A 225,335-nucleotide genomic window follows, 5' to 3' on the forward strand; every position below is an offset into this window, starting at 1 on the left:
CGGCAGTGTACCTCACAATGGTACATGGCAGGAGACTCCTACACCCTTTTGTAGGCTTGTGCTTTGCATGGTTTATTCCTACTGCAAGCCAGCCCTAAGTCGGGGTTTCTCGACGTCGGCGTCCTTGCCATTTTGCACCAGATAATTCTTTGTTGAGGAGGACTGTCCTGTGTGTGGGAGCGAGCTTAGCAGCATCCCTGGCCTCTTAACTCCTAGGTGGCAGTAGCATCCCCCAGTTTGGATAACCCAGAGTGCTGCAGATACTGCCAAATATCCCCTGGAGGCAAAATTGCCCCTCATTGAGAACTACTGGGGAAATAGCCAAGTAGCAAATGATTTGCTTAGGGTTGATGAAACGTCGACTTAAGTGGCACATTGAGACTAGAGCCCGGGTCTCCCTATGTTTGAAAAGTGGTTACCTGTATTCCATACTACCTGCCATGGAACTCCCAGAGAGCTCAGTGTGTAACGGGGGAAGTTGGATGTGGGAACAGTTCTGTGCATTGTGCTGAGTCCTGTCATCAAGGGCCAGGGTAGCTCTCCAAAGGGGACAGCAGGAAGAGTTGGCTGACCTTGACCCAGGGTTCCGAGGAGAGTAACAGCTTATGAGGTGTGAGGAAGGCACATACCACGCAAAGAAGACTTATTTCCAGTGGGAGAAGAGGGCCGTTTGGCTGGATCAAAAGGGTGTGTGAAAGGTAGGGGCAACATAATGCTAAGTGACTGAAGGTTTGATGACAATGACCTTTGGTACCCAAGTCAGAGGTTAGTACTTTATTTTGTACCCTTGGGTGTTTTAAGGGCTTGATAGCTTAGTGCAATGTTTCTGGTGCTAATACAGCTGCTAGGAAAGCAAAGTTCCTACTGACCAATGAATTCTCACCCTCTGCTCCCTGCAGAGCCTGCTTAAAAGCAATCTGCAGTTACTGAAGAGGCCAGCAGGTGGGGCTTTGCCCACTATGAGGAGCTGGACTAGACTTTAGTCAAAGCTTGACATGTTTTTCTAGTTCCTTTCAGCAAACTCAGAGAACCTGCCATGAACTTTTGGATATAAACCATGAGAGTACAGGCACTCATTTGAGGACCCTTGTTCTGGAGGGTGGACAGAGGAGGCCCTTCTGCTCTCTAGTCCTGGGTATCTATGAGAGGTCACCTGTCACCTGACAGCCATGGCAGGCGGCATGGCTTGTAAAGGATGTTCACCATGGAACTTTCCCCTCAGGTTCTACAGGGCGCTGGAGTCCCCACCAGGGGGACAGACCACAGGTCCTCACTGTGTATGTAACCTGCAGCCTCGTGTCCTTCTTAGGCCTGGATGCTCAGAGGTGCCAGTACTTTTCCCTGCCTTCCCTCTCTCCCCTCCTCTTTCAGCATAATCCCTTTATGGAGCTCGGGATTGAGGAGAAGAAACACCAGGCTTCCACCTTGGCAGTGGGTTTGAAATTGAGGGGAGCACAGAATATTTCAATAAACTAGCCTGCCAGACACGGAAATGCATACATTCAAATATGAGTGCTTACTCTGCGCCAGGCACATAATGTGTGATTTTGTGTGAGAGATGTTGACACAATCATGAATGAACAAAAAAACAGTCCCAGCAACCAAAGTTCACCTCGTCTAATGAGGAGCAAGGATAGCAATCCTTAGAAATGTGTAAATGTAAACTTCAGTGCAATGGGGGCAAGGTGCAAAGAACTGTGAGAACAGTGAAGGGCACCTGACCCATGTGACGGAGGGCTTCCTCACGGGTGGGGTGACCGTGGCATTTGTCATCTAAACTGGGATGGTGTGACAGGGAAAGGGGGAGCTGTTACTAATCAGGCCGAAATGAGCAGGGGGCAGCCTGAGACTGTGCCAGGCAAGTCAGGACGTGGCCACCGCAGTAATGAAAGCCTTCACTGAGGAAGTGATGTTTCACCTGAAGCTTGCCGGCCAGAGTTACTTAGGTAAAGGGACCAGAGCCTGCAGAGCCTTGGTAAGGCGTGTGTAACATTCTGGTCTTTATTCTGAAGGCAACGGGAAGAATTGAAGGGTGTCTGGGTATGCTAGCTTGGGCTGCTATAACAAAAGAGCACAGACCGGGTGTCTTAAGCAACAGAAACTTACTTCTCACAGTTCTGGAGGCTGGGAAGGCCAAGATCAAGATGCTGGCCTCCTTGGTTCCTGGTGAGAGCTCTCCACCTGGCTTGCAGTCAGCTTCTTGCTGTATCCTCACATGGCAGGGAGAGAGAGCAGGCTCTCTGGTCTGCTTTTATAAGGGCACTAATCCCGTCACGGGGGCTCTGCTTCATGATGTCATCTAAACCTACTTGCCTCTTCAAACTATTACATTTCGGGAGACACAAACATTCAGTCCATAATAGTGGGTATATACGAATGTGCCTTAAATGTTTTTTTATTAGGGAAAATTTCAAATATATACCAAAGGAGAGAGAATAAATAGTATAATAAACCCCCATTTAAAGAATTTTTTTTAGATTTTATTTATTTTTTTTTTAATTTAACATCATTTTATTTATTTTTAGAGAGAGGGGAAAGGAGGGAGAAAGAAAAGGAGAGAAACATTGATGTGTGAGAGAAACATCAATCAGTTGCCTCTCATACGCCCCCAGTCAGGGAACCAGCCTGAAAGCCAGGCATGTGCCCTGACTGGGAATTGAATTGGCGACCTTTTGGTTCACAGGCTGGCACTCAGTCCACTGAGTCACAGCAGCCAGGGCTAATCCCCTGTTTAAAGAAAAAAATTTTAATTGATTTATTTTAGAAGGAGAGAGAGAAATGTCAGCTTATTGTTTGATTCATCTATGCATTCATTGGTTGACTCTTGTATGTGCCCTGACCAGGGATTGAACCCACAACCTTGGCATTATCAGCACAATACTCTAACCAAATGAGCTACCCAGCCAGGGTTAAACCCCCATCTTCTTATCAAGCTTTTTATCAATCTAGGCTCTAGCTTGTTTCATCTCTAACACCCCAAAGCATACCTTTCTTCACCCACTTCCCATTGAATTGTTTTGGAGCAAAAACAAGATTTTAATTATATCCAAAAATAATTTACATTTGGATCTCTAAGGATTAAGGATTTAAAAACATAAGTAATCACAATTCTATTATTGCTTCTAAAAGGATTATCAGTACAACAATCAGTTGAAATCAAGCATCCTGTCAGGCGCTGGCCAGTATGGCTCAGGTGGTTAGAGTGTTGTCCTAAAGGCTTGGGTTTGATTCCTAGTCAGGATACATACCTGGGTTTCAGGTTCGATCCCGGTCTGGGCGAGTACAATCCCCAGTCTGGGAACTTAGAGGAGGCAATCAATAGATGTATCTTGGTCACATCAATGTTTCTCTCTCCTTTCCTCTCTTTCTAAAAGGCAGTGAGAAAATGTCCTCAGGCAAGGGTTAAAAAATAAGTAAATATCTTGTCAGCATCCCTGAATGGTGTTAAAGGTAAAGGCTGGTGACATGATCAGATTTGCATGTTGAGAAGCCTGATCTGGCTGCTGGGAGAATAGACTGAAAGTATCTGGAGCCATTTGGCTCGTACAATAAACCAGGTGAGAGGTTGTTTTGAATTAAAGTGCTGGTAGGATGGGGAAGATGGAGAGGTGATAGACTTGAGAAGTATTGGAGAAATAAATATGACAGAACCTGGTTGGTGAGGTAGGGGTTGGGGAACACTGAGGAAGAGTATTAAGAATGACTTAGACATTCCCAAGAACTGAGTGAATGGTGGTGGCCTTCATGGGGGTGAGGAACTCGGGCCAAGTTTGGCTTGGGCTGTTAGTTTGAGGTGACTTTTGAGACACCTGAGTGAAATGCTGAGGAGTCCGTGGAGATTCTTGCTACTGGAGCTAAGTGGGAAGGTCGGGCTGAAAGTACCGATGGGGCTCGTCAGTGAATGGTCTTCAGACAGCAGCATAGTAAGAAGGACATTGGAGCGGGAGCGTGGGGTCCTGGGTTCCAGTTCCCGCCCTGCCCTGGGCCCACAGGCAACTTTGGGCAGCTCACTTCCTCTCCAGAACTGTCAGTGTCCCTGTCTGGGGACGTACTCTCAAACTATCCTGTAGTCCAACAAATACAAGACGGCCTTCGGCACAGAGGAACCCTAAAAACTTCACCCTAAAGTTAATTTTTTCACTCCTGCCCTTTCCCAGCCGCCTCTGTTTTCCTCTCTTCCTCATCTCCTGAGGCATCCTGAATTTGATATTTATCATTGGCATATTTCTTTATAGTTTTGGTATATGTATCTCTCTAAGGGACATGTCATTTTGTTTTACATAATTTTTATTTTTTAAAAGATTTTGTTCATTTATTTTGAAGAGAGAGGGGAAGGGAAGGAAAAAGGGAGAGAAACATCAGTGTGGGGTTGCCCCTTGCTCACCCCCAACTGGGGACCTGACCTGCAACGCAGGCATGTGCCCTGACTGGGAATCAAACCAGCGACCCTTTGGTTCACAGGCCCGTGCTCAACCCACTGAGCTACACCAGCCAGGGCCTGTTTTATATAATTTTAAAACTGTACCTATTCTCCTGTGACTTGCTTATTTTACTGATGTGTAATAGTCCACAGTGTACTTCCATTTCCTCTTTAAAACAAAGTTTTCTTATTAAACTTTGCCTTAATGGGTCTCAAAATTTTGTGACAGATTTTTGGTCAAGTTGTTTCCATTAAAATATACTGATTTTAAAAAACTAATAGCTTAAAAACTGCCATACACACACACACACACACACACACACACACCCCACCCCAAATGGTCCACAAAAACATTCTCCATTCCTTCAGAAGGTTTTATGATGCACTGCAATCATTAACTGAGCTCTTACTATTAAACTTCAGTGGCCGACAGAGACAGACTGTTCTTCTACTGAGTAAGGCTGGGATGACAGATACTAGGGATAATACTCGCTTAGCTTTCTGTGAGTTTTAGGCAGATGCGGTGACTTTGCCAGCTCCAGCTGTTTTCTTGTCCATTATGTGTCTCATGTCACAAACAGCAAAACAGCCCAGAGGAGGATAGCCAGAAAAGCTCTCAATACACATGGGCTCGCCAGGAACCATATCAAAGATGGCAGCATCACCAGATTTCACAAATTTGGGCCATATTTCAGGCTTTTCCCAGCTCAGCAAACTTGCAAGCAGTGTGAGCTGTGTGACAGCTCAGCTCAGGTGCATACCCAGCACTGATTCGGCCTGGAGGGTTCAGGATGGTCTCCTGAGCTGTGAAGCCAGCCACTCCCATTGGTGGGTCACTTTGTTGTTGCTGACCACATGGCCATGATGAACATCTTTGACAGACACGTTCTTTTTTTTTTTTTTAAGATTTTATTTATTTACTTTTAGGGAGAGGGGAAGGGAGAAAAAAGAGGGAGAGAAACATCAGTATGAGAGATATCGATCAGTTGCCTCTTGTACATGCCTCGGTCAGGGGCCAAACCCGAAACCCAGGCATGTGCCCTCACCAGGCCTCGAACCAGCAGCCTTTTGGTTTGCAGAATGATGCCGAACCAACTGAGCCATACTGGCCAGGGCCGAACAAGTTCTTGACATTGAAGCCCACACTGTCCTCAGGAAGTGCTTCACTCAGAACTTCATGGTGCATTTCAAGAGACTCTCCCTCAGTGGTAACATTGACTGGAGCAAAGGTGACCTCCATGCTGGGTGTGAGAACACCAGTCTGCATGCAGCTCCCAGGGACAGCACCAGTACCACCAACTTTGCAGACATCCTGCAGGGATAGACGCAGGGGCTTGTCAGTTGGACGAGTTGGTGACAGGATGCAATCCTGAGCTTCGAGCAGCAGGGTTCCACCGGCATTGCCATCTTTAGGCTGAATTTCCATCCCTTGAACCAAGCCATGTTAGCACTTGGCTCCAGCATGTTGTTGCCATTCCAACCAGAACCTGGCACAAAGGCTACTGTGTTAGGGTTGCAGCCAATTTTCTCAATGTGGGTGCTGACTTCCTTAACCATTTCCTCGTATCTCCTCTGGCTGTAGGGCGGCCCAGTGGAATCCAACAGCTAGCTGTTTATGCCCAGTGTGAACACCAGAAGGGTGTGCTTACCGGTCTGCCCATTCTTGGGGATGCCTGCTGCAAACTCACCAACACCAGCAGCAACAGTCAAGACAGCACAGTCAGCCTGAGGTGTGCCTGTAATCACATTGTTGCTGAAGTCTCGGCGTCCTGGGGCATCAGTGATGGTCCCATAATACTTGCTTATCTTCAATTTCTACAGGGAGCTGTCAATGGTGATACCACACTCACATTCAGCTTTCAGTTTATCCAAGACCCAGGCTTACTGGAAGGAGCTGTGTCCCTTCTCAGCAGCCTCCTTCTTGAAAGTTTTGAGTGGTTCATTTGTCATTCTACCACATTTATAGATCAGATGGCCAGGAATGGTGAACCTGCTGGAATCTACTTGCCCACTGGCAGTGATGTAGATATGAGTCCTTCCCTCTCCCATTTTGGCTTAGGTTTAGCTGTGGGTTTTCACGACATCTGTGCTCTGGCAGCAGACGTGTTGGGAAAAGGTATTTCCATTTTTTATTTACTTGTTGATAGGCAGTTGGGTTGTGATGCAGCTCTGAACATTCTTTTAAGTGTCTACTGGTGTACGTATTCAAGAGTTCTCCAAGTTTAAATCGAGAAGGGAAAGTGCTCATCATAGAGTAAGTGTATATTCAATCTTCTAGATGATGCCAGTTTTACAAAGGTATTTACAATATTTACATTACCACCAGCAGCTCAAGAGAGTTCCCTTTATTCCACATTCTCCCCAATGCTTGGTAAGCCATTAAGTCAAATTTTCCTCCAATCTCTGGGTGTGGAATGGTATCTTATTGTGGCTTTAGCTTGGATTTTCCTAACTACCAATTATTTTGAACACCTTTTCATATATTTATTGACTATTTGGATTTTCTCTTCTGAAAGTGTCTACTTAAGTCTTTTGCCCATTTTACTATCAGGTTGTCTGTCTTTCCCATTGACTTGTAGGATTTCTTTATATCTATTGGATAGAATTCCTTTATTGGTTTTATGCTGTGTAAAAATTTTCTTCAGTTCTGTATCTTCCTTTACTTTATTGTGTTTTAAGTTTATTTATTTTTTAGAGATTTTATTTATTTATCTTTAGAGAGGAGAAGAGAAGAAGAGAGGGAGAGAAACATTAATGTTTGGTTGCCTCTTACATGCCCCCTACTGGGGACCTTGCCCAAAACCCAGGCATGTGCCCTGACTGGGAATTGAACTGGCAACCATTTGGATCACAGGCTGGCACTCAATCCACTGAGCTACACCAGCCAGGGCTGTTTATTTTTTACTGTATTTCTCCATTATCATTTATCCCCCTTACATCTTTATTGTATTTTTGGTGAACAAAAAGTTTACTTTGTACTTAGTCATATATGTCAGATACCTTCCATCTGTCTCCCCATATGCACTTTCCACTTTTCTCCATCGTTTTTCTGGGGAAGTTGACCTCTAGGAGCTGTTACTGGGCTCTGTGCCTGTATGCTTCTGGTTGGGTTTGGCCAAGGGGGTGTCCCAGCAAGAAATCAGAAGGAGATGAAGAATGAGAGTAGGTATTTATTTTTCCTAGCTCCAGCCTGCTGTGTCTTCAATCCAGGAATTCTCCTCTATAGACTTTTTCCTTCAGGAATCCTGAACCTTCTCCTTAATTTCATTGTTTGTGCCCAAGTCATAACATTGTCCTTATATTCCCCTTTATCCACACCTCCACAAACAATCTTTTTACAGAGGACCTTTTCTCAGACTCCTTCAACTTGAGTGTGTCATATATTCTCTGTTGGATTTCTCATTGACATATTTATTAAACTTTTCTTTTAAAATTAGTGTTTTTGTGTGTTTAAGAAAATTTTCCTTATCCTGAGGTAATGAAGATATTCTGTGGTATGTTCTTAAAGTTTTATTATTTGTCTTTCTTGTTTGTTATACCCAAACAGGAAAAAAGTTCACCTGATGTTGATTTTTTTCTATCCTACATTTATAGAGCTTGTTTTATGGATCAGCATATGGTCTCTGTTGGTGATTGTTCCATGTGCATTTAAAAAGAACAAGTGTTTTGTTTTTGTGGGTAGAATGTTCTATAAATGTCAACTGGGATAAATTGGTTGACAGCATTCTTCAAGTCTGCTACATCTTTGTGATTGTTTTGTTTATTGTTCAGTTACCGAGAGACATGCATTGAAGCAACTATGACTGTGGGTTTATCTGTTTTTCCTTTCTGTTCTCTAAGCTTTTTCTTCATGTATTTTGAAGTTCTTTTATTGAGTACCTACACACTGAAGATGCTTTATGTCTTCTTTTTTTTTTTAAGATTTTATTTATTTATTTTTAGGGAGGGAAGCGGGGGGAGAGAGAGAGAGAGAGAGAGAGAGAAACATCAATGTGCGGTTGCTGGGGGTTATGGCCTGCAACCCAGGAATGTACCCTAGCTGGGAATCGAACCTGGGACACTTTGGTTCCCAGCCCGCGCTCAATCCACTGAGCTACGCCAGCCAGGGCTTGCTTTATGTCTTCTTGATATAACATACCATTATGAAAAATCCCACAGTATCTCTGATAATATTCCTTGTCCTGAAGTTTGTTTTGTCTGATGTTAATATAGACATCCCAGTTTTCTTGTGGTTAGTGTTTGAATAGTATTAACTCCTTTCATCCTTTTACTTTTTATCCATGTCTTTATATTTAAAGTAGATTTTTAAAAAACAGCAGAGTCTTAGGCCCTGGCTGGCGTAGCTCAGTGGATTGAGCGTGGGCTGTGAACCAAAGTGTCACAGGTTCAATTCCCAGTCAGGGTACATGCCTGGGTTGCAGGCCATGACCCCCAGCAACTGCACATTGATGTTTCTCTCTCTCTCTCTCTTTCTTCCTCCCTTCCCTCTCTAAAAATAAATAAAATCTTTAAAAAACAAAACAAAACAAAAAAACAGCAGAGTCTTGTATTTTTATCCAGTCTGATAATCTCTGCCTTTTAACTGATGTGCTTAGACCATTTACATTTAAAATAATTATCAATATAGTTAGGTCAAAATCTGTCACTTTACTATGTGTTTTCTGTTTTTCCAACCTGTTCCATTTTTCAGCCTTCTTTTTATTATTAATTTTATCTCTTCATTCTACTTTTTAATTAATGTATAGTATAAAAACCTTCCATTTCCCCACCCTATTCTTTGTGTTATTGTTGTCATACATTTCACTTCAACATGTTATAAGATAAAAAAATACATTGTTATTGTATCTGTTTTAGTCAGTTAACTTTTCTCTACCTTTTTCCACAGCTTTACTGAGGTTTAATTGACATGCAATAAACTGCATGCATTTTTAGGTGTACATTTTATGAGGTCTGACAAATGTGTACACTTGTGAAATCATTACCACAATCACAACGATGAACATTATCATTCCCTTGTAATTGTTTGTAATCTATCCAGTGATGTTTTGGGTCATATCAGATTGTTTCACTTGTCTTGTTTACATACCTAAGAGTGGAATTGCTGGGTCATAAGGTAACTCTCTGTTTAAGATATTGAGGTACTGTCCTGGTTGGTGTGGCTCAGTTGGTTGAGCGCCAACCTGCAAACCATAGGGTCACCAGTTCAATTTCCAGTCAGGCACAGGCCTGGGTAGCAGGCCAGGTCCATGGTTGGGAACATGTGGGAGGCAACCACACATTGATGTTTCTCTCCTTCTCTTACTCCCTCCTTTCCCCTCTCTAAAAAGAAAGAAATAAAATCTTTTAAAAAAACAGCCGACATACAATATTACACTCATTTCAGGTGTACAACATAGTGATTGACATTACATAGTTTACAAAGTGATCACCCTGGTACGTCTCCCCCCCCCCCCTGCAGCGTATGTAGTTTGTTCCCTTTTTCTCATTTCCTTTGGATCGAATGCTCTTCATGATTCCATTGTGTCTCCACTGTTGACATATTAGCTCTACCTTTGTTTCTTTAGTTGTTGTTCTAGAGGGGTTTTTTTAGTTTTTCTTAAAAAAAATATTTTGATTATTTATTTTTAGAGAGGAGGAGCGAGAGAGGAGAGAAACATCCATGTGTGGTTGCCTCTCACAAGCCCCCTACTGGGGACATGGCCCCCAACCCAGGCATGTGCCCTGACTGGGGATCAAACTGGCAGCCCTTTGGTTCTCAGGCCAGCACTCAATCCACTGAGCCAAACCAGCCAGGGCTGTTCTAGAGTTTATAAAATACATCAATGTATAAAATACATACATTGAATTATCTTTGGACTCAAATCAATTGCCTATACATGTATGGGTTTATGTCTGGCTTTTAGTTCTATTCTATGGATCTGTATCTCTCCTTATGCCAGTATCATATTGCTTTGATTGCTGTAACTTTATAATATAAAACTTATAATAAGTTTTAAAATTAGGAAACATGAAAGGGTTTTGAAGAGGAAAATAACATCAAGTTATATTTTAAAAAGGTTACATCAGGAAGCCCTGGCTGGCGTAGCTCAGTGGATTGAGTGCGGGCTGCGAACCAAAGTATCACAGGTTCGATTCCCAGCCAGGGCACATGCCAGGGTTGCAGGCCACGGCCCCTAGCAACCGCACATTGATGTTTCTCTCTCTCTCTCTTTCTCTCTCTCTCTCTCTCGCTCTCTCTCTCTCTCGCTCTCTCTTCCTCCATCCCTTCCCTCTCTAAAAATAAATAAATAAATCTTAAAAAAAAAGTTTACATTGGGGTTCCTCAAAAAGTTAAACATATTATTCCTAGATAACCCAGAAGTTTCACTCTTAATTATATACCCCAAAGAATTGAAAATAGGGACTCAAACAAATACTTGTATGCCAATGCTCATAGCAGCAGTGTTCCAGCCAAAAGGTAGAAACAACCAAAGTGTCCATCAGCAGATGAATGGATAAACAGATGTAGTGTATGAATACAGTGGAATATTAGGCAGGCATACAAGGAATGAAGTTCTGATACATTATATCACATGGCTGAATTTTGTAAACATTATGCTATGTTCGAGAAGCCAGATACAAACAGATAAATATTGCGTAATTTCACTCATGTGCAATATCTAGGACAGGCTAATGCACGGAGATGAAAAGTAGATGAGAGATTACCCGGGTTTATTGGTGAGAACAATACACAACTATTGTTTCATGGGTACAGAGTTTCTGTTTGAGGTTATGAAAAAGGTTTGGAAATGTATAGTGGTGATGGTTGCAGAACACTGTAAATATAATTAATGTCACTGAATTCCACACATAAAATGGTTAAAATGGCACATTTATGTTATATATATTTCATCACAATTTTAAAATAAAAGAGCCCTGGCTCAGTTGATTGAGTGCCAGCCTGCAGACTGAAGGATTGTCAGTTGGATTCCCAGTCAGGGCACATGCCTGCGTTGTGGGTCAGGTCCTCAGTTGGGGATGTGAGAGAGGCAACCACACATTGATGTTTCTCTTCCTCTCCTTCTTCCTCCCTTCCCCTCTCTCTAAAAATAAATAAATAGAATCGAAAAAGAAAAAGACTGCTTGGCAGCTGTGAAGAAATCAGACTATAGGTTAAGGTGACTGCAGTAATTCAGGGTAAAGATGATGTTCTGTTTAACCCTCCCAGGTCTAGTCTATCCTTCTCTATCCTGCTCTGTGTTGACTGAACCCTCTGGCTTCTTCTGGTTGAACTTGGCCAATGGGGAGCACTGGTAAGAGATCAGAGGGTGGGAGGAAGCTGAGATCAGGGAATACTCTGGCTTCCAAAGTGCAGGGTCACTGTGGCCACCATATCTCCTGATGAAAGGTCACAGCTCCTATACGATAGTCCCGTTCACAAAGTTCTCTTTGCACTCTAATAATGGTCCCCTCTCGCCGTCCCTGCTAGTGCCACAGCGGCCACCGCTAGTGCACTCGTATTTCCCCACACCGGTTTATTACTTTAATAGTTCCTTTATTAAAGTTCCCTAGAGTTAACTAATTTGAGTGTGCAATTCATTTCCAGCTTTAGATGGGGGTGGGTGTAGTAGAGAGAGCAACAGATATATTTGGAGGTAGAGCCTTGAGGTTTTGATAGATTGGATGGTGTGACAGACATGACTGGTGTAAGAAAAGTCCTCATAAATTGGGTAAGATGGGACACACAGTCTAAGAGAAAAAGACACAAGATTCAGACTCAGGCCAACTGGTTATAGTCTATGTACAGTATCAAGTCCCAGAGTGGTTGGAACAAGTGACTCAATGTACTAAACCATCTATCGCCCTGCCTCGGGGACGGAACTTACTCTTCTCCTAGCTCTCAGGTATGCAGGAGAGAAACTGGAGGGGTCAGGAAGGCGGGGTGTCCCAAGGAGGCAGTGAAAATGGGGTTCTTGGAAACGACACTAGGAAAAACGCCTAAATAACCTGAGGGAAGTGTTGGGATCCAGGTGCTGGCTCGCAGTGGCTCAGTCTCCCAATCAGGTGACCTGGAGGTGGATGGGAACAGCAGTCTGTCGAGATATCCAGGGTTCAGGGAAAGTGAAGCAACACCCTGTTGCATCCTGCACCTGTCTTCTTGTGCTTACTCCCTCCCTGAAGCCACAGGCATGACACGATGGAAGCAATTTCTCCATCACAGACCCTACACCGTGTACATATCCTTCAGCTCTTTCCCCACTTTCCTTCTTTTCCCTGAATACCTTTCTTCCACCCTCTTTCAGCCTCTGAAAGGCACACATAAAACTTATATCCCTGAGAGACGGCAGAGCATCTGAGATTGAAGTGTTACACACTTCAGGGTGTCCTGGGTCAGCCAGGAAATCCTTAATGGTCTACCTGGCTTATTTCCCTTCCGTTCAATATGGAGAACTCTGATTAAGGTGGAACTCCTACAACACAGTCCTTAGGTCCTGGGCCCCTGGACCAGTTCTCTGCTAGTTGTTTGAGCTCAGCCTTTTGGACCAAGGGCCCGTGAGTGGGTGTGCCAGTAGCATAACCTCACTTTCTTTCTTGTTACTCTTGCTTTCTTTCCACAAGAATCACTCATCAACTTAATCTTATTCCCTTACACGCTCGAAGGACGCAGGGAACCTTCAGACATTCCCAGCTCCTCACCAGCTGTGTGATCTCAGACCCATTACTTAACTTCTGTATGCCTTGGGTGGTTGTTCTTAAGCTCTTAGCCAATGCCTGGCACATGGCAAACTCAGTCAAGTTTTGAGTCTAAATTCAGTTTGTTTTGTATACCTGCTTTATTTTATTTTAGTTATTTACTTTTAACTGGGTATTATGTGCACCCAGAAAAAGTTTCCAAAAAGTACAAAGGCCCACCACTTCCCCTAACCGCCCAATTCAACTCCCCACAGATGGCCCTCTTGCCAATTCCTTTCTTAGACTTCAGGAGATATTCTCTGCAATTACAGACACAGACTCAAATTAATTTTTCCTTGGACAAATACCAGCCCTATCTTGGAAAGCTTTTCAGATCAGTTCTTACTGATTTGCCTAATTATTTTTAATTTTTATTATTTACTTACTTATTTTTAAAGATTTTATTTATTTACTCTTGGAAAGAGGGGAAGGGAGGGAGAAAAAGAGGGGGAGGAAGCATCAATGTATGAGAGAAACATCAAACAGATGCCTCTCACACACCCCCAACCAGGGACCTGGTGCGCAATCCAGGCATGTGCCCTGACTGGGAATTGATCATCACCACAATTAAGATATAAAACGTTTTTATTACCTAAAACTTCCCCCTTCCCCTACTGCAGTCATTCTTCTTACCTAGCACCTAGCTGTATGCAATCTTGACCTGCGTTCTGCCACTACGGTTTTGCTTTTTCTGAAGTCATCCATGTTGTCACATATATTAATATCTCATTTCTTCTTAGTGGAGGGTAGTATTGCATAATAAAGAAATTCCGAAATCAATTGCCAGTTGATAGCCATTTGGTGTCCTAGTTTGTTCTTATTATGAAAAATACTATTTGCATATGCATCTTGGTGTGGGCATATATTCACGTTTGTTCTTGGGTCAATATATAAGATTGGGATTACAGGGTCAGAAGGCAAGTACAAGTGTGTTTTTACTTTGTAAGACACTGTCATACTGTTTCCTAAGTGTCTATACAATTTTGCAATCTCACTTACAATGTATTGGAGTTCTGGTTTGCCTTTTTCTTTTTAACAGCTGGAGTGTAACTGCTGGACAAAGAGCAACAAAGCAAATGTAACAAATGTTAACAACTGATGAATCTGAAAGAGAGTTACAGGTTTTCATTTCACTATTCTTTTTGTTTATCTTTAAATACAAAAAAAATCAAAATAAAAAGCTGTGACAAAAACTAAATTGCCTAGTATATGAAACTGAACTGATTCTGAGGTTTATCTTCAGGGAAAATTTGCAAGGAGAGCCAAGAAAATGTGACAAAGAATGATGAAGAAGAATGGGTCCTACTGTTTGCTTGGGTAGCTAGATATTCATTTGAAAAAGAGAGCAGAGGGAATCAGACATCAAAACTCATACATTTGAAAGCTGAATCAGATAATAAGCCTGTTTTGCTAGGAAGTTGCGGCATTCATATGTACCATAGTGGATCACAGCATTTCCCCACCAAGGGGATTAACTTCCCTCCTTCTGTGTAGAGAGAGGACTGGCTTTCCAATCACCCCAGGATACAACTGGTCTGTTTTCCTGCAGATTTCCGGGGGAGGGATAAAACAACCACAGGCAAACCCCTCTGCTGGACGCATGCCCAGCAGAAGTCAAGATGGCGCAGGGCGAGGTACTTCTACGCTGACACGAGCAGTGGGAACTGAGATGGTGGCCCTGAAGTCCTGTCTGGCCTGGGAAAGGGATCAGATTGGATAAGGCGCGTAGGACCCCAGAGGGGAAGGGAGGGAGGAAAAGAAATGGATTGGAATCCACCTAGGAAATGGATTGGTTAGGGGGAGGAACCAACAGAAGCCCAAAAAAGATTGGGAAGTCAGTTTGAAAGTGTGCCTGGTCCTTTCCAAGCTCCAGATAGTATAACACGAGCTTAACAGAGCCCTCCCTCCACCCTCCAGTCACTGTCCTCCCCACCCCCACCGTAACACATGTGCACCCTGTGCCTTCAGGCATTCTCTCTCCATAGCAGCCTTGCGTCCCTGACAGCCACCTGGGCTTCGGCAGCCGTGCAGACTCGGAGCGTGGGCCTGTGCACAGCACCAGCCGGAGCACAGCTGGGAACAGATTCAGCTAGCCGGATGGGGACAGATATGGACCAGCTTCAGCATGGCACAAAATTTTTGGATACTGTCATTTGTACTAGGCCTGATGAAGACAAGGCTGAGTGTTTTCCATGGCAGGTGTGAGACACTGAGGCTGAATCCAGGACAGTCCTTTGTATTTGCTCCAGCTTCTTCAACATACCTACCACTAAGCTTTACCCTCCTGCCTGTGGGTCCCTGGAATGCTTTCCTTGTGATTCCTTGAAAGGGCCTCCTTTTCACCTGCAACACTATTAGACAGCAAAATTACCTCTAAGGCTATAGTGATTTAAACCTATTTTATTGTCACACTGAAAACCCTCCCAGAAAAAATTATACAGGGGATCTAGAAAAAGGTTCACGAGGATATGGATATCTAGTTTACAATAAAATGACATTTTAAAATTAGAATGAGTTGGCCTTTAGGTCAAGACGGCAGCATAGGTAAATGTGGTACCCATAGCCACAACAAAATTACAATTAAATTAGACCTGGCTGGTGTGGCTCAGTGGACTGAATGCTGGTCTGTGAATCACAGGGGCAGCGGTTCGATTCCAGGCATAGGCCTGGGTTGCGGGCCAGGTCCCCAGTGGGGGTGTACATGAGAGGCAACCACACATTGATGTTTCTCTCCCTCTCTTTCTACCTCCCTTCTCCTCTCTCTAAAAATAAGTAAATAAAATCTTTTTTAAAAGTTCTGTTTTAAAAAAGAACAAACACTTAAGAAAAAATTACTGAACTATAGAACTACCATCATTTAGAACCACCTGAAATCTAGCTAAACAGAACTCCTACAACTAAGGATATGAAGAAGAAGCCACACTGATACTGGTAGGAGGGGCAGAAACACAGAACAGCCTGGCTCAACACCCGTGTATAGTGGGTAAAAATCAGGAAGGATATCTCACCTGTTGAGGTCCCCCATGAGGAGCGAGGGGTCCCAGACCCACACCAGGCCCCCTTCCAGGGTTCCAGTGCCAGGAAGAGAAGTCCCCATAACTTCTGACTATGGAACCCAGCAGGGATTGTGGCTGAATGAGACTGAGGACTCTTGGAGTCCCCGACATTTCTCTTTAAGGGCCCATACACAGACTTACTTGAACTTACTTGCTATGAGCTACAGAGCTGGGTGGCAGCTTGAAGGGCACCAGGGACATACAGGGAGGAACTGAACTGCATCAGGGCGAGATCTGGATGGGGAGCTTTCCCCCAGACAGAAGTGCTGGTTGAAGCCATTATTCCTTCCTGAGCCCTTGCCTCACCCACAGGCCAGCAGACAGGCACCATAACTGAGTCTTCATCAACCTGGCTAGCACTGTTCACTCTGTCCTGGTGATTCCTTGAGACCCTGCTCCACCCAATTTGCAGGTTCAGTCAAGCTATTTTCAGTGGCTTTTCTATACAAATGGCCTTTCTTGGGTCATGCTTCAGATTTCCTTAAAATTTCTCAAATGAACAGCATCTGGCCTCAGTGTACCTTCTATCTCTTGCTAAGTGACCCCAGTCCTAGTAGTAGCAGCAGCTGGCCTTGGCTCACAGCTTGGCCTCTCCTGGGCAACTCCAAACCCAGCAAAAGTAGCAGCCACCTGCAGTTTGTTTTGCAGCTCATGCCAGATGGCCCAGAGCAGAACACAGGCAGTGGCTGATGACAGTCTGTATCTCCTAGGAGGCCCCAGAGACAGTGAACCCATGGACAGCTTCAGACCACATTGAAGCACCACCCAAACACCTCCACAAGTCACACACTCAACGGGTGGACTCAGCAGGCACCAGAGCACCACTAAGTAGGTCCTGCTCTGTGGGGTGGGCCCCTGCCCAGCTGATCCTCCATGATAGTTGCAGCCAGTCTTTGCAGCTGATCACCCTGGAAGTAAATCCCTCCCATTGATGTACCAACAACAATGAAGGCTTGACTACAACAGGAGGGTGTACACAACCCACAGGGGTGGAGGAAAGGGCACACCTTAAGTGCCCAGCTCTCACCAGACAGAATGGCCATCATAAACAAAGCAACAAACAACAAGTGTTGGAGAGGTTGTGGAGAAAAGGGATCCCTAGTGCACTGCTGGTGGGACTGCAGACTGGTACAACCACTATGGAAAGCAGTATGGAACTTCCTCAGAAAACTAAAAATGGATCTGCCTTTTCACCCTGTGATTCCATTGCTGGGACTCTATCCTAAGAATACTAAAACACCAATTCAAAACAACCTATGCATCCCAATGTTCATAGCAGCACAATTTACAATAGCTAGATGCTGGAAGCAACCAAGATGCCCATCAGTAAATGAATGGATCAAAAAACTATGGTACATATACACAATGGAATTCTATGCAGCAGAAAGAAAGAAGGAGCTCCTACCCTTTGCAACAGCATGGATGGAGCTGGAAAGCATTATGCTAAGCGAAACAAGCCAGGCAGTGAAAGACAAATACCATATGATCTCACCTTTAACAGGAACCTAAATAACAAAACAAAGAAACAAGCAAAATATAACCAAAGGCACTGAAATAAGGTCAGGCTGACAGTGTCCACAGAAGAGAGTAGAGGGAATTTAAGGGGACAGTGGGAAGGGTTCAAGGGAACAAACTTAAAGGACACAAGGTCATAAACTAAGGGGAGGGTGGTAATGGGAGGGAAGTGAGGAGGGGTGGGAGGGGGGGCTGGGTTGGGAGTAAAAAGGAGAAAACTGTATTTGAACAATGATTAAAATAAAATAAAAAAAAAAGAATCATAAAAAAAAAAGTGCCCAGCTCTGTTGAATGGGTGTCTGTGCCACTGAACCCTATAGAACGCCTGCTACCTGAGGCCACTCTATCACACCCAGGATATGTTGCAGCTCTGCCTAATACACGGAAACAAACACAGGGAGGCTACCAAAATGAGGAGTCAATGAAACACGTCCCAAGTGAAGGAACAGATCAAAACTGCAGAAAAAGAACTAAAAAATAAAGACAAGCAATCTACTAGATGCAGGATTCAAAACACTGGTTGTAAGGATGCTCAATGAACTTAGGGGAAGAGTAAAAGAACTTAGTTAGAACTTCAGCAAAGAGATAGGAAACAGGCCCTAGCTGGTGTAGCTCAGTGGATTGAGTGTGGGCTGTGAATAAAAGGGTTGCTGGTTTGATTCCCAGTCAGGGCACATGCCTGGGTTGTGGACCAGGTCCCCATTGTGGGCCATGTGAGAGGCAACCACACATTGATGTTTCTCTCCCTCCCTTTCCCTCTCTTTAAAAATAAATAAATAAAATCCTTAAAAATTATTTAAAAAAGAGATAGGAAACAAAAACTAAACTAGAAAACACACACACACACACACAAACAGTCAGAAATGAAGACTACTTTACCTGAAATTAAGAATACAGCCCTGGCTGCTTTGGCTCAGTGGGTTGGAGCTCCTGTGGTGATTCCATAAACCACATGGTGTTGGGTTTGGTTCCCAGTCAGGGCACATATACAGGTTGTGGGTTCAGTTCCAGTTGGGGTGTATATAGGAAGTCAACCAATTGATGTTTCTCTCTCACATTGATGTTTCTCTCTGTGTCTGTCTCTCTCTTTCTCCTTCCCCATGCCTTCCTCTCTCACCAAAAAAATTTTTTAAAAGATGCATTACAGGGAATCAACAGAGGAGTAAGTGAAGCAGAGGATCAAGTCAGAGATTTGGAAGAAAAGGTAGCAAAAAACACCCAGTCAGAACAGCAAAGAAAAAAAAAGCATCAAAAAAAAAAATGAGGATGGTATAAGGAGTCTCTGGGACAACTTCAAGTGTACCAACATTTGCATCATGGGGGGGTCAGAAGAAGAAGAGAGACAGTGAGGAATTGAAAACCTATGTGTGATTGATTTGGAGTTCCAGCAAAGATGGAGGTGTAAGTAGAAATGCTTCGCTTCTTTGCACAACCAAAAGAAGGATAATAACCAATTTAAAAATAATAAACAAGAAGAACTGCCAGAAAATCAAACTGCTTGGAACTCCAATAACCAAGGAGTTAAAGAAACATTCATCCAGACTAGTAGGAGGGGCAGAGATGGGCAACCAGGCAGAGAGAACCTGTGGTAAGCTGGAAGACCACGCTGGATGAGGTGGAGCTGGCCGACCAGGAAACTAAAGACTCAAAACCTCTAGCTGTAAAATCCTGTGGAAATCCTGGAAGTAAAACTCATGAGAGTATGTGGGCCCCTTGAGATTGGTGCTAGTCCACAGAGTGCATGGGCTGCTCCAGCTCCCGGGTTAGCTGCTGATCCACCTGAGGTTTCAGACTGGTCTGAAGGTGGGTAGGTGACCTCTGTGCTGGCTCAGCAGTTTCCTGCTGAAGACTGGAGTGCTCAGCCCCCCAGATTGGAGTGCTCAGACCAGACTCAAGACTGGTCTGCCGCCTCTACTGCTCAGTCCAGTGAATGGGTAGAAACAACTATTGAGTGGTCTTATGAGAGAGGGTGGGGAGAGAGAGCAAGAGAAACATCAATTCGTTGTTCTACTTATTTATGCATTCATTGGTTGATTCTTGTATGTGCCCAGGTCTGGGGATCGAACCTGCAACCTTGGCATATTGGGACAATGCTCTAACCAACTGAGCTACCTGGCCAAGGCCTCTTTCACAAACTCTTAAACAAAAATGGAAATAAAGGTGATGAAAAGTGAAGAGTTTTTTTTTAAAGTCTGTGGCTAGACCACACAGAGTATAGGAATTTGTTAATTACATATTCCTACTAGGTCCTGCCTCCAATGGCTTCTGCTCCCTATAAGTTGCGATCTTCTGTATTTGCCTGTCTTTTCAGTTTTGGGGACAGGGTTTTACCCTAAAAAGATTTATTTACAAACCATTATATAGAAATCTAGAAAGAAATATTTGCAAATATAATAGTTGCCACATTTGAAGTGATTTTTTGTCTTTTAGCATTTTCAAAACTTTCTACCTTGAAAGTCAGAAAGAAAAAACACAAACTTTTCATTGAGTAATAGGAACATGATATATCATACAGTGAAATAGTGTACAGCTATCCAAAATGATAAGGAAGCTCTAGCTGTAAGATGGTACCTCCTCAAGACATATTTAAAAAGGAACTATAAAACAATATGAAAATGTGCTACCCATTGTCCTGGTACACCAAAATCACACTTATAAGAATCAACCGGGACTTCCGGCCAAGATGGAGGCATAGGTAGACACACTGTGCCTCCTTGCACAAACAAAATAAGGACAACAACAATTTAGAAACAAAATAACAATCAGAACTGATAGAAAATTGAATTGTATGGAAGTCAGACAACCAAGGAGTTAAAATAGACGCATTCATTGATACTGGTAGGAGGGGTGGAAGCGAGTGGAGAGGGGTCATGGCACAAAAAGCGGTGGCACTGGGCATGTAAGTCATCCCGGGCTCACAAGACAGCAGTAGGTGGACCCTTGGTGTGCAGGCGGCAGCTGGCAGACCCCAGCGTGGGGTGGCAACGGGCAGACCCAGAGTGGTGTCAATTGTGAAGCGAGGCACTGCATGCAAGGCTGACTGGGTGATCCCAGATTCACGCACAGATAAACCAGGTGAAACTGGGGAGCAAGATAGACTGCACAACCCAGGGTCCCAGCACTGGGAAATAGAGCCTCGGGGAACTGATTGAAAACACCTGTGGGGGTTGAGGTGCCGGAAGAGACTCCCAGCCTCACAGGAGAGTGTGTTGGAGAGACCCACAGGGTCCTAGAATGTGCACAAGCCCACCCACACAGGAATCAGCACCAGAAGGGTCCAGTTTGCTTGGGGGAAGAAGCAGCAGAAGTGACTGAAATCCAACAGAGAGCAGAGCAAGGAACATTGTTCCCTCTCAGACCCCTCCCCCACAGACAGCGTCACAACCCAGCTACTGGGTTGCCCCTTGCTGTCAAACAACTAAGGCTCCGCCCCTCACTATGTAACAGGCTCCAGACCGGAAAAAAAAAAAGGGGCCCAAACGGAAGAACAGATCAAAGCTCCACAGCAAATACAACTAAGCAACCAAGAGATAGCCAACCTATCAGATGCACAGATCAAAGCACTGGTGATCAGGATGCTCACAGGATTGGTTAAATGGTGGTCACAAATTTGATTAAAAAATGAAGGCTACGCTAAGTGAAATGAAGGTAAATGCACAGGGAACCAATAGTGATGGGAAGAAAACCGGAACTCCAATCAATGGAGTGGACCAGAAGGAAGAAAGAAACAACCAAACAGAAAAGAATGAAGAAACAAGAATTCAAAAAAATGAGGAGGGGCTTAGGAACCTCCAGAACGTCTTTAAATGTTCCAACATCAGAATTATAGGGGTACCAGAAGGGGAAGAGGAAGAGCAACAAGTGGAAAAGTTATTTGAACAAATAATAAAGGAGAACTTCCCCATTCTGGCAAAGGAAATAGACTTCCAGGAAGTCCAGGAAGCTCAGAGAGTCCCAAACAAGTTGGACCCAAGGAGGAACATATCAAGGCACATCATAATTACATTACCCAAGATTAAAATGAAGGAGAGAATCCTAGAAGCAGCAAGAGATAAGGAGACAGTAACCTACAAAGGAGTTCCCATCAGACTGTCAGCTGATTTCTCAAAAGAGATCTTGCAGGTAAGAAGGGGCTGGAAAGAAGTATTCAAAGTCATGAAAATAAAGGACCTACATCCAAGATTGCTCCATCCAGCAAAGCTTTTATTTAGAAAGGAAGGGCAGATCAAGTGCTTCTCAGATAAGGTCAAGTTAAAGGAGTTCATCATCACCAAGCCCTTATTATATGAAATGTTAAAGGGACTTGCCTAAGAACAAGAAGATAAAAAAACATGTGTAGTAAAATGACAGCAAACTCACAATTATTAACAACCACACCTAAAACAAAACCAAAAGAAACTAAGCAAACAACTAGAACGGGATCAGAACCATAGAAATAGAGATCACAGGGAGGGTTAGCAACAGGGGAGTGAGAGGAGAGAATAGGAAAAAGTACAGAGAGTAAGTAGCATAGATGGTAGGTAGAAAATAGGAGGAGGGCAAGAATAGTATGGGAAATGCAGAAGCTAAAGAACTTATGACACATGGACATGAATTAAAGGGGGGGAATGTGGGTGGGAGGGGGTGTGCAGGGTGGAGGGGAATGAAGGGGGGAATGGGACAACTGTAATAGCATAATCAATACAATATGTTTAAAAATAAAAAAGTCAAACAAACAAACAACAACAACAAAGAATCAACCAGTGGATGCATAAATAAGTGGAACAACAAATTGGTGTTTCCCTCCCCACTTTCTTCCTCTCTCTCTCTAAAACCAATCAATTAAAATATATATATATCTTGAAAGAAAATTTTAAAAATACTGTAAATTATTTTCTATAATCTCACCTATCCCATCAAATGATTTCACACTTTAGTGTTTCTTTTCAACTTTAAACTTTAGAGACAGCATCGCGTTTAAATAACTGAAATAATGGGATAGGTATGGTTTTCAATACTGTTTTCCTTTCACATTATTTTACAAACATGGTTTCATGTTTACTTTTTTAAAAGTATATTTTATTGATTATGCTATTACAGTTATCCCATTTTTCCCCCTTTTAGTTCCCTCTGCCCTGCACCACCCCCTTCCACCAGCATTCCCCACCCCCTTAGTTTATGTTCATGGGTTGTACATATAAGTTCTTTGGCTTCTCCATTTCCTATACTATTCTTAACCTTCCCCTTTCTATTTTGTAACTACCATTTATGCTTCTTATTCCTTGTACCTTCCCCCCATTTTCCTCTCTTCCCCTCCCTGCTAATAACCCTCCTTGTGAACTCCATTTCTGTGATACTGTTCCTGTTCTAGTTGTTTGCTTAGTATGTATTTGTTTTGTTTTTTTTTGGTTCATTTCTTGATATTTGTGAGTTTGTCATTTTACTATTCATAGTTTTGATCTTCTTTTTCTTAGATAAGTTCCTTTAACATTTCATATAAGGGCTTGGTGATGACAAACTCCTTTAACGTGACCTTATCTGGGAGGCACTTTATCTGCCCTTTCATTCTAAATGGTAGCTTTGCTGGATAGAGTAATATTGGATATAGGTCCTTGTCTTTCATGACTTTGAATACTTCTGTCCAGCCGCTTCTTGCCTGTATGGTTTCTTCTGAGAAATAAGCTTATAGTATTATGGGAACTCCTTTGTAGGTAACTGTCTCCTTTTCTCTTGCTGCTTTTCAGATTCTCTCCTTATCCTTAATCTTGGGTAACTTTAGTATGATGTGCCTTGGTGCATGCTTTCTTGGGTCCAACTTTTTTGGGACTCTCTGAGCTTCCTGGACTTCCTGGAAGTCTATTTCCTTTGCCAGATTGGGGAAGTTCTTCTTTATTTTTCCAGATAAGTTTTCAATTTCTTGCTCTTCTCTGGAACCCCTATGATTCAGATGTTGGAATGTTTAAAGTTGTCCTGGGGGTTCATAAACCTCTCCTCATTTTTAAAAAAATTTTGTTTCTTGATTCTGTTCTGGTTGAATGTTTATTTCTTCCTTCTGTTCCAAATCGTTGATTTGAGTCCAGGTTTCCTTCCCTTCACTGTTGGTTCCCTGTACATTTTTCTTTATTTCACTTTGTATAGCCTTCACTTTTTCCTCTATTTTGTGACCATACTCAGCCATTTCCATGAGCATCCTCATTACCAGTGTTTTTAATTTTGCATCTGATAGGTTGGATATCTCTTTGTTGCTTAGTTCTTTTTCTAGAGTTTTGATCTGTTTTTCCATTTGGGCCATATTTCTTTGTCTCAGTGCACCTGTTATGTTGTAAGGGGTGGAGCCTTAGGTATTCACCACAGTGGGGCAACACATGTTGCTGCATTTTGGTGCTGTCTGTTGGAGGGGGTGTCAGAGAGGGAACAGTGCCACTTGCTCAGCTCTTGGCTCTCAGTCATTTCTCCTGCTACTCCCAAGCAAATTGGTCCCTTCTGTTGCTGATTCCTGGGTGGGTGGTTTTGTGTACATTCTAGGACCCTGTGGGTCTCTCCAATGAACTCTCCAGTGAGGCTGGGAGTTTCTCCCACTGCCTCAAGTGCCACAGGTTTTTACAGCCAGAGGTTTTGAGGGTTTATTTCCCTAAGATGGAACCCTGGGTTGCCCAGTCTGTCTTGCTCCCCAGTTGTTCCTCCTGGTTTATCAACACACAAGTATGGGACTGCCAACAGCCACCTCACCCACCTGGTCCTCTCTGCCCCAGCTGCCTGTATCCACCCCTCCTACCGGGCTGAATAAATGTTTCTTCTTTAACTCCTTTGTTGTCAGAGTTCCATACAGTTAGATTTTTGACAGTTCTGGTTCTTTTTGGTTTTAAATTTGTTGTTGTACTTCTTTTGGTTGTGCAAGGAGGCAATGTGTATCTACCTATGCCTCCACCTTGGCCAGAAGTGCAATTTCGTGTTTCTTTATGTTATGGTATCTGCAAACTGTTTTGTAATATTAATATCTAATAATCTAATCATTTATTGGTGGGTTTCTGTTAAGCCCCACTGACTTAAATATTTTAGTACATACAGATTTCCTTTTTCTTTTGGCCTAGTTCACTGAGTTTTAAATTCCTAGGTGAGGGACTGGGTCAAAGGATATCAGTTGGTTCTTGCTAGGTACTGCTTAAGTGTGCTTCTTGAAGAATTATGTCAGTTTGCCTGGCCATTAGCCAGGCATGAATATATCTGTTTCCCAAAGCTTTGACCAGCCAGCATTGGGTATTTAATTTTTACACAGGTTAATGGCTGTTAATTGGGACCATGCTATACATAGTCTTTAATTTGCATTTCCCTAATTACTAAGGAAGTTGAGTCTCTTAAAAAGTGTTTAGTGTTTGAATTTCCTCCTAGGTGCCTATTCAATTCAAATCAAGACATATTTTGAGTGTCCACTATGTGCCAAGTGCTGTGTGCTTCCCTCTATGATGAGTGACCTAACAAAAATGGCCATTTGGGGAGAGGGTCGGGGAGCCGGAATAACATAGCAAATCAATGACGGAGTGTACTCAATTGGTAGAAGCACAATATTTGCAGGCAGAATGTGCAAAATCCAGTGGGTAGAAGACAAGGTAGGAAGGGGTCGGTCCTGTCTGAAACAGCAGGTTTTTGCAGGGCAAGTGACTTCAAGCAGGGGCTGAACAATGGGTGAGATTTGTCCAGGTGAGAGAAAAAAATGTCTGGGGAGAGGGAATAATTTAGGGAGAGAAAAAAGGGGTTGAAAAACCTAAAAATATAGTGCTCGGTTTTTGGAATTGTGACTGTCCCATTGCAGTGAAGATGTGGGACCCTGGGGCTGAGGGATGATGAATAATGCAGGGCTTACTTCAGGAAACTGACTTTTGTCCTAAAGCTTTTCTGTTGTTGTTGTTCTTAAAGAGGAGTGACACGAGCCCTGACTGGTGTGGCTCAGTGCACTGGGCATCGTCCTGAAAACCGAAAGGTCACAGTTAGATTCCTTGTCAGGGCACATGCCTGGGTTGCAGGCCAGGTCCCCAGTTGTGGGGTGGGGGCATGCGAGATCGATGTTTCTCTCACATTGATGTTTCTCTCCCTCTCTTTCTCCCTTCCTTCCCTTCTCTCTAAAAATAAATAAGTAAAATCTCAAAAAAAAAAAAAGAGAGAAAAAGAATGACATGAGCTAATGTATATTTTAGAAAGACCTTTCTGGCAGTTAATGAGAGGTAGATCTGGGGACACTGGTGTTTGTAAGATGAGCCTAACTGTCCTTAGCCATTTACCAAAGGTTAGAGAGATAGGACTAAACATAAGCTTGTTACGTATTATGCACATTAACTCTTTATGTGTCCTACTTAAAACTATACTTCCTGCCCTGGTTGGGTATCTCAGTTGGTTAGAGTGGCCCAATATGTCAAAATTGCGGGTTCAATCCCCAGTCAGGGCACATACAAGAACTACCCAATAAATGCATAAATACGTGGAACAGCAAATCAATATTTCTCTCACATACACAAATCAATAAATAAAAACTAAAAATGTGTATCTCCATTTCATGGCTTTTTAAAAAATGTTTAAATTGAGGGAAAATATATATAACATTTACTGTCATAACTGTTTCTAAGTGTACAGTTTGTTGGCGTTAAGTAAACTCACATTGTTGTGAGACCAATCACCACATCGTGGCTCTCCTTTTCAGTTAATTTAGTTGAGTTTTATTAAAGAGAAGTTGAAATTTGTACAAATTCACTTTTTGGGTAATAGTTACTATTGTTTGCTTAACACTTTACATTGCATAATGCTCTTTATTTTATTTTATTTTTAATTTTTTTAATCCTCACCCTAGGGCATGCCTATTGATTTTAGAGAGAGGGAAGGGAAGGTAAAAGAGAGGAAGATAAACACCAATGTGAGAGAGAAACATTGATCAGATGCTGAACTTGCAACCTAAGCATGTGCCCTGACAGGTAATCAAACCTTCAACCTTTCAGTTTATTGAATGGGGGTCCAACCAAATGAGCCACACCAGCCAGGGCTGTGCTTTAATATATATGATCTTGTTTGATCTTCATAAATGTGCCACTGAGGTGGATATTATCCCCATTTTACAGATGAGAAAGCTGAGGCCAAGAGATAATCCTCTGTGTTATCTTGGAGAGACAAAGAGTATTACCCAGATTTACAGGCTGAGGATTTCATCCATTCAGTCACTCATAAAGCAAATAGTACTGGAATACTTACTATATGCCCAGTGTAAGGTTGTTGAGCAAAGTAGACATAATTGTTTACATTTATGAAGCTCAAGGACTAGTGGGGGAAATAGGCAACAGTCAAGAAATTATAAAGTAATGAAGTAATAATAAACTCTTATTGAATACCATGTATGAGAACAATATCTATATGACAGAGGTACCAGACCAAGCCTCGCCATTAAACTTCACAAGAAATGACAATGTAAAATGTCTTCATTTGAGGGAAACTCAGGACTGAGTATACATATTCTATATGCATTTGTAAACCTTCCAAAAATGATTCACCTTGACATTTCTGTGTCTAGTCCATAATATATCTTCTTTGTTTAATTTTTAATTTTAGTTTTTAAAATATTTTATTTATTTATTTTTAGAGAGAAGGAAAGGGAGGGAGAAAGAGACCAAAAGAAACATCGGTGTGTGGTTGCCTCTCACACACCCCCAACTGGGGACCTGGCCCAGAGCCCAAACATGTGCCTTGACCCTTCCCTGACTGGGACTCGAACCAGCAAAACTTTGGTTCACAGACTGGAGCTCAATCCACTGAGCCACACTAGCCAGGGCAAGATTTTATTTATTTATTTTTAGAGAGAGGGGAAGGAATGGAGAAAGAGAGGAAGAGAAACATTGATGTGAGAGAGAAACATTGATCAGTTGCCTCTCACACGTCCCTTGACCAGGGACTGGGCCCACAACTCAGGCATGTGCTCTGACTAGGAATTGAACCAGAGACTTTTTGCTTTACAGGACCATGCCCAACCAACTGAGCCACACCAGTCAGGGCCACAATATACATTCATTGACATTATTTGACTTGTATACTGACCTCAGCCTTGTGAGTTAGGCAGACAAGTATGGTTATCTACGTTTTACTGAAATGACAGTGTCAGAGAGAAGTTAGGAAACTTGCCTAAAATCACAGGACTAGTTAATGGTGGAGCTGGGGTTTGAATCCATGTCTTGTAATACCTCAATGGCATTATTCTCTTAATATTTATTCTTCTGTTCATTCATCCATCAAACATGTGCTGATCACCTTCTGAGTGTCAAGGTATGTTTGGAGCAGCCATACATACAAGAGCTACTGAAGGGTTTTAAGCAGGAAAGTAGCATGATCCTTTAAAATTTCTTTTAAAGAAATTGTATTTTCTTTTTTTAGAAAGGACTGTATTTATTTATTTTTAGAGAGAGAAGAAAGGAGGGAGAGAAACATCAGTGTGTGGTTGCCTCTTGCACACTCCCAACTGGAAACCTGGTGGGCACCCAGGCATGTGCTCTGACTGGGAACTGAGAGCCAACCCTTTGGTTCCCAGGCCGGCACTCAGTCCACTGAGCCACACCAGCCAGGTCAGAAAGTGGTGGTTTGAAAAGTATGTTCTGGCCCCTGACCAGTGTGGCTCAGTTGGTTGGAATGTTATCCCATAGTTGAAAGCTTGTAGGTTCGATTTCCTGTCGAGGCACATACCGAGACTGTGGTTCGATCCCTGGCCCCAGCACATACAATCCGGGAGCGTAAGGGAGGCAACCAATCAATGCTTCTCTTTCACACTGACGTTTTCCTCTCTTCCTTCTCTCTCTAAAAGAAGCAATGAAAAAATGTCCTCAGGAAAAATAAATAAAAGTATAGTCTGGGACCAACTACTGGGTCAGAATCTCTGCGGTTGGGGCTCAGGAATCTCGCGATTAGTCAGGTATGGGGATTCTCATCTGGTTCTAATGCAATAAAGAGAGGGAAGCACTGTATTAGAGAAGGAGGTGATGCAACCAGTTAACACGACTAAGGTAGTGGCTATAGTAACCAGGTGAGAGGTGATGAGATATACAAAGGAATAAACTTGAGAGTCATTTAGATAGCATGGGCAAGACTTCCCACTTGACCCTTCCCTGGACAGTGGCTGAGGTCAAGGAAGTGGAGCTGGGATTCCTACCTGGGTCCTCTGGCTCCAGAGCCTCTAGGCTTTACTGCGTATAGCTGTTTATAGCCACATCTTGATTACAAATATTGTATATTTAGTTATCTTAGCACTTGTTTTGCAAATCTCCATCTTATTGAAAATTAAACATTGAGCCCTGGCTGGTGTGGCTCAGTAGACTCAGCACTGGCCTGAGAACCAAAGGGTTTCCTGTTGGATTCCCAGTCTAGGCACATGCCTGGGTTGCTGGCCAGGTTCTCAGTAGGGGGCGCACAAGAGGCAACCACATAGTGATGTTTCTCTTCCTCCCTTCCCTTCTCTAAAAATAAATAAATAAACTACTTAAAAGAAAAAGAAAACTACCATGAAGCCTTGTAGTTCTTCCTTACTTTCATAAAACCTAGGAGAGAAATAAGCAACAGACAAGTAAGGCCTTGAAAGTTTAAAAATACTTATTTCTTTGGGGCTGAGTACACAGGCAAGGAAAAAGTAGGTTTGAATAGACAAGTGCAGACTGAGGGAAAGAGAAGAACACTGGGCCCTTAAGAGCACCGTAGGACGCCATCAGGAAACCTTAAGACAATAATCCCAGAAGCCCAGAAGGTGACCCCATTTTCTCCCCAGGGTTATTACTGGGTGTCCAGCTGGAGCAGTTCAGGAATTCAGGAAATTGTAAAGAAACCACAGCAGCCTCAACAACCACCTTCCCAAACATCAACACCAATAACCTCAACAATAAAATTCATTAAAATCCATTTCCCTCCCACCCACAATCACAGACTTGAAGGAGGCAGATGGGACCATGGGAGCTCTTTGCTGCTACTTCCCCAGCATGATTCATCCTCAACTCCGGCCTCGGTTTTCCAGGGTTTCAAGGAAGTGGCGGGGTTGGGAGCGGAGGTAGGGGGGAGGGGGTTAGGAGGACTTAACATTCCTATCTCTGGGTTAGGGCACCAAGGGCTGAGGACACCTCCACTCTTTCCTCACGGCCAAGTAGGTCAGGATTAAAACAAACTGAAGCAAAGGTTGAGGTTGGCCATTCCAAGGAACGGTTGGCATGTCTGGGTACCTGGGAAAGGCCATACTGGTTAAGCCAAGCAAGCGAGAATGGAGCTATTGGGGGAGAAAAAGATGGGAATGGGCGAGGTGAGGGTCTGGGACACGCGCGCGCGTGTTGTGTGTGTGTGTGTGTGTGTGTGTGTGTGTAAGGACGACCAATCAGAGAGCGAACTGCGGCGGGACAGAGGCGTGTCTCCGTCGAGATTGGATAACGGCCGGGCGCAGGGAGGTGGCCGCGCACAGCCTGGACCCGCAGCTTTGTAGTTCCGCGTTATATATCCCAGTCGCGGCTGCGGTGGAATGGGGTCAGCGTGCAGTGTCTGTCCCTGAATCGTACGCTCCTGGGCTTGTTGCGGAGTTCCTTGGGCCCTGGGTCCATTCTGTCCCGTCCCGAGGTTCGCTGCATCCTGGGTCCCCCCCCAACCTTTTCGCTCGGCTGGCCAAGCTCCTGACCTTAACGTCTGCAGAACGAAATAGGCACAGTCATGAATGTTTCAGACGAAAGAGAGGAGCTACTCCAGCCCTACAACTTCGAGATGTTACAGGACATAAGGCCCTTTTTGGAGGAGTACTGGTGAGACCGCGGGAAGGGCCATGCCAGGGGTCTGATCCTGATCACTGCGGTTTGGGGCGGGGGGGGGGAGACTCTGCCCGCCACGATTTCCTTCAAAAGCAAAGGTATGGGGCTCTCCCGCACTGGTTCCACATCCCCGTTCTCAGAGGTGCAGGCAGTGTGGCCCCATAAAGAGATTAGACCTCAAAGACAGAAAGAAAGGGGTGGGGGCGGAAAGAGAGAGAGAGAGAGAGAGAGAGAAATAAGAGGATGGGGTGAGGAGTATGAGAAGAGACAGCAACCAAGGGTAAAGAGTTTAGTGAGAAAGGGTCCCTGAGGGATGGATTTGATTGAAACTCCTAGCCCCACCAGCCTGTAGATGATTGTTCTTTGTATGCTGGGGCCTCCGGTGGCCGTGCGCTCCCGCGCACGTAGTGCTGGTGTCCCGGGACGGCCCGCCCTTCACAGTTATCGTGTTGCTCGTGTAGTGTTCCATCGTCCCTGCTGAGGAGAATGAGGCTAAGTCAGGGAGCTCTTCAAGATTTCCCCAGGCTCTCTGGCTACTCAGAGACTACTCAGAGGTGTTTGTGGGCTGTGTGCTGCGGCCAATTTGCTGCGACCCAACCGGGTGGAAGTTATTGCCATATTCTTAGACGGCAGCCCTGGGTTGGTTCTAGGCACCAGCCAGCAGTTACCACCCACTCCCAGCCCCACTGAGAGAGCAAGAATGACAAAATCCTTGGACACAGCCCCTGCAATATCGTAGGTACTTTCTGTATTAACACCATCAGGGGAGGGGTATCATTCCTCTTTACAAATAAGGAAACTGAGGCTCAGAGAACTAAATGGTTTTTCCAATGTCACACAGCTAGTAAGTGGCAGAGCTGGGGCTCCAATCTAGAACACTCACCTAGATAAGTGGGCATTTCGCTAATCAGCACCCACCCACGAGCCCATCCCGTCTGCCTTCTGCCTGCCAGGACAGCCTCGTTCCTCATAGCTCTGATCTACCTCCTGCTCATCTTTGTGGGGCAGAACTACATGAAGGCACGGGAGGGCTTCAACCTACAGGGGCCTCTCGTCCTTTGGTCCTTTTGCCTTGCGATCTTCAGGTAAGACACTCCTCACTTATCCTGTACAACCTAGACCCTTGCTCTATCTCTAAAAGCTTTCTAGAAATCTCAGTTGCATCAACTCCTCAAATTGCCCCCCAGCTCTCCCTATCCCATTCTCTCAGCTCTAGCTCCCCTCCCCAGCTTCCTCTCTCCTTCCTTAGCCTCCCGCCTGACAGTTTCTGTTTTCTCAGGAGTCCTCTTGTGCTCATGGAGTCTGTGTACCTCCGACAGACCTCTCCAGAGTCTAATACCCTTTCCCAAGACCTTTTCAATAACTTCCCTAGCCCCTTCCTCCCACATTTTTCCCCCATCAATTTCCCCCATCCTGCCACCCCTCTCCTCATAGGCTTCTACCCATCCTGAGAACTCTGTCCCCTAACTCAACTGTTAGTCCTATCCTCCAGCATTCCCTGGTCCTTTCCCCGCCCTCATCTCCTCTAGATTACTCTTGGACTTACTAGATTGGCGCCAGGATCTCAGAAGTCATGATTCCTGGAAGGGTGGGAAAGTGGCAGGGCTTGGGACAGTGACCTGACCAGGCTGAAGGGGCAGGGTGGACTGGTGTCTGGGAATGAACTTACACTCTTTTCCTCTGTCCCATTTCAGTATCCTGGGGACAGTGAGGACTTGGGGCTATATGTGGGCCTTGGCACTTAGGAATAGCCTAAAGCAAACTGTGTGCTTCACCAACTCCCTCAACGATTCCGTAGTCAAATTCTGGTCCTGCCTCTTTGTTCTCAGCAAGATCATTGAACTTGGTGAGTGGCAAGACTTTGTCTCTCTGGCACCCACCTAGTCAACTGCCTCCTTCCTCAGGGTCCCCCTCACCCATCACATGGAGAGTCCCTTCCCCACCCGTAGGTCCTAACGACACCTCTCCCCCAAGTCCCTCTTCAGATTCTCTACCAAAAAGACACCTTTCCCAACCCTGAGAATTCCCCCTGTGCTCCCATGTTCAGTGTGGAGGGTGGTCCTGACACTGGGTGCCATGCCAGCTATGACTCCCCATCTCCCAGGAGACACAGCCTTCATCATCCTTCGTAAGCGGCCGCTCATCTTTGTGCACTGGTTCCACCACAGCACGGTGCTAGTGTTCTCAAGCTTTGGATACAAGAACAGGGTGGCTGCAGGAGGCTGGTTCATGACCATGAACTTTGGTGTGCATTCCCTCATGTACACCTACTACACTCTGAAGGCTGCCAAAATGAAGTCCCCCGGGTGGTTTCCCAGGCTCATCACCAGCCTACAGCTCCTGCAGATGCTTATGGGAGCCATTGTCGTCATCCTGGCTTACACCTGGAGTCCGCAACATGGATGCCATACTACAACGGAACAATTCTTCTGGTCCATCACCTTGTATGTGGCCTATTTCATCCTCTTTGCTCGCTTCTTCTACCAAACCTATGTAATGCCCAAGGTTAAAGCCAAGACCAAGAGCGAGTAAACGTTTGGAGAAAAAGAAGAAGCTCCAGGGTCTCTCTTCCCCAGGGCACTGAGGTGCATGGTTTAGGTCTGGGAGAATGATTAGGCTGTATCTCTCAAGGTGGCAGGAAGTTGTGACAGACAGGAAACACGAACGCTAGGAAGGGGGTGTGATCTAGTACTTTGATGTATCTATTTTCAATGTGAGGGCCAAGCAGGCCTGGGGATGGGGCTGGGACTGAGAAGGATCTCCAGAGCTGTTATTTATATTTCTATACCAAAACCTTCCTCTTCTTGCTCTATTTTTAAATTAAATATTTCAGCAATATTTCGGGGTTCTGAGAATTTGGGAGAAGAAGGGGTGTGCTATGACGGGAGACAGCTGCTGGCAGTGGGATGGTAAGTAGGTGGGAAGTCTGAGAGGATGTGGGCAAGGATGGGAGGCACACACGCAGACAACAAGAATCCTAGGCCTGGTAGGCACTTAATAAATGTCTGTTACAGACCAGAATTTTATTGCTGTTAGAGGCTCAAGCCCCTCATTGGAACAGTGAGAAATAGGTACAGAAAGGCAGAGTAACTTATCTAAGGTCATAGGCTTCCTAAGTTGCAGAAGTGACACCTACTAGTGAGTGCTCCAGGCAAGATCTTCCCGTTATCCTCCGCGAGACCACAAGGTGGCGCTGCAGCACCAGCTTTGGCCAACGCCGGCCCAGTAGCTGGTCCCCAGGCCTTCCACACAAACAGGCAAACACGCGTGCGCCCCTCTGCTCTAGGTATCCTCGGACTTCCTCATCCTGGTGTTAGCGACTGAAGGGCACTGAAGCCCTAGAAGTTGGACCTTTCCTGTAGAAGAAGGTGTCTTTCCTGTACACCAAGGTCTCCTTTAAATGTGCGGGAGGATGAGGGGAGAGGGCTCCACCGCAACTCTGAAACATCAGGCCTTTGACAGTCCGCGCACATTTATTTCATTTATCTTTGAAAATGATAAATGGGAGAGGAGGAGTCTGGAGAAGTCGGGGTGGGCCAAGGGTGACTCGGCCCCGGGGGAACTGGTCCCTGTTCCTGGCCTTAGTCCCAGGGGCGCTAAGTCCCTGGACCGTGCGGAGGGCCCAGTCCACCCCTTTGAGCTGGGAGACGAAAGGCTGTCTCCCGAGCCGGCGCCTCCCTCCCCCCAGCTGCCCCAGCGTCGCTCTGGGACCGGGGCGGGGGCGAGCCAGTCAAGACGACCAGTCCAGGGAGGCTGTGAATGATCGACCTCGCCCTTGGGGATGACCGACGGGCTGGGCCACTCACTCATACGGGCCTTTCCACGGCGTACTGACACGGACTGAGGTTGGCTGCCGGGGGCGGCCCGGGTACCGTGGGGTAGCTAAAAGAGGCGTGCTGTTTGGCCTTGAGCCTCAAGCTGGCCAGACTCGAGTTACACGGGTCCCGATACACGTAGGGAGAGGAAGCGGCTGCTGCAGCAGCTGCGGCGGCAGAGGCGTAAGGGCAGGACACTGCCCCAGAGGACACTGCGGCCGGAGCCAGCCCGGGGGCCCCCCCGCCCAGGCCCTGCAGTGCCCCAGGCCCTGGCACGGTGCCTGGGGCGCCGGCGGCCGAGGGCACCATGGAGGCAGCGATGGAGCTGGATGGCGAAAAGACGGGCTGCGAAGCCAAAGGCCCCACGTTAACTGAGTTGAAGGCAAAGGGGAAGGTCTTGGCGGCGAGCGGCGGGCCGAGCGCCTTGGGTGGCCAGTTGCCGTAGGAGTAGCCGGGGTACACCTCTTCGTAGGGTGGCACGAGCCCCCCGAGAGGCGCGGCGAAGCCGCCCTTGCACAGCTCCGCCTGCTGGCTGCGCTCGCGCTTCCGCCACTTGGCGCGCCGGTTCTTGAACCACACCTGCGGGCGCGGGAGAAAAGGCTGTCAGGGCTGGGAGCCGGGCCGGTCCCGGACCGGGTCGGCGCGGCTGGTGGTTGGGCAGCCCTGATCCGGGTTCCAGCCGGGCCGTAATGAGGATACAAGATAAGGTGGCTGGAGATGGGAATGCGGGTCGCGAGGAGCACACGGAGCCAGGTGGCTGAGAACAGAGGCAGTGGGCGACGTGAGGGTCTTGCAGTAGGATGGGGTCAAGGCGGGGAGACGAAAAGAATAAAGCGATAGTCTCAGAGGATGAGAAGCGAGAGGCCTGGAGTAACAGGGTGGGGTGAGACTGAAAGTTGGTGGAAAGAAAGCCGCGTGGGGCAGCAGTCCGGGGCCTTGGGACGTGTCGGGTCCCAGAGGGTGGGGCAGGCAGGGCAGAAACACAGGCTGCAGATTCTAAGTCAGTAGCTAAACTGCCCAAGAGAGAATGGCCGGGGCGCAGTGAGGGCTGCGGATCTGGGAGCGCGTACCCGCACGCGTGCCTCGGTGAGGTTGGTCCACACGGCGATCTCTTCGCGCGTGCTCATGTCAGGGTAGCGGTTCCTCTGGAAGGTAGCCTCCAGCTCTTGCAGCTGCTGGCTGGTGAAGTGCGTGCGCTGCCGCCGCTGCTTCTTCTTCAGCGAGCCGTCTTCGGGGGAGCCGCCCGGCAGCGAAGCCGAGGCCTTCTCCGAGTCTGGGGCCGGGTGGGGGCAAGTCACAGGGATTCCCAGGCTGGGGTACTTTCTTCAGCGGCCCCTCACTCCCACCCGGGCTCTACCCCCATTAAGGATTGAATTTTTATCTCCCCTACTCCCAGAAGGGGGCGCGCTCACCGCTGTGTTCTTGGCCCTTGCAACCGTGTTCTGGGAGTGGGGGGTGGGGAGTACCCGCTTCTGACAGCGACAGGGCCGGGCTCCGGGCCTCCGCCTCGCTGAGTAGGCCGAACTCCATGGAGAGAAGACTCTGGAGGGAAGAGAAGACACAGACCAGGTCCCTGGGGACAAAATCTCCCGGTTATCTGGTTCCCAGAAGTATATCCCCACAGGTTCGCTATCCTCTTCCTCAGCCACCACCATAAAGCTACCCCTGAGTGGGGTGCCCTAGGGTAGAGTGGGGAAACAGCAGCCTGAGGGGGAAAGGTGTATACGCACAGGTTTTATGTGCAGATATACACACTAGACATTTTTTTGTTCACTGCTGGGCACCTAGAACTGTGCCTGTGCACAGTTGGTGTTCAAGATATTTATTGAATTAGTGAAAAATCACACCACTGCATGCCACATGCTATACACATCCTCAAAAACCTCAGTTCCCTCTTGTATGAACAGCCAGTAGCCGCACAGCTTATACGGGCCCCTCAGCCAGTGACACCTGAGATGCAGCCAGAACCTCTCCACTGAGGCAGATTTGATTTTGAACCAGGCCAAATATTTCTCCCATTAGGGTAATCACTGCTGTCAATTACGAGTTCTGTCTGTATGCCTTTATCTCATCATCTGTCCCCTCACAAGAATGCCTCACTAGTAAAAGTATGATCGCCTTTTTCAGGTGAGGAAACTGGGACCTGAAGTAACGATTAAGGGTCACAAGCTTGTGAGTAGTGGAACTGGGATGTGAACCAGCTCTCAGAGACTCTGAATCTCATACGTGTTTCACCGTTTGCTCCTTCGAATTGTGTTCTTTGGGGCCCTACCCAGAAACCCCCTCAGGCACTGGAGCTCAGGACGGGCCTCAGGGATGGCACCCTTGCGTGGCCCTGCTTTTGTCCATTTCTGTTGTTTCATTTTAATGCTTTATGGATAGATTTCATTTGAAGAAAGGATTCCAGAATAAAAAAATAAGTTGAGCCCAGGCAGGTGTGGCACAGTGGATAGAGCACCAGCCTTCAAACAAACAAACAAACAAACAAACAAACAAAATGTCCTCGGACCCATTCCCCGTCAGGTACATGCAGGGGTTTCTGCCCGGCCCCAAACTGGCTCAGCGCCAGAGGCAACCAATTGGTGTTTCTCTCCCACATGGATGTTTCTCTCCCTCTCTTTCTCCCTCCCTTCCGTCTCTCTAAAAATAAATAAATAAAATATTTTTTTTAGTCGAATCACTACACATTCTGGCTCTTGTCTGCTTTGTGCCTGCCCAGACACATTTCCTACCAGTCATTGCTCCACTGTCCTGCACACCCCTACCAGGCCCGCCCCAGGCAGTCTATGGGAGCTTCCAAATGCACCTTGCTACACTTACTCCCTGTTCCAGACCTTGCCTGTCCCTGCCCAGGGGCCTGCCTGGGTTCCTCTTCAAGTCTCCCCTGCAGGTTCCTCTTTCCTGCTGGCTCTCCCAGGCCCCCCTTGGTAGGAGGAAGGAAAAGGGGCACTAGTGGGACTCAGGGACTCTGGATGCTTCTAGGTCAGAGGAGAACCAGAGGAGGCTAGGGACAGAGGAACATTGGCGAAGAGCTGGGCGAGAGGGGTCCATCTGCCTCCCCATTAACAGGGATTTAATGCAGGCTATGAAAGTTGGCATTAATGCTGTAGATTAGCCTAAACAGAGATGTGTGCCACTTGGCTGCTCTGAATTTATTAGGAGCCTTTCTCAGGGAGGCACGGATGGGCAGTGGTGTGTATGTGCACACGATAATGTCCCCTTCAACCAGCTCAGAGGTGACAGCTGCCCCCGACCCCCACCTCTCAAGTAAGGTTGGGGTAGGACAGAAGTCAAGGCAGGAGCTGAGAAATAATCCTTGTTCCTTCCACAGGCAGAGGGGACCGGACCTTGGATCTTTTCCTAGGGTTAAGGAGGCAGGGCTGAAAGGAACCTGGAAAGGAAGGAGAGAAGTCAGGACAGGGGTGGGGTGCTCAGCTTACCTCTCCCCTTTCAGGTGTGAGGTCAGCAGTCAGAGGCTTGGGGCTGGCTCAACAATGCTCCGATGGAAGGGAGATGCCTTTGGGAGGGACCTGTGGCAGCCTTCACTAGTAGCTCTTCCCAAATAGCTGGGAAGGCTCAGAACTGAGAGCTGGAGAAAGGGGTGCTCAGAAGTATCCCCTTACTTCATACCCAAGAGGGTGAAGAAGGTAAAGGGTATGGAATGCATGGTGCCGGAGAAGACTAGACTTTTGGCAGTGAGCACACAACAGAGCATAGAGATACATTATAAAGTCGCACACCTGAAATTTACTTGTTATTAACCAGTGTTACCTCCAGTACATGAAATAAAAACTAAAATAAAATCTTTTTTTAAAAGATGCTCTCAAAATGCAAATTGTGCCCCCGACTTCTTCAGAGGCCGTGGGAGCAACACAGATGGGGAAAGAGAGACAGTTGGGTTTGCCTGGAGGGAAAGCTAAATCCCGCCACTGCCATTTATCCTTCCTGTCTGCTTTCGCTGCAGACTTCTAATTTCCCCAACTCCCCTTCCCCCAGCATTCCATACCTGTGTCTTGGTTTCACCCTTTATTTCAGCAGAGGGAGGCAGGGTGAGGAGAGATAAGGGCCAGAGTAAAGGATGAATCTGAGAAAGCAGAGTTCAGGCTGCGTATTCCCAGAGACAGACAGACACACATGCAGACACAAATGGACCCCCACTCAGACAAAATAAGCACTTGGACTTGGAGCTAGAGGCATACAAACACATACTCTCCCACACATGCGCTCCCACATTCAAGCAGACAGACACACACTGTCACACAGTCTCCTCTCTCTGTGACAGGGACAGCTGCCTCGGCTGTTTTGGAGCTAGCCATTACCTCCCCCTCCCCTTCCTGGCCCCTCGGAACCTCAGCTCTCAGTCCCAGCAACTAAGGACTCTGTGGGTAGGAGGAGGCCAAAGGAGCGGTGGGGTAGTCTATAGTCAGTGGCTTCTGGGGAGAGTGTGCTCAGCTGAGTGGGGAGATGGCAGGAGAATGCTGGAGGAGGAGGATGAGGTGGAGTGGGGAGCAAAAATCACTCAGGCCCCTTTTAGGAAAGTAATCTGGAATAGCCCAAAGAAATTAGGTTTGGAGTCAAGAGATCTTGATTCATGTCCCGGTCCCCCAACTTATTAGCTGTGCATTCTTAGCAAATTACTTTTCCTCTCTGAGCATATGTTTTTCATCTCTAGAAGGGAGGTCATAATCCTTTACCTATCTAGCTACAGTATTATTATAAGGTTAAAATAAAACATAATGTGTACAAGTGGGTAGGCGTACACAACTCCATCCAAGTATATATTTTTCTCATTTATTGAAGATATGTTTATTTGGCACCTTCTAAAAGCTGGGCATTGAGTAAGTCACCAAGGATAGAGTGGTAAGTACGACTGCATCCTCATCTCTGCTCTTGCTTGAGTGGTTCATCCCTAGACCCTGTATCTCCCAGTGAAGAATTTCTCTGGTGAATAAAGAGGTGAGTATGCCACATTTTAAAGAGGGATGCAACACTGGCTGGTGTAGCTCAGTGGATTGAGTGCTGGCCTGTGGACCAAAGGGTTGCCAGTTTGATTCCCAGTCAGGGCACATGCGTGGGTTGCCTGCCAGGTCCCCAGTAGGGGTGGTGTGAGAGGCAACCACACATTGATGTTTCGCTCCCTCTCTTTCTCCCTCCTTTCCCCTCTCTCTAAAAATAAATAAAAATATTTTTTTTAAATAGAGAAATAAACCTTAAAAAAAAAGAGGGATGCAAATGTGCGTTGTGAGTACTCTGTCCGGAACATAAAGGAGAGCCTAGTCACTCAGATAGCAGCAGAACGGGTAGAGTAATGCAGGCTGGGAGCCATTTGGGGGACCAAAGACTGGTAAAGGAAAGAATGAAGCCTCAGGCTCCTGACCGGGTTGGTAATAGTAGATGGAGGGGATGAGGCTGAGAAGGGCCGCGACTGTGAAACTGAAAAGAACGCTAGAGCCAGGCAGGCGATAGGGAGACAGAGGGTGGCGGCATAGGCCTCTAGCAGACTTGTGCCCTGGTGGGCTGGTCAGGCAGAGGCTGGGGGCGCCAAGTGGTTGTCTGAGCTGGAGACAGGCTGGCTGAGGATTAAGCTCCCCCCAAACTGCTGGAGGTCAGGAAGCTGGGAAGTTGGGACCGAGGCCAGGGACTTCACCTCACCCAGCGGACAGGGAGCCAAAGGTTTAGTTGATGCTGGTAGGAACTACCAGGCAGGGTCAAAGAAAGCCAAGAGATAACCGTGGTGCTTTGAGAGGGGCTGCCTGTCCCGCCTCCAGCCTTTCGGATACACCCTGCAGGGGATGTATGGCTGAGAACACGGCCCCTTACCCTGCCCCATTAGTGTTAGGGGGGCAATTCTAGCCCTAAGGAGAAGGGGGGACCTACAGGTGTGATCCGATTCACAAGTACAAGTTAGAAGTACAGGAAGCTGTCGCAAACTGCAGCAAAAACAAAATATCTGAGATACATTAAGGTAGAGAGCAGAGACTATCACAGGCCAGAGAGGCCATAGTGAGAAGACCATGGTTTCTCCGAGGGACACAAATTCACGGCAAGAGGGCAACTGCCATGTGTACCCACTTTTGTTCTGAAGCCAAAGCAGTAAACCAGGGCCACAGCCAGAAAGCCCCAAAGAAGCTGCAATAATAATGCCCACGGCAGGAAGCACACATAGGAACCAAAGTACTTTCTCTTGCAGGGGTGAGATTGAGAGGAAGACAAGAGGGGATGGAGTTGTGATGCTGTGGCTCAGCAAGCAGCAAGTGGCGAACAGGTGTAAACAGGGCCCTAACCCATCGTATAAACCTGAAACGGAAGCGGGGCCCTGAAGTGCACACGGCCTCCCGTGCCTTACTGATGCCGAGCACCCGAAATGTCTGGTCTGTTGAACTGCAGCGACAAATGGGAACAAATGAAGACAGCTGTAGACGAGGCTTGCAACCCCAAGAGGAAACCCAAAGACTCAGGTGGAGGCAGCAATAATTTTTAAAATATATTTATTGCCCTGACTGGTGTGGTTCAGTGGATTGAGTGCTGGCCTGAGAACCAAAAGGTTGTCTGTTCAATTCCCAGTCAGGGCACATGACTGGGTTGCCGGCCAGGTTCCCAGCTGGGGGCGTGTGAGAGGCAACTGTATCTCCCACACATTGGTATTTCTCTCCCTCTGTTTTTCCCTCCCTTCCCCTCTCTCTAAAAAGTAAATAAATAAAATCTTTGAAGAAAAAGAATGTTTAAAAATATGTTTATTGATTTTAGAGAGAGTAAGGTAGTGAAACATGGATGTGAGAGAGAATCATTGATTGGTTGTCTCCCATACATACCCTGACTGGGAATCGAATCCCCAGCCTTTCAGGATGATGCTCCAACCAACTGAGCCACACTGGCCAGGGTGGAGGCAGCAATAATTTGATGCGCTTAACTCATTAAGGGGTAAATCAGGGATCAGAGAAATTAACTTCCACACTCTTCCCTCCCTTCCTTTCTTCTCTCCTTTAGCAAGTGTTAAATTCTGAGACAGATTCCCAAGATTGGTAAGGCATAGACCCTAACTGCTAGGAGCCTGCAGTCTGTGGTGGCAAGCAGAGCACAAGATGAAATGATGGGCTTCATGGGCCTGGTTCTCAGATTCTGGGAAACAGAGAAATGGAAGCCCGTGTAAGGGTATGTTTGGGGGCTCAGAGATAGCAGCACACAGTTGAGCTAGGAATTCTGGAGAAAGAGAAGGAGCAGAGGCTTCTGAATAATAGAGCAGGATTGGAAATGAGAAGGCAGGTTCAGAGGGCAACAGGGAGCCTAGCTTGGCCAGGGTCTCTGTGTGGGCAATGCTGCAAAGTCATCGGAGAAAACTGGGTCAGGTGGGGGGAGTCTCCAATGAGGGGCAAAGGGTGGTGGTTCAGGTCTGATACATTCTAGCCCAGAGCATCTCCAGCTTTTCCATAAAAACAAACCCACTAAGACAAGTGAGAGAGACTATCACCCCGGGAAACCAGGGGCACAAACAAAAACAGCTGCCACCAGTATGAAATTTCTTTGAGATCTCCAGCCTTATGTTAAGAGTTGAAGTGAATTTTGCATTGTATTCCATATTTAAAGTTAGTATGTTTATTTAAATATATAATTAAAGTTTTCTCTCCAGTCCTCCTGGTGACATCATCACACCAGGAAGATAAATGGGCTGTGTTTAGCCTGCAGTGTCATGCTCCTCCCTCTCCTATACTGTGCTCCTCCACCCCAAGCCCCTAAAGAGAAGCATTGCTCCAAGCGGTGGGAGTCACTGGAGGCTTACAGGCAGGAGAGTGATATAAAAGCAGCATCTTTGGGACCTTTATTTGTCCTTGGTGAGCAGAATGGGTTGAGCAGGGGAGAGACAGGAAAGGGACTCCGTGAACAGAACTCTCATCCCACCACCTATCTTTTCCTTTCTCTCTCCATCACTCTGATCATGGTCCCTGTTGGTTGCCATGAGCTAGACACTCTAAACCCCAAAGCTCAGGATCTAATGGATCTTTCAGGTTAGCTGCCATCTTCCTTCCCCACAGTCTAGGAAGCATCATTTAGAGTAAATGGAGAAAAGAGTAGGTGGCTCCTGCCTTCTCTCATGCCCACCCCAGCTCAGCTTGTCTGTCTCCCCTGCCCGTCTTCCTGGACAGGGTCTTGGGGTCCATATCTGCATCCGTGAGCAGCAGGCAGGCAGGCAGAAAACAGATGAGCACATGTGGCCTGGCAGAGGGGTTAAGCCTTTGAGGAACTCCCTTGAACTCTACTCAGAGAGGGGCAGGGGTAATGGCTGACATCTGAAGCCTGAGGTAGGGTGTTCCATCCGTCACTGAGAATCTTTCTGTGGCTGGATCAGGGATGCTCTCTGTCCGGCCTAAGACTTGAGACACCACCCTTCCAAGCAAAGACTCCACAGCTTGGGCATAATAATGGCAATAATGCTTCTTGTTTCTGTGGTGCTTTTCCATTTGCAAAGGGCTTTCCTATATATAATTTCATTTAATTCTTACAACCACTAATGGTGGGAATGACCACCCCCATTTCATCTCTAAGAAGATGAATTTGTCTACGCTTACACATATTGAAGAGATTGAAGACTAGGGACTGAGCTCTTTTTCCACTTCTTGCCCCCTCCACTCCAGCAGCCATTTATGGCTCTGACACGCACTGATCCTCCCAAGCCCTGAAGGATTCCATTTCCACTTCCTGCCTCTACCACCTCGCTGAAAATGAGCTCTGGACGTAGGATGTCCACTGTGTGCCAAGGAACATTTTCCTGTTCATCCCATACTTGTGTCACTCCAGTTCTGAGAGGCCCCCTCATCTCCAGTTTTAGGATTTGGGGAGCAAACACGCCTTCTGCTTATCCATGCCTTTTATTATTTTGTGAATGTCCCCCCATCTCACTTTCCAGAGGCTACACTTTGAAGTTTGCTGTCTCCAGCAGCCACTGGCTTCCCCTGCTGCCAACGATTCTCTGACCCCTTTCTAGGCCCAAGACATTCTTAGAGCCAGTGACTCAGACGTGCACTCAGCTACGTAGTTTTATGCAAGGAAGGGAGAAGGTTTTGCCTTTTGTTTCCAATCATCTTCATTATAATGCTGTTGCTTTTTGGCCTTTTTGATAAAAGCAGAACTTTGGGCTAAGGTCCTCAGGGAACCATCTGCAATGCCTTCCCTATTCCTTTTCTGGCTCGGAGCCTTTCACTTCACCCATCATTGTGATTTGCAAAGGTAATGGGAGCACAAGCCCCTGAAGAGGGTATCAGAATGTGGTGGGATATTGGGATTTGACTCCACATTTATCAAAAAGGGGCAAGGAACAAAAAAGGTTGAGTAACAATGTTCCAGCTGTTAATAAGCACACTTTGAAATTGAGGAATGGAGGTGGGAGTGAGGAATATATATTCCATGTCACTCATGGGTGAGGGTTGAGACCCACTTGTTTAGACTATTTACTTATTGCTAAACACATCACCTTGCACCTGTCCCCATGAAAATTCAGTCCCCAGGCCGACTGTTTGGTTCACTAACATAGACTAGGGGAATTCTCTCTGCTCTGTTTCCTTCAGCCTTACTGGGGGCTGGCTAGTTAAAGGGTTGGGGTCAGGTTAGGTGGTAATTGCAGGGGTCCAGAGGAATAAGCACCCTCCCCCAGCTACAAGGAAAGCACACAGGGCAATTGAGTAGGGCTGAGACCTCCTTCCCAGCCAGAGTTGGGGCCCATAAGGTTTCATGTTAGATCCAAGTGACTGGATTCCATGCCTCCCCCTTTCTACCTCTTCTCAGCCACCAGAGTGTTTTTTCAGATTGGTGGGGCTGAGGGGGCAAAAAGGGAAACAAGACCACAGGGTTTGCTTTGCTAAAGGACTGCAGTTTTCTCTTCAGGCCTGAGCTCCTGCTCTCTGCCATTTGCCCACTGACACCCAGGGAAGAAGTCTGTGGGTGTCTGATCAGCTGTATTAGAATTAGGGGTTGCCTCTGAGTTTATGAGGGAACTGAGGTTGACAGGGGCCTGTGCTGGGTGCTTCCTTGCCCTCCCATTGCTCTTTGTGGTTTATTCCTTCTTTTTCTGGTCTTGATTTCCACTAACAGTCCTATCATTGGCTTTGTCTCTTTACATTCGGATTCTGGAAGTCCAGGAGATACTTGGAACTGGTTTGGGTTAGAGAGGGACTCTCCCCCACTACCACTCTACCCCAAGGCCAGGCTGCAGTCTTTCTGTCACTCCCTGCTCCTGAGCCTCATAGCTCCTAGGTGCAGAAACAAGTTTGCAAAGTGGGATTTGAGGCAACCCACTACAGCAAACCCCACTGTACACGCAGCAGCTGGGCAGGCGCTGACGCGTAAATGGACAAGCCATTCGGCCAGGGACATTCTGTCCACCGCTGCCCGACACAGCGCCTGCTCCAGAGAGACCCACCTCTCCGCCTGGACATTCTGTCCGCTCCCAGCCCCGTGCGCTGCGGACATTCCGTCCGATTTGTGGCGGTCCCAGGCCGAGACCCATGAGAGCCCGGACACCCCAAGTCCGAAACGCCAGATCCGCTGCCTGGTGACTCGGATTGCCCAGCCACTTCCCTGCCGCCCGGACAGCGGCCATCTGCCCCGGTCGCGGCCAGCCTCTCACTACAAGGCTGCTATCGCAACTGCGAAGCAGCTGAGAAGAGAAGCGTGTGCGACCAGACGCAAGCCTGCTCCTGGTCCCTTGAGTCTGAGCCCCAGCCGAGGGGAGTCGGGCGCCGACAACTGCCCCCATACTGGGCAGCCGCCGCCAGCTCCCCCCACTGGCCAGGGCCTCAGTAACCCCGTTAGCTCCCTGGCTGCCTGCCCCTCGAGCCCTCGGATTCCAGGGTGCTTTTTGGTAATGGTTTCCCGGCTCTTTACTCCCTGCTTCGCGGAGCCCCTGTCCTGGCTTCATGTCCCCAGTGTCCCTCCGGCTCCTCTGAGTCTCCCTTTTTTCTGTAGCCCTACTTCTAACGCTGAATTTCTCTTTCCCTAAGTCCTGGCCCTGGGTCTGCAAACCGCTCTCCCAGTCTCGACCCGTCCCCTAGTTTAGCGGACCCAAGTCCCATTTTAGGGATCTTGAAGACCAGCCATGGCCCCTTGGCTCCTTGAGCTCCTGTCCCCCGCAGGGTCAAGCACTCACAGTGAGTCCAGCAGCAAGCAGACTCCAGGCAGCGGCGGCTGCGGCGGCGGCCGCAGTCTGGAGGGCAGGCAGGGGCCAGCGGCCGGGCACCCGGCCGGAGTGGGGGCCGCCCCCCTGCGCCCAGGCCACCGCTCCGCTAGGACGCTCCCGGACTAGCTGAGGGAGAGAGTGAACCTCGCTGCGAACTGCCACCCGTTGCCTGAGCCCATTCACTTTATGGCAAGCCCAGGGCGCCCCCAGCCCGCAGCGGCCAGCCTCGCCCGTAGGGCCCCGCCCCCTTCCAGCTGCGCTTCCCGGGCTCCACCCTTTCCAGCTGTGAATCTTCAGGTACCGCCTTCGGGGGTGGGGTCTGGCCAGCGCACTGCCAATAACCCCGCCCCCTGACCAATCGGAGGGTCTTCTCAGTAACTAGGACACGCCCCTCCCCACGTGGCTGAAACCGCGCTCCAGCAAAAGTGCTTTGGCAGAGCCAAACTGGAGAACGTAGGGTGGATTGTGTAGCCCCACCAAGGCCGGGCCCTCCAGTGGCGAGGTGGGGCCCAGGCGCCACCCCGAGAGAAGTGGAGCGGTGCCGGGGATAGGGCTGCCGGGGTGCCTGGTGGGAGGGCGCACGGGCCGAGAGAGGCCGGCGATTTTCAGAGCTCAGACTTCGTTGCCGCTCAAGTTTCGGAGATTTTCTCCACTTGTCGCTGTCTGTCTCTCTGCCCTTTTGTGTCTGCTCCAATCCTCCCACGTCTCGCCTTTCTTTCCTCTTTTTTCTCCTCCACCGCTTTGCTCCTGTTTTTCGTCCCTCTCCTCCCTTCTCTGCCACTTTGAAAGACTAGTGTCTGTTTCTTTCAGCTCCTCTTTCCCCTCACATCTTCTCTCCTTTCTCTTCTTGGCTATCTCCCGCCCTCTCCCTGCTTTTTCTCTCCTCTAAGGAAGGCGGCTTTGTGGAGGAAGAAGAGTTTGGAATTAAACAAATGAAAACATCATTCTAACCCTGTGACCGAGCACACAATCACTGGGTGACCTTGGAGAAGTAACTGTTACTCTTTTGCCTCCACGCATCCCCAAAAGTTAAAGGAGGCTCTCACTGATTCTCAGGGCTTGGACTGGGCACTCTTCAGAGGCCTGGGCAGTTCACCTGTGAGTCTGCACTTTTGGCTTGCCCAGGCTATGCTCTTCCAGCCTTAACAGGGCTAGCTTCTCCTTGGGGATGCCAGGTTCAGTTCTGTGAGCAAGATGTGGCCTTGGTGCTTGCTAGTTAGCAAGTTGCAAGGAATAGGACAGATGTCCCAAGGAACATGTGGAGTCAGGTTAGGGTGTTTGAGTGCCCCTGAGGGCCCTAAACCCTGTCACACAGCATGCTCCTAAGATGAATCTGACCAGTCATATGTCTGCTTAAAATCCTTCAATGGCTCCTGAGCCCTCAGAATAAAGATCAAGCTCCCCTGTCTGGCATTACAGGACTTTCAGGATCTGACTCTGTCTTAATCTCCAATCTCCTAGTAGATTCCTGCACACCTCTGGCCTTTCTTCTGACAGTAACATATTTCCAGCTAGTCTTCATCTTGTCAATTCTCAATCATCCTCTTGAGCTCCACTCAGGCCTCATTTTCTCTGGGAAGCTGTTCCTGAACTCCCAAGTTAGCCAGATGGCTGGTGTCTTGCTCCCACAACTCTCCTGTACATACCCTCCATACTGAAGTGACCAGCTTATATGTTGTCCCCTATGATACTAAGAGTTAGGAGGGCAAGTACCATGTCTCCCCCCCATGTTTCTAATAATGTAGGAACTCTATACTGAAGTCTAAGAGGGATATGTTCTACCTGGTAAGTAAGTTAAGATGGAGGTTAGGAGGGGCTAGGACATGGTCATTTCTCTCCTCATCATCTCTAACACACAATCCCATTCATGCTTTTAGGCTGATTAATTTTTGGAAGTATGTGGGAGTGGAGATGGGGGAGTAGGGAGTTTTGGCCCACTTGGAGGATTTTCCAATTTTTGGTTGTTTAGGACCTCTTAATCTGATATAGACCCAGGAGACCAAATTCCAATATTCCGATGAAAGTGGATAATGGCTCAGAGGTACTGTGGAAAGAAGTGCTATGGTGGTTGTATCTTCTCTTCTCTTTGGGTGAAGAGGCAAGATCTTCAGTTAGACCCAGAGACCATGAGCCCAATGTACAGGTTCAGAAAGCTGGTAAGAGGTTCTGCAGGTCTGATGTCAAGTCTAATGAGTTCTTCTAATTAGAGAATCTTAGCACATGGATGGTCTTTGGGTGTCTGTTTTTGAGACTACATTTCTCAAAATGTAGGGGTTAGGTATAGCACTTCCCTGGATTTGGATCACCCACAAATGGGAGGAAATGGGAAGAGAGTTTGTATCTTTTTTTCACTGCTTCCCAGCAGTCTCTTCAGGTCTGCAGCGAATCCTGGGCTCTATTCCAGAAAACAGGCAGGAAATTTCATCAGTCAATCTGCAAGGAGAAAATCCATCCCCCTGTCCTTTTCCTACACACTCTCACTTCTAGGTAATTGTAACTATCCTAGCAACTTTTATCATCTCTTGCAGGAGGAGAGGCACCTGGAGAATGAAGACTGAGGTGGGCATCTAGCCTTTAGGCTTCTTAGTATTTCTAAGGCAAATGGGAAAGACTTCAGCTTCTTGTCACCATTGATGTGGACTAACCTGTGTGATTAGCTTTGTTCCGGTAGTTAAAGAGTGTCCAAGGCTTAGTATGAGAGGCAGAGCTGGAAGTCACAGCCTGATAGACTAGGGCATAATAGATAGTGAAAGCGGGGTGGGGGGAAAAGGCAGAAAACTGTCCTTGAGCAACAATTAAAATTTAAAAAAAGAATTATGGGTTATATTTTAAAAAAAAAGAGATAGTGAAAGGCAGTGAAAATGAAAACTGAACTGGGGATGAGGACACCTGGGTTAGTCTCTCTGCTCTACCAGTAAATAGTTATGCAAACGTGGAGTCCATCTTTCTACTCTTGGACTCATATTTCTGCCTGAAAAGAATGGGGCACAAGACACAGAAACAGAGTTGGAATGGAACAGACACATCTATGAAAAGCCAGACAGGACAGTGAGGAGAGTAAGGGGAGGATGGAATAAATTATGGGACTGGGCCTAGTATGGAGGGAACCCAGAAGCTGCCTCGTGTTGAAATGTTCCCTTAAAGGGCACGATTTTGGTCTAGGTGACTTTGATAGAGAGTGGCCTGGGCAGGACAAGGATAAGAGAATAGAATCGCCCGCTCAGGGTCTCAAAATGTACCCCGCCCCCTTTCCAGCAAATCGTAGCTTTCCTCCCCATAATGCCCAGCAGATATTGCCAAGTTGCTTTGCAACCGAACTCTAGCTAACTCCACCTCTCCAACCGCCCAGCATAATCTGTCCTTTTATTGGCTTTTATTATTGTCACTCAGACAATCCTTGTATCCATTGGTTGTCTCCTACCTACACTTTTCTTTCGCTTGTAATCTCACCTCTTTAGGCACAACCCACCTCTCGAAGCCAATTTTCTTTCTTCGATTGGTTAGCTGCAATGCCACTTTTCACACTGCAAAGTAATGATTGGCTGTGCGCGGCAGGGCTCGCGCAGTTACCAGGCAGCGGGATAGACTGAGGCTAGTTACCACGTCAGTGAGCTGACAGGGAAGGTAGCCGGCTCCACCACCCGTTCCGGCCGAGTCTTACCGGCCACTGTGTGGCCCCTGACTACAGCCTCAACTTTCAGGAAAAGGGTCACTTCCTTTTTCCCATCTGCCGTCACAGTCGGGAGAGCCGCTTGGAGACGCCTTCGGGGCCCGGGCTGGACATGAGCAGCGGCTGCGGGTCCTGGGACTAGGCCCCGCCATTTTGGATCCGCTGACAGGTCAGCGAAGTCTCTTCTTAGAGTTCCAGGGTCGTGAAGGCCGCCCTGACATCGTGGTAGGGAGTAAGGGGAGGAGGACCTTTAAATCGGACGAGCTGGGATGGGTTAAGCGCGCAGCGGCAGGGTTCAGAGGAGGGAGAGATTGTTGTGGAAGGGCAACTGGGAGGAATGTAGGGGGCAAAGGTCAGGCCCCTGCCGCAGGTGGGGCGACTTAAGCTTTGATTTCTGATCCCTTGCAGATGCCCGAATCCTTTTTCCTGTGTTCTCAGACTTAACCTTTAGCTCCTCCCTTTCTGAGTTTTTTTGCACTCTAAAGAGCATTGTGCAATATCTGCTTTTCAGGGTTGATTTTTAGACCTTAGATATGAAAGTCTCTTCAGATTGTGTACAACGTCCACTTCTGTGTGACTGCCACATTAACGCAGCCAAACTGCTTAACTAATACTGGGTGATGAAGTCGTGCAACCTAGACTCCGGTAGTGCGGAGAGGTGAGCAAGGATTGAGGCCAGCAGTGTGTGGACCCGGGCTCTGAGAGGCTTTCTTCCCGTAGGGCAGCTCAAATGCCAGTCTGGATCTGTGTATGAGCTCTGGATTTACCTTCTGAGCTTGTTTCTTCTTCTACACAATCTGTTTTACAGATATTGTCTCCTGGTGTATATTTTTGGTTGGCATTTCCTCCCCAGGTCTTCTCCTCACTTGGCCTAAAGAGATGAGGGTCAACCATAAGGAAGTCACTCTTTGATGACATATTGGTGGAAAGCAGAGAGGGATTTGAAGAGTGGTGAAGTTTAGTATTGTTGGCCTATTATTTTTAGTGGATAAGAAGAGTCATAAGAGATGTTCAGGCTTTTTAAAAGTGTAGGGTCAGGACAGCAGAGCGAATGATGGAACATAACCCCAAAAAGGATAGTTTATGGCACTGTGATGACATTTGATAAATTACTGTATTGTAAACCTTAAAGTACCCCAAGGGTAAAGGGTGCCTTAGAAATGAGGAATAGCATAGATAGTGTTTTTAAATGCACCAAATAAAATCTTGTATGCCTTTTTAAAAAATTCTTTTATTGATTTTAGAGAGAAAGCGAGAAACATCAATTTGTTGTTCCACTTAATTATGCATTCATTGGTTGATACTTGTATGTGCCCTGACCGGGGATTGAACCTGTTACCTTGCCATATTGGGGACAGTGCTTTAACCAACTGAGCTATCCAGCCAAGGGAGAAATTTGTATGCCTTTAATTTAGGTGCACAGGGCATTGCTCTGGGCCCTGTGGAGGATACAATGGAAAAGCTCTGTTTTGGGATTGCTCTGTTCAGCTTACTCACTTCTTAAAAGCAGTAGCATATACTGGTATGTGCAATGGCCTAGTTAGAACATGTAGTAGGGATAAAGCTGTATCAATCTAATGCCTTTCAGCGTATAGTGGACACTCAGTAAATGTTATCTGTACCTAGTATTAGTTTTAGTATATGATCCTAAGTTGTGACATGGTTCTGCTCATGACAGTCAGTACTTGTGCATGGTGAGGTAGTAGTAACAAGGAGAATCAAAACCGCATTGCATTAGAAAGGAAAACTATCTAGAATCTAGAGTGACTAAACTGTTTATTTCTACCTATGCCTGTTCCCCTCCTGAAATTGTGTGTGTGTGTTGGGATAACATTTATTAATTTAAAATAAGTGGGATGGAAATGGTACATGCAACTATTTGCATGTTAAGTTGATGATCTAAGTTGCAGAATTTTCAAAAAAAGTAGTTGAAAGTGGCTAATGAAATGACATAGCACAGGAAGTATCTAGGTGTGATGGGGCAGCCCTGCTCATCTGGATTGATATGTCCTGTTAAGCCCTGTTGAGTTAAAAGATTTTCCCTTTTTTTACTTAAAAAAAGTCATTTTCTAATTAGGAATAGTTCTTCACCCCCAACCCCTACCCCAAATCAGAAAATCTGTACCTTTTCAAGACTCGTGTTTGACCTTTTTTTAAAGGTGGCCAGTAGACTATATGTTCTAATCTTAAAGTGATGCTCATTGGGACAGTGGGAACTCAGGTTGCAGACACTTCTCCTCATGAGTAGCTGGGCACCAATCCTAGTTCAGCTTGTAGTTCTCAGAGTTCCACTGCTATTTCACTTTCTTGTGTTCCAGAAGGCAGAATGACTGCCACTTTTAGGTAATAACTTCATTGATAAGGTACTTAGACTAGCTACTGTGGGAAGCTAGAGTGGAAAAAGACACAGCTCCTGCATTTGAGGACACCCGCAACATTTATACAGTAGTCAGTGGAAGGATTATTCTAGCCGCTGTATGCCACTTCTGTTGCTTGATCACAGTCTGTTCCTGTAGTCTGGTGTGACAAATTAGAATGCTGCTGTTATTGGGATATTGCTGGGTTGAGTTGAAGGACAGGGAAGGTTCATTTTACCCTCAGGCTGGAAGAGCTATGTAAATGTAATTGGCAGCTGTTTAGCTATTATTGTTCCTGTTTGCTGTCAGTATGTCCAACAGTAATTGTTTAATTAAATGAAAACATAATAGAGCAGTGTGGGGATTTGGAGTCCCAATTGTAGTGGAAGTGATCATGGGAGTAATGATTTGCTGCCACTATATAAACCAGGATTACAAACTCAAATGCCTGAGTATCAAGCAGGTAAATGACTGAAGTGAGCCAGGTGAGAATGTATTAGGATGTAATGGGGACTGCAGTTGTACTGGAATGTGGACACAGTATGCCCAGTTTTCCTGTTTTTGAGAGGAAATTGGAAATTCAGATCATTGGGTTTGAAACTGTTGGCAGCTAGTTACTTTTTTAAAAAAACCTTGCAGGTGGAACAAAATATGTCTGTGATCATTGGGTTTGAAACTGTTGGCAACTAGTTACTTTTTTAAAAAACCTTTGCAGGTGGAACAAAATATGTCTGTGATCATTGGGTTTGAAACTGTTGGCAACTAGTTACTTTTTAAAAAAACCTTTGCAGGTGGAACAAAATATGTCTGTGGACTGGATTCTGCCCCATGACAGTGGATGATGACCCCTGATATACAAGATGGGCAGGACTTACGAGACTGCAGTTCTCATTATATACTCACTCAGACTAACTTATTATCTTTGTCCTCCTCGGCCACTGTCACCCTCATAGCGTGGGTGCCCTGAGTGCTTAACAAATAAGGGAAGCCTTATTTTATTTTTCATTTTCTACCTGGTAGAAAGGACATCATTGAACAGTTTTGGCCATATCTTACTGGCTTACCTTGCAATATAGTTCTTGGGATAAACTCAGAATCTCCAGAAGGGGAAGGTGCCCTGCCAGAGCCGAGGTACATTGGTCACCTGATTATCAGGTTTGGGAGGATTTTCCAGTCCGGTTCTGTCAGGGCACCAGCTTTTTTCCTGGTTTGACTTTCTCTTTCTTCCACCCTTTGTGTAAATTTCTTGAGCCCAGTTAAGTTCCTAGTGCAGTAATTCTTGGTTACTTTCAGTAAAGCACAACTATGGTGTGTTCCTCCGCCAGCTCTGGAAACCTTGTAAACTCTGCATCTTTAGTGTTCCTCTGGAACGTTTGAGAAATTGAGTGAAGATAAACCTGGGAAGGGCTAGTTGAGGGTTGTTCAGCTCCCTGATACCTTCTACCCTCTCAGAAAACTCATCAGTGTTCTCTTGGTTTGCAGAGCTCTATACTAGACACAAAATCACATGAAAAAAACAAACAAACCCTGAGTCTTTGCCTTTGGAGAATCTAATGTCTAATTTGTTAGGGACAGCTTTTAAAAGCAGTTAAGGAAAAAAATAGCTTAAATAATGGTGTACTAATAACAGCTAGAACCAAAGAAAATAATATAGCAACATTTTGAAGAATTGACAGTAACATAAAGAATTATATACAGGGTCAGCACAAATAACACCCTTGTTTTTACTGCAAAATCTTTTATTACACCCTGGCTGGTGTAGCTCAGTGGACTGAGCACTGGCCTGCAAACCAAAGGGTCGCCAGTTCGATTCCCAGTCAGAGCACACGCCTAGGTTGCAGGCCAGGTTCCCAGTGGCGGGTGCGTGAGAGGCAACCACACATTGATGTTTCTCTCCCTCTCCCTCTCCCTCTCTTTCTCCCTCCCTTCCCCTCTCTCTAAAAATAAATAAATAAAATCTTAAAAAATCTTTTATTACAAAATTATAGGCATGTACCATATTTTGCCATATATAATGTACTCCCATGTATAATGAGTACACACGTTTTTGGCCCAAGCTTTCAAGAAAAAAATAGTTTGTATTTTTTAATTCTATCATGTATTTATTTATTTATATTTAGAAATAAAACCAGTTATTGAATTCCAGAGTATTATTTTGCATACGGATATCTTTATTGCTTTCTAGAGTTACAATTTTAATGCATAAGCATAAATAAAAGAATTAAAAACATTTATATAGAGATGGAATTAGTACTACCAATGTATAATGTGTTTCATTATTTTTCCCTCAAAAACTTGGGCAAAAAAGTATGCATTATACATGGCAAAAATACGATAAATCTGTAACATAACTATCACACTCAAGCACACCATATGACATTTTAGGTGAAATGTTCAAATTAAAACTATAAATTATTACAACCATGTTATTACCCTACCAGTCACACTCAAGCAGGTATGATCTCTGTCGGACACTGTATTTCACCTAAGAAATGTGAACATGCAAATAGCACATGAGGAGACTTCAGGAAGATAGATGTAAGAATGGGAGCATTATGATTTGGCTGGTGGGTAAAGGAGGATTCTTTTTGTTTCTAGGGTAGCTTCTATGGAAAGTTTGTCACTTTTGGTATAGAAACAAATGATAGGATGCAGAAAGAAGGTTTGTTTGCCAGACTTAGAGTCCTTGTCTTCTGTGAAGTCACTGTTTTCACAAGGGGTGGCTGTAGCTGCACCACTGTTGAAGAGTCAGTCTTGGTGTTTGTTCATTTATCTATTTGTTCATTTAGTATTTATCATTTTCCTTACTATATACCAGACATTGGGAATAGAAAGGTGAATAGTCATGGTTTCTTCCTGAGATGTTCATAGGCTTATGGGGAAGACAGACAAAATAATTATAGATGAGGATAAGATATATTTAAATAGAGCTACGTACATTGTTATGGGGTGACAATAAAGGAGTACTAATATTCTCGGGGGGAGGGGTTAGTTAGGAAAGACTAAACAGAGCTGGCATTATCATAGTAACAGCTACCATGTTTGGGTTTTACTATCCCTGGTACCATGGTACTTTATAGGGTCTTATTTAGGCCCCACAACAGCTGGATGAGGAGGTACTATCTCCATTTTGTAATGGAGAACTGTGAACTGGGGCTCAAGAAGTTAAGAAACTTGGCTAAGTAAGATCATATAGGTAGTAACAGTCAAGATTGGAGTTCAGGTCTGTATTCACTCTGAAGGTTGTTTTTGTAACCACTGTGATATTCTCTCTTACATTGAGTTTTGGATAGAATGAGTAAGGCTTTACCAAGTGGTCAAGAGTGGGGGAAAAGATTAAAAATAGAAAGGGAACAGCATGTGCAAATGCAGAGAGACAGTAAAGACCATAACTTTAAAAAGAAGGAACTTTTGGCCCTGGCTTGTGTGGCTCAGTGGATCGAGCACTGGACTGTAAACCAAAGGGCTGCCTGTTTGATTCCCAGTCAGGGCACGTGCCTGGGTTGCTGGCCAGGTCCCCAGTGTGGGGTACATGAGAGGCAACCACACATTGATGTTTCTCTCCTTCTCTTTCTCTCTCCCTTCCCCTCTCTCTAAAAATAAGTTTAAAAATCTTAAAAAAATAAATAAAAATACTATTAAAAATAAGTAAGTAAAAAGAAGGAACTTTTGGTTGTCTATTTTATATATACAAAGAATATTCAGACATTATCCAGTCATGCAATATGAAAAATAGAGACATTTGTTGTGGAAGATACCAGATACAAGAAACATTGTACATGGGACAATGATACCTCAGTCCCCTTCAAAGTAGACACCTTAGGACCTCACACAGTTCTCCCTATCTCCGTGAGCTGCCCTGTCGTATTTTCTTGAATCTCACTGATGGTCTGAAATCTCTTCCCTTTCAAAGGTGATTTTAGTTTTGGGAAAAGCCAGAAGTCTCAGGGTGACAAATCTGGGCTTTAGGGGAGCTGAGTCACCTGGGTGATTTGATGTTTGCCAAAAAGTTCTTCATGACACGTGATGCATTAGAGGGTGCATTGTTGTGATGAAGCTACCAATCACCAGTTGTCCATAGCTGCAGCTTTCTGAATGAATCATCTGAATAGTTTCCACTAAAGAATGTCCAAGCTTAGTGCAAAATTTGATGCAGATTTGTTATTCCACTCAGCCATTTTGAATGCGACAGCCACATAGTACACAGGCTCACTCGATGACATCTACGGCCCCCACTGACTAGTACAGTGAAGTTGTCATTGTTCACACATGCGTATTGCAGTCCACGTTCCTTGACTGCAGATTATATTGATGTTGCACATACCATTCTTGTTATATTAACAATGGCTGTACTTTTTCTGGATAGATCTTGTATATATAGCATACATGGGGCATCAATATCCTCTACCCAGCTTAAAAAACATCACCCAAACTGAGGCCACCTATGTGCCCTTTCCTGACAGTCACACCCCTCTCCCCCAGCCACTGTTCTAAATTTTTTCTGAGTTTCGCTGGGGTATAGTCTTGGCAGTGTGATTGCTGAAATATAGGATATGAAGTTCTTCCACTCTGCAAGATAATTTCAAATTATTATCCATGAGTTATATCAAAATTTACATACTTACTCTGCAAGATAATTCCAAATTATTATCCATGAGTTATATCAGAATTTACATACAATGCATTGGTCTGCATTTTTACCAATTCTTAGTACTGTCAGATTAAAATTTTTATGTTATTTTTGGAGTGTAAAATGATATCTCATTATAATCTTATTTTGTAATTTTCTTGATTATTAATGAAGCTCATAATCTTTTTATTTAGTTATTTGCTGTTTGTATTCCCTTATTCTGAAAAATGCCTATTCATGTCTCTTGCCAGTTTTGGGGGGGTGGTTATATATATATTTTTAAGATTTTATGTATTTATTTTTAGAGAGAGGGGAAGGGAGGGAGAAAGAGAGGGAGAGAAACATCAATGTGTGGTTGCCTCTCATGTACCCACAACTGGAGATCTGGCCCTCAACTCAGGCATGTGCCCTGACTGGGAATCGAACTGGCATTCCTTTGGTTCTCAGGTCAGTGCTCAATCCACTGAGCCACACCAGCTAGGGCTATATATCTGTTCTTGTAGTTTAGTAGAAGTTATTTTATATTATGAATATTGCTTCTTCATTAGTGGTATGTGTTACAAATATTTTCTCCCAGGTTGTAATTTATGTTTTCCCTCTTTTTTAATGGTGTCTTTGGAATAAGTGTCTTTAATTTTTTAAAAAAATCCTCATCTGAGGATATGTTTATTGATTTGAGAGAGAGGAGGAAAGAAAGAAACATTGACGTGAGAGAGAAATATTGATTGGTTGTACTTTAGAGATTGAACCATAACCTGGGTATGTGCCCTGATCAGGGATTGAACCCACAACCTTTTAGTGTACAGGACCAACCAACTGAGCCTCCAGCCAGGGCTAAACATTTTTAATTTTCTTTTTAAGATTTTATTTATTTTTCAGAGAGGGAAGGGAGGGAGAAAGAGAGAGAGAGAGAGAAACATCAATGTGCAGTTGCGGGGGCCGTGGCCGGCAACCCAAGCATGTGCCCTGACTGGGAATTGAACCTATAATGCTTTGGTTGCAGCCCTCGCTCAATCCACTGAGCTATGCCAGCCAGGGCTTAATTTTTTAAAAAATATATTTTATTGATTATGCTATTACAGTTGTCCCATTTCCCCCCTTCACTCCCCTCTACCCTGTACACCCTCTCCCACCCACATTCCCCCCTTTTAGTTCATGTTCATGTGTCATAAGTTCTTTAGCTTCTGCATTTCCCATACTATTCTTTCCCTCCTCCTGTTTTCTACCTCCATCTATGCTACTTATTCTCTGTACTTTTTCCTATTCTCTCCTCCTCCCACTCCCCTGTTGCTAACCCTTCATGTGATCTCCATTTCTGTGGCTCTGTTCCTGTTCTAGTTGTTTGCTTAGTTTCTTTTGGTTTTGTTTTAGGTGTGGTTGTTAATAATTGTAAGTTTGCTGTCATTTTACAATGCATGTTTTCTTATCTTCTTTTCTTAGATAAGTCCCTTTAATATTTAATAAAATAAGGGCTTGGTGATGATGAACTCCTTTAACTGGACCTTATCTGAGAAGCACTTTATCTGCCCTTCCATTCTATATGAAAGCTTTGCTGGATAGAGCAATCTTGGATGTAGGTCCTTGCCTTTCATGACTTGGAATAACATCTTTAATTTTAACATGGCTTAATTTACCATTTTTTTTTAAGATTTTATTTATTTATTTTTAGAGAGGGAAGGGAGGGGAGAGAGAGAGAGAGAGACAGAGACAGAGACAGAGACAGAGACAGAGACAGAGACATCAATGTGCGGTTGCTGGGGGTTATGGCCTGCAACCTAGGAATGTACCCTGGCTGGGAATCGAACCTGGGACACTTTGGTTCCCAGCCCGTGCTCAATCCACTGAGCTACGCCAGCCAGGGCTCCAATTTTTTTTATAGGTTGTGTTTTTTGTTTCTTGGTTAGGTACTTCTCCCCTATACTGAGATTATGAAAATGTTCTTACATATTATTTTCTAAAAGTTTTCAAGTTTTTTTTTTTTTTTTTACATTTAAGTCTTTAATTCATTTGAAATAGAATTTTTCGTATTCCATGAAGTAAGGATCCACTTTATTGTTTCTGTTTCTTCTGCTTTTGTTTAGATCTAGAGGGAGTTGCCAGTTGATATAGTGACTCCTCTTTGGATCCTCTTGGGGTAACTGGGATGCTGCAAAGCATCATTCTGAGTGCTACGGATCCAGCTTTAAACAGACAGGTCTTTCAAAGGATACAGGAGTATGTTGCTCAGAGTCTCTGGGTCAGTGGCTTTATCTGACCAGGGATGTTAGTCTGTATTTTTTGGTTGTTCCTTCTCGTGTTATTTCTGGTACAAGATAAACCTTAAGTTCTTTTCTGCCACACCTATATGTGGTCTCCACAGGTCTTTGTGACCTTGTGACAAGAGGTTCTGAGCCATCAGGTACCCGACAGCAAGTGGTTCATCAGAGCTTCCCATTTGAAGCTCAAGAACTGATTCCCCTGGAAGATTCCCTGGGTGAAGAGACAAATGCCCAGAGGTTGGAGGGAGATTAGGCAACTCTGCATAGTCTTTGAAAAATAATTCCTTTTTTATTCCCTAGATGTTTTTTTTTCCCCCTTAAGAAAAGAAGTTTAAGACAATATTTTTTTGCTTAGATCTTTGCCAGCTTAGAAAGTTGTTAGCTTTTGGTGCCTAATGAATTTTGATCAAATGTTAGGTTATTTCATTTGGATTCCCAGTTCAAAATTTATCTCTTCCAGGAAGCTTCCCAAATAGCATGTAGATTCTACTAGTTATCAGTTAGTCCCATTAGCACTCTGTTTACAATTTGTAGTACAGTGTTGTTTACTTGTTGGTGTTGTTTTTTAGTATTGGTGTTTTCTCTCATTCTTTTAGTTCTTTGAAAGAGAAATTAAGTATTCTTATTTTAAATTCCTTTTCTAGGCCCCCTGAAATATTTTTACTATGAAGTACAATGATAGGTGTTCTGGGGGCCCTGTCTTATGCAGAATATGCAAATGGAATAATAACCTTATATTGAAGGACTTCCATAATTTGCCCCCCACTTGCTATTCTAGTTTTACCTCCAGTTACTTCCTTAGGAATAATGTTCCAGCCAGTCTGGAATAATCATGATCCCCTAAATACACACCGAATTTTCCTACCTGTAAGCCTTTACTCATGCCATTCTCTCCTTATAATTTTGACTTCCTGAATCCTATCTTTCAGTTGCCTTTCTAGGGCTTCTGCCAGAAATAATATTCTTTGCTTCACTCCTGTAACACTGTGTCACCCATGCATTGGTATTACATATGGTAGTTTGTATGTATATGTATGTGATTTATCTAATGTACTAGATTAAAAATTCCTTGTGGGTTGGTCACAATACAGGCACAATTCTATATGACTCTGCCTAGCATTTTGCTTAGCATGAGCTAAGAAATGTCTGATTGGCTGAAGTAGATGTTACTTAATTAACTGCTGCTTTTAATCACTTATGGATGGAGTAATGCAACTACTTTTCTAAAGAGACTACTCATTTAAAAAAATCAGTTAATTGAAATTTTAAAATAGGTAGTAGGTAATATTTGTATGTGACACAAAATTCAAAAGGTACAAAATATACAGAGAAAAATAAGTCTTCCTATCACCTGTTCCGCAGTTCCCCAGTTCTTTTTAAAAAAAATTTTTATTTATTTTATTTTTAAGCAGAGGGGAAGGGAGAGAAAAAGAGGGAGAGAAACATCAACGTGTGGTTGCTTCTCACATGCCCCTCCATGGGGGACCTGGCCCGCAACCCAGGCATGTGCCCTGATTGGGAATCAAACTGTTGACCCTTTGGTTCACAGGCCAGTGCTCAATCCACTGAGCTACATCAGCCAGTTCTTTTATCTGGAGGCAACTGCTGAGTTTCTTAAAAATCCTTCCAGAGATGTAGAGCATACTCATCTTGCCTAAATAATTTAAGGAAGGAGGGATACTAGAGATTTTATTTTTGCTGATGCTTTTAATTATTTTCAAATTTCTTTTTGTTCTTGGTTCCCCTCCTCCTCAGAAGTTGTATATTCTCATCTTTGAATCTTCTCAGGAAGAGAACATTGATGTGTGTCTAGACCATTTGGAAAGCAGATTGTTTTCTGAGACTAAGCTAGTTATTTATTTAAATTTTCATTAAAATAAATTTTGTCTTGCTTTGGTTGGGAAGCTCAGTTGGTTGGAGCATCATTCTGTACACCAAAGGGTTGTGGGGTTTGATTCCCGATCAGGGCATGTGTGGGAGGCAGCTGATTGATGTTTCTCTCACATCGATGTTTCTCTCTCTCTCTCTCAAATCAATATAACATGTCCTCAGGTGAGGATTAAAATAAATAAATGAATAAAATAAATTTTGTCTTATGTTGGATTCCTTTATGGATTGGGGGAGGTGTTATGGGCCTGGACAAAATTTGTACAAGTTCTTTTTCCTATTATTATAGTGTTTTTCATACTTCTCACTTTCTGGGGGCCCTGTCTTATGCAAAATATGCAAATGGAGCTACTTGCAGGATTCATTTTTTTTAAAGATTTTATTTATTTATTTTTAGGGAGAGGAAAGGGATGGAGAAAGAGAGGGAGAGAAACATCAGTGTGTGGATACCTCTCGTGCATCCCCAATGGGATGTCGGCATCCTGCCAGCTACCCAGGCGTGTGCCCTGACTGGGAATCAAACGGGTGACTGTGTTTTGAAGGCTAGCATTCAATGCAGTGAGCCACACCAGCCAGGGCAGGATTCATTTTTTTCTCTATATCTCTGGTTTAGTTTTCTTTTAGATCCCACTAAACTCTGTAAATGCCTATGGGCAGAAATGTACAGTAATACATTCTGGTAAAAAAAATTAAAATGTTATAGATAAGGCTAGAATATTCTCTGACTATACCCAGATTTCAAAATACCTTCTTTAAAGATAACTACGGTTATTGAGATTGGGGTACATCCCCCTAGACCTTTTATTCTGTGTTTATATATCTATATATACCTGTATAAAATATTAAGTACATTTAACAACATGGATGACTCACAAGCATAATGTTTCCAGGGAAAAGGGCAAATTGCAGAATATTTACAATATATTAGTCACATGAAGTATAAAAATACAGGATAATACTATATATTGTTTAAAGATACATACCAAGGAAATAAAAGTATAAAACAACATAAAAGTTTAGTCAACATCGGATTTAGAATAGTGGGACCTATGAATGAAAGATAGGAGGATATGATTAGGGAGGACACACAGAGACTTCAGTTGTAGTATTCTTAATCTGGCTACTGGCCATTATATTACTCTTTATATCTCAATGCATGTTAAATATTGCATTTTAAAATTTAAAAAAAATTTACTTATTTATTTTCAGACAGAGGGGGAGGAAAGGAGAAAGAGAGGGAGAGAAACATCAATGTGTGGTTGTCTCTCATGTTTACCCCCACTGGGGACCAGGCCTGCAACCCAGGCATTTGCCCTGACTGGGAATCAAACCAGCAGCCCTTTGGTTCACAGGGTGGCACTCAATCCACTGAGCCACACCAGCTGGAGCTACATTTAAAAATTTTTATTTATCTGATTCCTTTGTCCTGGCTGGCGTGCCTCAGTGGATTGAGCATGGGCTGCGAACCAGGCATGGTGGGTTCAATTCCCAGTCAGGGCACATGCCTAGGTTTCAGGCCACGACCCCCAGCAACCGCACATTGATGTTTCTGTCTGTTTCTCTCTCTTTCTCCCTCCCTTCCCTCTCTAAAAATAAATAAATAAAATCTTAAAAAAATTTTTTTATTTTATATTTTATTTTTTATTTATTGATTTGAGAGGGAGTGTTAGAGAGAAAGAGGAACATTGATTTGATGTTCCACTTATTTATGCATTCATTGGTTGATTCTTGTATATGCCCTGACTGGGGATCAAACCTGCAACCTTGATGTATCAAGACAATGTTCAAACCAACTGAGCTACCTGGCCAGGGCAATATTGAAAAAAAAAAGTGTGTGTGTGTGTGTGTGTGCATGCGTATTTAAGACAAATTAAGTACAGATCACTAGCAAAGTGTTTTTTTCTTTAAAGTCTTTATTTATTTTTTTAGAGAGAGGGGAAGGGAGGGAGACAGGGAGAGACACATTGATGTGTGAGAGAAACATTGATCGGTTGCCTCTTTCACACCCCCACCCGGGGACCTGCCCTGCAACCCAGGCATGTGCCTTAATTGGGAATTGAACTGATGACCTTCCAATTGTCAGGCTGGCACTCAACCCACTGAACCACACCAGTCTGGATAATATTGAATATTTTTAAAACTAAAAATCTAGGGAGGAGGGGACAATGGAGGAAAAATGGGGACATCTGCAATATTGTCAACAATAAAAATAAAGAAATAAAGAAAAAAAAACAAAATCTAGCCTTTTCTGTAAGATGGGTTTGTTTTTACACTAGTAGTCACACACAATATATCTGACCACTCCTTCCATGTCTTATTTGTTTTGTATCCTTAGCATTCTGAAAGATGTTTTATGCATAGTAATTTCTGGGATTCTTTCGCTTACCCTAATAGCCATACTATTTAACTTTCCTTTAGCCAGATCTAAATGTTTGTCTAACTGTATACAACACCACCCCCACCTTTTTCCCCCTTTACTTTTCAGATTTTGTCCTTCTGAGGAGGGGTTCTAAATAATGGAAAGTTGTTAGTTGGTTTTACATCCTTCTAGGGTTTCTCTATGCCAAGAAGAAATAAAAAATATATATATATATATTTTCACCTGGGGAGAGAATTAAATCTTTTCTAGGTGCTGTTCTAGGCATCAAAGAAAATAGTAGTTAAGTGGTAATTAAGTTGGGAGCACTTAAAATACTAAAATAGTTTTTCAGCTTCTATTCAGAAATTCATATAGAAGCAGTTTTAAAAAGAATCTACCTTTCAGTCTGCTTGTTAGAAGTTTCTTGCTAAAAGCAAATGAACTTGACTTTTCAGAACTTTTCAAAGGTTGTATCACTGCTGCTGTCCAGTTTTATGGAGCTGATTTGGCAGAGTTGATATAGTCTGTAAGTTGACATTGTAACCATGGTTCCAATCTAAGGCTATTTTTTCAACAGCCTCTATTCTTTTAGCTTGAAACTTCATTATTTATTGAATGGATAAAAAAGAACAAAGGGAAAATCTGAAATATTGATAATATATCTTTAAAACACAGATGTATCTGCATACCTAATGACATTATAGGAGAGATTTTTGGGGACAATTAACTTTGAAGAATTTGACATGTTTGCTAGAGATTGTTGAAGTGCCTTTGAGAAATTGCCTGGATTGATGCTTTTTGAATTATATCTTAAAAACTTCCAGAAATCTTGGTACTGAAAAGTTAAATTGTAATTCTAAACTTACTAGCTACAGATTTAAGTGTGGATATGCTCTGGGTAAGCAAATATTAACTAGACTTTTTTCTTAACTGTTTTGGTAGATTTGCCAGGATGGTGGATAAGAATATTTACATCATTCAAGGAGAGATTAACATTGTGGTTGGGGCCATCAAACGAAATGCCCGATGGAGCACCCACACTCCATTGGTAAGTGGGGAATGAGTGGAAGGCTTGGTCACTGATTTGTGCATGGTTAAAACAGTAGTCTGTTGCCTAGTGATAATAAGAATAGTAGGAAATCAGAATTGTTCTTGATATCAAGGATCCTTGTGTTTTATTCCAACTAGTGTCAAATTTATAGACTGCCTTTTTTGCTCTAAGACCCAAAAGATGAAACCATTCTTTTCTTTATTTTTAAAGCAGTCATTTTAAAATTTGATTTATGGGGGTGTGAGGAGAGAAAGAGAGAGAGAGAAACATCGCTTTGTTGTTCCACTTATTTATATATTCATTGGTTAATTCTTGTTTGTGTGCTGACTGGGGATCAAACCTGCAACCTTGTCATTTTGGGACCAACACTCTAACCACCTGAGCTACCTTAGGTGGTTAGCCTAAGAAGCTAACCACCTAAGAATTGTACCTTAGGTGGTTACACCTAAGGTAACCACCTTAGGTAACCACCTAAGGTGGTTACATCTAAGAAGAAGAATTGTACCTGATACAATTCTTCTTCTAACTGTTCTTGTAAACAACTTAAGCTAGTGTTTGGGACCTCTTTAAAATGCCTAAAAATGTCAGAAAGATTTCTTATGTTTTAATTCCCTAGGGCTGTCAAATTCATTTAAGTTAGTTTAGTTATTTATACATGGAGTATGGCTTGGTGATGGTATTCCTTGGGAGTTCAGCAAGCTTCTGTATATAGTGTAGGCCATATCTTGCCAGTCAGATGAATAAGAAATTTACCTACTGTAAAGATGGCTTCTTTGTTGTGTACATATGTTCAAGGATTTTTTTTGTGTGCAATTGTACAAAACACTTTTTGGCACAATTGTAAAAAACAAATTTAGACATTTCCAACTTGGCATTTAGAAATTTCTCATGTTCATTTATAAAAATAGATTGTTTTAGAAGTGAGATGCAGTTAGGAATGTCTTTGAAGTGAATATGTATGATTATATAATGAGTACAAAGAAGGAGAAGAGTATAGAATAACACACATGTCTTAGTCTGCTTGGGATGCTGTAACAAAATACCACAAACTGGGTAGCTTATGAACAACAGAAATTTATTTTTCACAGTTCTGGAGCCTGGAAGTCTGAGATCAGGATGCCAGCATGGTCAAGTAGGGGCCCTCTTCTGGGTCTCAGACGTCTCATTCTGCCCTCAACATGGTGGGACCGGCAAGGGAGCTAGCTCTCTTGGGCCTCTTCTATAGGGCAGTAATTCCATTCATGAGGGTTCTGCCTTCATGACCTAATCTTCCGCCTTTTAAAGACCCCACCTTCTGATGGCACATTAGACACTAGTATTTCAACATGTAAGTTTTGAGTTTTGAGGTGACACAAATGTTCAGACCATAGCAAATATGAAGGACCTGGCAATCAGTGGTAGCTCAAGTGCTGTGGTCATGGTATTGATTAGTATTTCAGTATTTATTATTTTAGGTAAGCCCAGAGGACCTCTATGAATTAAGAGATTAAGGAACTGGAAAAATGTATAGATAGCTTTTTTTCCCTAAGAAGAAAAACTTACTTGACTTTCTGGTTAGATTCAGAGAAAGAGCCCTTGATCTGTCCTTTATTTCCCTTTTCCTCTTTGTCCGACAGTGACTTTTTTAAAAAAAATACCTATGTATTACAGGATGAAGAACGGGATCCTTTGCTGCATAGCTTCAGTCATCTAAAGGAGGTTTTAAACAATATAACAGGTAAGTCCTCACATCTATGTAGACTACTTATCCTGGTTTAAAAAAGAAACAATAAAAACATGTTTTTGATTTACCGCAGGGCTAGACAACTTTTTCTGTAAAAAGCTATTGCAGGGACGGACAGAGTTTTTCTGTAAAGTAAATATTGTAGGCTTTGCAGGCCATCTCAGCTGTGCAACTGCTCAAATCCGCACTGTAGTTCAAAAGCAGACATAGATAATACTTAAATGAATGAGTGATAAATAAGAAGGTTGCAATCCAGGTTTGACCCTTGGGTATGGATTGCTCCTGGTTTACTGTATTGCTGGTCCTTTTCCTAGAGTTCCTAGGACAAGGGTGTCCCACTTCAGTGGGGAATCAGCATTCATGCAGTGATAAGTTTCCTTCATTATTTATAAGCTGTTTTAGTTACTTTTTTTGGCTTTGTTTTGTTTTATCTACTTTCTTTGTCTACCTCATGCATGCCATGAGGTAGGATATTGGTGGCATAAATAAAGTTTTTAGTATTTGCAGTAAAAGCTTTCTCTTATAGAAAGTCATTGTCACGTTTAGGACCTTAGCTTTCTCTACTGCAGGTTCTTCAGTCTTTATGTGTTCCTGGGATTTTTTTCCCCCACCTGGTTTCCCTAATCATAATGAGCTTATGTAATATTTACTGAGGGGGACCCAAAAAAGCCCCAGAATTTATTTATAAAAATAAATAATAAATGCCTAATTGTGTATAAAAAATTGTGTATTTAGTTTTATGTGTTTAAATTTCAGCCACCTTCAAAGTACTCTCTATATGATGAAATACCCCTATCGATATGTTTTTTCCTCAAAAGTTGCTCAAAACAATTTTTGAATTTGTTGATTTTGATACCTTTTAGTGGATCTGCCGTTTTACCTCTTCCACATTGGCAAAACTTTCCCCTTTGAGGACTTTTTTCACCTGGGGAAATTTAAAAAAAAGTCACTCAGGGCAAGATTGGATGAATAGGGAGAGTAGGGCACCAGGGTCATGCCATTTTCAGTCAAAAACTGTTGAATACTCAGAGTGCTGTGGGCAGGTGCTCTTGTAAATCACCCACCATTAAATGGGCAAATGTGCCTTGGCCGGTGTGGCTCAGTGGATTGAGTGCCAGCCTATGAACTGAAGGGTTCGCAGGTTTGGTTCCCAGTCAGAGCACATGCCTGGGTTGCAGGCCAGTGTTTCTCTCCCTCCCTTCCCGATGTGTAAGAATCTTAGAAAAATTTCACTGAAGCTGAACACAGCTTCTCAGAACAACGCCAGCTGGTACATTGATGCAGTTGGGTTCCCAGAATACTCAGCCAAGGAAGCCTGTACTACAAGGGACCCGTCCTCTAGAGGATAATTCTGTTTTTTTTTTTTATTTTGGGGGAGGGGGTCCCTCTTTGTATATGTTTAGAATTTTAAAATCCACTTTCATCTTTATTACCTTTTTGAACTCTTACACAACCCTGTAAGGGTGGATTGGCATATATTGTCCCTTTTTTGAATGAAGTTGAAACCCAGAGACCTTTTAAGTGATTTAGCTGATTTCACACTGATCCTAAGGGGTGGAGTTAAAACTAGAATTCTGGTCCCTAATGCCTGGTTTAGTACCCTGTTTTGTATTGCTTCTGTTCATACAATTGGAGGAGAATGTACATAGGAAGTACCTTATATATGTATATATCTGTGTGTTCAAGGGGAGGCAAGCCTAAATACCTTTCTTTGGGTTTTTCAAGGCAGGGGGTGGGGGGCAATAGAGACTAAAAGGGAAAGCCTCAGAGCTATGTTATTGTGTTGACTGTAAAAGACAAATGTTATATCCCCAGAATGGTTTTAGTTAGTAATGTATCTAAGGCCACAATTGAAATTGTTTTTTAGGCTTATGTAAATTAAATAACTATAAACAAACAAATACATTTCCTCCTTTTCATGAGGAATGTAGAAGAATATTTGGAGAAAAATAATTCCTTTTTACTTCCTAAACATTGGCTGAAGTTATCTGAGGATTCTCTATGTGTTTTTGTTAAAGGAGCAAATGCCAAGCTATTAAAAAGCATTGGAAATGTTAGCCAAGAAGGATCAAGTATAGAGGAGGTAGTTGTTGGCTAATTAGCAGGGTGAATGTTGCAACTAGGTGCCAGGTTCTTACTTTATGGCTTATATTGTAAGTGACTTCTATGCTTTAGAAAGAGTTGGCTGCTTGCACAGATTTTTTTTTTTTAACCTTACAGATAAAGCTTACATATTCAAATAAGAAAGAAAATATAGTGAGTAGATATTTATAACTTTCTTGGTGGGTCAGAGTTCAGAGTACTATCTAAGAGATGTTAAGAGGATTAAACAATGAATATATTTTGAAACATTTAGCAAACATTTAAAATTTTTATTTATTTATTTTTTGAGAAGGGGGAGGAAGGGAAAAAGAGAGAGAGAGAAACATCAATGTGAGAAACATTGATCAGCTGCCTCTTACATGTACCCAGGCATGTGTCCTAACCTGGAATGGAACCTGCGACATTTTGCTTTGTGGGACTACGCCCACCCAGTTGAGCCACACCCATCAGCCTGAGCAAACATTTTATACATAGCCTGGGATTGTTGTATTGTTTGGGAACACCCTAAAATGGCTGAGATCAGACTGGAGGAGCCTTATAGGCCTTTTGGGCACTCTGTGGACATTGAGGAGCTGAGGTGGTGCCGCTGTCCTGACAGCCACATTTCCTGTTTGCCGTCCAGTCCATATCCCAAACTTGTTTTCTCTTTCCTGACGTATCCTGAGATTTAAACTCATGTCTGTGGTGAGTAGTACAGTCCAGGACTTGGGGGTGGATAGACCATGTAAGAGCTACCAAGTTGAGCCTGCTGCCTAATTTTCTTACACCCTAGGGTTAGGCATCCAGATTATCTGCTGTATGAAACTAATAAAAACCAGAATGTGCTGAGAAGCTAGTTCTGTTAGTGGTACTAGGAACATACCTGGGTTGTACCAAGCTTTCCTCTGGAGGAAGAAAGAAGGTGTAAGTATTTTCTAGGGGCCAACCGTGTGGCAAATGTTGAAATTGTGCCTGCCAAGGTTGCCCCATTGTTCTTGGGTTTTAGCATATGACTTGCCTGAGAAAATGACAGAGTGGACACGAAATAGAACATTTCATGGCCTTTTGATTGGTTCTGACCCCCCACAAGTGCTGGCTTCTAGAAGCAGGTTTATGGGTCAGCTGCCCCTGTGGTCCTGGACTCTGCAATCCATGACCAATTTTTTGTTTCTTTTACTGAAACAAACAGATTTTTCTGATTGGCAGTGTCAGGAGGACTGCTTTCTTGGAAGCCTGTTAATGGTAGGAGGCTGGGAAAGGGTTTTGAACTTGGAGAGAGTAACTAATGAGACTGCTCTTGCTATGTGACTAGAAATGGTGTACTACTTAGATTGGAGGAGGTATGGCAGGAATTCTAGGACTTCCACTCAGTTTAATTCATGAAACTGACTTGGGCATGGTCTGTTTTTACACAGGCTTTCTATTTGCATTTTTTCTAGACTTTCTCCTGGCTTAGTTGCTTAAGAATAGTAATGTTGGAAATAGGTGCTTCATTGGACATCGTCAAAACCAAAATTATTTTTCCCCTTTTCTTATAAATAGAGGATCATTTAAATACATAAGCACTATCTATTCCTTCTGGAGTATTATCTGAGTATTATGAAGGAAATAAGTCCATACCTGTTATTCTCATAGATATGTATCTCTGGACCACATTTGAAGACAGGATTTGCCCAAACTGCATGGTTACTTCATGCTCTGTAGCATTTAGAGTAATAGAATATTCTAATACTGAATCTAAAGACAAGGCTGCACTTGGAAGATACAGGGTGCCAAAGAGCAAAGTTTGCATACTGCTACTTTGGATAAAGTCTTTGCTCACCACCGGTGAGACTTGACTGCTGCCCCTTTTATGAATCCCCTTTTAGGAGGTTATTCTGAAGAAGTTAAAGCAGCTTTGTGATTGCCAGGGGTGAGGATGGAGTGTGGAGAATGGGTACAGGTTTCTTTTTGGGGTGATGAAAATGTTCTGGAATTAGATAGTGGTGATGGTTGTACCACTCTGTGAATATACTAAAAACCATTGAATTTTATACTTCAAAAGGGTGAATTTTATGGAATGTGAATTATATCTTAATTTTTGAAAACAGCAGATGTAGGTTGGAAAAGTGATGGGATTTACCAGTTCTTTCTCAGGGCTCAGAACTATGGAGGGAGGCCTCTACTGTATTCAATGCTATGCTTTAAACCCATTGTCCAGCAAAGGCAGCATAAGGCTCTGTTCAGCCTCCTGGCCCAGTTTGTCCTTTTATGTCTCTCTCATTAACTCCAGAAGCACATGGCTTTTATATTTAAATTTATTCAAGCTGTAATCTTTGACATTTGAGTTAGCTTTTAGTACAGTTTTGCATTTATAGTAATATATATTATGTATTTTCTCTATCCCCAAAGAATCCATTTTAATCTTTTCCGGTTGCAAATTTCAGCCTGTCTTGTCCCATCTTCCCTCTCTTGCTCTCTTTCCCCTCCCCCCACAGAGTGTGTTTGATCAGGTGTGGCAGGAATATCCACTGTCAAGCTGCGCCCTTTATATTAGTCAATATTATCTTTCTCCCCCCTCCCTGTCTGTCTGCTCCTTTGGGCTTTCCCAGTTGATTTATAATTTTGGAATTCTCATCGGAGTCTGTAATACAGTTTGTTCATTATTTAACCAAAACCTGTTTAATGAGCAGAGAGAGGCAATGTAAATGTTAGGCATGTTGCAGTGATGTACCTTTGTGCTTCTCAAAGCGGGTGGGTAGTTAACTCTGTGCTGCCTGCAGGGCTGGGGTGTCCTGGCTTTAGGGGCAGAAGGACCACTGCCTCTTCCTTACATCTGCCTAAGCCCTGCCATGGGCTTAGATTCCAAAGACATATTTCCTTTTATCCTTCTAGAGATCTTGTGGGGGCTCTTGCAAAGAGATATCTTCAGTCTCATAGCTAGTCTTTGTGGTAAGATCTGTGGCATGGGATAGAGGATGGAAGGGAAAGTGAAATATCAGGATACTTGATATTACTCTTGGTTTTAGGTCTGAAGAGAGAAGATAGTTTAGAAAAATCCTTCTAGCTGATATGGTCTGTGGTCTTTGATTTCTTTGTTCCCAGACTAGACAAGTGTTTGCAAGCCTTAGTACCATTTGAGCTTCACCAGAAATTGAACCGGTAACCTTTTGCTTTGTGGAAAACCTTTTGCTTTGCTTTGTGGCTCAGTCAACTGGGCCACACCAGTCAGGACAGTAATCACCTCTTAATGACTTTAAAGCCTTCAGGGCCAGGGCTTGAGGAAGACTTCTTAGTGGTGTTGGGGGTGGCATTGTGGTGGGTACTGAGTTTGCCTTTGGAGATTTAACCCCAGGCCTTTTAAATTATAAGGATCTCTGAGGAATGAGGGTATTCAGCATAAAACTAAGGTGATCTTGAGGTCCAGTATAAGCACATGTGGTAATTATGGAACTGTTTTAGCTTCTTGGACATCTTTCTGGGATCCACCAAGATTTGGATTCCTTTTAGGTCTGGCTTATTGAATTGCTTCTAACCGATATTTATTGACTGTTATGTGGTAGGCATTTTGCTTAGGCATTGGATCTATCATAGTTGACAAACAGGCAAATTTTCTTCCTGTCCTTATAGCCACTGGTTTACAAGACTAGTAGCTCTAGATGACCATTTCAGGATGACCTTTGTGTCCTTTACTCTGTGCCATATGGTCCCTATCAGGTATGGAGTGGATGATACTGAAAGAGAGTAACCTCTTGCCATTTTTTCTTGTTCCTACTCTTACCTTTGCTGATGAAACAAGCCAAAGAAATGAATAGAAGTTATAGCTTATATACATTTGCTAATTTGACTTTCTCATGTAAAACCATTGTTGCCAGAGTTTAGATATTCCCAAAGACATTGGTGGATTGCTTAGAGTAACTCTGAGGGATAGCCTATTTCTTTATTGAGCTTACCTGGACAGCAAGATATGATGTATTTGAGTTTAAGAGAGAGAAGCAGGTGCCTGGAGAAAGTGGATATATCAGGAATTTATTTAAATATAGTTTATCCTGGACAAACACACCTGTAAGATACTGTCTATCTCAAGCTTTGTGAATTAAGAGTCTGAGCTAGGAGGTTTGAATCCATGTAACCTCCAGAGGTTTGCAGAGAACATTTAAACAGAGTCCGGATGCCAACCTGTGAGGAACTAATACTTAACATTTATCTGGCCTAGGCCTCTTAGAAATAGCCTTCTAAGTAGAAGTGAAACTCTCCAAGGATGCTTCATACCTGAATTTTAATGTTTCAATTGGAAGATGGGGAGGTATAAGGAAAAGAAATTTTAGTAGTCACTGTCTGGAAAAAGATTGAGTAAGGATATATTACTTGAAAAAAATTTTTGCTCGAGTTGTCATCTCCCATACTGAGTGAATGCATACTTTCACTTTTTAAAAAAGATTTTATTTATTTATTTTTAGAGAGGGGGAAGGGAAGGAGAAAGAGAGGGAGAGAAACATCACTGGGTGGTTGCCTCTTGTGCGCCCCCCACTGGGGACCTGGTCTGCGACCCAGGCATGTGCCCTGACTGGGAATTGTGTACCTTGACTGGGAATTGAACCAGTGACCCTTTGGTTCACAGGCTGGTGTTCAGTCCACTGAGCCACACCAGCCAGGGCTTGTCGTCGTTGTCGTCTTTTTGTGCAGGGGCTTATGGTTTGGAGAATAGTAGAGTAAACAATATATCACTGTTAATCAGCATGAGAAGAAAGAGCTTTGTCCTACTTGGAATGGAGCTTGTGAATTGTTCAAAGCCTGACTAAGTGGAGGCTGAAAGAACCAAGTTAATAAAAATTGGCAGACAAATTCATGTAATGGGCTGAGTGTTGGAAGAGGCAGGGTTGGACAAACATATAAGTATTTATTTCCAATGCCCTTTTTGTTTTTCTTGTTCTATAGTAAAATATAAGAATATATTAATTTGGAGATTATTGAGTAACTTATTAGGATATGACTTGAGTTTGAGTCAGACTGACTTTGGCATCTTGGAATCTTGGTGGCTTGATTGGCCTCAGACTTGTGGGCATTTTAGCACAGTTAGAGAAAGTAAAAATACTGTGATTCTTTATTCCCCAGGTATTATTTATATAAATAAGGTAGCTCCAGGAGGCCTGTATTTTGATGACTTGACTTTGTCATTTCTTTTTTTTTAGTAGGGCCTTTCCCAACTGATCTGAACCCTCTTCACTTGACATTTCTAAACAAAGAAGTTCTTCCAAACATTTATTTATCTTTGGGGTTAGAAAATTACTTTCTTGAGAAAATGCAGCTCTGCATCGTTTGGCTTCTTATGGGTCCAGCTCTCCCTTTTTTGCTTCCTAATACTTAAACTCAAACATTAGAACTAGTCTGCTGGCACAGAAGTAGCAGCACATTTTCCACTACATGTATGTGAAAGAGGGTTGTAAAAAAAGGAGGGGGGTCATCCTTAATAGCTTGGCTCTCAAAGGCAGAGGCAAAGGAACCTAATTTCTAATAGAGGTTAGGGAAGGGTAGGGACAGTATGATAGTGTGGCCTGTGGTGGGTGTTAGTATTGTTCTCACTGCCATTATCCTCTTTAGCACAGTCACCTCTTTAGAGGCCTGAAATTATTCTCTGGGTGTGTGCCGAACTTGCTATGACAGCAGTCAGATGGGTAGAAAGAGGAAAAGCCAGCTGCTGCTTTGTTTTTAACAGGGAGGCAGGCAGAGTCCCTTTCTTTTTTTCCACCCACTCAAACTCAGTGCAAGTGCCAGGAGGGTTTCAGAAGAAGCCACATGTTTGAAATTCAGTGTGCAGTTTTGTTAGGAGAGATAGTAAAGAGTTATTTGTCTCAGCCATGCCCCTCTGACCACCTCTTTATGTTAATAGATGCTTAATTGGTCACCTCAATTTCTAAAGTGATACTGAATATGTTTATGGAAAGAGTGAGTGTATTGGTCTTTTCTCTCCTAGCACCCATTAAAAGATAGAGCTGGGTATACATACAACAACATGGAGATTATATCATTTCAGCTCAGATCACCTCATTAAAAAAGAGTGGTAAATGGAGAACAGTGACTACCTTAAGCTCTCCATTTTGCTTCTGGAAACTAGGTGACAAAATGCTCCTTCCCAGTTCTGAGGCCTTTGTTCCATCACTTTGGTCTTGAGAGATCCCAAAGGACTTAGATGGACAAGCACTCCTGGCTGCCTGTTGGCTGGCTTCTCATTGCATCTCTTCTGTAATACCAGCCTTTTGTTAGCACTAATACTACTGGAAGTTGGGTTGTGAAGGGCTGCCACATGTGTACTCATCACAACTGACCTTTCCTTGTTCCATGCCTATTGAGCGATTACTTGCCCATTTGTGGAACTCACATTATTGCCTTGGATTTTTGGCCCAGTGTGAAGTGGGGGCATCCAGGAAGTGGACTGATAGACTGTACATCAGAGGGCAATAAATTGGCATTTGATTTGGTGGAAAGGCAGGGCCAGATGTGGTAAGGGAGCAAAGGTTTTTCTGCAGTCAGCCTTGCAGCTTGCCTCCAGGTGTCTTGGAAAGCAGCTTGGGAACTGGAGGCTTAGGGTAGTTGGGGACATTAGTTGTAGAGGAAAAGGATCAAAGGGACTTCTGTGTTATGTGCCCTGATTTGGGAAAAGTCCTCTCAAAGTAGGACAAATAATGTTTCCCTGACATTGGTAGGAATTTTTCTACTGATTATTCTTACTTTTCAAATAAAATGAGTTATTAATTGGCAGGAAAAAATATATAAAATTTGGGAGATTCTTGACAAGGGCTTACAGAATAAGAAAGCCGTGTCCCACATGAGCCTTTTCACGAAGATTCATTCTTCTTTTTGGACAAACACAGGTTTAAGAAAACTGGCTCCAAACTGATGATAATGTGAAAGCTAAGGTATCATTGTGACTGTCCTACCATGGGCCACAAGTGGCATCTTTCAGACTGTAGGTTGAATTCCATTAGTGGATTGTGGTGATATTGTAAAGGGTTACACAGCATTTTTCCTCAATTTTTTATTATGAAAAATTTCAAACATACTAACAATTGAAATAATATACCACAGTGACCACTCACATCCCATACTGAGTCACAGTTTTTAACAGTTAGCCATATTTGCTTTATCCATATGTATGTGTATTTTTTCATAAGCCATTTGAAAATAAGTTGCAGACATGATATTTCACCCTTGAATCCATCAGCATGCATCCTAAATAAGGACATTATCCTACATAATTATAGTACCATTATACCTCTAAGAAGCTTAACAATAATTTACAATATTAGCTAATATGCAGTATTAGCTATATTTAAAAATTTCCCATTTGTCCCCAGATTTCCTTTTGCAGTTATAGTTGGTTTCATAAGCCAGAATCCATGCAAAATTGTCATTTCATTAGGTAGTTATATCTGGTTATACTTAAAAAATCTAAACAGCTTCCTCTACCTTTTTTTTTCCCCTCTTGGCATTAACTTTTTGAAGAGACTAGGGCATTTATTTATTTTATTTATTTTTTCTTAAGATTAATTTATTATTTATTTTTAAAGAGAGGGGAAGGGAGGGAGAAAGAGAGGGAGAGAAATGAAACATCAATGTATGGTTGCCTCTCACATGCTCCCTACTGAGGACCTGACCTGCAACCCAGGCATGTGCCCTGACTGAGAATCGAGCCGGAGACCCTTTGGTTCGCAGGGCGGCACTCAATCCACTAAGCCACACTAGCCAGGGCACATTTATTTTTAGAATGTTCTACATTCTGGGTTTGTTTTGTTATTGTGGTGTCATTTTACTTGTTTCTCTATCCCATATATTTCCTATATTCTAGAAGTTAGGATTAAAGGCTTAATTTGGTTCAGGTTAACTTTTTTGGCAAGAATATGTCATTAGGTGCTACTGTGTACTTCATTAGGTGCTACTTTGTACTTCATATTGTATCACCACTTACTGTCAGGTTATCCCCAGTATTGGTGGTGTTAAGTTTTACTACTTGCTTCTGGTGGTGACTGCCATATCTCTCATTGTAAAATACTTTTTTGTTTGCAGTTAGTAAGGATCCTGTGAAGTAATAATTTGGTACCTTCTGAATATCCTGCTCTATAATATTCTTTTGCCTAATGATCATCCACTGATCAATTTTTACCAGAATCATTTATTTCAGTAGAGGTTGAAGAATGATGATTTTCTAATTGACATTCTTTCTACATTTGTTAGCTGGTGTTCTTTGCGAAGAATTTTTTCCTTCATGTACTGAAGGACGAACCACAGTTTCTCCTAAAAAGTCAGGGGAAATGCTTAATTTTTTCCCTTTAATTGCCAATCTTCAAAGTAAGGAGTTAGTGTCAATGACTACCCATGTTGGTAAATGAGGGGTTTCCCCCTTTTTTGGGCTTGTGAATATTTATTTATTCAGTGTTTTATAATTAATTACATTTATGATAATTTTTGGTGCTCAATCATTCCAAGTTTAACCAGTGAGAGTCCCTTCAAACTAGCTCTCATGTCTCTTTGATTATGACCCCCTTGAGCACTTCTTTGCTTTCTGGTACAAGCTATTGGCATTAAGGGAGGGGAAAAAAGAAATAGAATGGAAAGAATTAGTGCATCACGTAATAAGGATAAGTACTATTTTCGGAAACTTTTGTTTCAATTAGAAACATGTATGTGTTCTGGGTTACAGTGTAAACTGTATTTCTTTCTGTAGGTCATGGTTAAAAAAAGTTAGAAAGTTCTGGTAGAGAGAGCTTGTGATTTACTTCTGTTCTAGCACTAGTTTGAATTTGTCTCTGCAATATTATTTCTTGGGCTAGGACTCAAAAAAGGTGTTGAGTCAGGGTGCCTCGTCTACCATATTCTTGGCATTCTGCCAAGGACTCTCTGAAAGTACCTTAGTCCCCTTTATTTTTAGGACTATTACATCTGGGTTTCATCCCTATTAATGTTAATTTCAGTAAAGCATTTCTTTCCCTGTTATTTTTTATTATCTCATCCCACCAACTTTATTGTGGTATAATTGACATATGATACTGTGTTAGTTTAAGGTGATAATTTGATACATGTATATGTTGAGAAATGATTACCACAATAAAGTTAGTTAACACAATCATCATCTAACATAATTATAATTTGTGTGTGTGGATGTGTGTGAAGGGGGGCGGATGGTGAGAACATTCGAGATCTGCACTTGTCCTCACTGGTGTGGTTCAGTGGATTGGGCGTTGTTTTGCAAATAGAAAGGTTGCTGGTTTGATTCCTGGTCAGGAAACATCCTGGGCTGTGGGCCAGGTCCCTGGTTGGAGGTAGTTGAGAAGCAACCAATCAATATTTCTTTTGCACATGGATGTTTCTCTTCCGTTCTCCCTTGCCCTTCTCCCTCTCTAAAAATAAATAAAATCTTTTAAAAAAGACCTACTCTCTTAGCAACTTTCAAATATATAATGCAATAGTTAACTGTAGTTACCACCATGCTATATATCAGTTCCCAGAGTTGTACCCTTTGATCAGCTTCTTCCCATCTCCCCTGTCACCCAGCCCCTTGGCAACTACCAGTCTACTCTCTGTTTCTATGAGTTTTTTATCTTTCTCTGACATTTCACTTAGCATAATGTCCTCAAGGTCCATCCATGTTGTTGCAAATGGAAGGATTTCCTTCTTCTTTACACCTGAAACAGTTCTGTTTATATGGTTGTTTTTCTCTGGATTAATCAGCTTTCTTAAGGCAGAGATTAGTTTGAGACCATTTGATTCATAACAGTCCTGGAGAATGTTGTTCTTCCTCAAGGAAATAAGGATTGGGGATGTAATTGTGACTGACTAGTCACTTTGCATCTTGTACCTTGTCACTTTTATATGATGTTAAGCCGACTTGTCCAGGGAAGGGGAGATGGTACATCATCATAAACATGGCCTGGCCATCCTTTTGAATCCTTTTGGTAGGTTGAGGGCAGGAGTCATTTGTATTGGAAAAACTTCAAAACAGAACCTTCTTCAGGAACTTTGCTCTTTGCACTTAATGTGTACCACACACTGAATTAGGTGTTAGGGACCTAATTTTCAAGGAGGCAGGCATAGTTCCTGTCCTCCTAAAGTTTCTGGTCGGGTGGGCTGGCAATCTGAGAAGCTCTGGAATTTGGACAGCTGGCACTGGTTTGAAGTCTGTCCAGCGTCCACATGTAACCTCAGGAAATTGTTGTATGCCCTGTGTGCTGAAAGATGTTCTAGGATGGTCTGAAGAACAGCAGTGGTGTTTGTGTGCATTGTCTATCCCACCCGCACTTCTGCCCCACCTTCTGCCTGGTAGTAACTGAGTGCAAGGTGGTTTCATTAGGTGCTTAAAGGTCTTGGCTGGCTTAGGGCTCGATTAGTCCATTTATACTCACCTTTGATTAATTAGTCTGTGCATCTCAGAACTGAATTCACTAAAATTTACCATAGGATAAGATGTAAAAATTAATAAACAAGAACCTCATTTAAAATGTAATGGGGGGCTAGAAGAGAGAACTCTCACACGTGACATTCGATACCCCTACTAACCCCAACAGGAGGAGATGTATCTTGCCTTTCCAATAGGAAGTGTTACTACTCTATTAGGTCAGCAGGAGGAAAAAAAGATTCCTCCTTACCCACTAACAGCTCAACCAATGACAGACTGCCAAAACTCAGCCAATGCAAAGTACAGTTACTGTACCTAGAACCTTCAGTTTCCTCCAAGAGATTCCCAAGTCCATAAAAGAGGGATCCTCTTCTTTATTTCTCTTGGGTTTGCATGTGGTCCACCATTAGACTGCGGGTCCTGAATTGTTATTCTTTGTTGCTGCCAGATAAACCCATTTTTCTAGAGAAATATCTGGCTATTTGTTTAGGGCCAACAATGTCAATGTCTGATTGCCTTTTCTAATAAAGTTTAGTTTTGCATTTGAGCCATCTCAGGCTTGGACTTTGGGCACAATTGTTAGGATTTTGAAGTCTGGAGGCACAAAACAAAGATTTTAATAGCTAGCTAAGGTGCTGAAAGGATAAGGGAAGTTCTTTTCCATAGCTTAGATCTAATAGTCCCAGTTAAAAAATAACATGAGCATTTTTTAGTAGCAACCCATTGTCTTTAGCCCAAGGAACTCCTGCTAGGGAAGAAATATCAAAACTCATGTAACTTTGGATAGGTCTTGACTTCAAATTAGTTGAACATCCCATTATATATTTATCTTTTGAATCTCAGATAAAGCGCCTGTTTTAGACTAGACCTTGGGAACTTTGGGTTGTCCCAGAGAATGCCCTTAAGAAATGTCCTTTTTTTCCTTAGGAAAAGTATTCCTAGGATTTTCAGGAGCTCAAAGAGATAGTGAGGCAGTGAAGCAATTATATAGTGATTAAGGTTGTTCTAAAAGAGAAAGTTGGAGTGGATGTTGGAATATGAATATTCTACAAAAAGTCCTGTAACCTATCTTTTTCTTTTTCTTTTTTTTTTAAGATTTATTTATTTATTTATTTTTAGAGAGGGAAGGGAGGGAGAAAGAGAGAGAGAGAGAAACATCAGTGTGCAGTTGCTGGGGGCCGTGGCCTGCAACCCAGGAATGTGCCCTGACTGGGAATCGAACCTGCAATACCTCGTTCGCAGCCCGTGCTCAATCCACTGAACTACACCAGCCAGGGCAACCTATCTTTTTCTTAACAGCTTATTGCATTCTGAATTTAAAGTGCATTTCTTTCTCCTTTGCTTCTTTTTTTCTGGTATAAGTCTCCATCAATGGAAATACAAGACATTTCATTAATACCTACTATAGCCAAATACTTTTGTGACCAGAGCCTGGTGACAAAAAGATTTTTGTTCCCTCTGGCCCAGGAAGAGAAGTTCTTGGTTCAGCCCTGGACGGAAGCATTGTGGGAAAAGTAGTCAAGGGAAATGGATTCTGTTACTAGAATCCAAATATGGTTCATTAATCCTCCCAGGTGAGCCAAAGATTAGCATCTTAATCAGTCTCATTTCAGAAGTTTTAAAGACTCATTCTGTTCTCTAGGTTTATTACAAGGAAGGAAATGAGCAGTGGCTGCACTTGGTAGAACTCGTATCTAGAGAATGGAAGACATTGCCAGGGTCCTGAAGGGTTCTAGGTTGGCTGCAGGCTAAAGAGTCTATAAAACTGGGTTGTGTGCATGCAGTAACGGAAGACAGGGAGAGGGAAATACTATATTTATGTTGGTAACTATCTTCCTCTAAGCTCCTGGGAAAGGAAAAAGTTGACTTACTCCCCTACCAGAGGTTGTTGTAGTGTTATCTAGAATTTGAGTTCATCCACAATTCCTCTTTACCTAATTCATGTTGGGACATTCAATTAGGTCAGCTGATGGTGAGTTGTTTTGTTTTTTTAATCCTCGCCCGAGGATATGTTTTTATTGGTTTGAGAGTGAGAGAGAGATAAACATTTATGTGAGAGAGGAACACTGATTGGTTGCTTTCCACATGTGCCCTGACCGGGGCTCAAATCTGCAATCCAGGTATGTGCCCAGACTGGAAATTGAACCTATAGCCTTTTTGCTGTACAGGATGATGCTCCAACCAACTGAGCCATGTGGCCAGGGCAGATGGTTAATTTTTTAAAAATTTTTATTTAGAAGTAATTTCAAATTTACAGAACTGTTGCAAGAATAATACGGAGGTCTCTCACATACCTTTTTATGAACTGTTTTATTATTCTCTTTCTATACACACACATACATATGTATGTAAAATTTTTTCTAAACCATTTGAGAATAGGTCATATACATCATAACCTTTTATTCAGTGGATATTTCCTAAGAATAAGGATATTCTTTTACATAATTTATATTTAGTACAGTTATTAAATTTAACAAATTGAATATTGTTATAATACTTTACCATTCATATTACAATTTTGTCAGTTGTCCCAATTGATAAATTTAAATTTTTTTCCTGCCTTCAAAAAAATTTTCCCCAGTCAGTGATCACATGCTGCATTTAATTGTCATTTTCTTTAATCTCTTTTAATTTGGAACAGTTCTTCAGCCTTTCTTTATCCTTCATGATATTGACATCTTTCATGAACACAGGCCAGGTTTTTCTTCCTTTCCTTCCTCTCCCTCCCTCCCTTTCTTTCTTCCTTTCTTCCTCCTCTCTCTCTCTTTCTCTCTTTCTCTCATCCTTTCTTCTTTTCTTCCTTTCTCTCCTCTTTCTCCTTCTCCTTCTTCTTCCTCAGAATGTTCCTCATTTGGGGTTTGACTGATGTTTCCTCATGACTAGGTTCAGGTCATGTGTGTCTGGCATGAGTCTACATACCACTACTGATAGTAGTGTCCTCAGGATGTATGTGGAGATACCCTCATTGGTGATACTAATTTTGATCAAGATGTCACTTTATTTGCCACTCGATAGATAACTATTTGTCCTCTGAAACTCATAAGCAATCTGGGGAGACACTTTAAGACCATATTTTGCTCCTCATTAAACTTTCCCCCCACAGTTTATCATACATTGATGATTCTTGCCTGAACTATTTTCAGGTTGCAGTGATGGTGAATTTTGAATGATCGATTAAATTACCTGTTCTTAAAGTACTTGCCCTTAGGTGTGGACATGAACTCTCTTCCTAGCTTGCTTGTGTTAAGAGTCTCTCTTCTTTTTAAGAAACTCCACTGCATGCCTAAAGGTCTATATTTCTTTATGGCTTTGGTGGTTCTGTTTTAAAAAACAGTAACTAAAAAGAGTTTTGAAAATTGGTAATTTTGTATAATATGGCAACATCACCTAACTGCAGTTTGTTCTCCACTCAACAAACAACATAAATGCTTCTTTAAGCCAGAATGGGGTTAGCCATGTGAAGCTGATTCCCTTTTCTCTCTCTCTCTCCCTTTTTTCTCCCTTCTTTTAAATATTTTATTTATTTATTTTTAGAGAGAGGGAAAGGGAGGGAGGGAGAAAGAGAGGGAGAGAAACATCAAGTGTGAGAGAAACATTGATTGGTTACCTCTTGCATGCCCCCAACTGAGGACCAGGCCTGCAACCCAGGCATGTGTCCTGACCAGGAATCAAACCAGCGACCTTTCAGTTTGCAGAAAAATGCCCAGTACACAGAGCCACACCAGTTAAGGGTCTCCTTCCTTTTAATAAGTGGGATAGCAATATGAATTCATTATCATATTTCAACCTTTATTTTCAAATCTATTTTAAAAGTGTGATAGGGCTCATTAAGAACTTCTATGTTAGCTTTCTAAAAATGTGTAATTTTAAACTGTCCAGGAGCTTTTAGAGAGTAGTGCTAAAAAAAAAAAAAAGGAAGAAAAAGCATTTCTCCATTCTTATTTACTATCACTCTTCTTTCCTTCTCTCTTTTTTCTCTGTATTTTTCCTTTTGCCTCTCCTTTCATTCTTTTGAAGGATCTGATCAATATGCATGACCATGCCTTCTTAAGAAAAGAAGAGGTGAGCCCTGGCTGGTGTGTCTTAGTGGATTGAGTGTGCTGACCTACAAACCGAAGGGTCGCTGGTTAGATTCCCAGTCAGGTCAGGGCACATGCCTGGGTTGCAGGCCAGGTCCCCAGCAGGGGGTACATGAGAGGCAATCACACATTGATATTTCTCTCCCTCTCTTCCTTCCTTCCTCTCTCTCTAAAAATAAAAAAATAAATAAAATGGAAAAAAAGGAAAGGCGAAAGAGGTATTGCTCTTGAGCCTTAGGTTCTTTGCTGTTACTACTATGGAGAGTAAGCTAATAATATATTACTATTGAAGGCTTGTCAACTAGCATTATGTTTTGTTGAGGGAATCTTGCCCATGATAAATAGAAAAAAGAGAGATAACTAGGGAAAGAAAAGAAAAGCAACTAGAGAGGCAGGAAGTATGGAGGAATGAACAGAAGAAAAGGACTTGGGACTAGGGGTACAAACATAGGTGGGAAGGACCAAGAATACAGAGCTGCTAAAATAGGAAAATGGAAGTCAGCTCTAAAATTTACCTTTGGCCAGTCCAGTGTTTGGGCATTCCCCCTTCTAGTAGAGTGTGTTACCAGGATAGTGTGAGATAGGGTGAATGAAATGGTCCCATTTTTGACTCCTTGGATCCATCTACCCAGCTCTGAAGAATTTACCCTGTAATAAGGTGACTTGATAGCCTGATCCTAATAGGATGGGATGGAAGAGGCTACTAAGTCATGCTTTTTGGGTAGCTGGCATTAACAGCGTTATTTTTAACTTCCCATTTCAATCCCTTCATTGTTTAGCCTCCTCCATTGGCTACCATGAGAGCAGTCAAAATTAGCAACTATATAAAATGAAGTACCTCTTGTCTCCCCAGTCACTTCCAAAATAAACAGGGAGTAATACTGTCCATATTTTGTCTCACTTTACTCTGAAGGCTACCGATAGAGGAAGCATGGATTAGTGTGTAGTGATTTCTAGGCTCTGTCTTCTGGACAGATTCCCCTCTGAGTCCTGTGGCTGAGTGACAGGACCATGTGGCAGGAGTGCAGCTGGAAGTATATCATCGGCAGATTTGGGTCGAGTAAATATAGCAGGAGCAGGATGTCAGTGTGGGAGATGGATTGTTCTGGGAAAGGAAGTGTTGTCTTTCGTCTGAGAAACAATTTCCTGCACTTCTGGGGTCTTGCTTTCTTCTTCTTCTTCTTCTTCTTCTTCTTCTTCTTCTTCTTCTTCTACTACTACTTCTTTTTGTTTAAGGGCAGAATAGGAGTTGGCAAGGGTTGGGTACACTTGCCCTATCCTATCTCTGGGTGTCTGAGACATTTGAAGTCGGGAGTAGTTCTATTCCCAGATCTATTTCAGCCAGTTAGGAAATGGGCCCAATAAAATAGCCACACCTATGCCTTCCAGTTCACTTTTTACAGTTAAAGCACATACCTACATAGAGTCTCTTTTTAAAAAGTGGCCATTCTGTCAGTAATACAGACAGGTTGAGAGACAAAAATAATTATACAAAGAAAATCAACTCTATTGAAAGTTAGACATGAGACACCAGCTGGCAGGAAACAGCTGGGATGTTTCTGAGGGTTAGACTCTTCTGCACCAGAACTTAACTCTTCCAGCTACCTCTGTTGTCTGAACTACTTAAAATGGCTGCCTACTTGCTAACAATCTACGTGAAAGACTAAGCCCACTAAATTTATGTGGTATTTTACAATTGACTAGAACTTTACAATTTATAAAGTGCTTTGCATGTTTTTTTTACTTTTTAAAATAGCCTTTTAATTTTAGAATAGATTTAGATTTATTGTAAAGAAGTTCCTATGCTCTCCAAACCAAGTTTTCCCTATTATTAACATTTATATTAGTATGGTATGTTTGTCACAATAAATGAACCAATATTGATGTGTTGTATTAACTAAAGTTTTTTTTAAGTTAATTTTTATTTTATTTTTTCTGTTAACCATTTAGTTCTTGTATACTTCCCTCCCCCCAGCAATCGCCACACTGCTATCCATGTCCATGAGTCCTTTTTCTTTTTTGCTCAATCCCTCCACCCCCTAAACTCCCCCCACCAGCTGTCATCTGCTCTCTATCTATTAGTCTGTCTCTGTTTTGCTTGTTCAGTTTGTTCATTAGATTCCACATGTGAGTGAAATCATATGGTATTTGTCTTTCTCTGACTGGCTCATTTCACTTAGCATAATGTTCTCCAGGTCCATCCATGCTGTTGCAAAGAGTAAACTTTCCTTTTTACAGCCAAGTAGCATTCCATTGTGCAAATGTCCCATATTTGTTTTATCCACACATCCATTGATGGACACTCAGGCTGCTTCCATATCTTGGTGATTGTAAATAATGCTGTAGTGAACATAGGGGTGATTATGTTCTTTCAAATTAGTGTTTTGAGTTTCTCTGGATATATTCTGAGAAGTGGGATTGCTGGGTCAAAAGGCAGATCTATTTTTAATTTTTTGAGGTATCTTCATACTGCTTTGAAGTGGCTGCACCAATCTGCATTCGCACGAACAGTGCAAAATGTTCCCCTTTGTCTATATCCTCGCCAGCACTTGTTTGTTGACTTATTGATGGTAGCCATTCTGACAAGTGTGAGGTGGTATCTCATTGTGGTTTTAATTTGCATTTCTCTGGTGATTAGTGATGTCGAGCATCTTTTCACAGGTCTATTGGCCATCTGTATGTCATCTTTGGAGAAATGTCAATGTCCCTTGGCCATTTTTAATTGGGTTGTTGTTTTGGTGTTGAGTTTTGTAAGTACTTTATAAATTTTGGATATTAACCCCTTATCATGTGTGTCAGTGAATATGTTCTCCCGTTTTGTGTGTTGTCTTTTATTTTGTTGACAGTTTCCTTTGCTGTGCAAAAACTCTTTAGTTTGACATAGTCCCATTGATTTATTTTTTCTTTTGTGTTCCTTGCCTGGGGAGATATAGCCAATAAGAAACTGCTACAAGCAATGTCTAAGGTTTTGCTGCCTATATTTTCTTCTAGGATTTTTATGGTTTCAGGTCTAACATTTAATTAAGTCTTTGAACCATTTTGAATTTATTCTTGCGTGTTGTATAAGAAGGTGGTCTAGTTTCATTTTTCTACACATATCTGTCCAATTTTCCCAACACCATTTATTGAATAAACTGTCTTTAGCCCATTGTATGTATTTGCTTCCTCTGTCATATATTAATTGACTGTATAAGTGAGGGTTTATTTCTGGGCTTTCTATTCTGTTCCATGGATCTGTGTCTCTGTTTTTATGCCAGTACCATGCTGTTTTGATTACTATGGCCTTAAAGTTTATACTTTATTCAAATTTCCTTGGTTTTTACATAATGGCCTTTTTATGTTCTAGGATTACATCCAGAACACCACATTACATTTAGCTGTCATGTCTCCTTAGACTTCTCTTGGCTGTGACAGTTTACATATATTTTTTCATTTACCTTTTATAACAGCCTACAAAATAAACTGGGCCTTTGTTACGTATCCCCCTTTTAAAGATAAAGCTGAGGCTTTAGAAAGGGTAAATGATATGTTCAAAGTTATACAGTTAGTAAAAGCTTCTATTAAAATATGATTATGATATATGTGAAAGCAATGAGATAACTACTCATTTGCTTTTTATGTCGATGAGGGCAGAACTATAGATAAATGTCAGGTGGGCCATTTGCAGAAGAGGAATAAGAGACAGGTGACTATAGCTTGTTTCTGGACATTTCTTTCTTACCTGGATACAAATTATTATTTTAATCATAATACACTTTCTCTTTACAATTCTGCTTTGTCTACCAAAGGAGGTGATCCCAAACAATCCTGGGCTGCCTCTCCAGTTATGTTCTCTGGTAGCAGACTTCATGGGTCCCCTGTTGTTAATATACCCCAGTTCAATAGGAACATCCACTGAAAACATGACATATACACTAACACAACCAGGCTGGTTTTGGTATGTGTGAAGGTAACTATCTGTGGCAAAAACACATGAGTTTTTTAGTTCTGGTGTTTAGTCGGGCAGGCTGAAGTAGGGTTAGGCGATTCATTCAAGAACTGTAATGCTGAGAGGTAATGGAAAAATTAAAAATCTAACAATACATGGCAATTACTAGCTCCAAATGCTCTACCCAGAGGGATGAGTGAGAGGGAGGGTGAGAGGAGGTAAAGTATAATATGTTAATACCCATGATTCTAGATATTATTAAAAGGTCATTTCAGGGTGATGGGAACTGTAGGGGGTACAGATCTTAAGGGAGGGAATAACACCTGTTACCTATAGAAGTAATAAAATTGTACTGCTATCCTAAAGAGAAACTTTTAAAGTGCTCCAACTTAAGCTGACAGGGTAAGCAGATTGTTGATGCCATTACAACCACTTTTATTAGAGTGGTTTTATGGGGGGTTGTCAAGACCACTGGCCGGCAGTGACCTCGGAACACTGTGGATGGCTCATTGAAACACGAGAGAAACATATACACGGACAACCGAGTCCTGTGGGGAAATAGGTATGAAACAGCCACTCTCTCTAGTGGAGAGTGCCATGGCCACCCTCCCTAGGGGAGAGTGCCTCGTTCTCCCACCCGAGCAGGCTTTTATTGGGTTCATTTACATAGGAATTTAGGTAAAGCTCCTTAAACATTGCCAGGGAGTAAGGATCAAACAATAGATAACAAAGAACTCTGAGGGCCTATTTTGAGTCAGGGTCAGATAGTTAAAGAACTATAAAACTTTGAGGAACAAACTTACTTCTTCCTTGGACCCCTATCAGTTAATTGAGAGCATTCTAAAAAAAGCAGGTTTCACAGGATTTTACATATTCTTTCTTAGGCCTGATCACCCGGGGAACCCGCCCTTTCCAGCACAGGGCTGCACCACCCTCCATCATTGTTTCAGACTTAGGTGGAGCAAGGGAAGTAAGGCAGCCAAGAGATTCAGAGATTCGGAGATTTTCTCGCAGACAATGAGGACTTAGGCTATGTCAAAGCCGAGGGGTGAGGGTCCATCACCCCCTTTTGCTGTAGCCCCCAAAGTCCTTCCTTGGGGGCCTCCCACATGATCGTGCCTGTCTTAACTCGTTCCCCCCTTGGGGAATCTTACCCGTCATTGGCTAACCGACCAAGCATTGGGGGCCAGGCAGGGTGAAGTAAAAGGGGCAGAAGCAGTTCTCCTGCCAGGGAGATAAGCTTTTGTCTCCTTGCTGGCTTACAGTCCAAGGTCACTCCCTCAGCCTTAGCCTTGGCGGGGGTCACAGCTTCTGATACCAGGCAGGGCAGTTCCCAACAGGGGTTTTTTAATTAATGGGAATGGGGATACTTCTCAGTTGATGCTTTTATGATATGTGTCTATAAGCCTAGAGGCTGATTTGGGAACCCTTGGTAGTGAGTCACTGTTGCCCTCTTTTGTTGACTCTAATGCTGGGAAAAACCTGATGTTTTTCTCCAAAAAGAACCTGTGAAAATAGCAGTAAGTAAAATAATGAGCAAGAGCTTTAGGAAGTTGCGTTATGTCGTGCATCTTCATGGTATCATGGAGTGGGTTGAGGACAGGGTAGATATTTTAAACCACCAATTGTAGGAGGCTTTGAATTAAAGATATGGGTGACTGAGGCCTTCTTCCAGGAGGGTGGGAGGTTATTAAAGGGAGCAAAGATCACAACAGGTATTAAACATCATAGATTGGACCTCATACTCTGAAAATGCTTTGCTTCAATAATGTGAAAGACAAAGTGACAGTATGAAGAATGATTATTTGAAGTTCTTCTACCAGAAAGTCCTGTCCATTGGTGAGATTTAAACTGTCCTTTGGTGGGGAAAAAGACTGGGGAGGATCTTGTGTTTAGAATCAAATATAAGAAAGATTAAGTACCTGTGTCTCTAGAGAACTTTGCATTGAGCTGTAGTGGAGGAGGGGGAAATTCCTCACTGTGGTCTTTCATAACATGAAATCTTCATATGAGTCTCAGCAGATGTTGTCTCTACGGAGGACTTTGTGGCTAGCTGAAGCAGCTTGAGTTCACTAAGCCTCCAGTGGGAATATAAGACAGAGATGGCTCCCTGACATTTCTGCTTCAGAGCAACTGGTTTGGGTGAGTGGAAAGCTACCAGGTCTGCTTCACTGTTGCAAGAATCCAGAGTGATCCCTTTGCACTATGGGCTGAGGTGACTTCTCATCTCTACAAAAGCTACAGAGAAAACATGACAGGCTTTAACAGAAACCTCTTTATGGTTTCCCAGAAGCAAAGCTCTTAACTCTGTTAAAGCACTTTAGAAAAATAAAGTTGAATTAGAGATAAGAAAAATCTTTACTTTCATTTTCAAGAGCTTTTAAAAAAATTAGGATAAAATTCATAAAACATAAAATTAACCATTTAAAAATAAACAATTTAGTGGCAATGTAGTACATTCACAATGTTGCATGACCACCACCTCTACCTAGTTTATTTTCTTTCTTTTTTTTAACTCCTCACCTGAGGATATGTTTATTGATTTTCAAGAGAGAGGAAGGGAGAGAGGGAAATATCGATGTGAGAGAAACATCAGTTGTTGCCTCTTGTATGTGTCCCGATCGGGGATCCAACCTGCAACCTAGGCATGTGCCCTGACTGGAGATTGAACCCACAACCTTTTGGTGTGTGGGACAATGATCCAACCAAGTCACTGGGCCAGGGCTACTTCATTTTCATCACCACAAAAAGAAAGCCTGTACTCATTAAGTATTTGCTTCCCCTTCTTCCTTCCCTCCAAATCATCAATCAGTTTGCATTCTCTCTCTATGGATTTACCTATTCTGGATATTTAATATAAACAGAACAATATAGTATATGATCTTTTGTATCTGGCTTGTTTGACTTAGCATAGTGTTTCCGAGGTTCATCCACATTATAGCCTAAATCAGTACTTTATTCCTTTTTATGGTGAATAATATTCTGTTGTGTATATATACCACAGCTTGTCTTATTCCATTCATCCACTAATGGACGTTTAGACTGTTTCTACCTTTGGTTATTGTTAATGGTGCTGCTAGGAATGTGTGTATGTATATTTGAGTACTTGTTTTCTATTTTTTTAAATTGTATACCTGTAAGTGGAATTACTGGATCATATGGTTAGTCTATGTTTAACTTTTCAAGGAACTGCCCAACTGTTTTCCACAGTCCCATCTTAACAGTTCCAACAGCAATGTGTGAAAGTTCCAGTTTCTTCACATCCTCACCAACACTTGTGATTTTCCAGGTTTTTTTTCCCCCTTGATAGCTTCAAAATGTTTTGAGACTGGATAGATAGGACTGTGATGATATAACTTCTTCCAGTCCTTAAGGAGGTCCTAGCATGCTTTCCTTGAAGTAGTTGGATGGCTCTTCTAGGCTAAGTAAGGCATTGCGGTTCTAGCTTTGTGCTGAAGAATTACTTCTAAAATCTGCAGCAGTGATTACAGCTGGGACGGGTTGCCTAGAGAGGGCTGACATCTGATTTGTCAAAAAGAGTGTTGGTTACACTTTAGGTCTTGAGAGTGGATGGTGATATTTCAGGTTTCATCTGCTATCAGACTCCTTGACCAGGCAGTGGTCTGTGTCTTGTTGACTATACAGGAGGCTCAGTTTGCTCACATATTGCCATCTTATTTTCCTGCTTGCTGAGTAATCTTCTGGAGATGGAGTTAACTCTAATTCCCAAGTGACTGGCTCTGTAAAATGTGCTATATAAACTGATTTCAGTTGTTATTCCATTACTACTTATGTGAGATTACATACAGATATTACAACTAATGTTCCAATTTCTTTGCTATCTGGAAGGATAGTTTCTCATTTTGATGTCTTCTCCATCAAATTATTGAATTCCTAAATGCTTTTTACTTACCTTTTCTTTTTTCTTAGGCCATCAGTTCCCATTTGTGTCTGTATATTGTGATTTGTCTAATAGTAGTCACTATGGTTAATGTTTTAGCATGTCTTATCTAAATTTATTTTTCTTTTGTGAAAATTCTTCTTGTGGAAGGAGAAAATTGATACTGGGATCTAGGATGCTTGAACTTCTAGTTCTTTCAGTTTTTGCTATAAATCTAGTTTTCCTTTTTTTCTTAACACTGTTTTCTCTAGTTTATGTGTTGGATAGTCCATTTTTCTGACTTCTAGAAAAAATGTTTGCTACTGTATTGTTCACTGTGTTTTTTCCTTACAATATTTTAAGTCAGAATATATTTCAATGTTTATTGCTTCTGTTTTTTTTTTAATGAGTTTGAGCCAGTTTTCAAAGTAAACAGAAAATTGTAGCCTGTACTTTATCTTTCCCTCACCCCCATGTTAGATTTGCAAATATATCCTAACCATTTGATCAAAGTCAGGCTTTGAATAAGGCTTTATATTACAGCCAGGTGTGGTTGAATGACAGGTATGTCTGGATTTGGTCTCAAGAGATTTGGGGATGTACAAGTATGAGAGTTTTTTCTTTCTCTCTTCCAATAATGTGGTGTGGTCTATAATAGGTAGAGTTGTAACATTCATTAAACCACTCCTCACATTGCCTGTTTTCAAAGCTTATCAGGATGACTTTGATTTAGTTATTTGGGACCAAAAAGGCAGTTTGTGGAGCCTGGTTTGGAGTTGTGGAGCAGTAATATATCAGAAATCAGATTTAGGTCCCAGTGGGATTATTCCTTGAGATTTATTTGCCTGGAAGTACACACAGCAGCCAAATGGTATGTATGGAAAGCTTTGCTGGAATGCAAATTGGACACATTTTGTTGGGACCTGTAGGGGATTTTCATTGCTTCATAATTTTTCAAAGGTTTGTTATACATCAGACAGTCACTGCCTCTTCTTTAAATCTTTAAATCCCCCCTCTTTTTCCTGTTGTAAAGGTCAGATTTTTTTTTTGACAACTGTGTGCAGGAACAAGATTTGCTAAATCCCTTCATTTTTATTCATACAAATATCAGCATTCAGTGAGCATCAGTTATCCCAGCAGTTAGAAGTAAGGAAAACTCAGGGAGAATCTTGTCAGTCTCAGCTTAGTGCCAGGCATATATCTCTGGGGATAAGTTTGCTGCCTCAAATTTAACTCTTGACTCCTCTGATGTGGTACAGCACCCTTCCAGTGGCTAGCATGTGAAGCCTATCCTTTACTCATCTCATGTGTATGGCTGTAAAACAGATGATATAATTAGTGGGAGGGAACTTTGTTGGATTCTTCTGATGGGGCTTCTTTGCCTGCGACAATCCTTAGATTAGTGTTGGAGAAGAAGGAGAATTCATTCCTTCCATTAGAGCCCCTTTAGCCTTACTTAGTTTTTAGTGATATCTTGGGTAGCACACCACTTTTTCAAAAGTATATTTTATTAATTATGCTATTACAGTTGTCCCATTTTTTCTCCCTTTTATCCCCTTCTTCCCTGCACCCCTCTCCCTCCAGCACTCCCCACTCCTTATTCAGGTCCATGGGTTATACATATAAGTTCTTTGGCTTTTCTATTTCCCATACTATTTTTAACCTCCCCCTTTGTATTTTGTGCCTACCAATTATGCTTCTTATTCTCTATACCTTTTCCCCCATTCTCCCCCTCCCCCTCCCCACTGATAACCCTCCATGTGATCTCCATGTCTATGATTCTGTTCCTGTTCTAGTTGTTTGCTTAGTTTTTGTTTTTTAGGTTCAGTTGTTGATAGTTGTGAATTTGTCACCATTTTATTGTTCATAGTTTTTTATCTTATTTTTCTTAGATAAGTCCCTTTAACGTTTCATGTAATAAGGGCTTGGTGATGATGAACTCCTTTAACTTGACCTTATCTGGGAAGTACTTTATCTGCCCTTCCATTCTGAATGATAGCTTTGTTGGAGAGAGCAATCTTGGATGTAGGTCCTTGCCTTTCATGACTTGGAATACTTCTTTCCAGCCCCTTCTTGCCTGTAAGGTGTCTTTTGAGCAATCAGATTATAGTTTTATGGGAACTCCTTTGTAGGTAACTATCTCCTTTTCTCTTGCTGCCTTTAAGATTCTCTCCTTATCTTTAATCTTGGGTAATTTAATTATGATGTGTCTTGGTGTGTTCCTCCTTGGATCCAACTTTTTTGGGACTCTCTGAACTTCCTGGACTTGTATTTATATTTCCTTACTAGATTGGGGAAGTTTTCCTTCATTATATGTTAAAATAAGTGTTCAATTTCTTGCTCTTCCTCTTCTTCTGACACACCTATGATTCAGATATTGGTACATTTAAAGATGTCCTGGAGCTTCCTAAGCCTCTCCTCATTTGTTTTGAACTGTTGTTTCTTCATTCTGTTCTGGCTGAATGTTTATTTCTTCCTTTTGCTCTGAATCTTTGATTTGAGTCCTGTTTTCCTTCCCTTCACTGTTGACTCCCCGTATATTTTTCTTTATTTCACTTTTAAGGCCATCTCAGCCTTAAGTATTAATTAAAACCTTCTCCTTTTCTTTGCCCAAAGCAAGACAGTCAGTTTTCTCCCTATTTCCACCCCTTCTCTTTTTCTCTTCCTTTCAAGGCGACATCTGTAGCAGCTGGTCCAAGGAACCCTATGGTGAGAACCTCTTAGCTGGATTCAAGTAATCTTGTGTTTCCTCAACCCATTTACCACTGATTCTGTAAAATTTGGTGCAAATAGACTAGGTTGGCCAGAGTAATGGGGCCACTATTGATCATTCAGACTGAGATATATAATGGTATGAGCTCTTCTTGGATTCTATCCAGGAGCTCTGAAATGGAGATTAATTCCTTGTACATGGGACATATTTTAAAACAAAATTATTTGTCTGTTACTTGAGGGTTTCATTTTGTTCTTTGTATACCAGTCAGATAAAAGCCTGAAGAGTTATCTGCTGTTCTTCACTTTTCTAGGACAAGCAGGTCTGCAATCATGATGATGTAGAATGCACAGGTTGATCCTGGAGCTAATCAGGGGCACTGTCCTGCTGATACTAGCTGTGCTGTTACATTGACATCTTTCCCCCACTTCGGTGAACATGAAGCTTTATACCTGATAACAGAACTCTTTGTTGTGAAATTGAACTCGTTCAGCCCTTGTGAGGTTAAAATGGAGAATTAGTTTCCTTTCTCTAAAATCCAGAGAATCTGACTTCCTAGGAAACAGCTTGAAACTGTGAATGAACTCGGGTCTCATGTTCCCGTTCCATTGACTGGCCAGGTAGCAAATTCATACCTGGGAAAATCCATGAGTGCTTTTTTGGCTTAGACCTTAAAGAACCAGAGAGGATCCAAACTTGTGTTTAAGTCTATAGAAGACAACCAGGGGTGCCCAACCTGTGGCCCATGGGCTGCATGTAGCCCAGGATGGCTGTGAATGTGGCCCAACACAAAATCATAAATTTACTTAAAAAACATTACGGGATTTTTGTGTGTGTGTCATTACGTATCTCATTGTATTTAATGTGTGGCCCAAGACAACTCTTCTTCCAGTGTGGCTCAGAGACGCATTTGTTTTGTTGGACACCAACAAAAGTAACAAAGTAGTCAAATAAGAGCAAAACTTTTCTCCATAAAATCACTATTTACTTAACTCACTGACCTTTGATCTTTATTATATATATAAAATTTAATTCAATCATCATTTTTATTTCTTTTATTCATTTAGCATAATTTAACCTATTTCCCATTAGCCCCTAGAATACTCTCTGGTAACACTTGCAGCTGCAGCCTTTACCCCAAGGTAACTCACAGATTACAGTCCTAACCTTACTCATGAGGTATCTTGCTTTTGTTATTATTTTTGCATTACGCTAGTATATTGATAGCCTTTGGAAACAAATGACATCATTCTATTTATAGCATTCTGTTTTTAGTAATGGCAGTAAGCTGTACTTTTTTTTTCTAAATGGCAAATGGGTTAATATAGAATTTTCTATCAGTTTACCTACATATTTATCATCTTTAATGGCACTATAAGAGTATATCAGCCCTGGCTGGTGTAGCTCAGTGGACTGAGTGTGGGCTGGGAAGCAAAGGGTCACTGGTTTGATTCCTAGTCAGGGTACATGCCTGGGTTGTGGGCCAGGTCCCCAGTAGGGGTCGCATGAGAGGCAACCACACATTGATGTTTCTCTCCCTCTTTCTCTTTCCTTTCCCTACTCTCTAAATATAAACAAATAAAATCTTTTAAAAAATACGTCAAATTAGAATGCCATAGGCTATTCTTTCTAAATTTTCAGTTCATTATATATAGTGAACTTTAATTATCTTTGTGCTGATAACATTATTTCTCTTTCTAATTATTCTCATGAAATAATAGTCCCAGTAGTAGAATGACTGAGTTTTATAGCTGTGCTGTATCTGATATGAGTTTTCTAACTCTTTTTCATTTTTGCTAACTTAGTTGACAAGGTAATACCTTTATAATTTGTTTTAGATTTTTTAATTATTAGTATTTTCTCGAGTAATTTATTCTTTGGATATTTTCCTGTGTGACTGATTGGTCTGTTCTTAATTCTTGACCACTTATTTGACAGAAATTGGATAGTGTCCTTTCAGATTTGTATTAGCAACTTTCATATTTGGATAATCCTTTTTTTATATTTTCATCTTTGTTGCCAGTGTCTTTTTTCCCCCTGTTACTATGGGCTTTCTGAAACCCAAGTAGGTAGAGGTATTTTTAATCTTTATAAAGATATGCTTAGGCATCAACTAGTTTATTTGCATTTGAAGTGTAGAAATGAGAGATCTTGTGAGAACCTTTGGCTCCGAGTGTGCATGGGATCCTCCCTGTGTGGAGAGGAGGCAGTCCAAGGTGTAAGGAGGGGAGATGAGGACAAGACTGACACCAGATCTATAAATAATCTGAGGTTTAGCTTTGTACTTTGAAATAGGAATTAGCTCACTTTTATTGTCTTCCCCAAGTTACTTACTGTTTGGCCACGAAGAGGAGACATTAGGATTCTTGGAGGGAATGTTACTGTTTTCAGCTCTCAAAAAGTGAAAAGTGCTGATATGGGTCAGTTCAGTCTCTTGTTTTCTCATTTCTCTTAGAGTGAGATGACTGAATGAAAAGTCTGGGTTTGGCAATTTATTTAACTAGATACAATATCCAGCTTCCTTAGTAAGAAAGTGGAATTCTAAATAGTGAAAGGTCCTGTATCCCTTTGTCATGGCACCATGCCTAGGACAGATTGACCACGTGAAAGATAGAGCTGGTAACCCAGCATGTCATTTTCCTCACTGTTGAGCAAAATCTCTTTTTTTTTTTTAACCTCTATTATACACTGCTATGTCTAATCATTCTCATTGATCTCTGCAGAGAGTTAGAGGCCCAGACTCTTAGAACTTTTTCTAAGGTCCTACTTTCTAGTGTTCTCTCTGGGCTGTCAATTTTTATCTCTAAAATAAGAAAAGTACACCAAATGATCTCTAATGTCCCTGAAGTCTCAAGATTCTTTGGGTTCATAATCCTGTCACAGTTTAGAAATACTTTCAGAGGGATTCTATTCTTATATGAATGTCATTGCAGTTTATTTGTAATGAAAATTTTAATGTTGGAATATTAAAGAATGTAATTTAAAAAAGAAAATATACTCACTATTTACTTCCATGCATGTTGAGGTAGTTTAACTTTTCAGTTTCTCTTTGTCTTGCTATTGGCCATTAAGGGCAATTTTCAGATGAACCGTGCTTCAAACTGGTTATATAATCTTATAATGGCCATTTAGTTCAAAGAAAATGATTCCAAGATTTTTGTATCTTATAAAATTTTTAATAATTCTTGAAAATGGATTAATATTGCCAGAGTTTCAAGTGAATGTGTTCTACTTTGATTTAAAAATTTTTACTCATTAAACTAACTTACATTTCATATATTAATATATACATGAAGATGTATAAATACATTTCAGTTAATCTTCACAACATTCCTGTGAGTTTGGCATGAGGATGTGGAATAGCAGTCCTCAATAACTATTCTTTCCAACTTCTGGTCAAGATGGCAGCATAGGTACACATGATATTCACCTTCTCCCACAACTACCTCGAAATTACATCTAAACTACAGGATAACCATCATGCATAACCACCTGAAGTATGGCTGAATGGAAGTCCTACAACCAGGAAATTAAAGAAGAAGCCACATTGAAATTGTCAGGAGGGGCTGACTGGCTGGTCCCATATCCATGGGTGGTGGATAAAAATTGGGAGGGATGTCTTGGCTGCAGAGGTCCCCTCTGAGGAGCAAGTGGTCCCAGACCCATACCAGGCTTCCTGGCCCAGGGTTCCAGTGCCAAAAGAGATATCCCCATAACTTCTGGCTGTAAAAACCAGCAAGGATTGAGGCTGAGGGAGACAGAGGGCTTCTGGAGTCCCAGGCAGTTAGTTCCTCCTGGAGAACTTGCACACAGACTTACTTACCTGCACAGACCTGCACACAGAGCTCCAGCTCTGGGGTAGCAGCTTTAAAGGCACCTGGCATCGGGGCAAGACAAAAGTGCTGGTAGAAGCCATTGTTCCTTTGATGAGCCCTTCCTGCAACAGAGCCTGCAGGTGGGCATCATATCTGAGACTTCATCATCCTGGATTTCACTGTTCTCTGTAACCTGGTCATTCTCTGGGTCCCCATCTCACCTAAATTTTGGGCCCACCTAAGCTACTTCCAGTAGCTTTTCCATATGAATGGTCTGTCTTGGCTTATGCTTCAGATTTTCTTAAAATCTCTCAAACAAGCAGCAACTGGCTTTAGTGTGTTTCATACCTCTTGCTAAGTGCACTAGCAGCAGCTGACCTTGGTTTACAACTTGTCCTTACCTGGACACCTCCAAGCCCAGCACAAGTAGCAGCCATATGCAGTTTGATTTATAGCTCATGCCAGTGGCCCCAGGCAGAACACAGGCAATGGTTGGCCTTGGCTTGTACTTCCTGGAAGGCCCCAGAGCCAGAGCACCCAGTGGATAGCTTCAGGCCATACCAAAGCACCACGGTCCAACCACCTCCATAAGCAACACACTCAAGGGGTAGACTCAGTGGGTACCAAAGCCTGGCTGAAGTAAGCCTTGCTGTATGGGATGGGCCTCTGCACAGGTGATTTTCCATGGTAGTTAGTGGTCACAGCCAGTCCTTGCAACTGATTGACCTGGGGGTAGGTCCCTCATATTGGCATGCCAACAGCAATCAAGACTCAACTGTAATAGGAAGGTGTACACAGGCCACAGGGGGGTGCACTTGGAATACCCAGATTGAGTGATCAGGGAGGTTGTGCCATTGGACTCTACAGAACACTTACTACATAAGGCCACTGTAGCCTGGGACACATAGCAGTCCTACCTAATACATAGAAACAGACACAGGGAGGCTGCCAAAATGCAGAGACAAAGAAACATGTCCCAGATGAAAGAACAGAACAGAACTCTAGAAAAAGAACTAAACAAAAGGGAGACAAGTAATATACTAGATGCAGGGTTCAAAACACTGGTTATAAGGATGCTCGATGAACTTATAGGAAGAGTAGTTGAACTTAGTAAGAACTTGAACAAAGAGAAGAAACATAAAAACAGAGATAGAAAAAATGAACCAGTCAGAAATGAAAAGTACATTAACTGAAATGTAGATTATGGGGAATCAACAGTATAGTAGATGAAGCCAATGATCAAATCAGCAATTTGGAATGTAAGGAAGCAAAAAGCACCCAATCAGAACAGAAAAAAGAATTTAAAAATAATGAGAATAGTGTAAGGAAGCTCTGGGACAACTTCAGGTATACTCACATTTGTATCATGGGGTTGCTGGAAGGAAAAGAGAGAATAAGAAATTGCAAACCCATTTGAAAAAATGACAGAAAAGTTCCCTAATTTGCTGAAGGAAATAGACATACAAATTCAGGAAGTGCAGAGAGTCCTAAACAAGATGAGCTCAAAGAGACTTACACCAAAACACATCATAATTAAAACGCTAAAGGTTAAAGAGAATTTTAAAAGCAGCAAGAGAAATAAGTTAGTTACCTATACGGGAGCTCCCATAAGACTGTCAGCTGATTTCTCAGCAGAAACTTTGCAGGCCAGAAGACATTGGCAAGAAATACTCAAAGTCATGGAAAGCAAGGACCTACAACCAAGATTACTGTACCCAGCAAAGCTATCATTTAGAATACAAGGACAGACATAGAGATTCCCAGACAAGAAAAAGCAAAAGGAGTTTATCACCACCAAACAAGTATTAAATGAAATGTAAAGGGTCTTCTTTGAGGAAAAGAAAGGGAAAAAATAAAAATATGAATAATAAAATGGCAATAAGTATATATATCAACAATTGAATCTATACAAACAAACAAACAAGCAGAACAGAAACAGACTCATAGATACAGAGGACATTTTGACATTTGCTGGATGTGGGGAGGTTTAGGGGCAATAGGTGAAAAATGTGAAGGGATTAAGAAGTACAAATTGCCCTGACTGGTGTGGCTTAGTGGATTGAGTGTGGGCCTGCGAACCAAAGGGTCACTGGTTCAATTCCCAGTCAGGGCACATGCTTGGGTGGTTGGCCAGGTCCCCTGTTGGGGACACGCAAGAGGCAACCACATATTGATGTTCCTCTCCCTTCCCTCCTCTCTCTCTAGAAATAAATAAATAAAATCTTTTTAAAAAGAAGAAGTATAAATTGGTTACAGAATAGTTATGGAAATGTAAAGTAGAGCCTAGGGAATATAGTCAGTAATATTTTTAAAATTTTCATTTTAGAGAGAGGGGAGGGGAAGGAGAAAGAGAGGGACAGAAACATTGATATGTGAGAGAAATATCAACTGGTTGTCTTCCATATGCACCCTGACTGGGACTGAACCCACAACCCAGATGTGCGCCCTGACTAGGAATGGAACAGGCGACCTTTCAGTTTGCAGGACAACACCCTACCAACTGAGCCACAATAGCAGGGCCTAATTAATAATATCTGGTAACTATGTAAGGTGTCAGATAGATGTGAGATTTATCAGGATGATCACTTAGTAAGTTATTTAATGTCTAATCAATGGGGTGTACACCTGAAACTAATATAATAATGTATGTCAACTGTAATTGAAAAATAAAAACATGATTTCAAAAAGTACCTGCTGTTGCCCTGGCTGGTGCAGCTCAGTGAATTGAGTACCACCCTGCGAACTGAAATGTCTCTGGTTTGATTCCCAGGGCATATACCTGGGCTGCAGGCCAGGTCCCCATTTGGGGCATGCAAGAGGCAAGCAAGTCTCTTACACGTTAATGTTTCTCTCTCTTTCTCCCTTCCTTCCTCTCTCTCTAAAAATGAATGCATAAAATCTGTTTTTAAGAAAGAATGACACTATTAAAAAACACTACTCTTTTTCATCTTCTGCTACTCTTTAAGAGGCAGCCCCTTTCATCTTTTTTAGCACACTCTTGGCATTTATTTCTACATTTCTAATTAACAAGCTTATATTGCTACTTCTTGGTTTTTCAGTTTTAAGCATGATATTTCAGTCATTTGTTTTATCTCTGTGTTAATGTTTACAAGAATCAAGGTATCTTAGAACTGGATGAGACTTCAGATCCTCCAGTAACCCAAACTCAAAAAACATCACGGACCTAATAGGGAGCAGTGTGGACTGTCGCAAACTGGAAGGCTACACCCATTTAAAGTCATTCAATTCTGTTTTTAACTCCATGTATCAGACATTTGCAATATATGGACCGTATTTGGATCCTGATTCATAAACATAAAACAAAAGTTTATGACAATTATAGAAATCGAATAGTTGCAAACTGAGCACTAACTAAAATTTTGATGCTAAAGCAATGTTACTCTTTTAGATGCAACGATAATGAGGGTATGGTCATGGTTAAAAAGATATGTACAGGATTAGCTACAAAATAAGATGGAAAGGGGAGGGGATAAAAAAACAAGATGAGCTTTGAGTTGCTAATTATTGAGAATGGGTTGGGGTACATGGAAGTTCATTATACTAGCCTCTTTGCTTTTATATAATTTAGAAAATTTTTATAATAAATATTAAGAAATTATGTAGTTCAGAATCTGGTCATCTTAGCATAGGAAAATTAGAATGAGAAGGAAAGGAATCCAGAATAGGCTAGAACAAAGGCACTTCTATTACCTACATTGCTTGAAGATTGTCACCAGACTCTTAATGGTATATTCACTTAAATAGGTATTTATTTGGTTTCTTTTTAAAAAATTTCTTATTATATACACTCATTTGTCTAGTGTATTCTGTTAAATATTCACTTGTGTACTCATTAAGTATTTATTTCTGTTTTTAAAATTTATTGAGAGAGAGAGAGAGAGAAACATTGCTTTGTTGTTCCACTTATTTATGCATTTATTGTTGGCTTCTTGTAAGTGCCCTGACTGGAGATCAAACCAGTAACCTTGGCGTTTTGGAACAACGCTCCAACCAACTGAGCAACCCTGTCAGGGCCCAGCCTTGTCATTTTAGAGGAGAAGAAACTAAAGCATGGAGTGATTATGATTTGACCATGGTCACATAGCTTATTCGTAGGGAAAGCTAGAACTCAGGTCTCCTGATTCTGTATCCCTTGTTTCTTATGAGAAAATTGCCCAAGTGACTTAAATAAGAAAAAAGGATTATGGTTTTGCCTGGCAGTTTTCTGTTTTTTAACCTTAGCTCTTTGTTTTTAGAATACTGGCTAGAGGTTCAGCTTCTCTCTTTTTGTAAGGTGGTGATAGGGATAAAAGATTCAGCCTTAAAGTGTGATGAAAATCCAGGCCTAGGGATGTTTGTATTTCTTAGAATGATAAGGAACTGCAGAGCTTAGGCAAGTTATAAGCATAAAACTTTAGATGAGGCAGGACTGGAGAAATGAACCCTTTGGTTCTCTTTGATCCACAAGTGAGATTTCACTCCCACTGAAAACTATTTCTGTGTGTGGACTTTAATTTTTTAAATGTTTTTTTGGTTTTTGTTTTTTAACTCCAAAGCACTAAGCCAGTAGTGTAGATACACAGACTTGCCAACTGTGATGAATGTATTGCTAAGTAGCTGTGACAGAGCCTTGGTAAAATGCTTTGCTATAGAGCTGTGACTACATTTTGCTTCCAGGTCATGATGGGAAGTAAAGATTTGGGCAGATTTTTTAAATATACGTTTTATTTACATGTTTAATTTAAAAGCCTAATAAACTTGAGCTGACTTTGAGAGAATTACTGCTGTACTGGCAAAGATGCACATAGTAAACATCAGTTGAAGGAAGAGGATTTATAGAAAGCACCAGAAGAAAGTAGAAAAAGTCTTGTAGATAGATGTTAATACTTTTTTCCCCATTCCAGCTTATTCTCCTATTTTTTACCTTCCTACCCTGCACCTGTTTGTTTATATATTTTCTAAGACCAAACAGAGGCAGGAGGGAAGGAAATGATCTTACACAATTCCTTCCAGCAGAGAATTTGAGTTCTTTTAGACTTTAGTTCAATAACCCTTTTGAAGCACACCCTATTTTCCCAAAGAACCAGTCACTTGTCAAGTGTCACAGAACTCAGGCTTTTATGTATTTTTCTTCCTCTCAGGTGTCAAAAGTTATGCAAAATGCCATTTTGAAATTGATACAGATACCTGGAATGGAAGAGTTGGAACTAGCAATTTTTAGAATATATTCTAGATACTGACTAGTAAAGATTTTGCCCTTACCTATGCCTAAGGACTGTTCTAGACTAGAAGATGGATAGATTCTATACCTGAGTCTTCATTCTTATTTTTTAAAAAATAAATAGAAAATTAAAGCTGTTGGCTATCTCTATATTTTAGGTGTAGATCCAGCCACACTATTTAGTATATTATATAATGGCATCAATTCTATTTTAGGAAAGTGTTTGTTTCTTAAACTAGAATATATGTTCCTTGTATTTAGGGGCCATGCCTTTTACGTCTTTCAGAGCTTAATAAATACTGACTTGTATATTTAGTAGGTATTTTGTTTGGCATGATTTTATTGGTTCTATTCAATATAGGACAAGATAATATTATTCTGTTTCAGGAACTTTACATATATTATCTCATTAATCCTTCCAAGAATATTTCAACATAAAATGATCCTTATTTTATAGAAGAGGAAAGTGAGGTTTCAAAAAGTTAAGAACTTATGTAAGATCTCAGTAAGCGGCGAACTGGGATTCTAAACCTAGGACTGTTTCACTGACGATAGCTCATGCTCTTACCTCCATGTCATGCTCCCCTTAGAACTTTGGAATCATTGCTAGAAGTCTTTTTATTTATTTACTTACTTATTTTTACAGAGAGGGGAAGGGAGGGAGAAAGACAGGGAGAAAAACATCAGTGTGTGGTTGCTTCTTGTGTACCCCCTACTGGGGGCCTGGCCTGCAACCCGGGCATATGCCTTGACTGGGAATTGAACCAGCACTCAGTCAACTGAGTTCTCAGGCCAGCACTCAGCCTACTGAGCCACACCAGCCAAGGCTAGAAGGCTAGAAGTCTTAACAAACTATTCTTAGCCTTCTTTTCGGTAAACATGAAACTCATTTATTCTGTTGTTCCAAAAGATCCCTTCATGTTTAAATCAGCATTATAGACTTCTCTTCTGAGAGCCTAAGCTAATAGGGGGCATTATAGCATAGTAGTTAAGAGTATGGATTCTAGAGCCACACTCTAGACCTGGGCTTAAATACTATCCTCACCTTGGTGACCTTCAGTAGGTTACTTAACCTTTATGAACCTCAGCTGCCTTATCTATAAAATGAGAACATTATGGAATACTACTCATAGTATTCCATAAGAGAACAATAAGAAGGAATAAACTATTGATACACGTAAGAGCTTGGATGAATCTCAAAGCCATTATATCAAGTGAGTGACTTCATTATTTGGCATCTGGAAAGGCAAAACTATGGGGACAAGGAACATATTATGTTTGCCAGGGATTAGAGGTCAGGACAAGGTGTGCTACAAAAAAGGGCAATTGAGGGAATGCTTGAAGTGATGGGACTGTTCTGTATGGTGGTGGTTACATGACTTTATTTATATGTTAAAACTAATAACAAAGTACACCAAAAAAAGAAGGAAGTCAATTTATTGTATGTTCACTTTAGAAAATAAATTAAGAGTAAAAAAATGGGGAAAACAGAGATGGTAATAAAACCTTTATTATAAGATCATTGTGAAAATTATAAATAAGATAATGTATCTAAAGTGTTTATCACAGTACCTGATATGTAGTATATGACTAAATGATTGTTTTATTGTTATTTTTATCATTAAAAGTATGATACTAAATTTAGTGACATTCATTGAAAGGACGATGGAATAAACTGTCATACCATCTGCATGGGTACAGTTAGTATACAGTGAGGACAATGAGTAACCATGAGTCAGATGGAGTATGTGTTTTCACATGACTCAGCAAGGGACTTGAGGGCTTCTGGAAGGCAGGGGAAGATTAGGTCTGGTATTTCTGGAGTGTCTTGCAGCTGGCTTCTTTTCGGGCTGTGTGTACAGTTCCCTTGATATTATTCTTCAACAAAATAGCTTTGGTCTTGGAAGCTACAGCTCCTTTCTCTGGCTTCACATTCGATCTGAAATTTTGATTGAGCAAACTGATCAAAGAAAGAGCTGGAAGTGGTTCTCATACTTGGAAGATGGTAATTGGTTTGTATAATAGCTGTGGCTTCCAGAGCCATTTCTTCCCACCAGCCAGTCTCTGGAATAGACACTGACAGTAGCAGGGCAAGCATTATTCAAGAGCTAAAGAAAAAAAAGTTAAAGTCAAAGGGGCATTGTAGTCGTACTACAGTGAAAAAGAGGCTCTAAAGTGAAACCTTGACCTTTCCATCATGTGTAAATTGGTTGTCTTGTACAAGAGCTCAGAACTTGAATCAAAACAAGTTGAATTGATAGTAAAAAGCATTCTGACCTCACAATCCCTGCTACAGTAGTTACTTATTAGTCTTACTAGCCCTTACTGGTCTGTGAATTATATTCATTTTAACTAATGGCACTGGAATTCAGGAAACAGGAAAAATGTTTGGGGTTCTTGGTATAGGACTTTGGTTTAGGAATGACTTACTTTTTTTCCTAATTTCTTTACAGCACTGACACTAAGTTTCAAGCAAAGCTTTATCATTTGATTTGTTGCTTTCATAGCTTGTCTTTCTTATATATATGTGGCTAAGTCATTGATTGTTATAAGGAACATTATTTTTTTCTAGATTGTGAGGAGTCAATGCCAGTGTGACTAGTCTGTTGATTTGCTTTGTTTTGGGTTTTGGTTTTTAGTTTCCTAGGAGTTATGGTGAGTGGTTAGTTAGAACAGTGGTTTAAAATATAAGATCGGTAGTTTTAAAAATCATCATGGTAAGTTGCACATCTCTGAATATACTAAAAAAATTGAATTATATACTTTAAAGGGGTAAATTATATGGTATATGAATTATATCTTAATAAAGTTGTTACAAAAAAAAATGCCATACCAAAAAAATCATTATACTGATCTGTGACCTCTTAATGGAAGGATTTGGACTGAGGACTTCTTAAAATGGTCCCTGGCTGGGTAGCTCAGTTGGTTAGAGCATCATCCCAATATGCCAAGGTTGCGGGTTCAATCTCCAGTCAGGGCATATACAAGAATCAACAAATGAATGCATAAATAAGTAGAACAACAAATTCATGCCACTCTCTCTCTCCCTCCCTCCCTCCTTCCCCCCTCTCTCTTTCTCCCTCCCTCCCCCTTCCACTCCCTCTAAAAAAAAAATGATTAAAAAGGAACTTTTCAAAATGGGACTAAAGTCTTAATCAGTGTCCTGAGATCATCTCAAGGACTATGGATTATGGAATATTAAGTGACTTTTCTGAACAGCTCTTTTACTTTGTCTACTAAGGAAATAACAATTCCGGTAATGGTGGCACAGAAGTTGGTAATTTTGTAAGGGTCCAGGAGTATAAGGAACATCATTTAGAGTCAAATAGTGATTCTCAACTGGGTGATTTTGCCTCCCAAGGGAAATCTGACAATATCTTGAGGCATTTTTGGTTGTCAACACTGGGAAGAGAGGTGTACTACTGTTATATAACAGAGAGAGGTCAGGTGGAATGCTGCTGAACATCCTACAGTGCACAGAATATGATATGGCTCAAACTATTATTAGTGACAAGGCTGAAAAACCCTGGTGTAAAATTTACACTTATGTTTTCTTCTAAAAGTTTTATAGTTTGAGCTCTTACATTTAATTTAGGTCTTTGACACATTTTGAGTTAACTTTTGTATATGCGGTGAGGTAGGGGTCCAACTTCATTCTTTTGCATGTGGACATCTTGTAAAAAAGACTATCCTGTATTTATAGAATGGTCTTGGCACATTTGTCAAAATCAATTGAGCATAAATGACTGGTGTAAATGACTTTGATATCTACCATATTTTTGCTAGAAAATCCTTCCTAAAGTCATAGATAATCTTGATGACTCTGTTATGCTTCAGCTATCTGAAGAGTAACCCAGAGTATTGCCATATAGGTGCTGCTGTGCCTGAATGAGAACAGGTTAAGGGTTATGGTGTCTTTAAGCTTCCTCCTCTGATATATTCAGGCAACTCATACCGTGCAGCCGCAGGGTTCCCCAGGCTAAGGGGTAGCATTAAAATTGGGAAGAACCCTAATGATCATTTGACCTAATTCTCTATCAAGTACTCTGGATTCCGTCTAACATTTTTTTTTAAGATTTTATTCATTCATTTTTAGAGAGAGGAAGTGGGAGGGAAAGAGAGGGTGAGAAACATCAATGTGAGAGAGATACATCAGTTGGTTGCCTATCGCGTGCCCCCAACTGGGGACCTGGCCTGTAACCCTGGCATGTGCCCTGGTTGGGAATTGAACCAGTGACCTTTCAGTTCTCAGGCCAGCACTCAGTCCACTGTGCCACACAAGCCAGGGCTGTCTAACATTGTTTATGACACATTTTAATATACAAGGCAAGTACCCTTTCAGTACCTAACTGTTTCAAAAATTTTCTTAGCTATGCTTATCTGAATGTTTTATATACATTATTTTATTTAATTCTGAGGCAAGCCTATGAGTTTTGGTTATTAAAATCTCTATTTTACAGATGTGGAGACTGAGGCTTAGAGAAGTTTATTTGCCATGGTTACACCAGAACTGGAATTTCAATATAGATCTTTTTGACTCCACAGCTACTGCCTTTAGAGAGCATATAATGAAGTCTCCATCTTCACATAAAATTGAGTTCTTCTAATGGAAATAAAATAACTACAAAAACATATGCAAACAGAAAAATGGAATATGAGATTTAAGTTTAAGCCAATATATTCTAGGAGGGAAAATCTAAACTATATATGAGTCATTAACCTTTTATAGGGAAAAGGAGTGTAGACTGTTCTCTGAATACACTGGTTTCTGATTTGCTCTGTTGTTAAAGAGGTCCTTACAATAGTGGGCTTTGTCCTACAGGATTTGAAAACAAAATTGTAGCATGCCAACACCTTAAGTACCCTGTGAGGTTCTGGTTGCAGCATCTGAGAGAAGTCTGAAAAATATTCAGAGAAGGGTAAAGTAAAATAAAAAAGGAACTTCTAAGTCTTAGAATATTAGAATTCTGGAACATAATCTTTAAAAAAAAATTATTGACACTCTAACCAGCAGTTCTTTATTAGGACTCCTGCCCAGCTCACACAGGAGAACAGGACTGGTCAGGGAGCACTGAGAAATGGGCATGGAGAGCAAGGTGTGAGGCAGGCAGGTCCACCTTGCGAAGGACACCCTGGCCACTGTGGTAGGTGCAGGGTCCTGTCCAGGGAGGACACAGCTGTTGGTATCCTCAGGAGCAGCCAGCCCCTTGAACCTTTCATTTCCTCAAGAGCGCCTCCTTCAGGGCCCAGTAGGCCTTGTCCAGGCAGTTGTTGATGGTGATCAGGTCAAACAGGCTGAGCTCTTGCTGCTTTCCAAGTCTGCTGGGGCAGCGGCCAGCCACTTGGCCAGGCTCTTCTCTATCTTCATGTTCTGCTGCCACATCCTCTGCCCCTGGACTTGCAGTGAAGGTGGCTACACAAAGATGGGTCTCAGATCAGTCTTCTTTATGTTACGTACAACCATGTTCCACTGCATTACCTCCCTGGTCACAAAGTAAAGTAGTAATCTTTGCTATTCTCCTTTTTGAGGCCTCGGATCTTTTGTGGTGTGGGACACACTGAACCTGAAGATGCTGCTATGCTCTTGCAGGAGTCTCTTGAGAAGGGTACTCTCTTCCTAGCCTAAAATGGTCCACTCAGTATGATAGGCCTTGGTCCTGACATCCCTTGGGGATAAGTGTCAGGCTGCTTCCCCTCTCTGCCCCTCTGTATCCTTCAAGGTCCACAGTGGCATCCAACATGAAGTCCACATTACCAGCCTTTAATATGACATCCAATGGGGTGTGGCCAGCAGGTTCTGCAGCCTGCGGGAGTGAGGGGAGAGGCAGGCTGAGCCAGTGCCACACCAGCCCACCTCTACTTGCAGGGCTAACATCTGTGCCTGGAACAAAAGCTTGATATTGGAATTAAGTATAAGAAAAAGTTTCTCCTTGTGTAGTTGTAAGTAAATTTATAAAGTTTTATACAAGAGATTGATTTAAGAAAGATTGAAATCAGATGTTCTGATCTGTGGTCTTGCAATGGAATTCAAGGACTTAATAGACACCCTGAAATTATATGTAAAAATTGTGTGTGTGAGGCCTGTCCAGAAAATATCCAGCCATGTGCTATGAAAAAATAGAGACATTTATTGAAGGAAGATACAAGATGCAAGAAACATGGTACATAGGACAATGATACCTCAGTCCCCTTCAAAGTAGGCACCTTGGGATCTCACATAGTTCTCCCAATTGCCATGAGCTGCCCCATCGTATTTTCCTGAATCTCATTGATGGTCTGAAATCTCTTCCCTTTGAAAGGTGATTTTAGTTTTGGGGAAAACCAGAAGTCACAATGCACCAAAACTAGGCTATAGGGGGTCTGAGTCACCTGGATGATTTGATGTTTTGCAAAAAAAACTCTGCATGAGATATGATGCATGAGAGGGCGCATTGTCGTGACGAAGCTGCCAATCACCAGTTGCCCATAGCTGCAGCCTTCTGAATCATCTGAGTAGTTTCCACAGAGGAATGTTCAAGCTCAGCACAAAATTTAATGCCGATTCGTTGCTTTATTCACTTGGTCATTTTGAATGTGACAGCCACACAGCACACATGCTTGGTCAATGGCGTCTACCTCCCCCACTGACTAGTACAGTGAAGTTGTCATTGTTCACACATGCACTTTCCAATTCACTCTCCTTGGCTGCCAGGTTACACTGATGTGCAAACTGTTTTTGTTACATTAACAATGGCTGGACTTTTTCTAGACAGACCTCGTATGTACACACACTTTTCTGGGGAGAAGATTCATGTTTTATCAGCATCTCAGAGGGATCATTACATTCTACATTTAAAAGCTCTGTGAACTTGGGCAAGTAACTTTACTTTTTTGTGCTTCATTTACTTTCACCAGTAAAACAATGGAGCTATCCTGTCATCCTTAGTTTCTTTCCATCCCTGGTGTTAAGACTTCCTTTTCTCTATGAATTGGCATTCTTGGTTCCACATGCCTGAGAAAGTGTTAGCTTTAAACTCAGTAGCCTTAGTGAAATAGTATTAAGAGGTACCACTGCACTTCTAATTATGAATAGTATCTCTTTCCTAGCTTTAAAAGTTGAAGTCCTTTCAATCATGTTTCTCTTCTAAAGATTACTTCAATAGGTTTTTATTTAATGTCTTCTGTATGCCAGACACTTTTGGGTGCTTTGTGGAATACAAAGATAATCACATTTAATGAGTGTCATGTACTGTTCTGGACAGGTAAAGAATAAAAGGTCAGCATTCCTGTGGAAAGAATGGATGTAGGACAATGCAAGGTGTGGGCAAAAGCAAGGAATTCAGTGGGAGTGAAAGGTAATAGGTATGTTGGATTCATGTTATAGAGAGCCTTAACTGCCAACAGAGGGAAAAGCCCTTAGGTATAATGAAAAGAGACCTAACTGGATATCTGAAGACTTGAAATAGAGATTGGCCAAATCTGAAGACTTGAAATAGAGATTGGCCTTTGTCATAATTATGTGTGTAATCTTGAGTAAATGACTTAACTTCTCTCTTGACTTGAATTTCAATACATACACTCACAAAATTCGCTAAAAAATACCATGCATATCCAGAAATCAAAGGCATTTTTGTATACCAACAATGAAATGGCAGAAGCAGAAAGCAAGAAAAAAAAATCCCATTTGATATAGCAAAAAGAAAAATAAAATACCTAGGAATAAACCTAACCAAGGAGGTTAAAGACCTGTATGCAGAAAGCTACACAACACCGAAGAAAGAAATCAAGGAAGACACAAACAAATGGAAATATATACCGTGTTCATGGATCAGAAGAATTAACATCATCAAAATGTCCATGCTATCCAAAACAATTTACAGATTCAATGCAATACCTATTAAAGTACCAATGGCATATTTCACAGACATAAAACAAACACTTCAAAAATGTATGTGGAACCATAAATGACCCCGAATAGCTGCTGCAATTTTGAGAAAGAAGAGCGAAGTAGGAGGGATCACAATACCTGATACCAAACTGTATTACAAGGCCACTGTAATCAAAACAGCCTGGTATTGACATAAAAACAGGCACATGGACCAGTGGAACAGAACAGAGAGCCCAGAAATAAACCTAAGTCTCCATGGTCAATTAATATTCGACAAAGGGGGCAGCAACATAAAATGGAATAAAAATAGCCTCTTCAACAAATGGTGTTGGGAGAACTGGACAGCTACGTGCAAAAAAAATGAAACTCGAGCACCAACTTACACCATACACAAAAATAAATTCAAGGTGGATAAAAGATTTAAATATAAGTTGTGACACCATTAGAGTCTTAGAGGAGAACATAGGCAGGAAAATCTCAGATATTTCATGCAGCAACAATTTTACTGATATGTCCCCTAGAGCAAGGGACATAAAGGAAAGAATAAACAAATGGGATCTCATCAAAATAAAAAGCTTCTGCATGACTAAAGAAAACAGTATTAAAATAAAAAGAGAATCAACCATAGGGGAAAACATATTTGCCAATGATACCTCAGACAAGGGTTTAATCTCCAAAATATATAAAGAACTTATACGACTCCACTCTAAGAAGACAAGCAACCCAATTAAAAAAAAGTGGGCAAAGGACTTGAACAGACACTTCTCCAAGGAGGACATACAGAGGATCCAGAGACACATGAAAAGATGCTCAATATCGCTAGCTATCAGAGAGATGCAAATTAAAACCACAATGAGATACCACTTCACACCAGTTAGAATGGCCATCATAAACAAAGCAACAAACAACAAGTATTGGAGAGGTTGTGAAGAAAAGGGAACCTTAGTGCACTGTTGGTGGGATTGCAGACTGGTACAACCACTATGGAAAACAGTATGGAATTTTCTCAGAAACTAAAAATGGATCTACCTTTTGACCCAACAATTCCACTGCTGGGATTATATCCTAAGAACCCTGAAGCACTAATCTGAAAGGACCTATGCACCCCAATGTTCATAACAGCACAATTTACAATAGCCAAGTGCTGAAAGCAACCTAGGTGCCCATCAGTAAATGAATGGATCAAAAAACTATGGTACATTTACACAATGGAATTCTATGCAGCAGAAAGAAAGAAGGGGCTTCTACCCTTTGCGACAGCGTGGATGGAACTGGAAAGCATTATGCTAAGCAAAATAAGCCAGGTGGTGAAAGACAAATACCATATGATCTCACCTTTAACAGGAACCTAAACAACAAAACAAACAAACAAGCAAAATATAACCAAAGACACTGAAATAGAGGACAGGCTGACAGTGTCCAGAGGAGAGAGGGGAGGGAATTTCAGGAGAATTTCAGGGGAAAAGGGGAAGGGTTTACAGGAACAAGTATAAAGGACACATGGACAAAAACTAGGAGGGGTGGAAATGGGAGGAAGGTGGGGAGGGCTTGGTGGGTGGGCTGGGATGGGAAGTAAAAGATAGAAAACTATACTTAAACAACAATTAAAATAAAAATTTAAAAAAATGGTCGATGATAAAAGCACTCCTTTTGTTAAAAAAATAGCATGCTGCCTCATGGTATTTTTCTAAAATTCTATTATTCTTTTTAATTCAGTTAGAAGTGGGAAATAATTGAAGGTTTTTGAGCATGGTAATTTTTATCGGCAGAATTATTGCTGCTTTACTACTTGGAGGCTCCTGTTAATGCCGTTTCTTCCACTGTTGTGTGATTGCTCTGGAGGTACTGTCACTTTAGATAATTCTTGATGTGGTCAAGGAGGTGGCTATCATTATCATTATTAGTTTATATTATCAAGAACATAGGAATTACCTGGTGTTTGTTCTTGAATTAGATCTGAAGCTAGTCTTGTTTCCTCATGTTATCAGTCACTGACCTGTGAGCTCGACCAAATGTCTAGAGTTTGGGCAGCAGGTAAGTGCTGACATTTTGATGGCCACATCATATTTCAGGGATCTATGAGAAGGCCTATAATGACCATGGAAAGCCAGCCAAGAATCTCCTTGCCATGGACAAATGGGAGTAGTTACTAAATTTAGCTGACATTAAGCTGCAAATTATTTGAAAGGTGGAAAAGGATTCTATTCAGAGGCTATCTAGAATTTCCATTTACTAATCAGGCCTGTGTGCTGTAGGGACTTTCATCCCAGGAAAAGTATTGCTTTCTCTCTTCCTCTTTCCCCACACTTTGTCCCTGTTATATTGGGAAGGTGATTTGTAGCTCTTATTGGGACCTGGCACTTTAGTGCTTCCTGCTATTCTTAGATGCCAAGGGCCTCAGGATGATAGAATCAGAAGTTGGAACTGCTGGTTAAAAATTGGAATATGAGCTTATTTGGACTCGAGTTTTATCCAGAGAATGATAGAGATATGTATGAAGTACAGTACACTCCTGATTTTTGAAAGGAATGTTTCTAGCAATATTCACAAATCACCAAACTTGGCAAACAAACAAACAAAAAATCTCTGTAAGAACTTATATCATCAATAAGGGCAGGTTTTTCCAACAGAAAGTTGGACAGACTTGAACAGATACCTCACAAATGAGTATATCTGAATAGTCAATAAACATAAGAAAAGGCGCTCAATTTCATTAGTTGTTAGAGAAATTCAAAGCCACAGTGGAATACTACACATAGAGTAGAATGACTAAAATGAACTGATACCCTTGTACCCTGTAAGCCAGCAATTCCATATCTAGAAATACACACTATAGGAATTTATACATACGTTCACCAAAAGATGTGTATAGGAATGTTTATAGCAATGCTAGTCATAAAAGTCAAAAAAGAGGAACTATCCAAATGTCCATTAGAAATAAAATGGATAAGTAAAATGTGGTGTATCCTCACAGTGGAATACTACACAGCAAGTAGAATTTAGTGAGCTACAACATATTACAACACAAATGAAATTTTTTAGAGTAATATTGAGCAAAGGGACCCAAACACAAAGGAGTCCATACTACATAATACCATTTATATATTAAGTGCTTTTTATTGATTATGCAAGGCAAATCAGTGGCATTAAAAGTCAAGATAATGGTTACCTTTGGAGGGATTGTGACAGGAAGAAGTCATGATAGGAATTTCTAGGTGCTGGTAATATTCTGGGTGCTGGTGGTTAAGTTTGTAAAAATTCATCGAGCTGTATATTTAATGATGTTATATATGTTAACAGTTTCTTAAAATGTGGAGGATGGGCTTAAATTTGTAGATGCTGAGCAGTTTTTCAGGTTTACTCACAAGCTAAATAATTTACTGGTACAAATTAGCCTCAGTGCAGTATTCAGACGTTTGTCTCAGAAGAGTTATTGATTGCAATTGATCTTGGATCTTCAGAGCGCCTCTTAGTAGTTGAAATAGTAAATATTAAGTCTTTGGATGCAAGGGTATATATTATTTTGGTCATCAATACTGATAAGATGGCCTTTTGGGGACTGAGTGTAAGATCATTGAAATGAAATGGCAAGAGGTGTTCTACTATTTTCCCCCGATAATACTGACTTTTCCCCTTCATCAGAGTTAGGCTCCAGAGGTTGTAAATAAGAAGTTTACTGTTTCTCTTTAGGCAGCTCAGTTTGTGGCCTTCTTAGCTTTGCCTCATTATCCTCCTTTGTAAGACATTGCTTGCCCACCTTCCATGGCTGCTTCCATGGCGGCTCTGGTGCACTATATTTATTTCAGTTAGGTTGCCGTTTTTATTCTTTTGAGAATTTTTGGTCTTTCTAGTTATGATTTTTATGTATCCTTGTTTGTGGATCTGGAACTTAATTATTAGTTTTATTAATTTTTTTTTAATTATTAGTTTTAGAGTAAAAGGTAAGGTATATTTTGTTCTTTTGAGTTTTCTCCCTATTCTAGATCTGCGGTTATAAGACTTTAATCAGAGGCTAATTTAGTGATGCTGGGTTAGTCTTAGAAATTGCCTTCAGTTCAAGTTTAATTTATTCTGTGTTTCTGTGTTATGGACAAATCTCATTTTATGATTCTTGGTTTACATTTGTATAATTTAGGAAAATATGACAACCTATATTTTAGATACATATATATTTATAGAAATATATATACACACATAGTTTTTTCTATTGGGCTTAAAGAGTTGTGTTGGATATTGTGGCATTGGAAAGAGGCCATGTGGATAGTTATGTGATTTAGGCAAATTTGTAGTTGACAGAAGTGGTAAATTGAAAAAGTGGTAGGGTACACATGTTTCTTATTTAAATCTAGCCTATTACTACTATTTAATGTGAGAGTAAAAAAGTGTCAGTAGCTCAAAAAGGCAAAAGCATCCTGACAGATTGGAAAAAGTTGTGCCTGGTGTTCTGTTGACCAAAAGGAGGTTATATTTTCAGACTAGCTTCCTGAGATGAAATTGAAGTCGTACACCTGCCCCTGCTTATTCTTCTTAGCCCTGATTTTAGTTTTTCAGATCTTCCCTATTAAATATTATATTAGCATTGAATATTTCAAAGTCAGCTATACTTGTATTGATTGAGATTCCTGTTAATCTGTGTTAGATTTCTGGTTTCTGTTAGGTCATTTCTACTACTGGCTTCCCCTAAAATAGAAGCATGCATACATGCTTGCATTCTGGTGAGTATAAGCATTAGGGTGTTTTCCTGGGACTGTTAGAAAACCTTGTAGTGGAGTTAACCTAGGAGAGATTTGAGGTTTGCAGATAACTGAGGAGGGGAGAGTTGGTTAGTTTGTGGCCTCTATACCAAGACTGTTCTTTATCAGCCCCAAGCTGCAGGGGCTGGTAAATCAACCCCTTGAGGAAGGGGTTGATTTTCTATTTATTAGAAGTGACATGAGCAGTGGGGCAGTGGCAAAGAGGCCATGTTGCTCTTACTAAATATACATCTCTGACAGTTGGATAATAGGTTCCAGGAAGTTCAGTGGAAAATTAAAACAAAGCAACATTTATAGCTGACTGAACTTGAAAAGCCATTTTGGTGTTGAATGGCAAATATGTAGACTTCAGCATTCCTGGAGCCTGATGCATCCTGCTGGATGGCCCCGTTCCTGTGTACATGATAGCCTGGGGACTCAGCAGTATGCAGGGTGCTCTTTTTTAGAGTGTTTTGAGGAAAGAAAGTTTGCTGCTGGTTTCAGAAGTCCCCTTCCCAAAGATTTTTGCAACACGGGTTCCTGATGTATGGGGAGCATCTTTCCTCTAATGGTTTGAGGACTTCTTTGTTAGAAGGACAGGAATGTCTGGCAAGGGACAGAGGAGCTCTTAAGTACTATAAATACTCCTGGTCATTCTTCATTGGGACTGAAGCTTTAAGCCAGGGGTGTCCAACTTGCAGGCCACATGTGGCCCAGGATGGCTGTGAATGCGGCCCAATACAAAATTGTAAATTTACTTAAAACATTACTTAGTTTTATCACTAAGTTTTATTACTTATATATGTACATTTTCTATATTAATGGTCACAAACTTGGGACCTGCTTGACAATTTTAAAAGATTATCGAAAGGGCTGCTGCATAATTAGTGTTATTATGTGAAGACTTTTTTGCTTATCTGTGGTGGCAGATATCACGAAAATTATGCACAGACCTTTGTTTTTTTGTTCATCAGTTTTTGTTAGTGTTTGTGTCTTTAATGTGTTGTCCAAGACAGTTCTTCTTCCAGTGTGGTCCAGAGATGCCAAAAGGTTGGACAGCCCTGTGTCTAAGCAGATTGCTGTGGAGTATACATGTGATCTTAATATGGTAACACTTCTGATTAATGTCCCTAGCTGTCATGAGGCCACTGGCTTAAGCCTTAAGTTGGGCTGATTGGCTAAAAAGAGGGCTTTGGACTCTATATGCGGGGTGGTTATTTTCTTGGAACCAGGAAGGGGACTTGCAGGGATAGGAAGGTGAAGAAATGGTACAGGGTACATAGGTAGAGAGAAACAATTGAGCCTTCTTCAATTATCAAGAAGAGTTCCTGCATATACTCATCTTTTTCTCCAGGATGGTGTCCTGTTGCTGTTCTGAAGGGAACTTAGGAGCTTTAATTTGGTTAGGGTGATAAAGCTTCTGTCATTTAACCCCATCAACCCCTTGGGAACTTCATGCTAACCAGCCTGGCTATCAGGAAAACATGAATTGTGGGTATGGATCTAATTTTCTTCTGTAACCATTCAACTGAACTGCCTTCGTTGTCTGTAGAATAAACAATTTCTGTGCTCTGTGAGCTTCTCCAAGTTGAACTACACCAGTAGAACTGAGGATTGAGTTTATAGGTTCCCTAGTTTGTCAGGGCATTCTCCCAGCAAATGAGTTTTCTCCCCTTGCATCTTAACTAGAAAACAGAAATCTAGCCTTAACAATTTCCTCAGCTCCTCCTTTACTTAATGAAGAGCTTGAGTGGGCCCTACTTTTAGATATGGTTCCTTGTTATGGTGGAATGTTTATAAACTTAGAAAATGTTAAATCTCTTTCTGCCCCTACTCTGCTGTGGGGTTGAGGCATAATACATTTAATGGGTTTCTTCCCTTCTCAGCTGTAGCCACGGCAGCTCTGTGCTTAGATTGCTTAGCAAGCATTTATAAACCTGATAACCTGGCACCAGGCCTTTGGTTCACTTATATTTTAATGTTATTGAAGTTTAGCTTTTAGTTCATAGGGACCTAACTATTTTAGTTGGCAATTGTATACATTGCGAGAGAATCTTAGTGGCTGATCCACTGTTGCCTATGCAGTATAAAGGGTTTTTAACTGTAGTAAAACCATTCTTTTGGCAATCCTAGACTGTGAATCTGTGATGCAGCAAGATAGAAACACCTGTTTCTCTTTGGTTTCTCTAGAAGAAACAACTGTGCTCATGGTGTTTTTCTCAAGTTCCTGCAGTCTCTGAGAAAGAAAGAGGTTTCCAGTGAGTTGAGTTTAATTATGGCCTATTGCTTTTTCCTAAGCTGGTTAAAGCAAAGATGTGCCTTGCCCTGTGGAGATCTGAGGCTTGGCTAGGCTCATCTTGGTGGTCTCCTAATGGTGAAATTAGGGCCAAGGCACAAGGAAATGTGGGTTCCTATTATGTCCTGTGGATATAGTTCTTCCTAGTCAGTGCTTACTTTGTCAGGACCAAGAAAGTAGTTCTGAGTGTGTACTCCAGAGGCTTGCACAGGAGTAGCAAGCTGTGGATGCTCAAGAAGAGGAATTGTGCAATTAGGCAAAGGAAAGATTTCATGACTTGAAAGCAGGCGTCTTGTATTGTGGAGACCAGGTTATTTTCCCACTTTGTTAGAAGAGACACTACACCAAGAAGCTTCATATTCTCCTGAGTACACACAAGTCCAAACTGCAGTTAGTAGATTTATGAGGTGTGGGCCCTTACGTGACAGAAAATAAAACCGGCTGCTGTGTAGTCCGGTAAAATACTTGTGCCATCTCGGTGGTGTGGGTTACAGGAGAAGATGGAGAGGGCTAGGTGCCCTCCCTTGCTAGGGCTCAGCTGCCCCAAATACTTGTGATATTATGGGTTATTTATGAGGTCGTCTGGGCTGGGATTCTCTGCCCTACACCCTGGTAGGTGAAGATTTGCAGGCCAAATGTAGAAGCCCTCATTAATCTTCCTGGTTTTGTTAAGGATTTCTTGCCAGCCACAGCTCCTGTTGGAGAATGAACTGGCCTTTCCCACTGAACTGCAATGGCTCAGATTAGTATTAATCCTTTTAATGCTGCAGTTCATGATATAGTCATTAGGTGACTTGGAACTAATCCTGTCCACCTAACTAGTGTGATTTATTAAATACACATGGAGATCGAGTCTGAATACAGCCAGGCAGAATCAGCAGCAAATAAATACCTCTGTGTATCTATATTAATGCTGTTTTATTGGGACACAATTGCAGGCTGGGCTGGGGAGAAACAAGGGGGAAAGGAGGCAGAGCTCTCTGATCAACAGCATTTCCCCACCCCTAGCCTTTACGTGGTAGAACCTATAAAAACTCTAAAGACATATGCCCAAACTAAGGAGGAAGAATTTCCTCAAACATGTCAATTATTTGAATGACTTTCTTCCTTTAGGTTTTAAAGTAGCTATTGAAATAGAACTTCTCCATGACTAAACTTGCTTAGATTCTTTTGAGTTCTTGATCAGTAGATACCTGAAGCAGGACACTTGGCACACTGGTCTATCTCCTCTCCTGGCTTAATGGCTTAAATTTTTCTTTTTGAAAGGGGCAAGGAGGTAGAGCAGCCAAGCCTGCCATACAACAGTTCTCTTCTTTGATATACTTGCCCAAGCTAGTAGAAGCATAATTTCTTTTGTAAAGAATTGAGGTTTATAATTTTCCTTTCTCATATCTCCTTTTCCTCTCCCTCTTTGCTCTTTTAGCAGACATGGCATTAATATGAAAAAACATCTACCTAGCTGGCTTCGCTTAATCAGACAACTCTGACATTTGTAAAACCTCTCATTAACATTTTCCCCAAAGAGCACAAAATGGCCTCTCCTCCTCCTCCCCTTCCAGTACAGCCACCTCAAAGTTTAGGCTGCTTTCCGTCACCATTGGCAGCCTGTTCTCAGAGATGTTGCTTCTGTAAATTTTCACTCTTGGCCAACAGCTAGTGGTCACATATGGGGGGACCTTCTGTTTGGATGCGATCCAATTCCCTGTAAACATTACTTTTTATGACTTTTCCTGGAAATGACAAAAATCTTCGATAGGAAAATTGGGGTATGGATTTCTTTAGTACTTCCCTCTGTGACCTTTTTCAGCTAATTCCAAAGTATTGGTTGAACAGTACTATGTCCATGGTCCTCAACTAGACGCTATTAATACAAAACCAAAGAAGCTTTGTCCCTCTCTGCCTTCCAGGAGCTGACAGACTACAGCTGGTTATTCCATAAACCAGAATCCTCAACTAAACTAAAGCAACAGCACTCTAGAAGCAACAGCACTCTAGAAATACCAAGAAGGAAGAGATTAATTCTGATAGGAAGAAATCAAGGATGGTTTTTGCTGAAACTAAGGAAGTGAGTAGTGAGAAAACCAGACCTAGATTCTAGGGATGATATTGGTTTTCTTACTACCTTCAAAGCACACACCTTGTGTATCCTGAACCAATGGATGAGAACTAACCCAGAATTGGGATCTTAACATATCATGGTGACAGTGGTGCTTCCTACTTTACTGTAAGGTTGGCATTGGTAATCCTCTTTATTGCTTGTACTCCTCAGTTTTCTTTGTCATTCCTTTTTTTTAAAAAATATTTTATTTATTTCCAGAGAGAGGGGAAGGGAAGTAGAAAGAAGGAGACACATCAGTATATGAGACAAACTTTGATTGGTTGCTTCTTGCACACCCCCGACTGGGCACCTGGCCCGCAACCCAGGCATGTGCCCTGACTGGGAATCGAACCAATGACCCTTCCTTTTGCAGGCCAGTACTCAATCCACTGAGCCATACCAACCAGGGCTCCACTTTATTTCAAAGTGGCATTCCAATTCAGATCCAAATGAGGAAGAACAATTGTCTTTTGTCAGTTATATTATGTTTAGAACATACTGTTGAGAGGCTCTACTTCTCTAGTTTTTGCCTAAGTATAGTTTAGATAAAGACATGGCCTACTTATATTTCTTGGTAATTTCAGTTGTCCTCTTCCCCTTTCTTCATACTCTGTCTCATCCCAGTATCAGTGACTTATTCAGCAGCATTAGGAACAAAACTACCATTTAGATCCTATGTGAGCTACAGATTTAAAACTGTGCTCCAGTTTATAAGTAGGAACACTTGGCATGCCTAACAACTATAAATCATAGTCATTCATTTCAGGCTGTATAGACATTTCCAGTTTCTATCCTTTTAGATCAGCGATTTTTGACCTTTTTCATTTTTTTTAAGATTTTAATTTATTGTTGAGAGAGGAAAAGGGAGGGAGAGAAACAGCAATGTGCAAGAGGTACATCAATTGGTTGCCTCTTACATGCCCCAACTGGGGACCTGTCCTGTTACCCAGGCATGTGCCCTGACTGGGATAGTTGTGAGTTTGTTTTCTATCTCTTTGTTGAAGTTCTCACCGAGTTCATTTACTCTTCCCCTAAGTTCATTGAGCATCCTTATAACCAGTGTTTTGAACTCTGCACCTGGTAGCTTGCTTGTCTTGATTTTATTTAGTGCTTTTTTGGAATTTTGTTTTGTTCTTTCATTTAGGACATGTTTCTTTGTCTCCTCATTTTGGCTTTCTTCCTGTGTTTGTTTTTATGTATTAGGTAGAGCTGCTACGTCTTCTGGGCTTGGTAGAGTGGCTTTATGTAGTAGGTGTTCTGTAGGACCCAGTGGTAGTCTCCTGGGTCATCCCAGCTGGGTACTAGAAGTGCGTTGCCTGTGTGGGTTGTGTGTATCTCTCTCTTGTAGTTGAGCCTTGATTGCTGTTGGCACTCAGTGGGAGGGACTGGGGGTCCATAGCCCTCCTTGTGGGCTATGAGGACTAGCCTCAACTACAGCTGAGGAGCCGCTCCCTTCACTGGGGCTCTGGTGCCCAATGAGTTTGTCCCTTGAGAGTGTCACTAGTAGAGGTGGTTGGGTGGTGCTCTGATGTGGTCTGAAGACGACCACTGGATGCACTGGCTCTTGTGCCTCCTGGGAGGTGTGTCATTTAAGCAGAGTCTCCTGAAGATGGGGCAGTTTCTTCCGCTGCCCCAACCCCCACTAGTTTTCATAGCCAGATGTTATGGGGATATCTTCCTGGTGCTAAAACCCTGGCGATCTGGAATAGGACAGGGATTGCTTGCTCCCAAGGTATCCCTCCCAATTTTTATCCACCACATGTGAATGTGGGACTGCCCATTCCATTGCCACTTCTCTATGCCACACCATGTCTCCATTACCTCTCTGCTCTTCTCTGCGTTTCCACCCCTACTACCTGTCTGGATGAAGATGGCTTCTTTAAAACCTTGGTTGTCAGACTTCCATACAGCTCAGTTTCCTGACATTTCTGGGTGTTGTTTTGAGGTCTAGTTGTGATTTTTTCTGTGGTTGTGCAAGGAGGCAAAATGTGTTTACCTGCACCTCCATCTTGATCAGAAATCTCTTTATCTTTAACCTTTGGATTTTAATATGATGTGTCTTGCTGTGGTCCTCTTTGTATCCATCTTGTTTGGGATTCCCTGTGCTTCTTGGACTTGTATGTCAATTTCCTTCACCAAATTAGGGAAGATTTCTTTCATTATTTTTTCAAATAAGTTTTCAATTTCTTGCTCTTTCTCTTCTTCTGGCACCCCTGTGATTCAAATGTTGGCACATTTGACATTGTCCCAGAGACTCCTTACCCTATCCTCACTTTTTCAGATTCCTTTTTCTTCTTCTTGTTCTGTTTGAATGATTTTTTTCTTCCTTATGTTCCAAATCATTGATTTGATTCTTGGCTTCATCCACTCCACTGTTGATTCCCTGTAAATTTTTCTTCATTTCACTTACTGCAACCTTCATTTCTACCTAGATATTTTTAATATGTTTTATCGATTGTGCTATTACAGTTGTCCCATTTCCCCCCTTCACTCCCGTCCATGCTGCACACCCCCTCCCACCCACATTCTCCCTCTTTAGTTCATGTCCATGTGTCATACATGTAAGTTCTTTGGCTTCTACATTTCCCATACTATTCTTACCCTCCTCTTGTCTATTTTCTACCTACCATTTATGTTACTTGTTCTCTGTACCTTTCCCCTCTCTCTCCCCCTCCCAGTCCCCTGTTGATAACCCTCCATGTGATCTCCATTTCTGTGGTTCTGTTCCTGTTCTAGTTGTTTGCTTAGTTTGTTTTTGGTTTGGGTTTTGGTTTGGGTTTAGGTGTGGTTGTTAATAATTGTGAGTTTGCTGTCATTTTACTGTACATATTTTTTCCTTCTTTTTCTTAAATAAATCCCTTTAACATTTCATGTAATAAGGGCTTGGTGATGATGAATTCCTTTAACTTGACATTATCTGAGAAGCACTTTATCTGCCCTTCCATTCTAAATGAAAGCTTTGCTGGATAGAGCAATCTGGGATGTAGGTCCTTGCCTTTCATGACTCAGAATACTTCTTTCCACCCCCTTCTTGCCTGTAAGGTCTCTTTTGAGAAATCAGCTGACAGTCTGATAGGCAGTCCTTTGTAGGTAACTCTCTCCTTTTGTCTTGCTGCTTTTAAAATTCTGTCCTTCATTTTAATCTCAGATAATGTAATTATGATGTGCCTGGGTGTGTTCCTCCTTCTGTCCAACTTCTTTGGGACTCTCTGAGCTTCCTGGACTTCCTGAAAGTCTATTTCCTTGGCCAGATTGGGGAAGTTCTTTATTATTTGTTCAAATAACTTTTCCACTTGTTGCTCTTCCTCTTCCCCTTCTGGCACCCCTATAATTCCGATGCTGGAACATTTAAAGATGTACTGGAGGTTCCTAAGCCTCTCCTCATTTTTTTTGAATTCTTGTTTCTTCATTCTTTTCTGTTTGGTTTCTTCATTCTTTCTTCCTTTTGGTTCAAACCATTGATTTGAGTCCCAGTTTCCTTCCCATCATTATTGGTTCCCTGTACATTTTCCTTTATTTCATTTAGTGTAACCTTCATTTTTTCATCTAATTTACAACCAGATTCAACCAATCCTGTGAGCATCCTGATTACCAGTGTTTTGAACTGTGCTTCTGATAGGCTGGCTACCTCTTTGTTACTTAGTTGTATTTTCTGGAGCTTTGATCTGTTCTTTCCTTTGGGCCATTTTTTTTTTTTTTTGGTCTTGAGGAGCCTGTTATGCAGTGAGGGGTGGAGCCTTAGGTATTCAGTGGGCAGGGTAACCCACGTTACTGTATTGTGACGCTGTCTGTGGGGGAGGGGTCTGAGAGGGAACAATGGCACTTGCTCCCCTCTCTGCCGGATTTCAGTCATTTCCCCGCTTCCCACAAGCAAATTGGGCCCTTTTGGTGCTGATTCCCAGATAGATGGGTTTGTGTATGTTCTAGGACCCTGTGGGTCTCTCCAATGAACTCTCCTGTGAGGCTGGGAGTTTCTCCTGGCACCTCAACCCCCCACAGGTATTTTCAGTCAGAGGTTTGAGGCTTATTTCCCCATGCTGGGACCCTGGGTTTCGCAGTCTGTCTCGCTCTCCAGTTTCACCTGGTTTATCTGCATGCGAATGTGGGACCACCCAGTCCTCCAGCTGCCTTGCACGGCACACCCCTCCACAATCCACCACCTTGCACACCCAGGTCCACCAGCTGCTGCTTTGCCCTGAGTCCTCTCCGCCCTGGCTGCCCCACTCTGCCCCTCCTACTGGTCTGGATAAATGTGTCTTCCTTAACTCATTGGTTGTCGGACTTCCATACAATTAGATTTTCTGTCAGTTCTGGTTGGTTTTTGTTTTTTAAATTGTTGTCCTTCTTTTGGTTGTGCGAGGAGGTATAGTGTGTCTACCTATACCTCCATCTTGGCTGGAAGTCCCTGCCTGGATCTTTATTATGCTGTTGAAGTACACAATGAGTTCCTTGAACATCCTTATAACCAGTGTTTTGAACTCTGCATCTTATAGATTGCTTATCTCCATTTTGTTTGGTTCTTTTTCTGGAGTTTTGTTCTGTTCTTTCATTTGGGCCACATTTTTTGTCTCCTCATTTTGATAGCCTTCCTATGTTTGTTTCTATGTATTAGGTAGAGCTGCTTTGACTCCTGTCTTTTTTTTTTTTATTGTTGTTCAGTTACAGTTGTCCCCATTTTTCCCACATTACTCTCCCCTGCCCTGCCTACCCGCCCCCCACATTCAGTCTTCCCCCTTGCCCCGTTGTCTTTGTCCATGGGTCCTTCATACGTGTTCCTGACTTGACCCTTAGACTCCCTATCTTAGCAGCATGGCCTATTGTAGGTAAGTGTACCTGTAATTTGAATGGGCCAGAGCCTTAGGTAATCACCAGGGTGGGACAACCCATGTAAACCAGGTTGATGGAGTCTCAAATATGGTTGCCATTCTGTGGCTCTGTGTGGGAGAGGGCTCAGAAGAGGGACAATGTCTGCTGCCTGGCCTCTGGTGTTTTTTCTCTGGGGAAGCTGTCCCCCAGCACTCACCGATGCCAGACACTTCATTTCCTCCCCATATGCTACTGGTGCCATTCTAGCTGCTGCCCTGATGCTAGAGCCCAGAGGGAGTGAGTCTGCGTAAGTCCTGAGATCCTTGTGGGCACGTTAGGAGGAGTGCCCGAGAATCCCACAGTTTCTTATGTTGCCCCAACCCCCACTGGTTTTTACAGCCAAAAGTTATGAGGACTTAGCTTCCTGGCGCTGGAACCCTTGGCTGGGTGGTCTGATGTGGGGCTGGTATTCCTCGCTCCTGAGGTATCCCTCCCAATTTTTAATTCCCATTGGGATTTTGATTCAAAAACATAAGTTAATACAGGGAAAATTGACATCTTTATAACATATTTGGCCTCCCTTTCCAGAACATGTTACAGCTTCTTCATTTATTCAAGACTTTTTTTGTGATGCTAGTAAAATTTTTTTGTTTTTGTTTTTCTTTCCCCCATTTACGTGCTATAAATTTCTTAGGTTTATTGTTAGGCATTTAACATTTTCAATTGCCAATGGAATGGGATTTTTCCCCCATTATAAATTTCTTTTATTTTCCTAAAACTGGGTTGATTCTCCTGTATCCCTACAATGTAGTGCCTGTTATATGCCTAGTACAAAAGAACTACTGGCTACATTTTCAACAAATGCCAGCCTTTTCAGTTACCTATTGCTACACAACAAACCATCCCAAAACCTTGTTGTGCCTTAAAACAACCATCTTAATATGTCTCACATTTCTTGGCTGACTAGGCCTCATCTGGCCAGTTCTTCTAAAGGTCTTACTTGGGGTCTCTCCTGTGATTGCAGTCAACTATGTCTTTGACTTGGATGTCTGGCACCTTGTAGCTTCCTTTGAGGTGATGCCTGTATCTCCAGGGCTTGTCTATATGGCCTCTTTCAGTGATAGAGTAGGTTAGACTTTGTACGTGGCAGTACAGATCTACAATATGGGTGTGGAAGTTATTTTATCTACATTGTATCTGTTAAGGCAGTCACAGGCCACATTCAAGGGGAGCAAACGTAAGCTCCACCTCAAGGGTGGCATTGTGGGGGAGTGTCTCTGGAGACTAATTATCATGATGGCATTTGTTCAGTTGTCCTTCTTCCTTTTCTTCTTTTATACCAACTAGCTACTCTAGACTCTTAGATTCCCACAAGCATCTTTTATCTAGTCAACTTCTAGTACCAAATCACTATATTCATTGTTATAAGCAGGAGTCTGGTTGAAGGGTGCTAGCAAAGGTTAAAAAAAAAAGCCCTAATGTTTCCATCTTCCAATTTGCTGTCCTGGACAGAAATACAGAGTTCACTTGAGCATGAAATACTAGACAAGGGGCAATTGTAAATTGGCCTTGTTCTGAATTCTGCCTACTCTCCAGAAAGGACAGCCTTCCCTTTCCTCCCCAGCAGAAGTCCAATCCCTTCCTCCATTATGGCTTGTCAAAGTGTTCTCTCCTATGCTTGTCCAAGTAGAAATAAGAAAGCTATTCCTTTTCTTTTTTCACATAATACTTCTTCCACCCTGGGTTTATTAACCCCTGGCTTAAATATGCACCAAGCAAAGATGTATAATCACCCTGCCCTTCTCCCCATCAGCTTAGTCTGAAGGAAGGCAGCAGGTGATGGAATGCATAAAGGATGGGGGGCAGGGTACTGGAGGGGGAAAGAATCTTTTCTCACACACTATGGATGTTGCTTAACAGAACGGGTGTGAAATTTAGTCAGAGCCACAGCATGTGTTTCGATTTTCCAGGGAATTTCCTCTTCCTAACTGTAGGTTTAACCCTTTCTTCTGTGTAGTGCCAAAGGCTGTTGATATATATGAATTACTTGCAAGTAATGAGTTACTTGCAAGAAGACAATACTAGGATTTCACAGGACCCCTTCGGAGATTTAAGATCTCCAACTTATTTCCTGCCAAATTGTTGTGGAAAAGCATAACTTGACACTTGAATGGACCTGGGTTCAAATCCCATGTCTACCATTGGATGGGCTTGGGCATTTACTTGACCTATTTGAACCTCCATTTTTCATCTATAAATGAATATAAAAACTTGTCTTATAAGGTCTTGTGAAGATTAAATGAGATGATGTGTTCAATGTGCTTAATAAAGTGCATACCTACACATAGTAGGCATTTGATATACATTTGTTTTCTTCTCCAATCTTCCCACTGGATTTTAAGGATATCTACTCTTCTTTTATCCTGAGCCATCTTGGGTTTGTGATGTAAGCAGCTTCTCACATCTTAGATTTATTGCTTTTCTCCCTTAATCTAATTCTGCAAGTGTGTTAGAGGGAAGAAATCATTTCACGTGGTATGTGGCACCACTCTGGGGGTCCTCATTAAGCAAAAGCATGAGTCTCCATAATAATGCTGAGAAGGATTACAAGGCTTGTCTTCCTCCTGTGATTCTGGAGGCCATATGAACTTGTAAGAGTTATAAAATCATACAGTGGTAGAGCTAAAATGAAACATAGATGTCATCTTGTCCATTTTATAGAGAAAAAACTGTGACTTTTAGAGGTCTCATGTCTTGTTCAAGGCCTCATGACAGAGCAGTGGCAGTTCTGGAACTAAAGCTCTGAATTGGTTATTACTACAGTTATAATTTAATTTTTGGAATACTGTCTGACTTAAGTCCTGAGAGCCTAGTTTTTGCTATATGTAAACTCTCTTCTTCTTAATTGGAACCCTGATTATAATTTCAGCAATGGGGAAGTGAATGCTGTTGAAGACATTTCATTGACATTCCTTTGGGGAGCAATAGGGCTCCATTGAGAGTATATCAATTACCACCTAAAAATCTCTTCTTTCCCCAAAGGTTGCCCAAGGGGCACTGAAGTGGCAGCTCAGCTGTCTGTTGAGCCTCTGCTCCCAGAATGGTGAGTTGGGAAGCAAATTGGTTTCTTCTGTTCTAGAACTTAATTCTCCAAATAATGCCACGTAGGGGAGGCTCACCCCAAGTCCCAGCTCTTTCTTTTTTTAAAAATTGAGATTTAATTAACACAAAATAAAATTCACAGACTTCAGGTGTTCAGTTGCTAAATGTTGATAATTGTATAAATCCATATAAACACCTTTAAAAAAGATAAAAAATATTTTCATCACCCCAGAAAAGTTTCCCCCTTTTCTACTTTCTGTGTTCTATTATAATAGATTAAGTTTTGTTTTTGGATTTCATGTAAGTGGAATCATAGAGGATTTGTATCTAGCTTCTTTTCACTTAGCATGTTTTTTTGGAATTTATCCATGTTGTTGCATGTATCACTATTTCTTTTTCTTTTGTTTTGTGTTACTGAGTAGTATTCAATTGTATGGATAAAACATAAGAGAATTTACTCATTCTGTTATGGAAGGATATTTGGATTGTTTCCAGTTTTTGTCTGTTATGAATAGGCTGCTCTAAACCTTTCTATACAAGTATTTTGGTGAACATATGTTTTAGTTGCTCTTGAATAAATACTTAAGAGTGAAATTGCTGGTCATAGGGTAGATGTATGTTTAACTTTAAAAGAAACAGCTTTTCAAAGTGGCTGTACTTCACAGTCTATCTTCTCCTTCCCTTAGGGGCTAGGCTCTTTAAGTTGAGGATTTGGCAGGGGAAGAGAACCTACATCATCAGGATCCCTGCTGCCAGAGCACAGTGGCTTGAAGCGGACACTTAAAAAGCTGAAACAGGTGTTTGAAACCCTACTCCAGCCTCCCTATTTGATGCCAGCCCTCTGAGAGGCTGGGACTTAGCCAGCAGAATTCAGACCTAATCTAATGGAGGCTGGATTAGGGGCTTTTGCAGGACATGGCTACATAATTGTGTATATACTATGACTTGGTACATTTGAAGCAAGTAAATGAACATCTTCATCTAGGAGAGGAGCTTTTGGTGGCCCAAATGCTTTTGAGCATGCAACAGTTAGTCTGTATGCCAGATGAAAGCCCTTCACCACCCTTGCTTCTTACCCCCTGTATCCTTGAAGTTGTATGTAATAGAGGTCAACACTTCCCTTAGCAATGTTAATATCACCAAGGGCTTTAGCCAAGTAGGATTTGGTATCCTGTGTGTCAAATATTATGGGAGATAAATTATTCCCTGGTAAATTCTTTCTCTATATTTTTAAAGCCTCTGTCTTACATAGGCCTTGGGGGACTAATTCTGATGGGCCAGAAATTAAAGCAAGAAACTGAAGGTTAGGGTGTGAGCTCTGAAAGCCAAACTATACCAAAATAGTAGTCTCTCTAACTTTGCTCAGTGGGGTTGAAATTGATAGAAATGTGATCTGTCTTTACATGGCTGCTTCAACCAAAAGTTTCAAAAGGCTAGGTTCCAATTCAAAATCTTTTCTAATAATGGTTAGAAGAGCCCAAGCAGAGAAGAAATGGGATCCCCATGCCAGTCTAGCTTTTCTACAAACCCTTGAGGGAAAAGTGTGTTTCTGAATTCAGGTCTACCTTATTCTGAATTCGGGCCTACCTTGCAGGTGGCCATTCCCTTAAACCTAATCTGATTGTCTTCAGACCTCCATCTTGGAAGACAGGGCCTAGTTTTAGACTGCATTATGTGGGTGCTGTTCTTGGTATGAATAAGCTGAGATTTGTAGATTAATATTCTTTCAATACTTTTTAAAAATTATCATATAGTAAAAACTACAGCTCTATGAATTTTTTTTAGTAATTATTTATTTTTAGAGGGAGGGGAAGGGAGGGAGAAAGAGAGGTAGAGAAACATCAGTGTGGTTGCCTCTCACACACACCCCACTGAGGACCTGGCTTGCAACCGAGGCATGTGCCCTGATTGGGGATCAGACCCAAGACTCTTTGGTTCACAGGCCTGTGCTCAATCTACTGAGCCACACCAGCCAGGGCAGTTCTATGAATTTTAACACATACATAGGTCTCTGTAACCACTGTGGCAATCAGGATACAGAACAGTTTCATCATCCCAGAAAACTCCTTCTGTAGTCAGTCACACCTGCCCCATCCCTAACTTCTGTCAACCACTGCCCTTTTCTCCATCACCATAGTTTCATCAAGAAGGTTATATAAATGGAATCATACAGTATGCAACCTTTTGAGACTCTCTTCTTTCATTCAGCATGATGACTTTGAGATTCGTCTAAACTTCTGCATAGATCAATAGTTTATCTTTTTTATTGGTAGGTAGTATTTTTTGCATGTATGTACCACAGTTAGTCCATTCACTAGTTGGAGGACATTTGGCTTTGCCAGTTTGGGGCAACTATGAATAGAGCTCTACAAACATTGGTGTACAGGTTTTTGTGTGAAAAACACTGGTATCTCTACATGGTTTAAATTTGCATTTTTCTAATGGCTGGTGACATCAAGCATCTTTTTTTTGTGTGCTTATTTGTTATTCATGCATCTTTTTTGGTGATGTGTCTGTTCAAGTCTTTTGTCCATTTTTTTAACTGAATTGTTTCCTTACTGTTGAGTTTAGAGACTTCTTTATCTATTCTGGATTCAAGTATTTTAGTGGCAATACAATTATTTACAAATATTCCTCCCAATACATAGCTTGTCTTTTCAATTTCTTAGGAGTCAGTATCATTCACAGAGCAGACACTTTTATTTTTCATGAAGTCCGGTGTATCAATTTTTTTCTTTTGTGCATCATGTTTTCAGTGTCTAAGTATTCTTTGCCTAATTCTAGGTCACAGAGATTTGTCCTGTTTTTTTCTTCTCTTCCTCCCTCTCCTCCTCCTCTTTCTTCTTTTTTTTTCTTCCTCTTTTGTCCTTCTTCTTTAATCCTCACCCAAAGATATGTTTTTTTAATTGATTTTTGAGAGAGAAACATTAATTGGTTGCCTCCCGTACACACCCAACCAGGGATCAAACTCAAAATCTAGGCATGTGCCCTGACTGGGAATTGAACCCGTGGCCTTTTGGTGTAGGGGATGATGCTCCAACCAACTGAGCCACCCTGGCAGGGCTTGAGGTAATATCTGTATAATGTATGAGACTTAGAGCAAGGTTCTCTTTTTTTTTTACACACGAGTGTGCAATTGTTCCAATACCATATGTTAATATTAGTGGCCATCCATCACAAGGAGGCATGTGGGCTATGAAAAACATTAACTGGTACATCCTGGGCTGTAATGCAACTTTACCAGAATAATGCAGCTTTTGTATTGTGTGCAGTTGGGATAAAATGAGAGACAAAGAGAGAAAGATATTTTTGGGAACAGGTGTTGGGAGAAACATCTATTGGTTGTCTCTCACACACCCCCAACTGGGGACCTGGCCTGCAACGCAGGCATGTGCCCTGCCTGGGAATGGAACCAGCAACTTTTCAGTTCACAGGCCAGCTCTCAGTCTACTGAGCCACACCAGCTAGGGTCCATGGTTCTGTTGTTGTTGTTATCCTCACCCGAGGACGTGCTTATTGATTTTCAGAGAGGGGGGAAGGGAGGGGCAAAGAGAGGGAGAGAAACATTGATTGTTTGCCTCTTATAGGTCCTCCAACCAGGGACTAAACCCCCAACTTAGGCATGTGCTCTGACCTGGAATCGAACCTGCAACGTTTCGGTTTACAGGACAACACTCCAACCAACTGAGTCACACTGGCCAGGGCTGTCCCATATTTTCTGAAGTTGTTTCTCAACTCTTTCAGGATTGCTCCTCCAGATTCAGCTGTTTTGAAGGTTCTCTGGGCACCTTTCAAAGCAAATTTGTTCCTTCTTCAGCTCACAGACACATCTTTAGAGGCAAGTGATTAGGGTATTGGTTCTGGTCCTTATGGGTTACATTTCTGATGCTTTTGTTTTCCCATCAGTAAAGTAAAATGGGAAATGCCTTTATCATAAAGTTCTTCAGCCGGTTAGATAAGGGCTGGTTGAGGCAAAATAAGATTCCTCAGTCTTAGTGTCACTAAGAATTTATACTGCTGTAGAAACCATTTGCAGCTGTTGAAGAGAGATGAATAAGTAGGATTCTGTACACTTAAGGGACAGGGAGAGGTTGCCTACCAGTCCCATAATTGATATCCTTTACGGATTCTTGGATTCTTCTCTAGAAGCTTTGGCTATTGACTCTTCAGTCTTTTCCATCATCTGTGGATTTTGCTAATGTCAGTTCAGAATTTAGCTCTTTTTTATTTCCTCTTACTTTCCTTCAGGGCCATTAGAGGAGACCTGGCAGGGTAGTAATTGATAATAAAACTATAATTGTCTCCTTTTCTTGCTATTGTTGAGCAACAAAGTTTTTTACTAGACTGTGAGAGAGGAATTGGCATTGAAAAAGTTGTTCCAGCCCTGGCTGGTGTGGCTCAATGGGTTGGGCATCATCCTGTGAACCAAAAGGTTGCCAGTTCAATTCCCAGTAGGGTACATGCCTGGGTTGTGGGCCAGGTCCTTGGTTGGGGGCATACAAGAGGCTACTGATCGATGTTTCTCTCCATTTCTTTTTCCCTCCCTCCTTTCCCTTCTCTCTAAAAATAAGTTGTTTTAGAAAAGTGCTTCAAGTGTAATGAATGCATAAAGCTGGAGTGAATTGTCCCATTTTAAAGTATAGGAACAGAAGGGTTTTTTGTTTGTTTTTAAGAGTTTATTTATTTTTAGACAGAGGAGAGAAGGAAGGGAAGGAGAGGGAGAGAAACATCAATGTGTGGTTGCCTCTTGTGCACCCCCTGCTGGGGACCTGGCTTGCAACCCAAACATGTGCCCTGACTGGGAATCGAACTACGACCCTTTGGTTCACAGCCTGCACTCAATCCACTGAGTTACACCAGCCAGGGCTGGAACAGAAGTTTTTAATTTCTCCCAGGCTTTCAAATTGCCTGCTTAAATTTGGGCTTGGTCTTACACAATGCATGTAGACAAAGGCAAGGCAGAATAAAGAACCACAGGAGCTCTGGTTCTTTGTGTTACTATCTAATTGCTTTCTCTTCAATATGTGCCTGTTTCCTCTAGAAGGAAGTGAACTAGTGTTTAGAGTTGATACGCATCAAACTTGTGCTCTCAGTAAGACACATGGATCAGTCTGTCCTTGAGCCTCTGCAATATGTTTGAGGCCAGTCTCTGTGGGCCTTATTTAATCCTGCTGGCCTTGTTAAAGGGGCCTCTATCTTCCTCTTGGGTTAGGAGGGAACTTGGGCAAACTTGATGCTTGATTTATACATCAGTACTAAGCTCAAAAACAATATTGAGCCATTGGTAAGGAGGAGGAATGGTGCGGAAGAAACTTCAAGTTTCTTGCTTCAATTCAATTCCTTTTTCTTTTTCTATCCAAGCCATAGAGTTAAAATATCTAGTAGTAAACCTGTAGCAATAGCACGGTATAATATTTAAGAACATAATGCAGTGTTTGTTTAGAATCCAAAACAGACCTGGGTTTAAATTTTACCTCTCCCACTTATTGTGTAATCTGGGCAGGTCACTTAATCTTTTAGAGCTTTGGTTTCCTTATCTATAAAATGAAAACAGTAATACTATTTCTCAGGGTTATTTGTGAAGATGAAATTATCTGTGTATAATAATTATGCTTAATAATCTACGTAGCTGTTGCTGATATCTGAGACAAATTAAGGTTTTTTGTTCTGGGCAGTGGAGTAGGATTCTTGTAAGGGTGGTGGACAGCTGCTCCTAACAGCAAACCACACTGGCTATTTAGCAGGAATGCCAAAGTTGGGAAGCTCTTTTTGATTCCAGTCAGGATTCATGCATCATATTGGAAAAAGTCATAAAACAGACTAATTTTTTCATGTGTATGCTGCTTTTAAGTGTCTGTCTTATATTCTGAAAGTAAAGGGTAAATCTGACTTCAGGCAGAGCAGAGTGGACCTACTCAGTGAGAAGGAGATGGTAAAAGTGAGGAATTCAGGAGCAAAGATTTACTGAAAGCAGCCTGCTGTTGATTGCATATGCTTTCAGGGATTTCAATCCCAGAGGGGAAAATCCTCCTATTTCTCACTAAGGAGAGGTGGACCTGACTAAGTGTTTGAGCCAGAAAGCATATGTAAATGCCAAATACCCTTTTCTTTGTTGGTTATCTTGAACATTTTGGGGCTACATATCTAGGGAGGAGGAGTTCTTCTGTCTGTCATCCCTGGCTTAGGTTAGGACCTCATGAACATGATCTTTCTATAAATTGCTTATCAAAGATAATTTAGGGGCAAGTATGAAATTGTGATTTCTTATCATTGGGGGTTTTCAGACTTTCAATAAAACCCCAAGTTGTATAAGTACAGGAATTGCTCATATTTAATCAGAGTGTTAAATTTTTTTTAAACTATCTGAAAATCACCACTTTTTTTTTTAGATTTTTGTTTATTTATTTATTTTTAGAGAGGGAAGGGAGAAAAAGAGAGAGAGAGAAACATCAATGTGCGGTTGCTGGGGGCCGTGGCCTGCAGCCCTGGCATGTGCCCTGACTGAGAATCGAACCTGTGATGCTTTGGTTCGCAGCCCGTGCTCAATCCACTGTTAAATTCTTTTTTTAATTTATAAAAAGAAAGTTGGGTTGGTATTTGAGGGAGATAGATCAGTCTGAAAAATGGATACTTCATTTTAGAGTTTTTAAAGGATCAAGTGTTAGAAGTAATTTGTTTTTCTTAATATAATGTGGTTGATACCATTATCTTCTACTGCTGGCCCTAGGAGGACCCATCCACCCACCTTGTGCCTGGATGTTGTAGTGATTAGGCCACTGCAGTGCTTTGTCTCTTAATGGGTCATAATATCAAAGATAATCTCCCCCCTCCCTTCTCTAAAGGCACCTGGGAGAAATCCAGCATGTATTTGACAAAAGAAAATAGATCTGGGAAATCGGTGGGTGATAGCTGAAAAAAAAGAGGATCCACTGTCAAGAGCTTAGACAAACAAACTGGGTTGCCTTTCCCCAGGCTATTTTTATAACAGACTACATTCATGGGCATTTACTCCCAAACTGTAACTTGTATTTTGAATAAGTTTTAGGGATCTAAAGGAACCTTAAAGAATTTAATTAGATCTGGCTGGTGTGCCTCAGTGGATTGAACACTGGCCTGAGAACTGAAAGGTCGTTGGTTCAATTCCCAGTCAGGGCACATGCCTGGGTTGAGGACTAGGTCCCTGGTTGAGGGCCTGAGATAAACAACTGATTGATGTTTTTTTCCCTCTCTTTCTCCCTTTCTTCCCCTTTCTCTAAAAAAAAAATAAATAAAATCTTAATAAAAAAATTAAACTACAATCGCCATCATCTTCCCCAGGAAATCCCTATAGATGAGGAAACTGGCCCAGAGAAGTGATGTGTTTTGCTCAAGGTCACATAATTGCACTAGGCCCAGTCTTGGGCCTAGTCTTTCTTTATTTCATTATAAAAACAATGAAATAAAGTTATATAAGGCAGGATTGTAAAGGCTTGTCTGGGTTTGACCCTTAAGCCTCCATTAACTAATAAAATTTCTGTGAAAGCTGCCCATTGGCAGTTTTCTCTTAAGTCAGTTCCTGAAATCAATCCTAAATCCCCACCTGACCATTCAAGGTCTAGAAATAAAGGTATGGAAGTTGTGGTAGATATTACAGAGTCTTCTGGCTTCACCAATAAATAGTTTTGTTCATCCTTCAGACCACTACTCATGATGTCCTCCAGTGACCACAAAGCGCACAGCTTCTTCCTACCAAACTTAACAGTATCTCAGAAATTCCACATGGGGATAGTTCTCAATCTTACTTTTACTTTCATAAGAAATATTCCTGGGTATAGCATAGTCAGAAAAGTAGAACATGAGGATCTAACACTTTCTTCTAACATGGAATGTGCAAGCATATACAGAAAAGCCAAAAACCAAAAAGCTTTTTGTGCTCAAATAATTTTGTCCTGTGTCTCTGGATACAGAAATGTCAAGAGGGGTACAAAGGAGCTAGGCTTCTGTTCTTATCATGCTCTGATTTATTAGTCTGTTACACATGACACCTTGTGAATGATCATATTTTATCTTCAGAAACATGAGCCAGTATTTTCAGAAGCTAGGTTGGGAGCAGGCTGATGACCCTCTAGAGTCTAGAAAGCAAGAATGGAGATGTAGGCTCTGAGAGCAAAAGGGTCGAGATAGGCATTTCTGGAGCCAAATGGTGTTGAAATAATACACTACAGGCCTTTTTCCTTGTCAGCGTAATCCAATTGAGAATGCCCAACCACCCTTGATAAGAGTCACTCAGGAGTGAAGAGCCTCGCTACGAGGGAAAGCAGCTTATGTGTGCATTTTGGCTCAGGAATGTGCCAGCCCAAGGCCGGCCAAATGAGAAAAGGTGTCTACAGGCTGGAGAACACAGGCCTCCTGGGAGGATGGTGACTGCTCCCCTGTAGGCTAAGGAGAGAGTGTTCCCTTTTGTCTGAGGGCAGTGCTTCATGCCACATATGAGGCCTTTGACATATTATTGGAGTGGGTGGTAGTTCTGACATGAAAAGAGAAAACAGTGTCAGGATTTATCCACTTCTGGACAGGTCACCTCATCATCTGAGAAGACAGAAGACTTGAAGGGATGTCTTCAGATTCTCAAACTGACATTGGGCCAAACTGAGACTTCTCTGTTTTAATATAGTAATAATATAGGGAGCTATAATAATATAAAGAGCTGAGCTCCCTGCTCCTTGGTGTTGAGCAGAATACCACCAAGACATCTCTAAAGGGCTTTCACTTTGCTTTGTGTTGAAGTAGCCTACGAGCTACTCCAGCAAATGGTTTAATAATTCTTGTTGTACTTGTTTTCATTTGTCATTGACTAGCCACAACTTGGACCTGGATTTGATTTTAGAAGCAGGTGGCCTAATACTAAAAGGATCTCAAGTGTTCTTTCTCCAGTGAGGAGGTTATTTACCCTTTTTGTACCCATTCCTTTTTTTCCCTCCCATCTTAGAACATGAACCAGTCACCTTCAGAGCACCCCTCTACCTGATCTGTACTCTCTGTGTACTGGACTGTTTGTGCCTTGAGGTTGCCAGCCTTCCAGGGCGGGAGTTTTGGCTGCTCGGCAGTGGTGTCAGGTGTCTCCTTGGTTGTAAAATTACTCATCCTCCTTACTATGAGCAGCATCATGGCACCTTTCCTCAGAAAAACTCAGACAGCTCTTCTCACTCTTCTGAAGCAGATCAAGACAATTGAATCTCAGCCCCGGGCAGGCCAAGCCAGGAAGTAGAAAACAGAAACTTTTCTGTTCTGGTTTTAGGAAGCAGTAGAGTTGAATGGCTAGGAAAACAGATTGGAGTCAGATGAATGTAGATTTGATTCCCATTTTCACCACTTGTTAGTTATATGATCTTAGTTAGTGGGTAGACCTGCTTATCCTTTCTCAGTCTCATTTTCATCTTCAAAATGGGGATAATTATGAAGAGAGAAGGGGTACTAAGTGCTTAGCACATGGCATGGTACAAGGTAATAAATGGTAGCTGCTATTATTATTATCTCCATCTCTTCTAAAAGGAGGATGAATATTCAATGATTGATTTTAAAATGGAGCCATATTACTTTCTCTGACAACTTTTATATATACCTTGGATAAAGCTGAAACCCTCAGAAATTTAAAGACCTATTTCAAATTGTACCATATATAAATAACACCCTTAACTTATATTCCTTCTAAGGTTTAAGTAATCAAAGATAGAAGACTCACCTTTGAAGTTTTTGATATTTATTTAAATCTTGAGAAATAAACTGAACTTATAGTACCTTATTAGGAACATTGGACTGGGATTCTAGAGCTACAAAACTAGAATAGTAATGTCTTAGTTATATTTATTGCACATTTATTTAATGTACTATATGTTTTACATGCATCAAATGAGATAATGTATATAATTGCTGAGTACAGGACCTGGAACATAGTATACCACGTCGGTCTGGAAAAACTCCAGCCGTTGTTAGTACAGTGAGAATGGTTTGCATGACATCAATGTAACCTGGCAGCCAGGGAGGGTGAACTGGAATGTGCATGCGTGAACAATGATGACTTCACTGTACTAGTCAGGGGGGCGGTAGACACCATTGAGTGAGCATGTACTGTGTGACTGTTGCATTCAAAATGACTGAGCAAGTAGAACAACAAATCTGCATCGAATTTTGCATTAAGCTTGAACATTCCTCCACTGAAACTATTCAAATGATTCAGAAGGCTTTTGGGGAAAATGCGATGAGTGGAGCACAAATAAAAGTGTGGCACAAACTTTCAAAGATGGTTGAGAGTCTGTTGAAAATGATCCACATTCTCAAAGGCCTGCAACAAGCAGAACACCTGAGAATGTTGAACGTGTACAGGCTGCAATCAACAAAGACTGGCAACTGACAGTGCAAGAACTAGGAGCTGATCTGGGGACTCCAAAAACTACTGTGCCTGAGATTTGGACGTAGGATCTTGTCATGAAACATGTCTTGGCAAAATTCATTCCACGGCTTCTGCTACCAGAGCAGAAGAAACATCGTGCTGCGGTTGTTAATGACTTGATTCACACCACTACCAGTGAACCAGATTTCTTCGAGAAGGTCATAACTGAAGATGAATCATGGGTCTAATGCTATGACCTGGAAATGAAGGCCCCGTTGTCCCATGGAAGTGACCTGGTTCTCCACACCAGAAGAAGGCGCAGCAAAGTTGCAGGAAGGTCAAGACCATGATAACTGTGTTTTTTGTTTGGGAAGGCGTTGTCCATCATGAATACACCTCTCTAGGCCAAACAGTTAATAAGGAGTACTACCTCGATGTTCTCATTGGTTAAGAGATACAATTTGATGAAAACGGCCACAGCTATGGGCAACTGGTAATTGGCAGCCTCACCAAAACGCATTCATGTATCACATCTTGTGCAGTTTTTCTGTGAAACATCAAATCACCCAGGTGACTCAGCCCCCCTGCAGCCCCGATTTGGCACCTATGACTTTTGGCTCTTCCCAAAACTAAAATCACCTTTGAAAGGGAAGAAATTTTAGACCGTAGATAGGATTCAGGAAAATACGACAGAGCAGCTGATAGTGATTCCAACAAAGGATTTTGTAGATTGTTTTGAACAATGGAAGGGATGCTGGGTGAACTGTGTGAGGTCCCAAGGTGCCTACTTTGAAAGGAACTGAGGCAACATTGTCCTATGTACAGTGTTTTTCATATCTTATATTTTCTTTGATAAATGTCTCTATTTTTTCATGTTACATGACTGGATACTTTTTGGACACACCTTTATTATTATTCTTATATATTGCTAGGTTTGATTTGCTAATCTGTTCCTTAAGATGAAAGAGCTCAATATGTTATTGAGAGGCTTGGAAGAAGCAGGAGTGATATCATACAGAGACTTGGAGAAAGCCTAATGAAGAACCCTCTGGAGGCTCACACAGTATACAATCCAGTCAATGAACAAGGGATCATTAGTCTCACTCCTGCTAATAGCCAGGCATATGATACCCAAGCTCATCTGTCAAATTAGGTAGTTGGAATCTTTGACTGCCAAAATACATAAAAGCCAGAAGTCACAGGGCAACTGCATTGCCCACACTGGTCAAGAAATCAAGATCTAAATAAATGGAGACATCCAAGTATGGATTGGTAGCACAACATAGGAAAAATATCATTCCTCCCCAAACTGATCCATAGACTCAATGCAATTCCTTTCAAATGCCCAACAATATTTCTTATAAATATAAACAAGTTTATCATAAAATTGAAATGGAAAGGTAAAGGAAATGGAATATAAAAAACAATATTTTTTAAAGAGAGAGGAATAAAGTTGGAGTAATCATACTACCTGATTTTAAGAATTAAAATAAAGCTATATAGCTCTGGGCAGGTAGTTCAGTTGGTTACAGTATCATCTCGATACACCAAGGTTGCAGGTTTGTTCCGCAGTCAGGGCACATACAAGAATCAACCAATGTAGAAGAATGCATCAATAGTGGAACAACAAATCAATATTTCTCTCTCTTTCTCCCTTCCTCTCACTTCTTAAAATCAATAAATTAAAGAAAGAAAGAAAGAAAGAAAGAAAGAAAGAAAGAAAGAAAGAAAGAAAGAAAGAAAGAATATAGCTATAGTAATCAAGACAGTGTGGTGGTATCATGGAATTAGACATAAAGATCAATGGAACAGACTAGAGAACCCAGGAATAGACTCACACAAATGTAGACAACTAATTTTTGACAAAGGTGCAGAGACAACCCAGTTGAGAAAGAATCATTTTCTTCAATAAATGGCATTGGAAAAATTGGACATCCATATGCAAAAAAATAAAACCCTTGAATTAACCTCACATGTTATGTAAAAATTAACTCAAAGTAGATCATAGATATAAATGAAAAGCGTAAATCTGTATACCTTTTAGGGGAGAAAAAAACAGGAAAAATCTGTCACCTGGGGTTGGACAAAGAATATTTAGATACCAAAAGCACAATGTGCAGAAGAAAAAGATTGATACACTGAACTTCATCAAAAGTACTATATTTTGCTGTGTATAATGCGTGCCCACATTTCTGGCACAAACTTTCAGGGAAAAAATGTTTCATTTTAACTTTTTAATCAATTATTTATTTATATTTAGAAACAAAAGTGGTTATTGTATTCCAGTGTATTTTGCATATGGATATCATTATTGCTTTCTAGAGTTACACTTTTAATGCATAAGCATAAATAAAAATTAAAAAATTTATATAGATATGGAATTAGTACTACCTATGAATAATGTGCATCCTTATTTTTCCCTCAAAAATTCAGGTAAAAAAGTGCACATTATACACTACAGTAAAAGTGCATATTGTACAATATGGTAAAAACATCTGCTCTGTGGAGAGATACTGACTCTTAAGAAATTGAAAAGACTAGCCCTGGCTAGTGTGGCTCAGGCTCAGTGGATTGAGCGCCAGCCTGAGAACCAAAGGTTGCCAGTTCAATTCCCAGTCAGGGCACATGCTTGGATTGCCAGCCAGGTCCCCAGTAGGGGGCAAGAGAGAGGCAACCACACATTGATGTTTCTCTCCCTCTCTTCCTCCTCCCTCCCCATCTCTCTAAAAATAAATAAATAAAATCTTTAAAAAAAAGAAATTGAAAAGACAAGCTACATATTGGGAGGAATATTTGTAAATAATTGTACTGCCACTAAAATACTTGAATCCAGAATAGATAAAGAAGTCTCTAAACTCAACAGTAAGGAAACAATTCAGTTAAAAAAATGGACAAAAGACTTGAACAGACACATCACCAAAAAGATGCATGAATAGCAAATAAGTACACAAAAAAAGATGCTTGATGTCACCAGCCATTAGAGAAATGCAAATTTAAACCATGTAGAGATACCAGTGTTTTTCACACAAAAACCTGTACACCAATGTTTGTAGAGCTCTATTCATAGTTGCCCCAAACTGGCAAAGCCAAATGTCCTCCAACTAGTGAATGGACTAACTGTGGTACATACATGCAAAAAATACTACCTACCAATAAAAAGATAAACTATTGATCTATGCAGAAGTTTAGACGAATCTCAAAGTCATCATGCTGAATGAAAGAAGAGAGTCTCAAAAGGTTGCATACTGTATGATTCCATTTATATAACCTTCTTGATGAAACTATGGTGATGGAGAAAAGGGCAGTGGTTGACAGAGTTTGGCAGATGTGAAAAATGACTAGGGGATAATAGAAAGAGTTTTCTGGGATGATGAAACTGTTCTGTATCCTGATTGCCACAGTGGTTACAGGGATCTATGTATGTGTTAAAATTTATTGACCTCTCTATACCAAAAAAGGCAGTTTAAAATTTTTTTTTTAATTAAAAAGGCAGAATGCATTTACCCTGAAAGTATCAAGCCATGGCTATAAAATTGCCCTGGTCTCTCACCATGAAAGAAGACATGAAACAAATATAGTAATAGTAATTGTGTGAAAGGTCAGAAGATCTGTACCCTTTCCCACCTCTCAGTTAATTTTTTTCCATATAGACTTTTATATCTCAAATATACCAAAAACTGGTGGGACTCTCCCCAAAAAAACTGGAATTATCTTCTGGCAAGTGGGCCCCCTGTAGTACATACAGGCTTCCCCTGCTAGGTGAGTGTTCTAGGAACCCATCTGTATCATTATACCAGCTGGCATTGTTGTGAGAAGCTGCTTTCGGCCTCAGGGATTTTTTTATAAGACTCTTTCAACATACTTGCCCATTTTGTGATGGATGATTTACCAGTGCACCTGCCTACACCATGCTGAGTGTTCAGCGGTTTTTGGCCAAAAATGGTATGACCCCCCATGCCATTTCGCCCAGCCTTTCCCTGAGCAACTTGTTTTGTTTGTTTCCCAGATGAAAAAAGTCCTCAAAGGGAAATGTCTTGCAAATGTGGAAGAGGTGAAACAAAAAATGGCAAAAGCATTCATTAAAAGGCATCAAAATCAATGAGTTCAAAAACTGTTTCGAGTGGTAGAAAAAAATGTCTCAACAGGTGTATTATGTCAAATGGACAGTACTTTGAAGGTGACTGAAATGTAGAACATGTAAGAATACACAATTTTTTATAAATAAATTCTGAGTTTTGGGGTCTACCCTTTGTATGACCATTTCTTAAATGACAGACCAAATTGTATGTAATGCACTTGTGTTCCTAAAGCAGCAACACTAGATGACTTCAAATGCTTTAATGTGCTGTTTAAAAAGTATTTAAGATGTTAAGACTATTAAGGTAGAAAAAAATTTTATAATTTTTGGTTTTTCCAAATATTTCTATTCTTCTCAATCCTCTACCACCTCACACACAAAGGTTTTTCTCTGTTGTTTTTTTTTTTTTTTCCTTTCCCTGCAAATTGTATAGCTCTAGGTGGGGGTAGTGGGGGATAAGAAGCAGATTTTATACAGCTGATGTGATCACTGTGCAGACAAGCTTGGAAAATGCTATTCAACCTGCCAATTAATTAAAGCATTAATCTAAGAAGCAGCCGAGCCCAGGGAATGTTTACCCGGGGGTGGTGGTAGTAGGAATTAAGTGGGAAGCTCCCTGTATTTGCATGAAAATGAAGGTGCTTAGGAAACCTAGCTTCCTTTTGTCTCTAAAGGTGAGCAGCCTTGATCTTGTCCCTAAATCTTTCTGGCCTATTTGGGAAGCCTTTCCCAAAGGCTGGGCTCTGAATGATGAAAGCACAGCATACTCTAGAAAAACTCATTAAACCATGGGCAAAGTAGGGTAGGGAGCAAGTGCAGTGTAGTATAACTTAGACCTTCTAAATTCAGGAGTATGTGTTAGTAATTAGGCAGAACAGATGTAGTGGTTTTACAAGTTTTGGAACCATATACTGTATAGACTAGGTTCAAACCCCAGCTCTGCTTTTTATCAGCGGTGTAATTTGGGGCCAATCATGTATTTTGGCCTGAGCCTTGTTTTTCTTATCTGTAAAATAAAGATTATGAATTGTCCTTCATCTCAGGGCAGTTAGCCCTCTGTTTGCTCTAGGCAGAAAGGAAGCTGGAGGATGGTTAGTACCTTAAAATTACAAACCACCTCCCTGGGTAGGTGCAGCCTTTTGTTCTTTTTAGGTTTTTTGTTTGTTTGTGGGTTTTTTAGCAAGGTTCTATAAACCTCAGCATTACCCCCTCACCTTCCTGGGAGATACTATATTCTTTATCTGTTAGAGAAGTGACCAGGATGATAACAGCAGAAAACAAAGATAGGCAGCTCACCATGGAATCCCTTTGACCACATTGTCTATACCCAAGATGAGGTTTACCTGCATATCACTAGGGAGGCTGAATGTGGAAATGGACTCAACAATGAAAAATTGGCCCAGCAATATTTGACGATATTATAAGAACTGTTATTTTTAAAAATTGTATTATATACATAACATAAAGTTTACTGTCTTAACCATTTAATTGTTAATTTTTAAACCATGATAATAATACTCTGGTTTTTTAAGCTTCTTAATCTTTTAGTGCTACACACTAAAATTTTTACAGATTAAATGATATAGTGTCTGATTTCACTCAAGGTAAAACAGAGGGAGGAAGTTTGATCCAGCAACACAGAACTGGAGCCTCATGACACAGATAGGAAGGACCTTTTTCTAGGGCTTAGCTTTTCGGTGGATGGCACCTGTTCACTCCTGTTTCTTTTCTTGCAGAACTCTCAGAAGTTGAGCCCAATGTGTTCCTTCGTCCATTTCTGGAAGTGATTCGCTCTGAAGATACCACTGGCCCTATCACTGGACTGGCGCTCACCTCTGTCAACAAGTTCCTGTCCTATGCACTCATAGGTGAGAACTCGGGCTTTTCTGATGACTGCAGCACTTCGTTTCCTGTCTTTCCTGGGCTGGTCAGGCTTTGGGCAATGAGCTGGTGATACTGGAAAGTTCTTTTCCCAGCCGTCTGCTTCCTTGTAGAAGAAAAATAGGAGTGTTGTTTACTCATCATGCTAATTGACTCAGGTTTTGCAGAGTGGGAAGGAAGGAGAGGTTTCTTGGAACTCTTGATTTCTTTAGGCTTTGGAGGGAGTGAAGGATATGGTGGGTGCCATAGGCGGTTTGGTTTGGTTTATTTTTAAAGTTATTTTTAAAATGTAATGCATGCTTATTTAAAGAAGATAAATAATAAAGAGGTATCTAAAAGAAAATTTAGTGGACTTTTTTCTATCTTTCTCAATGCTACTTCTTCTTTAGGTAAATAATGTTAATAGACTGGTTTGAATCTTTCTATACCCGTCTCTACATGTATATAAATATATAGAGAGTAGCCCTGGCTAGTGTGGCTCAGTGGATTGAGTGCGGGCCTGTGAACCAAAGGGTCGCCCATTCAGTTCCCAGTCAGAGCACATGCCTGAGTTGTGGGCCAGGTGGGGGCACACAAGAGGCAACCACACATTGATGTTTCTCTCTCTTTCTCCCTCCCTTCCCCTCTCTCTAAAAATAAAAATAAATTTTTAAAAATCTATAAAAATATAGAGTACCATCTTTTTAAAAAGTAAAAATAAAATAGGATTATATACTACATATCTTTTTTACTTAATAGTATTAACTTAGAAAAATGTGCATTGTATAATTGTCTGTCTGATTTCTCTCCCCTCCCCCTTGGTTTTATTGAGATAATTGACATATAACATTGTATTAATTTAAGGTATACAACATAAGGATTTGATATATGCATATGTTGTAAAATGATTACCACAATAAATTTAGTTAACATCCATCATCTCACATAATTACAGTTTTTTTCTTGTGACAAGAACTTTTAAGATCCATCTTAGCTTCTTTCAAATACAGTATACAGCATTGTTAACTATAGTGAACCAGGCTGTATATATTACATTACAGAACCTATTAATTTTGCAGTTGGAGATTTGTATATTTTTTGTCTTACAATATATACAATATAAAATGTGTCATTTTTTTATCATTTTAAGTATATTATTAGTGGCACTAATTACATTCATAATGTTGTGCAACCGTCAGTACCATCTATTTCCTAAACTTTTTCATCACACCAAAAAACCCTCTAATCATTAAGCAGTAATATGCCATTTTCTCTTCTCCTCAGCCCCCAATACAAATTTTTTTCTTTTTAGTACCTATATAATTTCCATAGTACAGATGTAATACAGTCCGTTCAATCATTATCTTATTGACTAATACTTAAACTATTTAGGTTGTTTCTTATTTTGAGCCATTATAAATGTTGAAATAAATCCTTGTTTATGTATTCTATTTATTGATTTTCCTTTTGTATGACAGATTCCTACACTTGAAATTTCTGGGTTAAAAGGCCAGGTGCTTATTACATTTTCATAAATACTACCAGGTTACTTTGCCAAAAGATTACAGCATTCGCACTTCCAACAGTGACGTTTGAGAGTTTCCATTTCCCCATACTGTCCCCAGGACTGAATGCTATCAGTATTCTTTATTTGTGCTAAATTGGTGGGTGAAAACTGGTATTTGGTTGTTTTTATTTCCTTGAGGTTGAACATTTGAATTTCTTTTCTTTTGCCTGTTTTTTACTGAGTTTTTCTTATCAATTTATAGGAGATTTTTGCATAGTGGGGGGATACTAACCTATTGCCTGTAACAGTACTACAAATATTTTCTCCCAGTGTAGCCTAAATATTTTATCCTGTCTATTATTTATCTCTGAATTTGTTTAGGGTGTCTCTTTTGGATTCCTTTTTAGTTGGTCTTGTCACTCAGGAACCTGAATTCCTTTTCCCCTATTGACAGCCCTTGTGCAAGGGTAAGGAACATAGAAACAGGCAGCTGTCTTTGTTTCTAAGCAGGGAGACTAGAAAAGAGTCACTCAGACAGAAGCTGGCCAGAAAGAAAAATGGCCTTCAGTTTACAGCAAGAAAACTGTTTATCTTTTCTAGAAAGTTGGGTTTGCTTAGCTGAGGTATTCCTGAATTCCTCCTGAGCAGGAATCCTGGGTACCAGCTAGTTTCTGAATAGGTGCACCAGCCTCTCCAGGCACCCTAGTCCTAACTTTGTGCATTTCCTAAGCCAAAATCAGGCCTAGCTACTTCCAGCCTTGTCCTGAGCACCACCTGCAGGTCATCTCTCTTCACAGCCTACAGCAGCTGCCCTCTGTGTCTTTTCCCTCTGTTGTCCTGTTGATGTAACTCTTTCCCCTTCCTGGACTTGGCAGACAAGCTGGTCATTGGAGACCTCAAGCCAGCTGGTCATTGGAGTTTCCTGTGGTGGGAAAAGAAAATGCTGGAGGTGGTGATTGCAGTGGGCATGAGAAAAGGAGCAGGAAGGAGTATATGAAAGCCAGAATGCAAAGGAGATGAGATTGGCAAGTTTCCCTGCAGTGTGCTCCAGAGTGGCCAAGAAAGGACATTCTAAGGGGTCCTGGGGAGTACAAGGTCTGCTAAGTGAGCCCAAGCCAAACACTCCTTTGTTTGGGCTGCCTTTCTAGAAGAAACTACCCCCTACACCTCAATCCTATGGCCTAAGGCTTCTAGGATTATTTTAGGTTTTACTCCAAGAACCAGCCTTTCATTTGGCTCCACACAGCTGCCAGACCAGGATTTGTGGCATCGATTGCCTGGCTTGCTGGTAGGCCATGCAAATGGCTCTAAAGACATGTCACTCTTATTTGCCTTTTTAGAAAATTAACTTTGCTATTTCATTCAAGCTCAGAGAATAAGAGCTACAGAAAGATTTGGTAGAGCTTAAATTACTTTAATAATGGAAATTACTGAAGGAGGGGAAGAAATGGGCCCCCAGGAGCCTTGTGCAGTGGGAGCAAGACTCATTCACTGAGCTCTGAAACCCCATGCAACAGTGAGACGGACCTGGATTTCCTGTATAAGGAAAGGTCTCTGGAGGCCTGAAAAAGTCCTGTCAGGCAGGGCTGAGGGAGAGGATTCCAGCAAGAGCCTTGAGAATACAGTCATACCTCAGATACTGTGTTCAGTTCCAGACCACTGCAATGAAGTGAGTCATAATCTTTTTGCTGGTGGAGGGTCTTGCCTTTCTACAAAACGCAACATATGTGAAGTACAATGAAGAGAAATACAATAAGGCAAGTTATGCCTCTATAGGATTTTCTGTGTTAATTGGGAGAAACAAGGAGAGTTGAGGTAATTGGAAGGAGCTGGTTCACCCCATATACTATATATCATCATGAAATTGGCTTCCTTTTGCATGACCTCTAAAGTAGCTACTCATAATGCTAAGTAAAGGCATTTTGTACTGAGTTGGCCAAAAAGTTCAGTTTGGTTTTTTTCCCGTAAGATGGCTCTAGTAGTGCTTAATTGTCTTTAACTTCATTGGAAACAATTTTGTTAGGTTATATTGTGACAGCCATCATATCAGCATGTACTTTTTTAAAACTTATCAAAATTGGTGAATTTTTGTGTGGCCATTTTAATATTGAAGATGGAAGAAAATACTCAACATTTTTGGCATATTATGCTTTAGTATTTCAAGAAAGGTAAAAATGCAACTGAAATGCAAAAAAAAAAAAAGATTTGTGCAGTGTATGGAAAAGGTGCTGTGACTGATCCAGTGTGTTGAAAGTGGTTTGCAAAGTTTCGTGCTGGAGATTTCTCGCTGCACAGTGCTCCATGGTTGGGTAGACCAGTTGAAGTTGATAGCGATTAAATCAAGACATTAATTGAGAACAATCAACATTATACCACACAAGAGGTAGCCGACATACTCAAAATATCCAAATCAACCAAGTTATTGGTGAAAATGAAAAATGTGTCTTTTATCTTATGGAAAAAAGCCATACAGACTTTTTGGCCAGCCCAATAAATAGAACCAAAACAGTCTAAGTGTCAGAGACCAGCCAGGACAGAAAAGAAAAAAGAAAACTGCGCACAATTAAGGAAAGTTTTCTGGCTAATTGTTGCAAGAGAAATGTTCTGGTTTCTCAGCCATTTTCTGAGCTTTAGGCTCAAGAACTGTTAATTTCAGGTAACAGGAAAAAGAAAATACTAAGAATTTCTTAAAATCCCCACCATTTAAAACTAGAAGGTGCTCCTGCATTACACCATGCTACCTCTAGAGCCACTTTCTGTCATTCAGAAAGCTTTATCATGTCCCTACCCCTTTTTCCCCTACTCATACTCCCCTTTTTAAAGATGATCCACATAGTTCTGAAGACCCTTGTAGGCCTTCGGGGAAGCCACTTCCTTGGCTCTTCCTTGTGGATATTTAACACATGAGTGAAGCAGTTCCCTTCATGGCAGCATTTGTGTTAGGTTCTAGCCTTGTGCAGGTTATCTGACCTCTAGCTTCTCCCCTTTTCCTATTCACTGTTAAAATTCTCCCTCCCTCCTATTCTCCAAGTAGCCGGCTCCCAGTCTTGTTAAGTTTGACCCTTTTCTCGACTAAGGCCTGTTTAGTTAAGCTGGTAACAGGATTCTTGCTCTGTGTCATGTTATTTTAAAGAAGAATGAAGAGGTCTCCGATTTGATATAATGTGGCACCCAAATAGGACTATTGGCAGCAGTGACTGCCCATTTCTTCCCTCGACTTCCCTACCTCAGTGGCATATGAACATAAAGCTCCAAGAACAACCAGAGATGGATGTGTTAAAGAACACCTGGAAAGAGAAAGGCTGCAACCTTGGCATTCAAAGGTCTTGCCCTACTCAGTCCTTGCCCTGGGCCCCAAACTCATATTTCCAGGCCCTTTCTCTCTGAAATGAGTAGCTTTACATCAGTGATTCCCGAAGTGTGATCCCCTGACCAGCAGTGTTAATGTCACCTGGGATCTTGTTAGTAATGCAGATCCTCAGGCCTTACTCTAGACCGGCTAGCTCAAACATTCTGAGAGTGGGTCCTGCAATTTGTATTATTAGTAAACCCTCCAAGTGATGTAATATATGCTTGTTTGAGAACCACTCTTTTGCCTAGTGGAGTTTATGCTAAGGAGTTCATTAAAGTCATTTGTTGGCAAAAATTCTCAGGTAGCCCAAGGAACCACGGGTTAGGAAGTTGAAGAGGAGAAAACCACAATCTCTGAAAGCAGTCCCTAGACAGGATATCTTGCTTTTCCTATCTCCTGTCTATATCATTTAGTCAGTCTTTCCTTTTTCACTGGAGCAGATCCCACCCATGAGGGCACCGCAGAGGGCATGGAGAACATGGCAGATGCTGTCACCCACGCCCGTTTTGTGGGCACGGATCCTGCCAGCGATGAGGTTGTCCTGATGAAAATCCTTCAGGTAAATGGAGGGGAAAAGCAATTAGGCTAGCTGCCAGGAGCTGATGCCACTGGCTCTCCTCACCCTGGTCTGGTAGTCTGCGGGCAGTGTGAAGCTATGTTTTGACTCCACTAGGGCTTAAGGAGCTACTTTGTTTCCAATCAAACAGCTCGGGTACCCAAAGTAAAAGCTTTTTCTAAGGAAAATAATTAAAAGCTTTAAATGAACTGATATCAAATACCGCAAGCCCTAATAAACTTGTACCTCTGGCAGCCTGTATCTGTGCCATCCATCTGTTGGGCTCGTGGGCTAGGGCTGGAAAGGGGGATAAACTATGTCAGGGTCATGCAGAGTAAAGACAGTTCCCAAGACAAGCTTCTGGAGATAGCCCCCTGCCAGACTAAAGTAAGGTCAGCATTCTTGCTAACTTCTCTTTCTCACCCCAAGTGCTTCCATAAGAGAGTAGAGGAACAGGAGGCAGCTTTGCTCCCCTCAGGTACACCCTTCTTCACCTTGTCTGCCTTATTTATCATAGTATCTCCTCTTTCTTCCTGGTAGGTGCTGCGGACTCTCTTGCTGACGCCAGTAGGTGCCCACCTGACCAATGAATCTGTATGTGAGATTATGCAGTCTTGCTTCCGGATCTGCTTTGAAATGAGGCTCAGTGGTAGGTGCTTGAATATTGGGCCATTCACCTGGGGCTATTGTGAGTATGAATACAGGATGCTGTCCCCGAACCCAGAAAGATGGAAAGCTTGGGATTTCTCCATCACCTACCTTGTGAAACCATAGGGGTTTAGAACTCTGTCTGTACTTGGCTGTTTGTTGTGCAGCTAGAATAGAGAACTTAGCCCATTGTGCCAGGGCAAGAATTAGGATATATTCTTGATTAACCTAGCTGAGGCACCAAATCTCCTTCCCTTCGGGTTTCTGGGATTGACACCCACCTACAACCTCCTGAGAACACATCTTTGCACCCCTTTTTTGACTCAGTAGTGCCACCTAGTGGGTCAGTGACATTATGGCTGCCAGGCTGTGCTGGATAGAGCTGGTTTTAATAAGTTTGGCATAATCCTTGGTAAACAAGGTTTGGAGGGGAGTCTGCTCTGAGAAGCCTCCTGATAATAGCACGGCAAGTAATGACACCTGTGTTATTTGTTTTGCCTGTGCAGAGTTATTGAGAAAATCCGCAGAGCACACTCTCGTAGACATGGTGCAGCTGCTCTTCACAAGGTAAACCTGCTGCTGTTTGCTTCAGCCCTGCTGCCCAGGCCTCTTGAGCCTGCCTGCTTCCACACAGCCACTTCAGGGACCTGGCCAACCCTGCAGCCACACGAGACGCCAATGGGATTTGGATGGGGGTATTTCTCTGGGCCCAGGGTTACCAATCAAGGGAGAAGGAGGAGGGAACCAGCTTGGCCTCAGGAGGAGGCAGAGGGTTATTTGATCTAGGCTGACAGACCTCATTCTGCTTCCAAAACTTTGGTCTGTCTCTGTACAGGTAGCAGCTGGGTAAGGGAACCCAGAGAGGAAGCCAAACTCAAGGGAGCCTAGAACACGTTGCCAGGCTCCTAGAGCTCAACCCGATTTCTGTGAGGAAAGACCAAGGCTAGGGTTACCAGCAGTCCTGATTAGCCCAGATTATCCTGATTTTAGCACTGTAAGTCCCATATCCCCCTCAAATCTCTCAGTCTCAGGCAAACCGAGATTGTTTGGTTACCTAGTTAAGGGCCTCAACTTTAGGACTAGGAGGTCTTTTTATACTGTGCCTAACTTTTTGCTTCCTGCACCTCCTTTCAATAGACTGTGAGAAGGGCTGAGGTAAGGGCTTTAAAGCCCTTGCCACCACACCCCTCAGGGGATATTGAAAATGGTGGCTGCGGGGAGGGGGGTTGTGCAAGTGTGGAGATAGGGGTTATATGAGAAATCTGTGTAACTTCCACTTGATTTTGCTGTGAACCTAAAATTGCTCTAAAAAAGTATTTTTTTCAAAAGCCTCTTCCTGGGATTTCTTTTTGCTCTTAGATCTATAAATAATAATCCTTACTATCTACAAACTAAATCTGCCCCTGAACTCTGCTGCAAAGAGTTTCTTACTTCTCTGGTTCAAATTTCCTGGTTTCAAAACTTCAACCTGCCTTTTACTTCTCATCCCATGCCCAGTCTCCTGGGGTTTTGATGAACTGCCCTCTCCCCATCTTGTGGCTTTCAGTGATACTTGCTTGCCATGCGAAACAAGAAGCAGTCAGTTTAAGGATGAAAAGAGCCTCCACACTCCAAGGGCACATAGTTACTTTTCCCTGGTGACCACCTTCTTTTTAAGAAAGTGTCTGTGTCATACCTTCCCCAATTCCTGTAGCTCTTTGATGAAGCTCTGAAAAGGTTGAAATTAGCCTGCTTCCTCCCTTCCTTCCTTCCTTGCTATTCCTAAGAGGCAGGCATGCTCTTGCCCAGAGCATCTTTGAGCTGTGGTTGGCATGGAGGGGGGAGTTTTGTTAATATCCCTGTTGATAGTCCATGCGATGCTCTGTACTATAGGTTACCTCAGTTTAAAGAAGAACCCAAGAACTACGTGGGGACCAACATGAAGAAGGTATGACCTGCTGTCCCTCATCCAAACCTTGATCTCCCAACGTCAGTGCTATGGGGATTTTCCTGGTTATCCTTGCTTAGCAAAAACATAGTTTTGCTTAGACAGGTCTGTTTGGAATATAGAATTAGCTATCACAACTTTAGTGAGAAATTTATTCTTTCCCAGATACCTCTCTTTCCCCAACCTTTTCTTTCCAGCCTATCTTGTTGGCCCACTACATGAGCTGGTAAGACAGTCCTTCCTAAAAAAAACTGGATGAGGCTCATCAGTTTGGGCTAAAAATGTATGTTGATAAAGATGAAAGACCTGCCATCTTCTCAGGGCACAGCCTTGTCAGCAGGTAGGAGGCCTAGAGAGTCTATGCCCCAAATCTCATCCAAATGCTTGATTAGACTGGGTTCATGCTTGGGCTCGTCTCTGTTGACAAGCAAATCAAGCCTGACTCCAGAAGGTTCTCAAACTGCTAGAAGAATGGTGGTCAGAAGAATGGCCTCTTTCTATCTTGAACAGAAGCCCTGGACTTCACAGGCCTCCCATGAAGATTCTGCTTGCGGCCCTAAGAGGTTTTGCCCATGGAGATGACCCTTGGCTGTTTGGTGCATGCACCTGACCTTCCCCTCTCCCCTGCCATCCATCCCCATTCCTGCCCTGTGCCCTGTTGGCATGTGTCTGAGTTTATTTCACTCTGTTTAAATCGTTCGTTTGCCTGTCTTTCACAGATTTCTCCATGTCTCCTCAACAAACTGGAGCTAAATAGTGGGGAGCAGACCAAAGCCCTGAACCAGTTAGAGAGGGTACTACTCTTTAAGAACCTCAAGGTCTCTCTCCCTCTCCCTCCTTCTTCCCTTTTTATTTATTTACTTAAATGTTTATTTTCTTTTTTGTACTTAACGTCTGGGTTCCATTTCCATTGTGTAGAGCACACTTACCCCTCTCTAGTAACACAGCATGGCTATGGCTTTGGAAGAGTTGCATATATTTGTAGCTTTGCTGTGTTGATAATTTTCCTGGGGCATCTAGTTGCCTGGAGGCAGAAGGAAATCTTGAATTGGTGGTGTACCATATAGTGAGCCTAGATAGTGAGCCTGGGTCCTGCTGACATATTATGAGTAGGCTTCATATCTGCCATTTCTAGGGGAGCTATGAGGGACCTCCAAGCAAAACCCTTTCCTCTTCTACCCTTTTTCTGTCTCAGAGCTAGCAGAGAGCTTAAGCATAGTCCTCAACTCTATCTGAACACCTGAACTGGGTTTGGAGGGAAAGGGTAGTCCATCTAGTTGGGGTCTTTTGTGGGGAGGGTGTTACCATTAAAGTGGTCACTCCAACATTTAAGACTAGATGAATGGAAAGGAGCCAGGTGCCAGAATAGCCCGGGGCACTGGGAAAATTTTGGAATCTGCAAAGATGCTCTCTGTCTTTTAAAAGTCAAGATGTACAGGAGCTTAGTGGAGAGGTCCAAGCTAAAGATTACTTTAATACCCATAGCCCTGCCTTACAAGGAAGAGAGAGAGAAGAAAGTATGGAGTCTCTAGGCTATCTATCACAATAGTGTGCATGCTAGCAATATGGTTTTGGACATCCAGGTCATTGAAGATACAAAGAAGTGTGCGTGTGTGTGTACACCTAGCGGGGTAGTCCATAGGCCTATGTTCTCTTTGCATGCATTGCCACAGGTTCCATTTGTGTGCTTGCCTAATCTCAAGTTGCAGGTCTCTTCATTGGCTACCCAGCATTTTGCCATGATTATTAATCTAGGACCTCCCCTTTTGTAAAACTTATACTGTCCTTTGGAAATACATGCGTATGGTGGTGAGGGTTCCATGAACATGTACTGCCCACCCCCTCCCCACCTTAGGCCTGGGAGTACAGCTATACTTTATAAGGACTGAGACATTTGTGAGAACTGGCAGCTTCTTGGCCCCTAGTCCAGGCGGGGGGCAGAGAACGCTCACTGAAATGATCAAGTTGGAGCCATCTTTACTGAGGATAGAGAAGGAAACAGGAAAGACTGATTCTAGCATGGGAAGGAATCTTAATGACTGACTGGCTTCTCAGTGGAAGTAGGACTACTTAGAGCCTCTGAAATGGGTAAGGGGGGCCACCTGGAGAGAAAGGATATCTTATAAAAGTAGATCCAGAAGTTAGTACTTTTTGGAGCTCAGTGACAATTGCCAGTAAAGCCAGGAAGTTCTTGTTTTCTCTCATTGGGCTTCTTGCCTGTCTATGTTTGGCTGACTCTTACCTTCAGAATATTTTTTGTCATGAACTTGACCCAGATGAGCCTGGAGATAGTGTCCTATTTCCTGCTTAGCCACAGTGCTCAGAGTATTTGAAGCTCCATTCTAGGCATATGACTATAGGCATTTTGGAGATGGACAGATAAGAAGTGACCATCAACGGCTATTGCTGTGTTACTGAAAGCTAGGGGCAGAGCTCAGCTCCTGGACTGTCTTTCCTTTATAGGTAGAGCTGTGGGTAGGGAAGGAAGAATTATGTAGTTTCTAAGTAAGGGATCAAAGGTTATCCAGGTTCTGGAGGACTTGGGGGAGGTTGAGGAAGGAGGCCTATCCCCCAAATATCAGAAGAAATTAAACAGGCCAAGGATAATATAAGTATATTCAGCCTTTAGAAAGACACAGTAAGGAAAAGCATTTCTACCATCTTTAGAGTCATTCCAGTGGTTCCTGGAAGAGAGTTGCTGTTGCCCAGTGCAGGAATGGCCCAGCAGTGTAGGAATAGTTTGGTATAACTCTGTAGAAGGACTGGTTTCCAGTCCTAACTGAAAAGGCATCAGGACTAGGAAAGCAACGTGTGCCTAAACAAAGTCACTGTGAACTTAGGGTGGAGAAAATGCATAAAAACTTATATCCTAGAATAGTCAAGATGATAGAGATTTCCCTTTGTGACTGAAAGAAAGCTATAGGAAGACCAGAAATACAGCAAGAGAAAGGGAAATGGAATGGAGAAAGGGTCTACGAAATCGGTAGCCTTACCATCTGAAAACATCGTTTGCTTCTAGAAAGACCCCACAGTGAAAAGGACAGAAAGTCCCACTGATATACAAAAATTGGAGCAGCAGAAAGTAGAACAACAGCATGACTTAACACCATCCTTAACTCCACAAACCAACTGAGATGCCACTCCTTTAACTTCAAAGAATGAGCCTTTGACCAGTTTGATGCAGAAATTCGAGAGTAAAGGGTATATTTTAAGATTTAGGCCCAGTTCATGAAGCAATAGGAAAGCTAAGAGTCTGGCTGTGAAAGAGTAGGTTCTCATAGTTGGATAAGAACTAGGAGTAGGAGGCTTCTCCCCAGATAGTAGAGGAGGAAAGCCCAAGGGTGCAGGACCTGCAGATTTAAAGCCCCAGGCAAAGGAGTCCCTGCCCTTACCCTTTCGGCAAGGGGGTTGAGCACTATTTATAGGTCTCAGGATTGCCACCCAGAACTCAGGGGAGCAGAACAATGTGTGAGGGCTGGCCCTGTGAGTGACCAACCTAAAAGGAGAGTATAACCTTCCACATGGAGGATGTCAGACTGACCTGTAAAGTGGCCAGTGTAGAAGCCAGGTTAGAAGAGTCGGAGTGTGCTCTGATGGTCTAGATTCTTCCTTTGGAACAGATGCAGGGTATAGGCTGTTCCTAGGGATGAGTAGAACTAAGAGAAGGGAGATTTCTAGGGATCGAGTTGTAGTTTGAATACCAGTGCTAATGAGGTGTGATATTTCCAGCTGAAAATGAGAGCAGGAGGCATGAGTGATTCATCCAAGTGGAAGAAACAGAAGAGATCCCCCCGTCCCCCACGCCATGCAACCAAAGTTATACCAGGTTCAGAGCTACCCACCTCCAATGGAACCACCTTATCCTCTAACCTCACTGGTGAGTACCCTTGGTTGCTTTCTCTGATTAGAATAGAGAAGAGCCCTGGCTGTTGTGGCTCAGTGGGTTGAGCGCCAGCCTGCGAACTGAAAAGTCGTTGGTTCTTGGTCAGAGCACATGCCTGGGTTGTGGGCCAGGTCCCAAGGTGGGGGCGTACCAACTGATGCTCTTCTCCTGCATTTTCTCCCTCCCTCCCCCTCTCTCTAAAAAATAAATAAAATCTTTTTTTAAAGATTTTATTTATTTATTTTTAGAGAGGGAAGGGAGGGAGAAAGAGAGAGAGAGAAACATCAATGTGTGGTTGCTGGGGGGCTGTGGCCTGCAACCCAGGCATGTGCCCTGACTGGGAATCAAACCTGAGATGCTTTGGTTCGCAGCCCGCGCTCAATCCACTGAGCTACGCCAACCAGGGCTTTTTGTTAAAGAAGAAGAAGGAAAAGAAAAGCTTCTTCCTCTCTCACGGATAAGTATACAGTCCAGGAAACAGTTCTGGTACCATAAAGGGTAGGTGTTCTCACAGAGTCTCTTCTTCAAGCTTCACTTACTTTGCTTGGCAGGTGGCATGCCGTTCATCGATGTGCCCACTCCCATCTCCTCTACAAGTTCAGAAGCTGCCTCAACAGTGGTCAGCCCATCTACAGACAGTGGACTGGAGTTCTCCTCCCAGACCACTTCAAAAGAAGACCTCACTGACCTAGAGCAACCTGGTTCTCCAGGGTACAGCACAGCCACAGAACCTGGCAGCAGTGAGCTAGGGGTTCCTGAGCAGCCTGACCCCCAGGTATGGCTTTAATTTCTAAAAGTCCCTCTTTAGTCTTCCACTGTGGGGATTGGCTTGATCCTTTGGCTCCTTTCTTTAGGCTGTGACTCAAAAGCAGGTTAGGGTAGGGAGCACAGTTCTTCCCTGTTTCTAGAATTTGTTCTGCTGCCTAAAAAACCCACAGCGTGACTCCTGAAAGGTAGCTCATGGAATTTATCAAGTTATACATACAGGTAGTAAGTCCTTGGCAAAGGTGAGGGAGCTGGCCATGACTTTTTCTGGAAGGTGATGATCTAAATCCCAAGCTTCTGAGAGCTCCTGTTGCCTCTCAGGTTTGAGTCATTATAGGTTAATGATGCCTCAGGAGATGTTTTCTGAATCCTTCATCATACTCCTCCCATTGATTCATAGCCCACTGAGCTGGCCCTGTACCTGCAGTCCATTAGAGACACTTGGAGGACAGATTTCAGGGTAGTAAGTTCCAAGTTGTTCTTGCTTCATCCCTCTTCCTATATTGCCCTGCTACTGGTCATAGCAGGAAGGGGCCCAGGTGGAAAAGACCCAGTCAGCATCTGTGGAGTCTATCCCTGAAGTGCTGGAGGAGTGCACATCCCCAATTGACCACTCTGATGCTGCCTCTGTCCATGACATGGATTACGTCAATCCCCGGGGCGTGCGCTTTACACAGTCCTCCCAGAAAGAAGGTGAGTACTCTCAGGCCGGCTCTGCCTGTTCACCTCCCCTATCCAACCCACTAAGCTGCCTGAGCCTAGATTGTTTTGGACCAGCTGCTAGTTCTAGTCAGGAAATGGAATCAAGCCTGAGGGCTATTGACATGGATGGAGCCTTTCCGTATCTTATTCAGAGAGGGAGTTTGGTGGACAATAAGAATTGAGGGGGAAAATAGAAAGCTTTTAACAAAAAGATAGGATCATCATTTCTAATTCCTTTCAATAAATGAGGTCAGTCTCCTAAATTCCCCAGAAGAAAACATTTTTTTTTTCTTCAAGAGAATCACTAATCTGGAGTTGCCTCGTAAAATGAGGACAAGTTAGGCCAACCTGTTAAGCCAGTCATTTCTTAGGAGTCCCACTTCCCTCCCGGCCTTCCCCAGGCACAGCTCTCGTCCCCTATGGTCTTCCCTGCATCCGAGAGCTCTTCCGCTTCCTCATCTCCCTCACCAATCTGCATGACCGCCACAACTCCGAGGTGATGATCCACATGGGACTACATCTGCTGACAGTGGCTCTCGAGTCAGCCCCCGTAGCCCAGTGCCAAACCCTCCTGGGCCTCATCAAGGATGAAATGTGCCGCCACCTATTCCAGGTAAGACTGGGTTTCTAGAGGGGCTGAGAGCCCCTGGTTGTTTCTCAGGGTCTCTCAGTGGGCAGGTGAGCATAGGGAAGTTTGGCTGATTCATGAAAAGAGTGTAGGATCCAGGAGGTACCCTTCCTCCCCATTTGTCCAGTAGTCATGGTCACGATGACTCCATTCATTCCTGGGGCCTGTTGCAGCCACAGGGAAATTTAGGAATGGCTAGATATAAAATCCCCTCAGAGCACAGGACCTTACTGGAAACTTCATACAATGTACTCTTCTGCTTTTCTCTTGGTTGAGCCATAGTCAGGTTCAGAAACCTAATGGCGTGTTCTACTCTGGTCTCCAGCTACTCAGCATAGAGCGATTGAACCTTTATGCTGCTTCCCTGCGAGTATGCTTCCTACTGTTTGAGAGCATGAGGGAACACCTCAAGTTCCAGTTGGAGGTGAGTTTCTCAACTCTGGAAGAAGAAAAAATATAGGAAGGTGCATGCCATCTTCAGTGGGGCCAGCTCTGTCATGCTGCAAGGGTGGGATTTAGGGGCTTCTGTAGGAGAGTGTTTGTAGCCGCCCTAGTTTGGTTCATTGGCTGGCCTCTTCAGTTGAAGTTAAAAGGACCCTGGGGAAAATTGACTGGCTCTAAAATGGGAGGACCCAAACATGAGGACTGGCAGGTTACCTCACCATGAGTTGGTACAGCTCTCCTGCCTAACAGCTCCTCTGCAGCACAGGCAGGCAAGTCAGGCTGACTTTACCACTAAAGTGCAAAAAGAACTCTAGGTAGGACCAGGTCAGGCTCACACAGAGAACACAAAAAGGGCAAATAGTGACTTGTTTTGGATCAGGCATGAGATAGAGAGCCAGGCCTTATCCCCCAACATGGAGGCCAAAGAGGGGAAGTATTTAGGGGATAGAATGTCTGTAACTGTCTCTTAATTCATGCTCCTGTCAGGGCTTCTGCCTCTTGTTTAACATTTTTTTTTCTGTCCAATTTTATCTCTTCCTATTTTGAATCCTTTCCCCACCCAAATGGCAATTAATTGGTTATTGCCAGATGTACATCAAAAAGCTCATGGAGATCATCACTGTGGAGAACCCCAAGATGCCTTATGAGATGAAAGAGATGGCACTGGAGGCCATTGTGCAGCTCTGGCACATCCCCAGCTTTGTCACTGAGCTCTATATCAACTATGATTGTGACTACTACTGTTCCAACCTCTTTGAAGACCTCACCAAGCTGCTGTCCAAGGTGCTGAGCCCTATTACTCTCTAGTAGTAAGAAGGCTGTATTAAAGAAATCTCTCTGGTGGTAGTAAGAATGCTACATACAAGGAGGGGAATCACTTGAGGACTGGGGAACAGGAGGAGGAAAGGCATTTTCTCAGGGCAATTTAGAAGTTATAGGAAGTTGGGGGTTTGGGGGAAAGGGTCAGTTAAGTGTAAAGTATTCTAACCTCAAGTCTACTGGATCTGTTTACTTTACAGAATGCCTTTCCTGTGTCTGGTCAGCTCTATACAACACACCTACTGTCTCTTGATGCCCTGTTGACAGTGATTGATAGTACAGAGGCCCACTGTCAGGCTAAAGTCCTCAACAACCTTATCCAGCAAGAGAAGAAAGAGGCAGCCAGGCCCAGCTACGAGGCAGTAGATGGTACCCGAGAAGTCAGCAATAGTAAGAGGCATTTCCTTCTTTGAGGATCCCAGGGTTCTATGTTTATCCTTTCTCTACTCTGAATCCTTTTCCTGCTCTTATATCACTTCCTCTGGCATACTCCCAATTCTGTGTTTTTAAGGTTTGGTGGTTTGAATTACAGGCCAGGCAGGCAGGTTAGCAGGACTCATAGACTTTGCCCTTCTCCTCCTCTACACTTCAGCTTTTTCACAGAATTACTTAAGGAAAGAAAAGAAAACATAGATTAAAGGATACAGGATTTCTATCCCTAAAAGTTCCAGGTCCTACCTTCCCTAACCCCCAGTATCTGACTCCACTCTAATTAATCTTCTCAAATTTCCCCTGGAGACTGGGGTTACAGAAGATCCAGAAAAGTGACTGGATAATCTCTTTATTAAATTATATAATCTAATTCTTGGCTGACCTGGGATAGTGATGCTTGTTTGGGCTTGAGTTTGTTCTGTTCAGGGCTGGCAGCCTATGTGGGAGCAGTCTCCTTGGCCAGGGACTCGACTTCTCCTGCAGCTCTACTTGGCTTCCTACTCCATAAGTCTTCACTTGTCTTCTTCTCTCTTGCCAGCTGAGAGAACAGCCAGCGATGGGAAAGCTGCAGGCGCGGCGTCAGATACTCCGGGCCTGCTTTTTCCAGGCTCAGGCGGAGGGCGGCGGCCAGCAGAGCATGGGAAGCCAGGAGGCGGTGATCTGGAGGAAGCTGGTGACTCTGGGGGTAGGTACTGGGGGTCTGTGACCCTAAGCCCCATTCACTGGTAGGCCTGGTGGAGAGCAGAGGTGGAGTAGCAGACACACCCTGGGGTAGTACATGAGTGAACCTTAGCTGCTCACCATGCCTTCAGACCTGTAGAGAGGAAAGATGTTCGGGGTCCTACAAGATAGGACCTCTAGGGAAGTGGAACACTGATGAGGACAAGCCACCAAATTTCTGAGGCATTCTTCTTTCTCACTGTAGAATATATCAGCAATTTGCAAAAGTCACTTCCTGGTAAAAGAGGTCTTACGGGGTTTTCCCTCTCTTCCTCCCATTTCTAGCTGACATGAAGTTTACCCGGAAGCCACCTCGATTTTCCTGTCTCCTGCCAGATCCACGGGAACTAATTCAAATTAAAAATAAAAAGAAGGTACACACAGAATCTGAGTGTTCTTTGTAGGGTTTCTATCCCACAGGACGAGGGACAGTCTAGCAGCTCATTCATTGTACTGCCTCCTGAGGCTAATCTTTGGTCTTGTTGGGACTTCAGCAATCCCCCAGTTTCCTTTGAAGCCCTTCCCTTACTCCAAAGCCATGTAGTTAGTCCTATTGTATGGACCAAATTATAACTGTGAACTTAGTTCACAAAGTTCATGAAGTGTTCAAGTAACTGGTTTTTTGTTGTTTTTGTTTTGTTTTGTTTTGTTGGTTTTTGGGGGGTGGGTTGGTTCTTAGTCCATACCGTACTGTATGCTCCTGGACAACCGCTGTTCTAACTAAGAACCAAGTATTACTGGTGGCCATAGGAGCCCCAGTAGCTGGTACTGTGTGGCCCACTGAATGTTAGTGGTCTGGTCATCTCAAGCTCTAGGGTGATGATTGGCAATAAAGGGAAATTGACATTACTTCTGGTGCTTTAGTAAAGTTCAAATAACTGTTTTTTTTGGTATTGTTTTTGTTTTGGGGGATTGGGGGTTCTTAATGCCTTCCATTTAACCCTTTATTCCTCTCATTGCTAGCCTAAATGACTTTGGTTTATGTGTGCCCTTGATTATAGAGCTGTAACTGGAGAGACAAAAAGTTATCATCACAATTAGTTCACCTTGTCCTAGGCTGTCCTGTGCATCTTGAGCACTCAGGGAAGGAGTGAAAAGGAGCTCTTCAGCCTATTCTAGTAAGACATGAAGATAGAGGAAAGCCAGGTCCAGTATGATCCAGCCTTAGTTCTGGAGTCACTTAGAACCATGTCCCCACATTCTAGGAGCCTGTTAGGTGACAAGCTGTGGACTGTGATGACATCCAGCCTGGCCTTGGCTGGTTTAGGGGCAGAGCAGCTTCTGACATGTCTAGTATTTCTTTTCCAGCTTTTGATCACTGGCACAGAGCAGTTCAACCAGAAACCAAAGAAAGGGATCCAGTTTCTACAGGAGAAAGGCCTACTCACCATCCCAATGGACAACACAGAGGTAGCCCAGTGGCTTCGAGAAAACCCTCGGTTGGACAAGAAAATGATTGGAGAGTTTGTGAGTGACCGCAAAAACATTGACCTGCTGGAGAGCTTTGTGAGGTAAGGCAACTGCAAGAAATGTGGGGCATAGTTGGTGATCATTCAGGGAAAGCATCCTACCCTCAAAGCATTCTGAGTCAGTTCCTGCTGGTGGTCACATACTCTCCCTCTTCCCATTACTTTTATCTGTTGGACCTGAAAGAGTCTCTGTCAGGATAGCTTTGGGAGCCAGGGTGGAGCAGGGTCCCTGAGCATAGGGTAGGTTCTGGGTTTCAGGGGATGAGGTTTCTAAGAAAGGCAAGAGTGCGCTGATGTGAAAAGTACTAAGGTTAAGAGTTGTCAAGTTCTGATTTGTGTCAGAAATGGCCAGGAGATGCCTCTCCTTTGCTAGAGCCCTCAGCCAGCTCCATTCTAGTAGGAAAAGGTTAGAAGAACTGTGGCTAATAGAGAGCCCAACATTTGCAGCTTACATATCTTCAGCATATTCATCCTTCTTCCTCTCCCTGTAGCACCTTCAGCTTTCAGGGTCTTAGACTGGACGAAGCTCTTCGCCTCTATCTGGAAGCCTTCCGCTTGCCTGGGGAAGCGCCAGTCATCCAGAGGTTGCTGGAGGCATTCACAGAGCATTGGAGGGTGAGTTTGAGTGGCAGGGGCTGAGCCAGCCTCCCAAGTTAATGTGGACTGAGGGATTCTAGGGCTTCAACTGAAGGACCCAGCTACTGTCTCCTAAAAGGCTACGAGTATCATCAGTGAGCTTTCCATAGAGAGTCCAGCTTCTGTTAGGAGTTGGCAAGAGGTTGTCTGCTTTCTGGGTGGTACCTCCCCTCTGTGCCAGCATTGTCCTGTGGGTTGGTGGTGAGGGTTTAATTGGCCAAAGAAGGGTATTGACACAGGTGGGGTCTTTGCTTTTTTCAGAATTGTAATGGCTCCCCATTTGCCAATAGTGATGCCTGCTTTGCCCTGGCCTATGCTGTTATCATGCTTAATACTGACCAGCACAACCACAATGTTCGCAAACAGAATGCACCCATGACCCTGGAGGTAAGCTTGGATTCTGGCCACGGCAGAGAAGATCCACGAGGCTTTGGAGATAGAAGAAATGACATGAGCTGTCCAGTGGGCATGGTCAACAGGGTTCTATCCATGGGAATCAGGGAGGGCTGGCCAGTCCAGAAGAGGAACTGGGGTGGGGAGTGGGTTCTTTCACTAATTGTTCCCTCAGTCCTATTTACTGTAGACTTGGGAGTTCCTTGGGTGGTGCTTTAGCATTGACACATAACAGGGAAAGCTTATTGTTCTGTCTCTAGGAGTTTCGCAAAAACCTAAAAGGTGTGAATGGAGGCAAGGACTTTGAACAAGACATTTTGGAGGATATGTACCATGCCATCAAGTGAGTATGTGTGGAGGATGGTGTAGCATCTCTGTTAAGTGGAAACACACTGCTCCCTTTTTCAGATTTTTAGAGCCACATCAGGCTGCAATGACTCATATGCTCCCTGTTGAGCCTTGGGACTTAGTTGGGCAGCCCTGTCTCTCCCAACTCATTTCTTCCTTAAGCCTAAACAATATTGGGACTCCAGTACTTTAAGGACCTAAACGGCTCTTGCTAAGTGGCACATCATGTCCTCATTTCCCAAAGCCAGAGCAGCTGGGTTTTCCTGTCTAGCTCCCAAGTTGTGTTTTGGGGCTGGTAGTGAACCCAGTATGGGCATCAGAGGGTGAGGCTTGGATCAGAGGTCAGAGATGGGACACTTAGTTCTTTACTACAGATCAAAAAAGGTAAGAGAGGATTGTTCATTCTCTCATGTTCAGGTAGAGTGTGACATCTTACCACAGAACTAAAGGCCCCACTTAGAGATAGGTCCTTGAGATCATGGAGAATTATGGGACGCCTCGTCTCTTCTCCGTGGTGGGTGGGAAGCAGACCACTGAACTTCAGTCTCGACAACCTCTCACTGATGGAGAGCGCCACAGTAAAGCCCCTGTCCTAGCTTGTGAGCGGTCAGGTTCACAGCCGAGCACATACTCCTTACCTTACCTCCTGACAGGAACGAGGAAATCGTGATGCCAGAGGAGCAGACAGGCTTGGTCCGGGAGAACTATGTGTGGAATGTACTGCTCCATCGAGGTGCTACCTCAGAGGGCATATTCCTACGTGTGCCTCCTGGCAGCTACGATCTTGACCTCTTCACCATGACCTGGGGCCCCACTATTGCTGCTCTCTCTTATGTCTTTGACAAAAGCCTTGAGGAGACAATCATCCAGAAAGCCATCTCAGGCTTCAGGTAGCCCACCTCTGGCCTTGGAATTTACTTCTTCCCTCCTCTCTGAGCTAACATGGTTGCCTCCATACCTCTTTGAATCCTACTCTTATTTCCTTTTTAAAAAAAATATTATATTTTTTCCATTACCATTTAGTCCCCTTTATACCGCCTCCCCCCACAATCACCACACTGTCCAATGTCCATGAGTCCTTTTTGCTTTTTGTACAATTCCTCCACCCCCTAACCGCTCCCCCCACACCTTAACTTATTCTTATTTTCCTTAGAGTGGGTTTTTCCTGAGTTTTTGGAGGGAGGCTAAATCTTGGTAAAGCTCAGTCTTAAACAGACTTAAGAGTAAAAAGTTTCTTCCTGGGACTGATTGGGGAAGAACCCCAAGCAAGCCTCCTCAGGCACTTGGAAGGACTGCCTGGCCTTCCAGTGACTCTTTCTGGGATGGGGGTGACATTACAGGAAGTGCGCCATGATCTCCGCCCACTATGGCCTCAGCGATGTGTTTGACAATCTCATCATCTCTCTGTGCAAATTCACAGCTCTCAGCAGTGAGGTGAGCAAGGGTAGGAACTATGTACCTGGAGTTGCAAAGGAAGACCTTTTAACCATGGATTACTCTTACCTTCAGAGCGGGTTTCCCTCAGCATATTTCTTCACCTCCCCCTTGGCTGCAGTAGAGCTTAGGAGCTTAGGTCATTTCTGTCTTGCACACCCTATGATGAGAATAGCATCACCTTGTGTAATGGGGATGGGAGAGGAGATGCAGTAGTGGGAGAGGCCTTATCTAGGTTAGCCCTTCCCACTAGTATGGGGGATTGAAGCAGAGCCAGCAGAAGGACCCTCAGGGAACCACAGGTTGAGGCCTAAGAGGTTCTCTTTTTCAGACATGTGCCAGACCCTAAGCACCTTCTGATCTTTTTTTCCAGTCTATTGAGAACCTGCCCAGTGTGTTTGGAAGCAACCCTAAAGCTCACATTGCAGCTAAGACAGTATTCCATTTGGCCCATCGTCATGGTGACATCCTCCGAGAGGGCTGGAAGAATATCATGGAGGCCATGCTGCAGCTCTTCCGAGCCCAGCTGCTGCCGAAGGCTATGGTGGAGGTAATTCTTGGTAGGATACCAATCGATAGTAACAAGGCAAGAGCTCCAAGAGTATATGTTGTCGATATATAGAACTGGTTGAGAGTAGCACTGAGCCTGCTGCCTGCTGAAACTTACCAGGAATACCTCAAATGTAAACCACAGGTCATGAGTGGGTGTGTAGCTATCAAGGAAGATTGGTAGAAGCCATTGCCACTCACTATATGGAGGAGCCAGTCAGTGGGGTAGGGAAGAGAGCTATAAGAAGAAAGCCACTTTGTGTGGGGGACCAGGAAATGCAAAGGGCATATAGAGAGAAATTATTCTTGACCTCCCTTTCCAGGTTGAAGATTTCGTGGATCCAAATGGCAAGATCTCTCTACTGCGGGAGGAGATACCATCGAACCGGTGAGGGCAGATCAGAGGCTGGAGGCCTTGGAGAGAGAGGGTCAGGACTCTGGAGCTCACCAGAATTTGTACTCTGTCTGCAGAGGAGAGTCGACAGTACTGAGCTTTGTGAGCTGGCTGACACTAAGTGGTACCGAGCAGTCTAGTGTGCGGGGCCCTTCTACTGAGAACCAAGAGGCTAAGAGAGTGGCCTTGGACTGCATTAAGGTAACTGCCTGCCTACCCCCTGGTAAATGAGCCTTAGACCCCTCCCTACTGGACAGATGCCCTGTGAACTGAAGAATAGAATCATTAAGGGCTTGTGATCAGAACTGACTCCTTTTGCTTTCTCTCCCTGGCTCTTGGGAAAGTTCCCTTCACTCCAGCCCTTATCACTGACCCCTTTCTTTTCTTCTGTGCCCCAGCAATGTGACCCAGAAAAGATGATCACAGAGAGCAAGTTTCTCCAGCTGGAGTCACTGCAGGAGCTCATGAAGGTACAGAATGAAAAGGAAAGAGAGGGAAGAGCCGGCTGAGTTTGGGAGGGGAGACGGGCACAGGGGTGAATACTTCAGTCTCTGTCAGGGCAGGGCCAGTGGCTACCTGCTTTCCTGTTCTCTAGGCTCTCGTCTCAGTGACACCAGATGAAGAGACATATGATGAGGAGGATGCTGCTTTCTGCCTGGAGGTGCTGCTGAGGATTGTGCTGGAGAACAGGTAGAAGGCCATCTTTAGGCAGGCTTACACTGGGCTTAGCCAAAGGGATGGAAACCTAGGGCCATCTTGCTGAGTGGACTCCAGGGGCAAGAAGCATATGAAACTGTAGGTAGTGGAGAAGCTTGCTCGTTATACCTATCTGCCTAGGGTATGATACCAATGAACCTTAAAAGGCCTAGCCTGAACCAGAAATGGAGACTCATTGCCCAGTGGACTCTCTAGCTAAGACTATCCTCATCCTTTATGTTCCTCAGGGACCGCGTGGGCTGTGTGTGGCAGACTGTTCGAGACCATCTCTACCACTTGTGTGTCCAGGCACAAGATTTCTGCTTTCTTGTGGATCGGGCAGTGGTGGGGCTATTGCGCCTGGCCATTCGGCTACTCCGGAGAGAAGAAATCAGTGGCCAGGTAAGCAGAGTACACCTGGTAGGGCAGGAAGGTATGCAAGGGACTAAAGTCACAGTGTCAGTGTAGATACGGCTGGGAACAGGGAGTACATTTAGTGTCCCATATAGCATGAGCCCAGTTACCAACTAGGGCTGGGGCAGTCTAACAGGCGGCATTGCGGGTGAGTCTGGAATGACCTTTAGGTACTCAGCACCTTTACTGGCTACAGATTTTTATAAATCTGCTGTGAGGGCTGCATGGCTCTGCTTTGTGGTAGTCCCAGCCCTATACCTGGTTTTCTCTCATGCTTAGGACCCTCCTGAACTCTCTTGGCCCAGCTATAAAAGATAACCAGCATAGAACAAGTAAGTGAGTTTAGCAAGGTTCCAGGATATAAAATGAACACACAAAAACTAATCACATTTTATAGACTGACAATGAACATATGGAAAATAAAGCCAGAAACAATACTATTTATAAATGCTTCCAAGAAAATGAAATACTTAGATATATACCTAATAATACATGTATAGGATCTGTATGCTGAAAATTACAAAATGCTAAAGAAAGAAATCAAATAAATGAAAGGGCATACCATGTTCATAGATTGGAAGATTCAGTGTAGTAAAGATGTCAATTATCCCCAAATTGAACTATAAATTTAATGCAACTCCTGTGAAAATGCCAGCAGGAGTTTTTGTAGACACAACAAACATGCTTATTCTGAAATTCAGGTGGAAAAGCGCAGGCCCTAGAATATCCAAATATCTTGAGAAAGAAGAAAGTGACATTAAGGCTTACTATATTGCTAGAGTAATCAGAACTGTGTGGTATTGATGGAGAGATAGACATAAATCATTGGAACAGAAGAGAAAACCCAGAAATAGACCCACACAAAGATGCTCAACTAATTTTTTGAAAAAGGTACAAAAACAATTTTTTTAAAAACAATTGGGGAACGTTAACTTTTTCAATTGCCAGAGCAATTTGAAATCCATATTGAGGAAAATCAAATAAACCTTGATTGAAGTTTCATACCTTATAAAAAAGTTAACTCAGCCCTAGCTGGTGTGGCTCAGTGGATTGAGCACTGGCCTGAGAACCAAAAGGTCACTGGTTCAATTCCAGTCAGGGCACATGCCCAGGTTGTAGGCCAGGTCCCCCGTTGGGGGCGTGCAAGAGGCAACCAAATGATGTTTCTCTCACATCAGTATGTCTCTCTCTCTCCCTCCCCTTCTCTCTGAAAAATAAATAATTTTTTTTTAATTAACTCAATATGAGGGAGGACCCAAAAACAACAGAATTTATAAAAAATTGTGTTTGTTTATTCTTACAGTCACCTTCAAAGCACTCTCAGTTTGATATAATACACCTATGGATACTTCTTTCCACTGCTCAAGACAGTTGTTAAACTTGTCAATTTTGATGCCTTTTAGTGTTTCTGCCCTATTTCAACTCTTACACATTGGCAAAAAGTTTCCTTCTAAGGACATTTTTTTCATCCAAGGAAACAAAAAAAGTTGCTGAGGGCAAGATTGGGTGAACAGGGAAGGTGGGGCACGGGGTTCATGCTATTTTTGGTCAAAAACTGCTGAACACTCAGCATGGTGTGGGCAGGTGTGCTGGTAAATCACCCATCATGAAGTGGGCAAACGCATGTTGAAAGAGTCTTAAAAAAAATTTACTGAAGCCAAACACAGCCTCTCACAACAATGCCTGCTGGTACACTGATACAGATGGGTTCCTAGAACACTCACCTAGCAGGGGAAGCCGGTACCAGAGGGCCCCGCTCTCCAGAGATAGTTCTGGCTTTTATTTTTGGTCCCCACTAGTAGATAATGGATTTAAATGTAAAACTGTAAAATCTTTAGGAGGAAACATAGGTGGATATCTTCAGGAACTAGGCAAATAGTTCTTACAAGTGACACCAAAAGAACAGTCCATAAAAGGAAATAATAATAAATTAGACTTCATCAATATTAAAAACTTCTACTCCATGACAGCCCATGTGAAAAGGATAAAAAGACAAAGAACAGCCTTGGCCAGGTAGCTCAGTTGGTTAGAGCATCATCCCATACACCAAGGTTGCGGGTTCAATTCCCTAGTCAGGGTACATACAAGAATCAACCAATGAATACATAAATAAGTGGAACAATAAATTAATGTTTCTCTCTTTCTCTCTCTCTAAAAAATAAATAAGTAAAATTTTTTTTAAAAGACAAGGAACATATGTTTGCAAATCACGTATTTACAAAAAGACTGGTATCTAAAATATAAAAGAACTCAAAACACAACAGCAATAAAGCAAATTGGAAAAAATGGGCAAAAGATCTAAACAGACATTTCACTGAAGAAGGTATACAGATGGTAAATACAAGGAGCAACCAAAACAAAAACACCCCAGAATTATCTTCTAGAGGGCGGGCCCTGGTGCACTTGTAGTACAGGCTTCCCTTACCAGGTGAGTGTTCTAGGAACCCATCTGTATCAGTGTACCAGCCGGCATTGTTGTGAGAGGCTGTGTTTGGCTTAATTTTTTTAAAACTTTAAACACACGTTTGCCCATTTCATAATAAGTGATTTACCAGTATACCTGCCCACACCGTGCTGAGTGTTCAGCAGTGCCCCACCCTCCCTGTTCTCCCAATCTCTCCCTAAGCAACTTTTTTGTTTGTTTTTTTCCCTGGATGAAAAAAGTCCTCTAAAGGAAATGTTTTGCAATATGGAAAAGGTGGGGAAAAAAAAAACAATGGCACAAACAATAAAAGGCATCAAAAATGAAAAGTTCAAAACTGTTTTGAGCAGTGGAAAAAAAAGTCTTGATAGGTGTATAGCATCAAATGGGAAGTACTTAGAAGGTGACAGACATTTAAACATGTAAAAAGAAATACACAAGTTTTTAAAAGATTTTATTTATTTTTAGAGAGGGGAAGAGAGGGAGAAAGAGGAGAGAAACATCAGTGTGTGGTTACCTCTCCCATGCCCCTGACTGGGGACCTGGCCTGCAACCCATGCATATGTCCTGACTTGGAATCAAACCAGTGATCCTTTGGTTTACAGGCCAGCATGCAGTCCACTGAGCCACACCAGCCAGGGCTAAATACACAATTTTTAATAAATTCTGGGTTTTTTTGGTTCCTACCTCATATGCACGTGAAGGCATTAAGTGATGCTCAACATCATTAACTAGTAGGGAAATGCAGATTAAGCTGCCATGATATATTACTACACACCTATCAGAATGGCTGAAGTGAAAATATGAAATGCTGGCAAGGTTGTGGGTCACTCATACATTGCTGGTGGGAATGTAAAATGGTACAGCTACTCTACTGGCAGATTCTGATAAAACTATGTAATTACTACACAATTCAGCAATTGCATTCTTGGCATTTATCCCAGAAAAATGGAAGTTTACATTCTGATAAACACCTATACATGAACATTCATAGAAGCTTTCACTGTAATAGCCAAAAACTGGAACTGGTGAAATAACAGTTTTAGAAGTTGTGGACAGATTGCCAGGCGTTACAGATGGGCACAGGAAAGAGTCAGGTGTAGTTGTAAAGGGAGACCAGGAGAGGTCCATGGTGTTACAACTATTCAGCATCTTGACTAGTGGTGGACACAGACCTACACAGGCGGTTGCACTGTGTAGAACTTCATACACACACGAATAGAAGTAAACTGAGGAAACCTGATAAGATTAGTGGACTGTATCGATGTCAGTATTCTGGTTATAAGATTATACCATAGTTTTACATAATGTTGCCATTGGAGGGTAAACTGGACAAAGTGTATAAAGGATTTCTTTGTGTTATTTCTTATAAAACATATCAAACTCTAATTATCTCAATAAAAATTTTCATTAAAAATACATTGAAAAAAGAAAAGGCCAGCAGCTGTACCCTAAGTTGAGTCCTAGTCATACTATCCTCACTGGCCTAAGAAGACTGGTGGGAAGGGAGAGTAGACAAGAGTCATGTGCCACTTCCCACTTTCCACCCTGCCCCAGGTATTGCTCTCCCTGCGCATTTTGCTACTAATGAAGCCCAGCGTGCTGTCCCGAGTCAGTCACCAGGTAGCCTTTGGGCTCCATGAACTCCTTAAGACCAACGCAGCCAACATCCACTCAGGTGATGACTGGGCCACCATCTTCACGCTGCTGGAGTGCATCGGCTCCGGCGTAAAGCCCCCAGCTGCCCTGCAGGCCACAGCCAGGGCGGATGCACCTGATGCTGGTAAGCCCTTTCCCAGGGAGACCCACAGTGGCAGATGAACCATTATGGCTCCAGGGGTTGAGACAGGAAAACAAAACAGGTTACTGTGTTCAGCAGATCAAATACCTATGGCTTCTGCCTGCAGCTTCCAGAGCTTTCTATGCCTACTGGCCTCTCCCCAGCACACCCTCAGGTTAAACAGCATGAAGGCCAGTGAGCAGCAGAGAAGGCTGTGGAGCTGGGCTTTACTACTGTCCTGAGGACTGTTTTCTCAGAAACTGTGAGAAACTGCCTCCCTCCCCTGACAGCTGCTACTAGGTGCCCTCAGGAACCCAAATTAGCCTGCTGTCCTATTTGGTCAAGAGAGAAGCTGTCCAGACCATCCTTCAGCCCTCTGGTGACAGGGCTGAAACTAAGCCAGACCAAGAGACAGGAGAGGCCAGGCGTCATCAGCACCTTTCTTCTGAGAGCTGAGATTATGTCCTCCACCCCACGTCCCATCCTCATTGTGACTGTGCCTTTCTCCCTGTTGGCTCAGGGGCCCAGTCAGACAGTGAGCTCCCATCCTACCATCAAAACGATGTGAACCTGGACCGAGGATACACTTCCGACTCAGAGGTTTACACTGACCATGGCAGGCCTGGCAAGATCCACCGATCAGCCACAGACGCTGACATGGTCAACAGCGGCTGGTTAGTGGTGAGTGACCATAGGGACAGAGGACGAGAGTTCCCTCCTTGGCCTGTGGGAAAGCTTCCTGGTCCTCTGAGAGGGCATCCAGGGGAAGGTCCAGTTCAAGCCTGGGTTCCCAGCCGTCTGTGTACTTTACAGGTGGGGAAGGACGACATCGATAACTCCAAGCCAGGGCCAGCACCTGGGAGCGGGCCCAGCCGGCCAGGCCCCTCACCCCTGGTCAATCAGTACAGTCTAACAGTGGGGCTGGACCTGGGACCACACGACACTAAGTCCCTGCTGAAGTGTGTGGAATCGCTGTCCTTCATCGTACGTGATGCTGCCCACATCACACCCGACAACTTCGAGCTCTGCGTCAAGACTCTCCGCATCTTTGTGGAGGCCAGTCTCAATGGCGGTGGGTCACCTGACGAAGGGGCAACTGGGGAGTAGCCATGTGAATATACAGGGGACGGAGGAGAAGTCAGGTCACCTGTGCCCATGGGTGTGGAAGTGTGACCTGGATCTGGCTCCACTCAGGGTGCAAGTCCCAAGAGAAACGTGGCAAGAGTCACAAATATGACAGCAAAGGGAACCGATTCAAGAAGAAATCCAAGGAGGGCTCAGTGCTTCGGCGGCCTCGAACGTCCAGCCAGCATGCCACTCGAGGCGGGCATAGCGACGACGACGAGGACGAAGGCGTGCCTGCCAGCTACCACACGGTGTCTTTACAGGTCAGTCAGGACGTAAGTATGGCACCCTTTACTTCCTCTTCTCTCCTGCACCTGACTGCGGGCGCAGACGGGCCAGGGACAGCCAGGACTGGGAGGAAGGGCCCAGGCCCCCCGCCACCACCTCCACACTTCCCCTGCCTGTTAGGCTTCGTTTGCTTAGTTTCTGAACTGAGGTTTATTTTTGAGTAGGTAATATATGCACATCTTACAAAGTTCAGAACATACAAAAGGGTAAACAGATAAGTCAGTCCATTCCATTCCTGTCCCTGAACCACTAAGTTCTCACCAGAGGCAGCCACTGCCACCAGTTTCTGGTCTATCCTTCCAGAGTTATCCTGTGTCTATTTAAGGCATAGAAAATAGCCTTAGAAAAATGGTGAAAAATTTATTAAATCTGGCCAGACACTATTTCCCATGAAAGCCTCTGAGCCTGAGGTGTGCTTTCTGGTTTCTTTTGTTGTTTTTTGTTATTTAATCTTAGAGGGAGGGGAAGAGAGGGAGAAAGAGAAGGAGAGAAACAGTGATGTGAGAGAGAAACATCAATTGATTGTCTTTCTTACACACCCCAACGACCAGGACCTAACCCACAACCTTGTGGTGCGCTGGGTGATGCTCCAGCTGAGCTGCGCCGTCAGGCCCGCGTTCCGTTTTTAAAATGAGATTAACTTGATGAAGTTTTATCTATAATCAGGTGTGAAAGAATTGAAAAGGAAGTGTCTTTCTCACCGTGTAATTTAGTGTTATTCAATACTTAGTCTGCACCCTTCCTCAAGTCTCCTCCACTAGGAGTATTACCCAACTTTAGTAAACAGTGGCCAGGACTGGGCCCCTAGCTCATTGAGTCGAGAAGGGAGCGGTGAATACGGTGCCATTGGTACTGGGGGCTCCCTCGAGGACTCAGTCAGGGACAGTGGGGGTAGGGAGTTTCACCAGACCTGACCCCACTCACGTCCTGCCCTTCCTGGACCCCAGCTGCTAGACCTGATGCACACCCTGCACACGCGAGCGGCCTCTATCTACAGCTCATGGGCAGAGGAGCAGCGCCACCTGGAGACATGTGGCCGGAAGATCGAAGCAGATTCACGCACCCTCTGGGCCCACTGCTGGTGCCCTTTACTTCAGGGTAAACCTTGGGGGAGCAGGCAGGGCAGGGGCAGAGTTGGGCCTGAGCTTTGAAAGTACCAGGGTCGGAATGCCTGAAGGATCCTGAGCCTGTTCTTGCTCTCAGGTATTGCCTGCCTGTGCTGTGATGCCCGGCGCCAGGTGCGAATGCAGGCGCTGACCTACCTGCAGCGAGCACTACTGGTACATGATCTGCAAAAGCTAGATGCCCTGGAATGGGAGGCCTGTTTCAATAAGGTAGGACTGCCCTCTAGTCTTAAGGTCAAGTTTAGATCCCTAAGACAAGGCCAGTAAGACAGCCTGAAGAGCCCCTAATGTCAACCTCAGCCTACATCATACCTTCCCTTCTGCTCAGTACCCATCCCCCGCAGCCCCTGCCAGCTGACCCTTCTAGGAGATGTTGGCAATTTACCCACCAGGTGCTGTTTCCTCTACTGACCAAGCTGTTGGAGAACATCAGCCCCGCAGATGTGGGCGGGATGGAGGAGACCCGGATGAGGGCTTGCACACTGCTCTCTAAGGTACTGCTTACCACTATGTACCCACTCACCCTCCTGCCTTTTCACAAGGAGGGAATCCAAGGCTTTTGGTAGGACATAAGAGATGTGAGTAGGTGTTCAGGACCCCAGCTATGGAGACTCAGTGGTACTTAAGTACTTGGGAGGATTCTGGGATTCAGAGGGATCTAATCTAAGATTCCCATACAAGATAGGGCAGACTTGTCTCCCAGCCTTGGAGAGGGGTATCGAAGGCTCCTGCCTTACCCTTGGCTGAAAGGGGCCGGCGGGCCATAGGTCTTCCTGCAGCACCTGTCTCCACTGCTGTCACTCTCTACCTTTGCTGCCCTGTGGCTGACCATCTTGGACTTCATGGACAAGTACATGCACGCAGGTTCCAGTGACTTACTGGTACGTTCTACCTCATCTTGACTTCTGCTGCCTGCTTTCTCTCCCACCTGCTGGGAAGACTTACAGTTTCCCCCCTTGTTAGCTACATCCTTCTCACCATATTTCCCCATGCCCTCTTTCCTGTTGTCATGCACCCACTGCCACCTGTAGTCAGAGGCCATCCCTGAGTCTCTGAAGAACATGCTGCTGGTGATGGACACAGCAGAGATTTTCCACAGTGCAGACACCCGAGGAGGCAGCCCCTCAGCCCTCTGGGAGATCACCTGGGAGCGGATTGACTGTTTTCTGCCCCACCTAAGAGATGAGCTCTTCAAGCAGACTGTCATCCAGGGTAGGGGGCTCAGCCCAACTTCCTCAAAGTCTGGAGCTCACTAGTTCTCTATGTTCTGGGTGGGTGGGAAAACTGTGGGTAGTCAGCGCTTTGTCTGAAAGAAAGCACTTAGAGTTGCACTCTATTCTTTGCCCTCCCCAGACCCCATGCCCATGGAGCCTCATGGCCAGAAACCTCTGGCCTCAGCCCACCTGACTCCTGCTGCTGGGGACACCAGGATACCTGGCCATCCACCTCCCCCAGAGATGCCCTCTGAACTGGGGGCCTGTGGTGAGTCCCCCTGGTCCAGCCTGCTGGGTGTCGAGCAGAAAGTGGGAGGCCTAAGAGGAGGCCCAGAGTAGTGTGGCATTGCTGCTGAGCATGGGCTGTGAGCCAGGGGAAGGGGGGAACCAGAGAATCCTGTTTGCCTCCTCTTCCTTTCAGAAATGGCAGGACCAAGTAAGCTATGGTGAGTTAGCTGCTTGAGATTTTTCAAGCTTGGGAAGAGAAGGCTGGGTCTGGAGAAAATGCAGAGGTTGCCATTCAGGGATGCTGAAAGTAAAGACCAGACCAAAACAAACCTGACTAGAAGTACAGCAAAGAAAGGTAGAGATAAGGTAGCTGGGCATTGGGATGAGTTTCCAGGGAGACTACCAACTATTTTGCTCACGGGAACAGGGGGGAGCAAAGGTTGGGATGAGAGACTGACTGCAGCCACCTCGTTCTCCCTATAGACTTCGAGAAGCCCGAGGGCCCCCGACCAGGCAACAGCAGCTCCCCTGGATCACCAGTGGCGTGTAGCCCCAGCAGGCTGAGCCCTACCCCAGATGGGCCTTCACCCCTGGCTCAGCCCCCACTGATCCTGCAGCCCTTGGCCTCCCCACTACAGGTGGGTGTGCCACCCATGACTCTGCCCATTATCCTCAACCCTGCTCTTATTGAAGCCACCTCACCAGTGCCCCTCCTGGCCACACCCCGCCCTACGGACCCCATGACCACCTCCGAGGTCAACTAAAACAGGCCCCTCAGAAATCAGGACCAGGACTACCAGGCTGTCCCTGCCCCCACCTCCAGCCATCCCAGGGGCCACAAAATCTTCAGGCCCAGCCCAAGATGTTGTCGCTGCTACTTGTATGGGGACCTGAAAAAAAGAACTTTTGTAACCCTTCCTGGGACCCACAATCAGGCTGCAGGACCTTCTTTTCTGCTCTCCATTCTTGGGGGTCCAACCTGAGAGCACACTCAGGTATTGCCTGCAGCCTGGCAGCTCTGGGGAGGCATCACTGTGCCCACCCCGCAGTGCCTGCCCTCGTGCCCCCCGCCCGTGGTCAGGCATTGAGAGCCAAGCTAACCACTCTGCACTTTGTTTCCCACTCCCATCAGCCCTGGACCACCTCCTCCAGTTCTTCCTTTTTTATTAATTAGTTGGTCAGTTTGGAGAGATGATTGGCACCATGGAAGGTGGGCAGATGGGGCTGAATGGGGGACTCCCCACAGGAGCATGTACATATGGAAAAACAGGACAACAATGGACTTTTTATGATGTAATAAATGTCTTAGTACCATCATCAATGCCTTTCCCTCTGGTTTCTTCCTTGAACTTGTGGGCACCATGTTATTAGGATACCCAGGCCTTGGACCCTGCATAAACGGAAGTGACACTCTTGAGCCTACCAACAGTCTGACCCGCGTGGCCCCTGGCCACCAGCCAGCCAGATGCCAGGATGACTGAGATCAGGATCCCTTTCCCACTACTGCTGCCCAACCACCACCATCAGCACAGCAGTGTTCCCTTGTCACCAGGGATGTGCCAGGCATCTGGGCAGTGGTCCTTTTCTCAACTGCCCCAAGGGCGACACCCGAGACAACACAGTCTGAGGTCAAAGGGAAACCAGAGCTGAGCTGTAGTTATTCAGCAGTCTCCCCTCTGATGTGCCTCAGGGTCCGGGAGCACAGCAACCTGTGGGGCTTAGGAGGCAGGCCATCTTGCCCACAACTGTGATCATGCATATCTAGGCACAGGGCATTCATTTTGGCCCAAAACTGAGGAGGGACAATTTTTTCCACCCCACAGCCTCCATCCATCTGAGTCACTGAAGTGTAATTGGAAAACCCCTCCCTTTCCCTCCCTATGCATCAGGGTGAGGTGGGAGTGTGCATGGGGCAGTCTGTGTGTGGCCCCTGCAGGGCTTAGGTACTATGGCTGGGATGCAGAACGCTATATAGTAAGCTTTCCCAGGTAAAGCATCTACATCATCCTGGCTCCTCCATAATGGCCCTACCCCCATCTGGGTGAAGGCTGGGTAGGGAGTGGTACCCTGTTGTACTACCAGCTGACCTCCTTAGAGAGTTAGGAGCACTCACCCTCTTCATTTGGGCCCCAGGTGGCTTGTGATCATTTAGCACCTGGGGCTTCCCTTTGCTCAGCACACTTACATGGATGTTGCTGGGAGTCTGGACCTCTATAAGGGCCTCCCTCAGGTGTATCAATAGAAAAGGGCGCCTTGGGCCCTGGCTGATGTGGCTCAGTGGACTAAGCTCTAGCTGGGAACCACTGGTTCAATCCCAGTTTGGGCACATGCCTGGGTTGCGGGCCAGGTCCCCAGTGGCGACCATGTGAGAGGCAGCTGCACATTGATGTTTTTCTCCCTCTGTTCCTCCCTCCCTTCCCCTCTCTCTAAAAATAAATAAAATCTTTAAAAATAAAAGAGAGAAGGGTGCCTTGGAAATGGGAATAGCCTAATGTGGAAGAACACTGATACTAGTTTCTACCTCTTCCCTTCCTTCCCCAAGTAGTCCAGACCATCCCTGGTTCCCAACCCGCCCATGGGAAAATGAGGAGTGTGACCACACTTCTAATCCACACTTTTCTGTATGAGTGCAGAAAAGCCAGGATCTACAGCCAGGTAGACACTAGGGTCCTTGGCTCGATAACAGCTATGATGTCTCTTTTCCACCATCTAAGCCTCACCCACAAGCTCTGCCTGGAGAAGCTTGCATGTGTTTTGGGGTAGGGGTGGGAGGGTGAATAATGCTGGCTGCTGCAAACAAGCCTGAAAACCATCCTATGAACAAAGGAATGTGACAAGTCTGTGTTCCTTGGCTGGTCTGCAAATACTAGGAAAGGAGCTGGAATGATTGCAAACCAGCCCTCTCTCCACTGGGTAGCAAAAACATTTGCTGTAAGTCTGATTCTTTTACAGAAGTATCAGCTGACACGTACATGTGTTGTTGGCAGTGCTGTCTCTGAAAAGGTAAAGGGAGCTACCAAAGAAACTAATGTTTGGGCCTTAATTCTAACCAACAAGGAAGAGTGGCTGGGTGATACGGAAGTGACAAAAAGCCTTGTGGGAAAGTAATGATAGAGTACTCTGGAGGGAAATGTTGGTCTGAATGATGTTGTCTATAAGAACTCTAGGACAGCAGATTTCACCAAGTTCAGAGGAAAGCTAGAGACCTACAACCCTACCACGGAAAAGTGATTCTTTGGGGAGCCTTCTATATGTGTCAATAGTAAGTGCACACTCACACAACCTTGGAGAGGCATGGCCTACTCTTACAGATGAGGCAGCGGCCTCAGAGACCCCAAGTGCCTGGGAAGTTAGGGGTTTGTGACTCAACCCCAGGTCTATCTCACTCTAAACCACAGGGTTGTTACTATAACATTTCCTCAGTTTGAAAGTCGTGGAAGTGGTGTGGAAACCCACCGAAGCTACTGATGCTCTTTGACTTACCATGGGCTTGCGTCCCAATAAACCCATGGTAAGTTGAAAATACCATAAATCAAAACTGCATTTAAGCCCTGGCTGGTGTAACTCAGTGGATTGAGCGCGGGCTGCGAACCAAAGCATTGCAGGTTCGATTCCCAGTGAGGGCACATGCCTGGGTTGCAGGCCAGGTCCCCAGTGGGGACCACGTGAGAGGCAACCACACATTGATGTTTCTCTCTTCCTCCCTCCCTTCCCCTCTCTAAAAGTAAAATAAATAAGATATATTTTAAAAACTTAAAAAAAAACTGCAGTTAATACACATAAACTACTAAGGCTCTGGCTGGTGTGGCTCAGTGGATTGAGCGCCAGCCTGTGAACCAAAAGGTCACTGGTTCAATTCCCAGTCAGGGCACACGCCTGGGTTGCAGACCAGGTCCCCAGCAGGATATGCATGAGAGGCAACCACACATTGATGTTTCTCTCCCTCTCTTTCTCCCTCCCCTCACCTCTTTCTAAAAAACAAAGAAAACCTTTAAATATATATATTACACTGACTTCATGTCCAACTACCCCCTTGGTTTCCACTTGTATGCCTCATAGCCTGTCACACAAACTTAAAAGGAAAAATTCTTGATTACCCCCCTACAAATCTGCTCCTGCCCCCATCTGCCCCATATCCCTAAAATACAACTCCATTCTTCTAAGTTCTTATGCCAAATTGACCCCCTGTTTTCTCATATTAGACATCCAGTCGCTTAGCAAATCTGGTTGTTTCTTTCAAATCTACCTAGAATATGACTGCTTATCATTGTCCTCACCCACTACCACCCAAGTCTAAGCCACCACAGGCCTACCAGTCACCCTCTTGCATTCTAGTCTCCACGCTGAAACCAAATAGCTCGTTTTAAAACATGTCATATCATTGTCCCTCCATTGCTCAAAATCTGCTAATGGCTTTACATCTCATTCAGAATAAAACCCAAAGTTCTTTCTTTGTCCCACCTACCTAGTTTTCTTGCCGTTCTTCAAATATGCCAAATATACATTTGTATCAGCCCTTTAACACTGCTAGTTTCTCCACCTGGAATGTTCTCCCCCCAGGTACCCACGTAATTCCCTCCCTCATTTTTCAAGTGTTATCAGAAAAACCTTCCCTGCCTGCTACACACAAAATCCGTATCACTCTTTACCCCCTTACCTATTTTACTTTTCTTCATAGCACTTATCACCAATAGACATACTGTACCTCCACTTGATTTTCATCTGCAAATGAGGGCACTACTTTCTGGAGTAGGCCCTCACTACTTTGTGAATGAATAGGGTGAGTTCATGGTGCCTCTGCTCTGGGCCAACTGGCAGGGCTACATATGAAACAGATGATCATTAGGTTGGAAATTACTGGAACAAACAATGAAAAATTTTCTTAGGTCCAGATAGTTGAGGCTATAGCAACTGATAATAAATTTCGAGTCAGTTAAAATTTTCAGGCCAACATTGGGAATTGTTGGAGCTGACTTATGGATTGACAAGGGGCTTCATTATACTATTCTCTCAGTTCTTTGTGTTTTATACACATTTGTAAGGGAAAAGCTTCTCATCCTAGAGTTAACAGACTGGCTTTGAACTCTTGTTCTCTTTCTTAGCTATATTACTTCACCTCTCTGAGGCTTAATTTCTTCATCAGTAAAGAAGGCAATATTTATCTCTTAAGGTCATTGGGAGGAAGAACAAAAACTTATACTAAACTACCTTAATATAGAACCTGACGCATTCCATTTGTGGGCAAGATGAAGAGGAAGGGGAAGTAACAGGAATTAGAGAGGTCAAATCAAGGGCCATAATAGTCTCCCTTTATGCAAAGCTCATACAGACCTATAATTACATTATTAAGAAGGTCAGGGGAAAGTTGCAGAAAAGATCTAAAACAACATCCCATGTTGAATTGGAGCCCAAAGTAGGTTGACTCCAGGAATGGAGGTTACTCATGGCACCCCCTAAAGAGGAACTCTGCTAAGCAGAGATGTCTAGCCTTGGAGTCAGTACTGTGTAAAATCCTGTACTGACCTTGTTGTCACTGGAAGTGTACAGGCAGACACTGGGAACTCCTATACAAAAGGCAATCTCCTTTTGTACTATTTGTAAGATTTGAACTATTAAGATTGTAGACACCTTTTCAATTCTAATATTCCAAATCTCTGTAATGGATGAGCAAAGCCTTTCCAGGTGCAGAGCTCCTGAACCCCTCATCTCAGTCAAGTCTGAAAGTCTGGCCTGCTGTGAGCCTGCCATTTATAGAATAAGTTTTAGATCCAGATTGTCTCTTCCACAGGAGTTAGAAACTAAGGATGAGGCAGAAATCAAGACTTCCGGCCAAGATGGAGGCATAAGTTAATACACTTTGCCTCCTCACACAACCAAAAGAAGGACAACAACAAATTTAAAAACAACTAGAACTGCTGAAAATCAAACTGTGTGGAAGTCCAACAACCAAGGAGTTAAAGAAGAAATCTTTATCCAGATCAGTAGGAGGGGTAGAGATGGGCAGCCAGGCAGAGAGGACTCGCAGCAAGGCCGAGGCTGAAGGAAGGGTGGGCAAGGTGGCAACTGGCAAAGCAGGCAGTCCCATGTTTGCATGTGGATAAACTGGGAGGAACAACTGGGGAACGAGATAGGCTGCACAACCCAGGGCTCCAGCGGAAAAATGAAGCCTCAAACCTCTGACTGAAAACACCTGTGGGGGTTGAGGCGGCAGCAGGAGAAACTCCCAGCCTCACAGGAGAGTTCACTGGAGATACCCACAGGGGTCTAGGATGTACAAACACCCACCCACCTGGGTATCAGCACCAGAAGGGCCCACTTTGCTTGTGGGAATTGGGGGAAGTGACTGAAAACTGGCAGAGAGCTGAGCAAGCAGCATTGTTCCCTCTTGGTCCTCTCCCCCACATACAGCTTCACAACGCAGCCACGTGGGTTGCCCCACCCTGGAGAACTCCTAAGGTTCTGTCCCTTACAATGTAACTGGCCTTTGGGGGGGGGGGGAAGGCCCCAAATGAAAGAACAGATCAAAGCTCCAGAAAAAAAAATACAACTAAGCGATGAAAAGATAGCCAACCTATCAGATGCACAGTTCAAACACTGGTAATCAGGATGCTCACAGAAATGGCTGAGTGTGGCTGCAAAATAGAGGAAAAAAATGAAGGCTTTGAAAAGTCAAATAAAGAAAATATATAGGGAACCAACAGTGAAAGGAAGGAAAGTGGGACTCAAATCAATGGTTTGGACCAGAAGGAAGAAATAAACAGTCAACCAGAACAGAATGAAGAAACAAGAGTTCAAATAAAATGAGGACAGGCTTAGGAACCTCCAGGACAACTTTAAACATTCCAGCATCTGAATCACAGGGGTGCCAGAAGGAGAGGAGGAAGAGCAAGAAATTGAAAAATCTTATTTGAAAAAATAATGAAGGAGAACTTCCCCAATCTGTCAAAGGAAATAGACTTCCAGGAAGTCCAGGAATTTCAGAGTCCCAAAGAAGTTGGATCCAAGGAGGAACACACCAAGACACATCATAATTACATTAGCCAAATTAAAGATAAGGAGAGAATCCTTATCTCGCTGCTTTTCAGCAGCGAGAGAAAAGGAGACAGTTACCTACAAAGGAGTTCCCTTAAGACTATAAGCTGATTTCTCAAAAGAAACTTGACAGGCAAGAAGGGGCTGGAAAGAAGTATTCAAATTCATGAAAGGCAAGGACCTACATCCAAGATTGCTCTCTCCAGCAAAGCTATCATTTAGAATGGAAGGGCAGATAAAGTGCTTCCCAGATAAGGTAAAGTTAAAGGAGTTCCTCATCACCAAGCCCATGAAATGTTAAAGGGACTTATCTACGAAAAATAAAAAAATAAATAAATTAAAAAAAAAAAAAAAGCTCTGGCTGGCGTAGCTCAGTGATTGAGCGCAGACTGGGAACCAAAGTGTCCCAGGTTCGATTCCCAGCCAGGGTACATGCCTGGGTTGCAGGCCATAACCCCCAGCAACCACACATTGATGTTTCTCTCTCTCTCTCTGTGTCTATCTCCCTCCCTTCCCCTCTAAAAATAAACAAATAAAATCTTTAAAAAAAAAGAAAAATAAGATAAAAAATATGAACAGTAAAATGACAACAAGCTCACAACTATTAACAACCAAACCTAAAAAATACAAAAACTAAAACTAAACAACTAGAACAGGAACAGAATCACAGAAGTGGAGATCACATGGAGGGTTATCAGGAGGGGAGTGGGAGGGGGAGAAAGGGGAGAAAAGGTACAGAGAATAAGTAGCATAAATGGTAGGTAGAAAATAGGGGGAGGGTAAGAATAGTATAGGAAATGGAGAAGCCAAAGAACTTATATGTATGACCCATGGACATGAACTAAAGGCGGGGAAAGCGGGTGGGAGGCGGTATGTAGGGTACAAGGGAATAAAGGGACAACTGTAATAGCATAATCAATTATATATATTATATAATTGATGTCAATTATGTGTATTTATAAACTATATATATAAAGAAAAAGAAAAACAAGATGATTACGGAGTCTCCTTTTAGCTTCAGAGAGACCGCCAGATGGCGCTCTGGGACGACTGCAACAACAACTTCCTTCCTCTTCCCCTAATTCTTCCCGGCAGCGGGGCCCTGCTCCAGGCGGGGGATCCGAGGGCTGGGGCCCTTCAGCTTCCTCTTGGGGTTCCCCGGCTTCAGAAGTGACCAAGCGTTAGCCACAGCGTTAGCCGAGTAGCAGTGGGGGCTGCCAGCTGTTTGAAGCAGGCCTGGATGAGTGGGGACACTGGAGTCGGGGCCACGGGCCGGGGGTTGCGCTAATTTAGTTTATCCCGCCTCCAGCAGTTCTCCCCGCGAGAGCCCGCGCCTCGGGACAGTCACCTCCACTCCCAGCGCTGCGCGAATACTTTCTCCCTAAAGGACACGCCTTAGTCACTCCTGATTGGCTGTGGGCGTCCAGAGTTAAACTTTCAGCCAAAGAGAAAGGGCAGGGGGCGTGACGTAGGGAAACGTCACGGGAATTCCCCCCTCCCGGGGGCGGAAACGGGGATTTCCCCACCGGAGCCTGAGTGACCCAAGAGGTGTCACGACCTGTCCGAGGTGGGTCGGGCCGGGAGAGAAGCCAGAACCGGAGCCGCCGCCGCGGTGAGTGGCCGGGTTCAGACCCCTGGGTGGCTGAGACACCGGGAAGGGCGGGAGGAGGGCCCGTAACTGACGGAGCCCCAGGACTGGAGAGCGGCATATGCACACACACGCAGGGCACGCACACAGACACCAGGATACACATCTCGGCATCCTTGTACAAAGACACGCGGACCCGAACGTAGCGGGCGAATGCACAGCATCGTCCATGTATTCACACTGGCACACATGTACACACGCAAACAGGCTCACCCGTTCACAGGTGCCTGGACCCATAGCGTTCACGCACAAACTTCAAAGATATTCACTTGTGCCCTTACTTATCAAGACTAATTCAAACGTGTTCACACTGAGAAATTTAAGGACGCTCACCTGTAGCACACGCATGTTGATGCCACGCACACACAACACGCACGCCAGCACATGGGCCGAAATACACTTGTAAATCTGTGATAGAGATACACACGTACTACACACTATGGGACTGGGGCAGGGGCGTGTTCACCCATAGCAGGTGCGGTGTGGGAATCGACCACTGTCGACGTGTTTTGGGGAGAAGGGTCCATCCCAAGGAGAGACATCTTTCCTCCCCGCCCCCCACGCCGCCCCAGGCCCCAAGAGACTGGCTCTTGGGGCAGAACCCCGGGGCCCCCCAATGGGAAGAGCCCCCGCCTACAGGCCTTCGGGGAGAAGGCCAGCTTACAGCAGGAATGTCCCCTCAAAAGCCCCCGGGTGAATCAGCCATGGCCTCCCTCTGGGTAGAAAATCCCAAGGTTGCTCCTGGGTGGGGGAGGGGAAGAGGGTAGGAGGCGGGACTCGTCCACGACTAGGAGCCTCCCCGGGCCTCGAAAGACCCTCTAGTCCCCGACACCTGCCCTGGAGGGAGCAGGGGGACCTAACTCCCACCAGAGCTTCCCTGGGTCTGGATGCCCCTCTTCCCACAAAGGCTGAGGGTGTCCGCCGACCACTGCCGACCTGGCGCCCCTCCCGCTGCAGGGGCGTGGACAGTTGCGTCATTTCCAGGCCCGCCTCCTCCGGCCCCGCCTCCCCCTGGTATTTTCGGGACTTTCCTAAGCTGTTCTAACTTTCCTGCTCCTTCCCCGGCCCAGCCCAGCTTCGGGTCTCGCCCTCCACCGGATCTCTCCCGCCACACCCGGACGGGTGGCTGGAGGAGATCCGACCCTCCCCCAAATCTGGGCCCCCCTTTCCCCCCACTCCGGACCTGATCTGTTTCTCTCCCGCCACTCCCTCCTACCTAAGGCGGACGCCTGAAACTCTGGGAAAGAGAACCCGGCCGGAGCCACCGGACAGCACTGGGCCTAGCCCACAGACATGGAGAGTTGCTACGGCCCAGTGAGTCACTTCTCCTGGCCCCAAAGCCAGTCGGCTGCCCCACCACTGTGTTTGTCTGCTTGTCTGCCGGTGGGCCGGAGTCCCCTCTGCTCCCCTGCACCTGTAATGCCCTCAGATGATCTCAGCCTGCCTGTTAGTTTCTCTGTCTGCAGACTGCTTCTAATGGGAGCTCTGGGCATGAGGAGAGGGGGTGATTACCGAGGCTTAGAGAGCTGGGGGTTGGAGGGCCCTGGGGGTGGCTCAGAATCAGCTGACAGCCCCGTCTGCCTCCAAACTAGGGTCTGGATGGCATCATTGAATATGATGATTTCAAATTCAACCAGCCCATGATGGAGCCCAAGGAGCCTGCCCCAGAGACAAGTTAGTAAATCCTCTAACCTCCCCTTGCCCCAGAGGGTGGGAGAGGGAGGAGCATGTGCCTTCTGCTTTGGGGAGGGGCTCAGAGATCCTGGATCAGCAAGGCCTCTCTTCTCCTCAGCTGATGGACCCTACCTGGTGATTGTGGAACAGCCTAAGCAGGTGAGTGAGTGGAACGGGTGGTGTGGGACTGCTCAGCTTTGGGAGCAAATGGGGTAGTTGTAGCTGGGTGGCCATGGGGAGGGTCACTGACCACAGAAGCCACTTTGGGTTGGATAGCCATGGTTCAGGACGGACACTAACCAGTCATTATGCTCACTGCTGGCGGGGGGTGGGGGGTGTAGCTGGCTCTGGGGTAGGGGTGGGGGTAATCTCTCCTGGTCACAATGTCACTCTACCCTGGGACCTTCAGCGAGGCTTCCGATTTCGATATGGCTGTGAGGGCCCCTCCCATGGAGGACTGCCAGGTGCCTCCAGTGAAAAGGGCCGGAAGACTTACCCCACTGTCAAGGTGAGCAAGGATGGTGCCTGAGGGTGGTATAGTGGACAGTGTATCACTGACAGGGTACTACTGACAACCCTCTACCCTCCCAGATCTGTAACTACGAGGGACCAGCCAAGATCGAGGTGGACCTGGTAACACACAGTGACCCACCTCGTGCTCACGCCCACAGCCTGGTGGGCAAGCAGTGCTCGGAACTGGGGGTCTGCGCCGTGTCTGTGGGGCCCAAGGACATGACTGCCCAGTAGGTGCCCCCTACCCCTGGCTCCCACTGGCATGCCCCTCGTTGTCTGCCAGTCCTAGGCTCCAGCCTACCTCTCTGAGCCTAGCATCTGACCCAAGGGACAGACTTAGGTTGGCCCTAGAACCCAAGGCCCCAAGTAAAAACCAGAAAAGCTTCCTAGAGGAAGTAGAGTGGTGGGGCGGGTGCCTCGGGAGGAAAGAACCGCCTGTAATACTTCTGACTCTCCCTCCCCCACCCAGATTTAACAACCTGGGCGTTCTGCATGTGACCAAGAAGAACATGATGGAGATTATGATACAAAAACTTCAGAGGCAGAGACTCCGCTCCAGGCCCCAAGGCCTTACGGGTATGGTGGGCAGGGAGGAAGTCCTGGGAGGTGGTCATGGAAGTAGAGGAGGAAGAACCCAGAGGTCACACTGTGCCCACCACGCAGAGGCCGAGCGGCGGGAGCTGGAGCAGGAGGCCAAGGAGTTGAAGAAGGTGATGGATCTGAGTATCGTGCGGCTGCGCTTTTCCGCCTTCCTTCGGGCCAGTGACGGCTCCTTCTCCCTGCCCCTGAAGCCCGTTATCTCCCAGCCCATCCACGATAGCAGTGAGTATCTCCACCACCTGGGGCGCGATGCCTGGGTGTCAGAGGGAACACGAAAGGCAACCTCAAGCTGTGGAGTCAGTTAGGCCTGGGTTGGAACTTGGCCCCACCATGTATGAGCTGAAGGATCTTGAGCAAGTCATGTTCCCTCTCTGAGTATGGCTTCTTCTGTCTTGGGTAAATGATACTAGTGGTTTATTTACCTCTTAGGGTTGTTCAGATGATGCCTGAAAGCGCCTGTCTCCGTCAGTGGGCCCATGACTCTTACATCATCTCAAGTAATTGATATCTCACCCCCACAGAGTCTCCCGGGGCCTCAAACCTGAAGATTTCTCGAATGGACAAGACAGCCGGCTCTGTGCGGGGTGGAGATGAGGTTTATCTGCTTTGTGACAAGGTGCAGAAAGGTGAGGCTGGAGCCAGTGCTGGGAGCTAGGGGTGCTGGGTGTAAGACTGGGAGCCCGGGCAACTTCGGGACAGATGGCCTTGGAGACTCCAGTAGGTGCTGTGGCCAAACTTGTTTTCCCTGCAGACGACATTGAGGTTCGGTTCTATGAGGATGACGAGAATGGATGGCAGGCCTTTGGGGACTTCTCTCCCACAGACGTTCATAAACAGGTACCCTAGGAACACAGCCAGGGCTGGGGGGCCCATCTAGGCCAAGGCCTCGATGATGCCTTAGATGATGCCTTACGTTCTCCTTCTCAGTATGCCATTGTGTTCCGGACGCCTCCTTATCACAAGATGAAGATTGAGCGCCCTGTAACTGTGTTCCTGCAACTGAAACGCAAGCGTGGGGGGGACGTCTCTGACTCCAAACAGTTCACCTATTACCCTCTGGTGGAAGGTGGAGCTGGCCTAAAGATCCCAGGGGGGCTGTAGGGTGGGGGCTGGGCTGGAAAGTCCCAAGAACTAGATCAGGGGACCCATGAGTCAAGTAAGGAGTGGGGAAGGTCCCAGGAAGAGGTGGTCCCTAAGAGCCAGCCTGAAGGTTTTGGGGGAAAGGATTATACCAACCTGGGGACAGGGCTGTTGAATGGCCCACGAGTTGGGGTTCTAACATCTCATTTCCCTCTGCCTCCAGACAAGGAGGAGGTGCAGCGGAAGCGGAGAAAAGCCTTGCCCACCTTCTCCCAGCCCTTTGGTGGTGGCTCCCACATGGGCGGAGGCTCTGGAGGCTCGGCAGGGGGTTATGGAGGAGCTGGAGGAGGAGGTGAGAGAGGGCTGGTGGCAAGAAGGGCGATAGAGGAGGGAGGAGTGAAAGAAGTGGGGGAGGTGATCTGGGACAGTTCTGGCTGATGCCTCCTTCCCACCAACCTACTGTCTCCACAGGTGGCAGCCTCGGCTTTTTCCCCTCCTCCTTGGCCTACAGCCCCTACCAGTCCGGCGCGGCCCCAATGGGCTGCTACCCGGGAGGCGGGGGCGGGGCGCAGATGGCCGCCAGGGCGCCTGGCGGGGATGCCGGGGAGGAAGCAGCAGAACCCAGCGCGTCCCCCGAGACCCCCCAAAGCAAACCGCATACTCCGGAGCTGCTACAACAAGGTATAGCCCCCGGAATTCGGGGGATCGGTGCACTGGGGGTGGCGGACCTACCCGTGCCCACACCCCCTGTCGCCCACAGCCCGGGAGTACAACGCACGCCTGTTCGGCCTGGCGCAGCGCAGCGCCCAAGCCCTGCTCGACTACGGCGTCACGGCAGACGCGCGCGCGCTGCTGGCGGGACAGCGCCACCTGCTGACGGCGCAGGACGAGAACGGAGACACGTAGGTGGGCGGGTGGCGGGGAAGCAGGCTCCCAGGGTTGGGTCCGAGACTCGGTGTCCCCTCCGTGGAAGGTCGTGGGGTGCTCTGGAGTTAAACAGACCCGCTTTCAAGTGCGAGCTCGTGATGTACTAGTACTGTTCAAGGTACTTGATACCAATCTTCAGCTTTGTCAAGTGTTAAAGGGGCACAATAATAGTGTTTGTCTACTTCAAAACGTGCTCAGGAGGGATAAAGTTCAGATGCTGCATTGCCCTTGAAGACGTGTCGGCTTAGCAGGCTCCTCTGCTTGAGGGAGACCCTTCACTCAAGCAGACTGTGAAGGCTGTGAGTTTTTTAGGCACGCTAAACCAGAGTCTCCCTCCCCAACCCGCAGGCCATTACACCTGGCCATAATTCACGGGCAGACCAGTGTCATCGAGCAGATAGCCCATGTCATCTACCATGCTCGGCACCTCGGTGTGGTCAACCTCACCAACCATCTGCACCAGGTTAGGGCCCCTGTTGGTGAGGGGCTGGGGGTTGGAAGTGGGAAGGCAAATGGGTCTAGGCAGGGGGCAGTCCTGGCTCACTTTGCCTGCATCCCCAGACACCCTTGCACTTGGCCGTGATCACTGGGCAGACCAGCGTGGTGAGCTTCCTGCTGCAGGTAGGCGCAGACCCGGCACTACTGGACCGGCATGGAGACTCAGCGGTGCACCTGGCACTGCGGGCAGGTGCCAGTGCCCCCGACCTGCTGGGTGCACTACTGCGGAGCGGGGTTCCCACCATGTCCCAGCTGTTGCACATGCCAGACTTTGAGGGTGAGTTCTTCACCTCATCTGGGTCAGGGGCGAGGGTAGGGGCCAGGGAGGGTAACTGCTGAGTGCCCGGAGTGGACATAGGGTGTGGATGTCAGCTGCTCAGGGAGTCACAGGTGTAAGCAGAGTATCCTGTGTCCTCAGGGCTGTACCCAATACACCTGGCGGTCCGTGCCCGAAGCCTGGAGTGCCTGGATCTGCTGGTGGACAGTGGGGCTGAAGTGGAGGCTGCTGAGCGGCAGGGGGGCCGGACAGCCCTGCATCTAGCCACAGAGATGGAGGAGCTGCGGTTGGTCACCCATCTGGTCACCAAGGTGAGAATGAGGACTGTGGAGGGACCCAGGATGAAGGCAGCGGGGCAGCCAGGCAGGTGGCGCCATGACTGACCACTCACTTGCACCTGCAGCTCCACGCCAACGTGAATGCTCGCACCTTTGCGGGAAACACACCTCTACACCTGGCAGCTGGACTGGGATCCCCGACCCTCACCCGCCTCCTCCTAAAGGCTGGTCAGTCTCACCTTCAGGGGCGTGTGAACAAGACGGGGAGGAGAAGAGAGGTGCCTCCCAGCCCCCCCACTTTGCAGTCTTGAATGTGAGCCCCCATGGCACCTCCATCCCCTAGGTGCCGACATCCACGCAGAGAATGAGGAGCCCCTGTGCCCCCTGCCTTCGCCCCCCACCTCCGGTAGTGACTCAGATTCTGAGGAGCCTGAGAGGGGCACCCAAAGCAGTTTCCGGGGCCACACACCTGTTGACCTCACTCGCAGCACCAAGGTGAGGCCAGCCTGGGACTAGAAGTACCAGGGAACAGGGCATCTGGGCTTAGGGGTGGGACCTGGGCTTAAGGACTGGGGTGGGAGGAGTCAAGGCCGAGACTGTCTCTCCAGGTGAAGACCTTGCTGCTAAATGCTGCTCAGGACACCATGGCACGCCCCCTGACCCCGCCCAGCTGTGCAGGTGAGATCTCTTCATTGACCCTGGCTCCCAGCCCCCTGCTCACACAGGTCTCTTCCTCAGAGCCTTGGAAGGAAGATGCCCTGTCCGAGAGATGGCCATGGGGGAAGGGTGGTACCCATGCCCATGTCTGGAGGTGATGGACACATCTGTGTGTGTGTTTGTGTGTGTGTGTGTGTGTGTGTCCCCCTCAGGACCAGAGCTGCCACTCGAGGACACAGTCCTGCAGAACCTGGAGCATCTGCTAGATGGGCCAGAAGCTCAGGGCAGCTGGGCTGAGCTGGCAGAGCGGCTCGGGCTGCGCAGTCTGGTGGACACGTATCGAAAGACAGCCTCGCCCAGCGGCAGCCTCCTGCGCAGTTACAAGGTCAGTTGGGCCCTGTCCCTGGGCTCCTTTCCCCATCTCAGATCCCAGGTGCTTCCTTGGCCCCAGGGCTCCTGACCCCACATCCTAACTGTAGCTCTCGTGCTCATGCCTCTTCCTTCTCTCCAGCTGGCCGGTGGGAACTTGGGAGGCCTGCTGGAAGCTCTGTCTGACATGGGCCTAGAGGAGGGAGTGAGGCTGCTGAGGGGCCCTGAGGCTCGAGACAAACTGCCCAGCACAGGTAACGGAATCCTACCTAGAAGATCATCTGGGCCTACAGGGTGGGAGACCCAAGGCCTTGACTCTTCCCTGTCCCCCTCCTTGTGTCCACTCCCCCAGGAGAAGTGAAAGTGGACAGTGCGTACGGGAGCCAGTCAGTGGAACAGGAGGCCGAGAAGCTAGGCTCACCCCCCGAGCCTCCAGAAGGGCTCTGCCACGGGCACCCCCAGCCTCAGGTGCACTGAACTGCCGTCGTCCACCAGCCCCCTTCCTGGGCCCCTCTGTACAGCATCCCGACCTACTCTAGTCCTTATTTAACACCCCATGTCCACCCCTCATTTGGGGTAAATAAAGGATTCTCATGGGAAAGGGGGGAGCCTTGCCCCCTCCCCAACTTATGGCGCCCTTCTGTGACTTGTCCTACACTGGCCCCAAGCTAGGCGCTGGAGAGGAAAGGAAGTCCGGCCAGCAAGTCCAGAGCAGTTTTAATGGGGGTGGAGGCTGTACGAGGGGCAGGGCCCACTGAAGGAGGGAAAGCAAGGCCGTGCTGTCGCGGCCTGTGTCTGGGGGCCTAGGCATGGACCTGTCCCTCCGCCTCTGGGAACAGAGAGGGGAGCCCTTGGAGAGGGAGGAAGGAAAGCCAGCGTACCCCCACCTCCTGGCCTGTGTCTGAGCGAGGCCCCAGGACGGAGGGGGGTTGCTGGTGTCGGGGGTGAGGGTGGTCTCAGCAGAAAGCGGAAATGTTGTCAGGCCTCCCCCGCCAAAAAAAAGCATCGAAAGTCCAGGGGTTCTGGCCCCTGTTGCCCCAGCCCCTAGTACGAAAAAGTGCAAAACATTATCACAAAAAGGGGGTCTCGGAGGGGCCCTCGGCCTAGGCTCCCGAGGCCCACGCCCTAGCCCTGCGCTGCCCCGGACACCGCGTCCGGCGCGGTAGGGCCCTGGGCCGAGGGGCCCTCGGGTGGCCCGAGGCCTGCCCGGGCTCAGGCAGGGCCGTGTCATGCAGGTGTCCGATGGACACCCCCCCACACGTTCCCACTCCCAGCTCAGGGCTTCCGCCGCCCACTGCCTGCCCCTGCCCGAGGCTCTGGGCCATGACACGGAGCCCGGGGCTGGCTGGAGGTATTGGGCTGCAGGGAGGGACTGGAGTGAAGGGGGGGGGCTCCGTCCTCCGTGCTCCCGGCCTGGGCCAGTGCCGCCTCTACCACGTCCAGCTCCTCGCTGCCCGCCTTCAGCTTGACCCGAAGCAGTGCTGCGTATGTGCCGTAGCGGGATTTCTGAGGCAGAGGGCGGGGCGGTGAGCCAGCCCTGCGCCCCCAGCCCCCGCCCCTCCCACCCCGCGTCTACCCCACCTGGACTGGGCAGGGCCTCTGAAGAAGGGCGGGAGATGACAGGTCCCGGCCCACTTCTGAAGCCCCCAAAGACTGTGACACAGTCCCCTAGTAGGTTTGGGGGCCCTCCACGGGCCCTCTCAGGACTGCCAATTTCAACAGCCAGAGTTTCTCGGGCCTTTACCAGAGCCGGGAAAACGGAGCACTTGACAGACATCTCACGTCATGACCCCTGTGAGTCTAGAATACTCTCGCTGTCGCGCAGAGCGGAAACTAAAGCTGAGAGGGACCGCTGCATTTTACCGCGTGTAACGTGCTCCCGTATGCAAAGAGCACCTGCGTCTTTGGCCCAAACTTTCAGGGGAAAAAAATCTTTCGTTTTAATTTTTCAATTCAATTATTTATATTTGGAAACAAAACCAATTATTATATTCCAGGGTATTGTTTTGCGTATGGATATCATTGTTTTTTAGGGTTACACTTTTAATGCATACACATAAATAAAAATTAAAAACGTGTATAGATACAGAAATAGTATTACCCACATATAATGTGCATCCTTATTTTTCCCTCAAAAATTTGGGCAAAAGAGTGTGCATTATACACGGCAAAATACGGTATGTAACCTGCCCTGGTCACCCAGCTGGTCCCACTCTTAGGAGTCCACACCCTCAGCCACTAGTCCGAGCCTATACTGGGACACGCAGGTCCTGCTAATGGAGAGAGGTGCCCAGGGAGGCTCACCTCAAACTCCAGGTAGGCCTCCTTCTGCCGCTGCTCCTCGGCCTCCTTGCCCCGGGCCTTCTTACCCAGTAGCGCGGCCCGGTGCTCCCGCAACTCACTTGCCATGGCCTTCAGTTTGGCCTCATGGGTCCGCACTTGCTCCTCCTGGAGGCCAGAGGGAGCATGGTCAGGGTTTCTCTAGCACACAGAGTACTTCTGTGCAGGTTTTATTTAAGTGTCCCTTCCCTAAGATGAATGAAGTGCCTTATCTGGATCCACAGCATGGCCCGTGGACTGGAGGCTCAGCCTCCACTGCCACCACCCCTGACCCTTGACCAGTGTCCTGGTGCAGGGACATCTACATAATTGTAGCCTGCAGCCGAGTGCCATATGCCAGGCTTGCCCTGCTCCAGCCCCCGGCCCGGTGGTCGGAGCTGGGAGTACCTGAGAGAGGCGGGTAGCAGCACTAGGCAGCAGAGGGCGGCTGAACTTCTTCTGGGAACTAACCGCAGCTGGGAAGGGGGGTGCAGAGAACATGGCGGCCACCACGTTGATGCGAGTGATCCAGGACTGCATCTGCTCCAGGCTCCTGAGGACACAGCACAGCTACTTGGGACCTGGGACCAGGGTGCCTGCCCAGGTCTACCAGTCCTGGCTGGGGATTTGGTCTGAGGAGGAAAAATCAGTCCGGGGACAAGGGGGAGCAAGTTGGGAGTGGACAGAACGGGTCTGAGGTGGGCAGGACGAGGCACTCACGGAGCCTGGAAGAGGAACACCCGCCAGTCCGCCGTGCGCAGGTAGAAGACGTGGGGCCTCTTGCTGTAGTCGCTGGCGCGAGTGGCCAGCGCATGGTGGATGCTGATGGCATTCTTCAGCTCCGCCTCCGACAGGGCCTTCCCAGGCTGGTACTCCTCCTGCGGGGGTGCCCATTTTTTTGTGGCCACAGCCCCAGCCTGGCCTTGCCCAACCCAGCCACACCCCCCCGAGGGAGCTCAGCCCCCACCCCTTGGGCTGGCCCCAGACCTTCTGCAGGTAGAGGATCATGCCCTTGAGGATCCCGTGGAAGCTCTTCCAGCCCCGCTTGCCCCGAGGTGCTGGGGGGGAAGGAAGACAGGTCACAGGAGGACTGGGACGGGCCGCTCCCACCCATCCCCCGGACCCATCAGGCCACGTACTCTTCCTGCAGTCGGGGTCTGCGTGCACCTTTCGCACCAGGGCCCCGTGCTTGTAGACGGCGGCCCCAGGCTCGGGAGTCAGGTCCAGGAAAGGGCTGGAGCCGCTGCCACTGCCCCCGCTGACCCTCTTGATGACCTTGGGGTTGGTGTCGGCCAACTCAGACAGAGAGCGCCTCAGCTCCTCCTCGTCTCTGCAGGTGTGATCACCTCAGAGGGGGCTGGCTATGAAGCCACACACCCCCCTTTCGATCCTGGCCTCTGCCCACCCAGGAAAACTCCTCCGGTGTTTGCAGAGCTGGGGGTGGGGGGACTGCCGCTCTTGAAGGGTGTGGCCCCCCACCTGAGGCACCTGGAGCCATGGCTCCCACCTCAGACCAGGGCTCCTTGAAGCAGCACAGCCCCTCCCGAAGGTTAGCGCTCCACAGGTAGCGCCAGGTCTGCCCCTTCCTCCCCTCACCTGTAACCAGCCCCATCCTCTCCACTTCTGCGTGTGCGGGTGCACACCCCTCCAAACCTCACACCTTCCTCCACCAGGACAGACCCACGTCTGACTCAGCTGCCTCAGCCTCACCAAGCAGCAGCTCATGGCTTGCTGGCTAAAGGGTGGCAGAAGCAGCTGCTTCCTGGTGGTCCCCAGTACCTCCTAGTCTGCAGGCTCTGGCACATGCCATCAAAAAAGTGTGATTCTGTCTGGTCACTCCTTGGTCAAGAACCTGCAAGCTCCCTACTGCCTCCCACATGCAGCCTGTAATACATCCCTGCCAACACGCTCTCCGCCCTCCATTCCAACCGGCCCGCCAGCTCTCGGCCGCCCCACCCCACACTCATTCCAGCCACCCCGGGTTTGCCTCCCAAATACCAACTTCCCACTTCCTCTTCCCAAACAAATGCTCCCCCTCTTTCAAGGCTTGCCCGAAAGGCCCAATCCTCCGAGAAGCTCTCCCTGCACGCTGCCCCAGTGCTAAGCTCTGCCTCAGCTGGGAGCTCCCCCACCTGCTGGGAGCTCCAGCAGCAACTGGACTCGCAAATACCAAAAAGCACGAGCGATCTACGCACTGTCCAGATGAGGGCTCTACCCTCAGACTGGGGGACCAAGGCTAAAATTGGACCTTCTCTCCCGGACTGGACCCTTCCAAGACTGACTCTGGGTCACCTCCACTGACACTATAAGAGCAGACAACGTGGTCCCTTGTTCTGTGACACTATGGGCTCTCTAGGACCCAAGAGGCGGCGCTCACACTACTGGTTCAGGGCCCTGCCGCCAGAGACTTCTGCTTTCCCACAGGGTTGCCAAGGGACCTCCTTTTCAGCGCCCCTCCTCTCAGGCAGGATGACAGTGGCTACTCACCCCAGCCCAGCCTGTCATAACAACCCACCCAGAGACAAGACACAGAACTCCAAGTCCAAGCAGGCATCTCCAAAGAAGGAAGTGAGGCTGCTGCACTGCCTCTCCCAGCATCACCTACCGCCCCTGCCCCACAGTCCCAGGACACAGAGCCCACCGCCGCTCCCCGCCGCTCCCTCCACTTCCCCAGGCAGCCCTCCCCTAGAGCCCTGCCCCCCACCACACATCCCCGGGACTCACATGGCCCACTGCAATTTTTCATTCTTGATGGAGCTGTACAAGGCCTGGGGAGGGAGGAACAAATCAGGGCGGTGTGGGTCAGTCCTGGGGGAAGGTGCACCCCATTTACCCAAGTGCCAGAGCTCGGAGCCCTCCCTCTCAACCTGGGGGAGGAGACGGAACTGGGGAAGAGGGCAGCAGGCTGTGATGACCCAGAACACAGGATGTGGGACCGAGTACTGAGACCCAGTCCCAGCTCTGCCACTTCAGCTGCAGGACTTTAAGCAAGTATCCATGGGGAATAACAGACACAGCAACGCAGGTCTCACAAAAGGCAAGCAGCTAGCACAGGGCATCCTGGCACATGATCGCCACACGGTAAATGGCAGCCGCACGGTAAATGGCAGCCGCTGCTGCGGTCTTTACTGTTGTTGTTGTCGTTGAGAGGTGGCCCTGCTCGGCTCTCAGATGGGAGAAGCACGGCTCCGGAGGAAACGGAGACGAGCAGCCCAAGACACTCTCCTTCTCCTGAACAGACGCTTGTTCCCAGGGTGAAACCACACAGAGCTTACGGGGACACTGAGGCCCAGGAATGGGCACTTACTCTGTCACCCCCACTTTCCTTGGCTAATGAGAACATTCTCTGGCTCCCAACCTCAGGACAGGCTGAGACCTACCCCTAACCCAGACTGCCTCACCATGCCGAGTATCAGGGGGGTCCGGCCCCCAGCCCACTCCCACACTTCATGTTGGCAGGCTGTGAGCACTAGTTTAAAAGGCCAGGTAGCTCAGCTGTCTGCAGCATCACCCCACACAGCAAGGTTGCAGGTTCCATGCCCCCTCGGGGCACATACAAGGACCACCCAAGGAACGCATACATGAATGGAACAACAAATGGATGCTTGTTTCTTTCTCTCCCACTTCTTCTCCTTCTCTGAAAATCATTAAAAATTTTAAAGTTTTTTTTTTAAAGCAGTAGTTTTAGCTTTCAAACTCTGCACACCCCAAACTCCCTGTGAGTTCCTGAACCAGTCACTTCCCCTCAGTACAGATGGCCTGGGTTTTGGGGGTGGTCAGAGGAGAGAAGGGGCTAGTAGCATAGGACACCCCTCTTCTTGGGAGTGGCCTGCAGCACGGGTCCACACCAGTACTTCCCACTGTGGGGCTGCTTCCCGAAGCCTGTCTGTGAGTGGGTGTGTCCCCAGCATGTGCGTGTTGGGCTAAGCGTGTGGCATGTGATGCTGTCTGCGTGTGAGCTGGGTGAAGTGGTGACGTCGGCGCCTTCTCTGTGATGGGACACAGCCACCCCCCAACACACCAAGGCCTCAGACTCTCTCACTCCCCGCTGCCGCCATGCCAAACAGACCACATGGGCACACCCTGTCCAGGGTTGAGTACACCTCACAGCCTCCACCCCCCACACACGGCACAACCCAGCCTTATGCACACACAGCTTCCCAGCACATACCCAGCCCAAACCCAGCGGAGCGTGGACTCTAAAAACCCTCACTCTTCAACTCTCTGGCCAGGAGGCTGAAGTGGCCACGGACATCCAACCTGCAATCCTTGTCTCCAGCCTTCCAGTTCACCCCTTTTGCCCCCCGACCACGGCATCCTTTCAAACTCCTGAACCTCATCCGTGAGCCCGAAGTCATGCACCCATCTGGAAGGCCCAAAGGCCCTTCCGTTCAAGATGCCCTTTGGTCAAAGGGTCTGTGCTCTCCCCTCTCCAGCCCCTGCCCACCCCTGGCTACCCATGGCCCCGTCCCTGCTGGGCTCCCCCCTCAGCCCCAGCGATGCCCCCGCCCCAACCCGCTCATGCTGCCTAAGGTGCCTCCCTCCAGCCGCCCCCTCAGCCGCGCAGCCCTCGGCAACCTCCTCAGTCCCCCCCACAGCCTGGCGTGGGCCGCAGCCCCAACGCCCTCACCGCCTTTTTCTTCTTGCGGCTCTGCAGGCGGCTGACCACCAGGTCGGTGTAGAGCACGGGCTTGAGACTGCGCGAGCGCTGCGGCCAGCCGTAGCACAGGGTCTCGGCGCCGCGGTGGGTGCGCCCGTAGCGCACGGAACACAGCGAGCGCGAGCGCAGCCGCCCGGCGCTGCTGTGGATGCTGTTGACGCCGATCATGCTGGCCCGGCCGGCGCGCCGCGGCCCCCGGCCATGCCCCCGCCCGCCCTCGGCCCGGACGGCCCGCGGACCGCTTCCCCGACAGCCCGAGCGAGCAGCCCGGCCGGGCTCCCACCAACGCAGCACCGCGCGGCAGCGGCGGCGCTGGCAGCTCTGGCGGCTCTGCCGGCTCTGCAGCTCGGCGAGCGGGAGGGGGGCGCCGACCGGAGGGGAGGGGAATGGAGGGGAGGGGAGGGGAGGGCGAAGGCTGGGGCGGGGACGGCGCAAAATGGAGGCGTCGGACAGAAAGGGGGGCCCCCTTTGGCGGCGCTGGCGGGCGCGCCTCCATGGGGGAGGGGCCCAGGGAGGCTGGCGAGCAGCACCTGTGTGGGGGCGGGCTGCGCTGGGCTCGTCGCTGGGAGCCCCTCCGCGGGGTAGGCGGGTGCTGCGAAGGTAGGCGGACCCGTAGGGTCTAGAACTCCCTCCTTCCTCGTCAGGGTTCGGGGGAAGGCTGAGCAGAGGCCGGAACGCCTCCTGGCGGCCGTTTTGTTTTTTTTTTTTTAATGAGCCAGGATCTGCCTCGAGGCTAGACGGCGGCGCAGGACGCAGGAAGCCTTGGAATAGCCCTGATCTCATCCTACTCATTGAACCGCAGATACCTCCCCAACTCCTGTACGCACACCCCAGTTTACAAACATACATCCCAACCAAGCAGATGCACCAATTCACATTCGCCCCAGCTCATGGACACTACAAATCCAGATGCACGCCTCCAAAGTCACAGTCTTTAACTCACATACACTCTCGGCTCACAGGCACAAGCTATAAGACAGCCAGTTCTTAGATGTACACCCCAACCACGCAAACAACCAACCTACACCCCAACTCAGGCACACTCTAAATCACAGCCCTAAAGCACAAGCACACCAAGCACAGACAAACCCCCCTGATTCGCCGACACCCTAAATCATACATATAGGACTCAAATCAAGCATACCCCCAACTCATAGTGGACACCCCCACTCAGATACACCCCCAAACTCAGCAATCCACCACAGCCCAAGCTCACAGACAAGCCCAAGGACACTCCTATGCAGTCATTTTTATGTGGTGGCCCACAGACCCCTTTGCCAACCCTGGGGGTTTCAAGTGAGTCCAGCTCCCTGAATGAAACCATCACCAATCAGGGAGAGAGCCCACAGGCCCCGGATGCCCCTCCTCCTCCCATCCTACCAGCCCCACGGTAACCAACCCCTCCAGGGGCCTGGGATGGGGCCTGCGTACCAGGGAGCCAGAAACACAGTATCTAGTCCCAGTTTGGCGCTAGCTTTCTGCCACAACTTGGAAAAGCCTTTGTACCTCTCAGGCCCCTATACCTCCGGTGCCTCCTGTTCAGTGGTACCGGCATGGCCTCTGTGACTGTAACCCCTGGGGTGGGGCAGTGGAGGCAAAGAAGGCAAGCAGTATACCTGTGTGCCCCCCACCCCATGCAGGGACCCCTCCCATCCTCAGCGAACACAGGAGGAGGAGTACTGATGAAGACAAATGCAGGGTTCGGGGCTGCCAGATCACGCGTTTTCGAGAGCCGCCTCCCCTCCCCCAGCCATGAGCAGCCGCCACTGCACGCCAGTGCGCATGTTCTGGGGAGCGTGCCTGTGAGGCTATGGGGAAGGGGTGGTACCCAGACTTGAGTTGCGAGAGTCCAGACTCCCAAGATGTGAGCTGGGGGCCTGCCAGGCCCCTCACCTCACCTTCCTCGGACACCGCCGACAAGTCCCCCATTTTCCCCTCCAGGTACCTGTACCCTGTCCCGCCCCCCACCTTGAGCAGCTCCCTGGGGAAGTCGCCGCCTTCGTTGAGACCCTCCAGGTTCCCGATGAAATCTCCGCAGGTCATGCGCTTCCCAATGTTCTAAGTGAGGGAACAGAGAGAGGCCGGTGAACCTGGAAGTCCTTGGTCAGGGTCTGTTCTCCAGGCTCCGTCCCGCCGACCCCACTCACGTGGCCGTGGAGATCCGTATTCAGTAGCATGAGGGCACAGGTCAGCGTGTGCGCACCATCTAGAGTAGAGTTGACATTCAGCCTCCACCACCTCTGAGGGACTCTTACCCCAGCTACCTTCTCCCAGCCCCTCCCCGCCCCCTTTCCGAACCCCTTGGGCCGTAACCACACTTTTGTAAGTCCTGAAGCCCATTAGTGAACGGTTCCCCAACCAAAGACTTCTCTCTTTCAGCAGCTCTCTCAGAAGGGACCTCACTCTCTTTCTAGGCCACCCTCCCTAGCTTTCTCAGATGCTGGGGCTGCCCACTGCTTGCCCCCCAACACCCGCATGCCTGTATCTCTGCGTGCGCACAAACAAGTGGGCCTCATGCAGTTATGCAGACCAGTGCGGCCAAAAAGAATCCCTACTCAAGCCAAGCACTGTTTTGCACATACGTGTGAATGCTGGCATGCAAACCCACCTGCCACCTGCCTCTTCACAGCACACGCTGGCTGGACCCTAACAGGATACCTGCCCTCACGCGCAGTTCCATGTCCACACAGCCATGTCAGCACAGTCTGCACACGGACATGCTCACAGGCCCGCGAGCTCGTGCATTCGCTCACTCCTGCACACATCCTCGTGCGCGCGCGCACACACACACACACACACACACACACACACACACACACGGCGCCCTTTCGCCTCAGCAACCAGCCAGGAAGCCCTGCCCCTGGCCTCCTCACCCTCTGAGGACAGGGCTCCAGGATTGCACTGGAAGTATCTCTGGGAGAAGTGGGCCAGCACACGCTCCCGTTCCTGGGTCTCGCCCATTAAGGCCAGCTCCTTCAGAAACACCCTGAGGAGGAGGGAAGGAGCATGTCACCCCACACAAAGCTCCCCTTCCCAGGGAGCCCTGGCTCTTGACCACGCATGCCCAGCCAGCTTGGGAAGGGTGGTGTCAGGGCAGCTCAGGGAGGTGCAGGGGCCCGGAGGAGGCAGAGCTGAGGCCCTGCACCGCAGGCCTGGAGAGCTGGGGCTGCCCTCAGGCGGCTCAACACCCACCTGAGAGCTTGGTCCAGAGTCATGCCCGTGAAGACAAAGAACTTGAGGTACTCTCCAGCCACAAGTTTGCTGAAGTCATTGCTGTGGGCAGGGCAGAGAGACGGGTGGAATCTCAAGGGGGTGTGTCAGGGGGCCAAGTGGGGGTTTACCTCAAAACCTGGGGCATTAGGTAGAGGGGTTGTGGAGGTGCTGCCCACAGATGCATCTCCCTTCCCCCCTCCTCCACCCCAGCCCAGTGCCTTTACTTCTTGCCCAGGTGCCGAGCCACATCAGCCTTCCTGAAGCCGTCTAGTCGGTAGAGCCTCTTAGCCAGACGCTGCGCAGCCTCCAGGTCTGCTTTCTGCCCGTTCGACAAGGTGTCCGTGCTCCCCAGGGCTAGCCGCTCTGTGCTGTCCAGCTCGGAGTCAGAGTCAGACACCAGCTGGCTCAAGGGTGGTTCACTGCCGGGGCGGAACATCAGCTCTGAGGTGCGCAGGTTCTCGAGGGCCATCCAGACCCTTCCTCAGTCCCCGGACCAGGAGGACAGAGAAGGGGAGACCGGCACATGGGGAAGACATTTTCTTTTCTCCAGAGAGAAGACCGTACAGGTCCCCTCCATCATTGCCACCTCTCAGTGTCAAGTCCTGTCTCAAGTCTGACCACACCCACCTTACTACTGTGGGAGACCTGGCTGCTTCCCCAAGGCTCCCTAAGTTTGCTGTCAGCCACAGGTTTCCCAAGCCACACTGACCCTACCCAGAACATAGTCTTCTGTCCCTGAGAACACGGACAAAGGTGGCACAGAGAGGCTGTCGGGGAGGAACAGTAGACGGGCAAAGATCTGAGGGCAGTGGGCACACCTTACTGCTCTTGTCTCTCCTCCTCCCGCCTTTTTGGGAGAGAAGCCTCCTCTTTGGCCATTCTCTGCTGCCCACAAAGAAGGAGGCTCTGGAGTAGAGGGGACTGGGGGTCAAAGGGCTCCCCCTCATCTCCCATCTCCTCCTCTCCTTCCCTTCCCACCCCAGCTGCTCTCCTTGCATAGCCACCTGTCACCCAGAGACAGAGGCCGGAAACTCCTGTTGCTAAGCAACCCTGTCTCCCTGGCCACCCCCTCCTGTTGCCATGGCTTCCATGACTGAGAGGGTAGCTGGCAGAAGGGAGAACAGAAAGGTTAGACTGATGAATGGACTTCCTGGAGAAGGGTGAGAGACGCCTGATTGGAGGGGGAGGTGGCACAGGAGGGAGGTGATAGGAGGCTGGCGGCTGCATCTTTGGGAGAAGCCTCCAGGCTGGGTGGGGGAAAGGTCACATGAATTCTAAGCAGGTTGGAGGCTATGTCTGGGGAGGGAAGGGCCCTCCTGGAGAGAGAAGGGGGTGTTCCTTGGGTATCCTTCGATTCCGAATCATGGTTTCTCAAGTCACTGGATCTGAGACCAAGGGGGCAGGCTGTAAGCCCCCTCCCCCATAGCCAGGGGAAAGTCCTCCAAGTGGGAAAACAGGGCATCTGCATGCCCTAACCACCCCTTCCGGGGGTCAGTAATATAAACCACATCTCTACACTGAGGCTCTGTCCCTCGGAACGGCTGCTCCTGAAGCCCTGGGGGCCTTAGGTCTGAGAAACCAAAGGAACCACTCACCTGCCCAGGGGTGCCACCCCCAGCCCAAAGCTGTCCTCTGAGCGGCAGGGACTAGGGGGCTCCCTCCCTGAGGCCTGCTTGGCTGCAGCCTCTGCCTCCTCTTCTTCCCCTCTCTGGGTCCAAGGCCCATCCGCAGCAGAGCTGGTACCAGAATCTGGTTCAAGAGGGGCAAGTGGGGCAGGAGCAGGGGGGTCAGGCCGGGGCTCGGGGGGTTGGGGCGGCAGCTCGAAGGTGAAGAAGGGGCTGCGGGTTGGGCCAGGCGAGGCCAGGGCCTCCAGTGAGGCAAGGCTGGTGTAGGAGGTGCCCTTGGCCCGGTGTGACTCCAGGATGGCTTCGAACACACAGCTGAAAGAGTCAGGCCCGTCAGCCGAAGGGCTGGTCCCAGGTAGGAAGGGCAGAGGCGACTTGAGAGGCCCTGGCTGAGGCATCTGGGTGCCCGGCCTGCAGGGACAGGGAGAATCTCTGATCAGGGGCCCCGTGGACAGCTCTCGGGTAGCATTTCATTGGACTTTTACATTGACTCTGTGAGGGGGATTATCATCTCCTTTTCACAGGTCCCGACCCCCTAAAAACAGCCGCCTGGATAGGGGCTCCCTACCACAGGTTCTCCAAGCTGTTGGTGCCCCATGGGGTGTTCTGTCTCTACGTACCCCCAGCACCCAATCCCCTTTCTCTCTGCCTCCCTGCTAATCTCCCTTTCCCCTCCTTCTCCCTGATCCTCTCCCTTCCTGCCAGCCCATTTCTATTTCTGGCAGCATCTTAGGAGAAGAAGATGAGGCTGCAGGCTGCAGCGGGGTGTGAGGTGGAGGGGGAAGCCCCCACTCCATCTCCCCGCTTTCCCACCGAGACCTAGGATCTGGATTGATGCTCCCACACCGCCAGGCCTGGTTCTGGCCTCTGGCCTCTCCCTCAGCCCCACCCTTCCCTAGAACCCCTTTCCTCCTCTATCCTGGCTGCCTCTATCCTCCTGGGCTCTTGCTGAGGCCCCCACAGCCCCACTATTCTGCCAGGCCTCTGTCCAGAATCTCCTGCCATGCTGCCCTATTGGCACCACCAGCTGGGCCCTCACCCTCCCAACCCCACCCTCATCTCTCCCGTAGTCCCTTTGAGCCCAGCTCTGCCTCCGGGCCAGTGGGAAGGAGCAAGCCACTTTCCTCTCCCACTCCCCCACTCACCGGGCCCCCTCCGAGGCCTCAAACACCTCGTCGTCCACATCCTCTTCCCCACCTGCCTCATCCTCGTCCTCATTGCCACTGCCCGGGCTGGGACAAGGACCGAGGCGTGGGCCGGGCCTCGGGGCAGGTGGGTGGGCAGTACCAGGCAGGCCCTCAGAGCTGGGCTGACTCTCGATGGCTGAGTCAGCCTCTTCCCGCTCAGCCAGCACTTCATCGATGTTGGTCTCGCGGTAGCACCTCAGGGGCACCGTGTCCAGGTCCGTCTCGGAGTATTTGGTTGCTCGCCCCACAGCCACCCCAGAGCCCTGCCCTGAGCCCACCCCAAGTGGAGATGGGGGGGCCTGCTCTGGGGGCTTAGCACCTGCAGTGTGCACAGGCATCCCGGTCAGGAGGTTATCCAGGTCAGCTTCCCATCCTGACTCTGTCCTAGGAAGGAACTCTCCCCACTGCCTCGTATTGGCAAGAAGTTCTTTCACTGTCCTAGCCGCCATTCCTCCTGCTACAAACACGGCTTGTTCCTGGTACCAGTGGAGCCCATTTCAAATCAAGTTCTTGTGAGACAGTTCTGAGGGGCCTGAGGGAGATCAGCCTCTTCTCTGCCCCTTCATATCCTGCCATCCCATCCCTCCACTACTTCGTTTCCTGCAGGTGCCCAACCCAGCCGCCATCCCCCAAACCCTCCCCCCCACCAACACAGATGGAAAGGTCTTGGCCTGGAGAGGCATCAGCTGACTCAGGAGCCCAGGGAAGGGTTGGGGGAGGTTTAAAGGAAGGCCCCCACCACACCTCAGCTGCTGTGGAGAAGGCCTGTCCCATCCCCCTTACCTCAGCCCCAGACTTACCTGAGCTGGGGGGGGCCAAGGAGCCATAGAAAAATTCCCATTTGGCTCGAGCAATCCTCTGGGCATGAGAGGAGACTTCCCGGGGTGAGGACCAGGTGTCCGCCTAAGCCGAGAAGGGAGAGGTAGACACAGACACCCAGAGATAAAGGCAGACATCCGAAGAATATGGGGCAAAAACAAAAACACACAGGGACAGAGATGGAGGTGCAGAGACAGAGGGACAAGCATAGAGGCAAGAAAGGGACAGACTTAGGACGGACTGAAGGATCCGATGAATAGCCCATGGGCCCCAAACTGCCAAGGAGCCAAGTCTTGTCCCTTCACTGGGACTCTGGGGTTCCGGGGAGCCCAAGGGAGGTCGCATACCTGGTTCAGGAGTCCAGTGTCAGCAGGTCCTCGGAATAATGTGGCCAGGTGCTCAGAGGGCCCCCCCAGCCCATTGGGGAGGGAGGAGTAAAGGCCATCCGCCCCAACCTGAGGTTGGGCTGGTGGCCCCTGTGGAAGGCCCTGGCCGCCAGGCAGAGCTGAGCCTCCTCCAGCTGGGAGCGGGTCTGAAGTGGACGCCTCCAGCCGCAACTTCCGGTTGGAGCCAGGCCCAAGGGTTGGAGTGGGCCTGGGAGGAGAGAGCCCCCCCAGGTCCCAGCTCCGACTCAAGCCTCCAGAAGCAGGTAGCCCATTCAGTGGCCTCACGCTGGCCTTCTCCACAAAGCGAAATATGACCACAGAGCTCCGGGCCCCTGGAGGAGGCTGCCCAGTGGGTGAAGAGGGTGCCCAGGGTGAGGGAGCAACATGGGGTGAAGGGGGGCCACGCAGAGGTGTACAGGGTGCTGTCACACGTCCCAGTTCCCGGCCTCGGGGACCTGGACCTGTCACCCGCCGTAGCAGGGAGCCTGTGCTGCCATACATGCTGGCTGGGGGACTCTGGGGCACAGGGCCTTCGGGGAGCCAGCGACGCGGGCATCGTGGCGGGGAGATGGCACAGTCACCTTCCGAGCAGAAGCGCATGGCACCCTGGGCCATGCTGGGGCCGGGGGTCAGGCTGGGGGGGCAGGGATGGCGAGGCCAGGCGGGGAGTGAGGGGGCAGCATGCTCTTCAGACAGGCCTGCAAGAGAGGAAGGGGTGCAGGGGGTGAACTGCCGGGGAGCTGGACGGGCAGCAGAGCAGAGACACGGAGGGGAAAGCTGCCTGGAGCCACTGAACACCAGGGGCCTAGCCCACCTTGATGGCATCCTTGATCCTACCCCTGGGGACGATCAGGCCTCCTGCTTGGGCTACTTGCATGGAGGCCTGAGAAGAAAAGATTGTCCCCCCCCACAACAGGCCCCTGGATCCTCTCCTTCTGCTTGGGGGCCCTGAGCATCACCCTGGGAGGAGAGAGGAAGCTATTTCAGAAGTTGAGCAAGCCCGGAGTCCCTGTGGCATTTTGGAGCTACTTCTGGTGGGGGAAGGGAAAGGCTGGTACCCCACCCTCTGGCCCAGGAGTGTCAGCCAGCCAGCCAGCCCTATCACTCAGTCATGAGTCCCCTGCATTTCCTCTGTAGAGGCCCCAAACCAGATTCCCAGAAAGAGAAGAAAGGAGAACTGGGGGAGGGGGATTATCTAAGGACCACAAGGGGCTGAGAGGCATAGGGTAAACGGGAGAAAAAGACCTGGACAGAGGCCACTACCTCTGATATATACATGATAAATGGGAAAGGGACATTTCTGTTCTTAGTACAGGTGCACACACAGTCACACACACACATACGTAAGGACAAATACACATGCACGGGCTACACGTTCCAGTGCGCACAGACACAGGCACACACTGCTCGAAGACACACCCTCACACACTCTCACAGTCATAACAAATATGTGTGTAATGGAAAGGCACATGCTTATTTTACACACACATTGTCATCAAACAGGAACACACAAAGAGATACCCGAATACACATGCAGGGGCCCTCACTCTCCAATGCTCAGAGGCACACGGGCATGTCAGATACAGAGACCTGCTGGTCACAGTCACAGATACAGATGCACACTCACACCCATGCTTAAGGGGGCACACACACCCTCTCCCCCAACCCCCACCAATCCACGGTCTCTGGAGAGGGAGGCTGCACCAGACCCCTCTCCTCCCCTTCTTCCCCCAAGGGTGCAGTTTTGTCCAGCCCAGGAAAGACCATAAAGGGGTACAGGGGCCTCTGGTGGCAATGCAGGGTAAGGGCAGAGGTCAGGAGAAGCAACCCAGCGGTTCGGGTTACTAAAGCTCAGTGGGGCCCCAGCATGTCCCCAGCGCAGCCGGGACTCAGGCTGCCCCAGTACTCACCACTGCTCGCCTGGAGCTGGGGCCGAGGAGAGGCAGGGGAGAGGCTGGGCCCAGCTCAGCTGTGAAGGTAGCGCAGCTCTCGCCTGCTCCCGCTTTCTCCAGGCCCGCCCGCCCGCCTCTCAGTCCCCCCCTCCTCCTCCCTAAGCGCAGCTCTGGCAGAGCTAATCCCACCCCTCCAACCCCCGCCCTCTCCCAGGGCCCTGAGCCTGGGAGGCTGACCCCCCCCTCTGGACGTTGGGTCTCCTCTGGGCTCTCCCGCCAACCCGAGACTCGCCCCTGACGAGGGGGATGACGTACGGAACCCCTGGTTCTGCTCCCCAATCCTCACGTGCCCCACCCCAATCGTGTCCACGTCCCTTTCACCCCACCGCCCCCTGAGCCACACGCAGGACCCAGCTTCACACGCGTGTCCCGCTCCAGACCCCACGCGTGTCCCTGGGAGGTTGCCACATGACCTGTTACATGCCACACGCGCTCCCGCCCCCACGAGCACGCGGCCGCGCCAAGCACACGGTATGGGTGTAGACGGGACCCGCCCCCTAAATCCAGGAGACCATCAGTTAATGGAAGAGATACTTAGGGTACACCGCCTCAAACCCTCAGGGGTTCTGAGCCTTGGATCCATGGGACGCAGCCCTGACCGCGCGCCCAGGATGCAGTAGGAAGAATGTTAGTCAGACTTCAGGGAGAACTTCCATGATGCCTGAGTTAGGTGTCCTGCCCATCTAAGGGTGAGGGGTTAGACGGGATGACGCCGGGACTGAAGGTAGAAGGGAACAGGCAACCCTTGTGCCCTTGGCCAAGGTAAGAGGAGGCCCATCTATTTTTAAGAAAGGGCCACTAGAGTTACTATGGCAACTGCTCTCCTGGGGAAAGCCAGGGCAGGCAGATGGTGACCTCGGAAGGAAGAAGGGGTCTGTTTGGGTGGTCGGGGGACGCGCAGGGCTCACCGCGGGGAGGGGCGGCGCCGGCTCCGCGTGGTGCTGAAGGGGACAGCGCCAGATTTGTCGCACTGCGCAGGCGCAGAGGCGCTAACAAAGCGGGGAGGGGGAGAGGGAGCGCGGTCCGAGGTTGTGCGCACCCACGTGGCTCTATGTTAGCAGAGGTGGATCCTCCCAGCTACCTCCTCCCCAAGCAGGCTGAGGAAGAAGGAGCAAGTCCCTCACCCAAGTTGACCCGCTTTGGTCCTTCCCTGCTGCCTGCTTCTATCTTCTTGCTGCATTGGGGGATGAGGGAGTGTGGAAAGAATTCTGGGAAAACCAGGATGCTTTCGTTTTTTTATTCCAACTCTCTTGACCGTGGACAAGGCGCTTCCTCCCCAGGGTTTTGGTTTCATCTTTAAAGTGGAGTGACAGAACAGACCTGCCCACCTTGCAGAGGTGACCGAAGCCTGATGAGATAATGAATGGGAAGCAGTTTTCTTTATAAAAGGGCAGGTGAAGGGACTGCACCGAGAGTGCAACCCCGCTGGGGGCAGCTTTCAGCGACAACAGTAGCTCTCAGCGTCCTTCACACCTTCACTACCAATGGGAGATACAGAAAGCACTGCCTCGAGTTACTGGGAACGGACCGTGGAACTAGAGCCCGGGGACGCGGTGAGAGGGTGGCCCACAGCTCAGGGGCGTCACTGCGCCAGGGCGGCTCAGGCTCAGACCCTACAGCTAGCCCCCCAGGCCAACCGAGAAGCAGTACTCCTGGCGGGCTGAGCTGATCAAGTATTCTTTTCAGAACTCTAGACCTCCTGGGGAAGGAAAGGGACCCGGCTGGAGATATAGTCCTTCTTAGCGCTCCCTGTATCTCTCCTCCCAAAGTTCAAACCCTTTCCAAATCGTCGAAGTGGAAGAGGCTGGATAGCTCTGTACTTTACAATAAACCAGAAACGGAAGGTTTTAGGCAAGTTTACTTGATGAAGGAATTAAAATTCTAGCTTTGTTCATTCAAGTCAGTCAAAAATTATCGAGCACCTACTACGTGCCAGCCAGTAAGAAATAGTTTCTTCCCATTTTTCAAAGTCAGTCGCTAAAAGCGACCACAAGGCAGCCGGTAGGCCCAGAACCTTTGAGTTCTGGCTCCGCCCTTCTGCGCTGGGCTTTTCCTGCTCCTCCCATCACCACTTCACCCAGAGCCATTCACTGGCCCAAGACGAAAAACGAAGCCAGTGTTTGCTGCATCATCGCCTTCTCTAGACTCGGGTCTCAAGCCTTGTAGCGGAGAAGGCGAGATCTAATGCTGCACCACCGGTCTGTTCCGCCCTCAGTTTTCCGATCTCTCCGGAACGCTTTCAGAGAGGATCCTCAGTGAGACGGCACTCGATTGAATCGGTCTGTCACTACAGTCCAAGGAGGCGGGTTCGTAGCAGCTGTTCCTAAGTCAAAGCCAGAGGTCCTTACTGCGCACGCGCAGTAGACAGCCAAAGGAGCCACCGATGGAGCCGTCCGGAGGGGAGCAAGAGCCCGGAGCCGTCAGGTACCTAGCATCGGAGGGGCCGAGAGAGTGAAGGAGGACCTGGGGGAGGGGAGTTTAAACGCAAGCAGGCCTGGGGGCCCCTCTTAGGAGTCAGAGCGCAGGACCGTAACAAAGGCGTACTCGTGGGTAACAGCGGCCGGGGGACGCCGCCGGCAACGCCCCTTTACCCACAGGCTCCTGGACCTGCCCTGGGAAGACGTGCTGCTCCCACACATCCTGAGCCGGGTCCCGCTGTGCCAGCTGCTCCAGCTGCAGCGCGTCAGCCGGGCCTTTCGGGCCCTAGTGCAGCTGCACCTGGCAGGGCTGCGCCGCTTCGACGCCGCTGAGGTGAGCCAGGGGCTGGAGCCCCGCCCCCGTCTGGGTTCTGCCCCCGCCCCGCCTCCAGCCCAAACCCAGTGCCTCTGTGTACCCTCTGGACCCTCTTGGCCCTCCAAGAATGCCCAGGAAGTGATCCGCCCAGCAGGAAGTATTCCCAAAGTGCGAATACCGGGTATCAACTCAGAGGGAGCGTGGGGTCTCTCCTGGGAGGGTAAGTGGCAAAGTCCCCGAGTGCTGGCTGCTGCCAGAAAAGAACTCATCAGGGGCGGATAGGTAGCGCCCACCCGTCCCCCGCACCAGCTGAAAGTCTAGCTGACTCCCTGCCCACAGGTGGGTCCGAATATCCCGCAGACCGCATTGGTCTGGCTGCTGCGGGACGCCGAGAGGCTGCAGGAGCTGGCGCTGGCGCCGTGTCACGAATGGCTGTCTGATCTGGATCTGGTACCGGTGCTGGCGCGGAATCCGCAGCTGCGGAGTGTGGCGCTGGCCGGCTGCGGGCTACTGAGCCGCCGCACGCTGGGGGCGCTGGCAGAGGGCTGCCCTCGCCTGCAGCGCCTGTCGCTTGCGCACTGTGACTGGGTAGACGGGCTGGCCCTGCGCGGTCTCGTCGACCGCTGTCCGGCCCTTGAAGAGCTGGACCTCACCGCCTGCCGCCAGCTCAAGGATGAGGCCATCGTGTACCTGGCACAGAGGTGCGGCTCGGGGCTTCGCAGCCTCTCGCTGGCGATCAACGCCAATGTAGGGGACACCGCCATCCAGGAGTTGGCTCGGAACTGCCCGGAACTTGAGCACCTCGACCTAACCGGCTGCCTCCGCGTCGGAAGCGACGGCGTCAGGTGCCTGGGCTTGGGATCGGTGGGATGGGAGGGGGGCAATGATTTAGCCTCTGGGGGAAGGGGTGGGCAGTAGTCGAAAGGCAGAACTGGGGTTTCCGGTCTTCCTCGACCTCGGCAGCCCCATTCTGAACAGGAAAGGCCCCCAGGATTGCCTAAACCAGAAAGACCAGTTTAAAACCTTTTGAACCAATATTTACACATTGGCAGTTTTCACTCACAAAGTCAAATTTCTGGCTTTTCTTCAACCAGGGGAGCTGAGGAGCAGTAACCCCTTTAAGAGACAGAAGTCTCTGGTTCACTGGAGGCGTTAAGTGCATGACCCCAATCCAGGCCCTCTCCCTCGTGTATGGAAGAAAAACTTTACCCCGAGTTACAGGGATACATAGGGACCTTGCTGGCTTCCCTTACGGTGGGTGTAGCGATTTCGTGCCCTTAGCCTCATGCAACTCCTCCCCCAGGACATTGGCTGAATACTGCCCTGCGCTGCGCTCACTGCGGGTGCGGCACTGCCACCGTGTGGCTGAGCCCAGCCTGAGCCGCTTGCGGAAGCGGGGTGTGGACATCGACGTGGAACCGCGGCTGCATCAGGCCCTGGTGCTACTGCAGGACATGGCAGGCTTTGCACCCTTTGTCAACCTGCAGGTCTGACCCGTCCCCTCCTGGGGGCACAGCTGGACTGTGTGTCAGGGCCTGACTATGAACTGTAGGGAAACTGGACTGTGGGGGCCTCTGGTGAGAGGCCATTGCCCTATCCCACCCTGGAGCTTCAAATAAAAAGCTTTTTACCCCCTCCTGCCTGGCGCTGCCCTGTTGGAGGCAGGGAATATGAGGTTGGGAGGGAAGGTCAGACGGACACATTCCTCCAGCACCCCAGCTCTGAGGCAGAAATGACCAGAACGCACTCATCTTCTTGGGGCCACCTTTACTGTGCTCATAGGCAGCTCCAAGAGGAGGTTAACATGGTAGGGCAAGGAGGAGAAAGAAGGGGTAGAGAAGGGGTCAGGAGTTAGGGCAGCCCTGTGTGGGGCTGTAGGGCTCCTGCATCCCTCTGGGATCTAAGCTTAGAAGGCTCTAGCAGAGTCCGGCGAATGCCTCAGTGGAAGCGATATTTTCTGGCCGGCTTGAGATTGATGTATGTGGACTTCATCTCCTTGGCCTCAGGGTTCCGCACATCTTTGAATCTCTCCCCCTTGGTGCTCACTACTTGGTTGTCGATGTATCGGATCAGCTTCTTGGGGGCCTGTCAGGCAATCAGTGAGTAGCAGAAGCCAGGAGACCGTCCCACCCACTCCACACACCCCTGGGAGCCCCAACTCTCTCACCTCCCTGGGAGCCATGGGCCGGTGAATCTTCTGATCCTCTGCACTATCCACCATCATGTACCTGCCAAAAACTGGTCAGGTGAAGCTCCTGCCACCCTGGGAAAACCCTTTAAGAGCCCAGCCCAGCCCATACTCACTTCTGTAGGATGAAGGACTTCAGCTCATCCTTTTGGGGGCCTCTGAGGCGCCTGGGCAGGTCCTGCAGAGGGGAAGCCTGCTCTAAACTCTAGGACACCAATAAGAGAAGCATATGGCGATAGGCCAGGGGCGGAGGTTTGACACTGAGGGGGCATGTAGCTGGGGTTGCATAGGTTAGGGGGGTTATCAGAGGATACCTGGTTGGGGCCATCCCAAGCTGGAGGCCCCTCCTCCTTCTCCTCTACCAGCATCTGAACAGCTTCTTCCAAGTCCCCCCGAGCTTTGGCCAGCACCCACTGGGCCTGCTCCACCGAACAGGTAGGGAACACCTCCAGGAGCACATCCACCCCTGGCAGCATCTCCTCCTCAGCACTGGCTGCCTGTGGGCATAAATGTTGACAAAAGGCAGTACTTCCTCCTTTCCTGCCCCCCAGCTCCCTCATCGGCACCCTCCTCTACCAACCTCATCTTTGGTGTCCCCAGCAGCAGGAGAAGCCCTCGTCTCTTCTTTGAGCTTTTCAGGCTGCTGCAGGGGCTTTGGGGAGGTGGGCACCTGGCTGTGGACCTCTGAAGTTGGCGGTTGCAGGTTCTCTGATAGAGGCAGAGAGAGCACCAGGTTTGCCTGAGCTTTGGGGATGGGGGTTATGAGTCATCTGAGTGCCTGATCTCCAGACTCACCTTTGTTCCTGGGACCACTCAACTGCCCTGAGAGCTTCTGCATCATGTCCCCTATTGTACCCCTGAAAAGACAAGGAGGATGGTAAGAGGACAACTCTGCCCACCCTCCACAATCAGCTGGCCCCTGTCCTCTTGGCCCCGGGCAGGCCCCACCTTGGGATGTGGGTGAAACCAGGCACATAGGCCTCCATCATCTCAATGAAGGCCTCCATATCGAAGTTCTCCTCTGACGGGCCTGAGGGGCCCAAATCCTCCAGGACCCCAAGCACATAGGAGAAGATGACCTCGTCCAAGCCGCTGCAAGAAGGGAACAGGACAAGCCATGGGTAAAACGCTGGAAGCCTCCGGCACCCCCACCTCACCTAAGGCTCCAGCCCTGGGTTTCATGGGACCCATGAGTCAGACCTCAGGCACCGAGGCTAGAGAATATCCCATCCTCCCATGGAACTTTGGTTTCCCATCTGTCCAACAACCGCGACAGCCACAGGATAAGAAGGCCACACCAGCAAATCATAATCAGCCCTTCCCCATCTCAGGAACAGAGCTGAGCGTCCTCATCCCGTCTTTCCATTGGCCATGGCCCAGAGCACTGCCAGGCAGCTCCGACTCTGGCCCCAGCACGCTCTTCCTAGGAGAGCTGCTTCTACCTGAGGTCAGCCTCTGGGAGGTGTGTCTGGACAAAGGCAAGGAGGGCAGCACCGACAATCCTCTCCAGCTCCATGCTCTCTCCCCTTCTGAAGAGACACAAGAGGTAGGCTTATCAGGCCCTCTCCTGCCTGCCCCTACCCACTAGGCCCAGGGGCGCCCAGCTCCTCCCTCCTGCCCTGCTGTGAAAACCATTTGTTCATGTTGCCTGTGGCTTCCAGCTCTCCAGTCCTCCCCTTAATGGAAGCCACAGCCCCCTCCCTGCCCACGTGTCCTCTAGCTTGAGGCTGTATCATGAGGAGGCCTCCAGTGTGATGGTTCCCCTTGCCACTCCCCCGACCCCTCTCCATCTCCCCACCCGACTCCCCAGCAGCATGCCCAGATCCTCTGGCAAGAAACCAAAGTCTTGGGGTCACATGCCTCCTGGCTCAGGAATCCTATCACTGAGAAGGCCACTTGGCCCCCAAGTCTAACCACAAGGGGCCCATTGTCCAGCCCCTCCCCAAGGAGCAGGCCTCAGGACCAAGACCAACCCTTCCCCCACACAGAATGGGCCACCCACCTTCTGGCACAAAGGGACTTTTCTGGCTCCAGGGCCTGCACAGAAGGAGCAGTCTTCCACCAGTTCTCTTCCTCACCATTCCTTGCTCTTCTAGCAGCTTGGGGCTAACTACAAAGAACTTTCCATCTTCCTTCCCAGGCCAACGGAGCCATACAAGGTCTGGCCTTTGGCTACCTCTACCACCTCCCCACTCCCTTCTCACGCACTCCAGTCGCAGCCCACCAGCCTCCTTGCTGTTCCCCAGCCTTGCCCAGCTTCTTCCTATCTCCTCCAGATATCCACATGGTTCGTTCCCTCACCTCCTCCAGGGCTCTGCTCAAATACTGTCTCCTCAGAGAGATCTCCCCTGACTAACTTACCAAAATAGGTATTCCTCACACTCCCTAATCCGTTACCCTGCTTTATTTTCTCTATAGCATTTACTATGGCTTAATGTTATTTTATGTTTAATTGCCTATTGTCTGTCCTCCACCATAGAAAGCAAGCTCCAAGAAGGTGGGGAGGACTTTGTCTTATTCATTGGTATAATAACCCTAGTACCTCCAAAAAACACCTGCATGTAGTAGGCGCTCAATAAATACTCACTGACTTATGTCATTCCCGCCTACATGTGCTTGACTCCACGTCTGTATCTGGGAGTCAGGAACATGCAGACGGTAATGAATGGCTGCACACCCACAGGTCCAAATGTCAGCTCTCCATCCCACTCACAAGACTCAGCAGCATCTTAAATTCTACCTCGTCCAAACTCCCTGCCCTCCTGGTCTGAGCCCATTCCCTCTCCGAATGTGCACCTCTTGTTTCACCAGCTGACAAAACCACTCACTCGCTCAGCTGCCAAACCTGAAACTTGCGGATCACCCTTGATTTCACCCTCTCAACCCCACCTGCTGTACTCGATCAGTCACGGAGTCCTGACCATCCCACTCCCTTACGCCTCTCCACTCTGCCCACTTCTCCCCAGCTCCTGTCTGGCTTCTGCCCAATGTCGCTACCAAAATTTCTCAGGCTAAGGTCATGAGTTACCTTTTCAGGTTTTGCTCGAATTAGGTTGAACCATATGCACTTGCCATTATTGCCCGTTTTTGATTTACAAAATAAAAAGAAAAAGGCAGTTTCTCACGGGTTCAGCTAACAGTCGCCCTTTCAAGCAGCACCAGTGTTGATTTCTGAGCATCACACTCCCCTGTTCCTTTTCCACCTCCCTGGTCATTTCTTCCCAGAGTCCCCTCTCTGCTGCCTTGTAAATGTGGCAGCAAAGCTCCGGCTCAAATCTCCTCCCCCTCTCTCCTCACTCTGTTCTCTCTCTCTCTGGAAGGTTCCATCTGGGCCCACATCTCTATAAACCAGCTCTGTGTCACCAGCTCCCAAAAGCCCAGGCCTCTAGTCCAGCCTCCTCTTCTTCAGCACACCCAGGCCTTTCACTCCCCCCAGGCCGTCCTCAGTAAAACGCCTGTCCACACACCCAGCTGTTCCTGTCACACGTATGGGCATTATCTTGGACACCACCCTACTTCTCGCCTTCCCACATCCAATCGGTCACCAGGCCCTGACCGTTTATCTCTCAGCCCGTCTGCATCTCTGCTCCCACTCTGCTTCGTTTCTTCTTAACCGCAAAAGCTTCCTCACCTTTCCCCACCACCCCCATTTCCATCTTTCCCCCAACAGCTTATTCTCCACAAAAATCACAGTTGTGTGATTAAAACAAAAAGTTTTTCCTGCTTATAATCTGCAGGTGACTTCCCATGTCCCATCAGGTAAGTCTAGGTTCCTTTTGTGGCCTTTGATTCAGGGCCTTACTCCTGCCTACCTCTCTCTAGCCTCACCATAAACACCCTCCCTGGACCATCCTGTCCACTCCAGCCTTCTTTCAATTTGCCAGCACTCAAGCTCTTTTGAGGCAAGGGGCTCTGCCTAGGCAACCTTCCACCTCCACCCCTTGACCTAATTCCTTTGGGTCTCAGTTTAAAATTCCTGTCCTGAAGGCATGCTGTCCCTGACCCTCTGGAACTCCTTTGGTCCCCTGCACATGACATGCTCATTGCAGACTGCCTTTTCCTCACCTAGTGGCACCTTTCACAGCTATAACTAACTAACCGTCTAGGCAGTGTTTGATGCTTCATGAGGGCAGGGCCTACACACCTGGCTCATTCATCACTGTACCCTCATAATCTCATCTGAAGTAGACACTCAATAAACAGTTACTGCCCGCTTTACAGTGAAGAAATTGAAGCTCAGTGGGTTGAATGACTTGCACAAAGTAACCTGGCTTGACTGCGGCAGCCATGATTTAATTCCAGGTCGCCTAATCGAGCATATATTCTAGGGGCTACTCTGGGGACAAAAGGACATCAAGACTTCTAAGTGGGCTGAGACAGGCCTACCATCTATGATCAGTTTCTTGGTTCCCTGAGTGTAATACAGAGTTGCTGTGACAGCTCAGAGATGGCTGAGAAGCCCCAGTCTAGCAGGGGGATGCTCCAGGCCTTAGTTAGCATGGGACCCTGGGGAGGTGCAGTACTGCTCAGACCAGGCAGACCAGACCCCTCCACGTGGCTCCCCCGGGAGGTCATCCCCCTTCAGAGACCCACATCCACCCTGGGTTACCTGTATGGTGGCTGCTGTCAGTTGCCTGGAAACCTCTGCTGGGACAGAGGCCCAAGGATGCTGCCTAAAAACCCAGTTTCTAAGGAAGAAGCTGTCAGGGATGTGGCTGATGCCTCCAAGTTTCTAACCAAGGTGTGAGGACCAGGGGGTTGTTTCTGGAAAACTCTCTGTGCCTAAATAAAATGTCTTCCTCCCTTGAGCATTTGCTCCAGCTTGTCTCCCAAGGGAGTGTCCTCCTTCCTCCTGTTCTTGAGGTGTCCAAACTCTCCCCAGCCTCCAAGGCTTGCCACTTCTTTGTTTAACCCTTCTCCATCCCCTGGCCTTCCTCATTTCTTTCCTGCCCAGAGGCCTCTCCTAGCATTTCTCCTCCACAGTCCCCGAGTTGGGGAAGCTGCAGCCTGGGCCGCCAGCCTTCTCTAGGTAAGAATATAATTTCCATAAGACTCTTCAAATTCTGTACATAGCCCACAGAACCCCATTACTTCCTGGAGGCTCCAAATTGAGACTCACTGGTTAACTGCAAAAATGAGATGTGGTTGTGAACAATAGTTAGCATTTACTGACTGCTCACAATGTGCCAGGGATTGTTCTGTGCACTTTACATGTATTAGCATACCTAATCCTCACAATTAATAACCCTAAAATATAGATACCAATACTATCATATTACTGCATTTTACCCAAAAGGAAATGGGGAACTGATAGGTTGATTAACTTGCCCAAGGTCACCAAGTGAGTTCATGGCAGATTTACACCCAGGCAATCTGGCTCCAGAATCCCCGCTGTTGACCACTCCACTCCACCAGCTCTCCTGATGTAAATGCCCCCAACCCTCTTGCCCACCTCACGCTCTTTGCTCACACCACTATCCCCACTCATAACATCTTTCCCTCTGCCACTCATTCTGCAGGACTCACGTCCTCCCTGCAGCCAACACTGACCACCCCATCCTCACTGCCCGCAGCTGGCCAGAGAGCATCCTCAGGACCTGGCACAGGCCTGGACTCTCCAGGTGCTCCATACAGACTCTCCGGACAAACTGAAGAGAGCCTGGGGGGAGGAGCACATGCTGTTTTCTTGGGGTGGAGAGGCGCTCAAGGTGGAGGGAGAACAGAAGGTGATGTGGGAGGAGTCATCCTGGGGAAGAGTGTGGGAGCAGTCCTGTGGCGCTCAGAGGTTCTAGGATGGAGGTCTTCACTGTTTCTCCCAGCCCCTATGAAGCCTGGCTCCTGGAGCCCAAGTTCCAAACGCTGACTCCAGAGGACATCACTGTCCCCCCACCCCGAAGTCAGGTCTTAAAGGCGCCAAGGACACTGCGGGGTACAAGGGGTTCCGACATCCAAAGTCAAGCGAGAGCACGAGCGGATGGAGGGTGCAGCGCAGGAAGTGCGATCGTACTGCTAGCCCTGAAGCAGGAGCTCCCCAAACGAGCTAGCGGGATCCCCGTAAGGGTCCAGAATAGTGGGCCTGAGGGCATGGGGATGCAGTTGCGGCCCTTGCAAGCGGGACACAAGATCGGGGCGGCCTGAGCGAGCTGGGATGTGCCTTGATACAGGCCAAGGCAAGAATCAGAAACGCGGGTCCGGGGGGGACCGTGGGGGAGCACCAGAAAGGCACCCCGGATCAACGCCCTCTGCGACTCTCCTAGCCTGGGCCGGGGGCTGCAGGGGAAATCACCTGCTCCGTCGGGCGCCGCCGGCGACCTGTCCCGCGCGGTGCAGCTCTCATCCCCCACCCCCCCGCCCCCGCCCCACCAACGAGACCAAGGCGGGGCCCAGAGCGGTTTGCTTCCAGAAGCGCTGTGGCCGCCATTTTTGGGGAGGGCAAGTGCCCGTAAACGGGCGTGTCTTCTGCTCCGATTTTCATTGTCTCACGGCTTTGGACCGGCTCCCTCGGCGGCCATTTTTACTGCGGGTAGGGAGGAGCTGGAGGCGGAGGTCCGGCCGGGGGGTGGAGTCGCAGTGTCTGACGGTGTCACCGCGTACTTCCTTGATCCCGTCTCTTCCCTTCCGCCTTATTTCTTCGACCCAAACTCGCCGCCGTCAGGTCCTATAGCTTTTTCCTACTCTTCGCGTCTCCCCGGTTCTTCCACAGGTCCCTGGCCCCCGGGTTGGATCTGGCGGCCCCTTCCCCCAGACCTGGTGCCTCCTCCCCTTCGTGCCCAGGGCAGGTTCAAGCCCTCTCACCCAATCAACTCTGGAGTGCTGACTGCTCCACCATCTCTCTTCCCTCTGTATTCCCTTGACAGGGATTTCCTCTCAAGATTAGGGCGGGTGAGGGTCTGGGCCTTGGGCCCGGAGCTGGTTTGAATTGGGTGGGGGTGGGGAGTGGGAAGAAGGCGCTCTGGGTGCGGGTGGACCCGAGCCCAGATTCAAGACGGCCTTCAGCCCCAGGTTGGCAGGGCTTCTCATTTAAGGCAGGACATCTGAGTCCCAGGCCCCAGCAAGGCCCCAGCTTCCTCTTTCTGTTTCTGCTGTCTCAGCTTCCCGGTGCTGCTCAGTGGGGAAGCCCACAGCCGTCTGCTCCCACAAACCCCCACAACGGGGCATGAGGGAAAGAGTTCCCTTCAAGGATGAGCTCACCCATCCCCAATCAGCAGTGGTGAGCCCCTTTGCAGGGCCAGTCCCCTCGTAGGGTGCCGAGGACCCACAGCCTGTCCCTGCCCTCAGGAGTCACAGTCCAGAGTAGAGAGTCCTATCCACTCCTCTCCCCTAAGGACTAAAGGCAGTGCCAAAATATGGAGAAAAGGGGGATCACTGCTCCCTCTTCCAGCCTTGCTCCTCACTACAGCTCCCACCGCCCACCAGGGCCCCTAGCTCAAAAAGAGCAAGATGTTGGTTGGCTGCTAGAGAGGAGGGGCAGGCAAGGGAGGGAGGAAGGAGGGAGCACATTTGGCATTGCGTCTCCCATAAAGGCACTGCCTGGCGCTGCTGGGGTTAATGAGGGGTGTGGTAGCAGCCTCTTTGAACTCCTACCAGACAGGCCCCGGGAAGGGGGTGAGGGGTGGCTCCCTTAGCGCTGACCCTCTGCCAGCCCTGTAACAACTGACCTGACCTGACCTGACCGTTTCTCCCCTTCCCCAGTTCCCCATCTTCCCTGTTACGCAACCTGCCTCCCACCAGCGCTCAGTCCTGATAATGACTCTTCTCTCCCCACCACCCCCACTGCAGGAACTTTCAGGTTTCCTCCATAGAGCTGTCCCAAGTTCTGGCCCAAGACCCCTGCAGCCATCCTTGACATTGTGCCTTTCTCCCTCCCCCATGGTCTGTTTCCTGGATGGCAGTTGGATAGATGGGACTAGATATCTAGATGGGATTGGAAAGAATTTCCTGAGTTTTGGGGGAAGGATGATGGGAAAGATCTCTGAGGGGGAGTCCCTTGATTTCCAGCTCAAACTCTGGAGAGCGCCAGCTGTGCGGCATGGGCCAGGTTCTGCGCTCAGAGGACAAAGCACAGGAACAGCCACAGATGCAGGGAACTCTTGTCCTGCTCAGCATTCCATAGCTGGCTGGACTGTAAGGCCCTCAGCTCTCAGTCTCTGCCTCCCCAAGATGGGAACAGACTCCACCTGTGCTTTGGGTGCTGCTTGAAGCCAAACGTGTGGGGAAAGCAGGTAGAGCGATGCTTTCTCCCTATTTTCTCAAAATGTATTTTGCAGCTGGTGTTAGGGGGCCTGGGTCCCCTTAGCTGATGGGTAAGGCTAGAAGCCTGCCTGCTTGAGAAATTAGGCATAAAGGGCAGACTTCCTAAACATTAAGAGCAGAGAAAGGACCCAGCTGGTAGGTCTCAAAAGCTGGGACGGGCTTGGAGAAGTGGGGAAGGAGAGGCTTGGGGGAGTGGGGTGGGGGCAGGAGGGGTGTCCCCACTCTTGCTTGAGGTCAGAAAGGGCTCTCTGGGCAACGTGCCTGGCCCTCCCACACCTTCCTCCTTTCTCAGAAGGGCTGGGATGGAGCAGGGGCGGGGGCTGGCTGGGGCGGAGTGGAGGCTCTACTTAAGGAGCTCCCTGAGAGCATCACTGCAGATCCAGCCCCAGGAGCCAGAGAGGAGGTTCATGGGTGAGTGACACCCCCTTTCTCTCAACTCAAGCAGGTGAAGGTAGGGTGGCTCCTGGGCCTGCTGGCCCGCCTTTACGTCTCTGGGGGCAGGCTGCGGCTCTGCTTTGTGAGTGGGAATGGTTCCTAGCCCTCCCTTTGACTCTTTAGAAAGTGAAAGCGTGTTTCAGGGAGATCATCCTCTTCCACTTTCCCATCTTTTGAGTACTTCATATGAAGAGATTTTTCAGGGAGCGGGGACTCCTGGGCCCTTATCTTGGGGATCCACATCTTGGGGATCCCCTCTGGCTCAGGAAGCCCCTTGGTCTTTAGCAAGATGCCCTTCTCAGTGTACATGTTCTCCCAACCTCTTGCTTCTCCAGCTCCACATCTGGTCCCACTAGGAGCACAGCTGGGTACAAGATGATGGGACTGACTCAGCGGTACCCACAGAATTCTTCCCACAGCCTTTAGCCCCCCTCTCACATCCTACACCAATTTTTTTTCAAAATTTAAAGAACCATTGTCCCTTTCCCTAGCAATGGGGCCCTATTTTCAGCTCCAAGGTAGACCCTCCCTGGGATAGGAAGAATCTTGAGATCCCACGTTCCTTTTCTGGCCCACCCTGGGAATGGGGGAAAATTCACAGAAGAGAGTATGGGAGGGCAGCAGCGGGGCTGAGGGAACTTTGGCCACCTGGCTCTGAGAACTGAATTCCATAGGCCGTGAGCTCTAGCAAATGCCCTAGGGACTCAGTTCCGGTGCCCGGCTGTGCCGCACCACCAGCACTCAGGCCCACAGCGGCCCAGTCTCGTGCTCCTCTTCAACTTGGGCTGCTCGTCTGCTCAGACTTGAATGTTCCCCCCAAACTCCTTACCTTGCCATTAAAATTTTTTAAAAACATTTTTTAATCCTCACCAGAGGACATTTATTTTTCATTGTTTTTGAGAGAGAGAGAGGAAGGGAGAGAGAGAAACATCGATGCAAGAGAGAAGCATCAATTGGTGGCGTGCCACACGCGTCGGGACCAGGGATTGAAAGCGCCTGCATTCGGGCCAGGGGACAAACCCCACAGCCTAGGTATGTGCCCTGACCAGGGATCAAACCCACAACCTTCTGGTTACAGGACGATGCTCTAACCAACCGAGCCGCACTGGCCAGCCATTAAAGTTTTCCATAGTATGGGTTCCATTTAGCTTTGAAGCCTGATCTTCCAATGAAACCTGCTTCCTGCTTCTGCCATGCTTTTATTCATACTGGTCCCTCCTCAGTGCTTCTTGGGACACCTCCTTCCCATCACTATCTGTTGGGATCCTATACATCCTTCAAAGCCTCTGTCAGAGAGGCATCTTGAAAGATGCCTCTTTCAAGAAGTTTCTCTCAACTCCCCAGTGGTGCATATGATCTCCTGGAAGCGCCCCGCCCCCCCGCATGCTCCTCCATCACAGCCTGATTCATGAGCAGCCCCTCAGCGTCTAGTCCAGCGTTCTGCATATAGTAGCTGTTTCATAAATGTTCCTTAAATTTTGCTGAGTGTGTCTCATGTATGAAGAAGAGGCAGTTTAGCCTCTAGGTTAAGTCTACGGTCAGATTTCCCAGACGCATTCTCTGTGTGTGACCTTGGGTCACTTGTTAATCTCTGTGGGCCTCATTTTCCTCAGCTGTAAATGGGAATAATAATTATATCCACATCAAGATTTTGTGAAGATTAAGTTGAATTAATAGTTTCTAAACAGGGCTTTAGCACAGTGCCAGCACGTAGTAAGTGTGAGATTGTTACAATTCTTACTCTGCCCTCTGGAGCAGAATGTGAGCGGTCTCATTGAGAGGTAGGAGAGGGCTGAAAACTGGTCAGTCAGCATTCATCGAGTGAAGGGCTCCAGACCAGATGCCAGGGCTGCATAACGCTGGGACCAGGCCAGGAGGAGGAGGAGGCCATCAGGACCAGGGTTTGGTGGCCCAAGCCCTACTGGGATCTAGGACCTCGGTATTCCCGCCTACTGTGTGACTTAGGGTGAGTCACTTCCTCTCTTCGGCCTTGGTTTCCCAGCATAATGTGTATTGAGGGCGTTGGACCAAGTGACCAGCAAGGTGCCTGGCAGCCCAGCTCTTTTGTGATTTCTATGTGTCAAGTTCAAAGAAGAGATCAAAGAAGGAAGCATCCGGGCTCCCTGAAGTGTTCCTTACATCTGCAGGAGCAGGAGCAGGCACTGGGGTTTGGATGCACAGGCCATGTTGCGCTGAACTGAGTGGCGGTGCCCCCTTCAAAGGCCCGTAGTCGGAGGGTAGGGATGGACCTGCGTGCAGCCTGTGGTCATTTCCAAAGCATCAGCAGGAGCCTCGGGAGAAATGTCTATGAGCAATGCGGATCCTCAGAGACGGGGTGCTTTTCAAGGGCCGGGACCCAAAAGGATAGAGAGAGAAAGGGAGACAGAACACACCTTACTTGGTGTGAGACCCACAATTTACTTGAAACCTGCCTTGTTTCACAAAAGGATGTGAGGTGCCTACAAGCACAAAGACAATTCTCCAAGATTAAAACAAAATCTGTAACATACATAGGTAGTACATTTTATTTATTTATTTTTTAAAATATTTCATTTATTTTTAGAGAGAGGGGAAGGGAGGGAGAAAGAGAGGGAGAGAACCATCAGTGTGTGGTCACCTCTCATGTGCACCCCCACTGAGGACCTGGCCTGCAACCCAGGCATGTGCCCTGACTGGGAATCCAACCAGTGACCCTTTGGTCTGCAGCCCACACTCAATCCACTGAGCTACACCAGCCAGGATGATAGGTAGTACATTTTAAATGTATATCCTTTTGACCTAGAGACTCGGTTTACTTATTATTGCATTTTTATTTTTAGTTAGAAATTATTTGAAACTTACAGAAAAGTTGCCAGAATAGTGCAAAGAACTCTCGCTTATCCTCCTACCAGGTTTACCAGCCATCAGTCTTCTGCTTGTTTCTCTAATCTGTAGTCCTTGTTTCAAGTCTTGTTATTTGTCCCAATAACGTCCTTTATACAATTTTTGCTCTGGTCAGAGATCCCAAACAGGATCATGCATTGCATTGTTTTCATGTCTCTTTAGTCTCCTTTGGCCTGAAACAGTCTCCCTGCCTTCCTTTGTCTTTTATGACATTTTTGAACAATAAAAACCAGCGGGGTTGTGTCTCAATTTAGGTTTATCTGATGTTTCCCCACGATTACGCATTACTGCTGAACTGAGGTGGTGTTGTCCAGGTTAATGTATCAGAAATCACATGATGTCAATGATGTCTCTGGTAAAGAAAAAAATTTCGAGACACTTGTTAAAGATGGTGAGAAAGACTTTATTCAAAGAGTATTGCAACTTGGGGTCAGAGTGTCATTCACCCATTTTCCCTACTATGTTACTAGGTTACTATTTACTTTGTAATTAATAAATACCTTGTTGGAACATACTTTGAAACTATTTAAGTGTCCTGTTTCCCATCAAACTGTCACCCAGTAGTTTCAGTATCCATCAGTGATTCTCATCTGAATCAATTACTATGATGGTTGGGAATGCTGGTTTTCTAATTTCTTGTTTTTTTAAAGATTTTATTTGTTTATATGTAGAGAGGGGAGAAGGGAGGGAAGAGAGGGAGAGAAACATCAATGTGTGGTTGCCTCTTGAGCGCCCCCTACTGAGGACCTGGCCCACAACCCAGACATGTGCCCTGACCAGGAATAGAACAGGTAACCCTTTCGTCACAGGCTGGCACTCAAACCACTGAGCCACACCAGCCATGGTGGTGATTTTCTAATTGAATTATTCCTTCTAATGAAAGGAAGAGTTTTCCTTTCATATTTATTTATTTAGATAATATTAGTATAGACTTATTTATCCTTATTTTATTCAGGTTATAATCTTTTCTTGTGATTATATGCTTTGATGCTTAAATTGTCCCAGATTTGGCTAGTGGAAGTCCTTCAAACTGGCTCCTTTGTTCTTCTGACATTTTTGAGTAGTCCTTTCTTTTCTGGCACAAGTTGTTCCAGGCTCATCTTCTACCTTCCCTGCCACAGCCTCGGACGGAGCTATTTTCTTTCTTTCTTTCTTTCTTTCTTTAAGATTTCATTTATTTATTTTTAGAGAGGGAAAGGGAGGGAGAAAGAGAGGAAGAGAAACATCAGTGTATGGTTGCCTCTCGTGAAGCCCCCACTGGGACCTGGCCTGCAACCCAGGCACGTGCCCTGACTGGGAATTGAAACTGCGACCCTTTGGTTCACAGCCCCCATTCAATCCACTGACCTACGCCAGACAGGAGCGGAAGGAGCTATTCTCCAAGGGCTCCTGTTAGTGAAGAATGGGATTTGGACCAGAGATCTGGGAGCTGGCTGTGCCGGTTGCTACGAGGGTGTCATTGTTCAATGATTCATCTCTAATTCTGAGACTATATTCTACACTACAATTTAATGCTTGTGTTTGTGAACAAAGCTGCGTATTCAAGGATATTTGTCTTTTTATCACCCTCATTCCTTCCAAATACGACCATGCCACCATCTCACTTTGCTTGTATTACTTCAGAAGCCTCCTAACTGGTCTCCCTGTTTCCACAATGGCCCCTCTACAGTCTCTTTCATACAACATGCAGAATGGTTTTTTTTTTTGAAAGTCTGGTCACTGTTTCTTCTGCCTAAAACCCTCTGCCCCAACCCCCTCCCCCAAAATAAAGTTCAGAATTCTCAACATGGCTTCAAAGTGCCAAAGGATCTAGTTTCATCTCTAACTTCATTAACTACTGTTTTTCCACTTGCTCACAGGAAAGAACACTCCAGCCAGAGAGTTGTTGCACCTGTGTTTCTCCCCCAGGTATTCAAATGGCTCGTAAAGGTCTTTATTTGTCTCTACCCAAGAGTCACATCTCTAGAGGAGCCTTCCTCAACTGTCCCAGTGAAAGCAGCAACCCATCACTCATCCCTGACATCACGTCATATATTCACCCATCGGCTTGTTGCCAGTCTCTGTCTCTCTACATTGCACCTCTAAAAGGAAGCTCCCTGAGGGCAAGGACTTGTTTGGTTTTCTCCTGCAGCGCCAGTGTCTCGGATACTGCCTGGCATGTCGTGGGCTCTCAAATGCCTGTTGAGTGAATGAAGGTAACTTTTATTGCACCCACCACACCCTCTGTCTGACTCCCCCCTCATCCTTCTGTTTGCATGGCTAACTTCTTCATGTTCTGTAGATCTCAGCTTAAATATCACCTCCTCAGAGAAGCCTTCCATAATTATCTTATTCTAAGTTCCACTGCCCCACTTCGTTTTCTATTTCAGCCTCTGTTCCCCCTGTACTATTTATAACAACTTCCCTTTATCTATTTTCCTGTTGCCCCACGCCCATCTCTCCCCACTACATGCAAGTTCCATAAGGGCAGAGACTGTCTCATTCACTATTGTATCCCCAGGACCTAGAACAACTTGCTGGCAAATAATAAGCTCTCAAGAAATTGGTGGCTGGACTTCCAAAGGCTAAAAGCTGGAAGGAATCCAAATGTTATAGAATATTGGGCGGCTATGAAAGAATGAGGTAGCTCCATATGCATTATGGAATGATGTCCAAGGTGTACTTAATGTCCAATGCGGGTGGCAAAAGCAGTGAGAGTCCTCTCCTGTAATTAACACCATGTGTACAGAAAAAAAAAAATAGATTGTACCTCAGTGATCATTTGGGGGTGAGGAATTAGAAAAGATTTTAACTTCCTGTATTCTATGTTTCTGTATTTCAACCTTTAAAAAAAATCACTTGTATTTGAGCACATAGTACATGGAAGGCATTGTGGTGAACATTTTACATGCAGGATTTCACGGCATCTTCTTGAACACCTTATGAGATGTTGTAATATCATCACCTCCATTTGCAATGAGGAAGTTAGTTCAGGGACATTAAGTAATTTGCCTAAGGCCACACAACACGCCCATCGCACTACACCACCCCCTGTGTTTTTAGAATTTTTTTTAAAAAAGGAAAGGTAAATACGATGAAACTAGGGGTAGCAATTTAGGGTCCAGGCTTTGCACAAAAAATGATAAGCAAATATGGCCCTGAGCTCCCTAGAAACCAGGGCAAAAAGAAAATATGATGAGTTGTGAGATCCTTGGTGTTTCAGAGATAGAAGAAAACCACTGACCAGGAGAAACACCTTTCCCAAGTGCTGAGTTTTGAGACACTTTTCTATGAGGCTCCTGAACACAGCAGTGTCCAGTCAAGTGGTCTACAGCTTTGGTGACATAGCTGCATTCCCAGGTAGCTGTTGGCTGGTTACAGATGAAAGTTCAGTTAAAGCAATTCCACAAGGGGCCAGGTTTATAAAGCCTCAGGTGGGCTGGCTAGACCTATAGTTAAAATTAGATGTGTGGCCTAACCCTCCAGCAAACTTCCACAATGTTACAAATTCAACTTATTCAAGACTATTAGCAAGAATCAGGAGACAAGAAGTGACATTCA

The 225,335-nt window shown here is 45.5% G+C and overlaps 7 protein-coding genes and 2 pseudogenes across 22 annotated transcripts; 4 read left to right on the forward strand and 5 right to left on the reverse strand.

The window, feature by feature from the left end:
* Nucleotides 1–4,795: 4,795 nt before the first annotated feature.
* LOC123829037 lies at nucleotides 4,796–6,594 on the reverse strand (annotated as a pseudogene).
* A 23,353-nt stretch (nucleotides 6,595–29,947) lies between these two features.
* On the forward strand, nucleotides 29,948–33,011 carry ELOVL3 (ELOVL fatty acid elongase 3). The gene is made up of 5 exons (XM_045854518.1): nucleotides 29,948–29,986; nucleotides 30,367–30,473; nucleotides 31,433–31,564; nucleotides 32,174–32,325; nucleotides 32,584–33,011. The coding sequence occupies exons 1-5, from the start codon at nucleotides 29,948–29,950 to the stop codon at nucleotides 33,009–33,011; spliced, it is 858 nt and encodes a 285-aa protein (XP_045710474.1).
* Nucleotides 33,012–33,532: 521 nt separating this feature from the next.
* Nucleotides 33,533–45,685, reverse strand: PITX3 (paired like homeodomain 3). Of its 3 annotated transcripts, none has more exons than XM_045854354.1 (5): nucleotides 45,432–45,685; nucleotides 37,642–37,685; nucleotides 35,707–35,836; nucleotides 35,365–35,567; nucleotides 33,533–34,873 (listed from the first exon to the last, which is right to left on the reverse strand). In XM_045854354.1, the coding sequence occupies exons 3-5, from the start codon at nucleotides 35,822–35,824 to the stop codon at nucleotides 34,286–34,288; spliced, it is 909 nt and encodes a 302-aa protein (XP_045710310.1). In that variant the 5' UTR covers nucleotides 35,825–35,836; nucleotides 37,642–37,685; nucleotides 45,432–45,685; the 3' UTR covers nucleotides 33,533–34,285. The 3 variants fall into 3 exon arrangements, with proteins under 3 accessions (XP_045710310.1, XP_045710309.1, XP_045710308.1); XM_045854353.1 differs by having other exon boundaries at nucleotides 37,555–37,685; XM_045854352.1 differs by lacking the exon at nucleotides 37,642–37,685 and having other exon boundaries at nucleotides 45,432–45,683.
* Nucleotides 45,686–49,045: 3,360 nt separating this feature from the next.
* Nucleotides 49,046–174,906, forward strand: GBF1 (golgi brefeldin A resistant guanine nucleotide exchange factor 1). Of its 9 annotated transcripts, none has more exons than XM_045853936.1 (41): nucleotides 49,046–49,300; nucleotides 63,565–63,670; nucleotides 65,324–65,390; nucleotides 142,569–142,700; nucleotides 147,992–148,110; nucleotides 148,648–148,756; nucleotides 149,262–149,322; nucleotides 150,628–150,682; nucleotides 151,402–151,500; nucleotides 154,412–154,559; nucleotides 155,117–155,340; nucleotides 155,855–156,023; nucleotides 156,434–156,645; nucleotides 156,986–157,084; nucleotides 157,693–157,887; nucleotides 158,124–158,313; nucleotides 158,894–159,040; nucleotides 159,361–159,449; nucleotides 160,384–160,586; nucleotides 161,036–161,159; nucleotides 161,442–161,567; nucleotides 161,834–161,916; nucleotides 162,575–162,811; nucleotides 163,262–163,355; nucleotides 163,729–163,905; nucleotides 164,228–164,292; nucleotides 164,376–164,499; nucleotides 164,697–164,768; nucleotides 164,894–164,988; nucleotides 165,243–165,396; nucleotides 169,388–169,613; nucleotides 170,131–170,291; nucleotides 170,424–170,682; nucleotides 170,805–171,010; nucleotides 171,971–172,121; nucleotides 172,227–172,357; nucleotides 172,540–172,641; nucleotides 172,915–173,028; nucleotides 173,179–173,359; nucleotides 173,501–173,629; nucleotides 174,073–174,906. In XM_045853936.1, the coding sequence occupies exons 2-41, from the start codon at nucleotides 63,575–63,577 to the stop codon at nucleotides 174,351–174,353; spliced, it is 5,706 nt and encodes a 1,901-aa protein (XP_045709892.1). In that variant the 5' UTR covers nucleotides 49,046–49,300; nucleotides 63,565–63,574; the 3' UTR covers nucleotides 174,354–174,906. The 9 variants fall into 9 exon arrangements, with proteins under 9 accessions (XP_045709892.1, XP_045709894.1, XP_045709893.1 ...); XM_045853938.1 differs by having other exon boundaries at nucleotides 170,805–170,998; XM_045853937.1 differs by having other exon boundaries at nucleotides 155,858–156,023.
* Nucleotides 106,673–107,147, reverse strand: LOC123828998 (annotated as a pseudogene).
* Nucleotides 174,907–182,105: 7,199 nt separating the features above from the next.
* On the forward strand, nucleotides 182,106–189,772 carry NFKB2 (nuclear factor kappa B subunit 2). 2 transcript variants are annotated; one of them, XM_045853774.1, is made up of 23 exons: nucleotides 182,106–182,233; nucleotides 183,491–183,583; nucleotides 183,862–183,943; nucleotides 184,062–184,102; nucleotides 184,353–184,451; nucleotides 184,535–184,686; nucleotides 184,926–185,032; nucleotides 185,120–185,278; nucleotides 185,578–185,682; nucleotides 185,808–185,893; nucleotides 185,984–186,122; nucleotides 186,360–186,488; nucleotides 186,608–186,817; nucleotides 186,897–187,038; nucleotides 187,412–187,526; nucleotides 187,625–187,838; nucleotides 187,980–188,149; nucleotides 188,242–188,344; nucleotides 188,460–188,611; nucleotides 188,725–188,794; nucleotides 188,986–189,158; nucleotides 189,285–189,396; nucleotides 189,495–189,772. In XM_045853774.1, exons 2-23 carry the CDS (start codon nucleotides 183,563–183,565, stop codon nucleotides 189,617–189,619), a joined length of 2,706 nt encoding a protein of 901 aa, XP_045709730.1. In that variant the 5' UTR covers nucleotides 182,106–182,233; nucleotides 183,491–183,562; the 3' UTR covers nucleotides 189,620–189,772. The 2 variants fall into 2 exon arrangements, with proteins under 2 accessions (XP_045709730.1, XP_045709731.1); XM_045853775.1 differs by lacking the exon at nucleotides 182,106–182,233 and having other exon boundaries at nucleotides 183,318–183,583.
* A 70-nt stretch (nucleotides 189,773–189,842) lies between these two features.
* PSD (pleckstrin and Sec7 domain containing) lies at nucleotides 189,843–205,371 on the reverse strand. 3 transcript variants are annotated; one of them, XM_045853772.1, is made up of 17 exons: nucleotides 205,262–205,371; nucleotides 203,313–204,049; nucleotides 202,947–203,049; nucleotides 202,105–202,465; nucleotides 200,930–201,370; nucleotides 199,559–199,753; nucleotides 199,314–199,394; nucleotides 198,995–199,107; nucleotides 198,269–198,327; nucleotides 198,090–198,179; nucleotides 194,186–194,229; nucleotides 192,601–192,791; nucleotides 192,449–192,519; nucleotides 192,182–192,339; nucleotides 191,870–192,014; nucleotides 191,447–191,590; nucleotides 189,843–190,648 (listed from the first exon to the last, which is right to left on the reverse strand). In XM_045853772.1, the coding sequence occupies exons 2-17, from the start codon at nucleotides 203,964–203,966 to the stop codon at nucleotides 190,418–190,420; spliced, it is 3,081 nt and encodes a 1,026-aa protein (XP_045709728.1). In that variant the 5' UTR covers nucleotides 203,967–204,049; nucleotides 205,262–205,371; the 3' UTR covers nucleotides 189,843–190,417. The 3 variants fall into 3 exon arrangements, with proteins under 3 accessions (XP_045709728.1, XP_045709726.1, XP_045709729.1); XM_045853770.1 differs by having other exon boundaries at nucleotides 203,313–204,311; nucleotides 205,262–205,277; XM_045853773.1 differs by lacking the exon at nucleotides 203,313–204,049 and having other exon boundaries at nucleotides 205,262–205,277.
* A 1,778-nt stretch (nucleotides 205,372–207,149) lies between these two features.
* FBXL15 (F-box and leucine rich repeat protein 15) lies at nucleotides 207,150–209,671 on the forward strand. Its single transcript, XM_045853776.1, has 4 exons — nucleotides 207,150–207,727; nucleotides 207,901–208,054; nucleotides 208,376–208,881; nucleotides 209,340–209,671. Exons 1-4 carry the CDS (start codon nucleotides 207,687–207,689, stop codon nucleotides 209,527–209,529), a joined length of 891 nt encoding a protein of 296 aa, XP_045709732.1. The 5' UTR covers nucleotides 207,150–207,686; the 3' UTR covers nucleotides 209,530–209,671.
* Nucleotides 209,672–209,786: 115 nt separating this feature from the next.
* On the reverse strand, nucleotides 209,787–216,579 carry CUEDC2 (CUE domain containing 2). 3 transcript variants are annotated; one of them, XM_045854558.1, is made up of 10 exons: nucleotides 216,511–216,555; nucleotides 212,227–212,261; nucleotides 211,667–211,753; nucleotides 211,173–211,316; nucleotides 211,020–211,081; nucleotides 210,805–210,932; nucleotides 210,539–210,721; nucleotides 210,341–210,429; nucleotides 210,204–210,264; nucleotides 209,787–210,121 (listed from the first exon to the last, which is right to left on the reverse strand). In XM_045854558.1, the coding sequence occupies exons 3-10, from the start codon at nucleotides 211,738–211,740 to the stop codon at nucleotides 209,975–209,977; spliced, it is 888 nt and encodes a 295-aa protein (XP_045710514.1). In that variant the 5' UTR covers nucleotides 211,741–211,753; nucleotides 212,227–212,261; nucleotides 216,511–216,555; the 3' UTR covers nucleotides 209,787–209,974. The 3 variants fall into 3 exon arrangements, with proteins under 3 accessions (XP_045710514.1, XP_045710515.1, XP_045710516.1); XM_045854559.1 differs by having other exon boundaries at nucleotides 210,341–210,402; nucleotides 216,511–216,547; XM_045854560.1 differs by lacking the exon at nucleotides 212,227–212,261 and having other exon boundaries at nucleotides 216,511–216,579.
* Nucleotides 216,580–225,335: the final 8,756 nt, after the last annotated feature.

The sequence above is a fragment of the Phyllostomus hastatus genome, unplaced genomic scaffold, assembly GCF_019186645.2.
Source record: "Phyllostomus hastatus isolate PE091 unplaced genomic scaffold, TTU_PhHast_1.1 phas_scaffold_1066, whole genome shotgun sequence".
Classification (NCBI taxonomy): Eukaryota; Metazoa; Chordata; class Mammalia; order Chiroptera; family Phyllostomidae; genus Phyllostomus; species Phyllostomus hastatus.

Excerpts from the sequence above, each read along its gene's own strand:
- ELOVL3 (XM_045854518.1), top strand. The coding sequence starts at position 29,948 with ATGGAGCTATTGGGGGAGAAAAAGATGGGAATGGGCGAG. Across the intron at positions 29,987-30,366 it reads AAAAGATGGGAATGGGCGAG|AACGAAATAGGCACAGTCAT; the intron begins GTGAGGGTCTGG and ends TAACGTCTGCAG. Across the intron at positions 32,326-32,583 it reads CAGCAAGATCATTGAACTTG|GAGACACAGCCTTCATCATC; the intron begins GTGAGTGGCAAG and ends CCCATCTCCCAG.
- PITX3 (XM_045854354.1), bottom strand. The coding sequence starts at position 35,824 with ATGGAGTTCGGCCTACTCAGCGAGGCGGAGGCCCGGAGCCCGGCCCTG. Across the intron at positions 35,568-35,706 it reads CAAGGGCCAAGAACACAGCG|ACTCGGAGAAGGCCTCGGCT; the intron begins GTGAGCGCGCCC and ends ACCCGGCCCCAG. Across the intron at positions 34,874-35,364 it reads TCACCGAGGCACGCGTGCGG|GTGTGGTTCAAGAACCGGCG; the intron begins GTACGCGCTCCC and ends CCGCGCCCGCAG.
- GBF1 (XM_045853936.1), top strand. The coding sequence starts at position 63,575 with ATGGTGGATAAGAATATTTACATCATTCAAGGAGAGATTAACATTGTG. Across the intron at positions 161,568-161,833 it reads ATGCACCCATGACCCTGGAG|GAGTTTCGCAAAAACCTAAA; the intron begins GTAAGCTTGGAT and ends TTCTGTCTCTAG. Across the intron at positions 170,683-170,804 it reads GGAGGCCAGTCTCAATGGCG|GGTGCAAGTCCCAAGAGAAA; the intron begins GTGGGTCACCTG and ends GGCTCCACTCAG.
- NFKB2 (XM_045853774.1), top strand. The coding sequence starts at position 183,563 with ATGGAGAGTTGCTACGGCCCA. Across the intron at positions 184,452-184,534 it reads AGACTTACCCCACTGTCAAG|ATCTGTAACTACGAGGGACC; the intron begins GTGAGCAAGGAT and ends CTACCCTCCCAG. Across the intron at positions 185,683-185,807 it reads TTGTGACAAGGTGCAGAAAG|ACGACATTGAGGTTCGGTTC; the intron begins GTGAGGCTGGAG and ends TTTTCCCTGCAG.
- PSD (XM_045853770.1), bottom strand. The coding sequence starts at position 204,176 with ATGCCATCAAGGTGGGCTAGGCCCCTGGTGTTCAGTGGCTCCAGGCAG. Across the intron at positions 203,050-203,312 it reads ACACTGGACTCCTGAACCAG|GCGGACACCTGGTCCTCACC; the intron begins GTATGCGACCTC and ends TTCTCGGCTTAG. Across the intron at positions 198,328-198,994 it reads TGGAGCCCTGTCCTCAGAGG|ATGGTGCGCACACGCTGACC; the intron begins GTGAGGAGGCCA and ends ACTCTACTCTAG.
- FBXL15 (XM_045853776.1), top strand. The coding sequence starts at position 207,687 with ATGGAGCCGTCCGGAGGGGAGCAAGAGCCCGGAGCCGTCAG. Across the intron at positions 207,728-207,900 it reads CAAGAGCCCGGAGCCGTCAG|GCTCCTGGACCTGCCCTGGG; the intron begins GTACCTAGCATC and ends CTTTACCCACAG. Across the intron at positions 208,882-209,339 it reads GTCGGAAGCGACGGCGTCAG|GACATTGGCTGAATACTGCC; the intron begins GTGCCTGGGCTT and ends CTCCTCCCCCAG.
- CUEDC2 (XM_045854560.1), bottom strand. The coding sequence starts at position 211,740 with ATGGAGCTGGAGAGGATTGTCGGTGCTGCCCTCCTTGCCTTTGTCCAG. Across the intron at positions 211,317-211,666 it reads CTCCCAGAGGCTGACCTCAG|CGGCTTGGACGAGGTCATCT; the intron begins GTAGAAGCAGCT and ends CCCTTCTTGCAG. Across the intron at positions 210,933-211,019 it reads GAGTGGTCCCAGGAACAAAG|AGAACCTGCAACCGCCAACT; the intron begins GTGAGTCTGGAG and ends TGCCTCTATCAG.